The following is a 208,404-nucleotide window of genomic DNA, read 5'->3' on the forward strand; positions in this document are numbered from 1 at the left end:
AAAATACAAAATAGGGCTGGGATGTGGCTCAGTGAGTGAGTGCCCCTGAGTTCAATCCCCAGTATCCAAAAAAAAATTAAAGAAGGATTGGGGATGCAGCTCAGTGGTAGAACATACATACACCTAGCATGAACTGAGGCCCTGGATTCAATTCTTAGCACACAAAAATAAATAAATAAAATAAACACAGTTACCATATAATCCAGCAACTCCACTGATAAGATACAAATTGCAGATAAACAAATACATGTATACACATACTCATAACAACACCATCTAGAAACAGCTTAAATGTCCATCAACAGATAAATAAAACAAATTATGGCATATCCACACAATGGAATATTATCCAACCATTAAAAAGGAATAAAGTCATGATAAATGCATCTCCAAAACATGCCAAGTAAAAAATGCTAGACACAAAAAGCTCCATATTCTGATTTCAAATGTCCAGGATAGGTAAATGCTCAGGGACAGAACATATATTGGTGGTTGCCAGGGCCTGGGGAAAGAAGGGGAATAGGGAGCTGCAGCTTAATGGGAACAGGATATCCTTTTGGGGTGATGGAAATGTTTAGGAACTAAATAGCCGTGGTAGTCATGCAACACTGGGACTGTACTAAATATCACTGAATTGTTTATTTATTTTTTTAATATATTTTTTTGTACTGGGACACAATACCTTTATTTATTTATTTTTATGTGGTGCTGAGGATCAAACCCAGGGCCTCGCACATGCTAGGCGAGCGCTCTACCTTTGAGCCACAACCCCAGCCTGAATTGTTCATTTAAAAAGGGTTCATTTTATGTTCTGTGAAATTTTTTTTAACCAAAACAGTTAAAAAATAATAATAACGAATTCTCCTTCAACTTGTAGAAAGGAAACAGAATGAAAGTACCTATTCCCTGATAACAAAGGCATTCACTTTCTCAAAACTAACACAGATTTTTCAAATTGTCCCCTTTGGTGCCCTGGATGTTGCCACACTCCTAAATTCTGTCTTGGGCCTTCTTTTCATGGTAAGGAAGCCTGAGTGGGGGAAGAGGAGGGGATACCTGTGTCAGCTTCACAGGGATCTCTCTCTCGGGCCCTCCACATCCAACGGGAAGTGTTAGATCTGAGAACGATCCCCTTAAATCTACCCAAGTTCATGTAGCCCTGGGACATTCCTCTGGCACTACAGGGACATCCATGCCTACACACCAAATGGGCAACACTGCACAGTATACTGTTTGGGAACACCTGCAGAGCACATAGAGAGTGAAATTGTGGCCATCTGCAAAGGAAGTCTATGTAAGAAATTCAGAAGCAAAGACACCTGTGTGTGTTGGGGGGTTGTCTTTGCAAAGGGACTCCAAGGTCCTGGGAATTTAGTTCTTAAACTGGGGTCAGGTACCCCATTCACCTTTCCCTCTGCATGCTGATTTGATGCATTCTTCTTTGGGTACAGTCTATTCACACTATTTTTAGGAGGGAGGATGAGTGTGAGGGGAGAGTGCTGAGCTGGCAAGGGGGAGGTAAGATGTGACTCAGCAGAGAGGGGCTGAGATTGACGAAGAATTTTTTAAAAAATACAGCAAATACTTGTCTGGGTTTATAGACCTAAAGTCAGAACCAGTAATGGGGATATGGAGCAAGGTTGGGAGTGAGATGTAGGAATGACTGATTTTCAGCAAGCTCTGAATCTGAGAAGTAGTCAAGAAAGGGGAGGCTGGGGATGCAGCTCAGTGGTAGAGCATGTGCTTAGTATGCACAAGGTCCTGGGTTCGATCCCCAGCTCCACTAAAAAAATACATATGTTCATTACCTACATATTATTGTAAGGAGGATGTCACTTCTCAGCCACAAAGATAATTGGGTTTAACTGGGCAATTTAATAAAAATGAGTATTAGCGGGGGGGGGGGGGCTGAAGGAGGGCACTCCAGGCTCAGGGAGATGGCATAGCCATCTACCAAGAGATAAGATCGGAGTGTGGTAAATCCCGACTCTCAGAAGAGCACACAAGGTAGGAAAGACCCTTGGTGGGGAAAAGGGCTCAGGCAGCCGGAGAGCAGCTGAGTGATATATTATCAGCGGCATTCTTGCTCTATAGGGAAGGAGGAAGTAGGGAGAGGCTGACAGAAAAGGCACAGCTGAGGATTCCAGGCCCCTGAGTGGTGAGCAGGTACATGTGTCACCCCAAGGGTGCAATCTGTGGGCTACTTGGAGAATGGCATGCTGGCATCTTTTGGGGGGGATGGAGGGGCAGGGTGTACTGGGGGTTGGATCCAAGGTGCTTTTTAAACACTGAGCCATATCCCTAGTCCTTTTATTTTTCCCAAGGCAAGGTCACACTAAGTTGCTTAGGGCCTTGCTAAATTGTTGAGATTGACCTCAAACTTGCCATCCTCTTGCCTCAGCCTCCTGAGCTGCTAGAATTACAGGCATGAGCCACCATACCCAGCTAGGCATCTTAAATTTCAAACAGAATAAATGTGGTGCATGCCTATAATCCCCGCTACTTGAGAGACTGAAGCAGGAGGATGCAAGTTTTAGGCCAACCTGCATAATGTAGAGAACTTATCTCAAAATAAAGAGGGGGGAAGAGTCTGGCATGGTTGGGTATGCCTATAATCCCAGCAACTCAGGAGGCTGAGGCAAAAGGACCCCAAGTTTGAGGCCAGCCTCAGCAACTTAGTGAGGCCCTGTCTCAAAAATAAAAAGGGCTGGCAATATGGTTCGGTGGTTAAGTGCCCCTGGGTTCAATCCTGAGTACCAAAAAAAAAGGGGGGGGTGGATTGGGGGGGATAAAAGGCTTAAGGATGTAGCCCAGTGGTAGAGCAACCTTCTAGGTTCAATCTCCAGTAACCACACACTTACATACCTATAGCCCCTCACCCCAGAAAAAAATCAGAAAGTACCAGATGCTGATAATCATCAGAGTGAGATCCTAGGAAGAAAGTAGCTTCATTGGAATCGAGATAAAATTTGTTGGAAGGAGACCAAAAAGCTTTAAGAGGGAGGTCTTTACTATGTACCTTATATTCTTTTTGAATTCTGACTCATGAATGATTCTATAAAAAATATATATATATATATATATATATATATATATATATATATATATATATATATATATATATATATATATCACCAGGACTCCTGCCCTGCAGGCAGAGCCAAGTGTAAATTGGAAAAGAGAGAGGGGAAAATGTGAAGATTTGGCTGTAAGACAGGAAGGTTTTATTAAAAAGGATTTAAAAAGTCCAGGCTGATGGCCCTCCTCCTTTCCTACTGATTGCAAGAAATACAGTATTCCAGTCTGTGCTAAGCACAATTATAAAAGTATACCCACAGTTGAAAATATTTTAAATGCCTCAGAGAAATATCTGGCCTTTCCTACTGTTTTGGATTATAGAGGTCACTATCCTCCTCCTTTAGTAACCAAGAGTGTATCCTAAACCATAAACTAGCTAGCCTTGAAAAATTCTCCCAGATATGCACACAAAAATGCACACTCCTGGGTGCAGTGGCACAGGCCTGCAATCCCAGTGACTTGGGAGGGTGAGGCAGGAGGATTGCAAGTTCAAGGCCAGCCTCTACAATTTAGCAAGACTTTATCTCAAAAAATATAAGGGACTAGGGGTGTAGGTCAATGGTAGAGGACCCTGGTTTCAATCCCTAGTATTGATGGTAATAATAATAAAATAATAAAAAATAAATGCACACACCCCTTATTGAGAGTAAACTATTATGGGCCCATGGAGAGAGAAAAGATTTCAGAAAGTAACTGCTCCACTACATTGTAGAAAATACTGAAACCTCTGGAGCCTTGATGACTTGAAGCCTGGACTAGCTAGAAACAGCGGCACACATAAGTAATCCCAAATATTCGGGAGGCTTAGCAGTAGGATCACAAACTCTAGGCCAGCCTGAGCAACTTAGTTAGACTCTGTCTCAAAATAAAATAAAAGGGTGGGGCCTAGTGGCACACATCTGTGATACCAGCAACTCAGATGGCTGAGGCAGGAGGACTGCAAGTTCGAAAGAGACCCTCTTTCAAAATAAAAATAAAAAGAACTGGGGATGTAACTCAGTGGTAAAGCTCTCCTGGGTTCAATCCTCACTACCAAAAAATATTAAAATTCAGTTAAACGGTAGTGTGTGTGATGCCCTGAGTTCAATCCCCAACTGATTGATTTTTTTTTTCAATCTGAAAAAAAAAAAAAGTAAAAGACATATACTGGACTAAAACTTAGACCTTATGACTCTTAGCTGTTCCTTGCATCTATTTGGATTTTACTTCCAAAGCCCACTAAGAATACTGAATTTACTTGTTCTTGACACTAGGCCAAGACATTTGGTACTGCAAGCTAAGGACAGGAGAGCCCCTTGTCTTATACTGGCAGAAGTTGAAGAACAAGAGACAAGGATCTAGATGATTCTAGACCCCCTGGATGGAGTATATAATCCCAGCTACTCAGGCCTTACATCATTTCTCCATCAGACTGTATAGGAAAGGATAGGTCTATGCACTCTGGCTTGATACTATGTAAAGCTGTAACCAGAAGGACCAGGCACTTGAAGGATTCATTGGCTCTCAATTCCACCTACTACCAAGTACCACCAGTCCTAAACTACAAGCTGAGATTAGTCCCCTATGTGGGATGACCACATTCCCAGAAAGAAGTAGCAAGAAGAAGAAGGATATAAAACTTTGCAAATTCTTGTTCTTAATCTAACAACTTTTTTTTTTTTGATACCAGGGATTGAACCTAGGTGTGCTTAACCACTAAGTCACATCCCAGCCTTTTTTAATATTTTATTTAGAGGCAGGGTCTCACTGAGTGGCTTTGGGCCTCTTTAAGTTGCTGAGGCTAACTTTGAACTCATGATCCTCCTGCCTCAGCCTCCCAAGCCTAGAGGCATGCAATTATATTATTATTAAAGGTGTGCAAAACCAGGCCTAATACCTTTTTGTATTTCTACTCTGATTGGAAAATGATGATGATGATTTTTTTGTAATACTGGAGATTAAACCTAGGGGCTCCTACATGCTTGGTAAGTGCTCTGTCACTGACCTACATCCCCAGCCTTTTTTATTTTATTTTATTTGCCCAGGCTAATGTAGAACTTGCAATCCTCCTGTCTCAGGAGGATTAAATAGATGGATTACAGGTGTGCACCATCTCATTTGGTTCAGACTGACATTTTCAAAAGAACTTTAAAATTCTGTTTTCCTGGTGGGTGTTGTGGCACACACCTGTAATCCAAGCTACTTGGAAAGCTGAGGAAAGAGGATCAAAAGTTTGAGACCAGACTGGGCAACTTAGTGATGAAGTAGGTTAGAATATATAAGGATGGGTATTTTGAAAGGAGACAAACAGGGAAGGAAAGAGGGACTGTATTTGTAAACTAAAAACTCCATGAACACCTCACTTTCACTCCCCAGGCCTATCTTCCTCAAGGCCTGAATTCTTAAGATATCCAATAAGTCTCAGAATATTATAAATCCAAATTAGTGTCTATATTCCTTTTTAGTTTATAGAATGTATTTCTAGACTGATTAAAAGAAGCCGAGAGAGATGATGTTTAAAAACCCATGATACAGGGCTGGGGTTGTGGCTCAGTGGTAGAGCGCTTGCCTAGCATGTGTGAGGCACTGGATTTGATTCTCAGCATAGCTTATAAATAAATGAATAAAATAAAGGTCCATCAACATCTAAAAAAGATTTTAAAAAATGATACAGTTCAAGATCTATTAACTAGAAAACGTCAGCCTGAAAATTCTAAGAAGACCAAAGCCATCATGACTCACTGTATACTCTCCATGAGCAAAAAAAAAAAAAAAAAAAAAAAAAAACGGATCCAGATGCCATGGCACATGCCTAGAATCCCAATGACATGGGAGGCTAAATCAGAAGGATCACAAGTTCAAGACCTGCCTCTGCAATTTAGTGAGACCCTGTCTCAAAATAAAAATTGCAAAATGGTTGGGGGATGTAGCTCAGTGGTAAAGCTCCCCTGGGTTAAAATAAAAATTGAAAAATGGTTGGGGATGTAGCTCAGTGGTACAGCTCCCCTGGGTTCAATCTCCTGTACCAAATGGAGGAGGGGGGGGGGAGGGGGGAGGAGGAGGAGGAGGAGGAGGAGGAGGAGGAGGAGGAGGAGGAGGAGGAGGGAGGGGGAGAAGAAAGGAAGGAAGGAAGGAAGGAGGGAGAACCGTGTTCATTAGGCTGACACTGCCACTGCATGCTTCCCATGCTCACTATTTACAAAGTTTAAAAGAAGCAGCCCCCACCAGGGCACAGTAGCAGGTCTGTATTCCCAGTAACTCAAAAGGCTGAAGTAGGAGGATGACAAGTTCAAAGCCAGACTGAGCAATTTGATGAGGTACTGTCTTAAAAGAAAAAATAAAAAGATCTGGGATATAGCTCAGTGGTAAAGCACCTCTGGGTTCAATTCCCTAGTGGGGGGGGGGGTATAGAGAAGCAGGAAAATAAGAAGCCTAAAACCCCCAAAACACATCTTAATCTCAAGTGTCCACACTCTCTTCCTTTTGTTTTTGACTCCCTCTCCCTTTGACTGTGTAGCCTGCTCTATTGTGTGTTGTCCTAAATAAATCCCCTTGCTTTCTTAATAAGTCTTTGCTTATGCCTTTTTTAACTTGTCCTGAAGTTCCTTTCTGTGGCATATGTCAAGAACCTGCCAGGGCTCACTTGAGGTCCCCTTTTCCCCTTCCAGGGTAGCTCCTTGGACCCAATCCAGTGACAGACCAAGTCTCAAAAAAAAAAGGCAGGGGAGGTGACTTGGAATATAGTACAATGGTAGAGCATTTGGCTAAAGTGCCTGAGGCCCTGGGTTTAATCCCTAGTACCACAAAAAAAGAAAATGTTAGTCTGTTTCCCAAGTAGCAAAGCAGAAAAGAGCTACTGTTGATTCAGCACCTACTGTATGCCAGGCTTACTTAAACCTTACATTGGCCCTGTGAGCAATTAGGACCTTCAGTTCAAAAATAAAGATACTGTGAGAGCATAAAGTAACTTGCCCAGGGCCCTTGTATAGTATAGAGTGGAATATGGCTTTGAGCCAAGGTTCATAAGCATATGTTCTTCCTTTAATCCACTAACCTGACTACAAATAAGATTTCTGCAAAGGGGTTATTTTAGAATAAAGAGAACTGGGCAGGGGCATAAAAGGCAGAGAATTTTAAAGGGCAAAAAGCCAAGACATTATCTGAACACTGCCTGCACCTTCCAACCAAACAGCATCCCTTAAATTTGGGTGTGCAGTTTAAATCAAGAATAAACTTTCTTTGGATGGATGCTGGCTGAGCTGAAGAGGAATGACTTCAACAGCCAGTCATTTATTGCATGACTTTTATTTGCAAAACATAACTCACAACATAATTTTCATAATCAAGAAGTTTACCATCTCATGGGGAAACCAGATATTGAATACTTTATGTAAAAACATCAGAATTAAGATGTAAGGAAAATGTGCTACTCTCCTATGTGGGAGGCAACGTGAGTTACCTCCCTGGCTGGGGGAGAGGCGAGAGGCCCTTAGACACATCTTTGTGTCCAGAACGTTCCCCACCCTTCTCAGGTTGAGGGCTTGTCTGTGTAAAGGCGTGCCTGACCACAACCCCTGAAGACCCAATGGTCTCACCTGACTTTGGGACACTGCCCCCCTTAATCTTCATTGGAAGGGATTTTCCCCAGAATTTTTGTTACCCAATAACAGTCCACTCCCTGGCGTGTTCTCTCTCTTGCTAGCCTCTTCAGTAAACCTCGCTACTCTAATAGGTAGCTTGAGGCTGGGGGTACAGAAGCCGTCCTGGAGCTGGTTTAAAGGTAATTCAAACTCTCTTTGGATTTCTCCCTTCACCTATGAAGCCTGTGCTGGCCGCCGGCTAAACTCCTGGATGATGTAATAAATGCAATTGGTAAGAAATCTTCACATGGAGTTAGTTGAGAAAGTGAGTGTAGGTATTGTGGATATAAGAAAGAGGGGTGGTTGAGGACCAGCTTTCAAAGCACTGATAAGTGTTGACGGTGGGGGCTGGAGTTGTAGCTCAGTGGTAGACTGCTAGCTTAGCATGTGTAAGGCACTGCGTTCGATTCTGTACATCACATATAAATAAAATAAAGGTCCATTGACAACTAAAAAATATTTAAACAAAAACAGGTCCGGGGTTGTAGCTTAGTGGTAGAGCGTTTGCCTCGAACGCGTGAGGTCCTGGGCTCAGTCCTCAGCACCACATAAAAATAAATATAAAAATAAAGATATTGTGTCCATCTACAACTAAATAAAGGAACAAAAAAGTGCTGATGGTGAAGCTGTGCCAAAGAAAGAGAAGGCCAGCTGCAGAACTGAGGGGAGGTTTTGTTTAGGGCAGTGGAGCATCTGGAGGAGAGGCTAAGGATCGGAGGAACTCGTGCAGAGGAAAGATAGTAGACTCATACTAATATAAATAATAGCATAATTAGAAGAATTAGTCCTCTGTGGTTGCCTATATAGTAGAGGTGAACTGGGCAAGGTCGTCGATAGCACGGAGATAATTTCAGTTATGGAAATGGAAGGGAGGACGGGTGTGATCTGTGACCTGAAATGGGGAAAAGCTAAGAGTACTGGATTATCTGGCTTTGTGGGAAATGAAATCATCTTTTAGGCCAGGAAGGCTGAGATGATTACTAGCTTAGAAGACTTGGAAAAGTCTGGAAGTGTGATTGGGAGAACTATGCACATACTCATGATGCACAGGCGGGCAACAGCGACCCCAAAGCACTGATAGCCGTGGGCTGGCCTGAACCTCTGGGAGGAGTTGCCGCTGTACCAGGGGCCTCACTCCACACAGCTGGACCGGAGCGTACCACCCCTAGGGAGCAGGTGGCAGAGCCGCCCAGGAAGAGCCGGGACACAAGCGCGCGCTCTGGGGGGGCGCGGAGCAGGAGGGGCGCGCGGGGGCGCGGAGCGAGCGCGGGCCGCCGGGAGCGGGGGGCGGGCCCGAACAAGCGGGCCTCTGCGCGGCACTTGGCACGCACGCGCAGATGGGCCGCGGGCCCCAGAGGCAGAGAGGAGGGGGAGCAAGAAAAGAGGGGGGTGTGGAACGTATTTCCGCTCTGGCGGACAAATAATCCTGGCCAAAGGGGAGGCACGGCTGTCCAGCCCTTTAACCGCGTGGGGGTGCCAGTGGAGAAAGGGGGGTCGGGAAGGGGGGGGGATCCTGCTCCTTTAATTCCCTCCCCTCTTCCTCCTCCCCGAGTCCTCGCCGACGCCGCCGAGCGCGGGGCCTGGAACACACGGCACGAGCTGCCCCCGCCCCTCCCCCCTTACGCCCACGCGGAGCCGGCCCCGCGCGCGCGCCCCGTTCACCCCCCGCGCCTGCGCGCTGCCCAGGCCCTGCCCGTGTGTGTGGGGGGCGCTGCCGGCCCCGGGGGGGTGGGGGAAATAGGGGGGAAAAAAAACAGCGCGCGGAACTCGGCCAGGTGAGAGACGCGTGCACTCAGGGTCGTGGGCTGGTGGGGGGGGCGTGCCACGGAGCTCTGAGCGTGGGAGGGGGGCGTGCACGATGCGTGCAGGCGGCTGGGAAGGACGTGTAAAGGGGGATCAAGGGAAGGAGGCAACGGATAAAGGGGGCGGGGTGAGAAGAGCGTGCAACCCTGGTCACCCTAGAGTCCAGAGCCCCAGGATTCTGTCCCCCTTTCTTCGTCCTTCCCCTGTGGGCGCGTGGGCTAGCCCCTGGGTCGCGGGCCGCCGGTCTGGGGGGTGTGGACCGCTGCCCCGCCCCCAGGAACCACGCCTCCCTCCTCTCCCAGGGCCAGCGCCTCCCGGGGGTTCGGGGAAACTGAGGAAAAGGCTTGAAGACTGGGAGATTGGATGCTGGGGGTGCCAAGCAAGAATGGGAGCGAGAGGCCTGGACCCCTGGCTTCGGAGAGCCAGAGACCTTTGTCTCTGACCGGTTTCCTTCCCAACCAGGGTTGCCCACTCCCGCCACAATGGCCTCTGGTGTGGAAGTCCTGCGCTTCCAGCTGCCGGGCCACGAGGCTGCTACGCTACGGAATATGAACCAGCTCCGCGCAGAGGAGCGGTTCTGCGACGTGACCATTGTGGCCGACAGCCTCAAGTTCCGTGGCCACAAGGTCATCCTGGCTGCCTGCTCGCCATTCCTACGAGACCAGTTCTTACTGAATCCCAGCTCTGAGCTGCAGGTCTCGTTGATGCACAGTGCACGCATCGTAGCCGATCTGCTCCTTTCCTGCTACACTGGTGCCCTCGAGTTCGCAGTCAGGGACATCGTCAACTACCTAACCGCTGCCTCCTACCTACAAATGGAGCACGTGGTGGAGAAATGCCGGAACGCCCTCAGCCAGTTTATTGAGCCCAAAATAGGCCTTAAAGAGGATGGGGTCAGTGAGGCTAGCCTCGTGAGCAGTGTCAGTGCCACCAAGTCCCTCCTCCCTCCAGCCAGGACCCCAAAGCCAGCCCCTAAGCCCCCGCCCCCACCTCCTCTACCCCCTCCGCTCCTGCGGCCAGTGAAGCTGGAGTTCCCTCTTGATGAAGACCTGGAGCTGAAGGCCGAAGAGGAGGATGAGGACGAAGATGAGGACGTGTCAGACATCTGCATCGTCAAGGTGGAGTCTGCCCTCGAGGTGGCGCACCGGCTCAAACCCCCTGGAGGCCTGGGAGGGGGTCTGGGTATTGGGAGCTCTGTAAGCGGCCACCTTGGGGAGTTGGCCCAGAGTAGCGTGGCCCCCAGCACTGTAGCCCCACCACAAGGTGTGGTGAAGGCCTGCTACAGCCTGTCGGAGGACGCAGAAGGGGAGGGCCTGCTGTTGATCCCAGGAGGCCGGGCCAGTGTGGGGGCCACCTCGGGCCTAGTGGAAGCGGCAGCGGTGGCCATGGCTGCCCGGGGGGCGGGGGGCAGCCTTGGGGCAGGGGGCAGCCGGGGTCCCTTGCCAGGGGGTTTCTCAGGTGGAAACCCCTTGAAGAACATCAAGTGCACCAAGTGCCCAGAAGTGTTCCAGGGCGTGGAGAAGCTGGTCTTCCACATGCGTGCGCAGCACTTCATCTTCATGTGCCCGCGCTGCGGCAAGCAGTTCAACCACAGCAGCAACCTCAACCGCCACATGAACGTGCACCGTGGCGTCAAGTCGCACTCATGCGGCATCTGCGGCAAGTGCTTCACACAGAAGTCTACACTGCACGACCACCTCAATCTGCACTCGGGAGCGCGGCCCTATCGCTGCTCCTACTGCGATGTGCGCTTTGCCCACAAGCCTGCCATTAGGCGGCACCTCAAGGAACAGCACGGCAAGACCACTGCGGAGAACGTGCTGGAGGCCAGCGTGGCTGAGATCAACGTCCTCATCCGCTAACTAGTGGAGCCAGCGTGGAGGCCAGGAGGCTGGGGTCCCTGGGCTGGGTGGGAAGAGGGGTTTTACGCCCAGGAGAATTGGGGGGTGGGGAATCTGGGGCAGACACATCCCTAGGGAGGGAGGGAGGAGATTCCTTGGAAAGAAGACCCTGCCTGTCAGAAGAAAAGGATGGAGCTGGGGACAGGGTTCTTTGACAAGACCAAGGGACTATAGGGTCCCAAAGAAAGATTTCTTCTTGTAGAGGTGCATGGATATGTGGAGGGAGGGGAAGGGTCTTATACAATAAGGAAAAGCAAAGACTGGAAAATGTTTTTTCCTGGCTAAGGCTGCCCAGGAGAAGGTTCCAACATTTGTTGAGGTAGGGGTGGGTGGGTGGGAATTGGGAGGGTATTTGGCAGGAGGCAATTTACTTGCTCCTGTTTAGAATAGATCTTGGGAGAGGGAGTGGTAAGGGGAAACGGTTACTGAATCCAGAAAAGGAACAGGGGAATCAGTTCTTGCATGCTGGGGAAATGGGACTGTGGGTACAAGGCTCACCAAAATTGAAGAACAAAGTAAGGTGCCAGGTAAAAAACTAAGGTGAGCATCCTGGGTAGATATTGGGAAGTGGGGGTACAATAGCAAGAACAATGAATAGTGGAGGGGGTGGGGGGCAGGGCACATAGGAAAAGGACACAAGGAGGGCTGTTAGCGGGGAGGGAGAGGAGTAGAGACTTATACAGTATTTTTTAAGAAAAAACGTATTTTTTAGGATTTTTTCTGAAGTTTGGGGTTTTAGTTTTTCTGCTTTGTTTTCCACGAAATAAATTTTTTTTTCTTTATACTCTGGCAACTGCGTGTATATAACTGTCCACCCTAGACAGCCTCTCTCTTTAATGTTGTGTGCTCAGTAACCAAAAGTCACAAATTCACACAGGTCCCATGCCCAAAGGACCCCAGTTTTACACAGGACATAGAATGTGACAAATGAGCACCTCTGGCCAGAAAGATACACTCCTCCAGTTCTGCAACCTCAACTTATGGCCAGATACCTCATAGCACAAGTGACTGTCATCTGTAGTGATACACAAGTTGTTCCCCAACCTGCTGGATTTGGTATCAGTACCAAGAATGGGCTGCAGGTGGCTATACCCACTGAAATTGCAAATACACATCTGTGTTTTGGCATTTTTGTCTGGGGGAAATGGTTCATGTCTTGGGGAAAACTAAAAACCCACTAAACTTGCATAGGGTGTGGGGGAAACTACATTTCCCAGAAAGCTCTGGAAAGTTCTTAACCAGAGAACTACAGTTCCCAGAAGGCCTGGAATTGGCCTCAGATACCCCATACCTTAACAACCTGCCTGTGTCAAATACTGTTTGAAACCATACATTTATTTCCAAACTTTGACTAAGATGTAATACCTTCCGGGATGGCACTCTAAATCAGAGTTGTGTATCTTGGTGTGTGCCATTCATACATAAACTGTCAGTTAAGCTATGACCCACGGAGTGCCTCTATTCTTTAGGAAAAATGATTACTTACAGTAGTCACTCACTCAGGCCGCCGGGTTTACCTGGATCTCTAGCGCATATGGTGGCGGAACACTCCTGGCATAAGCAGAAGAGACATTTAGCCCCAGGTTTTCAAAAGGGAACGCCGCTCCAAGGGGCATGAAGCAGCCTGCTAGAGCCAGCCAATAGTATAGGTGTCCTCCGCATGTCCCTAACGCTCCCTTCTTGCTCGATAGACAGGCGAGGACCAAATGAGGCCGAGCCTTCTATCTGGTCGCCCAGAAACTAGAAAATACAGAAAAGCAATCAGAGTCAGGAGAAGCACAAGAGAATCAGAAAGCCAGCTTCCGAAAGCCAGGAGGGACAGACACTCTGCTTTTAAAACCAAGTGAGGATAGAGAAGCCACACCTGGATCCAGACTTGCCTCACCCTTAGTTCTCTGCAGAGCTGAGGCTGGGAAAGACAGGAATTCAGACCCGCAGTCCCCAGTTTAGGACAGCCACTGCCATCTCCGAGGCCGCTCTCAGGGGAAAATGGCTAGAATGCTCGTAGCGGCTCCTTTAAGCCTCCTCCTCGCCCCCCCTCCCTCGCCCACGTGACCCGGGGCGGCCGCGCGCCGGCTCGGCCCCCCGCGCAAGCGGCGATGGCGGCGGCGGCGGGAGCTGCAGCGGCGGCGGCCGCCGAGGTGCGGAAGGGGAGGGGGAGAGGCGGGTGCATGCCCGCGCGCGCGCCCGGGGGAAGCGCGCGCCCGTGCAATGCTCCGGGGGTGCAACGGGGCCGGGGGGCCCGGGCCGGACTTGCAGCAATCCAGGGGGCCAACACCGGGGGCGGATGAGGGGACCAGGGGGTGGGAGGTGGGGGGAGTGGGCACGGAGGCGCGCGTGCAGCCGCCGGCTGCCCCTGAGTGGGCGGCGGGCGCCGGGGCTCCGGGAGCACGCGCGAGGGGCACGAGGGGCCGTCCACCAGGCTGGGGGGCAGCGGGCGCTGGAGGGGTTGGTGCCCGGGGTCCCCGCGGCCTGGGGGACAAAGGGGGAGCGGCGCGTGCAGCCGGGAGGAGGGGGCGGGGCCGGGGCGCTGAGGCCCCGCCCCCTCCCCCTCCTCTCCTCTCGGCCCCAGAGATGCGGGGTCTACCGAGAGGGCGGGGGCTGATGCGGGCCCGGGGGAGGGGTCGTGCGGCCCCTCCGGGCAGCCGAGGCCGAGGAAGAGGGGGCCCCCATAGAGGAAGAGGTAGGCCCCGGAGCCTACTCTCTCTTCCCAGGGCCCAGGCGTCCTGGGCCCCCCAAATCCCTGCCGGGCTGACCAGCCCCCCCGTCCCTTGTCTCCCCTCCCAGGGGGAGGCCCCCGCTGAGATGGGGGCACTGCTGCTGGAGAAGGAGCCCAGAGGAGCCACCGAAAGAGGTGAGTGGGGTGGAAAAGGGCCCAGTTAGACCTTCACTTTACTGACAGAGGATCCCCAGAGTCCTCAGCCCTGAACTTTTTCTCTTCCCTACAGTTCATGGCTCTTTGGGGGACACCTCTCATAGTGAGGACACCCTGCCCAAGGCCAACACCGACTCCCTGGAACCTGCTGGCCCCTCATCTCCGGCCTCTGTCACTGTTACTGTTGGTGATGAGGGGGCTGACACCCCTGTAGGAGCTACACCACTCATTGGGGATGAACCCGAGAACCTGGAGGGAGATGGGGGCCGAATTCTGCTGGGTGAGAAGAAGGAGAGTCAGGGAGTGAGGGTGGGGTTCTATGACTCTGCTGCCTTCTTATCTTGCCTCTGCCTATCTCCCTGTCTCTTTTTCTAGGCCATGCCACAAAGTCATTCCCCTCATCCCCCAGCAAGGGAGGTGCTTGTCCCAGTCGTGCCAAAATGTCAATGACAGGGGCAGGGAAATCGCCCCCATCAGTCCAGAGCTTGGCTATGAGGCTACTGAGTATGCCAGGGGCCCAGGGAACTGCAGCAGCAGGGCCTGAACCCCCTCCAGCCACCACCAGCCCAGAGGGACAGCCCAAGGTACACCGAGCCAGGAAAACCATGTCCAAACCAGGAAATGGACAGGTAAGGATGAGGGGATGGAGTGGAAGTGGGAGGAAATGAGGTTATCCATGGTAAAGGTGTGTTTTGGTTTTTGTTGTTGTTGTTGTTAATGTAGTTTAGCTTCAGGCCCCTTCAGGTTTTCACAGATTTACCAAAGGGCTGCTATGTGTTAAATATTAGGCTGGGCTGGGCTTAGTCTGACTGATTCTCTCTTCCTGGAGTTTGTATTCTTGGGGGAAGGGTGGTAAGAATAGAAAAGAGGCATGTTGAAGGTTTACTTATAGTTTATATCCTAATTACTTTTTATGATAATGACTATGTAAAGGAACTTCCAACCTCTCTATTTTTCTACTTGAAAGCAAGTCCTGAAGGAGATTTTTCATCCCTTCTTGGAACTGCCTGTTCTATATCCTCCCACACACAAACACATACACATACATACATACATACATACATACACATGCTCTGTTTATTTATAAAGTCTGTACTGGGAATCTATCCTGAGAAGGAGATGAGGGCCACAGAAATGTCAGAAGAGGAAAGTGAAAAGGGTCCCCAAATCCTAGAAGGTTTACAACAAGGTGGGCTTTTTGGATTGGGGGTATTATTTTTTTTGGGGGGGTGGTCTTGTTTGTTTTTGTGTTACTCAGGATTAAACCCAGTGACATTCTAGCTCTGAGTTATATGCCTATCCATTTTTTAAATTTTGAGACAGAGGCTTGCTAAATTGCCCAGGCTGGTCTCAAACTTGTGATCCTCCTGCTTCCGCCTCTTGAGTAGTTGTGATTATAGGTGTGTGCCCCATGCCTGGCTATGACAAGGTTAAGGACTCCTGGAATTCCAAAAATAACATAAAAATTGCCTTATAATCCATTTTTAAGTGGACAGTTTAATGGTGTTAATATTCATAATGTGTAACCATCAATCTTCACAACCCTTTTTACCCTGTAAAACTTAAAACTACATGTCCATTAAACAATAACTCCCCATTCCCTCCTCCCCAGCCCTTGGCAACCACCATTCTAAGAGTGTCATTACTCTTAATTACCTTATACCCGGGCACTTATTCTTTTTGTGACTGGCTCATTTCATTTAGCATAATGTTTTCAAGATTCCTCCATGTTGTCATATGTGTCAGAATTTCCTTCCTTTTTAAGACTGAATAATATTCCATTGTTCATACATATTATCCCTTGATATCCCAAGGGGGATTTATTCCAAGCCCCCTTATTGATGCGAAAGTCCCTGAATGCTTAGGTCCTTTACATGAAACAATTTAGTATTTGCTTCTAAGGTACACATATAATCCTTTAAGTCAGCTCTGGGTTATTTTTAGTACAACTTAAGTGCTTCATAGTTATTACATTATAATGTAATGACAAAAAAAACTGCATGTTCGGTATAGGCAAAATTTTTTTCAAATATCTTTTGGCTTCAGTTTGTGGAACTTGTAGATACAGAAGGCTGACTTGGTGAACCACATTTTACTTTGTCCATTTATCACTCGGTGGACACCTGAGGCCAGGCCTGATGGTGCATGCCTATAATCCCATTGGCTTAGGAGGCTGAGGCAGGAGGAGTGCAAGTTCAAAGCCAGCTTCAGCAAAAGCGAGGCGCTAAGCAACACAGTGAGACCCTGTTTCTAAATAAAAAATACAAAAAAAGGTCTGGGGATGTAGCTAAGTGTTTGAGTGCCCTTGAGTTTAATCCCTGGCACCCCCCCCCCCAAAAAAAAATGGACACCTGTGTTGCTTTCACATCTTAGTTGTTATGGATACTGCTGCTGTGACTGTAGGTGGGCAGAGACCTTTTAACCTCCTGAGTTTGTGTTTTCACACACCTCCTCTTGGAAAACAGCAGTTCTTGTTTTTGCCACTTACTGGTTTCTGGAGCTTAATTTTGGAGGAGTGGTTCACCATGCCCCACTGAACTTGAGCTCCAAGCTAACTCAGGCAAAACTGCAGGTTCACTCCAATCCTAAGCCTGTTTCCTCTTGCCCCAGCCCCCAGTCCCCGAGAAACGGCCTCCTGAAGTACAACATTTTCGTATGAGTGATGACGTGCACTCTCTGGGGAAGGTGACTTCAGGTTAGTGCCCTTCCTGACACCCCCCCCACCTCCGTGATTTGATGTGGCCCATCCCTGGGGTGTACAGTACAGGTTTTACTCTTTTTCTCATTACAGATGTGGCCAAAAGAAGGAAGCTGAACTCTGGAAATGGCCTGGTGAGCTAGAAGGAGGGAGCAGGGTCTCTCCATCTGGGGGGCTGTTCCAAAGGATCCTAGAAATTGGGGCTATAGCCTGTCCTCAAGAGAAATAGGGGTGGAGGGTTGGAATGTAGCTCAGTGGTAGAGCACTTGCCTAGCATGCACAAGGCCCTGGGTTCAATCCCCAGCACTGCAAAGAAAAAAAGGAGGGAAAAGAGAAGTGGGGGATTGATGGAAGATGCCTGTAGCCTCAAGTTTTTTGATCTTTTTCTAGTCAGAGGAATTGGGTTCTGCCCGGGGTTCAGGAGAAGTGACCCTGGAGAAGGGGAACCCCAGGTCCCTGGAGGAGTGGGAGACAGTGGTAGGCGACGACTTCAGTCTCTACTATGACTCCTACTCTGTGGATGAGCGCGTAGACTCTGACAGCAAGGTGAGCCAGAGCAGCCTGCCCTCTGCAGCCAGGGAGTCCCCTGGTCCGGGGCTCGCTCTCCAGTCTTTTCCTGTTCCCCCTTTTCTTTCTTTTTATCTTCTCAACACCTGCTAATCCATGATCCCATGCTATCTCCCTCTGTTTCCAGTGTGTTCCTCCAACCCATTTTATCCCTTGCTCTCTCCACCAAGATGCCCCCCCATCCTGTACTTCAGCTTTAACATCCCATTTTGTGGTTTGTTGGTGGTTTACTTATTCTCTTGCTCTTTATTCAGTTTTATCTCACATGTTTATGTGTGGTTTTGCTTTTTATTTAACATTTTATCATGGAAACTTTCAAGTATATACAAAGTGGAGAATAGGGAACCCCCATCATCAGCTCCAGTGGCTATCAACACACAGCTGCTCATCTATACCTCTCCCAATACACACACTGGCTGGATTGTTTCAAAGTAAGTCTCAGGCATCATATTGTTTCATGTAGAAATGTTTCCACATGTATCTCTAAGTATAGAGTCTCTTTTTATTTTTTTAACATTACAAAATTACTATTTTCACACCCCAAAAAACTTAGCAGTAATATCTTAACACCATTAGACATCCTGTCAGTGTTTGCATTTATTTGGTTGTTTCAAAGTGGGCTTTTGGCAAGATCCAAATGTAGACCACATGTTGATTTGATTGACATTTGTCTTAGGTTTCTTTTGATACAGATTTCCTCATCTGTTATTTATTTACTATTATTTATGTTGGTACTGGGGATTGAACCCAGGGGCCCTTTACCATTCAGCTATATCCCCAGCCCTTTTTATTTTTTTTTTTCATTTTGAGACAGGGCCTCACTAAGTTGCTGAGGCTGGCCTCAATCTTGGAATCCTCCTGCCTCAGCCTCCTGAGTAGCTAGGATTATAGACATGTTCCACCACATCTGGCTGTGTTCCTCATTTTTTTACCATTTATTTGTTGAAACCAGATCAGTTGTCCAGCAGAATTCCTCACACTTGGAGTGGCCTATTATTTTGTGTTAACAGATTAAGCTGATAGTTCTAGAAGCATGATTGTACTTTTTTTTTTTTTGGTAAGAAGACTTTTGATAGTGCACCCAAGTTCTTCCTGTTTCCTCACATTAGTGACGTTATCATTGACCAGTGGCGGGTTCAGGTGATGTCAACCTGACTCCTTCATTATAGAGCACCTCATTAACTTTTTAAATTTTTTTATTTGTTTTAATTAGTTATACATTGATTAACTTTTCATCTAGTGTTTTCAGCAGCCATTAGCAATTGTACCAATTTTCAGTAACCATTAACAGTTGTACCAATTTACCAATTTCATAAAAGCAGTATCACATGGTATTTGTTTCCTGAAATTCCCTTTTTGTATTTCCTATTATGTTGCCAGAATTCACACTACATTTTTACTTGCAACTATGGCACCCTTTTCCCTTCTGTATAGTATTCCATGTTCCCATCTTTATCCAGCCCTTTCCCTTCTCTTCTGCCTACATTTGCCTTTTCCAAGGAGCCATCTTGAGTAATGGCAGTGATAGTGGTGTTTTTCTTTACCCTACCTTATCATCTTTAGTCCTGGGGTTCTACCTCTGCCCAGTTCTCCCCAGGGGAGGGCTAGGACCTGGAGGTCAATGTTTCCCCAGCCCCACTTTTCTCTCTCAGTCTGAAGTTGAAGCTCTGGCTGAACAACTGAGTGAAGAGGAGGAGGAAGAGGAGGAAGAAGAGGAAGAAGAGGAGGAGGAGGAGGAAGAAGAGGAGGAAGAAGAGGAAGATGAGGAATCAGGCAATCAGTCAGACAGGGTAAGAGTAGATGTGGAATGGAGGCCTGTGGGGCCAGAGGAGCAGGGTGTGAGGTTGGGGCCAGAGCCCCTAACCCTTCCTCCTTCACAGAGTGGCTCCAGTGGCCGGCGCAAGGCCAAAAAGAAATGGCGGAAGGACAGCCCGTGGGTGAAGCCATCTCGGAAACGGCGGAAACGGGAGCCAGCACGGGCCAAGGAGCCACGAGGTGAGGGGGCTCCTCTGCTTTGGATCCCCTCCTCCAGCCCCCCTCCCGTCCCCAGAGAGCACGCACGTACACACACGCTCACGCATGTATACGTGCATGTACCCACACGTCCAGGCACTGTGAGCTCGCACTCTCACTCTCTCTGTCTCTGTGTCAGGAGTGAATGGTGTGGGCTCCTCAGGCCCCAGTGAGTACATGGAGGTTCCTCTGGGGTCCCTGGAGCTGCCCAGCGAGGGGACTCTGTCCCCCAACCACGCTGGTAATTGCCAATTGCCCGGACAAGGAGCCACTAGGGGGCGCCCACAGGGCTGGAGGGACGGGGAGGAGGGGGGTCCCCTGCCAGCGCTGGGGTATCCATGGCAGACTTTGGGGTTCTGGAGCAAGGAGGGAGAGGTAGGGTGGGTAAGAGAGAACCCTCAAAGTGGGTGAGGGACAGGGCCTCCCTCAGCTTCCTTTTTCCTCTGTCCAAGGGGTGTCTAATGACACATCTTCACTGGAGACTGAGCGAGGCTTTGAGGAGCTGCCCCTCTGCAGCTGTCGCATGGAGGCACCTAAGATTGACCGAATCAGTGAGCGAGCAGGGCACAAGTGCATGGCCACCGAAAGTGTAGATGGAGAGGTGGGCCCATGGGCTGGTGGGAGAGGTCCTTGGAGAGCCAGCAACAAACCCCAGACTCACCTTTTGTTCTCACCCATCTTCACTACCCCAGTTGTCTGGCTGCAATGCTGCCATCCTCAAGCGGGAGACCATGAGGCCATCTAGTCGTGTGGCACTAATGGTGCTCTGTGAGACCCACCGTGCCCGCATGGTCAAACACCACTGCTGCCCAGGCTGCGGCTACTTCTGTACGGCGGTGAGTGACCGGTGGTGCAGACAGGCAGCCTGCCCCATGGGAGAGGGCTCTCGGAGCCTGACTGTGTCCTCTGCCTGCCCCCAGGGTACCTTCCTAGAATGCCACCCAGATTTCCGTGTGGCCCACCGCTTCCACAAGGCCTGTGTGTCCCAGCTCAATGGGATGGTCTTCTGTCCCCACTGTGGGGAAGACGCTTCTGAGGCCCAGGAGGTGACTATCCCCCGGGGTGATGGGGGAACCCCACCAGCTGGTACTGCAGCCCCTGCACCCCCACCCCTGGCCCAAGATGCCCCAGGAAGAGCTGATACTTCCCAGCCCAGGTACTGGCCTCCCTCTTCCCTCTGCCTGTTCCCTACCCCATCCCTCCTGCCCCTTAGACATTAAAACCTCCTCTCACAGTGCCCGGATGCGAGGGCATGGGGAGCCCCGACGCCCACCCTGTGATCCCCTGGCTGACACCATCGACAGCTCAGGGCCTTCCCTGACCCTGCCCAATGGGGGGTGTCTCTCGGCAGTGGGACTGCCACCAGGGCCAGGTCGTGAGGCCCTGGAGAAGGCTCTGGTCATCCAGGAATCAGAGAGGTGAGTGGGTGTTAACTCTGAGGACAGCCAGGGCTGGGACCAGAGGAGCAGGTACTGCAGCTGATGTTGAATTCTAAGCAACCCACCTTGTCCCCCTCCTCCTTCCGGCAGGCGGAAGAAGCTCCGATTCCACCCCCGGCAATTGTACCTGTCAGTGAAGCAGGGGGAGTTGCAGAAGGTGATCCTGATGCTATGTGAGTGTGCCACTTACTCACTGAACACTGCCTTTATATCAGGCCCTGGGCTCAGGGCCAGGAGGACAGCCACAAAGCTCAGTCCTTACCCTGAAGGACTTAGCATGGTTGGGGAAGGACCATAACCCAGGAAAGTGGGGACATGGGTGCTAAGTTCTCTTTTGCATGTTTATACGTGTTAACTCAAACCTTCCCAGTATCAAGGCACAGAAGCAAAGTACCTTACCCATTGTGCAGCAGTACCAAGGGGCAGGGCCAGCCTGAGGGAACTCTGGCTCTCTGCTGAGTGCCCTGATAGAGGCAAACACAGGATGCCCAGCAGGGGGCCTTAAGGAGCCTTCCTACAGGAGGTACCATCGCCCCCTAGCTTGCTTACCACTTGTCCCTCCCTCTTCTGGTATGGCGGGCTCTCCATGCAGTGGACAACCTGGACCCCAACTTCCAGAGTGACCAGCAGAGCAAGCGCACGCCCTTGCACGCAGCCGCCCAGAAGGGCTCCGTGGAGATCTGCCATGTGCTGCTGCAGGTCAGCAGAGCCCAGCCCTCTGCCTCATTGACCAGGTCTTGGACCCTTTCCCCTGCCCAGCCTTGCCTGGTGCCAGCCCTCCTGCCCCTCCTCGCAGGCTGGAGCTAACATTAATGCAGTGGACAAGCAGCAGCGGACACCGCTGATGGAGGCCGTGGTGAACAACCACCTGGAGGTGGCACGCTACATGGTGCAGCGTGGTGGCTGTGTCTACAGCAAGGTGCAGCAGCAGGGAGTGGCCTCTAGGAGCCAGGGTTGGGCTCAGAGTGCCAGCCAGAGGACTTATCTGCCCATGTCTCCCTCAGGAGGAGGATGGTTCCACCTGCCTCCACCATGCCGCCAAAATTGGGAACTTGGAGATGGTCAGCCTGCTGCTCAGCACAGGACAGGTGGACGTCAACGCCCAGGTCAGCAGCCTGGGCTGCACACCCTGCCCAGCCCCTCTGGGTTCATCTCTAAATGTTCAAGCTTTGTCCAGGAAAAGCCCTTTGAAGTAGGCTCCTACGTTCTCTGATGTGGCCCATAGCCTTTGAGAGCTCTTTGGCCTCTCAGCACATTTCCTGCCCAGACTCAATTTCTCTAAAAACTCTTTTGTTTTTTACGTGGGAAATAATTTGTAGTAATTACAATCTGTGTTCTTAGGGGTGTTTATTGCTGCTGAATTGTCACAACTTCTAAGACTTTGGAATGGGCAGATCTAGGAAATAGTGTGGATGGGGTTTTTTTTGAGGGGGGGGCTGTATCATGGATTGAATCCAGGACACACTTAACCACCAGGCCACATCCCCTTCCCTTTTTGTATTTTATTTAGGAATAGGGTCTCACTGAGTTGCTTAGAGGCTAAATTGAGGAAGCTTGCTTTGAATTCACAGTCTTCCTGCCTCAGCCTCCCAAACCACTGGGGATTACAGGCATGCACCTCCATGGCCAGCTTGAAATTACGTGTTTTTGTTTGTTTTCGAGGGGTACTGGGGATTGAACTCAAGGGTTCTCAACCATGGAGCCACATACCCAGCACTATTTTGTATTTTATTTAGAGACAAGGCCTGAGTTGCTTAGCACTTCGCCATTGCTAAGGCTGGCTTTGAACTCTAAATCCTGCCTCAGCGCCTGAGCTGCTGGGATTATAGGCATGCACCACCACACCCAGCTAATAGTGTGTTTTAGAGGAAGAAAAATCACTTAATTCTCTGCAGCCTTAGGCAACAGGCACTGTTAATTCCATTTTATAGACGAGGCCCACACATGATAAGAGACTTGTCCATGTTCTCCAAGCTTGTGGGTACAGCTGGGATTCACAGACTGGCCTCTTAGTTTGTGTTCTTGACCATATGTACTCTGGTGAGCAGGGCCAATGGCCCGCTTCTTACCCCGTCTCACCCACAGGATAGTGGCGGGTGGACGCCTATCATCTGGGCCGCAGAACACAAGCATATTGATGTGATCCGAATGCTGCTGACACGAGGAGCTGATGTCACTCTCACTGACAATGTGAGTAAGGATTTGGTCAGGGTTGGGAGAAGGCGAGAGCAGGTACAGCCTCAGGCCCCTGAGCAAATTGGAAGCTGCATTCAGGGATTCAGCCGCCCATACCACATCTTTTCTTTCACCCATAGGAGGAAAACATCTGCCTGCACTGGGCTTCCTTCACTGGTAGTGCTGCCATCGCTGAGGTTCTCCTGAATGCCCGTTGTGACCTCCATGCTGTCAACTACCATGGGGATACACCCCTGCACATTGCAGCTCGGGAGAGCTATCACGACTGCGTGCTGTGAGAACCTGCCCACCCCAGGCCCCTGACACTCCTGCCCCTCCTCCAACAGCTTGGGATGCCATGCACAGGCTCCCTTTCCCTCCCTAGGTTGTTTCTGTCACGTGGAGCCAACCCTGAGCTGAGGAACAAGGAGGGGGACACAGCATGGGACCTGACCCCTGAGCGCTCTGATGTGTGGTTTGCACTCCAGCTCAACCGCAAGCTCCGACTTGGAGTGGGAAACCGGGCTATTCGCACTGAGAAGATCATCTGTCGGTGAGCTTAAGTCCCTCTGCACCCTGAACAACCAGTGTGCCCTCTTCCAGGCCCCATTACACCCTTATAACATCCCCCAAATCTTCCCCATCCCCCATCGAGCCTTATATTCACTCTAGTTGGTCTCCCGTTAGGGTTGACAAATACAGCAAATAGAAAGAGAAAACACCTGGTTGGATTAGAATTTCAGATGGGAGCTGGGCAGCTCCTATAATCCAGGTAGCATACCTTTTTTTTTTTTTTTTTTTTTAGCATAAGAATGTCCCATGGGGCTGGGGATGTGGCTCAAGCGGTAGCACGCTCGCCTGGCATGCGTGCGGCCCGGGTTTGATCCTCAGCACCACATACAAACAAAGATGTTGTGTCCGCCAAAAACTAAAAAAAATAAATGTTAAAAATTCTCTCTCTCTCTCTCTCTCTCCTCTCTCACTCTCTCTTAAAAAAAAAAAAAAAAAAAAAAAAAGAATGTCCCATGCAGCTGGGCATGGTGGCGCACACTTGTAATCTCAGTGGCTCAGGAGGCTGAGGCAAGAGGATCACAAGTTCTAAAGTAGCCTCAGCTCAGCAGTTTAGCAAGGCCCTAAGCATCTCAGTAAGACCCTGTCTCTAAATAAAATATTAAAAGGGTCTGGGGATATGGTTCAGTGGTTACATGCCCCTGGGTTCAATCCCTGATACAAAAAAAAAGAATGTGCCATGAAATATTTGGGACTAAATTATACTAAAGTGTTATTCCTGTTAATCTGAAATTCTAGTTTAACTGAGTATCTTGGATTGTATCTGGCATCCTTACTCCCAGAACCTCCCCTTCCCCATGCATAAGGAACCTCTCTACCCGTCTTGCATCTATGGGAGCTCTTCACCCTTGGTCCTTATCCTGTCTCTCCCACTTCTGCAGGGATGTAGCACGGGGCTACGAGAATGTGCCCATTCCCTGTGTCAATGGTGTGGATGGGGAGCCCTGCCCCGAGGATTATAAGTACATCTCAGAGAACTGTGAGACATCCACGATGAACATTGACCGCAACATAACCCATCTACAGGTAAGTGAGAGCCCTGGGTCCGCCACAGAGCCACCAGAGCCACCGAGTACAGTTGAGCAAGTAGGGTGCTTTTCTAGGTTACATGAAGGTATCATAAATAGGAGTTCATGGTGGCCTTGGGGACACCCCTATCAGTAATATCTTAATTTCCTCTCAACCTGAGACCATCACCAACCATTGTCCTAAAACATGGGGTCCCAGAGAAAGAACAGTGCTGGGGTGCAGACAGCACTGGGAGCTGGGCCATTGCCGATCCGGGGTTAAGTTGACCCTCTGCCTCCCACCCCAGCACTGCACGTGTGTGGATGACTGCTCCAGTTCTAACTGCCTGTGCGGCCAGCTCAGCATCCGCTGCTGGTATGACAAGGTACATACCCCTCACCTGGACCCAGACGCTCTGCCATTGTTCCAGAGGAGCTGGCTGATAGCACCAATTCCCTGGGATCTTGTTCCTCACCTACCCTGTCTGGGAAGTGACAGAGAGGGCAGGGCAAGGCTGAGGATTCCAGGGACACTTCCAGGGCAGAGCTGGGCCTCTGCCTAGGTATATGCAAATCAAGGGTGATGCCTGTGTTTCCTGGTCTCTGACCTCAGCAATGCTGCGGCCTCCTCGACACCTCCCTGCCTCTGGGTTGAGATCAGCAGTGGGTTTTTCTACGTAGTGTTTGTTGGGGGTCTTGGGCAGCTAAGATGGGTCCCACACAAAAACCACTGTTCTCGCCTCGGGTCTACTCCCCAGGATGGGCGGTTGCTCCAGGAATTTAACAAGATCGAGCCCCCCCTGATCTTTGAGTGTAACCAAGCCTGCTCCTGCTGGAGAAACTGCAAGAACCGAGTGGTGCAGAGCGGCATCAAGTAATACCCCTGCAGCCCCCATCACCCGGTCTCACCTACCACTCACTGCCCCATCTCCTCTCCTGGGGCTTTTCCAGGTCCTTGCACCTAGTATCTCCCTCTCTCCCACCCCTAGGGTACGACTGCAGCTCTACCGAACAGCCAAGATGGGCTGGGGTGTTCGCGCCCTGCAGACCATCCCCCAGGGGACCTTTATCTGCGAGTGAGTCAGCTGGGGGTACCTTGGCACCTGTGGGCACAGTCACTTCTGACTCCAAGCCTCCCTCTGCCCTCCTCCCTGATGGATCACATCTCTTCTGCCCACTTCAGCCAGCCATCTTTGACCTCCACCCCACAGCTAAGGGAGCCTACCTCCACTCTGCCCACACTGCAGGGCCATCCATCCCTACTGTCCTGTTTTCCCTTCCCTCCACCTCAGTGTATTTCCAGACCTCACACATCTTCTCCCTGCCCTGCCTCTGTATGTCCTTGGGCAAGTTGCTTAATCTCTCTGAGCTTTAATTTTCTTGTCTGTAAAATGGAAGTGATAACAGCAGCCTGCCACCTACTTAAGGGCCTGTTTATCTCCATGACTTCTTTCTCTGCCTTCTACCGGCTGGCTCCCTATACCCTGGCCCTCAAACTTATTCCTTTGGCCTGGTAGGGGGAACCCTTGTTTGCCTATTCAAGGGACCATTGAGCTTCTCTCCATTATGTCTTCTCTCAAATTCTCAAACAAGTAGCCCTTCCTCCTGGACCATCCTCCCCCACCGTCTGCTCACTGCCTGTCCCTGCCAAAATCTGCTCTTGCCCTCACCTTCTGCTGCAGCCGAAGCCGCCTCACAGTCATTCTGCTGCATTCCTACCCCCAATATGTGTCCCAGTCCTTGTTCTGGCATTTGCCCATTCCTATTAGACTACCTGATCCCATGATGCTGCCCTCACCTCTGCCCAGCCCATCCAAAATTGCTATCTACCAGTTCCTCCTGCTGTCCAAATGTGGGCATTCTCACCCCCAAGCCACTCCCAAAGTTCCTCATTGCTTCTTCTCTTCCTGCAGCCCAGTCCCTCTTCTGTCACACAGCCCTGCATCGCCCACCACCTGCCCTGTGGTTCTAGGACACAAACCTCCCAGTGTCTAAACCCAGACAAACTTCCCCATCTGAGCCTGCTGTCCCTGGGTGCTAATGCCCTTAGCCACAGAGGCCCAGCTCTGTCTCCACACTCTCTAGGCTCTAGCCCTTTTCTCTCACCTCCCACCACTGTTTCTCCAGGTCTTCTGGGGCCCACAGGCTTCTGGGATTTCCCTCCTACCTGCCTATTGTTCCAGGTCTCCAGTGGGGACCCCAACTGGCAGAATTGTATCTTGGGTTGTGCCCTCACATGCCTATCTATATCCCCCTTCCTCTTCTTAACACCCACCCCAGAGCCGGGGACTGCCCACTACCCGTCCCAGGCGATGTGTGCTCCTCTGTGTACCCGCTGTGCCTTGGGTCACCCACCACAGCCCCAGCGGTGTTGATCTGTGAGGTCCAAAGATAGTAATGGGGCATCTGAGGAATGAAAGAAGAGGATTCTGTGGGGTTGTAAGGAGAGACCGCCCTGCTCACCTTTAGAACCACTGTTTCCTGTGCAACAGGTATGTTGGGGAACTGATCTCTGACGCTGAGGCTGATGTGAGAGAGGATGATTCTTACCTCTTCGATTTAGACAACAAGGTAGGCAGGCAGCTTCTAAAAGCCCTGCTCCTAGTGGCTAGGTTTCTGGAACCCCCTAGGAAAGGGAAACCTGGGGAGGAAGGACTGAATGGTCAATGCAGAGGGGATGACCAGGCAGGCAAGGTGGGGATGGATATGAAGAGTGATGTCTTTCCCCTCAGGATGGAGAGGTATACTGCATTGATGCCCGTTACTATGGCAACATCAGCCGCTTTATCAACCACCTATGTGACCCCAACATCATCCCTGTCCGGGTCTTCATGCTGCACCAAGACCTGCGATTCCCACGCATCGCCTTCTTCAGTTCCCGAGACATCCGGACCGGGGAAGAGCTAGGGTGAGGCATCTCTGGGCTCTGCCAGGAATGTTGGGGATCAGGCAGGGATTGAAGGGAGCTTCTTAGACTTTATCATACAAAGTGTCCCCTAGAGAGCTTGCTTGTGGTTTTTATTTGTTTGTTTGGTACCAGGGATTGAACCCTGAGCTTAACCTCTGAGCCACATCCCCAGCCCTTATTTTATTTTTTATTTTTGAGATGGGGTCTCACTAAGTTGCTTAGGGCCTTGCTGAATTGCTTTGAACTTTCAATCCTCCTGCTTCAGTCTCCTGAGCTGCTGGGATTATAGGTGTGCTCCACTGTGCCTGGCACTGGGGGGGGCTTGTTAAAACGGTCCTGAGCATCAGCAAGATTCTGATTCACTAGATTTGGGAGGGGCCCCAGGAGCCTACATTTCTAACCAGTTCCAAGGCAGTGCTGAAGCTGCAAGTCCATAGAACTTAAAAAGATTTAGAATGTATCTGGCAAAATGGGGCTGGGGACCTGAGTCCTTCATGGGAAGTGGCATCCTCAGAGTCTTTAGAGTAAGGCTCTGGGTGCCTGAGTCCAGATTATACAAGTATCTGTGCTCCTCTGACAGGTTTGATTACGGTGACCGCTTCTGGGACATCAAAAGCAAATATTTCACCTGCCAGTGTGGCTCTGAGAAGTGTAAGCACTCAGCCGAGGCCATCGCCCTGGAGCAGAGCCGCCTGGCCCGCCTGGATCCCCACCCTGAGCTGCTGCCCGAGCTTGGCTCCCTGCCCCCTGTCAACTCCTGAAAATGGACCACACCCTTGTCTCTCCCCTGCCCCAATGGCCATCAGCTCAGCAGCTGCTTCTGCCACCTGCTGCTCACAGCCCAAACCTGGGGCACTGCCACCTTTCCTGCCCACTACCCTTCACACATTCCTCAACCAGAGACTCCAGCCAGGCCCTGGAGGTCTGATGGCCCCTCTCCCAGAGCTGGTTCCTCCCTGGGAGCATGACTTCAGGGCTGGCCACCCCCATCTCCCATCCTCAGCTGAAGTTTGATGAATTGAAATCTGGCCTCTATGCCAACTGGGTTTTTTGTTGTTCTCAATAAACTTTGGGTTTGGTAATAAACTGGGTGATTGTTGTAAGGATCTGAAGCACTCAGCCAGAAGGATGGTGGGTTCAAGGGGCAGAGCAGGGTGAGAAGCAAGCTAGGCAGCGGGAGGGGAGGGGGGGACTGGAGGAACAACTGGTCTAGTCAAGGACTTAAATAAAGACAATTCTTAACATTTAATCCTTAGGAGGGTGTCGGCCCAGGTATACCCCAGTTATGGTACTGCAAAATTTCTTATTGGTGTGTGCCAGTTCCTTCCCACCCTGGTCTTTGACACTGAGCAAGCAGCCTCTGATCCTCTGGTTCCAGGCTCAAGCGTCCTGGCCCCACTGGTCACAGAATTGTGGATTCGGAAGGAGGAACTAGAGTGTGTCGGGGACCACAGCCGGGGGTGGAGCTGTGACGTGTGGGAAGGCGGGGCTGGTGGCAGGTGAGACGCCTGGTCTCCTGGGCTGCAATCACTCCGGGAGACTGAGCCATGGGAGGAAAGCAGGATGAGGACGAGGCCTATGGTGAGATTGAGGGGAGAAGCCGGGGCTATGTGGAGGGAAGGAAATTGGCAGGACACGGTTGCTGAGACTGGCTCCAGGGAGAGGAACTAAGGAAAGTCCTGGGTCCCTGAGGAAAGAGCCCTGGAAACAGGAGCAGGTGGAAGGAGGTAGAATCAGGGTCCTGGGGAGAGGATAGGGCTCAGAGCCTGGGGGCCATTGCTGGGGAGCATTTGTGGAGTGAAGCTGGAGGAGGTGACAGGATTTCAGGCTTGCACTCTGGGCTCTGAGGGTCGGGAAGGGGTGGGCAAACAAAGCCCAGATGAAAAGTGGCAGGGTTGGGGTCATGAGCAGGACAACAGGGCTCAGGATGCAGGAAGAACCTGGTGGGTGAAGCTGGAGCCTCTGTGAGGAAGAGTCCAGGAGTCAGTGTGGACTCTGGGTCTCTGAAGCCGAAAGGTGCCAAGGCCTGCCAGGCAGTCTCTGTGAGGAGTGGGAGCATGTGATGTTGAGTGGGCTGGGGTCTACTTGCAGGTCTCTGCAAGGAATGGCAAGAGAAGTGGGTTCTGCTAGGATCCCTATGAATAGTTGGGGATAAGGGTCTTAATGGAAATGGCCCTGTGACCTGCCTTGGCGTCTCTGTTAGAAGTAAGGAGTCTGTCTGGAGTACTTTGAGGAGTAGGACCAGGACTGGGATTCCTGTGAAGAGTAAGGGCCAAGGGGAGAAGGAGCCAGGAGCTGGCTTCCAGAATCTTCGAGGAAAAAGGGCTAGGAGTAGGGAGGGAGCTGGGGACCAGCCTCCAGGATTCCTGTGAGCAGCAAGGGCTGTAGCCTACCCACAGAGATCCCCTTAGGTCTGGAGGGGAGACAATCCTGAGTGAGAAGCCTGGAGGACCAGGTGTTCCCTAGAGAGGGGGGGGGGGAGGGGCCCAGGACACTCCCCAGAAAACTTCCTGGAGCAGCTTTGGATCAATCATTGACCTCATGCCCATAAGCCAAGGTGGGACAGAGTCCAGAGCACCTGGGCAGAGAGGATCCCACCCCTTCCCAGACTCTGGCCCAGCCTTCTGCCCTCCCTCCTGGTGCCCACAGTGAGACCCTGGCTGCCTGGCCCCACCTCCTCCCTGTGTGTACTCAGGGAGGACCAGGAACAGGACGTGGCCACAATCTCAACAGCCAGTCAGCTCAGGTGTCACCCTGACTAGCACCCAGAGCTCTGTGGTGGCTGCCTGAGAACTGAGGTCCCTTTGAAGTGGGGTCCCCTCTATAGGGGTCCTCTTTTTCCAATCCCCAGGCCCTTGCAGGGGTTGACACCCTAGGCTCAATTTTTTTTTTTTTTTTTTTTTTTTTTTTTTTTTTTTTGTCCATGGCTTCAGGTCAGAGAGTGAAGATAGGCATTGGTTCTGGGGCAGCTGTGATAAGGGGCTGGGACACCTCCCTGAGGGGCTCTGGACCTGGGAAGTCCAAAGCAGAATGTAGAGAGAGGAGAAGGATAAGAGTGGGGACTGAGAGCCCCTGAGACACAGTGTCCCACCTCCCACCAGCTAGAGGGAGCCTTGAGAGAAATGGGGCCAGGGGACCAAGGCTATTTCCCAGACAGGCAGCCTTGAGGTGTGAGCCTTGATCTGGAAACAGAAAGTCCCCCTCCCCACCCCTGCCTGTCATCTGGGTGGAGTTTAAGGTGAGCAGTTGAGCTGCTGACCAGGCGTGGATTCCTGGATTCTGCAGTTCCTGCTCCCTAGATTTCCCCTCCTGCCAGCCCTGCCCTGGACAGGATCCTGGGGCCAGGGGGGACTCCAGAGGAACAGACTAATGGAGAAACCCCTTCAGGGCCTCATTCTCCACACTTTTCTCCATGCCCCGCAGGGAAACCTGCCAAATATGACCCCTCCTTTCGAGGCCCCATCAAAAACAGGTGAGTTCTGGTCATTGCCCTGGGGGGCAGGGGAGTCTGGTTTTTATTTTGTATTTGCTAAAATATCAGTAAAAAAAAAAAAAAGAAAGAAAGAAAAAATGCTACCCCAGGGTATTTGTTGTGTCTGGTCAGCAGGGAGCTTCCTGGTACTGGTGATACAGGGGTGTATACATTTGGGGGAAATTCACCCAGCTGAGTACTTAGGACTTGTCCTTTTTATGTGCAGTACTGGGGACTGAACCCAGCTCATGTTCTACCCCTGAGCTATACCCACAGCCCCTGAGTTGTGCTTTTCTCTGTCATACTTTAGAAGAAAGATACCCACAAAGAGGTTTTCTTTTAAAATAAATAAATAAATAAGCTGGGCACAGTGGTGAATTCCTGTAATCCCAAGAAAGAGGCAGAAGGATTGCACATTCCGGGGCAGCCTCATCTATTCAGCCAGAGCTCATCTCATTATATAAAATAAAAAGAGCCAGGGATGGAGTTCAACCGCAGAGTGTCCCTGTGTTTCATCACCAGTACTTCAAACAATACATGAAACCTGCTAATACCCACTCTCCAGCATTTCCCAACTCACCAGCAGACCCTTGGGGACTGTCCCCTTCCCCTCACCAACTCCCTCCATTATACCTCCCCAAAGCCTCCCCAGTCAGACTCCATTTCTTTCCCAGGAGCTGCACGGATGTCATCTGCTGTGTCATCTTCTTGCTCTTTATTTTGGGTTATATCGTGGTGGGGATCGTGGGTGAGTTTCCATCTGTGCAGCGTTGGAATGGTGGGTAGGGTGATAACCCAGAGGTACCACCCCATAGCTGCTCCCTGCAAGCTCCTGCCCTCCCATGATCCATCTGTGTATGTCTGTCTTCAGCTTGGGTGTATGGAGACCCCCGGCAAGTGCTCTACCCCAGGAACTCCACAGGTGCCTACTGCGGGATGGGGCAGAACAAGTAAGTACAAAGATAGAAAGAGTAAAAGGAGGGAGGTAAGGTGGGAGTGGGCAGGAGATGGCAACAGCCTCCCATCCCCCAGCTCAGGCAAGAGAACCATCATGCTCTTCTACACTCTTCCCCTGTTGTTCCCACCCCACCCCCACCCTCTCTGAATCTGATCACACCAGAGCCCTCCCTTTGCTGGACATTTAGTTTGAGTCCCCCAGAACTGAGAGGACTTAGCCAGAACATGGTAAATTGCATGGTTTTAGAGTTCAGAGATGGCTGTTTAGATTTGGCTAAGTTTTGGTTGTATATCCTTCGACAACTTACTTAACTTCTCTGAGCTTGATTTCCTCATCTGAAACACAAGGATGATTATAGAAGTGATGCTGTCAGTCTCCACAGGCAGGAAATGTTTAATAAATAATCAACCCTCCAGCATTTACATAGTGTTGACTATGTTCCAGGCAGGCAGTATACTTTACACATGCTCTCTTTAATGCCTCATGATGTAGATACTATCATTTTATAGATGATGGATCTGAGTCAGAGAGATGTTTAGTGACTTGCTCAAAGTCATAAAGCTAGTAGGAAAGGATTAAGCTACAGAATTGATGCCCTCAGCCATTCCTTAGCTGTTGTGATGGGAGTTGTTCTGGGAAATCATCTAGTTTCTCCCTTACCTCCCCAGAGAAGCTAGGACCAGGTGCTGGATGTGACTCCTCTAGGCCACAGGGGGTCCACTGTACTCTAGGGGAGTGACCTCAGTAGATCCTCCCCTCCCCTAACACCAGATGAGGCCCTGAGCCCACTCTTCCTCTCTTCCTGCAGAGATAAACCCTATGTCCTGTACTTCAACATCTTCAGCTGCATAGTGGCCAACAACATCATCACAGTCGCCCAGAAGGGACTACAGTGCCCTACGCCCCAGGTCAGAGCCCAGGGCTGCCTCTGCCTCACATGTCCCCAGGGCCCCAGGTACTAGCCCCTTAGTACATTCTCTGCTCCCCAGGTATGTGTGTCCTCCTGCCCGGAGGCTGTATGGACAGTGGAAAAAGATCAGTTCTCGCTGACAGTTGGAGAGGTCTTCTATAAAGAAAAAAAGAACTTTTGTCTGCCAGGGGTGCCCGGGAATATGGTGAGTACTGCCCCCGACATCATCACTGTCACTCAGGAGGGCCCACAATAGGATGGAGTAGCAGGGGAAGTTGGGTAGAGGATCACTGATTGGCGTTCCTGGGAAGGGTGGACCGGCTGAGCCCTGTGGTAGTGGTGGTGGCAACAGTGGCAGTGGCGGTGAGGGGACCCAACTTCTCCATCCTGTTCTATGTCTGTGTGTGTGTTCTGTTCTCCCTTCCCCACCCCACAGACGGTACTCCAAAGCCTGCAACAGGAATTCTGCCCCAGTTTCCTCCTGCCCTCCACTCCAGGTGAGAAACACAGTTCCCTCCTCAGGCATCATCTCCTCCAATATTTATTTTTATTTCTCAAATGAGGAAACCAGAGAGTAAAGAGAGTAAAGCCACACAGCTTGTCAGTGGCACAAGTGGAATGAGCAACAGGTCTCCATTTCTCTCTCTGCCGTGTGACCCCACAGTCAGACCATCAGTGTTTTTCAGGCACCTACTATGTACCAGGCACTGGGGATAAATGTGGGGAAGGTAGAAATTGCTCTGGGCCTGAGCTACATTGTAGGTGGAGAGATCAGAGATGGTCATAGAGACTGTATGAGAACCCCATGAAAACCCCATGGAAGAATCTATACATACATGCTACCCCTTTGCATAGGGGAAAAGACTAGAAGGATATCCACCCAGCTGTTACAAATGAATGTGAGTGGGTGGTGGGGTTGCAATTGGCCCTTATCCTGTATGTTTTCCTTTGCAACCTCAAATACACACACACACACACACACACACACACGTGTGTGTGTGTGTGTGTGTGTGTGTGTGTGTGATAGGGGAGGGAGGGAGTACTGGGGCTTGAACCCAGTGGCACTCTACCACTAAGCTACCCCCAGCCCCTTTTTAAACTACATTTTGAGACAAAGTCTCACTAAGATGCCCAGGCTGGCCTTGAACTTGCAATCTTCCTGCCGCCTCAGCCTTCCCCTGTAGCTGGGATTACAGGCATGCCTCACCATGCCCAGCTCCTAATACATTTTTTTAATGTAAAACATTTTTTAAATTGTAGCATGAGTAAAGATAAACAGTTTTTAATGTAAGTACAATAAGAAGTGTGTCCAAAGATTGCTCCAAAGTCAGATCTGGATTTAAATTCTAGCACTTTCCCGCTGAGTGATCTGGGCTACTTAACCTCCCTGCACCTGGTTTCCTCTTCTTTGTAATGTAAATAACCTTCCTGGCAAGGTTGTGAGGGTGAATTAAATGGCTCTACATGTACATAACAAGTACCACAGGAGATGGGGATGGGTGAGAAAGCTTCCTGCAGAGGTGAGACTGAGCAAAAGCTGTTCCAGAGGAGTGGGGGGGGACTTCAAAGAAGGGAGGTGTAGAGTGAGGGGACAATGGAAGGCAGGGTCCAGAAGCTGGGCCAGGGAACCTGGATGGTTTCCAGGCAGAGCCTCTGAAGGTATCTGAGAAGCCAAAGGACATAGAGCCCGGAATGATGAGGTCGTGCTGTGCCCTGGTCTTCCTGGCCCACAGACAGGCAGAGGGTGTCAGGTCAAGCGAGTCGGGCAAAGGAGGCAGATTTAAAAGGGCCGCTGAATGAGGCTTTATTGAGATGTCACTCCCTGGTGGAACTCCATCAGACCCACAGAGGGGACAGGGGAAGGGTCTGAGGAGAAACCGCATGGAAGCTCTATAGGACTGGACCTTTATGAGGCTTACAGCAGGAAGGGAAGGGCTTGGGATAGGAAAAGGTATTTTTAGGGTCCCTTGCCCCTTTGGAGTTGGTCAGGGGAGTTGGCTGAACTCCAGGATTGGCCAGGGAGTCCTGCTGATTGACAGGCATTAGTCAGGAGATCTGGCTGATTGACAGGCATTTCCGCAGGCATCTGATTGATGTTCCTTTCCCGCGCGAGCTGCTTTGTTCTAAGTTGTCACCACCGACCTAACATTCCAGCCTTTTTGGTGATACAGGGCAGCGAATTTCATCTAGCTACTTCCTGCTTGTTTAGGGGTATCATGAGAGGGGAGTGGCTCGGGTGTAGGTTCCGTGGGAAGGCAACTGTAGGGGTGTAGGAGCATCTGGTTGTAGGTCACGCTGGCAATTTCACTCATTTGCTTTTGAACGAACCTGAGGAGGCAAGGAGCAATCATTAATAGAAGTCCTATTACTAATATAGGAGTGAGAATGGGAGTCAGTCACGCAATGAGGGTTGAGTTTAGCCAGCCTGGCCAAGGGTCATTTGATGGTTGCCATTTAAGCCTTTCACCCAAATGATGGAGGGTGTCAGCATTCTCTTCGACCAATCCAGTTTCATTGATATAATAGCAGCATTCTTCTTTTAGGAACACACAGGTTCCTCCTTTATCTACTGTCAAAAGATTTAGAGCTCGAAGGTTCTGCAATGAGACTTGGGCAAGAGATATTATTTGTCTTTGTAGGGAAGCGAGATAAGCGGCTGATGCCTCTACTGCTTCCCGAAGTTGTTGTTCAAGCTTCTGAGTAGTGGTTACTGCATAACCAAGTCCTCCTGCCCCGAGTCCAGAGGGAGCGAGGGAGGAGGCCAGGGAGAGTCCAACTACTACTGGTAGAAAGACGGCCTTTCTTGTCCTGGAAAGGGAGGTGGTGACAAGCCATGTTAATTCAACCTCACTGTACAGAGTTAATTGGGGGACCAAGGTGGAAGGAACACAAAAAGCAAATGGCATGTTGAGGCTTAGATTTTTTGTTAGGGTACCATTACACCTATTACTAATATAGGAGTGAGAATGGGAGTCAGCCACGCAATGAGGGTTGAGTTTAGCCAGCCTGGCCAAGGGTCGTTCGATGGTTGCAGTTTAAGCCTTTCACCCAAACGACGGAGGGTGTCAACATTCTCTTCGAACAATTCAGTTTCATTGATATAGTAGCAGCATTCTTCTTTTAGGAACAGACAGGTTCCTCCTTTGTCTGTCATCAGAAGATCTAGAGCTCCATGGTTCTGCAATGAGACTTGGGCAAGAGATGTTATTTGTCTTTGTAGGGAAGCGAGATAAGCGGCTAATGCCTCTACTGCTTCCCAAAGTTGTTGTTCAAGCTTCTGAGTAGCGGTTACTGCATAACCAAGTCTTCCTGCCCCAAGTCCAGAGGCAGCGAGGGAGGAGGCCAGGGAGAGTCCAACTACCACTGGCAGAAAGACGGCCCTTCTTGTCCTGGAAAGGGAGGTGGTGACAAGCTATGTTAATTCAGCCTCACTGTACAGAGTTAATTGGGGGACCAAGGTGGAAGGAACACAAAAAGCAAACGGCATGTTGAGGCTTAGATTTTTTGTTAGGGTACCATTGCACCAGAAAAAGAACTCAGGTGGAGCAAAGGTTAAGGAAGAAATTCGAACAATCTGGTCATAGGGTGCAGAACCTGAGGAAGTGTAGCAGCAAGAGAAGTTCCCTGATGAGTTACGAAAAAGAGGTACTTCCTCAAAGGCTGGAGAGAGGGGTCCTTGGGGTCTAATTGAGGTATTGAGTGGAAAATCAATGGGAATCGCAGTTAATGGAGTACGATCCAAACCTGCGCAGAGGAAACAGTCTGAAATGTTATTCACTTTGGACAAATTGAGAAGCTGAAGGCCTGACGTATTAGGGCCACCTATGAGAAAGGATCAGCTATAGGATGGGCAACTGCATCCAGCTGGTGTTGGAGTTCCTTCTCTTGCTCCTGGATGGTTATGTGAATTTGAGGGAGCACTTGTATGTAAGTTCTCTATATTCTGATAGAGGCTGAGGGGTGTTTGGCAAAACCCCACAAATAGAATTTACCATCAACACCAGAAGCCCATTTTGGGTTCCATGGGTCCCAAATAGTCAATTTGGTGTATGCTCGATTCTTATAGCAAGGCTTATCTAGAAAGCGTTTTTTTCATGAATTATAAGGGCACCCGCCATAGGTGTCAGGCCAGTGCTTACAGGATTCTTCAGTTTGGTCTGATATGAAGCATAGCATTGCTGAACATAAGTGGGATGAGGTGGCCTGGTTGAATCCAGTAACATTAAGGGTGACGACCCAATTACATCCAGTGAAAGGGCAATCGCCTTGGCCTATAAACTGAGAGCGGGTGGTGCCATCCTGTTGCCATGTCGCTTGGATGTAGAAGCGCCATCTGTGGGTTGGGATAGAAGCTTTAGAGAGATTAATGATTAGTAAAAGAAGGAGAGGGTTGGCAAGAAACTTCCAGTTTGGTGGGCCCCAGCATGGAAGTATGACTGTATGGGGTCATTGGGGGATGTGGAGCCTCCAAGTAATGTTGAGGCCTTTGGAGACTAATTGAACAACCTGAGAAGTGAAGGCCAGACCATTATCTGACTGGATGGAGGTAGGAAGTCCAAATCTGGAAATGATCTGCTCAATGAGGATGGAGGGGACGGTGTTAGCAGTTTCCCTTGAGGTAGGGAAACTGTAAGAGAGTGCTATCCCCAAACCACAAACAGTTAAATTCTGTGTCAAGGCCTAACCAAAGAGGTAGGGACTGTCCCTGAAGCCTTGGGGTAGGCCTGTCCATGTCAGTTGTTGAGACCTAAAGGATGTAGGGTCTTCCTGTGTGAAGGCAAAGAGGTAATAAGAGTCAGGATGCAGAGGCACTGTAAAGAAGGCAGCTTTAAGATCCAGGATAGTAAAGTGAGTGGTCAAAGGGGGGATATGAGAAAGAAAAGCGTGAGGGTTGGAAACCACCGGGTGGATGGGAATAATGGCCTCGTTAATTAGGTGGAGTTCCTAGACTAAGTGATAGGTGCCTGAGGGTTTGCGTATCAGAAATATGGGAGTGTTGCGGGGGAGTCTTAGGGACTCAAGGAAATTTAGTTTGGGGTTTCAGCTGGGTTCGGACTGGCTTGTGGTGGGAGGCTATGACCAGCGTAGAGATGTCCCAGATCTGGGGACAACTAGGTCAGGTCATTAGAGAGGGTAAGAATTAGAGGCAGAAGGAGATGGGTGGTAGTATTCTTGGGGTGTAGTTGGAGGGTGGCTCCTAGTAATTGGAAAACATCTCTGCCTAGGAGAGGAACTAGACAGGATGGAATAACCATAAAAGAGTGTGTGAAAGGGTGTCCCTCCAGGGCACAGGCCAGCTTAGCAGTTCGGTTTGGGGAGGAGGCTTTGTCATCAATCCCCATAACTGAGACCTGGGAATGAAACAGAGGCCTAGAGTGGGCAGGCAAGACAGAATAGGTAGCCCCCATGTCCACAAGGAAGCTTATGGACTTACCCGCTGCATGGAGCATTACCCTGGGCTCAGAGAGGGTAATGGTGGTCTTTGAATCTGGGCTTCTTCAGTCTTCTGCGAACCCCAATAGTTCAAGAGAAGGGACCACCTGACTGGTCATACCCCTGCGTAGAGGCGCCGAGGAAGGGCCAGCCATGGGCAGTCAATCTTCCAATGTCCTGTCTGCTTACAGGTGGGGAATGGCCTGGGAGGAGGCCATGGGTTTGGGCATTGGCGAGCCCAGTGACCTTTGCATCCACATTTGAGGCAAGCTCCTGGCAGAGAGGAATGCTGGTTTCCCCCGTGAAGCTTTTGCTAGAGACATAGGCCTCAGGGCCACTGCCAAGGCCTGGATTTGGGGTGTTACCTTTTTCTGCAATGGAGCCTGCTTTAAAGGCCATTTTCACCAGATCTCAGATAGGGGTCTGAGGGTTTTCTAATATCATGAGCCGACTGAGTAATGAAATGGATTGTTAACACTGTAGCCCTGGTGGGAGACTCAAGATCCAGCCTAGTGTATTTGGTTAGGGCCTCTGTAAGGCGGTTGAGAAATAAGGATGGATTTTCATCTGGATTCTGGGAAAGATCCTGAAGTAAGAATGGGATCTGTATTTGAATGATCCCTTTAGCAGCAGCCATTTCCTTGAGAAGACAAAGGAGCTTTGGGTTAGCTGGTGGGAGGGCCTGGTGGGACTGGGTATGGGAACTGACAGGAGAAGAGAGGCATGAGTAGGGGGAGGGGAAAGGGCCTGTCAGTAGAAGAGGTGAGCATAGCGGAGGAGGAGGCTCAGAGGGATCCGGAGAACCCACCCATTGCAGCCAGGTGGGACCCATCCTGCCTGCCCGTTGGAACCAGGCGGCAAAGGGAGGCGTGTGAGAGGAGCCAGCAAGGGAGGGAGAAAGGGCGCACGTGTCTGGTGGCCAGGCAGACTGGAAGCGTGCAGACAGGGCCGTGGCAGTGGTAGGGAGGGGGAGGGGACGTGGTACCACTGGGAGGGAGAGCAGACAGAAGGACTGGAGCAAAGAGCAGAGAGACGGTTGGGAGCAGAGAGCAGAAGGAAGGACGGGAGCGAATCTCAAAAAGCCTGAACGTGGTTTCCCATTTCCCTGTCCGGCGACAGAAATTGTCCAATTCAGTGAGGGTTTAAATTCAACAGTTCCTTCTGGGGGCCATTGTGACCAATTATATAACTGCAGTAAAATACCAGGCAGTTCTTGAATGAGCCCTAACTTGGCAGAATTTGAATATAGACACCCAAGGACTTTGGGGTCTAAGGAGAGGACTCTGTTTCCCATGACATTCTGGCACCCTCGGGGGTGAGTGGGAGCAGAAGAAGGCATCCCAAATTCTGTCTGCACTCACCTACAGAACAGATACGGGCCAGGGCAGAGGTTGAGTCGTTCCCTACAGCCTCCGCGGGCCCCAGTGTTTGGCCAACCTGGTTGGGTGGGTGGTTCTCAGGAGGACTGGGACTTCTCCACATTCCCCCAGAGCCCTGAACAGAATGGGCGGGGCCTATAGCATGCGTGACTTAAGGATAGACCCCGCGGACAGACAGAAAGAAAGGTTTGGAAGGTCAGGGGAAATGGGAACTTACCCCACTCCTGTCGGCCTGGATGAAGGGAGAGGGAAGAGCTGCTTAGAAATTTCCCGGTTCGTTTTAAGGGGGAAGGGATGTGTTTCAATCCCCTGAGGGAGAAGCCCAAAGATCCCTTCCCGGGTTTCGGCACCAAGATGTCAGATCGGGCGAGGCAGGCAGCGACCAAAGGAGGCAGATTTAAAAGGGCTGCTGAACGAGGCTTTATTGAGATATCACTCCTGGGTGGAACTCGATCAGACCCACGGAGGGGACAGGGGAAAGGTCTGAGGAGAAACTGCGTGGAAGCTCGACAGGACTGGACTTTTATGGGGCTTACAGCAGGAAGGGAAGGGCTTGGGACAGGAAAAGGTGTTTTTAGGGTCCCTTGCCCCTTTGGAGTTGGTCAGGGGAGTTGGCTGAACTCCTGGATTGGCCAGGGGGTCCTGCTGATTGACAGGCATTAGTCAGGAGATCTGGCTGATTGACAGGCATTTCCACAGGCATCTGATTGATGTTCCTTTCCCCCTCTGGCTGCTTTGTTCTAAGTCACCACTAAGTCGCCAAGTTGCCACCACCAACCTAACAGAGGGTGGATGGAAGTTGAGACTGGGGTATCACAGGGGTCCATCCAGAGGAGAGGAGATCTGAACCAGGGCAGCAGCAGAGAGGAATGGATGGTAGCCTTGACTCCACGGGGCAAGAGCCCCCTCTTGGCTTCGGAATCCAGAGCAGCACCCGCACCCCCCACCCCTAGTCCCAGGAGAGGAGAGTCCATCCCCTGAGGCATTATGGGCTAGTGGGGGGGAATAGTCTTTACACCCGGCAATCCCTGTTCTCTTCCAGCTCTGGGGCGCTGCTTTCCATTGCCCAACACTAACTTTACACTACCTGAATTCCCCTGGATCACCAACACCACCATTACTCAGGGAATCAGGTAGGCATCGCTCCCCCCCACCCGCATCTATCCCACACCACTTCCAGCCCGCAGCCCCATCTGATTTGGTCTCTCCCCAACAGTGGTCTTCTTGACAGCCTCAATGCCCGTGACATCACTGTTAAGATCTTTGAAGATTTTGCCCAATCCTGGTATTGGATTCTTGTGTGAGTCACCACACTCTCCTCCTCTCTTGTCCTTCCCTTCTCCCCTCCCTGATTCTCTACCTGCTAGTCCCATGTCAGAAACAGAAGGAAGAGAGAAGAGAAGGAGCCAGAGCTCAGAATAGACTCCATGCCCATCAGGATTTATAAGGGGGTCAAATCTGGGGACATTGGATGGCATAAGGAAAGGTATTTGGAAACCTCTGAAAGGAAAACAATTTCAGGAGCCAGAAGTGACCCTCACCTATGTTACTATGCCTACAGTGCCCTAGGTGTGGCTCTGATCCTGAGCCTGCTATTTATCCTGCTTCTGCGTCTGGTGGCTGGGCCCCTAGTGCTGGTGCTGATCATAGGGGTACTTGGAGTGCTGGCCTACGGCATCTACCACTGCTGGGAGGAGTACCGAGTGCTGCGGGACAAGGGCGCCTCTATCTCCCAGCTGGGCTTCACCACCAACCTCAGTGCCTACCAGAGTGTGCAGGAGACCTGGCTAGCTGCTGGTAAGTACCCTACCCGTTCTCCAGCTGCCAGCCACCAGAGCCTGGCCCTGGGCCATGCTGGCCCTGGCCTGACCCTGGCCCTATGCCCACTGTCTCCCCCATCCCCCGCAGTGATTGTGCTGGCTGTGCTTGAAGGCATCCTGCTGCTCCTGCTCATCTTCCTGCGCCAGCGGATTCGCATCGCCATTGCCCTCCTGAAGGAGGCCAGCAAGTCAGAGCCTGTCTAGGAGGGAGATGGGGCTGAGGGTTGGGGTGCAGGCCTGGGGGTGGGGATGCCAGGGAGGTGGCAGGGAGCTCCAGAGGAGAAGGGTATTAGGGCAGTGGGTAACACCACTGGATGACAGGATCTCAGAGCCTCAGTTTCCCACTTGTAAAATGGGTGTATCAGCAGTTGCTACTTAGGGGATTGTCATAAGGATTAAATGGATTGGTGAATGCCAAGTACCTAAAACTAGCAGGCCTCTAGAAGGGTGGGAGTGGCCATGGTGGATGGAACAGCAGGAGACCAGGCAGGGAGGAGAAGCGGCAGCTTCCTGCCAACCAGGAACCACCAAACTTGTCAAGGAGACCACACTTTGGTGTTTCTCTTTGCTTGCCCAAGTGGCTTCTGTGATTCTAGTCCCCTTTAAGGGTCCCTAGAAGCAAGATATATTGCCTTCAGTTCATTCAGTGAGCACCTGATTTGTACCCACCCACACCAAGCACTGGTGCTAGGAAAGATGAAATTTCTGCCCTACTGCTGCCACCCCAGGGACACAGGGCCGACTCGCTGTGGCAGCTGAGGGGCCCATGCTAGAGTCAGCCGATCTCAGAGGATGGGTGGGGCTAGGGGCAGGTTGGTGGACAGCTCTTGTCTCTCCACAGGGCTGTGGGTCAGATGATGTCAACCATGTTCTACCCACTGGTCACCTTTGTCCTCCTTGTCATTTGCATTGCCTACTGGGCCATGACTGCTCTGTATCCTTTGTCCACAGTAAAGCCTTGGGGTGCAGGCCTGAGGGGCAAAGAAGTACTTGCCCATATACTGTCAGAGAGCATTTGGCAAATGTACCCTTTTCTCTGTGCAGCAACAGCCCTGTGGCTAGACAGCACTGAGTAAGGGAGCACAGGCTGAATTCTAGCCCCCTTTGTACTGTATACAACCTGCACCAGCACCCAGGAACAGTCCCTGAGGAGTGGCCTATGGAGGCACCATGCGACCATGCTTTCCTTGACGCCCCTCTGGATACCTGGCCACGTCTGGGCAACCCCAGTACGTATACTGGGTGTCCAATGCCAGTGCACCCGGCTGTGAGAACGTACCAGTGAATACATCGTGTGACCCCATGGTGAGGAAAGGTGGACCATGGAGGGGGCTTCAAGAGGGCTGAGGGGACCTTAGGAACTAATTAGCCCAGATCCTCATTAGGCAGAGGTGACTAAGGCCAGAGAGGGCAGGGGGCTCTCTCAAGTTCACATAACCTACCACCACCCTCTATTCCTCTTGCTGACTCACCCATTATACATAATGGAAAAGTGAGGCTGTGATAGACATCATGGCCTAAAGGTGGAAGAGGGGAGGGCTGGGTAGCAGGATATTCCTCTGCCTCGAGGGTTATTAACTACTTCACCTCACTTCAGCTCTGTCCTTCACCCTGTCCTTCTGGGTAGCTGAGAAGGTTAAGTGACATTGGATACTTAAAGTACTTGGTACAATGCCTGGCACCTGATGAGATCTTATAAGCAATGGGGTTGTTTTGTTTTGCTATTTAAGTCTACTTCCCTTGAACACTGTCCTAGGCAGTTCACAGGTGAGATCTTGGAGGTGGGCCTGGAAGAGAAGCTACTTCCTTAAACTCTCCTGTGAGATTCTAGGGCATGGCACTATACTGCTGGGAATTTACTATCCTCAAAGCTTTCACGTCATAGCTGGGTGTGGTGGTGCACACCTGTAATCCCAGAGACTCCGAAAGCTGAGCCAGGAGAATCATAAATCCAGGCCAGCCTGGGCAAATTAGTGAGACCCTGTCTCAAAATAAAGGATTTTAAAAGGAGCAAGACACAGTAGTGCACACCTGTAATCCCAGCAACTCTGGAGGCTGAGGCAGGAGGATTGCAAGTTTAAGGTACTGGGCCCATTCTTTTTATTTTATTTACTTACTTACTTACTTACTTATTTTTTGGTGCTGAGGATTGAACTACCAACTGAGCTATATCCCCAGCCCTTGGGCCCACTCTATTTAAAAAAAAAAAAAAAAATTAATACAGGCAGGTTCGCACATGCATGTAATCCTAAGCAACCTAAGAGGCTGAGACAGGAGGACCACAAGGTCAAGGCCAGCCCCAACAATTTAGTAAGACCCTGTCTAAAAAAATATTTTTAAGAAGTCCTGGAGATGTAACTCTGTGGTAGAACATCAATGGGTTCAGTCCCTCATACCACAAAAACAAGCAAACAAACAAACAACAACAAAAAAAAAACTCAGCTATACTTGCAGAAGACGCACTGGGCACTGGGCACTGGGTATGTAAAGCCCAGAATGCCCTGGTTTCTCTTTGCAACTTGCTTACCATCTACGTGAAAACTGACGCAAACCTGGTAACCTACAAAGTGGAAAATTGTTTTCTGGTTCTTTGGGGGTGGGGGATATTTTTTGTTTGTTTGTTTTTTGATACTGGGGGTTGAATCCAGGGGCGCTTAACCACTGAGCCACATTACCCAGTCCTTTTTATTTTTTATTTTAAGACAAATTCTTGATAAATTGCTTAGGGTTTCTCTAAATTGTTGAGGCTGGCCTCAAACTTGCAATCCTCCTACTCAGCCTCCCAAGTTGCTATAGTTACAGGTATATGCCACTGTACCTAGAATTATTATTATTTTTTTCTTATTACAAAATTTCAAACACAAACCCAGTTTCAGAAATTATCAAGATTTTCTTGATCACATTTGCTGGACTGATTTAGTTTTTATATATGCATTTACTTTTCATTATGGACATTTTCAAATGCATGCAAAGTAGGTTCACAGTAGAGTGGTGAATCCCTTTACCCAGAGTCCACCACCCTCAGTTTTCTGCTCTTCTTACTTTACCTATCTCCCTGCCCTCATGACATTTTTTTTCCCCTAACTTTTGTTTTTTGGTTGTTTAGCAGTGCAAACCTAGGGCCTTCACATTCTGGGCAAGTGCTCTACCACTTAACTACACCCCAAACCTTTAGGGAGTTTATAAATGCAAATTCTGGACATCATGTAAATATGTCAGGATGAGTTTTAAAAGCATAACTTTAGTGTGGAGGCTCACCCCTGTAATCTCAGCAACTCAGGAGGCTAAGACAGGACTGTAAATTCAAGGCCAGCCTTAGCAACTTAGTGAGACCCTGTCTCAAAATAAAAAATAAGAAGGGCTGGGGATTCGGCTCAATGGTTAAGCGCTCCTGGGTTCAATCTTGAGTACCAAATAAACAAAAAATAACATAATGAAGGGCTGGGGATGTGGCTCAAGCGGTAGCGTGCTCGCCTGGCATGCATGCGTCCCGGGTTCGATCCTCAGCACCACATACAAAGATGTTGTGTCCGCCGAGAACTAAAAAATAAATATTAAAAAAATTCTCTCTCTCTCTCTCTCTCTCTCTCTCTCTTTAAAAAAAATAAATAAATAATAATGAAGACTGTAGCTCAGGGTTAGAGTGTTTGCCTAGCATGCACAAGGCCCTGAATTCTATCCCCAGCAATATAAAAAAATTTTTTGTTAAAAAAGCATAACCACATCTGGGTGTAGTGGTGCATACCTATAATCCCAGCAGCTGGGGAGGCTGAGGCAAGAGGATTGAGAGTTCAAAGCCACTCTCAGCAACTTAGTGAGGCTCTAAGCAACTCAGTGAGACCCTGTCTCTAAATAAAAATATGTATTTAAAAAATTTTTTGTAGTTGTAGATGGACAGAAATTTTATTTATTTTATTTTATCTTATTTTATTATTTATATGGTGCTGAGGATCGAACCCAGTGCCTCACGCATGCTAAGCAAGCGCTCTGCTTGAGCTATAGCTCCAGCCCTAAAAATATTTTTTTAATATTCTATTTTATTTTTTAGGTGTAGATGGACACAACACAATGCCTTTATTCTTATGTGGTGCTGAGGATCGAACCCGGGTTCCAACCGTGCTAGGCGAGTGCTCTACCGCTGAGCCACAATCCCAGCCCCTAAAAATATTTTTTTAAAGGGCTAGGGATGTTGCTTAGTGGTTAAGCATCCCTGGGTTCAATCCCCAGTACCAAAAAAAAAGCATAACCACACCAGTTGTGGTAATGCACACCTTTAATCCCACCAATTTAAGAGGCTGAGCAGAAGAATTGCAAGGCCAGCTTCAGCAATTTAGCGAGATCCTGTCTCAAAGTAAAAAAAAGCATAACCACTGTCAATATCACACCCAACAGAATTAAAACTAATTGCTTAATATCAAAATACCCAGTATATTCAATTCACACAGGTGTGGACTTCACACACACCACTGGCTTGGCCCAGGAGACCTGGATGTTCTTGGGCCAGTCCAGAGACAAGGAAGCTAATTAACACCCAAACAACAGACTGAATGCAGTCTGAACCTGGAGATAAGATTCCTAGAAGGAACTGTCTCCCCAGCTGAGGGAGGCTGCTGGGAACTGGTGGAGGTCAGGGCTATGCACTGAAGTCTCTAAAGCTGGACCTGAACCAACCTGTCCTCCTCGCCACCCCCAGGACCAGTCCATGAACTACTCCTGCCCAGGGCTGATGTGTGTCTTCCAGAGCTACGCATCCACAGGCCTAGCACAACGTTCTCTCTTCAACCTGCAAATCTATGGGGTCCTGGGGCTCTTCTGGACCCTTAATTGGGTATTGGCCCTGGGCCAGTGCGTCTTGGCTGGGGCCTTTGCCTCCTTCTACTGGGCCTTCCACAAGCCACGGGACATCCCCACCTTCCCCCTGAGCTCCGCCTTCATACGCACCCTCCGGTAAGCCAGAGGAAGGACCCTGGGAACTATAAGCAATAGAGACCCAGGAGTCCTGGGGCCACTAATTTCCTAATTCCTTCTGCAGTTACCACACTGGTTCGTTGGCATTTGGAGCCCTCATCTTAACCATTGTGCAGATAGCTCGGATCATCTTGGAGTACATTGACCACAAGCTGAGAGGTGAGCCTGCAGTCAAGAGCTGGGGAAGGCCGGGCTGAGCAGCTGGATCTTTGGGGAAAAGCATTGATCAGACAGGAGTTTCCCTTCCTCCCAGGAGCCCAGAACCCTATGGCCCGCTGTATCATGTGCTGCTTCAAGTGTTGCCTCTGGTGTCTGGAAAAGTTCATCAAGTTCCTGAACCGCAATGCATATATCATGGTGAGCTACCCAGGGGCAAGCAACTCCTTGGTCTGGCACCCCTTGGCCTAGGCCCCCAAGCCAAATCTAAGAAAGCCCACCACATGTGACTGACCTTCCTACCCCCTCAGATTGCCATCTACGGGAAGAATTTCTGTGTCTCAGCCAAAAATGCCTTCATGCTGCTCATGAGGAACATTGTCAGGTCAGGCTGTCCTGCACTGCCATGTGGCTCCCCCTCAGGTCTCCCACCCTAGTCTGGCTTCCTAAGCACACTGCGTTCAGAAGGACCCTGAACTTGGTTTAATGCTTTGTTATAGCCATTTTGAAATGGGAATAACTTTGATTTCAAACAAGTCCCTGCAAATTATGTAGTCAGCTGTTCTTCTAGGCCTCTCACCCACAACCTACCCTAATTGCTGGTACAGGGTGATTGTCCTGGATAAAGTCACAGACCTGCTGTTGTTCTTCGGAAAGCTGCTGGTGGTTGGAGGTGTTGGTAAGGACCAAGATTGGGATTTGCAGAGTGGGGGTTGGAGGCGTGCTGGGGAACTGGAAAGGTGACCTCAGAGGAGCAGCACTGATCTTGGGAACTCTCCCACAGGGGTCCTGTCTTTCTTTTTCTTCTCTGGCCGAATTCAGGGGCTGGGTAAAGACTTTGAAAGCCCCCACCTCAACTACTACTGGCTACCCATTATGGTGAGTGACTCTCCTCTGTGACTCAACCCCCAACTTCCCAAAAAAATCCCAGTAGCTCCAACCAGCCTTGTGTCTTCCAGACCTCCATCCTGGGGGCCTATGTCATTGCCAGTGGCTTCTTCAGCGTTTTCAGCATGTGTGTGGACACACTCTTCCTCTGTTTTCGTGAGTGATACCCCTAGCTACCTTCTCCCCAACCTAACAGTACCCTACTGCCAGGCTTTTTTGGAGATTTGGTGCTTCTAGAAACAGCAATTTGTGAGTTAAAGAAGCCAGAGGGAACCTCTTCTGAAATCCTAAGGCCAGGGGTTTGGGAAACAAAGGAGGGAGTGAATCCCCAGGCTGGTGGGCTCTCCCATGTGGCAGGCATGGTGGCACACACCCGTAATCCCAGCAACTCAGAAGGCTAAGGTAGGAGAACGGCAAATTTAAGGCCAGTCTCAGCAATTTAGAGAGCCCCTGACTCAAAATAAAAATTTTAAAAGGTGGGCATGTGACTCAGTGGTTAAGTGCCCCTAGAGGTTCAATCCCCAATACAAAAAAAAAATCCAGGTCAGTCTGGGAAACTTAGCAAGATCGTGCCTCAAAATAAAAAATAAAGGGTTGGGGTTGTGGCTCAGTGGTAGAGTGCTTGCCTCACATGAGGCACTGGGTTCAATTTCGATTCTCAGCACCACATATAAATAAATGAATAAAATAAAGGTCCATCAACAACTAAAAAATAATAATAAGTAAAAAGGGCTGGATGATGTAGCTCAATGGTAGAACACCCTGGGTTCATTCCCCAGTGTTGGAGGACAGGGGAGTCACAAGAGAGACTTCCCAGCAGGTGGCTGTAATGAGAGGGTATTTTCATCCTACAAAGTACATCCATTTTATTAATTTTTTGTATTATTTATTTGTTTTTTTGTTTATTCCGGGGATGATACATGCCTAAGCAATTCATGTGTGCATCTGCTGCAGATAGGATCCAGGGCCTTGTGCACACAAAGCACATGCTCTACCACTAAACTACACCCCTACCCATGCGCTAAGCAGGTGACATGCTGCTTAATCTTTATGACTCTATGAAATACATTCCTGAGATTACATAACCTGCCCTGTAGATCACAAAATCTGCCTGAAAAACATCAGCAGGCGGTGATACCCCCGGGACTGGAAATAAGCGGCTAGTTTCGCAGTCCCAGCAGTCCCAGATTATTTCCCCCTGGGCATGGCCCCACCAGGGTTCACTCTAACAACGCTATGTTATGGCTAGTGGAAGACCTGGAACGGAACGATGGCTCCCTGGACCGTCCCTACTACATGTCCAAGGGCCTCCTCAAGATTCTGGGCAAGAAGAACCAGGCGCCCCCTGGTGACAAGAAGAGGAAGAAATGAGAGACTAGGCCCTGACCCAGTACTGCACCACGCCTGCACAGACGCCCAGTCACATTATGCCTTACAGACCCCGATTTTGTAGCTAAATGATTTTATTAAAAGATTGATTATTTTTTTCTCAATAACTCTGTTATTTTTATTCCCTCCAAGACCACACGGTGCCTCTCGCATCCCACCCACCGCCGGTACCTTTAAATTAGGCCCCGTCCCTGTTACACCTCCCTAAACTTCAGCCAATCACAAGGTTGATACGGTGTGAGTCCGCCTTCCTCACGAGGGCCAAAAGAACTTCCCATCCGGGTCACGCGCTAACGCCCTTCATAGCGGACCAATCGGAAGGGCAAGTTCCAAGGCGCGCGGCTTGACAGAGGGGTCAGAGTGCCTGAGGACCAATTAGAATCATGGAAGCGCCGCGGGGCCGCTCGGTGTGGGGCGGGTTTGGAGGAGAGGTCTGAATGTTTAAAGAGCCGGGGTCAGCTGACAGACTCCGGCCGGGGCTGATTTGGGACTAGGGTCTCCGCTGCTGTGGAGAGATATGACAAGGGAACAACCGGACACAGAGATCCGGGGCAGACCCGGGAGACCGCGTATGCCGGGCTCCAGAGAAGGTTGTGGGTTTCGGCTGTTTGCCGGGTTCTTCCAGCTGCTGTTGTCCCTGACAGTATTGGAGGCTGGGGCTAAGAATGACTTCAGTCTGGTGAGTCGCCGCTTTCCGTAGCTCCGGCCTCGACACGCGCGGGTGATCCCTACCCCATGTCCACCGGGAGGCGGTTTGCTGAGCCGCTTCTTCGCGGCGGGACTTTTCCCCCTTTCCTAGACCTTGTTCTCTCAATCCGCTTCCAGCCTCTTGTCCTCTCTGGGTCTCTGTCTTCCTCATTCGAGCCTCTTCCCTTTTGGGGGTCTCCATCCCTACCTAAGGGTTCCTTCTCCACTTCCCTGTTCCGAGCCATCAGCTTCACTCCAAGCTCTCCTTCGGGTTACCCTTTCTTGTTCTGGTCCCCCACCCCTTTTCAGGATCCCCAGTACTCTCCCTCTAGTCGGAACTGAGTTGAAGCTGCCACCCACCTGTCCTAAAACCACAAGTTAAGCTTGTCTCTTTTGCCTCTTCCTCCTCCCTTGCAGGTACAACCAATAGTGACAATGGAACAGCTCTTATGGGTGAGTGGGAGGCAGATCGGCTCAGTGGACACCTTCCGCATTCCGCTCATCACAGCCACTCCTCAGGGGACTCTTCTCGCTTTTGCTGAGGCCAGAAAAAAGTCTGCATCTGATGAGGGGGCCAAGTTCATTGCTCTGCGAAGGTCCACGGACCAGGGTATAAAGATGTCTGAGTTCAAAGAGCTGGTGCTATGTTGGGTGGATTGGAAGGATCCTTATCATCCCAAGACCCCTGAGGATAGGGAAACTTGGAGGGATGAGGTCGGAGTTCCTCAGGGATGGGGGAAACCTAAGGAGGAAAAGTGCCCATGGCAGTAATCTGGGTGTTGGGATCATCAAGGAGTTGAACATTTGTCCAGTGTGAACATTTGTTGAGCACCGGCTGTATACCAGGCATTAGTGTAGGTTCTGTGAATATAGCCATGAACAAAACCAACCTAAAATCCCTATCTTCGTAGGACTTACATTCTATTGGCAAGAGATAGGCAATAAACATAATAATTAAATAAATTTGTTTCTTATGTGGGGAAAGGTGATCAAAGCAATGGAGAAAAAATGGGGCAAAGGCATGGTAATGAAGCCAGGCTTAGTGGTGCACCCCTGTAAACCAATCTACTCTGGATGCTGAGGCAGGAGTTTGCAATTTTGAGGCCAGCCTGGACAACTTAGCAACACTCAGTCTCAAAATAAAAAATAAAAAGGACTGGGGATGTGGCTCAGTGGTAGAGTACCCTTGGGTTAAATCCCAGCACACCCCCACCCCCCAACACACACACACACACACACACACACACACACGAGTGATAGAAAAGGTATGTCCAGAGCACTCACTCTGCATTTCTTCCTTTTTTTTTTTTTTTTAATAGGTAGCACATGGTCTTCCACAAAATTCATTATGGATGATGGGGAGACAGCTGATGGGCTGAACCTGGGGGCAGTGGTGAGCGATGTTGAGACAGGAGTAGTGTTTCTTTTCTACACTCTCTGTGCTCACAAGGTCCACTGTCAGGTGGCCTCTACCATGTTGATATGGAGCAAGGATGATGGCATTTCCTGGAGCCCACCCCGGAATCTCTCCCTGGATATTGGCACTGAAATGTTTGCCCCTGGACCAGGCTCTGGCATTCAGGTCTCCATCCTGGGATATGGGTGGAGGGGGCTACCTATTAGAGAGTCTAGCTGATGACCCCAAGTGGACTTTTTCCCAAAGGGAATACCCTGTCAAATCAGATTTTCTGTCTCAGATGGGATTCTTAGGTGACAAGATCATCCTGGGAAGAACACCCTGCCCAGGGAAGGCGGGACTTTACCTCTGGCTTCCCACTTGGAGAATAGGACTGCCCTAGTCTATGTAATACCTTTATGCAAAAGAGAAAAGGATTCCCTTCCTTATGGCAGACTTAAGCCTGTGTTAGTTCACAGCTTGGTGAATGAGCTCATTTTGGGTTTAAGCTTCCATAGCAGGGGCCCCAGTATGCACAACATATCCAGTAGTAGACCTGATGACCCAAGAAGAGCTTCTCAGTTCCGTTAGTCTATGCTTGTGGAATTCTGGAACTGTCAGTGAAGGACATACTGAAGGGACAAGCATGTCCTCACACGTGAGGTAGTGAACTCCTATCCCTGCCTCTGAGCCCCTGCAGAGTCCCCCTTTGTAGACACCCAGTTCTGCTTCCCACAGAAACAGCGTGAGCCTCGGAAGGGCCGGCTTATCGTGTGTGGCCATGGCACACTGGAGCGAGATGGTGTCTTCTGTCTGCTTAGTGATGACCACGGTGCTTCCTGGCGCTACGGGAGTGGGGTCAGCGGCATCCCCTATGGCCAGCCCAAGCGGGAAAATGATTTCAACCCTGATGAATGCCAGGTCAGGAGTCCATGGGAAGTTCCCCATCATTCAACCTGCCCTATCCTCCAGAGCACCATTCCCTCCACAGAGCCAAGACTGGCTGCCCAACTCTGCCACCTGACCTTACTCCCTTCAGGAACAAAGGCATTTGCCCTGCCCCCTCCCCTGGTCCTTCTGAGGCCCTGCTCTCTCCTCTTAGCCCTATGAGCTCCCAGATGGTTCAGTCATCATTAATGCCCGGAACCAGAACAACTACCACTGCCACTGCCGGATTGTCCTCCGCAGCTATGATGCCTGTGATACACTAAGGCCACGGGATGTGACCTTTGACCCTGAGCTGGTGGACCCTGTGGTAGCTGCAGGAGCAATAGCTACCAACTCCGGCATTATCTTCTTCTCCAATCCAGCCCATCCAGAGTTCCGTGAGTACCTGAGGGTGGGCTCAGCAGGGGGAGCACCTGCATTTAGATAAGGCCTGCAGAGCAGAGACCCTCCTCCCCCTGACTCTTTGCACTCTCCCCAGGAGTGAACCTGACCCTGCGCTGGAGCTTCAGCAATGGTACTTCATGGCAGAAAAAGACTGTCCAGCTATGGCCAGGGCCCAGTGGCTACTCATCCTTGGCGGCCCTGGAGAGCAGTGCTGATGGAGAGGAGCAGGCCCCCCAGCTCTATGTCCTGTATGAGAAAGGCCTGAATCACTACACAGAGAGTATCTCCATGGCCAAAGTCAGTGTCTATGGGACACTCTGAGCTGTGCTCTACCCCAGGGGTAGAAGGTCCTAACTCTGCCTGCAGAACCATGGATCTAAGAGAGTCTGCTGGGAGTACCTAAAAGACAGTTCCATCTTCCTTTGGATTCTAGCCTTTTTTACAAAATCAACTTCTTTTTGACAGGGAAATCACTCCGTTAGGACTAAAAGCCCAGCTTCCTCTCCCACACAGGAAGTTCTGCCCTTACCTGGGGGCACTTCTTTTACATATCGCTGGGTATGGTGTCCCCTTACCCTTTCTGCCCTTCCAGGATAGTGACTGGTTCTTTTTGTGGGCAGGGCTGGGTTGGCCCATAGATTTGAACAAATGTGAACTCAGGGAACTAGGAGAAGGCTGAGCTTTCTTTTAGGGGTTGGAATAAAGAGGATTGTGAAAGTCCCTAGAGGGCAAGATACTTGGTTTCGGGGTAAGGAACCAGGTGTACCCCACCCTTTGACTATTTATGAATGAAAATCTTTGTAACTTAACATTTTTAATGAAAGAAAATGAACATTTGTAGAGTGTCTGGTTTCTGTCAGTGCACATCCTCATGTACAATTGTGAGACTGGGAAAGTATTTTGAGGAGGGAGCTAGTGTGCTTATTGCTTGGAAAAACCTGAATTTGGCAAATCAAACCTTCCTTTCCCTCTGACATTCCCTCTCATCACAGAAAACAGGTCAATCTTAATAGGTGCAATGAGGAGTAGGAGAGAGAACTCCATAAGATATTTTGAAACCTGTTGTGTTTCATATTCCTAAGATGAGGTGGAATACTTTCCTCCATGAAATAGGGAGCAGGTCTATAAAATCAGATGGGAAGACTGTTCCAGGCCAGCATGATGAGAAGTAAGCACTTCCTTAACAAATTATTTGACAAAATCGCACCTTTATCCTGAGGCAGATGCTACAGAAAGAACAGAGCAGCCTTCTGGTAAATGGTAGAGCCACAGCTTTACTCCATGAGGAATGAAAATACAACACCTCAATGAGATGTTAAGAGCGTTCAGAGGGGGCTGGGAGTGTAGTCAGTGGAAGACCAAACCCAGGGTTTAATTCCCAGCACCATAAATAATAATAATAATTTAAAACAATATTAAGAGGCTGAGAACTTCGTTCAGTGGCAGAGTTGAATCTCTAGCTCTGCAAATAATAATATTAACTAATATTAAGATTTTTTTTTAATTCATAAACATTTTTAAAACAAAAGTGGGGGACAGGGGATGGAGTGGGAATAGTTCCCATGTCACAAAACTTTAAGACAAGTTCTTACTACGTTATCCAGTCATGTCTTAAACTCTTAGGATTAGGTGATCCTCCTGCGTCAGCCTCCTGAGTAGCTATGTTTATGGGCATATGCCACCATGCCTGGCCAACGTCTAGCTTTAACAGTTATCAAGATGTTGCCACATTTGCTTCTGTGTTTCTGCTTCTTATGTTCCTATTTTCTTTTCCTTTGCTGAATATTTTAAAACAAAGCCTAAACTTCATTTCATTCACCCCTACATTACTAGGTATTCATTTCATTCTTTGAAAATGAAAATTTTACTGCATAATCATAATGCCATTTCACACCCCAAAATTAACAATAACTCTGGTATTGTCTAATACCCAGAAAATATTTAAATCTCATCAAATGTCTCAAAATATGGGTTTTTTTTTTTTTTTTTTTTTTTTGGGGGGGGGGGGTGGTACTGGGGATTGAACTCAGGGACACTTGACCACTGAGGCACATCCCCAGCCCTATTTTGTATTTTATTTAGAGACAGGGTTTCACTGAGTTGCTTAGTGCCTCACTATTGCTGAGGCTGGCTTTGAACTCGTAATCCTCCTGCCTCAGCCTCCTGAGCCACTGGGATTACAGGTGTGAGACACTGTGCCCAGCTGGATATTATATTTTGATGTCAAGTCTTAAGTCTCTTTTAATCTACAGCAGTCCTCTTCCTCTCCTCTTTTTTCCTTATTAATTTCTTTTAAATGCCATTTAGACATACAGTTATTTCTCCTATAGAAAAATCCATTCTCTGGATTTGTGGGGGGTTTTGTTTGTTTTGTTTAGTTTTGTTATTTATTTATTTATTTATTTATTTATAGTTATAGATGACAGCATGCCTTTATTTTATTTGTTTATTTTTATGTGGTTCTGAGGATCAAACCCAGTACCTCACATGTGTGAGACAAAGTGTTCTGCCACTGAGCTACAGCCCCAGAACCCCCAGCCTTTTTTTTTTTTTTAATATTTTATTTAGAGACAGGGTCTCAATGAGTTGCTTATGGCCTCACTAAATTGCTGAGGCTAGCTTTGAACTCAAGTTCCTCCTGCCTTAGCCTCCCAAATTCTGGGATTACAGGCATGTGCCACTGCGCCTGGCTAATTTGTCTTTTTTTTTTTTTTTAAATGTCATTTAACTTCTTCCACTGTCCTGTGTATTTGCAATTATTCAACCTTCAAAGATTTGGTTGGATTCAGATTCTATTTTAGAGGAGCAAGATGACTTTCCGAGTACTGTGTGCTTCCTACTGTACCCCATGGGACATTCACTCTCTGTTTGTCCCTCTCTGAATAAACTGAGATGGAACAGTGGATTCAGATGTCCATTGCCTGATCCCCTCCCTTGTAAGTTTCCACCATCAACGTTCTAACTATCAGTTTCACCCACAGATGAGTGTTGCCTAATTCAGTTATTTCAAAAGGAGTTGCAAAATGGTGATTTTATAATTCTGTTGTTTCTTCCTCATTTATTAGCTGAATTTTCAGCAAAAAAAGGAGCTTTCTCTCATCAAATGCTTTGGTTCCTGTAACATAGTTTGTATAGGAAAGGCAGGATACATGCAAAAGTTTACCCTTAAATTACCATTCTCAAGGTAAAGTGATGTAATACATTGACTTGTTCGGTAAACCACGGTTACCCAACAGGACACACACACACACAGGCCTATCTATGGGCCTGTAAGAAGTAGGGAGAGAATCTGAGGGAATATGAATGGGAGATCAACATACCTAAGATGGAGTACCGCAGATGTCTAATACCACTAAAAGTGGTATTTTTTTAAAAAGTACTTTTAATTTGAAACAGGGTCTCACTAAGTTGCTGAGGCTCAAACTTGTGATTCTCCTGTCTCAGCTTCTGGAGTCACTGAGATTACAAGTGTGTGCCACTGAGACCAGCTGATATGTTTTTTAAAAATACATTTCTTGTGGGCATGGTGGCAAATGCTTATAATCTCAGCCACTTAGGAAGCTGAGGCAGGAGGATTGTGAGTTCAAAGCCAGCCTCAGCAAAAGTGAGGCGCTAAGCAATTCAGTGAGATCCTGTCTCTAAATCAAATACAAAACAGGGCTGGGGATGTGGCTCAGTGATCAAGTGCCCCGAGTTCAATCCCTGGTACAAAAACAACAAAAAAAATATTTCTTGTACCAACTACTTGTGAGGCTGAGGCAAGAGGATTGAGACTTACTTAAGGGACAGCCTGGGCAACATAACATGACCCATTACAAACAATAGAAACCCATTTCTCTTTTTTTTTTTTTTTTCTCCCCTTAAAACCTTTCTTTCTTTGTTTCTTTCTTTATCTGCCATATTATGGAGAAAAGTCGAGTTCTTTTTCTTCAAATCCTTTCCTTAAAATAATTCCAGTTATTTAATATGCACCCAAAGAGTGAGTTCGGAGGGATAGAATTGAATTATACATAATCTTGAAAAAAACACAATTTAAAGCTTCCCCTTTAATCTTTCTGAAAAGAAAGAAAAAATAGGATACTTTTTAAAAATTCTTACTGGATACTCCATGAGTCCCTAAGCCTGGATTTAGATATTGTCATATCAGAATACTTATATTATGGTTTTCAGGATATTTATACATTAACATACTAAACTTGGATTAGGCAGCATTGGCCACACATTGCCATCTACATGAGAGGTTCCCTAACTCCTGAGGCAGTCTACTCTTAGCAGGAATAAACTGGTTCATTCCTTGACAAATTAACAGTAGTTGAAGCATCCTCCCAGCCTCTGATAAGGAGAGGTATTCTTGCTTCTAGGGATCCCTGAAGCCTTTCAGTCTTTTTTTTTTTTTTTTTTTTTTCCTTCTGAGTGTTCCTCACATAGATAAACTCACTCTTTTTTTTTTTTTTTTAATATATATAAATTTTTAGTTGTAGATGGACACCATACCTTTATTTTCTTGTTTTTATTTTTTATTTTCTTTATGGTGCCAGGGATCGAATCCAGTGCCTCACGCATGCTAGGCAAGTACTCTACCACTGAGCCACAATCCTTGCCCAAGAGGCCCACTCTTATCACATACCCAAAAGGCAAGGAAAGACAAACAGAGTTTGGGTCCTTTAACCCTTTATGAAAATAATATCTGTGAAATCTTAAATAATCTATATTTGCTTGAGAATTTATTTATTTATTTGATACCAGGGATTAAACCCAGGATGCTTAACCACTGAACCACATCCCTAGCCCTTTTTATATTTTATTTTGAGACAGAGTCTTGTTAAATTCATAAGACTGGCTTTGAACTCACCATCCTCCTGCCTCAGCCTCCTGAATCAGTGGAATTACAGGTCTGTGCCACCATGTCTGGTTCTTTCTGGTTCTTTTCTTTCTTTCTTTCTTTTTAATAGTGAGAATACAATGGCCTTCCTTATGGAGAGTTTTTAGGAAGACTTGGGTTGTTTGTTTGTTTATTTGTTTGTTTGTTTTTAACAGGACAATGTTAAGGAAAATCCAGTGGAAGATTTATTTAAGGCTGATGTATTATCCCATGATCAGTAAAGACAAACTCTATAAATTGGACAACTATCTTTTGTTTTATTTTTAATACTGGGGAATTAACCCAGTGGCACTTTACCACCGAATTACATCTCCAGCGTTTTTTTTGTTTTGTTTTGTTTTTTAGACAAGGTCTTCCTAAATTGCTTAAGGCCTTTTTAAATTACTAAGGCTGAGAGCTGGGGTTGTAGCTTACTGGTAAAGCAACTCGACTGACAGGTGCAGGATGCTGGGTTTGATCCGGAGCACCATAAAAAATAAAATAAATAAATATTGAGTCCAACTACAATTAAAAAAAAATATTTAAAAAAAGAATTACTGCGGCTGGTCTCAAATTGACAATCTTCCTCTGAGTTGTTGGGGCTATGGGGTTACAGGTGTGCCCCACTGCTCCTGACCCATCACTATTTATTTATTTGTTTGTTTGTTTATGGTACTGGGGATTGAACCCAGAGGCACTTTACCCACTGAGCTACATCCACTCCCCTTTTTATTTTTTATACAGGGTCTTACCAAGTTACTCAGCGCCTCAATAAATTATTGAGGCTGGCCTTGAATTTAGGATTTTCCTGCCTTAGCCTCCTGCATTGCTGGGATTACAGGTGTCCACCACTGTGCCCAACTCCATCATTAAAAAAATAAAAATAAGACTCTCCCCCCTCCCCCTCTCCTCCTCTCCTCTCTCCTCTCTCCCCCTCTGCTCTCTCTCCCTCTTTCCCTCTCCCCTCTCTCCTCTCTCCTCTCTCTCTCTCTCTCTCTTCTCTCTCTCTTCCCCCTTCTCTTCTGCAACTGCCCGTTATGGTCCTGCTAATAAAAAAAGAAAAAAATTTAAAAAGACAAAAAAGAAAAAGAAAAATTCCCCTCTCTGCTCTCTATCCCTACCTCAGAGCCTCTTTTTATGCTCCTCACAAAAATACTCTGGGAAGTATATCCTGGGCTTTTACTCCAATTGTTTTTCTTAGGAAAATATGTCCATTACCCAGGGAATCCAGGTGCTGACAACCACAAAGCAAAACCCCTTCTTTCCTGAAAGGTAAAAAGGAGAAAGCTCTCACAGTTCTTAATCTTTTTAATCCTTGCTGTGCTTGAATAGACACATCTTGTCCTGTGTGCCACCCTGTGGAATTATATAACCAAATCAAGGATATTACAAACCCCAGCATGCCACCCAAAAGGTAATCTTTCTTAAACACACAAGTAAAGTCTTCTCATTTGCCAAATCATATATTGTTTCCTTTGATTTGCACGTGTTTCTTTCAAGAATGTTTCTACAGGAATTTTGTGGTAGAAAAAGTTAATCTTCTCAGGTTCCAATATATAAGAAGTGGGGTCAATTATTTGAAGGTTTACCTCATGTTTACCAAAAGGAGGAAACAAGCAGAATCTGGGATTTTACTAGATTTTAAGTGAAATGAGAATATATTTTTTTTAATTAATTCAAAAGGAAATTCTCACCCATAACCTGTTCTGGAAATCCACCTAAATTTAGTGACTCCAAAAACAATATGTTAGTCAGCCTTTAGTCACTACAATCAAAACATCTGATATACTTAAAGGATGAAGGTTATTTTGGCTGACAGTTTCAGAAGTTTCAGTTCATGGTCAGCTGGCTCCATTACTTTGGGTCTAAGGTGAGGCAGAACATCATGGTGGAAGGGTCTGGCAGGGGAAAGCTGCTCACTTCATGAGAGCCAGAATGCAGAGAGTCCCTCTTTTTTTTTTTTTTTTAGTGGGGGGTGGGTACTAAGAATTGAACTCAGGGGCACTCAACCACTGAGTCACATCCCCAGTTCTATTTTGTATTATTTATTTATTTATTTTTCAGTTTTCGGCGGACACAACATCTTTATTTTATTTTTATGTGGTGCTGAGGATGGAACCCAGCGCCCCACGAATGCCAGGCGAGCACGTTACTGCTTGAGCCACATCCCCAGCCCTCTATTTTGTGTTTTATTTAGAGACAGGGTCTCACTGAGTTGCTTAGTGCCTTGCTTTTGCTGAGGCTGGCTTTGAACTCAAGATCCTCCTGTCTCAGCCTGCGGAGCCACTGGGATTACAGGCGTGTGCAACTGCACTGGATGATAGTCTTTTTTTAGCATGATGTTCCAGAGAACCAAGAGATTAACAGATTTGTTAGATCAGGCTCAAATTGACTCATTAGAAATACAATGAGTATTTCTAATGTGATAGTTTTTATCAGGCACTCATGCATAAGAATCCTTTCTTTAGCTGGGTACACCAGTGCATGCCTGTAATTCCAGGGACTCAGAAGGCTGAGACAGAAGGATTCAAGTTCAAGGACAGTCCCAGCAATTTAATGAGACCCCTCAGCAACTTGGTGAGACTCTGTCTCAATATAAAATAATGACAAGGACTCAGGATGTAGCTCAGTAAGGAAGCACCCCAGATTCAATCCACCCATATAAAACAAAACAAAAACAAAAAATTCTTCCTTTATAAACTCTCAGCTTTTTTTTTTTTCTTAGTTGTAGTTGGACACACTACCTTTATTTTATTTATTTATTTTTATGTGGTGCAGCACCTTGCACGTGCTAGGTAAGTGCTTCTGCCGCTGAGCCCCAGCCCCAGCCCTCAGCTTTATTTTTTAACATATTGATACATGTACCTGTCTTGATTTTGACAGATCTCATATGTATAGTTTTTTATTTTCTTGTCTTTGTAAAAGTCTTTGTGAAGACAATTATTTTCTTGTTTCATTGTCCCTTGTTGCTGGCGTCTGTCCTAATTGTTGGTCTAATTTGGTCCCATGTAGGAGGGGAAGTTATTGATAATGGGGAATCGGCATCAAAAACTCTTTTAACCACATTTGAGCAACAAAGAGATTTAGAAGGAAGTTCTTAGGCCAGGTTTATCTGAAGTCCATTGCTAGTTCTTTTTTTTTTTTTTTTTAATCCTATCTGTCCTATAAGTAATGGCTAGTATATCAAAACATTGGATGAGATCATTTTGTTAGGTGTGGTACTTCTACAGAATTTTTACGAAGCAAGAGTTACAAAGTTTTTTTTTGTTTTTGTTTTTGTTTTTTTTAAAGAGAGAGAGAGAAAAAAAGAGACAGAGAATTTATTTATTTATTTTTTAGTTATCGGTGGACACAACATCTTTGTTTGTATGTGGTGCTGAGGATGGAACCCAGGCCGCATGCATACCAGGCGAGCTAGCTACTGCTTGAGCCACATCCCCAGCCCAAGTTACAAAGTTTTGAAAGGAAAACAAAACAAACCCAACAAGCACAAAACAAATTTAGTTTGTGATAATTTTGAATCAAGAAACAATTTTTTCAGTCATACCAATTTTTACCAGATAATCAATCAAAGGATAACCAATTCGTCTGAAAAATAAGTTTGATTTTTTTTCTTTCAGAAAGCTGTATTTAAAAGTACTTTCTATGGGGCTGGGGATGTGGCTCAAGCGGTAGCGCACTCGCCTGGCATGAGTGTGGCCCAGGTTCGATCCTCAGCACCACATACAAACAAAGATGTTGTGTCCGCCGATAACTAAAAAATAAATATTAAAATTCTCTCTCTCTCTCTCTCTCTTTAAAAAAATAAAAAGAGCTAATCTTATAGTGATGAAATAAAGATTTAAAAAAAAAATAAAAATACTTTCTAGAATCTTTTCCATTAATCTGGTTGCAAATACTTCAAAGAACAATCAAAACTGTGAATGACAAAACACTTAAAAGAGCAATGATTAGGATTTTGATGAGAATTTACAAATTGACAAGATAATTTTGTTATTTTCCTTTATACTATCTTTTTTTTTTTCTTTGTACTGGGAATTGGCCTCAGAGGTGCTATTACACTGAGCCACATTCCCAATCCTTTTCATTTTTTATTTTGAGACAGAGTCTCACTAAGCTGCTGAAGGCCTTGCTAAATTGCTGAGATTGATCTCAAACTTGTATTACTCCTGCCTCAGCCTCCTGAGTCCCTGGAATTACAGGTGTGCGCCACCACACCTGGCTATAGTTGGCTTTTATTTGCCATTCTATATTTGAGCGATATCTCATTCTATAAAATAGATCCAGTGTTCTGATAAGCTGAGCAGAGAACTTTGGTTTTATGGGCTATAAAATGAGGTAGGATAGAAGAAATGAGGATAGGTAAAAAGGCGAAAACAGGGAAGGAAAGAGCAACTGTTAACTTCTAATTTAAAAACTCCATGAACACTCTCACCTTCACTCCCCTAGGCCTCCCATGGAGAACACAATACCTTTATTTTATTTATTTTTTTTCTTCCATGCCTAAATTCTTAAAAGGTCCAATAAACTTAGAGTACTATAAGTCCAGTTAGTGCCTATATGCCTTGTTAGCTTACAGAATGTATTTTTAGACTGATTAAAAGAAGCCTAGATGGGGCTGGGGTTATAGCTCAGTGGCAGAGCACTTGCCTAGCATGTGAGGCACTTTGTTTGATCCTTATCACCACATAAAAATAAACAAATAAAATAAAGGTATTCTGTCAGTATATAACTACAAAACCAAAATAATAATTTTTTAAAAAATCAGCCTAGAGAGAGATTATTAGAGACCTTTGGTATGGGTCCAGTCCAAGCACTAATTAATAACTGCATAGCCTCACCCTAAAGATTCTAAAAACCAGACCACTGTGACTTGCTCTGTGCTCCACCCTGAGAAGAATCAAACTCAGTAAGCTGATGCCACCTCACGTACCTCTCATGCTCACCATTTACAAAGTTTCCTTTAAAAGCAGAAGCCTACCTGGGCATGGTGGCACATGCCTATAATCCCAGATTTGGAAGCCTAAGGCGAGAGAATTCCAAGTTCAAAGCCAGCCTCAGCAACTTAGTGAGGCCCTAAGTAATTTAGCATGACTTTCTCAAAAAAATAAATAAATAAATAAAAAGGACTGGGGATGTGGCCTAGTGGTTAAGAGCCCCAAGTTCAATCCCCAGTATCAATCAATAAATAAAAGCAGAAGCCTGAGATTCCCAAAGTGCATCTCTGTTGCTCACACACTTCTTCTCCCTTTGAGTGTATGTCCTGCTCTATTGCTTGCTTCCCAAATAAATCTTCTTATTTCCTAAATAAACCACTGCTTGTGTCTCTTTTGACTCATCCTGAAATTCCTTTCTGTGAACTTATCAGGGGCAAGTTGAGGTTCCCTTTTCTCTTTTAGGGACCTCCTTGGATCCCATCTAGTGACAAAAAGGGCTGAAGAAGCCAGGTGTGGGGCTGGGAATGTGGCTCAAGCGGTAGCGCACTTGCCTGGCGTGCATGCGGCCCGGGTTCGATCCTCAGATCCTCAGCACCACATACAAACAAAGATGTTGTGTCCGCCGAAAACTAAAAAATGAATATTAAAAAATTCTCTCTCTCTCTCTCTCTCTCTCTCTCTAAAAAAAAAAAAAAAAAAAAGAAGCCAGATGTGATGGTGCATGCCTATGATCCCAGGGGCCCAGGAGGATGAGACAGGAGGATGGCAAGTTCAAAGCCAACCTCAGCAAAAGTGAGGTGATAAGCTACTCAGTGAGATGCTGTCTCTAAATAATATACAAAATAGGGGGGCTGGGATTGTGGCTCAGTGACTGAGCACTTGCCTCATACATGTGAGGCCCTGGGTTCCATCCTCAGCACCACATAAAAATAAATAAATAAAAATAAAAAATAAAAATAAATGCCCTCATTAAAAAAAAAAATACAAAATAGGGCTGGGGATGTCTAGTGCTCCTAAGTTCAATCCCTGGTACCCATCGTCCCCGCAAAAAAAAAAAAAAAGGCTGAAAACAGGGAACAAAAAGTGGATTGGTAGGTTCCAAGCTACCTTCCCAGTGAAGGTTAAGGCAGAACAGCTACCTTATCATGATGACTAAAACTGGTCTATTTGGGATTTGGCTGTTAACTCTTTCTCCTGATTCCTTGGAAAATCAGAAAAATGACATACTTTCAGCTTAGTCACATGGACTTCAGCTTGAGTGACTATTTTGTTTGGTCTAATGGGCATAGTGTAGGAACTTACTCCAAGCAATGTGCTCCTATAAATGTTATTTAACAGTAGTTTGACTTTTACCAAGCTTGATTGTGAAATTTTTGAATCCCTGGAAATCATGAGATGGCCCAGCAATTAGAGGTGGAGGTGAAATGCATCAAAATGGGTACCTGGTACAGAGAACTGTCCAAGAAATCATGTGACTTTCCTGAGATGTCATGTCAGCCCTAGGACCAAGTCCATGGCCATGATTCTTAAAGGAGAGAACAGACGGTCGGTGTCTTAGTATGTCTGGGTTTCAGCAAGATGTTTGACAAAATCAAAAGGAACAAAGGGAAGGCTGAGGTGGTGGCTCAGTTGTAGAGCGCTTGCCTAGTATGTGTGAGGCACTGGGTTTGATTCTCAGCACCACATATAAATAATAAAGGTCCATTGACAATTTAAAAAGGTTTTTAAAAAGGTTGTTTAATATAAAAAAAGGAACAAGAGAAATTTCCTAGACCCATGGATATAAAAAAGAAGGCCAGAGTGGCTGGGGTTATGGCTCACTGGCAGAGCACTTCCCTAGCATGTGTAAAGTCCTGGGTTCGATCCTCAGCACCACATATAAATAAATAAAAAATAAAGGTACATCAACAACTTAAAAAAAAATGGGGAAATTCACTTACCATCATTAGAGGACATTCAAATAACTCCTTACATACACATTGTAAAAACTAGAAAAGTATGAATTACTTATTTTTTCTTTGCAATAGGAAAAAATAGATTAAACAAAGGTCAGCTAATGACTTATTTATTTTACAGAAGTCGGGTAATAAGTATAGGAAAAATAATTAAAGGGAAAAGTCATCATTTTGCAAACTCAACTAATGGGCATTGATGATCAAGAGATGCTAAAATAATTAGGTAAAAGAAAGTTGGAGCTGGGGGTATAGCTCAGTGGTAGAGCACTTGCCTAGCATGCATGAGGTCCTAGGTTCCACACAAAAGTGGAGAACTGGATATTCATTCACAGCACCATACACAGCACCATTCACACAGTGCCAAAGAATTACCCCAATTGGGGCTGGGGATGTGGCTCAAGTGGTAGCGCGCTCGCCTGGCATGCGTGCGGCCTGGGTTCGATCCTCAGCACCACATACAAACAATGATGTTGTGTCCGCCAAAAACTGAAAAATAAATATTAAAAAAAATTCTCTCTCTCTAAAAAAAAAAAAAAAAAGAATTACCCCAATTATTATAGTCTGAATATGGATTAAATATGTCCCTTCAAAGTTTCATGTGTTCAAAATAGGTAAATAGGAAACAGAATGCTCCCTGACCTGAGGTGATATCTACCTTGTTGCAAGACCCTTTGGATAGCTTCCCTTCACCAGTTTATTACCTGCTATCATGATGTAACTAGAAATTATCGGATGACATCTGTATCTTCTCTGTCTCTCTGTCTCTCTCTCTCTTAGAATTTTATGGTATAATGACAGCAATAACCAGCCTAGAACATAACGCGTTTCCACCTGAGATCCACCTGACTAAAGACAACAAAATTTAACCCATTGAATTCCATTTTAAAGTCTGCAAATATTTTAAAAATATTTTTAGTTGTAGTTGTACACAATACCTTTATCTTACTTATTTATATTTATGTGGTGCTGAAGATCAAACCCAGGCACTAGGAGAGCCCTCTACCGCTGAGCCACAACCCCAGCCCCTAAATTCTGCAAATATTTTAATGAAATTGACACACGTATTAAAAAAGTTGGAGGGCTGGGGTTATGGCTCAGCTGTAGCACACTTACCTGGCATGTGTGAGGCACTGGGTTCGATTCTCAGCACCACGTGTTAATAAATAAAATAAAGGTCTATCAACAACTAAAAATATATATAAAAAGTAAAAGGTTGGAAATAATAATCTTGAATTTATATATATATCAATTAATATAGCTATTATAATTATATCCTTGTTATTATGTAATTACATATTACACACTATATTTAAGTTTTTAAAATTTTTTTGGTTGTAGATGGACACAATACTTTTATTTATTTTTATGTGGTGCTGAGGATCGAACCCAGTGCCTCACATGCTAGGCAAGCGCTCTACCACTGAGCCACAATTGCAGCCCCTATATTTAAGTTTTTATAGGTATTCTACATCTGGGATGATAGGACAAAATGGTTTAATATTTTAAGAGTCAGCAGGTACTTTAACCCTTGGGATAATGTGTTTCCTTATTGAGAAACAACACAACAACCAAAGGACATTATAGGGGCAGTGGTAAAATGCTTTTTGAGGGCCTGGGTTCTTTTCCCAGTACTGTAAAAAGAAAGCATACCTGTAATCCCAGCAGGTTGGGAGGTTTCAGCATGAGCATTACAAGATCAAGGCTAGCCTCAGCAATTTAGCAGGGCCCTAAGCCAATTTAATGAGACTCTGTCTCAAAACATAAAAAGGGATGGGGATGTGACTTAGTGGTTAAGTGCATCTGGGTTCAATCTCTGGTACCAAAAAAAAAAAAAAAAAAAAAAAAGAAAAAGAAAAAAGGAGACAATTATGGGAAATCACAATGTTGTGGAAAAGTACAATAAACAAACTATGCCAGGTGTGGTGGTACACACCTGGAATCCCAGCAACTCGGGTGGAGGCAGGAGGATTGCAAGTTTGAGGCCAGCCTGGACAATTTATTGAGCTGCTGTCTCAAATAAATAAATAAACAAATAAACACTGGGGTTGTAACTCAGTGATAGAGTGCCCCCAGGTTCAATCGGCAGTACCACCGTAACAAAAATAACTTTATATAGGCCTAAGCTGCAGAAAGCAAGATGCCCTCATATTATTGGTCAAAGTTAAATTTAGGGGCTGGGCTTGTGGCTCACAGGTAGAGCACTTGACTGCCACGTGTGAGGCACTGGGTTTGATCCTCAGCACCACTTAAAAATACAATAAAGATATTGTGTCCACCTATATAACTAAAAAAAATAATTTTTTTAAAAAAAGCTAAATTTGGCACCTGTGGTTATTCATGCAGCATTAAAATAAACCAGCATTGTGGGAAGCCATGCCGAATGACCACCCACCCCAGGCTCTGACCAACCACTGCATTGGTTGTGGCTTGGGCAGAGACCTTCTGGAGGTCTTCTTTGTGGGCATAACCCTAGGGTTGAGTTACACTCATCTGTTCCCTTGTAGTCCTACCCCTTCTGCCCTTTTATGGATAGAACTTTCTAAGAACAGTGTCCCCCCAATTAAAACCCACTTCCGAACGTGCTCCCTCTCTCTCATCAGCCTCTCCTGACTTTCTCTTGCTTTCCCTTTGGGGAGCTGGAGAAGCTGTCCTGAAGTTTGTGTAAAGGTAAATTGTGTCTGTGTTCTATTTTGTGTCCCTGCAAATTCACACAAGTCATCTTAGTTTAGCTGCCCACGCTGGTCAGGGGCGGCACAGCATGGTGACACAACACCAAACAAGCCATGCCAGGGGTGGAGCATATTATTCCATCCTTTGTTTCAAAACATCTTTTTCATATCATCTCTGATTTCTCTGTCTCACAATTTGATTTCTTTTTCTATTTCACTAACACACTATTCAGTCAGCCTGTTGTTTGAGCAGTTTATTGTGTTTATGTATTATGTATTTATTTCTACTCTAAAATTTCTATTTGTTTACTCCTCTCTTGCCCCCAAGCTGGAGTTTGAAACCAGGAGCCTCCCTTATGCTAAAAACATGCTCTATCAAGGAGTTACACCCTTAGTCATTTTAATTTTTTTTCCAAATCTATCCACTTTCTTTACAATGAACAATGTTCTGTTCATGCAAGTGGATTGAGTTCTTTCCTTTATCTATTGGAAACAGCCTTTCTATTGTATGCTGTTCTGAGTTTCTGTTATAAAGTCACCTGTTATTGTACCTGCTGGCTGGTTCCCACGGTATTGGACTTCCCTGCCCATCCCCACCACCATCACCACCACCTCCACCAGTGGGGATTGAACGCAGAAGCACTTAACCACTGAGTCACATCATGAGATTTTTTTTTTTTAATTCTGAGACAGGGTCTCACTAAATTTTTCGAGTTTGGCCTCAAACTTGCAATACTTCTGCCTCAGCCTCTGGAGTAGCTGGGATTATGGGTGTGCACCCCCATACCAGGCTACCTATGAATTTTGTTGTTTATTAAGTATTGGGGATTGAATCCAGGAGTACTCTAACACCGCATTTCCAGCCTTTTTCATTTATTTTAAAACTTGAGATTGAGTCTTCCTAAACTGCAGAGATGAGCCTCAAACTAGATATCCTGCTGCCTTAGCCTCCTGAGTAGCTTGGATTACAGGAGAGGGCCACTGCACCTGGCTTTTTTTTTTTTTTTTTTTAAGTTGTGGATGGATACAATATCTTTATTTTTATGTAGTGCTGAGGATCAAATCAGGGCCTCACCCCTGGGAGGCAAGAGCTCTACCACTGAGCTACAACCCCATACTGTGGCTTTTGTTTCTTCTTATGGCTCATCTTCAGAGTAGTTGTCCTCCAAGAGAGCAACACCATGTGTGAGCTCCCTCTGGAGGTGTCCCTGTGGGTGGTTGGGTGGTTTAGCTTTGCTCTTGCTCTGCCCTTTGGGAATCAAAGTGCCAAATGAGGTTTTTAAGGTATTAAAAAGTAAACAATATACTCCCATTTAGCTGGGTACAGTGGCACATACCTGAAATCCTAGCTACTTTTGAGGCTGAGGTAGGAGGATCCTGAGTTCAAGGCCAGCCTGTTCAATTTAGAGTCCCAAAATAGAAAAAAGACTAAGACTGCAGCTCAGTGATAGGCACCCTTGGGTTCAACTCCCAGTACCATGTTAAAAAAATACAATGCAGGGGATATAGCTCAGAAGCAGAACATCTCTAGTTTAAATCCCTAGTATCAGCTGGGCAAGGTTACTAAATCCCAGAGACTCAGACTGAGGCAGAAAGACTGCAAGTTCAAGGCCAGCCTCAGAAACTTTGTAAGACTCTGTCTCAAAATAAAAAGGGGTGGGGATGTGGTTCTGGGTTCAATCCCCAGTGCAACAAAATACTAAATGTATAAAAATAAAAGGGCTGAGGAAAGCCAAGTGTATACCCTCATAATCCCAGCAACTCAAGGCTTAAGCAGGAGGATTTCAGGTTCAAAGCCAGCCTCAACAATCTATCAAGGGAAACAACAAAAAACTTAGCAAGGACCAACATAAAAAGGATAATGGCAAGGGATGTGGATCAGTGGTTAAAGGTTCCTGGGTTAAATCCACAGCATCCCCACCCCCACACTAATAAAAGACCAAGGATTAGAGATGGTAAGTGAGGTACCAACTGTTCAATTTGGAGAAACAATTTCTGATCATAGCAATATAGGGTTTGCTATGTGGTAGGCATTTTTTTAAAGATTTTAGGTAGTGCTGGGGATTGAACCTAGGGCAAGCACTCTACCAACTGAGCTATATCCCCAGCCCTAGGCACTTTTTTTTTTTTTTTAAACAATGTACATCTTTCAATTTGAAGGCATAAGTGTCCAAGGTGATTCTATAATCTTTTTGTGGTAGTGGGAATGGAACCCAGGGGCATTCTATCATTGAGTGAGCCCTTTTGGAGACAGGGTCTCATTTGCTTAGACTGACCTGTAACTTTTCTAGTCACTGGTTGTTAGGCATGTGCCAAACCCAGCTCAGTGTCTTATTCTTTTTTTTTAAAATCTTTTTTTTTTTTTTTGAGACAGAACTTTTAATATTTATTTTTTAGTTTTTGGCAGACACAACATCTTTGTTTGTATGTGGTGCTGAGGATCGAACCCAGGCCGCACGCATGCCAGGCGAGCGCGTGTCTTATTCTTATGCAGTACAAGCACCAGTCAGATGTTACAAAAACTTACATCCTAATATATACCAGAGAGACACTCATCAGCTTTTAAAAGCCTATAATCCCAGTGGCTCAGGAGGCTGAGACAGGAAGATCAAAAGTTCAAAGCCAGACTCAGCAAGTCAGTGAGAACTGGTCTCCAATACATAAAAAAGGGCTGGGTACATAGCTCAGTTGAGTATTTCCCTTGTATGCACAAGGCCCTGGGTTCAATCCCTAGCACCACACACACAGAAACAAAAAACAAAAAAGGGCTGGAGTTGTGGCTCAGTGGTAAAGCACTCCTGGGTTCAATATCTACCCCCCCAAAGTTAACAGAAATGTATATGGAAAAGTGGGATCTAAATTATACAGGAAAATACACAAAGAAAAAAAGCAAACTGAAGAAGACCTCAATTCAATTCCTTAACACACATACCAAAAAAAAAAAAAAAAAAAAGGCAGTAAACCACAGAATAGTTCTTATCTTTTTGTACCATCCAGAGACCAAATAATCCATTCATTACTTGCTTTAAAATATTTTATTGAAATTTTTCCAATAAAATCATGTGCTTGTAAATGAGAAAACATAAGCAAATACCCTACTTAATGGTAGGGTCCCAAAAATTTTAGCCAGTTATTTGTGCTTCATAGCTGCTCAGTTTAATACAGGAAAGATGTTATATTCATAGAAACCGTCCAACATCAGAGCATCCTTTGTGTCAACAAAATCCTGAAATTTCACAAAAGGAACACATTAGAACCATGCAGGCAACTGGCAATAAAACCATGAAGCTGGATGGGAAGTTGTCACATGGGATGGAGGGGAAGAATTAAGTAGATATGGTAGTTTTAAGGTCATTATTACCCTCAGGGTGACAGCCAATGTGAATGACTCACCATAGTAACCAGGGAGAAAGGGTTGCTCTCCACTTGTCATGACAGCCTGAGGATGCAACAGCAGGAACCTAAGCATCCCAACAGTGTCCCATGGGGTAGATTCCAAAACCTTAAGTTTTCAGTCTTCAGGTTAGCAAAGAATCTCTGGGTAGGGGAACTGCCCTTAGCTGGGCTTGCAGAACTCTCATGCTAGAAAGACAGGACAACCATAAAGAACAAGCAGGCGTTAACCAGGCGGTGCATTCCTATAATCCAGAAAACTGGAAAGCTAAGGCAGGAGGATTCAAGGTAGGAGGCTAGCTAGCCTCAGTAGTTTGGCAAAATCCTGTCTCAAAACAAAACAGAAAGGGGCTGGGGCTGTAGCTCAGTGGCAGACCTAACAGGTATGAGGCACTAGATTCAATCCTTAGCTCCATATAAAAATAAAATAAAGGCATGCTGTCCATCTACCAAAAAAAAAAAAAAAAAAAGCAGCCTTCTCCAGAGACCCAAGTATCCAGTTCCCTAAATGAGTCAGAACTTATTTTTGACATCAGGACCAGCATCAGAGACTCTAGTCTGTAAATTCATCATTCTCACTTAAGGAAGATCTGGATCAAGGGAAGCCATTCTGAGGGGATACAGTACAAAGACAACAGTCCTACTATATAAGGACTTAAGGAATGAGAAGTTGAGAAAGAGCACAAAAGAATACAGTTGAGAATAGCTCCACTTGGAGGACCCACATGAGCTCAAGTTTACAATAGAAATATTTTAGAATAGATGTGTTAACTGTACTTAAAAATACAGAGGGGGCCGTGCATGATGGCCCATGCCTGTAATCCCAGCTGCACCAGAGGCTGAGGCAGGATCGTGGGTTCAAAGCCAGCCTCAGCAATGGCGAAGCGGTAGGCAATTTAGTGAGATCTCATCTCTAAATCAAATATATGAGAGGGATGTGGCTCAGTAGTCAAGTGCCCCTCAGTTCAATCCCTGGTACCCCTCCTCCCCCAAAAAACCCAGAGGTGATCACAAAGGAACAAGAACCACAAGAGAAATGTAAAACAAAAGTGGTCCCTGGAAAGCCACCACATGAAATATGGGCACTGTTGTACATGCTCATTAGGAAACTAACAGACGCCAATGCCCCATGAAAGCTGGGAAACAAAAGGGTTCAGAGGCATTTGGGACTCTTGCAGTTAATACTAACCTTTATTTAAGGATTACACACCAATGGACGTCTTAAAACCCCTAAATAAGGAAGTGAAAAACAAAAAATTATAATTATTAAAAGGGTTCTTGGCCACCAACTTCCCCGAGCCCAGACATTGAGAATTCTGGCACGAGGGGTGTCAGCGCGCTGCGGTGATGGCATCAGCGACACGCTCAGAATCACCTGGAATCATCATTACCCCCGTCCTCCCCCAAGGTCGACCGCCAGCGACTCCAAATCTTGCAATTATTCGTACAACCAACCCACTTACCATCGCTGCGCTGAGGACCCGTCTGCGAGGATCAGGAGCCTGTGAAGAAATCAATGAGTTAGCAAAGACCAGAGGGAATCCAGTCGAGTTCCCCCTGCCCAGGGCTGGGTCAGTTTTAAGCATTGGCGTCACGCAGACATCAGAAACTCTAGTCTGTAATGGTATTCATCCCGCTCAGCCCAAGTCAACGGTCCCCTTTTCCCAGCAAGGCCCCCGCGTACCTGCAGGCGGGTTGCTACACCAAAGGTGTGCCCTGTGCCTTCCCGACACTGAACGGCAGGTTCCGCGGAAGACGCCACGCGGACCGAAAGGACTCATACTGCTACTAACCGGTCCACAGCACAAAGAGGTAGGCAAACGGAAGCCGGAGCTATTTATGCGTGCGTCGGGTCGGGGGCCTAACGGGCATAGCTGTCTTCTTACATGCCTGGCTCGAAGCGCGGCAGTTTACCCATCGTTCGTCCAAAACGGAATAAAACAAAGTGAAAGAAAGGCCTTGAATGTAGGATTCCCAATCTTCGGAACAAACACGCAGGGATGGGTTACAAATTTTTACAAACAATAACAAAATGAGCAGGTGATCTGGCTGGCCAGACGGGAGAAAGTCCCTGGCCAGCAGGAGCCCCGGGAGCTAGGCGGTCTTTTATTTTTTTTTTTTTTTAAATATATTTATTTTTTAGTTTTCGGCGGACACAACATCTTTGTTTGTATGTGGTGCTGAGGATTGAACCACGGCTGCACGCATGCCAGGCGAGCGCGCTACCACTTGAGCCACATCCCCAGCCCAGTCTTTTTAATTTTATAATCTTATCTTTTCTTCTTTTTTTTTTTTAAGCACGGTATCGTTATTGTTGCCTAGGCTGTTTATACTGAACTCATGTTCCTTCTCTGCCTCAGCCTCTGGCGTACAGGTGTACGCCACCATTTCCAGCGAAACCGTCTTCAAGACGCTGAGACGCTGCCAGGACGCTCTGGACCCGTTAATGACTCTGGGACTTCTCCCGTTATAACCCTCCCCAGCTTTGGGTCGTGTCCACTCCATTCCAGGGGACTCACTCGTTCCAGCCAGCGAAATCTGAATTTGTTCAGGCACATTAAACTGCTGCTGCTGCTGCTGCTGCTTCTTCTTCTTCTTCTTCTTCTTTTTTTTTTTTTTTTTTTTTTTTTTGCTTTTAATCAACTTTATTGATATAATGGTGATTTTTAAAAAGATAATAGTCATGCAATAAACTACACGTTTACAACTTTTTTTTTTACCATCTGTACAGTTGAGTAATTATAATATATTCACGTTATTGTGCACAGAATCTCCAGAACTTTTTATCTTCCCAAAAGTAAAACGTTGTGCCACTCCACAATTATTCCTCATTTCCCCCTGTTATATGTGTTCGGTCTCCCCCCCCCACCCACCCAACTTATGGTTGAACCCACAGACGCTTTACCACAGAGCCACATCCCCAGCCCTTATTTTTAAAAATTTATTATTATTATTATTTTGATACTGGGAATTGAACTCAGGGGCACTGGCCAGGGAATTTCCCCAGCCCTCTTTTGTATTTGATTTAGAGACAAAGTCTCACTGAGTCGCCTAGCACCTCGCCATTGCTGAGGATGGCTTTGAACTTGCAATCCTCCTGCCTCAGCCATCTGAGCTACTGGGATTACTCGTGTGTCTAGCTACATGTTCTTTTTATAAGCAACGTTAGAATGAGAGTACCCTTAAAGTTGGTGGAAGTGTTCAGTGCCCTCTGAATAGTGCCTTATGTTTGGAGATGGCCTGGGGGGAGGGAGGATTGAAAGCAAACCAAATTGGGGTGAGGTGGCAAGAGCAGGGACAGTTTTCTCCCCTCCTAGTGTTTTTCTCCCTCACAAATCTTAGGGAGCCACCAAGGCAGGAGAATCACAACCAGCCCAACCTAAAATAAAAAGGGCTGGGGTTGTAGCTCAGTGGTAGAGCATCCCTTAGTTTAATCCCCAGTACCCCAAACAAAACACCAAAAATAGAAATCTTCCTTAGGTATTTGCTCTTGGTCCTTAATCCACCAATTCATAAGTGTCATTGCAAATCCCACCTCCTAAAACCCCTCATTCCTCATTTATAAATGCACATAATGTTTGGTGTGGTGTTTTGGCACCTAAATTGCCTAGGCTGGCCTTGAACTTATTTCTACCTCAGCTTTCTGAGTAGTTGAGAAATTCTCTTTTTTGGCCCAATAAACTTGCTGGCGATTTCCCTATCTTGTACTTATTGCTGTTGCTGCCAGGGAATTGCCTCTTTCAAGCCTTCAGACTCCAATTTACAGCAGAAAGCCTCTTACCAACAAGTGCTGCTGTTAAGACACCTTGCTGTACTCCCTAGTGATGCCCCTATCCTCCTAAAATAAAAATCAGGAACAGCCTCTGGTTTTCAGTGGTTTTTCTCAGCTTTGGCTACACTTCATACCTGGCCCTTTCAATTTTTTTTTTTAATTTAATTTAATTTATTTATTTATTGGTTGTTCAAAACATTATAAAGCTCTTGACATATCATATTTCATACATTAGATTCAAGTTGCTGAGGTTGGTGCTGAATCTGTGATTCTCCTGTCTCAGTCTCCCACATTGCTGGGATTACAGCACCATTTTTTTTTCTTTCTCCCCAATTTGATTCTTTTTTTTTTTTTTTGGGTACTGGGGATTGAACTCAGGGGCACTCAACCACTGAACCACATTCCCAAGCCTATCTTGTATTTTATTTAGAGACAGGGTCTCTCACTGAATTGCTTAGCACCTAGCCATTGATTAGGCTGGCTTTGAACTCATGATCCTCCTACCTCAGCCTTCCCAACCACTGGGATTACAGGGCTGCAGCACTGTGTTGGGCTCATTCTATTTTTAAAAAATATTTTATTAGTTGTTGGTGGTCTTTTATTTATTTTTATGTGGTGCTGAGAATCGAACCCAGTGTCTCACAGGTGCTAGGCAAGCGCTCTACCACTGAGTCACAACCTCAGGCCCTCATTCTATTTTTATGATGCTAGGAATTGATTGCAGGGCATTGTACATGCCAGACAAGCCTCTACCATTAAGCTATATCCTAAGCCCCCAAATGATTTTCTTATACCACTAGAGTGGAGAACGATGGTTCTAACGGCTTGAAGATAAAGGATTTTTTCCCTCTAGTGCCTGTTAAAAAAAAGGGGGAGGGTGGGTAGAAAGCCCCAATTCCAGCTGCTACAATAGTGACACTGCATTTCCCATATGCTGAGTCAACGGTTATTATTATTATAGCCCACCTTTCTCACAAGCAAAACAAGCCTTTGAGAACTGGTCCGGGGCTGGGGATGTAACGTAGTTGGTAAAGTGCTTCCTTCATACTCACAAGGCCTTAGGTTCAATCCCCAGCACCATACACACACAAAAAAAAATTGATCCAGAAACCAAACTGTTTTCCTTTTCATTGACAAGCTTCCAAGAAAGCATTCTATATTGATATTTTTAGAACAGTTTATTTTCCCACAGGGTAAGGACTGTATGAAAGGTTTACCATGGAATGCCAGTCTGTTGCTGGATGCAGTGGTATACAACTGTAATTCAGTGACTTGAAAGGCTGAGACAGGAGGATCCCAAGTTCAAAACTAGCCTCCATAACTTAGGGAGGCCCAAAATAACTTAGTGACACCCTGTCTCCAGAAAAAAAAAAATACTGGTGATGTGGCTCAATGGTTAAGCACCCCCGAGTTCAATCCCCCCCACACCAAAAAAAAAAAAAAAAAGTAATGCAAATCTTGCTAATCTGTTCAATTCCAAGCTGCCAGTTTGAGGATGATGATTCTCAAGATTAAAGGAGGTTAAGGACACCTAACTGCTACAGCAGGAAGAATCCTAAGGGAAGAGAATGAGGATGAGGAAAGCCCACTATCAACTTGATTATTCCCAGCTCTACACTGTGCAGCATTTAAAAATATATATATCTTTACTTGTAGATGGACAAAATATCTTTAGTTTTACGTAAAGCTGACACTCAAACTAGGCAAGTGCTCTATTACTGAGCTACAAAGCCCCCTGTGCACCATTTTTCTTCATCTCTTTCGTCATAATTAAATCTATTTTACACTGCTATTGCTCAAGACTACTGATTGTGATGAGCTGAGGTTGTGGCTCAGTGGTAGAGTGCTTGCCTAGCATGTGTGAGGCACTGGGTTTGATCCCAGGCACCAGATTTAAAAAAACAAAGAAAAAAAAAAAAGACTACCGATTACTAAATCTGGGGGTTAAACCATCACCAAAAAGGAATATTATGCAAGGAGATCCAGGAAGTGTGTGTGTGGGGGGAATTTTAGTTCTAAAACCATCACCTATTACTCTCTGATCATGGCCTAGATTCAGCTGAAGTGACTAGCTCCACATACTAAACTGTGAAAAAATAACTTTAAAATACCTAACGTAGAACTTTGGGGCTGTGGCTGGGCGGTAGAGTGCTCATCTAGCATGTGAGAGGCCCTGGGTTCGATCCTCAGTACCACATAAAATAAATAAACAAAACAAGGGTATTGTGTTCAACTCCAGCTAAAAAATAAATATTTAAAAAAAAAAAAAAAAAAAACTAATGTAGACAGTGGTGGTAGGAAGACCAGAGGGTGAACACAAAGGATCTAGGTATGGTGTATATTATCTCTCTCCTCCATAATCCAAATTGATTAATTTGGATCTAGGGTGATCATGGCTGAAAATGTTGTTTGTCTATTTGCATTTCTGTGCAAAATGATGTTAGAACTTTGAAGTGAGGCCATTTATACAAAATAGTTCAGGAGGAAGCTACCAATGCTAACAATCTACAGAAATGGTGCTTGGTTATCCAGTTGGGATTTCAGAGCCAGAGTTGAACTTGCAACTCATTGTTGATACTTGTCCACAGCTGTCACCTACATCAAAGTCTGGATAGCAGGTAAGACAGCAATGAAATGTGAAGCTTTGGATTTAGAATAAGCACAGATGAGCCCCTTTGGACAGTGCCTTTCTCCATTTCCAGTTATTAACCCATACCAACCTTTCATCCCACAAAACCCTATTTACCCATAAAATAAATCCCACTTGCATGGAAATGAGTACCTGACAATTTTTTTTCTCCCCATATATAAATTCTAACAAAAGTGTCCAGAATCATGACTCCTATGTGTCCCTCTCCTTCAGTACTGCTGTCCTGGTCTTCACGTATCTATAGAATTCACACATATGAAGAATGCATTTTTTCCTCCACAAATACAAATAGACAAGCACAGTTCTAAATATTTTATTTTTCATCCTTTAGTTATTAAAAAAAAATTTCCCTGATCTTGTAGCGTTGCAAAGCAAAAACTAACACAGGGTGGCAGTGTTGATATGAAGACAAGAAAAAAGAGGAAAAACATCCTCACAGTGTTAACTTACATTAAACCTAAAGAACACATGGCTTACACCACAAAAATATAATGACATTCAGCTATAGTTACCTTCCAGATACAACAGTCACTTTAGAAAAAAGTCAGCAGCAGAAAACTGAAGTTGGATAATAACAGAGGGCAAACAGCAAAGCCCTGGAGTCCCAACAGTGGGTCTCAACGACAGGAAAAACATGGAGGGAGGGAAGAAAGAAAGACCTCTAATCCACCTCCTCGATGGTGGGGCCAGACCCAGAGCCCCCTTTGGGGGCCTGAGCTCCAAAGCCTCCAGCCCCGGAGCCACCCGCACCCTGGTACAGTCCACTGATGATGGGGTTACACACCTGCTCCAGCTCCTTCCTCTTGTGCTCAAACTCATCCTTCTCGGCCAGGGTGTTGGCGTCCAGCCAGGAAAGGACCTCCTGGCACTTGTCCAGCACCTTCTTCTTGTCGGCCTCGCTGATCTTGCCCTTGAGCCCCTCGTCCTCCACGGCGCTCTTCATGTTGAAGGCATAGGACTCCAGGGCGTTCTTGGCAGACACCCTCTCGCGCTGCACCTCGTCCTCGGCCTTGTACTTCTCTGCCTCCTGCACCATGCGCTCGATCTCCTCCTTGCTCAGGCGGCCCTTGTCATTGGTGATGGTGATCTTGTTGGCCTTGCCCGTGCTCTTGTCGGTGGCCGTGACGTTCAGGATGCCGTTGGCGTCGATGTCAAAGGTCACCTCGATCTGGGGCACGCCCCTGGGGGCAGGGGGGATGCCGCTCAGCTCGAAGCGCCCCAACAGGTTGTTGTCTCGCGTCATGGCCCGCTCGCCCTCGTACACCTGGATCAGCACCCCGGGCTGGTTGTCCGAGTACGTGGTGAAGATCTGCGTCTGCTTGGTGGGGATGGTGGAGTTGCGCTTGATCAGGGCGGTCATCACGCCCCCGGCCGTCTCCAGCCCCAGCGACAGGGGCGCCACGTCCAGCAGCAGCAGGTCCTGCACGTTCTCTGACTTGTCCCCCATCAGGATGGCGGCCTGCACCGCCGCCCCATAGGCCACCGCCTCATCAGGGTTGATGCTCTTGTTGAGGTCGGGACCGTTGAAGAAGTCTTGCAGCAGCTTCTGCACCTTGGGGATGCGGGTGGAGCCGCCCACCAACACCAGGTCGTGGATCTGCGCCTTGTCCAGCTTGGCGTCCCGCAGGGCCTTCTCCACTGGCTCCAGGGTGCCACGGAACAGGTCGGAGCACAGCTCCTCGAACCTCGCCCTGGTGATGGACGTGTAGAAGTCGATGCCCTCGAATAGGGAGTCGATCTCCAGGCTGGCCTGCGTGCTGGACGACAGGGTCCTCTTGGCCCTCTCGCAGGCGGTGCGCAGCCGCCTCACAGCTCGCTTGTTCTGGCTGATGTCCTTCTTGTGTTTCCTCTTGAACTCCTCCACGAAGTGGTTCACCAGCCGGTTGTCGAAGTCCTCCCCGCCCAGGTGCGTGTCGCCGGCAGTGGCCTTCACTTCGAAGATGCCGTCGTCGATCGTCAGGATGGACACGTCGAAGGTGCCTCCTCCCAGGTCAAAGATGAGCACGTTGCGCTCCCCCTTGCCGGTGCGGTCCAGGCCGTAGGCGATGGCGGCCGCCGTGGGCTCGTTGATGATCCTCAGCACGTTGAGCCCGGCGATCACGCCCGCGTCCTTGGTGGCCTGGCGCTGCGAGTCGTTGAAGTAGGCCGGCACGGTGATCACCGCGTTGGTCACCGGGTAGCCCAGGTACGCCTCGGCGATCTCCTTCATCTTGGTCAGCACCATGGAAGAGATCTCCTCCGGGTAGAACGCTTTGCTCTCGCCCTTGTAGCTCACCTGCACCTTGGGCTTGTCGCCGTCGTTGATCACCTGGAAGGGCCAGTGCTTCATGTCCGACTGCACCACCGGGTCGCCGAACTTGCGGCCGATCAGCCGCTTCGCGTCGAACACCGTGTTCTGCGGGTTCAGCGCCACCTGGTTCTTGGCCGCATCGCCGATGAGCCGCTCGGTGTCCGTGAAGGCCACGTAGCTGGGGGTAGTGCGGTTGCCCTGGTCGTTGGCGATGATCTCCACCTTGCCGTGCTGGAACACCCCCACGCAAGAGTAGGTGGTGCCCAGGTCGATGCCGATCGCCGTGGCTTTGGCCATGTCGGTGCTCCGCTCTCTGGGATCTAAGCTGAGCTTCTGGCTGCGGTGGGGGGACGCGACCCGCGAAGAAAAGCTCGGTCCTGGATGAAAGTCGAAAGCCGACCGCTCGGGTGTGCGCTCACGGAACGCTGAAAAGCCGCCTATGCCAGCTGCTGCTGCTGAGGCTCGCCGTTGCTCAGCCTGCCGCCCGCTGGGGCTTTATACGTCGCCATGGAGCCCCGCCTGCTCCCTCCTCGGCCAATCGCTGTGCCAGATGAGGCTGTCTGGACCGGAATGTTCCAGGGGTTTCTCCTGGCGTTCTGCCCCTGTCCTCCCAGGACCAATCAGAGGCGAGGGTGCCGTCCCTCCCCAGAACTCTCCAGACGCTTCTGGGGTTCACTGGAGGGGATCGGGAGCCCGGAGGGGAGGGCGAGTGCGGAGGGGGGCAGGAGGTTGTTGTCGCCTCCGTTTCCATGGCTTTGCTGGCGGCCAGCCCCTTAGAGTGAAATGACCGCAAGGGCCAGCTTTAGGCTTGGGTTGTAGGGCGGTGAGTGGCTGGTGGGAATCAAACGAGTTCTGGGTGTTTAAGGAAGGAATAAAGTCTCTCCACGGGACACCCAGTACACAGAAAGTCGCGGAGGTTTTAAGGAGGCGGGGTAATGGTGGACCAAAGAGACTGACTTGGCTGCGGGTGGGAATGAGGGATGGGCCAGAGGGCCTGCGCTGCCTGAGGAATGCTTGGCTCCCCACGCCAATCATAGGTTTAAAATGGGAGGGATTGAAGTAGGTCTCGGTGTTTCTGTTCGTCTGCCTCATCATTTTTTACCTATGCGAATGGAGTATCTTCTGATGGGGTGGGCGGCTTTGGATTCTGAAGAGAATAGTAATGGTGTAAAAACATGGTGGGTAGAATGAGACAGTTCTCCGAATCTGAGGAAGGAAGTCTAGGGAGACCTGAGTGAGGCTGTGGTGCAAGCAGAGCTGGATTGGCCGCGCCCAGGGACCGGGGACCCATTTTGCCTCAGATTTCAATCTGCTTTAGTAAGACAAAAAAAAATTTTTTTTTTTTTAGTGGAATGTGGACTGGCTTTAAAGACTCTTGGTCATCTCTTTCCCTCACGGAGTTCCAGCCACTCTCGCTCTCCTTTCTGCCTTGTCCTTAATTCCTGGTTCAGTCCCTGATGGTGGAGGTTAACCTCCACGTTCTGAGTTTGATATTCTGCCTGTACCTACAACTCCTAGGCTGTTCACCACTTTCAGAGTCAATGTCACAGGGTGGTGAACATTCACGGAAGGGGTTAGGGATGTTCTCTCTTCTTTAAAGGCATCATTTTCTTTGAAGGTAAAAGTGGTTGGAACCCACATTCTAATTTATCTAGTTAAGTTTTTTTATCCTAGATACCAACTTCCTGCACTTCCTGTTTTGAGTACAATTATATTTGATTTTTTTTTTGTGTGTGTGTGTGTGTGTGTGTGTGTGTGTTTACTGGGGATTGAACGCAGGGGCACTCTTACCACTGGTAAACTGCCCCAGCCCTTTTTTATTTTTTCAATTTTTATTTATTTATTTAGTGATGCTGGGGATTGAACCCAGAGTCTCCTGCATGCCAGGCAAGCACTCTATCAACTGAGCTATATCCCCAGTCCCTATTTTTAAATTTTTTGAGACAGGGTCTCCTTAGGTTGCTCAAGAGTCGCCTTAACTTTCAATCCTTCTTCTGCAGCCTCCCAGATCGCTGGGATTACAGGCATGCCCCACCACACTGGCTACATTTGTTAATTTATTTTTTTCTTCATCCATTTTAGGGAGGAAAGACCACTCGATAGTGCCTGAAATGAAAATGTGAGGGCCATTTAAACATTGAATTAATTAACCCATGGATGAAAACACTTAATTGCAATACTCATATGTCCTGAGCATAGGTGGGAGGATGCAGTTTTATTTGCTTGATATCAGGGACTGAACTCAGGGTGCTTAACCATTGAACTACATCTGCCTTTTTTTTTTTTTTTTAATTTTTGAGACAGGGTCTCACAGAGTTGTTAAGGTCCTGGCTAAATTGCTGAGGCCGCCTCAAATTTGCAATCCCCCAGTCTCAGCCTCCCAAATTGCTGGGATTACAGGCCACTACACCCAACTCAGAGGAGGCAATTTTTAATGAAGGATTTTGAACAGTGCTTCATATGGATAGGGACACAAACACACACACCTGTGCACTGTCTAAACATCTTCCTGGAATCAAGCATAGTTATTTTTTTCTTCAATTTGCTGATCTAAACTGATGTTGCAAAGAGATTGCTTCTGTGTGTGTGTGCGCGTGTGTAGGTAGACAAACTACTTTTACATTCAGATGCAGTTCTCTAATGAATCACCTCCTTAATCCAGTCAAACTGGTCAAACTTCAGGGATTTTCCATTACTCTCTCCAACTCTGGCAGGAGTTCCATTTTAACTGCCCAAAGTGTATCAACATGTCCAGAGATACTCAAGACTTGCTCCCACCTTCTGGAAGGAAGCCTCATTGCCATTGGTTGTTACCACTGGCAGTTTCTAGATTCACTTCTTCCCTCCAAATTTGCAATTCAGAGGCTGATAGAGTGCTTGCCTAGCACATGTGAGGTAGTGGTGTGGTGTTGGACTCCTGTAATCCCAGAGACTTGGGAGGCCAAAGCTAGAGATCACCAAGTTTGAAGGCCAGCCTCAGCAATTTAGTGAGACCCTATCTCAAAACACTAAATTAATTAATTAATTAATTAAAAGGATGAGGAATGTAGCTCAGGGATAAAGTATCCCTGAGTTCAATCTGCAGTACTTCAAAATAGAATACTTCTCTATTGGCTTGAAGAAAAGAACATCACTGTCTCCACTGTCTGGCAGGTGGACATGGTGATAAGTTCTCTAATCTGGCTTCTGCTGGGGTAGCAGAAACAGATTCATTGGAAATACTGTCTTTCATGAATCAGACAATAAGCTACACACTGTGGTCAGAGTCTACAGTATTATAGTTGACCTACCTTTTTAAATTTTTTTTTTTTTGGTCCTGGCGATTGAATCCTGGGGTGCTTTTACCATAGCTATACCCTCAGTCCTTTTTATATTTAATTTTAAAACAGAGTCTTTCTAAGTTGTAGTCAATCTATGTTTTGTGTCATGTTTCTCTGTGGACTGGTCTGGAAACCAACTATTTAGTTTTGGTGCTGGACATGGAACCATGGCCTTGTGCACACTAAGCACACATTCTACTAACTAAGCCATACCCTTAGCTATTCCTTGTCCATTTCCTGACAGGAAATGCTATGTAGGATGACTATAAGAACCTCAGAAGATTGGGGCCATATGGCACCAAAAAACAAAAATAACATACACACATGCACAAACAATAGATGTTTCATTAATTTTGGAATCAGGTTTTTATTGGTTTCCATGTTTGGAAGGAACAGGGCTCAGTATTCCAAAGTGGAAGGCTGTTAGGTACTTTTTTTTTTTTGGGGGGGGGGGTGCAGGGAGTAGTGGGGAATGAACTCAGGAGCACTGAGCCAAATTCCCAGCCCTATTTTGTATTTGATTTAGAGACAGGGTCTCACTGAGTTACTTAGCACCTTGCGTTTGCTGAGGCTGGCTTTGAACTCACAATCTTCCTGCCTCAGCCTCCTGAACTGCTGGGATTACTGGCATGCACCATTGCACCCATCTTGTTAGGTGCTTTTAAGGGGGGAGATTAAGAATCCTAGCTGGGGCTGGGGTTGTAGCTCAGTGATAGAGTGCTTGCCTAACACATATGAGGTAGTGGTTTTAATTCTCAGCACCATATATAAATAAATTAAGGTCCATGAACAACTGAAAAAAAAAAATGCTGGCTGCCATAGCATTAAATGAGGAGGGAGAGAGCCTTCTTCAGCCTGATGCTGCAAAATCTTTTTTTCTTTCTCTTTCCTTTTTCTTATAGTTTCTCAAACTGCACTGTTTTCTCCTCAATGCTATTGATTTTAAAAGATGGTATAATTCTACCTATATCCAGAAGAGACAACTGATAATGAAATCTAGAGTTAGGCACATTTGTTTTAAAATATTTTTTTAGTTGTAGATGAACATAATACCACAATGCCAGGCAAGCACTCTATCAACTGATTATATATATATATATATATATATATATATATATATATATCCAGCCTGAAACTCCCCTCCTGCCTGCCCTATGCCTTTATTTTATTTATTTATTTTTATGTGGTGCTGAGGATCAAACCTAGTACCTCATACATCCTAGGCAAGTGTCCTACCACTGAGCCACAACCCCAGTCCCAAGAGTTAGGCATTCTTAACAACCTAAGGCTTCAATAATATGGGAAGAGATTTTCAGCCTCATGGGGATGGGGAGGGGGGTATAAAACCTCTGGGAAGGGAAAGACTGGGCTTGTGTCTGGATTCTACTTTTGTTCAGGTTTCCTTTTCTTTTTTAAAAAAAACAAAATACTTGAAGTTGACTAAATCACATAAATTTCTCTATGCTCATCTCTAAAACAAAATATCTATTTCATAGGATGGTGATATTGAATAACAGGAACACATTTTAGTGACTGTTACATAGTAGATGCTCAGAAGTTTGCTCCCTTCTCCCTTATTTTTTCCTGGGGGCTCCATATCCTCAGGTCAGACTTCCTAGTCTTTTTTTTTTTTTAAGTTTCTACTTTTAGATGGACACAATACCTTTATTTTATTTATTTATTTTTATATGATGAGATGGAACCCAGGGCCTCACACATACTAGGCAAGTGCTCTACCACTGAGCTACAGCCCCTTCCTAATCATTTTTATTGAGGTGCTTACAAGGTTGGAGACTACTACCAGGACTATAGCATTATTTTCATGGCATTAGTGGGGACTGAACCTAGGGCTTCTTCATGCTAGGGAGGCACTCTGCCACTGAGCTACTTCCCCAGCCCTATGGCATTACTTTCTGCTTAATGTAAGTACAGATTCAAGATCTTTTTTTTTTTTTTTTTTTTTTTCTGGTACCGAGGATTGAACCCAGGGGTGCTCAACCACTGAGACATATCCCCAGCCCCTTTTTATATTTTGTTTGGAGACAGGGTCTCATGAGATGCTAAATGTTTCGCTAAATATCTGAAGCTGGCTTTGAACTCACAATCCTCCTGCCTTAGCCTCGGGAGCAGCTGGGATTACAGGCATGCTTCCTTGCACCCGCGCCCCTCCCTCAAGATCTTTAGTCACAAGCCATTCAGTTAAACCTTTTCATTTTCAAAAAATGGGCACAAAAGATCAAAGCAGGTCAATATCTTGATCTATTCACCCAGATGGTAATTGTACTCCTTCTTATACAGGAGTATAATCTGATCTTTTTGTTTTCCCAAAAGAGGAAACAAATGGACACAGAACCAAAAAATGAGTAGATGGCAGGCCTGTGTGAGCATTAGGGACACCGTGGGTATGTGACCAGCCTGAAACTCCCCTCCTGCCGGCCCTATGCCTTTTTGGGCCATTCCCCACACCATCAGCTTCCAGACCTTCCAGCTTCTTCCAGCCCCTCCTCCCTGTTTCTCTAGAACTGACTGCTTAGTCAGAAATAGTGAAAAGGAGGGGGGAGCCTTATTGCCATGCCAAGCCTGGCACATAGTTCTCGGAATCTTCTGGATATTAAATGTAGAGTTCTGACTAAGCTTGATGTTCTAGGGCGGGGTTGAGGGGTAGGGAGCAGTTTGTTTGTTGAGGAGTGTTCCTAAGAATAACAACAGGGCGGTCCCCGCTTTGAGATCAGAAAACTGGAGACAGGTCTGAGCATAGTCAGAGCTAGGGCAAAAGGCGCCCACGCCTGACGTCCCGAGAAAACAACGGGAGGAGCGGGCAGGGCGGTCGCCGGGGTCATGAGGGTCGCTGGGCCTCCTGGCCAGTGCCTGCAATTTTCGAGTCCCCGTCCCCGTCCCCACCCCAACCAGGGTTAAGGAGAGACCTTAAAGAGTTTTTCTCATACTACTAGAGAACTTTTTGTTTGTTTTGAGACGAAGTCTCGCTGAGTTGCCCAGGTTGGCTCGGAACTCCCAGGCTAGAGCCATCCTTAGTCCCTCTGCCACCCGAGTGGCTGCGACCACTAATTTATCAGGCGGAAATTTGGGAAACTTTCGTAACTTTTACTCAACCAGATGAATTAGGCGGCCAGAGGCGAGAAAACAATGTCCCCACCGTTAAAGCTTGTATAGGTGTGGGCGAGGACCGGCGACCAACCGTAGCGGCGAGGATGGGATCTGTGGGCTGCTTGTGCCGCCACCTCACCGCCTCCCCAGGGGATCGAAGACTCTCGGGAGTGTTTCCCGGTGTCCGGGCTCCTGGACTGCCTCACGCTGTTCCCCGGCTCCATCCCTCCCTAGCCCTCTCTGGCAGAACTTGATCTGGCCGTTAAGGGGCGGGCTTGCCTCTGCGTCCTGAATCCCCCGGCTGCCACCCCTTAACATCCATTTAAATACCAAGTGCAAGGAAAGGGAGAAGGTTTGGTGGGCTTGCTCTTTCAGACTGGTGGACTGATGTGGAGAGTTACTTTCTTATTCCTACGTAAGACTCGCTCGCTCCCTTAAAATCGGCAATACTGGTTTCTAGCCTTAAATAACTTTAAATAACTCCATCTCCTCTTTTATTAAAAACCCTGTACCTGCCCACTTTTTTCCACATTTGTAAAAAATGATTGTTTTCTTTGGTATCCTTTCTTCATCTTTGGAGGGTGTCAGAACCTTGGTTCTAAGACCAGGAATAACAGCAAATGTATGTTGCCAGTAAAGCATATCCTGGGTTCAAATGCCTGGGTGTTTTCTGAGGCCCATAGGAAAGCAGGACGTGATTATAATCAGGGAGGATACTTGATTTTAATAGCAATATTTTTATTTTATTTAATTTGTGGTGCTGGGGATCAAACCCAGGGCCTTGTGCATGCAGGGCAAGCACCCTGCCAACTGAGCTATATCCCCAGCCCAGGTACTGATTTTGAAAATTCTTTCCACACCTACAGTTATTTTTCCTGATAAACCTCTCCTACATCAAAGTACCTTTGATGCCCCAAATATCACTTCTTCCATCTATAGTACTTCATTCTCTTTATTAATTCTGCAATTCTTCCAGCCTGATTTCCTTGAGGTTATAAAGTGAACATTTCAAAGTATTTGTTGCTAGAGTATGCAGGCAGGCAATAACTTATTGTTTTAATTAAGCATCTGCCAATAACCTTGATTGATTTGGCCATTGGAAGCACTTATTTTCTCCATTAATGTTGTTTCTGAAGATTTCTCTTATCAAACTGGGATTAATAGGTAGGTCCTTCCCCCATCCGTCCCCCCATCCTGCTCACCCTTTCCTCAATATAGGGATAATGGTGTTTAGAGGACCCCTTGTCTAGAGATAATGATCATAAATGCTACTCCAGGTCTAGGGGGGAAAGACTGTCCTATAATAAATCCATATTTCCATGAATATTGATTTACATTTTGCTATACAGTTCAGCTATCATGAGGTTTAAATGTCTCTATTGGCTGGCTGGAAACCTAAGCATCTCTGAAAGATTCCTTCTCCATTTACAGTGCAAGGTCTTCCTGCATAAGCCATTTTCACAATACTGGATTTTCTTTAAAGCCACTATTTAGTAAAAGGTTTAATGGGCTTTGAGGTACACATCAGCTCACAAAATGCTTTTATGTAATACCAATAGTTTTACACTACTGGAGATTCCATACAGGGTGTGGCACATGCTAGTAGGCAAGCACCCTACCACTGAGTTACACCCTCAGCCCTTTTTTATATTGAGACAGACTCTTGCTAAATTGCCCAGACTGGCCTGAAACTTCAGATGCTTCTGCCTCAGCTTCCCCAGTATCTGCAATTATAGGTGTGTGCCATTTTTCCAGCTCAATTTAATTTTTGAATTATCTTTTGTTGATACATTCACTAATAGGCTGGGCACAGTGGCTCATGCCCATAATCCCAGCAAGGCAGGAGGATTGGAAATTTGAGGCTTACCTCAGTAACTTACCAAGGCCCTAAGCAATTTAGTGAAACCCTATTTCAAAATTTTAAAAATGGGCCAGGTGTGGCGGCACACATCTGTAAAACCAGCAACTCAGGAGGATTTTAAGTTTGAGACCAGCTGCAGCAATTTAGCAAGGCCCTAAGCAATTTAATGAGACCCTGTCTCAAAATAAAAAGTTTTTAAAAAAGGGCTGAAAAGTGGTTCAGTGGTTAAACACCCCTGGGTTCAATCTCTGGTACCAAAAAAAGGGGTGTAAAGGGCTGGCAATGTAGCTTGGTGGTAAAGAACCCCTGAGTCAGTACCAAAAAAAGAATAAAAAATTTACTAACACGTTGTGATATAGCTCAGTGGTAGAGTGCTTGCCTGGCATGTATAAGGTTTGATCACCAGTACCATAAATAATTCACTTATTTAAAATTAACCATTTTGATTTATTTTATTTTTGTACTGGGGATTGAACTCAGGGGCACTCAACCACTGAGCCACATCTCCAGCCCTATTTTGTGTATTTTTTAATTTTATTTAATTTTTTTAAGAGAGAGAGAGAATTTTTTTTAATATTTTAGTTTTTGGTGGACACAACATCTTTATTTTATTTTTAGCGCGCTACCACTTGAACCACATCCCCAGCCCCCCCCCCCAGATTTTGTATTTTATTAGAGACATGATCTTACTGAGTTGCTTAGCCCCTCATCTTTGCTGAGGCTGGCTTTGAACTCGCAATTCTCCTGTCTCAGCCTCTGGAACTGAGCCACTGAGCCAGGTTTACAGGCATGTGCCACCAAGCCTGGCTACTTTAAAAATTTTTTTGAGGGGCTGGTGTTGTGGCTCACGGGTAGAATGCTCACCTAGCATATTCAGGGCCCTGGGTTTGATCCTTAGCACCACATAAAAATAAATAAAGGTATTTACAACTAAAAAATAAGTATTTGAAAAAAATGTTGAGCAACCATTTTGAAGTGTGAAATTCAGTGATACTTAGTTCCTTCACAGTGTTCTGCATTCCAAAATACATATATTTTCATGTGGTGCTGGGGATGAAACCCAGGACCTTACCCATGCTAAGCGTATGTTCTATCACTGAGCTATGTACCAGGACTTAGTTCCAAAATATTTTCATCACTCCTAGAACTGATTATTTTTGAGGCAAGATCTCACTAAGTCATCCAGACTGGCCTCAAACTCCTGGGTTTAGTGATTCTTTTGCCTCAGCCTCCCAATAGCAGTGATAATATGTGTATCCTACCATGCCCAGCTCTACAGCCTCTTGTTTTGTTTGTGGTACTGGGGATTGAACCCAGGGCCCTGAACATGCTAGGTTATATACTAGCTCTTTTTATTTTTTGGTACTGGGGATTAAACTCAGGGGCACTCAACCACTGAGCCACATCCCCAGCCCTATTTTGTATTTTATTTAGAGATAGAGTCTCATTGAATTGCTTAGCATCTCACCTTTGCTGAGGCTGGTTTTGAACTTGCAATCCTCCTGCCTCAGCTTCTGGGGTTGCTGTGATTACAGGATGCACCACCAGGCCTGGCCAACCAGGTCATCCTGAAGTATTTTTAAAGAGCATCACTACCCAATCCTTGGGGATTATGGCAGGTGTTTTCCAAAAAGAAAACTCGAGGCTGTTAATTCTAAGATGTTAGCAGCAAGGACATGAAGCATTTCAAAAGAAAAAAAAAAGGGCAGGAGGGAGGGGTAGTTTGTATCTAGGACTTCAAGTCACCCCCCTCCACCACATTTATATAATATATATATTATATAATTTTTTATAGGTGGACACAATATCTTTATTTCATTTTTATGTGGTGCTAAGGATCAAACCCAGTGCCTCACATGTGCTAAGTGAGCACTCTACCACTAAGCCACAACCCAAGCCCCACCCCACATTTTTCTAAATTAATAAGTACTAACAGTTTATCATCATTCCTATTGTATAGTTGGCATAATTGTTTAGGAGTATACAGAGTAAAGATAAAAGTTTGAGTAACTGACTGTAAAACTAGGGTAGTGCCGAGCTTGGTGGTGCACTCCTATAATCCTAGCAGCTCAGAGGCAGAGACTGTGAATTCAAAGCCAGCCTCAGCAATTTAGCAAAGATCTAAGCAACTCAGTGAGACCCTGTCTCTAAATGAAATTCAAAAAAGGGTTGGGGATGTGGCACTACCCCTGAAGTTTAATCCCCAGTACAAAAAAAAAAAAAAAAAAAAAAAAACCTAAGGTAGAAATAGAAGCTCAAACTAGACATGCATAAACAAAATCTGGTGGTGGACTTGCAATGGTATGGCAAAAACTTCTGAATTAGAAACCAGGTTGAACATCTTTGCCGAACCCATGATTTTTTTTTCCTTTCCATTTAAGCAACTATAGTTGTTAGTAACTTATTAGTCTCCCCACAAGTCCACCTGTGAATGTCAGCAATACCTAAGGAAGTGTGGTAAAGTGAGAATAAAGTAACACACAAAAGGCCCCAGGTCCCAGTGTAGTGTCTGCACTACATTACAGCACTCAAATGTTGAGGTCTTTCTGCTACTGAGCACATGTTCTCAGGTGACATCTCCCTAATGTGCTATCTGGGGTAGTTAAATGACAACTATTTTGGCATCCATTCAAAAATAACTATAGACCAAAGCATCAAAAATCCCACTTTAAAAGATGACAGCCGCAACGTGTTTGAAGGACTGAAAGGAAAATGCTGTAAATTTAGAATTCTTTCCCAGCAAAAGTATCTTTCACAAATGAAGCTATTTCAAGGTGAAAGAATTTATAATGAGGGTGAAAGAATTCATAACGTATGTCCTTCAGATCAAAAGAAAATCATACTAAATGGAAAGGTATGTGGTTAGATACATAAGATTTTCTTATTATTTAAAAATCTCTTTAAAAGAGAATTTTTTTTTCTTTTCTATCTTCTTTTCTTTTCTTTCTTTTTTTTTTTTTGTAACTTGGGATTGAACCCAGGGGTGCTTAACCACTGAACCACATCCCCAGCTCTTTTTTATGTTTTGAGGCAGGTATTTGCTAAGTTGCTTAGGGCCTTGTTAAATTGCTGATGCTGGCTTTGAACTTGAGGTCCTCCTGCTTTAACCTCCCATGCTACTGAAATTACAGGTGTGTGCTACTGTATCCAGTAACTTAATATTTCTTGACTTCACCAAGAATAGTGTTGTAGAGTACTCCAACAACTCATTCATCCACTAAAGCAGCTATTAACTTATGAACTTTGAGACTAATAAAAAATCTTACAAAAAAAAAAAAAAAAAAAAAAAAGATGACAGCCAGGGATGAGGGTAGTTAAGGCACTTGAGCATTTAATTCAGGAGCCAGAGCTTGTACCCTCACCTACTGTGAATTCTTACGTTTGCAGTTCACATACCCCGATTTCTGTTGCCATAATTATAGAACTGTAAGAAACAACATATGCATATACCTTCTGACCTCAAAAAATAAAAAAGGAAGACAGACACTAGTAAAATTATGTGTTTATTTATTTTTAAGTAACCAATAAAAAATTGGTTTGAGTTCAGTATGAGTACATAAAAAAGAAAATGGACAAAGTGACAATATAAATTCATCTCTATATTTAAAAAGCAGAGAAACATCAAGTTCAACAAAATATAAAGTTTGCAAACAATAAAAGATACAAGAAAAAGTAAAGTCTTGATACTCAACCATCTACAATACAAACATGGCCTATGGAAGGAAGGGTCTTTAACCTTCCTCCTGAATGGAGGAGCCAGACAGAAATCCCTTGGGGACAAGAGGCCCAAAGAGAACAATTCCAAGGCCAGCCAAAACCTGGCAGTTCTACTGGCGATTTTAATTTTTCATCATTTGAAAAACAAAATGAGCCTTTGTCTTCTTGCAAACACAAACAATCATACATGGGATAAGAGTGTTGATTTATGTTGGAAAACAAGGAGAAGAGGAAAGACATCCTCACAGAGCTAACTTACATTAAACCTAAAGAACACATGGCTTACACCACAAAAATATAATGACATTCAGCTATAGTTACCTTCCAGATACAACAGTCACTTTAGAAAAAAGTCAGCAGCAGAAAACTGAAGTTGGATAATAACAGAGGGCAAACAGCAAAGCCCTGGAGTCCCAACAGTGGGTCTCAACGACAGGAAAAACATGGAGGGAGGGAAGAAAGAAAGACCTCTAATCCACCTCCTCGATGGTGGGGCCAGACCCAGAGCCCCCTTTGGGGGCCTGAGCTCCAAAGCCTCCAGCCCCGGAGCCACCCGCACCCTGGTACAGTCCACTGATGATGGGGTTACACACCTGCTCCAGCTCCTTCCTCTTGTGCTCAAACTCATCCTTCTCGGCCAGGGTGTTGGCGTCCAGCCAGGAAAGGACCTCCTGGCACTTGTCCAGCACCTTCTTCTTGTCGGCCTCGCTGATCTTGCCCTTGAGCCCCTCGTCCTCCACGGCGCTCTTCATGTTGAAGGCATAGGACTCCAGGGCGTTCTTGGCAGACACCCTCTCGCGCTGCACCTCGTCCTCGGCCTTGTACTTCTCTGCCTCCTGCACCATGCGCTCGATCTCCTCCTTGCTCAGGCGGCCCTTGTCATTGGTGATGGTGATCTTGTTGGCCTTGCCCGTGCTCTTGTCGGTGGCCGTGACGTTCAGGATGCCGTTGGCGTCGATGTCAAAGGTCACCTCGATCTGGGGCACGCCCCTGGGGGCAGGGGGGATGCCGCTCAGCTCGAAGCGCCCCAACAGGTTGTTGTCTCGCGTCATGGCCCGCTCGCCCTCGTACACCTGGATCAGCACCCCGGGCTGGTTGTCCGAGTACGTGGTGAAGATCTGCGTCTGCTTGGTGGGGATGGTGGAGTTGCGCTTGATCAGGGCGGTCATCACGCCCCCGGCCGTCTCCAGCCCCAGCGACAGGGGCGCCACGTCCAGCAGCAGCAGGTCCTGCACGTTCTCTGACTTGTCCCCCATCAGGATGGCGGCCTGCACCGCCGCCCCATAGGCCACCGCCTCATCAGGGTTGATGCTCTTGTTGAGGTCGCGACCGTTGAAGAAGTCTTGCAGCAGCTTCTGCACCTTGGGGATGCGGGTGGAGCCGCCCACCAGCACCAGGTCGTGGATCTGCGCCTTGTCCAGCTTGGCGTCCCGCAGGGCCTTCTCCACTGGCTCCAGGGTGCCACGGAACAGGTCGGAGCACAGCTCCTCGAACCTCGCCCTGGTGATGGACGTGTAGAAGTCGATGCCCTCGAATAGGGAGTCGATCTCCAGGCTGGCCTGCGTGCTGGACGACAGGGTCCTCTTGGCCCTCTCGCAGGCGGTGCGCAGCCGCCTCACAGCTCGCTTGTTCTGGCTGATGTCCTTCTTGTGTTTCCTCTTGAACTCCTCCACGAAGTGGTTCACCAGCCGGTTGTCGAAGTCCTCCCCGCCCAGGTGCGTGTCGCCGGCAGTGGCCTTCACTTCGAAGATGCCGTCGTCGATCGTCAGGATGGACACGTCGAAGGTGCCTCCTCCCAGGTCAAAGATGAGCACGTTGCGCTCCCCCTTGCCGGTGCGGTCCAGGCCGTAGGCGATGGCGGCCGCCGTGGGCTCGTTGATGATCCTCAGCACGTTGAGCCCGGCGATCACGCCCGCGTCCTTGGTGGCCTGGCGCTGCGAGTCGTTGAAGTAGGCCGGCACGGTGATCACCGCGTTGGTCACCGGGTAGCCCAGGTACGCCTCGGCGATCTCCTTCATCTTGGTCAGCACCATGGAAGAGATCTCCTCCGGGTAGAACGCTTTGCTCTCGCCCTTGTAGCTCACCTGCACCTTGGGCTTGTCGCCGTCGTTGATCACCTGGAAGGGCCAGTGCTTCATGTCCGACTGCACCACCGGGTCGCCGAACTTGCGGCCGATCAGCCGCTTCGCGTCGAACACCGTGTTCTGCGGGTTCAGCGCCACCTGGTTCTTGGCCGCATCGCCGATGAGCCGCTCGGTGTCCGTGAAGGCCACGTAGCTGGGGGTAGTGCGGTTGCCCTGGTCGTTGGCGATGATCTCCACCTTGCCGTGCTGGAACACCCCCACGCAAGAGTAGGTGGTGCCCAGGTCGATGCCGATCGCCGTGGCTTTGGCCATGTCGGTGCTCCGCTCTCTGGGATCTAAGCTGAGCTTCTGGCTGCGGTGGGGGGACGCGACCCGCGAAGAAAAGCTCGGTCCTCGGTCCTGGATGAAAGTCGAAAGCCGACCGCTCGGGTGTGCGCTCACGGAACGCTGAAAAGCCGCCTATGCCAGCTGCTGCTGCTGAGGCTCACCGTTGCTCAGCCTGCCGCCCGCTGGGGCTTTATACGTCGCCATGGAGCCCCGCCTGCTCCCTCCTCGGCCAATCGCTGTGCCAGATGAGGCTGTCCGGACCGGAATGTTCCAGGGGTTTCTCCTGGCGTTCTGCCCCTGTCCTCCCAGGACCAATCAGAGGCGAGGGTGCCGCCCCTCCCCAGAACTCTCCAGACCCTTCTGGGGTTCACTGGAGGGGAGGGCGAGTGCGCAGGGAGGAGGGAGGTTGTTGTCGCCTCTGTTTCCATGGCTTTGCTGGCGGCCAACCCCTTAGTGTGAAATGACCGCAAGGGCCAGCTTTAGGCTTGGGTTGTAGGGCTGTGAGTTGCTGGTGGGAATCAGACGAGTTCTGAGTGTTTAAGGAAGGAATAAAGCCTGTCAGCGGGACACAGAAATTCGCGGAGGTTTAAGGGGGGGGGGGGGGTTAATGGTGGACCGAAAGGACTGATTGGGCCATATCGCTTGTGCTGCTTGAGGAATGTTTGTCCTCCCGGGTCCGTGTTCCCATCTTGGCTTTAAAATGGAAAGGAAATGCTGTAATAGAGCTTTTACCTTTAAAAAAAAACATTTATTTTTTAGTTATAGGTGGACACAATATCTGTCTTATTTTATGTGGTGATGAGGTTCGAATCTGGTACCTTACGCATGGTAGGCAAGCCCTCTACCTCTGAGCCACAACCCCAGCCCCCGAGCTTTTACTTTTTACATAACTTTTTAACTACATAATGAAATATCCTCGAGTTGGGCGGGAAGGTTTAGGTTTTGAAAAGAAAAGCAATTGTGTAAACAAGCAGTGTTAGAATTAAGGTCCCCATCAGTTGGATCAGCTGTGCCTTCCTCTTGCCCGCAGCTGCCCTCCTTTGAGGGGGAAGATCAGCTTTAGCCTTGTCGTTGTAGAACTGTTGACTGATTGTATGGACTTCTTGGCTGTCGCAATCTGAAGAGTTTAGGCGGTGGAGATGAGTTGTTGGTGGGGACTTGTATGTTGACACAGCCAGGTTTGGAGGGCGTGTCTGATGACGTAGCCCTTTCCAGTAGCGTTACAATGGCGATGCTGCCTCTGACCTCACGGGCTAGTTTAGGAATCTGGGTAATTGCACCGAGCTGGCTCAAAGTTACAGGGCAGGGCGGGGTGGGGGGTGGGGGGACGCCGGCTGATCAAGTTGCATATTAAGGGAGCTCCCACTTGGAGGGACTCCACATCCGGACATTTCCAAACTGGAGCGTAGGCGGCGAGACAGCAGGTTATCCTGGAGGGCTCTGGTTGGAATGTGGTAGGGACGTGTAAGGCCAGTGGATCCTTGTTTGACAAAGTGTTGGAAAGTCTCTCAGTTGGTTTAAGTAAGACTGAGGCGTGGGGGCGTTGTCATACAAGGGAAAGAGGATCTCTTCAGGAACGCTAGAGTAACGGATCGGCGAGAGCTGGTAGAAAAAGGTTTGGATGTACTCTAGAGAGTGGGGCGGGGTGGAGGGTGGCAGAGATGGAAGTAAGACCCTAAGCCCTTTCTGGTTATGCTATTGGCTCCAGAAAACAGGGGTTATATTTCGAGAGAAGGATAAAGAAACTGCCTGGAGCTCCCTCGCTTCTCTGGAGAAATCTTATAAAGGCTTTATTGGGTTCCAAGCAGCCATCTTCAGGGTGTTCCAAATCACTCTCCATGAATTTCTAATAGAGCAAGGAAAGTAGTAAATTCCAAGAATGGTGGTTAATGTGCTGACTCCAGCACATTAATTAATAGGAGAACAGGAGACAGGTGTGATCCCAATAAAATGATCTCAGACACAGGAAAAAGACAATTGAATCAGATCCTGTGAAAAACTGAGAATATACACCCACTTCCCTCTCAGCTCTTTTGAGTAGCTTCTCAGCTACTTTTTTGCTACCATGTCCAATAAGCTCTTTTATCTTGAAAACAAGACATCAATATATTTGTATACCTACTTTCATAACAGTGTTATTCACAATAATTGAAAGGTGTAAGCAATGTAAGTATCCATGTATGTAACAACGCATGGGTAAATAAAAGATGGTACATGCACCTAATAGATATTATTCAGCCTTAGAAAAGAAGGAAATTTTGAAATGTAGCACATAACAGATTAGGATGACCTGCAAAATTAAACAAGCCAAACCACTAAAGGATAAATACTGTATAATTCCACTTAGGAAGTATTAAAAGTAGCCAAAATTCATACAGACAGAAGAATAGGGATTGTTAGAAGGGGGTGGGGTGGGGTCTGGTGTGGAAAGGAAGCTGTTTAATGAGTGTAGAGTTTCAGTTTTGCAAGATTATAGAGTTCTGAAGATTGGTTGGACACCACTGTGATTACACTTACTAGTGAACACATGCCTGTAATCCCAGTGGCTGGGCTCTGGAGGCTAAGCAGGACCAAAGCCAGCCTCAGCAAAGGTGAGGCACTAAGTAACTCAGTGAGAACCCTGTTTCTAAATAAAATACAAAATAGGGCTGAGGATGTGGCTCAGTGGTCATATGCCCTTGAATTCAATCCCTCAGTACCAAAAAAAAACCTTACTAGTGAATGCTACCCTTAAAAATTGTGAAGATGAGCCAGGCACAGTGGCAAACATCTGTAATCCCAGCAGATAGGGAGGCTGAGGAAGGAGGATCTCGAGTTCAAAGCCAGCCTCAGCAACTTAGCAATGCCCTAAGCAGCTCAGCAAAACCCTTTCTCTAAATAAAATATAAAAAAAGGCTGTGGTTAAGTGCCCCGGGTTCAATCCCTGGTACCAGGAAAAAAAAAAGATGTTATGTTTTATGTATATTTTACCCCCAAAATTAAAAAATACACCACTCTGCCTCAGAAACTTCCACCTCCACACTCTCTCACCACTATCACCACTGCCACCTGCTTCTGTGTCCTCTGCCACTTCTGCACAAACTGGGCCCTCATTTGGAGAAGAAATCATATACCCATGGTTGAGGGAAGCAGGGCAGACCCCTCTCCAGCCTTCAGCAACAGTGAGGGCCACCTTCAGGTATGGGGGTTACATGAACCAGCCTGGCCTCACTGCTTACTGGTGACCCAGTTGGGTTTCATGGCTGTCCTCATGTAGCAGCCCAAGAACTGGGATCTTCTTCTTCTTCTTTTTTTTTTGGTACTGGGGATTGAAATCAGGAATCAGGGGTACTCCACCACTGAGCTACATCCGCAGCCCTGGTTTGCATTTTATTTAGAGACAGGGTCTCACTGGGTTGAGGTTGCTGAGGCTGGCTCTGAACTTTCAATCTGATTTGAACTCCTGCCTCAGCCTCCTGAGCCACTGGGATTACAGGCATGTGCCACAATGCCCAGCCCTCCAAGAACCGGGGTCTTATCAACAGTTTCCCCAGAATTACCTGATAGGACTCTAAATTATCTTAACAAAAACCTGAGGCATAGGGCTGGGGTTGTGGCTCAGTGGTAGAGTGCTTGCCTAGCATGTGTGAGGCACTGAGTTTGATTCTCTGCACCAATATATTGTGTCCATCTACAACTAAAAATACTTAAAAAAAAAAACTGAAGCATAAAGTGTATAATTTAGTGTCAACACAACTGGATAGGCAGGACTGGAATCCTACAATGAACCAGTTTTGAAATTGCCTGAAGCAGAATGTGGTTCATTTAGGGATGTTAGAAGCAAGAATTGAGAAGACTGTTTCTCAGGTGATGGATCCAAAATTAAACTGTATCTTCAGGCCACAGATAGAAGGAACAATTCATGGGTTCCCCATGGTTCAGAAAAAGAAGCTGTGCCAGCATCCCATTCAGAACCTGAAAGCGAGGACCATGGCAGGATGATTCCTAAGAATATGCCTGACACCTTTTGAAAGCTACATTTAATTGATGATGATAAAATGGATTCCTGTTAACATAGGATATAGCTTCAAAATGAATATAGGCCAAGATCATCACTGATTTCAAGACTGCAACCTTGTCTGATGGACAGTGTTCAGATTGAATAGGGAGCAAATTTGGCAGTAGGAAGGTGGTTAACTGTGCATGTCCCTGTGTTGTTTTGCCAGTTGACTAGTTTTTTATTGTTGTTTTGGTACTGGGGATTAAACCTATAGACATTTAACCACTGAGTCATATCCCTAGTCCTTTTTATTTTATATTTTTGGGTACCAGGGATTGAACTCAGGTACACTCAGCCACTGAGCCACATCTCCAGCCCTATTTTATATTTTAGTTAGAGACAGGGTCTTACTGAATTACTTAGTGCCTTGCTTTTGCTTTGAACTTTTGATCTTCCTGCCTCAGCCTCCAGAGCTGAGCTGTGGGGATTACAGGCATGCACCACAACACCCGACTCCTTTTTATTTTTTTGAGACAGGGTCTCACGAAATTACTGAAGCTAGTCTTGAACTTGTAGTCCTCCTGTCTCAGCTGGACTAGAGATGTGTGCCACCATGCCCAGCAGTTTCTAATTGGTTTTTCTTTCTTTTTTAAAAATATTTTTTCTTAATTGTAGATGGACATAATACATTTATTTATTTATTTATTTATTTATTTATATGGTACCAGGGATTGAACCTAGTGCCTCACACATGCTAGGAGCAAGCACTCTACCACTGAGCCACAAACCTGGCCCTTTAGTTGGTTTTCTTTCCCCTGTAAGAAGTGACAAAACATGAAACCCTAGAAATGTGTGTTATGAAGAAAAACATTTTGCAGGCTGTGTCAGGGCTTCTACCTGTATTTCAAGGGCTCATGAGTCTTGGCTAGGTTTATTCTCATAGTTGTGTTTTTTTTAGAAAACTGAATGATCATTTGTTACTCTAAATAAATAAATAGAACTCTGCCAAAACAGTATCTCATTCTCTTCCACAGGCCTCGGAAACCCATGGCTGCTGCTAAGGGAACAGCCATAGGCATCGACTTGGGTACCACCTATTCTTGTGTAGGGGTGTTCCAGCATGGCAAGGTGGAGATCATTGCCAATGACCAGGGCAACCGCACCACCCCCAGCTATGTGGCCTTCACGGATACAGAACGGCTTATTGGGGATGCAGCCAAAAACCAGGTAGCCATGAATCCTCAGAACACTGTCTTTGATGCCAAACGTCTGATTGGCAGGAAATTTAATGATCCTGTTGTGCAGTCAGATATGAAACTTTGGCCTTTTCAAGTGATCAATGAAGGAGGCAAGCCCAAGGTGCTGGTGTCCTATAAAGGGGAGAAAAAAGCTTTCTACCCTGAAGAAATTTCTTCAATGGTATTGACTAAGATGAAGGAAACTGCAGAGGCTTTTTTAGGCCACCTGATCACCAATGCTGTGATCACTGTACCGGCCTATTTCAATGACTCTCAACGCCAGGCCACCAAGGATGCAGGTGTGATTGCAGGACTCAATGTGCTAAGAATCATCAATGAACCCACAGCTGCTGCCATTGCGTATGGCTTAGATAAGGCAGGTCAGGGAGAGCGACATGTACTCATCTTTGATTTGGGTGGAGGCACATTTGATGTGTCCATCCTGACCATAGATGATGGGATTTTTGAAGTAAAGGCTACAGCTGGGGACACCCACCTAGGTGGAGAGGACTTCGACAACAGGCTTGTGAACCACTTTGTAGAGGAGTTCAAAAGGAAACACAAGAAAGATATCAGCCAGAACAAGCGAGCGGTGAGGCGTTTGCGTACCGCCTGTGAGCGAGCCAAGAGGACCCTATCATCCAGCACCCAAGCCAATCTGGAAATTGATTCACTTTATGAAGGCATTGACTTCTACACATCTATCACCAGAGCCCGGTTTGAAGAGCTGTGTGCAGACCTGTTTAGGGGTACCCTGGAACCTGTGGAAAAAGCTCTTCGAGATGCCAAGATGGATAAGGCTAAAATCCATGACATTGTTTTAGTAGGGGGCTCCACTCGCATCCCTAAGGTGCAGAAACTGCTTCAGGACTATTTTAATGGACGTGATCTCAACAAGAGCATCAATCCTGATGAGGCAGTAGCCTATGGGGCTGCAGTACAGGCAGCCATTTTGATGGGTGACAAATCTGAAAAGGTACAGGATCTGCTTTTGTTGGACGTGGCCCCTCTGTCTCTAGGGTTAGAGACAGCTGGGGGTGTGATGACTGTGCTGATTAAGCGTAATTCCACCATCCCCACTAAGCAGACACAGATCTTCACCACATATTCAGATAACCAACCTGGGGTGCTGATCCAGGTATATGAGGGTGAACGGGCTATGACACGTGACAACAACCTACTGGGGCGCTTTGACCTGACTGGAATACCTCCTGCACCCAGGGGAGTTCCTCAGATTGAGGTGACCTTTGACATTGATGCCAATGGAATTCTTAATGTCACAGCCATGGACAAGAGCACGGGCAAGGCCAATAAGATCACCATCACCAATGACAAGGGCCGCCTGAGCAAGGAGGAGATCGAGCGCATGGTTTTGGATGCAGAGAAATATAAAGCTGAAGATGAGATGCAGAGGGAGAAAATTGCTGCCAAAAATGCTCTAGAATCCTATGCTTTTAACATGAAGAGTGCTGTGAGTGATGAAGGTTTGAAGGACAAGATTAGTGAATCTGATAAAAAGAAAATTTTGAGTAAATGCAATGAAGTCCTTTCCTGGTTGGAGGCAAATCAACTCGCTGAGAAAGATGAGTATGATCATAAGAGAAAGGAATTGGAGCAGGTGTGTAACCCCATCATCACAAAGCTCTACCAGGGAGGATGCACTGGGCCTACCTGTGGAACAGGATATACACCTGGAAGGCCTGCCACTGGCCCTACCATTGAAGAAGTAGATTAATCTTTTCTGGAACGGGAGGGCTCTAGGGTGCCTATAGGTGAATTTTATTCTCTTCATTTTCAAACACCAATTATGATTCTTGACTGGAACTGAACCTAAGTTAACATTACTTTGGGATTCTAATGGAGGCGTCTCATTCATCATCTTTTCATACTCCATCTTGTCTGTAACTCTGAAATGGACTATTAGGAAAACTTGGCCCCTCTTTGAACCATTTGATGGATTTGATTATCTGTTATTTATTTCCAGCCACCCCAGCTTTCTCTTTCCTGTGTGGATGATTGTCAGTAAATTTGTTCCTAAAGGAAATTACTTCTGGTATCTTTAGGCTATGAGTGTAACTTGAAAAGTAAAGAACAGGAGAGTTCATAGAGAATATATGTTCTCTGATTGTGAGCTCACTGTGAACGATTAAACTGGTAAGGGCAAAGTATTTGGATTTTCATGAGCTCATTGTTTCAAACAAAAAATATTTTTAAATCTTCAGGTACCTTTAGCCTAAATGGAGCAGTTGTTTACTATGGTTACTTCTCATAACCAGTTACATGCAGTTTTAGGATTCAGCTGGGGGTGAGGGTGCAAACCCTGTTTGATGTCCCCATTCATTATAGGTGGGGTCCAGGAGATCCAGTATTTGTGGCTGGGCTCAACTCACAGAATCCATTATGTCCTTTACATGCAGAAACGATTTCAACAAACTCCTGACAAATTTACATTTATGCAAGATGAGAAATGGAAAATTTATAGTCTTATTCCATGAAAAAATATTTTCAGCTATCATATTACATATTTAATTGCATTTGTGTCTGGAAGTGAAACATTACAGTGGGTTATTGCCACCTGGAGCCACAGTCTGTTTAATTCTAATCCTTTATAGAACAGCCCTTGGCAAAAGTATATAAATATGGAGAGTGAGGCTAGGGGTGTAAGCCAGTGTAGAGCACAAGCTTAGCACACCTATGGCCCTGGATTCAATCCCCAGCACCTAAAACAAACAAAAAGAACAAAAGAATTAAAAAAAAAAACAGTAATTAAGGCTAGGAGAAATCTATTTACTGGGAACTTTTGATAAAAAGACTCCCCTGATCTTGGGGGAATCATTTTAAATTTCACTTAGCACAAAGCGATGAATTTTTAAAAACATCCTAACAGTTCTCAATAGAAAGTGTGTTTAGGGTTTGCGCAAATAACGCTGTTTCCCGCAAAAGTGACAGGGAAAAAAAAACCTTGGAAGACAGCAGCCAAACATTCCTAACCCCCGGCGGCCGCTTTGCCTGCGCCTGCGCAGTAGGTGCTGACTCGCCCTGGGAGGAAGTAGGAAGACAGGAAGCCCCGCCTCTTTCCTGGCTTCCAGTCCGGCTGGGCTGTACCTTACCCTCTCCCCTCCGAGCCACGAGAGCCCCGCGCTCTCTTGGTCTACTCCAAGCTTTCGCAGCGCTTCCCTTGCGCCTGCGTGAATCCGCCCCGCCCCACGCGCGGACTCGCGCTCTGGTTCTGGCCCGGCCTCCGGCCCGCGGCACCCGGCGCTTTCCTTCTCGGTACCGCCGGCAGCGCGCGGCGCCAGCACCATGGTGGGTACCGTGACGTCACAAGGGAGCGCCGGCGGGGGGCGCGGGTGTTTAGGACAGTTGGGCGCGGGATGGGACTTCAGTATTTGTTCCTCTGGGCTGGAATTAGGCCCCGGAGCTTTTCCCTCCATCCTTAGTTCGTGCGCCTCAAGTTCTCGGAGGAGACTACTGGGAGCAAATGGGTTTTTTTCCTATGAGAGAAAAATCCCAACGAATCCCAGCGAAAGTTGGTGGGGACAACCTCAAGGAGCACTTTCCCGCCGGAGATAAAACTTCGGGACCGTGCCAGTGGTATACCTTTTGCAGTTTACCGAAAGGAGTGGGTAGGGACCTCAGAACAGGCTGAGCGGGCCCGAGAACCGAAGGATTCAGAGCAGTGTGTCTGGGGCTTTAGATACGGGACTCATTGAGGTGTGTAGAATTATTTGGGATCCAGCCACTCACCCCTTTCAACCGAGTATTTGAATTTTTGAAAACTGCCAAAGATGCAATGGGGCCACTAATACCAGTATTTGAAAATACTGGCAGGGGACACTCCTCCCTATCATGTCCCTTCCAATGTGATGGTTTTGCCCCTCTTGCCCAATAGCTCTTCTACTCCTTTTTCAAGTCCCTTGTGGGCAAGGATGTGGTCGTGGAACTCAAGAATGATCTGAGGTAGGTACCTGTTTCAACGAATCTGTGGAGGGTGGGTGTGCTTCGGGTGTGGAACATACATGAAAATATGAGGGCTGGGCAAGATGGGAGAGATGTCGAAGAAATGAATGACTTGTGTCTTAAGCTTAAAGACTAGCTGGGGAATGTAATCCCAGCTGCTCAGGAGGCTGAGGCAGGAGGATCGCTAGTTCAAAGCCAGCCTCACAAAACAGGAGGCGCTAGGCAACTCAGTGAAATCCTGTATCTAACCAAAATACAAAATACGGCTGGGGATGTGGCTCAGTGTTGAGTGCCCTTGAGTTCAATCCATGAGACCAAAAAAAAAAAAAAATAGCTGGGGAGTTGTATGATGTATTGGAAAATATAAAGAAATATCTAGTTCTTATTAAAGATGTGAAACAGGGTTGGGGCTGTAGCTCAGTGACAGAGCCCTTCCCTAGCATGTGTGAGGTACTGGGTTCAATCCTTAGCACCACATAAAAATAAACCAATTAAACAAAGACATTCTGTCCATCTGCAACTACCAAAACAAATAAATAAATAAAAAGTGTGAGACAGGTCAGAGAATGGAGGTCTCTGAGGTCTCTACATTTTTTCCCAAAAGCAACAGGCTTTTTTTTTTTTTCCTTATTATTAACTTAAATACTCTTTTGTTTCAACTTCCAGAAATCTGAGAATCAGTTACATAAATAATGTATAAATATGTCTTGACAACTTAATAAGACCCAGTCTCTAAAATAAAGGGCTGAGGATGTAGCTCAGTGGAAAGCTCTTGACTAGCACTTGTGGGATCCTGGGTTCAATACCCCAGTAACACAAAGAAAGGGGAACAAAGGGAGTTAGTTAAATTGTGGTATTTCCATATCATATACCTTAAGAATGAGATGAGAAGGCCAGACACAATTAAGGTTGAGGCAGGAGGATTGCAAGTTCAAAGCCAGCCTCAGCAATTTATCGAGGCCCTGTCTCAAAATATTAAAAGGGCTGGGGATGTGACTCAGAGGTTAAGTGTCCCTGGGTTTAATCCCTGGTAACCAAAAATAAATAAATAAATAAAAAGAAGAATGAAATTATAAGGAAAGCACTTGCATGTGGCATGATCACCCTTATGTTAAAGAAAATATAATTGATAATCAGAGATCAACACAGTTCCTTTTGTCTATATACTGCTTTTTCATCCCCTACCCTCTTATATTATTATCTCCTGATTATCTTTCAGGATATGGATTAAATACTGTGTCTTTGGAAAGATTTTTCCTGGTTATTCTAGTCACATTAGAACCCTCTAGCACAGAGTATTTTCTTAGTGGATGTGACTCAGATTTTGATTTCATAGAAGTATGTATTCTGTTTATAGCCTGTTCTTACAGGGCCAGGACCATGTTTAAGCTCACCCCTGTGTACCTAATGCCTAGCTTAGGCCAGGTATACAAGTGCTTAAAGAAAAATAGCTAAAATTTGAAGACCTCCTGTCCACTAAGGACTGCTCTGAATACTTGACGTTCATTAATTCATTTAATCTCACAACACCCCTGTGCATACACCATTGTTGCTGTTTTACTCATAAAGAAACAAGTTTAGATATGCTAAGAAACTTTGAAGTATACAAAACTAGTGAGTGACACAACCAATACCAAAATCCAATTATATCTATTTTTTCTCCCTTATTGTTGATTAAACCCAAGGCCTTCCTTGTGCATGCTAGGCAAATGCTCTACTACTGAGCTCCATCCCTGGCACTTTTTTTGATTGGAAAACTGGGGATTGAACCCAGGGTTTCATTACCATTGCACCCTCAGCCCTTTTCTTTTGTAGTATTTTTAAAATTTTGAGACAGGGTCTCTTTGAGTGGCTGAGACTGCCTTGAACTTGGGATCCTCTTCCCTCTGGCCTCTCAGGTCACTGGGATTATAGGTGAGTGCCATTGTGTTTGGCTGCAACACTTTATTTATTTATTTTTGGTGCTGGATATTGAACCCAGGGCCTTATGCATGTGAGGAGGTACTCTACCAACTGAGCTATATCCCCAGCCCTAAAACAAATTATTTTGAGAGCTGGGAATATAACTTGGTGGTAGAGCCCTTGCCTTGGTTCAATCCTCAACATCATGAAAAAAAAAAAAATTTTTTTTTTTCCAGTTTTGAGATGGGGTCTTGCTAAGTTACCATGGCTAGACTTGGATTTGTGATTCTCCTGCCTCAGCCTCTCAGGTAGCCTGGATGCAGGCAAGCACCACCATACCCGGCTAAAAATCTGCCATGTGTTACAGTCACTTTGCTTAAGTTTTTATTTTTTAATACCAGAAAAATTAGGAAGGACAATTAAAGAGCAGTTATTCTTAGAAAAATTATTGACAACCTGTAGCTTACCATATGTACTTTCAACTACTTCATCCTGTGTTTTCTCTTTTGTTTCAGGCTCATGAAACCTTAAATACACATGAGTGTTTCAGAATCACAATTCTAAGACACTTAAAATCTTGTGATGACATGTAGTACAGTTATGGTCAGGGTGGCCAGGTGGAAGGCTGACCTGGTTTGAATTGCAAAGTAATAAGACCTTGGTTTGTAGAAGTCAAACTAGAAATGGAATTAAAAAACTGTTCAAGTCAGCATAAAAATAGGGATTCATGGGACGTAAAGAAGTGAGACTAATAAGATTTGAAGTTGTAAGACTTAAATATCGATGAAGTCATTGATAGGTATAAAAGAAGTTGGGAAGTTGGGAGGTAGGTAATGTGTATGGCACTGCTTTTTTTTTTTTTTTTTTTTTTTTTTTGTGGTACTAGGGATTGAACTCAGGGCTTTGCAAATGTTAGGCTCAGTGCTCTCCCACTGAGCTACATCCCCTCCAGCCCAGTACTGATTTTTTTTTTTTAATATTTTTATAGTCAATGACCTTTATTTTATTTATTTATATGTGGTGCTGAGAATTGAACTCAGTGCCTCACACATGCTAGGCAAGCACTCTGCCATTGAGCTACAACCCCAGCCCCAATATTGATGTTTTGATAACATTCCTCATTAACCTTTCAGGGGGCTTGAGGATTGGAGAAGGGAAAGGTCATGGCTTGTGCCTGCATCATCAATAATAATACCTTTACTACATATGAGGCTCAGATTCCAACACAAAAAATATGGGCTGGGGATGTGGCTTGGTGAGTGCTTGCCTAACATGCTCAAGGCTGTGTGTTTTATTCCCAGCGCTGTGTTGGTTAAAGAAGAGGAAACACCTACAAAGTGTGTGTGTGGTGTGTTAAATAATTTTTTCCTAAGAATAACTGCTCTTTAATTGCCTTTCTAAAATGAAAAGAAAGGCTCTAGGGCAATATATGTTTAAAAACAGCTGATGGGCTGGGCAGAGTGGTACATACCTGTAATTCCAGCTTTCTCTGATAGGAGGGTAGCAAGTCATCCTGGGCAACTTAGTGAGAGCCTGTCTCTTTAAAAGGGCTGAGAATGTATAGTTCGATGGCAAAATGACTCTGGGCTCAGTCCCCAGTACTGGCAGGACATACAGGGGGACCCTAGCTGATGGTTCTGGGTATCAGACAGACTTGGACTAATGTCTGTTTGTTTGTACTAAACTTGGGCAAGTTACATATCTGAGTCCCTGGATGGTGATAGCTATCTAGGAAAGATAGCTGTAAAGATTATTAAATATAGTTCTATCCCATAATTACTGTTTAATGGTAGCTATTAAGAATGGGTTGGGGGGCTGGGGATATAGCTCAATTGGTAGAGTGCTTGCCTTGCATGTACAAGTCCATGGGTTCAATCCCAGCACCGCACACATACAAAGAATGGGTTGGTTTAGGGAAAGAAGATGTGAGGTCTAAAATAAATCATTCTGGCAGCTCTATCTTTACCATACCAGGGCTTAGGAATGCCCTTTTTGTTCTGCCTTTTCTGGCTTAAGGCCTTGACCTTAGTGATGTTGTCATGCTATCTCTGAAATTACCTCTATGTTGACTTCAGTATAAATTAATTTAGTTCTTTCCCTCTTTGTCCTTGACAGCATCTGTGGAACCCTCCATTCTGTGGATCAGGTGAGAAATAGCAAGGCTCAGAATTTGTTCTTGGGAAGTGAGAGGAAAAACTAAGGGTTGGGTACTTACAACTTGTCTCCTAGGGTTAATAATGATGTTCATCTTCCTTTCTTAGTATCTCAACATCAAACTAACTGACATCAGTGTTACAGACCCTGAGAAATATCCTCACATGGTGAGTTTGGGGTTGGAAAAGAGGAAACACCTCCAAAGCAAAGGTCCTTGGGTGTTTAGAGGAATTTTTAAGGGTGTTTTTACGTGTCTTTGTTTAGTTATCAGTGAAGAACTGCTTCATCCGGGGCTCAGTGGTCCGTTATGTGCAGTTGCCAGCAGACGAAGTGGATACACAGTTGCTACAGGATGCAGCAAGGAAGGAAGCCCTGCAGCAGAAGCAGTGATTGCCACTGTTCCTTTTCCTCTGCCTTTTCTATTGGTTACCCCATAACCTTATGTCTCCCCAATACTTGAGGTGTTTTGTTTTTTTTTTAAGTGATGGCTTTTTTTTTTCCTAAAGGGATTTAGACGATGAGAGGAATAATAGCAAAGAGCAGCTATCCTCTGTTGAGAAGGGAAAGATAAATAGGTTGGGGAACTGCAAAGCCTTTCCTGTCCCCAGCACTTGTCTTTCCATTCATTCCCTGGGGATAGTGGGAGAATTTCTTAACTCTCACCAGGGCAGCCTGTGATTCATTTTGGGGATGGAAAAAATCTGTCCCGCATCGGGAATAAAATTTATGATGCAAATTTGAATTCTGGTTCTGTGGTGTGTTTTGGGCAGGAAGCTGGGGGTGGAGGCGCGGCCGGTAGGAAAGATGTTGAATTTATCCAAGCCCTGGTACTCTCCATTCCCCCAGCCAAGAAACCAACACAACTTCTTCAGCCAGACTACACCATGTCTCCTGAACGTGCCCCTACCTACATGTTTTCCCTTTCTTTTTTTTTTTTTTTTAACTTTTTAATATTTATTGTTTTTAGTTTTCGGCGGACAAACATCTTTGTATGTGGTGCTGAGGATCGAACCCGGGCCGCATGCGGCCAGGCGAGCACGCTACCGCTTGAGCCACATCCCCAGCCCCTCCCTTTTGTTTTTCTCCAAACACAACTGGAGTGCTTGCTGCCCTTCATCTCTGTGTCCCTCCATTAATGTGACACGAAAATGCTTTTGATATTGCCGTATTAATACAGCTATTCAAGTGGTCTGATTTGTATTGTAAGCACAAATGACAGGCGGGAGGCCAGAAGCAGACCTCAGGGATCAGCAGCCTAGTCAATGGGTAGAACAATGTAGGTGGCTCCTTTCCCTCCTGGGGGTGGGGGGGAATGGTAGTGGGCTAAAGCAAATATCTGGATTTTATAGGCCTCATTTTAGGGTGGGACAGAAGAGTAGTTCCTCTGCAGTTCATTGTATGGGGGTCAGCTGATCCATTAGGGTGGTACTGAAGTGTGGCAGCGAATTTCCTGGGGCTAATTGTATTGGTTGGCTGACCAATTAGGGTAGGGCAGTCAGGTGCAAGTTCCTTTTGTGTTCCTACCCTATGGCTGAGGCCTGGGTTTTTAAATGTCAAAAGCTTCAATTTTCCTTCCCACAAGGCTGGTGGGGGAATACCTACAGATGGGGTGAATGTCCCGGGACTTATTTTCCGTATCCTTCAATAGTGGGGAGAGTGGAAATTACTAAATTCCAACTCCTCATTCAGCAACTGTACGGTAACTGCGCAAGCTTTAAGGGATCTTTGAGGCCACCTAGCGACCATCGGTGTTAAGCGGCAGGTTCCTCCGCTGGGCACCGCCCCACCGCCCCGCCCCTGCCTGAGGAAGGACCCCATGGGGTGCCCGTGGCGGTGCCTGGCCGGAGCACGGGAGACCACGGACTGCTCCCGGGGCGTCCTGTTGGCCGGCCCGCGCCATTTCTCGCGAGCGTGGCGAGCGCCTTGGCTCCCTAGGCAGGGTTGGGCGGGAAAGCGTGCGCTTCCCCAGGCAGGGCCAGGCCTCCCCTGCCAGGACCCGCCGGCCCGGAAACGCTTGCTGTCACAAAGGGGGGACCACGTGGGCGCCGACTGCCCCAGCGGCGGTCGCGGGAGCTAGGGTCTTCTGGAGAACCGCCTACCATCTGCCCGCCCGACGCCTCCTCCCGGGCCGCCGGCCTGTCCAGCAGCGGCTGGCGCCCGATTTCGAGGGGGATTCCCGACTCAGTCTGACCACCTCCCTCCAGTACGTACACGCGACCCGAACCTGCGTCCTACCGGACGCGGACCGGCTCCAGCGAAATTCCCACACTCCTGAGGCCCGGCGATCGTGCCCGCCCCATCTCCTCAATTCCAGGCGCTTTCCATTGTCACTCTTCTACTTAGAGCCAGGCCCGTAGGCTTTTGAAACCTCGTCAGACTCCTGCGACAGAGGAACTCCCTTATGGGGTTCCCTCTCTTCAAATATGGGACTTTCAGGATTCCTCAGTCTTCCATCTCTTCTCCTTAGGTTTCTCCAACTCGTCCGGACCCTCACATAACCATGTCCATCCTCTACGTCTCCCCTCACCCAGATGCCTTCCCCAGCCTTCGAGCCCTCATAGCCGCTCGCTATGGGGAGGCTGGGGAGGGTCCTGGATGGGGAGGAGCCCACCCTCGCATCTGTCTCCAGCCGCCTCCCACCAGCCGCACTCCTTTTCCCCCACCCCGCCTGCCCGCCTTGGAGCAAGGTCCGGGTGGACTCTGGGTTTGGGGAGCCACAGCTGTGGCCCAGCTGTTGTGGCCAGCAGGCCTGGGGGGACCTGGGGGTAGCCGGGCAGCTGTCCTTGTCCAACAATGGGTCAGTTATGCTGATACAGAGCTGATACCAGCTGCATGTGGGGCAACGCTGCCAGCGCTGGGACTCCGAAGTCCAGCTCAAGACCCCCAGGTGAGTGGGAGGAGAGATGAGGGAAGGGGAAAATTCTGGGGAAGGAAGGATTGGTGGTGTAGTAACCTTGGGCACTTTTTTTTTTTTTTTTTTAATTCTCTGAGCCTTGTCTGCATATGTCTATGAAAATGCAAGTTGATGTAATTTGTGTCTCACTGATGTAATGAGGTTAAAAGATGTGTGCGAAGTGCAGCCTTAGTGCCTGGCGTTTTAGTTTCCTAATAAAAGTTGGATGGAAAAGAAGTTTGATGAGTCTGAAACTGATGAGGATAAAAGTTACTTTGAATTGTAGGGAAAACCTGGGTGAGGGAAAGATGACAGTTGCTGGGAGGAGATAAAGGAGGAATGAAATGAGGAAAGGAAGTGAGGGAGAAGAGAGATAATCCCACCAGATTGCACCTAAATCCTTCCACTGTGTCTTAGTATACTTAAAACTCTGCCTCCTGCAGAGTATTGAGCACATGGTAGACACTCAGTGTTTCTCCAATGAATGAATGAATGTAATGTGGACCCTGGCTTGTTCCTTCCTATCCTGATCACCCTATCTAAAATAGAGTCTCTCTGTCCTGCAAAACCCTGTTATTTTCAGCCTGCTTATTTGCTGATAGGAATTAAGAAAAAAAAAAAAAAAAGGGTAACACATTATATATTTGCTAATTTATCCTTCTCTCAATAGAATATGTTTGTTGATCCCCTGGGACTTGGCAATTGCTAGGGATCAAACCCAGGGCCTAGTGCATGTCAAGCATGTGTTTTATCCACAGCCAGAAATATTTTTCTCATGACCACTTGAGTGAAAATGTACTGGTCTCAGGTGGTGATTTGCGGGAGTAGAGGGAGGCCAAATGGATCAGGTTGAGGTGGGCGATAAGGTGGGATTAAAGTGAGCTAAGTTCTATCTCACATCCTTTCCCCTTCCTGCAGGCTGCACTGGGGGCCCTGGGCAAGGCCCTGAGCCCCTTGGAGGAGTGGCTTCGGCTGCACACCTACCTGGCTGGGGATGCTCCCACTCTGGCCGACCTGGCAGCTGTGACTGCTTTGCTACTACCCTTCCGATATGTGAGTCATTGGGGCCTAGGGAGGAATAACATTATTTCTCTCAGACTTCATTATAGAGTGATGAAAGACAGTCATTTCTTTTTCCTCCCAGGTCCTGGACCCCTCTGCCCGCCGGATCTGGGGTAATGTGACTCGATGGTTTATCACATGTATTCGGCAGCCAGAATTCCGGGCTGTGCTAGGAGATGTAGTTCTGTATGCAGGGACCAGGTCTCTCTCTCAACAGCCAGGTGAGCAGAGGGAAGGGCTGTGAATATATGCTCCTCTGGGGCTTTCCATGGAACTTATTTGCTTTTTTCTGTTAGGAATAACTAAATCACTGGATTAGGGACCTGTTAGCAGGCAGGGGTGGGCGGGATATGGTGGAACGTCAGTGCAAGGGAGCATTTATGCAATTGAAGTAGTTCTTCTGAAACACAGTAGCACTGTTCACAGAGGATCCAGGTTCACTTCTGAATTTCTGTGCTTCTCTCCAGGACCTGAGAGAGACCCTGCACCCCCAAAGACAGCTGCTCAACTCAAGAAAGAGGCAAAGAAGCGGGAAAAGTTAGAGAAATTCCAGCAGAAGCAGAAGATCCAACAGCAGCAGCCACCCCCAGGGGAGGTGAGAGGCTAAGGGTGGAGCTAGAAGAAGGGTTTGTGCTATGGTGGGTGGCTGATGTCTGGGCCTCTATCTTTTCTCTCCCAAGCAGAAGAAACCAAAAGCAGAGAAAAAGGAGAAACGGGATCCTGGGGTCATTACTTATGACCTCCCAACCCCACCTGGGGAAAAGAAAGGTACCAGGAGAGGGAAGGGGAGGAGACCCCCACATACCCCCCAACTGAAAAGGATTCTTCCTGGTTTTTACTCCTTTTTCACTGTCCTGGCTCTTTGCACTTTGCTTGGTAAGGGTTTTCAGGGAATGCTGATGCCTGTTCTGTGATGTGTCCTGCTGCATATGTGCTGGCCCATTCCTCCCTGGCCATTCTTTGAGCCCCCGCATCCTTTCCCCAGATGTCAATGCCAATATGCCAGATTCCTACAGTCCTCAGTATGTGGAGGCTGCCTGGTATCCTTGGTGGGAGAAACAGGGCTTCTTCAAGCCAGAGTACGGGGTGAGTGGGCGCTGCTGCCCAGACCCCTGAGCGGGATGGGGAAGGGAAGGGCTAAAGGATTCATTGCCTGGGAGGGAGCCAGGTGAGGTGACTTAAAGCCTTAGCACATGCCCATCTTTTCCACTGTCAGCGTCCTAGCGTGTCAACACCAAATTCCCGAGGGGTCTTCATGATGTGCATCCCACCCCCCAATGTGACAGGCTCCCTGCATCTGGGCCATGCACTCACCAACGCCATCCAGGATTCCCTGACTCGATGGTGAGCTCCTGGCTATACCTCCAGATGGTTCCTTCTGCCCTCCCTGCCTTTCTTCACTTCTCAGACTTTTCCCTCTGGCATCTCATGTTGGCGCTAATCTGTCCCCCAGTGTCATTATACTTCTCTGTCCTTGTCACTTCCATCTGATCATTTAGCATCCTAGTCAAGTAATCCCATCTTGCACCTCATTTACAGGTTCCTTCCTATCCCTTTTTTTTTTGGACCAGGACATGTTAGGAATTTGCATGGGGAGGGGGAAGTTTATTTGTTTTGGTACAGGGAATTGAATCCAGGGGCTTTTTACCACTGAGCTACATCCTCAGTCCTTTTTATTTTATTTGTTTATTCCTTTTTTTGAACCCAGGAATGTTTAACCACTGAACCACAGCCCCAGCCTTTTTAATTTTTTATTTTGTGACAGGGTCTCACTAAAATGCTTAGTAAGTTGCTGAGGCTGGCTTTGAACTTATGATCCTCCAGCCTCAGCCTCTCAAGCCACTGGGATTACAGGTGTGCACCACTGCACACAACTTTATTTTCTTATTTTGAGACAGGGTCTTACTTAGTTATTGAGGACCTTACTAAATTGCTGAGTCAAAATTGCAATCCTTCTGCCTCAGCCTCCCAAATTAGTGGGATTATAGGCATGTGCCACTGTGCCCAATTCCTAGCCATTTCTTTTAAGACAAGGTCTCACCATGTTGCCTAGGCTGGCCTTGAACTTATGGTCCTCGTGCCTCAGCTTCCTATGCAGCTGGGAGTATAGGCATGTGCCACCATATTTGGCTACTTCTGTCTTTTAATAGAAAGGGTGCACATAAAACATGTCATTATAAAATGTTTTTCTTACACTTAACAATTTCTCTTAGAAATCTTTTTTTTTTTTTGGTACCAGGGATTGAACTCAGGGGTACTTAACCACTGAGCCACATCCCCAGCCCAGTTTTTTTGTATTTTATTAAAGACAGTGTCTCACTGAGTTGCTTAGTGCTTCATTGTTGCTGAGGCTGGCTTTGAACTTGTGATCCTCCCTGTCTCAGCCTCCCAAACTGCTGGGATTACAGGCGTGCTCCACCACATCCGGCTCTTGGAAATCTTTTCTTGTCCCATTCTTGTTTTTTTTTTTTTTTTTTGGTACTAAGGATTGAACCCAAGGGTACTTAACCATTGAGCCATATCCCCAGTCCTTTTTTATATTTTATTTAGAGAGAGGGTCTTGCTGAGTTGCCAAGTGCCTCGCTAAATTGCTGAGGCTGGCTTTGAACTCCTGTCTCAGCCCAAATTGCTGGGATTACAGGTGTGCATCACCGCACCTGGCTAGTCCCATTCTATTTAATTTCTCTATAGTATTCCATAGTTTGGGTGTACTATAGTGGAATCACTTTTTTATTGATGATTATTCCTAGTTTTCATCTGATGAAAACCTTGCTCAATATGCTTGGCATGTGCTCTACCACTGAGTTAGATGCCCATTCCTGTTTTATTATATTGAATTATTTGATATGTGTAGAACTTGAATATTGGAAAGTAGGCAGGGCTGGGGTTGTGGCTCAGCGGCAGAGTGCTCGCCTAGCACATGTGAGGCCCTGGGTTTGATCCTCAGCACCACATAAAAATAAATAAAATAGAAGTATTGTGTCCAACCAAAAAAATAAATATTTTACAAAAAAAAAAAAAAGAAGAAGAAGAAGAAAGTAGGCACACTTTTTTCAAATAATTGGCTTATTGGCCTAAATAAGTTTATTAAATAATTTATTCTTATCCTGCGGATGTGAAATGCTACCTTTCACAAATGCTGAGTTTGCTTGGATCTGTTTCCTAACACTGTTTTTTACCCCAAATCTATCATTTTGTTTCTATGTGGTAACTTACTTTCATAATCATAACTTTCTCATGTCTTGCTGTCTAGTTGGGCAAGAGCCTCCTCTTGGGTTCTTTTTCCAGATTGCCTTCACTATTCTTTCCAGTCTTGAGAATTAGGGTGTTTCCAGCTCTACCTTGCTTCTTTCCCAAGCATCCCCCAACTCCCTGCCTGGAAGCCTTTTCTTCATTTGGTGCCAGCCCAGCTCATCCTTTGACCCTCATGCCCTCCCCACAGGCACCGCATGCGCGGGGAGACCACCCTGTGGAACCCAGGCTGTGACCACGCAGGCATTGCCACCCAGGTGGTGGTGGAGAAGAAACTGTGGCGGGAGCGGGGACTGAGCCGACACCAGCTGGGCCGAGAGGCCTTTCTGCAGGAGGTCTGGAAGTGGAAGGAAGAGTGAGTATGCAGCATCCCCATGGGAATCACAGCCCTGCTTCCCTCTCCCCTCCCTGCCCAGAAAAGACCTCTGTTACCTGGGATCCTTGGCTGCAGGTTCAAATCCTTTCACTGAAACAGAGGGTCATTTGGCTCCAGGACCCAGATCAGTTTCAGAAGGATGAGTGATCCCATGCTGCTCCATCTGCCACCCATGTCTCCCTCCAGTCCATGCCTGAGTGTTGATCCCTGCCCATCTGTTTACTTCTAGGAAAGGTGACCGGATTTACCATCAGTTGAAGAAACTTGGCAGCTCCTTGGACTGGGATCGAGCCTGTTTCACCATGGACCCTGTGCGCAGGAGGGGTCTCAGGACTGGGGTGGGAGTGGGCAGCTCCCCAGGGTAGGGCACTCATAGAAGAGAGCACACATTGCATCCTTCTCCCAGGAAGTGAGCCCAGTCCTAGGATACCACTGAGGCCTCAGCTACAAACGCCACTTTCTAGCCCCCCTCACAGCCTTTCTTATTCTCTGTTCTTATCCTGGAACTCCATGGATAAATTTGGCCTCCTTATTTGGCCTCCTTCTCCCATGGATCCTGAACTCCTGATGTGCTTTGTACCAGCACCTGATCCCCATCCAAGTGGCTCCCTTGCCATTTCCAACATCACCAGGCTTGTTGCCTGCTGTTGTGTTCAATAGTCCTGTTTCTCTCTCAAGAACTACTTTTCTCTTCAAGGGGTCCTGGCTGATGGGACTCTGGACAAGCCAGATCCTGCTGCCTTGGATGTGTGCCTAACCTTCGGACTCATGATCCAACTTTTTTTTTTTTTTTAGAGAGGGAGAGAGAATTTTTTAATATTTATTTTTTAGTTCTCGTCAGACACAACATCTTTGTTTGTATGTGGTGCTGAGGATTGAACCCGGGCCGCACACATGCCAGGCGAGCGCGCTACCGCTTGAGCCACATCCCCAGCCCCATGATCCAACTTTCTGACTTACCCTTGCTTCACCCCAGAAATTGTCAGCAGCTGTGACAGAGGCTTTTGTCCGACTTCATGAGGAAGGTGTCATCTACCGCAGTACCCGCCTCGTCAACTGGTCCTGTACCCTCAACTCTGCCATCTCTGACATTGAGGTACACCCACATCCCTTCAGCCTGTCTCCCATGAGCAGTACAGCCCCAGCCCCATCCCCTAGGCCAAATCTCTAACTACCCTTCTTGCAGGTGGATAAGAAGGAGCTGACAGGTCGCACCCTGCTCTCTGTTCCTGGTTATAAGGAAAAAGTGGAGTTTGGGGTCCTCATCTCCTTTGCCTACAAGGTCCAAGGCTCAGGTGAGAGCCAAGGACACTAGGATTCTGGGCCAGTTGAGTAGGGGGGCAAGAAGGGGCCAGGGTTGAGACCATAAAGCCTCTGTCACCACAGACAGCGATGAAGAGGTGGTGGTGGCAACAACTCGGATTGAGACTATGCTGGGAGATGTGGCTGTAGCTGTGCACCCCAAAGATCCCAGATACCAGGTGGGATGAAAGCACTGCCTGTAATCGGGGGAGAAGAATTCTGGGGTAAAAGGGATTCCCATGCTTATGGGTGTGGGGGGTAGGGATTAATGCTTATGACTGACAACCAGGGAAATTAAGTTAAAACCTCATCTTCTGGCTCCTTTTCCAACCCTGAAGATGGAGCCATCATTGAACATTTTGGGGGAGTTTGGATCAGTTAAGGACCTGGGTAGGAGAGACTCAGGTCTAGCCCTTGTACATTTTGACATTTTCCTCTGTCCCAAGCACCTTAAGGGAAAGAGCGTGATCCATCCATTTCTGTCTCGGAGCCTTCCTATTGTCTTTGATGATTTTGTGGACATGGAATTTGGCACAGGTAAGCAAAGGGCTGGTCCTGTGGGAAGAGGAAAAGACTGGAGCCCCACAAGGCTCTCTCAACCACCTTCATCTTTCTTGGAAAAAAAAGAAAACAATCTAATCAAAGAGGCAGGACTTGGGTTCTCTCAGTAGACCATATTAGGGAGCAGGGGCTAGGGTGATCTGAGAGCCACATCCCTCAACACAAGGGATGAATGTGGGAAGAAACTCCACAGAGTCCCTTGGGACCCTGGCCCTTCTCTTATACTTCAGGTGCGGTGAAAATCACCCCTGCACATGACCAGAATGACTATGAGGTTGGGCAGCGTCATGGGCTGGAGGCCATCAGTATCATGGATTCCCATGGGGCTTTTGTCAATGTACCCCCACCTTTCCTGGTGAGGCTGCCTGGGGTGTGGTGTCCCTGGTTGAGGGAAGTTGGGGAATGCCTAGGCATCACCATGATGAGGCCTTTTTCCTACTCAGGGCCTGCCCAGATTTGAGGCCAGGAAGGCAGTTCTGGCAGCACTGAAAGAGCAAGGACTGTTTCGTGGCATTGAGGACAACCCCATGGTGGTGCCACTTTGCAAGTGAGGGTGGGGACCAGGTATGGTGGGAAGTGGGGAGCTCCTTCAGGTGCTCACTGCTTGGCCTCCTCACCTCACTTGCACTCCCAGCCGTTCCAAGGATGTAGTGGAGCCTCTGCTAAGGCCACAGTGGTATGTGCGCTGCGGGGAGATGGCCCAGGCTGCCAGTGCTGCTGTGACCCGGGGAGACCTCCGCATTCTGCCTGAGACCCATCAACGAACGTGGCATTCCTGGATGGACAATATCCGGTGTGTAGGGCCCCTCAGTATGAGGTAGCTGGCTGAGGAACATGGGAAGGGACACTTGCAGGCCTCCCTGACACTTTCCCCACTACTGGCCATTTGCAGGGACTGGTGCATTTCCCGGCAATTGTGGTGGGGCCATCGCATCCCAGCCTACTTCATCACTGTCAATGACCCAGCGGTACCTCCTGGGGAGGTAAGGATGGGCCAGAGCTAGGTGCCTGGGGAACTGGGTTTGTTGGGCCCTGGGTTGGGGAGTGGTTGGGGCAAGGCAGAAACACCCCATGGGAACTCATTCCGCCTTTGGCAGGACCCCGATGGGCGGTACTGGGTGAGTGGACGCAGTGAGGAGGAGGCCCGAGAAAAAGCAGCCAAGGAGTTTGGAGTGTCATCTGATAAGATTAGCCTCCAGCAAGGCAAGAAGGGGCCTTAGGGGTGAGTTGGCAGAGCTGGAGCTCTGACCCTTAGGTCCATTTCCTCTGACCTCTGACGTTTGGCTTCCCTCAGATGAGGATGTATTGGACACCTGGTTCTCTTCCGGCCTCTTCCCCTTCTCCATCTTGGGCTGGCCCAACCAGGTGTGTTCCTGGGGCTAGACTAGGGTGGGTTGTGGTCTTGAAAGAGAGGGTACTTGACTCTCGTTCACACCTTGGTCTGCCCGCAGTCAGAAGATTTGAGTGTGTTCTACCCAGGGACTCTGCTGGAGACCGGTCACGACATCCTCTTCTTCTGGGTGGCTCGAATGGTCATGCTTGGCCTGAAACTTACCGGCAGGCTGCCTTTCAGAGAGGTGTGAAGATGGCCAAGACCCTCCCACTTTCCTCCCTCCTCTCCTGCCCCTTTATGCTGCAGCTCAGGCTCAGCCCAGACAGCTGTGGATGGGCCTGGTCCCAATGGGTGGGGTCGAAATCCAGCCTGGGCTCCACTTAGTGATTTCTATGCTTTGGCTTAGGGCTTTCTCTTTCCAGAGGAGAATGAGCTTCTACTGATTTATTTGCTGAATGAGCTGATGGGGATAACTCAGTGGGATCTAAGGTGGGGCAGACCCTGGTAGGGGGCATTGATGCTATGAGAGGGACTGAACCTCACTGTTCTTCTTGCCTCCTGCCTGTCAGGTCTACCTCCATGCCATTGTGCGTGATGCTCATGGACGAAAGATGAGCAAGTCTCTAGGCAATGTCATTGACCCCCTGGATGTCATCCACGGAGTCTCCCTGCAGGTAGGACTGGGTCTTGGACCATTGGGAATAATTAGCTCTGGGGCCGTGGCCACAGCTATCTAACTATTTCTCCTCCATTGTCAGGGCCTCCATGACCAATTACTGAACAGCAACCTGGACCCTAGTGAGGTGGAGAAGGCCAAGGAAGGGCAGGTACAGAAGGCAGGGCCCTGGGGTGGAGCCTGAGTAGAATGTGGGCAGGGCTGACAGGAGGCTCCTCCATCTGCCGCCTCCTACAGAAGGCAGACTTTCCCATGGGGATTCCTGAGTGTGGCACTGATGCTCTCCGGTTTGGACTCTGCGCTTACACATCCCAGGGTATGGCCTTCATGCCTCCTTCCCAGAGGCCCACTCTCTCCTCTGCCCTGGGCTTCTGGAGAGCCTGGGCCAAGAAGGAGAATGGTGAGGACTCTCATTTTATCCCTCACCTAGGTCGTGACATCAACCTTGATGTGAACCGAATATTGGGTTACCGCCACTTCTGCAACAAGCTCTGGAATGCCACCAAGTTTGCTCTCCGAGGCCTTGGGAAGGGTTTTGTGCCCTCACCTACCTCCAAGGTGAGGGCCTGATGGGCAGTGAATACGCACCCACATAGACTATGCCCCTTTCCCTCAGCTATCAAGCATAGTTGTGCGAGGATTGCAGCTGTAGGATCAGGAACCCAAGCCCCAGTCCCTGAGGGTCCTCTATGTAGCTAGGGAACAGAGACAGACAGATAGTAACAGGTATTAGGGTCATCCCTGAGGTGGCTGGAAACCTGTTTGTTTTTCCCAGACACTGGGCACATGCTCAGTTACTTCTGGAATGGAGACTTACCATGATTCCTACCATTGTGGGGTTCAGGCTCCTCCCTCCATATGGTGGCTTGCTGGCTGATATACCCCTTTCCCCCAAGCCTGGAGGCCACGAGAGCCTGGTAGACCGCTGGATCCGCAGTCGGCTGGCTGAGGCTGTGAGGCTCAGCAATGAAGGTTTCCAGGCCTATGATTTCCCAGCTGTCACCACCGCCCAGTATAGCTTCTGGCTCTATGAGCTCTGTGATGTCTACCTGGTAAGAAGAAACTGAGGTGGGGTAGGGCATGGGGGTTGCTGAGCTCTGGGCCCAGCTCTGTCACTGGTTGGTTGTGAGATCTAAGCCAACCCATTCCTTTGCCAGTCCTTACAGTCACGTGAGGGCTTGAGGCTCGATCTCCAATCTGAGCTTTGTACCTCCCTATCCCCTAGGAGTGCCTAAAACCTGTCCTGAATGGAGTGGACCAGGTGGCAGCTGAATGTGCCCGCCAGACCCTTTACACCTGCCTAGATGTTGGCCTGCGGCTGCTCTCACCCTTCATGCCCTTTGTGACAGAGGAACTCTACCAGAGGCTGCCCCGGCGGACCCCACAAGCTCCAGCTAGTCTTTGTGTTACCCCCTACCCAGAGCCTGCAGAGGTATGGGGTATGGTCTGGAGGGGACTCGGGCTCACTCCCAGGCCTCCCTCACCTCCTCCTCCATCCCACAGTGCTCCTGGAAAGACCCTGAGGCAGAAGCTGCCCTTGAGCTGGCGCTAAGCATCATCCGAGTTGTGCGCTCCCTGCGTGCAGACTACAACCTAACCCGGATCCGGCCCGACTGTGAGCCTCAGGCCCTTATGTCTACCTTGCCCCACTGTCCCCAGCCCACTCTAGGAAACCAGTGTCCAGCTGTGGCTGTCTAGTCTCCTGTCTCCTCGTGGCCAGATCTCACCTTCCTTTCTCCCTTGTAGGTTTCCTGGAAGTGGCTGATGAGGCCACAGGCACTCTTGCATCGGCAGTGTCAGGCTACGTGCAGACACTAGCCAGTGCGGGTGTGGTGGCTGTCCTGGCGTTGGGGGCTCCTGCACCACAAGGCTGCGCAGTGGCCCTGGCCTCTGACCGATGCTCAATCCACCTGCAGCTGCAGGGCCTGGTGGACCCAGCCCGGGAGCTGGGCAAGCTGCAGGCTAAGCGAAGTGAGGCCCAACGGCAGGCCCAGCGTCTGCGGGAGCGACGTTCTGCCTCGGGCTACTCTGTCAAGGTGCCCCTCGAAGTCCAGGAGGCAGACGAAGCCAAGGTTTGTGGTGTGGGTGGGCATTTCCCACACCGTCAGCTCCATCTATCCCCAGGCCCCTTGAGCAGTGACCATGCAGCCCCCTCCCTATATACATAAGAAACCGCTGTGGGTAAAGGACCCAATGCAAGGTTACATGGCAGGTTGGAGAGAGAGGCAGACTTAGAATCAGGCATCCTGTTTCCCAGTTAGACCCTGGTAATCCTATCCAGCTCCCAGAATGTAGAAACCCACATTCCACATGGGGTTGGATTTGGCACCCACGTGCAGTAAGGAGCCCCAGGTCTAGCACCTACTTCTACTTCTGTAGCTCACTGGGCTGACCTCAGAAAGTCAGGATCATCTCCTGGTGTGAAGCCCCTCTGCAGACCCTCTGCAGCTAAGATCCCTCCAGGGAACGGCAGTGGGTAAACTACATAGACCAGAGAAAAACAGTCCTGAACCTAAGAGCTAAGGGTGTTGGCTGACAGGTTTATCTCACTCAACTCATTCAGCACTCTCTGAATAGGCAGCATTACCATTTGGGTTACCGCCACCGAGGTAACATGATTTCCTGTCAGCCTGTGCTTTCCTGCCTGGGTGAGGGTGCTGAACAGGGTGTGTGGGCTCTGAATCCCTTCAACCTTGGTTACTAAGGACTATAAGAAAAGGGAAGATCTACGTGGCAGGGTCCTGGTGGAAGAGAGTGGGGAGGTGCTGGTGGGAAGACTGGAATTGGGGAGAAGGTGACAGCCAAGCACATAGTCCTGGAACTGCTCCCTGCTAGTGATTCTCACCCATCTTTCCAGCTTGAACCCCTTTGCTATCCTGGTGTTCAGGTCTTCTCCTTGGGCCTGGGTCCTCACCTCTTCCCCTCATTCCATCTCTAGCTCCAACAGACAGAGGCAGAGCTCAGGAAGATGGATGAGGCCATCACCCTATTCCAGAAGATGCTGTGACACCCAACTTCAATCCTCACAGCCCACCATGGGATGGCAGCAATAAAATATTTTGCCACAAACTCATCTCTTATCTGTGAATGTGGTGGGGGTGGGAGTGGGTGCAGAGGGCTGGGTTCCTAAGGCCTCAAAAACTGCTGGTGTAGCTGCAGGCTGGGATCCAGGCAGGTCCTGGTGGGCAGACGGGTGCGTCTGGGTCTGTCCTTGGCACCTCGCCAGGCCTGAGTCATGCTGCTTGCTCCCTTCCTCCTTCCCAGCTCTTCTCACCTCCGCACTGCAGCTGGAGAAAGCCAGCACTGGTGCCGCCCTGCTGCCGGCCTCTGCTTGTGGCCCTGGGCAGGTCATGAGTAGAGGGCCAGGGGCTGTCTGTCCTGCCCCCTGGCTCCTGGGGCCTCCTTCCCCCTCCACAGAGGCCTGGTTAATTATAACTCTGACCTAAGTGCCCTGTGACGCCACACCCAAGCTAGTCCTGCTCAGGAGACCCAGCAACCAGGTAGGGGAGAGGCCTGAGAGGAGATTCTGATTTCTTATGCATGGGGGTGTTCCTGGGGCAGGGCTGGGAACTTGGCTGGGACTGTGAGAGAACCTGGGGAAGGAGCTTTGGACCCCATTCCTTTCAGATCTATGGGTTTGATAAGGCCCTCAGGCTATCTGGGTGACAGTGGGGAAGCCAGCCTGGAGCAAATGAGGCATTTAGCCAAAATGAAAGGAGGTGACTAAAGCAGATGCCCGTGGAGACAAATAAACAAAACAGAACAATCAGATTTGCTGTTTCCTCCTCCCTTGAGAGCCTTCTGTCCCCTAGGTCCATGTTTCAGCCATGCTCTCTGCAGAGGTGCCCCTGTCCCACTTGGGCCCCTCAGTGCTGCTTCTGCTACAACTGCTGCTGCCCCCCACTTCGGCCTTTTTTCCTAACATCTGGAGCCTCCTGGCTGCCCCTGGCTCCATCACCCACCAGGACCTGACTGAGGAGGCTGCACTCAATGTCACCCTGCAGCTCTTCCTGGAGCAGCCGCCACCCAACCAGCCCCCACTTCGTCTAGAGGACTACTTGGTAAGCATCCCCAGGGCCCCTCACATTCCTGCTAGATTCCCCAGTTCTCTGGGACTTCTGCTCCCTGAGGACCTTGGTCACAAGAGAAGGGACACTGTTCATTCCCCACTCCACCTGTTCACCTCCCCATTCCACCTCCTTGCAGCAACAATACCTAGTAGTCCTGGTCCTGAAGTTGGGAATCCCCCCTCAGGGAGGTCCAAGGCTACCCACTTTCTCCTCAGGCCCAGTGCTCTCTAATCCACCTATACCAGCCTTGAGCGACAGTGCTGACAATGTGGGCAATAATCCAATCCTAGGGGCTTCCCTGGAGCCCCTGTCCCCTACCACTTTCACCAGGGCCGAACCCTTCTTGCTGACGACCTCTTTGCCGCTTACTTTGGACCTGGGTTTCCTTCCCGGCGGTTCCGAGCAGCCTTAGGCGAGGTGTCCCGTGCCAATGCAGCCCAGGACTTCCTGCCAACTTCCAGGAATGACCCTGACCTGCACTTTGATGCTGAGCATCTGAGTCAGGGACGCACCCGCTTGATGAGGGCTTTGCAGGAGACATTGGTGGCAGCCAGAGCCCTTGACCACACACTGGCCCGCCAACGCCTTGGGGCTGCGCTTCATGCCTTGCAGGTGAGACAGAGTGGGGGGAATGGCCAGAGGGGTCTTTAGTTTTCCTTTCCTGGTGGACCCTGACCTTAAACATGCCTTGTCTTTCCTTACTCTAGAGGGGTGGGGCACTGTTTGCCAGCACCTGAGGCTCTTTCCTACTTTCCAAACCAGTAGTGTTTCCTGGGGGGCCACTATGGCTGGAGAAAAGGGAGGGAGAGGATAGTAACAAGTGGGAGAGGTAAGGGAGGGCAGCTTATCTGTGTGCAGGACCCAGTGGGCCACTGAGAAGCCTTTGGCTTAGACCCCCAAGATGGGAAGATGGGTGGCCCTCCTCCTCCAAAGCTCTGTTCTGGAGAGAAGAACAGTGGAGGGTGTCTCACAGAAATAGTGGGGTGGGAAGAGACTTTCTGGATGGGAATTTGAAGGAGTGGCATGTTAGAGCTGGATTTCATGAGAAGATCAGACCAGTGCTTTGTTCCCTATCTTTTTTCCCCCGGGGACCAGGATTTCTACAGTCACAGCAACTGGGTAGAACTGGGGGAGCAGCAGCCACACCCTCACCTCCTCTGGCCACGGCAAGAGCTCTGGAGCCTGGCACAAGGTATGGCCATGACTTTGTGGTAAAGTGGGAGCTCACAGAGCCACCACCTCTCAGTCCACCCTGTGTCATGTCCTGAGGTCATATAGGATAATATGTCATTTCATCTCTGCAAGGATTCTGAGGTCCCCTAGTTCAACTAAAGACCAGGTCAGTTAAGTGGCTTCGCCAGGGTCACATGGGAGAACAGCCAGGACCAGATCTGTAGACCTTAGACTGATCTTTCATGTGGCTTGCTCCTCCACCCCCAGTGACTCCCATGACCTCTCATAATCCCCCTCAGCCTCTCAGCTAAACTAGGACCCAGAAGCTTCCTCCTGTTCATTATAAGTTTCCTTCCTCACTATAGCTCACATAAGACAGAATCCTCATACAGTTGATTCTAACACTTCCTGAGTTTTCTAGCATAGCCCCAGTTTCAAACATCCAGTCCTGCTACCAGCCTTGAACTCCAGAATATCTAACCAGGGTCCCTTTTACCTTATTCCAACCCAGAGCAAGGACTGAAGTTGGGTGGGCAAGGATAAAGTCCTGGGGTAACTGAGGCTTGGTTCTAGCCCCTGTCTTCTTTTCCCAGTGGGCAATCCTACCTGTGCTGATTGTGAGGAGCTGAGCTGCCCCGGGAATTTGCTGGGCTTCACACTCCTCACCTCTGGCTACTTTGGAACTCATCCCCCGAAACCTCCAGGTACCAGAAAAGAAAGATTCCCAGAAGTAAAGGGAGAAAGTCATTTCCTTTGAACACTCACACAGGATTTTAGTCCTGTAGGCCTTTGCCCCATCTGCTGTGGCATTACTTCTTAGGAAAGGTTATTGGGAATGGGATGGGTGGGTGAAGGCCCACTAAAGAGGCCATGATCTTTGAGTGGGGAGCAGCTTCTTGCTCCACTTATAGGATTTTTCTTTTGCCTATGGGCAGTGTTGGGAGACTGGCTGGAGGAATCTGGGGATCTGTCATGTGATTAACCCCTCCATGTTTATTCTAGGTTTGCTTCTACAGTGCTTATGCTTTGGTAAGGGCTTAGAGGGTCACATCAAGTCTGACGTACCCCATTTTCTTAGGAGGCAGTGGGACTTTTTTAAACCTCCACCCTCCAGATCTCTTTCCCCAACCCAGGAAAATGTAGCCATGGAGGCCATTTTGACCAGAGCAGCTCCCAGCCACCCCGGGGTGGCATCAACAAGGATAGCACGTCCCCAGGATTCTCCCCCCACCACATGCTGCATCTCCAGGCTGCAAAACTGGCCCTTCTAGCCTCCATCCAGGCCTTTAGCCTCCTGAGAAGCCGCCTGGGAGACAGCTGTTTCTCCAGGTTAGTGGCCTCCTAGAGGTGGGTCCCCTGATGGGTTGGTGCTCCTGGGAGAACTGAAAAACTAGAGGCTGTGGACAAATATGCAGATCCTTCACTGTATTTTTGGCCTGCTCCCCAGGCTGCTGGACATCACCCCAGCCTCTAGCCTGAGCTTTGTCCTGGATACCACTGGCAGCATGGGTGAGGAGATCAATGCTGCCAAAATCCAAACTCGCCACATCATGGAGCAGCGGCAGGGCAGTCCCATGGAGCCTGTCCACTACATTCTGGTGCCTTTCCATGACCCAGGTAACTGGGGTCTGGCCAGGGTAGTGGAGAGAAGGAAAGTCCAGGGCAAGGGATAAAGACCTCTGATGAGGAAGTGGTCTTCATAGTAACTCTTCCTGAATGAACCTCTATGGGATACTTATGCCACTTCTGTTTCCAAAATTGCAACATTCTACATAAGTCTAATGTACAATCCATGCTTAGGCCTTCTTTACCTTTCTTGCTAATAAGTCATTTTCAACTGTCTATTTCCTACAGACAAAGATTGGGATGAAGATGAGGGGTTGGTGGGTCTGTTCCTTTGGGAAGTATCTGAGATATCTAGTTATATTCTGTTTTGTTTTGTTTTTTTTTTTTTTTTCCCCTACTGAACTAGAAGTCTGCCCATCAGGCCTGGGTCTACCAGTCTTACTGTGTTCTTGGGCTGGCCATTTAACCTCCCTTGGCCTCAATTTAATCATCCATAAAGTAGATTTCAACCATACTTTATCCTATCTAACTCCCAGGGTTAATGACCAAATAAAGTGTCTCCTAGGGGGTCTAGGTTTTTAGCTCCATAGTAGAGCACTTGTCCAGCCTGCATGAAACCCTAGGTTCAATACCATCACTTAAAAAAAAGTATTATAGATACATAACATATACATTTATGCCTCCTAAACTGAGAATTCCCTAAAGGGAAAGTTTGTCTTTTTTCCTTATAAGTCTTATAGTGACTGGCATTTAATAGGGACTTATTACATGTTTGATGAAGGTAGAATAAATGAATAAGATTTTAGCACTACATCCAGGCACTATTCTAAGATTTACAAAATCAATTCATACAGTCCACTTAATAAGTTTGTGAGGTAAATACTATTATTTTCTCTGGCTTTTCTGATGAGGAAACTGAGGACCTAGGTTTTTTTTTTTTTTTTTTTTATGCAGGCACATGTATCCATTAAAGGTCCACTCAAGATCACAGGAAGTGCCACCATTTTAAGGGAGTGGAGACCCACTTTCCCTGCCAGACCCTGCCCTTCTCTTCTGATGAGTATAAGAAGTCATATAGGACTGGGGTGTGACTCAGTAGTAGAGTGCTCACCTTGCATGTGTGAAGCCCTGGGTTTGATCCCCAGCACCACATAAAAATAACTAAATTAAATAAAGGTATCATGTCCATCTACAACTAAAAAAAAAAATTTTTAAGTCATATAAATAAAAAAGAATAATCTTTTTTTTTTTTTTTTTGGTACCAGTGATTAAACCCAGGGTTACTTAACCACTAAGTCACATCCCTAGCCCTTTTTTACATTTTATTTAGAATTAGAAGCAAGGTCTCACTGAGTTGCTTAGGGCATCGCGAAGTTGCTGAGGCTGGCTTTGAACTTGCAATCCTCCTGCCTCCACCTCTCTAGCCATTGGGATTACAGGTGTACGCCACTGCACCCTGCTTTCCTTTCTTTCTTTCTTACTGGGGATTGGACCCAGGGCCTCATGCATGCTAAGCAAGGAATATTGTTATTTCAATATTTGTCTACCCCAGGAGCACAGCAGGCCTCTACTGGAATGTGGGCCAGGGTAGGAATAAGGGGAGCTCTTTTCCTACTCACCTCAAAGTCCTTTCTTCCTACCCAGGGTTTGGCCCTGTCTTTACAACCAGTGATCCTCACAGCTTCTGGCAGCGACTAAATGAGATCCACGCCTTGGGGGGTGGAGATGAGCCTGAGATGTGCCTATCTGCCCTGGAGGTCTGACCCTTCCCTTTCTCTTCCCCTTCCCACTTGTCCTGCCTTTTCCAGACCCTGCCACCAGAGGGAGATAGAGCTAGAATCCTCCCCAGTCTCTTCCACTGGACCCCTTCAGAACCTAGCTATGCTAGCCTCACTCCAAGGTTCCAGGGTCATATTCCTTTCTACTCTGTCCACTCCCTGCTGCTGCAATTCTTAACACTAGCCCTTTTCCTCCCTGGCAGCTAGCCCTGCTGCACACACCTCCACTTTCAGACATCTTTGTCTTCACTGATGCCTCCCCCAAGGATGCCTTTCTCACCAACCGGGTGGAATCCCTGAGTCAGGAGCGTCGGTGCAGGGTGAGCACAGCTGGTGGGAGACCCAGTGATAGCCACCCAAGAATAGAGAGACCCTATGACAATAACCTCATAACAACAGTGACACAACACTATGGTGGTCAAACTAGCCACACCTTTAGCAATAGTCCTATCCTTAATACTGCTGAATTCATATTTGAACCAGCACAGTAAAGTATTTAAAGAACTGGAAAACTAGTTGCTAAAATTCCACCATGAAACGTGGTGGTTACAAAGGGGCAGCCAACTATTGAGGGTCAGAGGGTTGCATCATTAGGAGACTGGAAGCAGCTGGAGTATAGACAGAAAGATTTTATCACTAATCATCAATCTGGAGAAATTCTGAGCAGAAAGGATCCTTATTTATAATACCAGATGGCACTTGGACACCCCAAGCATTGGACTGTCTTCTGGCCACAGGTGACATTCCTGGTGACTGAAGACCCATCAAGGGTTCAGGGTCGAGCTCGGCGTGAGGTCCTATCCCCTGTGCGTTTTGAGCCATATGAAGCAGTGGCCCTGGCCTCAGGAGGAGAGGTGATCTTCACCAAAGACCAGCACATTCGGGACGTGGCAGCCATTGTTGGGGAGAGCATGGCTGCTCTGGTAAGTAGATGCCAGAGGGCCTGGTGCCCTCTATTCTGGGCTGAGAAGTGTGGTGCTGCTTCTCACTTAAACTTTGTTGCCATTCATTCAGAAGTGTGGACAAGGAAGTTTCTTTCCTTCTGAGATCCATGGCTGTCTTTTTTCCACATTGCCTTTTCAGATTAGTAAACCTCCCTTCCATATGGCTTCCAGTGCCTCAGGGCTGTCACAGAAAGTCCTTCCATCTTTTTTTTTTTTTTTTTGGTGGTGCTAGAGATTGAACCCAGGGCCTTGTGCATGTGCACTCTACCAACTGAGCTATATTCCCAGCCCAGTCCTTCTTCCATATTTTAAGGGTAAACAAGTAGTGACTGCCTCATTCTGAACTCTCACCTCCAGCTTTGTTGTTGAACATAATAATTGCCCCTCATTAGTATTCCTTCTCCTTGTGTGACTTGGTGTCTTTCTGTCTCTGCCTTTCTCTTTTGTTCCTACTCATTCCATGCCTTACTTTCTCCCCTACATTTTGGTCCTGTCCATTCCCCCAAGGTGACTCTTCCTCTGGAACCGCCTGTCATAGTGCCTGGCAAGCCACTTGTGTTCATTGTTGATGGGCTGCTCCAGAAGGTCACAGTCCGGATGCATGGGGAGATCAGCAGCTTCTGGATCAAGAACCCTGCTGGTACCTCTGTGTGTGGTTCAAGGCAGAGAGAACAATGTAGATGGAGAATGGAGAACTAGGGGGGATGTGCTAAATACAGGGCTTGTTTCATATGACAATCTATTATCCCCATCCCAGGAATATTCCAGAGCCAGGAAGAAGGTATGGGTCCTTTGGGTCATACTCACCGCTTTGGGCAGTTCTGGATGGTGACCATGACTGACCCCCCACAGGCAGGGACTTGGGAGATCCAGGTCACAGCTGAGGGCACCCCCCGGGTAAGAGTGCAAGGTAAGGAGGGAGATGTTCTTGGGAAGGGAAGGGAAGTTCTCTCAGGGCTCAGAGAACAATCTGAGGCACATTCCTCTCAGGAACCTCTCTGACTGCCTTCACCCTCCCCCAGCCCAGACCTCCCTGGACTTCCTCTTTCACTTTGGTATTCCCATGGAGGATGGACCCCACCCTGGCCTTTACCCTCTGACTCAGCCCGTTGCAGGTACATCTATTCCCTGTCTACCCCCAACTCAAGTACATTATGTGTGTAAATGTATGTGTATGTATGTGTAAGCATGTATACTTATATAAATATACATACATGTGTACACAGACATACACAGACATACATGGACACATTATATACACATTTTTATTGAGTAAAGAGCCATAACTAAGTGTACAGCTTTGTGGATTCTGTATAATACACCATGTGACCTCCCCTTCTTTCCCTTCCTGTCTCAGGTCTCCAGACCCAGCTGCTGGTAGAAGTGACAGGGCTGGGTTCGAGAGGCAACCCTGGGGATTCTCCCCCACATTTCTCTCATGTCATCCTCAGAAGGGTTCCAGAGGGCACCAAGCTGGGTCAGGTGCCCTTGGAGCCCTTGGGACCCCCAGAGCGAGGTCTCCTCACAGCTTCACTGCCACCTACATTGCTGTCCACCCCCGGACCCTTCTCCCTGGAGCTGATTGGCCAGGATGGAGGTGGGCAGGGCCTGCACCGGATTGCCCCCCAGCCTTGCACTGTGGCCCCTGTGCTTCTGGAGGTGAGACCTCAGGGGAAGGTCCCGGCTTAGGTTGGTGAGAACTTACGGGCTTCTCCCCTGACTGGCCTCTCTCTGTAGCTCAGTGGTCCCCCAGGTTTCTTGGCCCCAGGCAGCAAGGCCCTGCTCACCCTCCGCATCACCAGCTTCTCAGTCCCTCAGGATCTTGATATTAGGATATCTGTCAACCCCAGCTTTGCATTCACCTCCAACCTCTCAAGGTGAGTCCTCTGAACCCTCCTGCTGGGTTCTGGCCCCACCTGTTGGTTCTAGGGGTGTGGCCCCACGCTCTTCATTCCAAACCCTGCCCCTGAGCCCTTCCCATTAGCCCTGAGAGTTCCCCATCCTCTTTCCTGCTCTTGGCTCACACCTAGACTCTCAGCCATTGGGAGCTTTCCTTGGGGCTTTAAGCCCCATGTTCCTAACCACTCTCAAGGGCTCATCTGGGGCTGAATGAATCCACCTGGGGGTGCCTGTGGCTGGAAGTCCCAGACTCAGCAGCCCTGGACTCCATGGTGATGGTGACTGTGACTGCCTTGGGTCGAGAAGTCAGCCTAATGCCTGCGACCCATGCCTTCCTCCGGCTCCTGGTACTGGCTCAGACCCCGCAGGTGAGGTGCTTTCACCTTCCATCTGAGGAGAAGCAGGGCAAGAAGAGGGCAGTATAGTTTTAATTTGGACAAAGCTCTAGCACACCTGACCTTCCCTTCCTCTCCTCTCAGGACCAGCTCTCTGCCTCATCTGGGCCTGTTGTCACCACCACCACTCCTGTTTTTCGTTCCTCCACTCTGGTGACTCAGGGAAGGGCTAGGGGAGGGAAGGCAGGCAGACCCTGGTGGGGTACTGTGGGAGGTGTACTACTCCTGCTAACCCTGGCCTCCTGGTGACAAAACAGCACCTAGAGGAATGAGTCTCTAGCTTTTCAACCTGCCCCACTGGTGAAACCATGAGATAGGCCTCAGGACTTTATTTCTCCCAGCTGGATGGGTGTTTTCTTTCTCTGGCCCTTGTCCCTTCTCTTTCTTTTGCACTGTTGGGGACTGAACTCATGGCCTCAGGCATGCTAGGCAAATGCTCTACCACTGAGCCCCAGCCCTTTCTATTTTTTATTTTGACAGGGTCTTGCTAAGTTGCCCAGGCTGGCCTCAAACTTGTGATCCTACTACATCAGCCTCCTAAGTAGCTAGGATTACAAGCATGGGCCACTGCATCAGGTTCCTTTTCTTAAACATCATGTTTTCAGTGGTTAGAGCACTTGCTTAGCATGGTCAAGGCCCTGGGTTCCATACCTAGCACTCCAAAAACAAAAAACACCAAGATTGGGATAGAAGGCAGTGGATTTCCTGGCAATGCACTTTCTATAACCCTTGTGGGAATGAAACCAAAGATAGATATATATATATATATATATATATATATATATATATATATATATATATATATATACATATACATACATACATATATTTTTTTTTGAGAAAGTTGATCTCTATTTCTCTGTAGCATCTAGAGCATTAACTAGTCATGGTCTCCCAGGCTCAGGTAGATAGATATGTGGGGAGGAGACTAGTTTTGGAAGGAAGTAAGTGCCAGGAAGCATTATTTATAGAGTTGTTTTTATTTTAAACTCTGGAGCAGCTTCTATTTTATTTTTTCTATTCAAAACTGAAGGATGGTTTCAATGAACATGTCTTTTCCCCTAAGGGATTTCAAAGAAAGATCATTTTTGCATATCATATATAGAGAGTGAGGGCATGAGACATCAAGAAAATGAAATGGAAATTTTTAGGAGTAGAGGATAAAATTATACCAAGGTATATGAACTTTGTTGACCCAAGAACTGCAATCGAGTTAAGACAGAATGAGGAGAGGAGGCTGTCGAGTTAAGACAGAATAAGGAGAGAAGGTTCTGACTCAACCTGCTCCTTCACTAGATTGAGAAGGGTTTACACAAGGGTAGGGCCTCTCTGCCCCTGGAGACAGCTCAGCTGAGCCATCTCCTCTTGAGACTGGATGTTTCCTTTCTGCTGCTTTGATAACTCCTGGAGAAGAAGAGAAAAATAGACTGAGCATCTGAATGTTCCCTACCCCATGGGGCCAGAGCTTCTGGGGAAAGACCCCCCAATACCTGTTGCTGCCACAAGTTCTGCTTCCACGGCTCTTCCTTCCAGTTCTGGGTGGTGCAGGAACTGGCCTTGTTCAGTGGATGTGGGGAGAACTGGTGGTGGGATTCACTGTGAATTCCGTTAAACGAGATACTGACCCCAACAGTATCCCTCTCTCTCCCATTTCCAAAAGTCTAAACTAAAAACAATAAACTCACCTTTCCTTGAATCAGATTCTGCAAACAGATGTTCACTTTTTGAATTTGGGCTAACTGGGGGCCGCCAGGCTCTGAGTGTAAATCTGTTAGAAAATTCTGAAGGAGGAGTTGGAGGCTGACAACATGCTGTCACTCGTATGTCATCACAGGCCACTCCTTTCCTCATATGGATCCCCTCATCTCGGTATCCTTCCAAGCAGTTGGAAAAATCCAGTACTCTCCATCTCTTTGACAATGCAATCCCCATCCCCCTCAAATAATATAATCCCCCTTTCCCCTGTTCTTTATGGATCTTCCCTATCCATCCCTACCCTATTGGAATAACTGAGGCCACTCCCCCACTCCATGGAGTGATCCAAATCATGTCCCTTTGAATGGAATGCAGACCAACCTCCTCCAGCACTAACAATGAACAGGACCTAACACTTGGTGGCATCCTGTCATTCCAATGTTGCCTCCAATTCATGATCCCTACGCATTAACTCTCCCCTTTCCAGAGTGGTCTCAGACCATGTCCACATACTTCCTGCTCCTTCCTCCCCGTCTCTACCGCACAGGGCAGTCCCTACCTCACCAAGGGCTCCCAGATGCAGCTGCTGTTGCTGTGCCTCCCTCAGATGGTCTTCAAACCAGGCCCGGCCATGTTCCAGCAGCTCCAGGCCCTGCCACAGGGCATCCTGCTCTCTCTCCAGAGCCTGCATCCTCTGCAGCTGGGTCACACAAGAAGCAGAGGCTAACTTGCCCTACAGCAGGGCTGTGGCCATGGCCCATTGCATAACCCCTGGCTGGGTTCACTGGTTACTGAATGTAAGCCCAGACCGTCCACTGAGGACCTAGAGGTCAAGGGGAAAAGACCTTACTTCTGTGGGTCCCTGGAGTTGAGTAGAAATATAAAGGACAGATCTGAGGAAAGGGATCTCTTGTTGGGCTAGTACTTACCCAAAGAAAAAAGCTCTGGGCCCCGGGGTCTTCTCGGCTTGTTCCCAGTGGCAGCAGCAGAACTGTGTAGGGAGCCTGTGCCAGGGGCTGCCCACCAGAACCCTGGCTCCCCATGGCTCTGAGGTGAGGAAGGTGCAGCCACTCCCTCTGCTGTGGCCTGAGCTGGTCCCTCCCCTCAACCCCTCCCTCACACCCATTCTGCCTCTCTGGCCCCTTTCTGTGGTGTCTAAGGCTGAGGTGTTCATAGATAAGGGGGAAAACCATCTCTCTTGGACCCCTCTTTCATTTCTTTATTCTATTTTCACAGGGCCTTTCTTAAGTAGCTTTTTCTCAAGAAGTCTCCTGGGGAAGAATCTGAGGGTCTTCCCATAGCAGTGTCAATGTACTTTTAGTGAGGTAGGGCAGGTTCCTCTGTGGAATTCTGCTTGGTGCTTCATCTCTGTCCTATTCTCCTGTTCTGTTTTGGATTGCCTAAGGAAACAATAACATTATCCAAAATAAACTTTATTCCTAACATGAAACAAAATTTCTATGGAAATTGAGAACTCTGGGTCTAAAGAAGATAAGAAAACCAAAAAGGCATTGCAGCCCCTGGGTCTCAGGTAGTTGGGGAGGGCAGAGGAAGAACTCAGAGGATGGTGGTGGCAGCAGGCAACACTTCCTGACTCATGAAAATGTCCAAGTCCAGGCTGGGATCTTCCAAATCCAGTTTCAGAAACTTGTCCACTAATGTCTGGCAACTGAAGTGGGGGAGAGAATGGTGAGATTTATGGAAGAACAGTTAACTGAGTCCTTGAACAGAGGGAAAAGGCTGTGGCACAAGAAACCCATGACCTTGAAGATTTAGGAGTTTGAGGAAGAAGGAATGAGTCCTTGAAGGGCACAGTACTGAAAGAAGGCTTCCGAGGCTCTGTGAAGGGGAGAGGAGCTGCAGGAGAAGGCATGAAGAGACCAGGCCGAACACTCACTTTTGCATTTGGTTCTCCTTTAACAACTCCTTCACAGGCTTGATAGGTTTTCCACTGCGGATCAAGTCTGAGACCTAGGGACAGGAAGGAAGGTGGAAGGGGTGGGGAAGAGGAAATTAGGATCAGAAATCCTGTGGGCCCAGGAACCCAGGTGTCCAAGAGGAATAGGAACCCAGGTGTCCAAGAGGAAGGGACCCCTGAGGCAGAGGTAGTTGGATGCCTGGATCTCTTCACCTCTTTGCCACGAGCAATGAGTTTTTCAGGAAGCCCTGCCTGGGCAGCCGTGTGGGAGGCATAGCTGGCATTGGCAACTCCTCCGCAAACCTGATAGAAGAAGACAAGGTCGTTCCCATCCTCACAGGTCTCCATGGTCTTAAAGAGAATAGAAGGGGGAAGCACATATCATTAATCCTGGCTTCCTACCCTGAAACCCTTGGCCAGTCCCTGTGGGAACTAATAAGAAGGGGAGTACTGGAGCCCCCACTCTAATGGAAGAGCCAGTCTCACTTCTGGGAAACACTCAAGGGAGCCCATAGGAACTATATTGATTTCCTCACCAAATACTGCACCAGGGGCCCTTGTGGCAACAGCTGTAGTTGAACAAGACTCAGAAAGTTGGTGGCCACAAAGATGTGGGGGCACATGGGTCCAAGCACCAGCCAGTGTCGGAGCACAGCAGCCAAAAGTGCAAGCCCATCCACCTGCAGAGGGAGGTGAGAGGATGTGAAACCCACCTTCCCCTCTGCTTGTGCCCTGGCCTTTCCCTCTCCCATCCTTTCTTTCTTTTCTGCCCACACATCCCTATTCTTTCCCCTCCATTTCCCCTCCTTAGTTCCTCATCAGTTTCTCCCCTCACCGTGTTGGTTCCCTTTCCGAATTCATCAATAAGGACCAGAGATCGCTCAGTGGCATTATTCACTGCTTTCGCCACCTGCTGGACAGGAGGTGGACAAGGAAAGTTTCATTAGCATTTGAAGCCTATTACTTACTAACCCTAGTCAGCCTGTGAAAGAGTTGTTTATATGTATCCACCCTACTGCACTACAAGTTCTGTCATGGTGAAATGCATGTTTAGTTCATCCTTTCATTGTCAAATGACTCACACAAAGCAAAGGTTCAATAAATGTTCATAGTGTTGTTTCTGACCTGGGTGCTCCCTGCCCCAAGTATTAAGGACATGCAACAGAAGGAATGCTTTCCTCAGATCAAATTCCTTCCCCATTATCCCTTTCCCTGATCCCACCTCCCTTTACTCCCTTTGACCTGGTTGAGGTCGATCATGAAGGTGGAGAGGCCAAGGGAGATGGATTCACAGCTATGAATTCGGGTGAAGATGGCATCTACTGCCCCAATTTCAGCCTCCTCTGCTGGTACAAAGCTGCCCACCAGGGCCATGAACGTGATCAAACCTACCTGAATAGGGGAGGAGACAGGATGTGGAGCCTCGTAGTGTGGGCTGAATAAAAAGCAAGGCTCAACTGAAGGCATGAATGATAGATCAAAGAAAGATGGACAAATGTAATAGAAGAAAAAATGTATAGAACACACTGTCCAGAATCAGCAAAGAGGTATGGGGAGTGGGTAGAGGCATACTTAGGAATGGCATGTACCTAGGTAGAGGGGAGTGAAGGAAGGTTAGGCCATGGAAATATCCATTAGAATATAGCTGTTCCTTAGCTAGAAAATGAGAACATGGAAGTAGAAGAGCAGAGAACCTCAGTTAGTTGGCAGGTGGGGGTGAAAAAGATATAGAAGATGCCCAAGGCCCAGGTTGTAGGGCTCCTTCTCACCTGTTTAAGGTATATGCTCTTTCCTGAGGAATTGGGTCCAGTGACGACTTTGACCCTGCCTTTGTCCCCACCACATTCTACAGAATTGGGCACAAAGGTTCGGGCACATAGTTCCATCAGAGGATGTCTGTAGTGGGTGGAGAGGTACCTTACATGGTCCATGGATCCAGACAAATGAACCCTCCAGAAGATGAGGCCTTTGCACACCTTTTATCTATGCCTCCAACCCCCTCTCCTCTCACCTGCCATTATGGATTCGTACCCCATGGAGCTGGGGGGAATAATGGGGCCTTGAGTAGCCATAGTCCCGGGCAGCACTGGCAAGAGCCAGCAGGGCGTCCAGGCGGGAGGCAAGGTCCAATACTCGGGTCAAGACAGCTGCCCTCGCCAGCACCTGGCACTGCAGCTGGTACATCAATAGGGTCTCCTGGTCTGGGAGTGGGTGAGGAAGGGAGCCAGGGGTCACTTCTAGGAGAAAGTGAAGGAGAGAGGCCCACAGGGGGTCCCGAAAGCAGGTATATAAATTCAGTCTGAGACTCCCAGAGACATTCAGAGAGGAATATGTAGAGTCAGAGTGAAAGAGAGGCTAAGAGCAGAAAGAAAAGGGCCTATTGGAAGCATTACGAAACTCCAGCTTCTTGGTTTCCTCACCCCGGATCTCACAGTGCAGGTCCCCAAGCAATGCATCCAGCTCCTTGGTTCGAGCACTGCGATAGTGCAGCTTCTCCTCTGAGAGAAACTGGGTACAAGGGTTAGAGCTGTGAGCTGTGCATCTCTTGGTCCTCCTCTCCTCTCCCACTTTTCTAGCTGTACCTACAGTGTTCTGACTTCTCTCTCCTTCATGTCATAACTGGTAGAGCTCAAAGTAAAACTACAAAGAAGAAGCCGGCACAATGGAGCACATATTGCTACAATCCTAGCAATTTTGGAGGCTGAGGCAGGAGTATTACAAATTTGAAGCCAGCCTGGGGAACTTACTGAGACCCTGTCTCAAACCAGAAAATAAAAAGGGGTAGGGATATAGCTCAATGGTATAGTATCCCTGGGTCCAACCCCCAAACCCCAGTACCAAAAAGAAAGGAAGGCAGGCAAAAACAAAAAACAAAAACACCACTACAGAGGAGAAATCTCATATTGGGCTGTGCTGATGGGGCAAAGCCCTCACCTAGCTGCTGCATTTTACACCTCCTACAGAAGTTAAGGGTCTTACCATGAAATCCAGTCCCTCAATTTCAAAGTCACCAGCCTCTACCATAGAAGGAAGGCGGGGAATAGAAAGAAGGAAGCCAATCTGGGGAAAATAAAGGACACAGAGCAGGAAGTGACCTACTGGACACCTTCTCTGCCTAGAGGAAGCCCCAAAACCCATGAAGGTATACCCCATGCCTCCCTTAGGAGGCTAAAGTCACCAAAAGGCTCATGATCTTCAGACTCCTCCCTCCAAGATTTCTTACCTACCAATATGTCTTTCATAAACCTAATATTTCCTCTAAAAGACCCCTAGAGGCTACAGCCACCCTCCTTCCCTCACCAGAGGGATGTAGATGACACTGCATGATGGAATACGGGAGTCCAGATTCTCCAGCTCCTTCCGAGCAACTTCAGTGAGGAAACTGGGAAGACCCATCAGCCTTCGTTTTTCTAGGAGGGTGGAAGGCATGTAGATATTAAAAGTAAGGTCCCTGGGGCTGGGGTTGTGGCTCAGCGGTAGAGCGCTTGCCTAGCACGCAGGAGGCCCTGGGTTCGATCCTCAGCACCACATAAATATAAGTAAATAAAATAAAGGTATTGTGTCCAACTACAACTAAAAAATAAATATTAAAAAAAAAAAGTAAGGTCTCTGATCTGGCTGCTAGTTGTAGTGACCGTCTGTTGAGAATGATACCCCACTGATGGGCAGGCTTTATTTGGGGGTTAACAGGCCCATTCCCACACCCAACACTCACTCTCATCAATTTCAGGGTCTACATTGGGAAGAACTGTGAAACGATTTTCAGCAAGACTGCCCTCAAAGTCCACCTGTGAAAACAGATAAGGAGCTGTTTCTTATCACCTAGCACCATCTCTGTCCTGCTCTCCTTGGGCCCAATTCCTCCTATAATCCTATCTTAACCCTAACTCTCCAGACACTTTTCCTGATGTTCTGCCGCCTCCTCTGACCGTCCAATTTTTTTTTATTTTTTGTGGTGGTGATGATGGTATTGGAGATTGAGCCCAGAGCCTTGCACACTAAGCTACTTCTCTAGCCACCATTTTTTAAAATTTTATTTTGAGAGAAGGTCTCCCAGGCTGGCCTTGAATTTGTGATCCTTCTGCCTCAGCCTCCCTAAATAGTGGGATTACAGGCCTGTGTCACCACTCCAGGCTCACTATCCATCAGTCACCCAACACAATTCTTCAGTCACCCAACTGACCTCAACATCTCCCAGGCTTCCCCATCTGCCATACTACATTCCCTAGACCCCACTCCTTTTCCATTCTCCAGCCCCATTCCTCTTCCCTCTCTCAATATGCCCTCTTTCCTTCCACTCACCACTTTGCCAATGAGGCTGGCAATGTGATGCAGGTCGTCAGAGAATTCTTGGGCAATGTCCCGAAAAAGCTGAATGGACTGGGGCAGGGAGCGGCAAGCATCCCTTAGTCCCAAGGCACTGTACACGGTCTGAGAAGAAATGCAGCAAGGAAGGTGACCCCCACCCAGGTTGGGCTAAGGGAAGGGGACAGTGACAGACTGAAAAGAACGGAGAACAATAAGAAGCTGAGTGTGGTGTGCACACCTGTAATGCCAAAGGAACAGGAGACTGAGGCAGAAAGATTGCAGGTTGGACACCAGCCTCAGCAACTTAGCAAGGCTGTAAGCAACCTAGTTAGACCCTGTCTCAAAATAAAAAATAAAAAGAGCTGGGGATATGGCTCAGTGATTAAGCACCCTTGGGTTCAATTGTTGGTACCAAAAACAAAGAAACCAAAGACGAAAAGGAAAAAATACAAAGTGAAGATCTTAAAGACAAAAACAAATGGAGAGGAGATGGCAACTATAAAACTGTGCCAGGCACTGTACTAAACACTGAGGCCACACAGACAAAAGATAAATGACCCCTGACCCAAATGAGTTCACATTCTAGGTAGCCAGGTACAAATGGTGCATGCCTGTAACCACAGCTATTTGAGAGGCTGAGGCAGAAGGACTGCAAGTTTGAGGCTAGCCTGGGCAATTTAGGGAGATCCTGTTTCAAAATTTAAAAATACAGGCTGCCAGGGCTGGAGTTGTGGCTCAGTGGTAGAGTGCTCACCTAGCATGTGGGAGGCACTGGATTTGATCCTCAGCACCACATAAAAATAAGTAGTTATAAAAAAAATTCATCTTAAAAAAATATAGGCTGGTATGTAGCCCAGGAGTAGAGCACTTGCTAAGCATGAGCAGCCCTAGCTTCAATTACCAGTACCACAACAATTCTTTTTAGTAACGACACTGAAATACGTATGAATAAAATTAAATAGTGGCTGGAATTCAGAATAATCTAAAAAGGGAAAAGTAGGAAGAGAGATAGATGAAACAACATTGGCAGGAGTGAATGTGTGTTGAAATTGCATAAGATTAATAATATTATTCTCTCTAAATATTTTTTAAATATTTATTTTTTTAGTTATAGTTAGACACAATATCTTTATTTTATTTTTATGTGGTGCTGAGGATTGAACCCAGGGCCTTGAATGTGCTAGGTTAGCGCTCTACCACTGAGCCACAACCTCAGCCCTCTAAATATTTTTTACATTTTCCACAATACATAATTTTTAAAAAGTGATGGGCCAGGCATGGTAGCACATGCCTGTAATCCCAGTGGCTCAGGAGGCTGAGGCAAGAGGATCTTGAGTTCAAAGCCAGCCTCAGCAAAAATGAGATGCTAAGCAACTCAGTGAGACCCTGTCTCTAAATAAAATATAAAATAGGGCTGCGGATGTGACTCAGGGGCCAAGTGCCCCTGAGTTCAATCCCTGATGCCAAAAAAAAGTGATGGAATAAAGTTGGACAAGGTGATTAGAGTTAATTAAAAGAGTCTGGAACATAGGCCAAGAGGCTTAACTTGGACTTCTGGGGTTCAAGAAGGGAAGCCTTGCCAGGCACAATGACACACACCTGTAATCCAATGGCTCAAGAGGCTGAAGCAGGAGGATCTTGATTATAAAGCCAGCCTCAGCAAAGCAAGATGCTAAGCAACTCATGAGAACTTGTCTCTAAATACGAAAAAGGGCTGGGGTTGTGACTCAGGGGTCAAGTGCCCTTAGTTCAATCCCTGGTACCCACCCTGCCTTACCAAAAAAGGGAAACCTTACCTTGTACAGAACCTGCCAGTCACTGACCTTGGTGTGGGACAACTTCATGTGTTTCAGAATCAGCTACAGTCAGACAAAGGGAAAATCACCATTTTCTCTCTCCCACCTGAATGCCCCTCAAGAAGCTAATGTCCTTCCCCACTTCCCAGCCCTGAACCCTGGGCTCACAGGCACATTCTTGATGTGACTCATAAGCCGATGCAACATCTGAGCCATGTCCAGATTCTGGGGCAGCAAAAAAAACTGAATGACATCCAAACGGGAATTGAGTTCTCCCAGGTCCTGAGTTGGGCGTGTGAACCAGAGCCTGGAAAGGAGGGTTTGGGAGGGAAGACTAGAAATTACATCTGTTTCATTACGGTCTTGATCACAATTTGTCAAAATATGTTTGGAAATCCCTGGGGATTGTGTCAATGTGTACGGGTGACATGCTATGGAAACGTACTGGCAAGTGCAATGTCCTATCTATGCGGGTGTGTTTATGTATATCAACTGACAACTGCAAGATGTATGAGTGTGTCTGTACATCATGGTTTGATGGATAAGACCATGTGTCATTCCATGTGGATATGTGATGGAGCTTGTCAATATTTTAGAGGGAGAGCAGTGTGCTGAGGCATTTGTGTGCCAACACTGTAGTTCTCTCTGTGACTAAGGAGAGGGTGAGTCAGTACGAGTTTGCATGTCTGTATTTAGCTGTGAAAGTATCTTTGGGTAATAGCACAGACATTTGTCTTTTCTTGTTTTTCCTGTGAAAATATGTAACTGTCCCATGTGGAATGATAAGCCTGCAATTCATAATAATGGACATCTCTACAAAGAAGAGAGGATTGATGGGGAGAGGAACATTTAAGAGGCTTTAAGAATAAGTTTTATTCTTATTTTCTCTCTTTTATTTCCAGTGCTGGGGACTGAATCCAGGGTCTTGCACCCATTAGGCAAATGCTCTACCACTAAGCTACAGAGGCAATCCAAGAGTGTCTTAAATTGGCTGGTGGAAATACAGAGGTTTATATTATTATTTGCATTTTTGCTTATTAGAAGTATATCCTAATAAGTAAAAATAGTACATAGAAATAAATGTTTCCTCTGTTTACTGAATTCTGGGAATCCCTATCTCCCTATGGCTATGAAGAGAAAGGACTAGAGCCCATGGATTCATTTCTACATTAGAGCAAACCATTAAGAATTTTATCTAAAAGCCACCATGCAGAGACATTGGAGCCTGCTGATACGTATTTCACATTACAGTCTATAACTGATTACCCTGGGTCAGAACAGCTCAAATTAGAATGAAACAGAAAACCCAATTGGATTCAAGGGTGGATTTTAGGCACTTCCACTCTGATCTACAGTGGACTTCAACCACAGCAGTTGAATACCCACTCCATCCTCTGTGGAGAGGACATGAGCCTCACTGAGCAGACTCTCTTATATAACATGTAGATATCTCTAACTCGTCTTCTACTGTGCCACGGAGACCTTAGCCAAGCCAATTCCCTAATTTTACACCTGAGGAATAGAGGCCCTTAATGGGTAAGTAAGTTGTCCAAGGTCATTCTGATAATGAGAAGTACATCTGAGTCTCAAACTCAGGTCTCCAGACTGACAGAACAGTGCTCTTTAGAGCACAATGTGACATTCAGTTACCTTCTCAGCACCCTGTTCAGGTTTAATTCATCACTCAGGCTGATTCCATAACCTGTGTATCCCCTCTGGGAAATCTGCACTCCTTCCCCATCTTTAATCCTGTTCTCTTCTCCACTGGGAATTTCTTCCATCCCTGGTTGAGATTAGAGATCTACACTTGAAGCACTGGAGATGGGTAATTAAACTACTCCACCAATTACTTGGCGATGACCTCAGGGATTATTCTAAATTAAACTTCAGAAGGTATACATTGCAGCAGGGAGAGGCAATGTATACACCTGTAGGCTAGGAAAGGTTTCTACTCTTGAGTTTTTAGAGATGATTTGACAGGTATGTTTGATTTGTGTGTCATTTTCATTCACTCAGTGCTACTACCAACAAGGCCATGTGTTAGGCACTGAGGTAACAGGAATGACCACTAGATAAAAGTTCACAGCTATGGAGGCAAGCAGGCTCACTAACTGCTAATTCTAACTTTATATGTCAGTGCAACTGAAAAACAAGCACCGTGTAATCACATGGAAGGTACATGTTTATTTATTTACAGGTACTTATGAAAGCTTTACCAACAAGGTTTGCCTCTTTAAGAGGATATAAGATTTTGACAAAGGGAGAATAGATGAAAGATTTTCCCAAATGAAAAGCATAAACACAAGCATGATGTGTTTCCATAATAGCAAGTATCCCTAAATAACTAAAATGCACAGTGGATCCAGTAGGAAAGGACTTAGAAGTTTGGGAAGGTAAGTGCAAATTAAAATTGGGTTGAATGGAAGACAGCCTGAACATCATACTGCAGCATCACACTGCTAATTTCTCTTTTTTGTTGTTGTTGTTGTAATTGGATAAAATACCTTTATTTTATTTATTTATTTTTATATGGTGCTGAGGATCAAACTCAGCATCTTGCAATGTGCTAGGCAAGCGCTCTACCACTGAGCCACAACCCCAGCCTCATACTGCTAATCTTAAAAAAAAAAAAAAAAAAATTGCTGTAGTTACAGATGAAAAGCATACTTTCATTTTATGTGGTGCTGAGGATTGAACCCAGTGCCTCACACGTGTTAGCAAGTGCTCTGCTACTGAGCTACAGCCCCAGCCCATACTGCTAATCTGTAATGCCAGGCAAGAGGGCAAATACCTGTCATCCCAGCGGCTTGTGAGGCTGAGGCAGGAGGACTGTGAGTTCAAAGCCAGCCTCAGCAAAAGTAAGACACTAAGCAACTCAGTGGGGACCCTTCCTCTAAATAAAATACAAAATAGGGCTGGGGATGTGGCTCATTGGTCGAGTGCAAAAAAAGCTCATCTTCATCCTGAAGGTAATATTATGGACAGCTTCCTGTTATTTTGTTTCTACTTCAAAGTTTAAAAGAAAGTAGAATGACACAATCAGACCTCTGTGTTGGTATGTCAAGTATTTTAGAATGAAGAATTGGAAAAAGAAGAGATAAGAGGCAGAGAGACCAATCTGGAGGTAAATGCAAAGTTCCAGGTAAGAAATTATTATAGCTACAATTGGAGCAGTGGAAAGACCAAGAAAGGATGGCTAAGAGAGACATTTCAGGATAGAATCAATAGACATTAGTGAATAATTGAATATGGGGGTGAGGGAGAGAAGCATCTATCCGAGGTCCATAGTTTGAGAAGCTGTACTGCCAGCAATGCCATTAACCAGAAAAGGCTGCAAGAACAGCAGTTTTTGTGGACACTAGTTTTGGATGTCCTGAGTTTGAGGTGCTTGAGGAAACTATGGATGGCATTAGTATATAATTAGCATTACACATGTGGAGTTCACAATTAGGGACATAAATTTAGGAATCATCACAGAATAACTCAAGTTTTGATTTTTTTTCTTTTTTTGTGGTGCCAGGAACGAAACCCAAGGCCTCACACATGCTAGACAAGTGCTCTCTCATTGACTCATTCTCAGCCCTTGAAGTATGTTTGTTTTTTTACGGGGGAGTGGTACCAGGGATTGAATTCAGGGGTACTCAGCCACTGAGTCACTTCCCCAGCCCTATTTTGTATTTTATTTAGAGACCAAGTCTCACTGAGTTGCTTAGCACCTTGCTGTTGCTGAGGCTGGCTTTGAACTCTCGATCCTCTTGTCTCAGCCTCCTGAACTACTGGTATTACAGGCGTGTGCCACCGTGCCCAGCTTGAAATGTTTTTTTTATTTTTTTTTTAATTTTTTAGTTATAGACAGTTACAATACCTTTATTTTATTTATTTGTTTTAAAATTTTTATTTAAAATTTTTTTTATGTGGTGCTGAGGCTCAAACCCAGTGCCTCACACATGCAAGGCAGACACTCTACCAACTGAGCTACAACCACAGCCCTTGAAATATGTTTTTTATAATTAAAGATATTACCAGTGTTACATGAGTGTTTTGTGACTTTTGTAATGTTTCTGCTGCTTGTATACGTGCATGTCTGTATATCATCAACGGGTGTATCTTTTCTGAAAACAAAAAATGAGGGTAATACTAGCTACTACATGGGATTATTGTAAGAATTAATTACATGCATTTAGCCAGAGTTCAGAACAGGGTAGTTGTTTTATTATTACTGGTAGATGGAGTGGTATGTGTGAGTCTGTAGACTGCTATTAATAGGACTCAGTATGTAGTATGTACATGAGACCCATGCGTTAGTGTATAGCATGTGTCTGTCAGATCCACTCACCTGAGTAGTTTCTCTCCCCACTTACAGCGGCATCTGTTGAGGATTCCTGTGGGGAGTATGGGCAGGGAGTGAGCTTGTTACAAGGTAGGCTGGCCTGGGGACCCAGACATAGGATTCATTCCATGGAGACTGGGGAAGGGAAGGACACTTATGGCAAAGCTCAGCCAGAAAAATACAGGAAGCAGGCATAACGTAACATTCACAAAGAGCCCAACACACATATGTAACAATTAGACACAACTCATTGAGAGATGCAGATACTTGGGGCCACATTTGTAATATACCTTACATCCAAAAGGCTGTAAAGACTATTAATCAAACACAGGCACTTATGGAAGTTACACAACTCAATAGTTTGAGAAGCTGTCCTGCAAGCATAGGCCCCGTACATAGGCCCTCCCAAAATTCTTAGCAGGTATCCAGCTATATAAACATTCACACAGACCAGGGGAATGAACATAGTACTGGTAAAATCACAACTATATGCAAATACTATACAGTTAGAGTACAGAGAGATGCTTAACCTCAGAGCAGGTACAAAGATGATAATAAAGCTGAACTAGCTTAGAAGAGACAGCTGGCAATGGGAGTAAAGTGGGAAAGAGGGGATAGGACACACTTTAGTCAACAGCTTTTATCACAGGTTTTTGTAGTGTGGGGTTAGGGATGGGACACACCTACCAAAAAGGCTAAGCCCCTCCTTCAGTCCACTGGCCACTTTGTATACTGAGGGGTGAGCCTCACTCTTAAAAATCTGTAGAACACTATCAGAGAGAAATGAAAGATTTGGGGGTTACATGATTTTTGAAGACAGAGAAAACAGAATGGGGACTAGAAACATCCTTCTAAAATCAAGTCTTGATGTAAGGTTTATCTCTCACTCTTCTATGCTTTAGTTTCTCCATTCAGAAAAGAAAAGTGGCAGGCCAGGGGTATAATTCAGTGGTACAGCACTTGCCTAGCACATGCCAGGCCCTGGGTTTGATCTTTAGCACCCCCAACAAAAAAAAAAAAGACACAAAAACAAAGTGATACCTTTGTGCTTTTCTTCCTTTTTTCCCTTCACCCCCGCCCCTTTCCTTTCCTTCAGGGAAAGATATCTTAATAGCCCCAGGATTAGGGAAATTAGAACCTCATTAGGATTATTAGAGCATTAACCTTAATCCTTCTATCCCCTAGAGATGGCAGCCTGCCTCCACCTCCTCACCTGTAAGTGTCTTGATCTATGCTCACAAGATGGGTCCTGAGGACAGAAAGCAAACAGAAGGGAAGGCGACTGGGGTATAAAAGGTCTGAGTTCATTACAACCTACACCCATTTGGCTCTCCTCTCTGAATAGTGTCCTGATCCTCTCAGAGCTCCATAGCCCCTCGGGTTCTCCTGTTCAAATGCACTTCACTAACTGGGTCACTGTCCCCTACCCCTGGCTTACTTTTTAAGCCTCCAAATCCCACTTTACTTTGATTGAGGTTAAGCCAAATCACCTACAACACAAATTTCTTAAAGCCCAGGATGGGGATGCTGACATTATAGTCTTCCAGTTCAACTCCAATTCTTCTTCGACCCAGGAATTTGAGCAGTCCTCCAAGTGCCCGGACCTGGGAGGGAATCAGCAGTGGAGTTGGGGGACATAATAACGTCCTGGAAGCTGGTCAACACTAGGGAAAACTATTATTTTCCACAGATAGGCCAGTATAATACAGAACCCAACCCCAGGACCCAACATACCGTGAGAAGGCAGTCAAAGGGAATAATGGAGGAGAGGAAAAGGATTTTTTCAGTGGCAGTCATGGACTCCGGGACAAAGGAGTAGTTTCCAGAAAGGAGACGTTGTTTGCTTATCTCCAGACCTATTTTGGGGCAGTAGGGGAGGGAAAGATTTCATAGCTAAATTTTTCACCCCACTTTTTTTTTTTTTTGATAGGAGGGATTAAACCAAGGGGCACTTTACCACTGAGCCATATGCCCAGCCCTTTTTACTTTTTATTTTGAGACAGGGTCTTACTAAGTTGCTTAGAGCCTCTCTAAATTGCTGAGGCTGGCCTTGAACTTATGATCCTCATGCCTCAGCATCCCAAATTGCTGGGATTACAGGCATGTGTTATTATGCCCAGCTTTTTTCACCCCATTTTAAGAATAAGACAATAGAAGCAATAAAGATGATGTGACTTGCCCAAGCTCACATAGGTAATTAATGGAAAGCTGAAGCAAGAACCAAAATTTTAGCCGGGCATGGTAGTGCACACCTGTAATCTCAGCAACTAGGGAGGCTGAGGCAGGAAGATCTCAAGTTCAAAGCCAGCCTCAGCAATTTAGTGAGGCCCTAAGCAACTCAGTGAGACCATGTCTCCAAATAAAATACCAAAAAAGGGCTGGGGATGTGGCTCAGTGATTAAGCACCCTGGAAATCAATCCCTGGTACCAAAAAAAAAAAAAAGAGCCAGGTGTGGTGGTGCACACCCGTAATCCTAGCAACTAGGAAAACTGAGGCAGAAGAATTGAGAGTTCAAAGCTAGCCTCAGCAACTCAGTGAGGCCATAAGTAACTCAATGAGACCCTGTCTCTAAATAAAATACAAAAAAAGGGCTGGGGATGTGGCTCAGTGGTTAAGCACTACTGAATTCATTCCCTAAAAAGAAAAAGAAAAAAAATATTTTCAGATTCTTAGTCTAATACTCCTTTTATTACATATATAAAGCAAATATGTTTGAGAGCACAACCTGAGAAAGATTAATGACTTAGGAGAGAAAGCTATCTATCTGGAATTGGAGATTTGGTTTAAAAGATAATGCTGAGTACTGGGACTGCGGCTCATTGGTAGCACACTTGCCCGGCATGTATGAGACACTGGGTTCGATTCTCAGCACCATATAAAAATAAATAAAGGTCTATCAACAACTAAAAAAAAAAAAAAGATGATTATATTGATAGAGGAATTAATGTTACTGCCTTAACATCAAATTAGAATAGAACAGAACATTCTCTGTCTATTTTGTAAACCTGGGAATGTTACGGAAATGTCTTATGAATCATCAGAGCCACTGAGTGCCTTTTAACTTTTTTTTTTTAAGCAATAAATCACTCTTGTAAGCAGTACATCTGAGGGGAGGTCTCTGATGATAGGGTGGAATTAGGAGAAAGGAAAGCAGAAGGAAAGGTGACTGGGATATAAAATGTCTGAGTTCATTCCAACCTCCACCCACTTGGCTCACCAATCTCAATACTGTCTCAATCATCCCCTTAGAGCTCCATAGCCCTGACACTGGGATGGGTTATTGGCAAAGCAAAAGAAGGAGATACCAAAATCCACACTTGGCAAAAGTATGATTTCAGGTCTCTTTGGCTCTCTGTGCTCCTGGGAGGCTGTGGGGGAGGCAAAGACAAAGCCATCATTCTGTACATTTTAGTTCTTTTACCTCTGTCCCACTCTCTCTAGCCCAATTCTAGCTTCCTGCAACATTACATATCTTAATCCTTTACTATTATCCCATTTCCCAACCCACTCCTTACCAAGCTTCCCTAGAAAACGAGTCATATTCTCATCCTGTTTGGCACTGGTAACAACAGACCGGGGATTGATTTCATCCACAACTTAGAAAGAGAACAAAGAATAAATGAGATTAAGGATCTTTATCCTTTGACTAAAAGGGAAACTGTAGCTCTCTTCTTGCCCCTTGTTCCCTCTCAAGAATTTATTTATTTTTTCCCTCTAAAAGGAGGAGGTGCTCCACATATCAGGAATAGAGGTAAAAGGAATGAGATTTAGAAAGATAGTGACCATCAGGATGGTGGGAGGCAAGAGAGATGCCCTGGAAATTGTCAATAGACTATAAATCCCTAGAAGACAAAAAAAAAAAAATAATTGATTTGACCAGGACTATCTGCAGTTCTTGATACATTATAAACAATTAATAAATATTTTAAAAATAATGGAAATGGATTCCTAAAACCAACAGAAGGGGCCTCTGGTTGTCAACTAGGAAACTGATTTTCAGGTAAGTACATATGAGTGAAACATATTTCCAATCCCAGAGAGAAGAGGGATTCATTGATCTGCCCCCACCTCTTTGAAGAAGCTTGAGGCTCTCATGGTCTGGGGCATCTGGCATGAAGTGAACAATGGAGTCGCTAGTGTCATAGTAGGCAATGCCCAGGTATCCTGAATTCCATAACACACACAGATGGATCTGTCCCACAAGGAAGAAAGAAAATCAATATGTGAACCACTGTAAGTTGTAGGGTTTTGCCATCAGGGATTGAACAGAGGCAATCCACTACTGAGCTACATCTCAGCCCCCTTTAATTCGAGACAGGGTCTTGAAAAATTACCCAGGCTGGCCTCAAAATGAATTTGCAATCCTCCTGCTTTAGCCTCCCCAATCGCTGGGATTACAGGCAAACTGCATCCATCAAGCCTGTTAATAATTTTATCAAATCTCTTGGGATAGACAGCATCCCATTGGAACCAGAGGCTCATGAAGGGGACTTGCTCAGTCCTCCCAACCCCTTTTATTCTATTTATTTATTTATTTTTATCAACTCCCGGTTGGCTCTCTAGAACACCTCGGCTGGTCCTTCCTCCTCCTCATCTTCCTCTTCGTTGGCTTCCGCGGGGCCCGGTGCTGGGACCAAGTTGGGGAACCTGGCCGAGGCCGCCCCAGGTCCCAGTCCCTGAGGCGTCCTGCCTGGGGTTGCTTGGAAGGTCATGGGCTTGGAACTCTGCGGATATAGGAAAGTGAGGGCGGTTCAGAAGCGCCATTCTAGCTATGGTGGTGCGTGGAAAGACAAACCCACTGGGGACATAGGGGCGTAAAAAGTTGGGTTGCAAGATATGGGGGCATTCTGAGGGCGACTGATCATCTATTTCACTAAAGAACAGACTAGGAAACTCCACGCGCCCCACCCTCATTTCTGTCACAAGGAGATTGTACTTTGGAAGGAGAAGGGTTGAGGGCCCTGTGGGGCGAATTGTACACGTCTAACTTCTGCTTCTGCCAACCACGCCCAATGATCACAGCCTATTGCTCTTAAGTCTCCAACCCACCACCTGCACCAACTCGCGACATTTTCCCGCGTTTTCCGTCACCTCAGTCGCTACACGCGAGAAACAGCCCCAACCACCACCACCAACAGCAAGCCTGCAGGAAGGGCTCGTCGGCGCGTGGGTGGGATGCGCGCGCACTCGCACCACCCCCGTAGCGGCTTATTGGTCGGAGGATCCTGGACCGCCCAGAGATCCAACCAGGCGTGAAGGTGGAGTAGGCCGCAGGCGCAGAAGAATCTGGGTGTTCATTGGACTATTCGCATTTGAGGCGGTGCTAGAACGTTCAAACTTCCCGCCCTCTATCGTTGCTTAGCAGCGGGCCTCTGACCCGAACAGTTTCTGGGTTTTGATTGACGCGGGGTGGAGTCCCAGAGCCTGGATGGGGTCTGGGGAGTTGGGCAGGGGTTTCGGAAGGAGGCTGACTTTAAAGGGCCAGAGGCACTTTTTTTTTTTTTTTTTTTCCCTTGGAGAGTGGAGAAAAGTAACATTAAACCTTTGCCAACAGCAACTAAGTTAATATTTGTACCCTCTGAGTTAATATTTATAAAGAATTTGGAACAGTGCCTGGCAAATAAAGTAAGAGCTATATAAGTGTTTTAAATAAACAAGTGGAAATAAGAAGTGGGACTCCTATCTCAACCCTATTTTTGCCTGTTTCCTGGGTCCAGAGTATGACCATCCCCACAAGGGCACTACAGGGCTAATTTATTATCCCCACCCACATTGAATTATTCAAATTATACCAAATTCTGAAAGCAGTAGAACAAATAAGAACACTTACACACTTATTGGGTTATTGCCATACTCCTACATACACACATACATACTCCTAAGGACAGAGGGTGGCATTAATTCATTCAGCATTTATCTTTGTTAATTATTATTATTATTATCAGTAGTAGTACTATGGATTGAACCCAGGGGTGCTATACCACTGAGCTATATCCATAGCCCCCACTTTTTTAAAATAATTTTTTTGGTTGTAGATGGACACAATACCTTTATTTTATTTGTTTATTTTTATGTGGTGCTGAGGATCGAACCCAGGTCCTTACATGTGCTAGGCAAGTACTCTACCACTGAGCCACAACCCCAGCCCATAGTCCTTTTTTAAAAATCTTTATTTTGAGACAGTGTCCTCACTGAGTTGCTTAGGGCCTCATTAAATTGCTGAGGCTGGCCTCGAACTTGTGATCCTCATGCCTCAGCTTCCTAATCTGCTGGGATTACAGGCATGTGCCACCACATCCAGCTCAGCATCTATTTATTTAGTGCCTACTCTGTGACAGGTGATGGACTCTAAGTAGTAAACATAATGAAGTCCTTACTCTATGAAGTTTATTTTTTAGGGTGTTTGGTGGGAAGGGAGAGGGAGGAGGTTGTGAGGCAGAAACAAAGAAACAAACAAATATGTACTTTTTAAAACTCCATCTTTCTTTCCAGTGTGGAGACACATGCCTGTAATTGTAGCAAGTCAGGAGGCTGAGGTAGGAGAATGGCAAGTTTAGGCCAGCCTCTGAAATTTAGCAAGACCCTGTCTTTAAAAAAGTAAAAAATAAAGGCTGGGAGTGTAGCTCAGTGGTAGAGAGCCCCTGGGATCAAATCCCCAGTATAGCAAAAGAAAAAAAAAAAATCAGTTTTGTTTCTCTCTCTCTCTCTCTTTTTTTTTTTTTTTTTTTGGTGTGTGTGTGTGTGTGCGCGCGCGCACAAAGACTTGAACCCAGGGCTTTGTCCACACTAAGCAAGCTCTCTATCACTAAATTACATCTCCCAATCTCTCAGCTTTGTTCTCAGTACCCTGGAATGGGAAGATCCCACCCAAGAGGCAAGAAAAGATGATGGGGGTGAGATGACTTAAGTGTGCTGACCAGTGATTGGAAGACCCTCTCCAGAGAAGAGAAGGTAGGGAAACACAGCTAAGGGCTGAGTTAATGGTTACCTTGGCAAATTGTTGAACAATGGAGCTATGGAAACCTGGAGAAGGCTGGTGACAACTCTGGGGAGTGGCAGAGAGGGACACACCTTCCAGGGTGTGAAGAGATTAGAGACTGGTTTACCAAGCCACAGAGGGGAAGGGAGCAAAAGAGAAGCCTAGAGAAGGGAAGGAGAGACCGTGAAAGAGGAGAAAAGCAGGGGCAAGATAAGATGAGTTGAGATGGAATGGGAGGAAAACTTCTCTGATGCAGGACTTAAGGGAGCAGCCCCAACTTCAAATCCCTGAGGCACTGTTGGTGGTTACAGGAGAAAAAGCAGGGGCAAGATAAGATGAGTTGAGATGGAATGGGAGGAAAACTTCTCTGATGCAGGACTTAAGGGAGCAGCCCCAACTTCAAATCCCTGAGGCACTGTTGGTGGTTACAGGAGAGGGCAGCGTTACCTATCACCTGGGGAGTTAAGCAAGATACCTTATAGGTAGCCAAAGTCAATACTGATGATCAAGGCAGCCGTAGCTATAAAGCTGTAGGAGAAAGAAGAAGCAAGGGAGGGGCTGTCAGACCTGTTTGAGCCTATAGCTGGCCCCATTTACTTAAGCTTCTCCCAGAAAGATCTTTGTGGGACACTCATCAGTGAAAGCAGGAGAGGACCCTAGGAAATAAGGCTTTTTCTTTGATAACCTTCCAGATCCCATCAATAGGAAGGGGTCCTGTGTGCGGATTTTGAGGGTCACCAAGAAGGGGATATTCTCTCTCTCTCTCTCTCATACACACACACACACACACACACACCATTTATGGAATCATTCTGCATCCTCATAGGATGTTGTAATTCAAGTGAGCAAACATCTAATATGCTGCATCTTTCTGGGGTGGAGAGAGATGAGCCTTCCCTCAGGGAGAAGAAACCCACAGAAGAAGAAGCACAAGAGGAAACCACTAACTGCTGGTTTCCAGTGGCATATCATATCACTCCACCCCACTCCTTCCCCAATCTCTACCTTTAAGGTCCAAAACCCTGTTTTGCTTCCATGTCTTTGCAGTCTACCATGTTTTCAGGTTTTCTTTTGTTGGGCAGAGAAGGTGTGAGAAGGAAAGAGAAGAGACAGTTAGGAGAGAAATTCAGGGTATTGAGAGTGGAATATATGCTGTTTGGGGGACATATTTTGAGACTTTTTCGGAAGGTCATAAAGAGTTTGAAAGTACAACCCAAATCAAGGTTACCAAGGAGGGAGAGAGTAACTCTTTTTCTGTCCGCCCTACTTATTCATTTAGATGTCTCTAGGACTCCACTCACACTATTTTGGGTTTTGTTTGTTTTTGCAGTGCTAGGAACTGAACCCAAGGTGCTACGCATGCTAAACAAGTACTCTGCCATTGAACTACATATACCCAGCCCCACTTCACATTATTCTGTCTGACTTGTTTTTTCCCTATGAAAGGACCAGCTACCATTCCACCGACCGGGGGAAAGTGCAGCCAGCCTAGTGCCAGGATAAGCCCACTCCAACACCCCATCTTCAAGACAACCTACCAGTGAGAAGAGGGCAAGGGGCACAGGAAGGGGCCCAGTATGGGAGGCAGAAGTGGAAATGTTAAAACTGACCAGGCTATCAGTAGAGCACCTCCCCTTGCCATTCAAGCCCCAAAGTTCAGCTTCCTGTTTCCCCAGCACCAGGCCTCTGGGTCTCCCTTCCCATCCACTGTACTACCTTTCACCACTCCCTACTCCCAACCCCAGCTTTCACTTCCAAGTTCTCCTCCCAGACCACAGTCCTAAAAACCCAGAATTTAGACTGGAGTCTGGAAAAAATATAGAATCTTTCCTTTCTAAGTTCCATTTTTATGAGCGTGCCTGAGCCGTTAGTGTCAAGTTTCTTGTGTGAGGGTGGATAACCCTTCTGATTAATGAATCAGAGAAACTGAGGCAGAAAACTCAGGAGAGGACAGAGACAAAAGGCTTCTCACAACTTACTCCTCTTAACACCCCCAATGCCTGATCTTCTGGGAAACCCGAGGATCTCCTCTTCGGACCCAGTCCCTAGATCGCCCAGTCCCTAGGTCGCCCAGTCCCGCCCCCTCCTGTCCCCTCCCCAGGTTCAGGGCGGGGCAGGCCGGTGAGTCAGCGGCTCCCTGATCCAGCTGCGGAGGGGACAGAACTGGAAGAGTTAGGTGTGGGGTTCACCTGTTTGGTGGAGCAAGTGGGTCTGATCGGGCTCGTGTTGGCTGAACGGTCAGCCCTAGGTCTGGAGAAGAAAATCCCCGACTGTGAGACCCGCCTTCCCAGGCCCGGGCCCCTCCCAGTTCCCCCAGCGACGGCCGCTTCCTGGTCCCCGACGCAACCATGGCTGAAGAACAACCCCAGGTCGAATTGTTCGTGAAGGTAAGAACACCTTCTCTTTCCTTGGCCATCCTCCGAATTCCCGGAAGCCAATCCTGCCTTTTCCCCAGCTGCAGTCGAAATTCCCCAATTCCTCCTCTCTCAGACCCCAAACCCCAAGTCCACGTGTAATCTGGGTGGAGGGCGGGAGGTGGCGGGAGGGAAAGACAACTTGTAAGCCGGTAATGAAACTTCTAGACCCGATCCTGAAAAGTTTGTAGCAGAACAAGTTTCCAGAAGCCTAAAGGAGAAGAAAGTGGAGAAAAAGGAGTTTCCAGGCGTGAGATTGGGATGGGTGGGGGTGCGAACTGATGGAAGGGCAGGAGAGAAAGCGGTCTGCTGGAGCCCAGAGGGGCTTGGGGAGAACAGAGGGGAGCATCTACTGGGACAATGGCTGCTGGAAAGATGGGGGGGAGAGGGTAGGGAGGGATTCTGGAAGAGGGTGTGTCTAGGGAGGCTTGGGAGTGGAGGAGGTAAATCGGCCAGAATTGGTGGGGTGGAAAGAAGGGAGAGGATAGCAGGAGGGCTGGAGGGATGATGAGGTAATACAAATATCCTCTGAATGGAAAGAGCTGAAGAGAGGAAGTGAGGAGGTGACAGTTTGGCAGTAGCTACCCAAAGACAGTCGAAGTAGAGATCAGAGGAGAGCTGAGTTGGTTTGGATATGGGACGTGTAGATGCAGAAGGAAAAGCCTCGCCCCCCACCCCAACTCTCTCCCTTCTGTGTGGGTGTGGATGAAGAGACTTGGTTCCATGGTATTTGGGTGTAAAATCTCAGGCAGCAGCGTTTCTTGTGTCTGTCTGGACCCCTCCCCTCCAGCATTGCCTTCTGTCCCCTGTCTTAGGACCTTGACTCTGCCCTTCCCTTCCTTTCTCTCCTTGGTGGTCTGTGTCACCCTGTTTGTTCATTCTTCCCCACCCTCCGCTTTCCTGCCTCCTTTTTCTTTGCTTTTCCCTTTTGTTCATCTGTCTTTGTGTTTTCCTGTTTCTCTCTCTCTCCTTATTCGCTGGTTTCTTAGTCATTCCCTCTCCCTGGGCCCCAGGGAAGTCAACTCCAGCCTGGGTCCGCCCCTTAGGTGTGGTCCCTACCTTACTTTCATGCTGGCCTCTGGGGCTATTTTTACTCCTGGGTGAAGCTATGCTGGTATGGATTTTGGCCCTATGTCCAATACAAGAATTATTGGTAGCCAGAGGACTTGTACTGGAGAGATCTAGAAGTGGGAATGAGGGCGTTAGTGGGCTGGAGAGGTTCCCTAGCAGCTCAGGCCTTAGCTTCGCTGTCCCTGCCCCCACTTCCTTAGCAGGAAGGAAGCTGCTGAGGCCTGAGACACCAAGAGATGAATCAGTCTCAGCCCAGGGGGAGGTGTCCCTTGGGGGATGAGGTCACTACTTGCCAATTAGAGAGTAGCCCCCCTCTACAGGGCCCTCCATATCTCTAGAATAAGGCTCAGGACCCCTTGAGTTCCCACTCAGTTGTCAGAAACAGGTTGAATGGAGATGTAGTAAATCAATTCTGGCTTCCAAACCCCACTCCATCCTTAGAGTCCTTAGACTCAATTCAGGAATCTAGGGCCCTAGCCTCTAATTCTAGCCTCACCAAAGTCCCATACCCTTCCCTCTCTATGATTTAGACCCTCCACGTTCTCTAAGACCCATTCCCTCTGCCTCTTCCTGCTTGTGCTTAATCTCTGGAAACTAGAAGCCTGCCTTTGCCAAAATTTTCCCATTGATCTGCCCTAAATTTGATCTAGGCCAGCTCTGATAGCTTATAATAGGGGAATAGAGCATAACTAGGAAGATAATAGCTGGTCTGGGAGTAGGAGGTGAAGAAAATGGCCTGGGAGGTGTGGGGTACACCAGACCTAATCTTAGGATGGGGATTGCTTTTCAGGCTGGCAGTGATGGGGCCAAGATTGGAAACTGCCCCTTCTCCCAGAGACTGTTCATGGTGCTCTGGCTCAAGGGAGTCACTTTCAACGTCACCACTGTTGACACCAAGAGGTGGGCCTACTTCTGTTTTTCTAAATACCCCTTGAATACATGCATGTATATGTGTACACACATACTCAGGCCTACCTGAGTCCTTCCATCTTAAACCTTTTCCCTCTCCACCTGGAGCCTTTTTCTCTTCCCACATTCCTCTATCTCCTTTCTGGCTCTCCCTGACCCCTTTTTCCTACCCTGATACCTGGCCTCTTCTCCAGGAGGACTGAGACAGTGCAGAAACTGTGCCCAGGAGGGCAGCTCCCATTCCTGCTGTATGGTACTGAAGTACACACAGATACCAACAAGATTGAGGAATTTCTGGAGGCTGTGCTGTGCCCTCCCAGGTATAGGAGTACTTGGAAAGGGGAGAGGGGGAACTGGAAGACTCTGGAGAACTGAGAGTTTGAAAAAATAGAATACAGAGATGGTGATGGGGCTGGGGCAGGGGAGATAGATAACAAAGCCTCCTTCTATGAAGGTATCTTACCTTGTTTCTCTCATTGGCTTTCAGGTATCCAAAGCTGGCAGCTCTGAATCCTGAGTCCAACACAGCTGGGCTGGATATATTTGCCAAATTTTCTGCCTATATCAAAAATTCAAACCCAGCACTCAATGATAGTGAGTTTTGTGGATCAGAGGCCAGAAGACTGGGTCCTGGGGGAAGGGAAAACACCCAAGGGTTGAGAGGCATTAAGGGCATTTGGAAGTTCAGGTTATCAGGAAGATGGAGTAGGTGTTGGAAAAATCTCTTCAGCCTTCCATTTTTGCTTTACCTCTTTGTCTCCCTGCATTCTCAGACTACCTGAGCACAAATCCAGCTAGTTGTATGACTGAACAGTTCACTTAGCCTCTTTGTAAATCCATTTCCAGATCTATAAAATGAGGATAATAATACCTATTTCCTGGGTTGCTGTGAGAATTAAATGAGTTTTGTTTCTGAAGGGCTTAGACTTGGGGGCTGGGGATATAACTCAGTGGTAGATCATTAACATGCTCAAGGCTGTCAGTTGAATCCCCAGCACCTCTCACCAAAAGGGGGGGGGGAAGTGCTTGTTCTCTGTGTTACTATATATTAATATTTGGTATTATTATTTTGTACTGGCCTTGCATTATGTCCCCCCCTCCCCCAGGGTCTTCTTGGATAGGCTTTCTCAGTCTTCTGGTATTCTAATCAGTTCCCTCTCTTGCACAGATCTGGAGAAGGGACTCTTGAAAGCCTTAAAGATTTTAGACAATTACTTGACATCCCCCCTCCCAGAAGAAGTGGATGAGACCAGTGCTGAAGATGAAGGCATCTCTCAGAGGAAATTTCTGGATGGCAATGAGCTCACCCTGGCTGACTGCAACCTATTGCCAAAGCTCCACATAGTACAGGTGAATGGTCACTATGGGAGGAGAGGATGGTAGCTGGGGTGGCTCTCTAAGGGGCTTCCACATGACAGTCACTTCCCATGACAACAATTTGAAGGTGATTTATTTCATAGCATGTTTTTCATAGATTGCTACCAAGGTGGACAAAGTTGCTACCACCCCAGTGACAAAGTCTAGTCCCCAGCAGTCATTGCTGACTTGACAATTACATTCCATGAGACAAGCCATGGGTGCACATGCCTTAGCCAAGACTAACACATTCTGGTATTACTTTCAAAAAGTCTTCCTATCTCTGTATTACTGCCAGATCCCCAGATAGACAAAGCAGGCTTTTCCTAAGGCAAAGCTGTAACTCTTTGTAGCTTCAGACTCCACTTCCTCTTAAGGAAGTTGAAAACTTCTGCTTCCCATGTCTTTATTATAGCCTCAAAGCTGTGGTATAGTTTATAAAACATGGGCCCAAAGTCAGTCTGCCATACAACTGAGTAATGAAAATCTGTGTACTAGTCATTGAAAGACAAAAGATGTTTGGCAACTGGTCCATGCCTTTTAAGAGATGAAACCTAACAGAACATAATATTAACATTAAAGTTATGAATAATACATGTCTAAAAGTCAAATGAAAAATAGAGACAAAAATCACTGGAACCAGGTGCAATAGCACATGTCTGTCAACCCCCCAACTTAGGAGGGAGGGATCACAGGTTTGAGGACAGCCTCAACAATTTAGCAAGACAGTCTCAAAAAAATAAAAAGGTCTGAAGATGTAGCTCTGTGGTAGAGTGTCTCTGGGTTCAATCCCCAGTACTGACAAAAAAAAAAAAAAAAAAAAAACAACCCACTGTGGAAATTCAAGTTAATTCCTCTCCCCCACCCCTTTAATACCAGGGATTTAACCCAGGGGCGATCAATCACTGAGCTACATCCCCAGCCCTTTTTAAATTAACTTATTTTTTTTTTTTTGGTACCAGCGATTGAATCCAGGGATGCTTAACCACTGAACCATATCCCCAACCCTTTTTAAAATAATTTAGAGACAGGGTTTCATTAAGTTGCTGAGGCTGGCTTTGAACTTATGATCTTCCTGCCTCAGCCATGTGTGTGCCACAGTGCCTGGCAATTCCTCTTTTTACTTATCTTCCCTGGGGTTTACATTTTGGTTTCTCTCCTCTTCCCATCTCCAGGTGGTATGTAAGAAGTACAGGGGATTCACCATCCCTGAGGCCTTTCGAGGAGTTCATCGATACTTGAGCAATGCCTATGCTCGGGAAGAATTCGCCTCCACCTGTCCAGATGATGAAGAGATCGAGTTGGCCTATGAACAAGTGGCCAAGGCCCTCAAATAGGCCATTTCTGGGGCTCCCTCACCCCCGTACATGTTCTTTACAGAGGCCCAGGGCGGTTTCCACGTTGCTTCCCATGGACACACTCCAAAATGGCCAGTGGACAGAGAATCCTGGGGCACTTGTGCAGGACTGGGGGGAGGGGGGCGAGTTTGGGGGGTGGAAGGGAATAAGGGTAAGATTTTTATTGTGGGATGGAGTGGGTAGGACAACTTATTTCAGTAATAAAATACGTAGTGAAAATGTAGTGTTGTTTTTACACAAAACGGAGTTGGAGTGTAGTTGACACCAAATTAGGGGTGGGTCAGTGATCTTGAGCTCAGCGCAGAAGCCAGGAATTAAGGAAAGGGATATTTGTTCCAGGGCTTCCGTCTGTTTTTTTAGTGCCAGTCCAATACAGTGCTGTCTTCTGGTCCATGCCGCATTTGCTTCCTGGCCGATAGGGCTAGCCAGATCTGGGTGGGCCTGGTCCGCGCTCGGGGGGCGGTGCCGAGTTCAGGGAAGGGGGGCTCAATCCTGGTGGAATGGGCGCGGCATCGCAGAGCGGAATAGGCGTGGCCTTGTAAGGCTCCGCCCCGTCCCGCTTAGACAATGCCCGGGAGCCGCCAGACCCAAGCGCCCCCGCCCCGTCGTAGGACGTGAACTCGCCAACCCAGGGACCCCTCAAAAGCTAGAGCTCCCAGTCTCTTGTCTTGAAGACTAGGATTCCTTTGTATCCCTACCCTACCCTCTGGGGGTGGGGCCCCAGCCGAGATCACAGCGCAGCAGGAGTGACCACTGGAGGTGAGTCTGGGGAGATGGGTGACCCCTAGACCGTAGCTGGTATTTGGGGATACCGGGCCTGTGCCAGTACTGAAAGGAGTGTGCGGGAGGCTGGCTTTTGGGTTGGAGCTGGGCCGGGTGGACTTCGGTGGAAGATGGACAGGGGTACCGGGTCTTGGGGCCAGGAGTGGCGCCCGCGCCCCGGAACCACGCCCCCGTTTCCCCGCCTCCCGGATTTCGTTGTAGACCTCTCCCAGTCCTCCGGGACTAGGTCTGGTTTATACTGGGTCGCGCCAGGGACAGCGTGACTGGCCTGGGTGGAGAGAGGATGCTTAACTCCTTGGACTCTTAATTCTTCTCTCTCTTCCTTTTTTTCCCCTTGGGGCTTAAGGACTTCTTGTCTTGGGTCCTGATTCACTCCCCAGCTTTCTCCTCCTGCCCCATTACCCCTGTGTGTGGGTCCCTGGCCAGACTTCGGGTCCCTCCAGCTGCGAGCTGCTGAGGGTTAAGGGGGCGGGGCCGCCGCATTTTTGGGGAGTGAGCGCATCCTAGCGGCTGCCAAGAGGGGCGCCCAGCAGGGACCTTTTGAAGCCCCCGAACAGGGGCAACAGGTGTTTTGGAGATTAGGGATTTAAGACTTGTTCCATGGGCTCCTCTTAAAGAAGCAGACTCATGGGGTTGCAGTGTGGAGTAGGGTCCACCGAAGAGAAAGGTCTGGAGGGGGTGGGGAGGAGTGGGAGGGGCACCGAGATGGCAGGAGGAAGACCCTCTTAATCACCGTTAATCAGGCTCTCTTATTCACCCCCACGACCTTCTCTTCATGCCTCTTTCTATGCTTCCCCCTGTTTCTTCTTCCAGACAGGTGAAGTAAAAAGAAAACAGAAATCAGCTTGGCCGGAAAGGGCGTCTGTGTGGATGGGATGGGGACGCCGGGGGAGGGGCTGGGTCGCTGCTCCCATGCCCTGATCCGGGGTGTCCCCGAGAGCCTGGCGTCGGGGGAGAGTGCAGGGGCTGGCCTTCCAGCTCTGGACCTAGCCAAAGCTCAAAGGGAGCATGGGGTGCTGGGGGGTAAACTGAGGCAGCGACTGGGGCTACAGCTGTTAGAACTGCCTCCGGAGGAATCGCTGCCGCTAGGACCGCTGATTGGTGATACAGCCGTGATTCAAGGCGATACGGCCCTAATCACGCGGCCCTGGAGCCCGGCTCGTAGACCTGAGGTGAGCGCCAGGGTGGGTGTGTAAGGGGAAGGGCGAGAGGAGTTGGATGTCCGAGTTTGGGAAAAGAATTGGGAGTTGGGGTGTCTGAGCCGGCACTCTTCTCTTGCACTAAGGTTGATGGAGTCCGCAAAGCCCTTCAGGACTTGGGTCTCCGAATTGTGGAGATGGGGGATGAGAACGCAACTCTGGATGGCACTGACGTTCTCTTCACGGGTGAGGCTGGGGTCTTGTCACAGGGAAGCAGTTTGGGAGACCTAGGATGTCTCGGGCCTTGTTTTCAACTCACTCAGGTCATCAAACCTTTGTGGCCTTCCCGGGGGTTCAGGCCGGGAGTTTTTTGTAGGTCTCTCCAAGTGGACCAATCACCGAGGAGCTGAGATCGTGGCGGACACATTCCGGGTGAGGAGCGGTACCAGCCTTGGGAGGGAGTGGGGCGCAGGCAGGAGCCCCGGTAGCCTGAGGACTCCGTGAGGAGGAGGAAGAAGCCTGGGAGCAGCCTATGTTTGAGGGTATCCCCTCTCACCCCTCCCACGACCCTGAATACCCTCGCCTTTGCTCTCCACAGGACTTCGCCGTCTCTACTGTGCCGGTCTCTGGCCCTTCTCACCTGCGTGGCCTCTGTGGCATGGGGGGACCCCGCACTGTGGTAGCAGGCAGCAGTGACGCTGCCCAAAAAGCTGTCAGGGTGAGGAGGGGCGGGGTGGGGTGTGGCCAACGACCATGGGCGTGGCTCCAAACTCAGGAGGCGGGAGCTCCAACCCTAGCCTTCACCAAGCTGTCCATCTAAGTATGAAAGATCACCCAAGTAAACAGGTGGGATACATAACAATAGCTGGCAGGGAGCAGGGAGACTGGGAACAGGGATGATTAACTTGCTCTTCCAGAGTTTTAGGAAACTCCTTAAAGGTGATATTTAAACGGATTTGTAGGATGGATGGGACAGACAGGTGGGAGCTGGAGAAGGGCAAAAGAGGGTTACAGGTGAAAAGGACTGCATCTGAGTAAAGAGTACAAGATAGAAATTAGCAGAACACTGTCTGACATATTAGAACACTGTGTGACATATAGTAAGGACTATGTACTTGCTGTCACTATTATTCCACAAATAGAACTGTCCCAAGTCTTTAATAGGGCCCTTAGTTTGTGGTAGGATAGGCAAATTCAATTGTGGAAAAGCTCTGATACTTAAACACTTCCTCTTTCCTTTCTCTCAGGCAATGGCAGTGCTGACAGATCACCCATATGCCTCTCTGACTCTCCCAGATGACCCAGCTGCTGACTGTCTCTTTCTGCGTCCTGGGTTGCCTGGTGCACTCCCTTTCCTCCTGCATCGTGGAGGTGGGGACTTGCCTAACAGCCAGGAGGTGAGAGGGGTATGAGCTCCACCACCACTACCCACTACCAACAACAACCAATAAAAGAATTTTTCCCAGTGGGAGGAAGGAGGGGTACCTTACCTAGAAACCTGGGTGGAGCCACTATAAGGTGGCTGGACAAGGGTGACTCTAGACTCGAGGTTTTACTCCCTTCTCTGTACTGTCCCTGCAGGCACTGCAGAAGCTCTCTGATGTCACCCTTGTACCTGTATCCTGCTCAGAACTGGAAAAGGCTGGTGCTGGGCTCAGCTCCCTTTGCCTGGTGCTCAGCACACGCCCCCACAGTTGAGGGCCTGGCTTGGGATTCTGGGTGGCCAGCAAAATAGGAATTAGAAGGGGAAGGAGAGCTGGGCATGGTGGCACACACCTGTAATGTCAGAGACTCGGAAGGCTGAGGCAGGAGGATCACAAGTTTGAAGCCAGCCTCAGCAATTTAGCAAAGCCCTGTCTCAAAATAAAATAAAAATGGCTGGGGATTTAGCTCAGAGGTAGAGCATCCCTGGGTTCAATCCTCAGTACTGCCCCACCCCCAAAAAACCCAATAATAATAAATAATAATAATAGAAGGGGAAGGAGGATTAGATAGATGATAAGTAGGTAGTAGCAGGAAAGGGCCCCAAGATGGGGTGGGATGGGACATAGTGTAGGGAAAAGTATAGGAGCCACTGGGTGAGTCCTCTCTCAGAACCAATAAAATAGAATTGGCCTTTTAGATTGTGCTGTGGCTGGTCTTCCTGGGGCAAAGGGATGGGGCGGGGCTGAAACCTGAGCTGGTGTCAGTGCTGGAAAAGAGAACTCTTTCATTCAAAAAACCCTTGTTAAGCAGTTACTCATTGCCCAACCCTGTCCTAGGTGCTTGGGCAGAAGATGGGTAAAACAGAATTTGTATTGTGCACAGTCTGTCCAGGGCAGAAAAGGGAGTGTGTGGGTGGATCACTCTCTGACTATATCTAAATGTCAGATGATTCAGACACTGGTAGATTAACAGTCCACCTTTACTTGATAGAGAAGAAGAAATGACATTTTCAGAGACAATCATTTTCATTCACTCATTTACTGAAGCTTAGCAGTGATATCAAAAGGGTCAGTCTCCAGATGTCAGGGAACTTACAGTACATGAACATTTCTTACAAATTGAAATATAGATAGTAATGTAATAATTCACAGGAAGCTGTTTCTTTCTATGAGAAAAATAAGGGACTCTGTAAGGTATCAAAGTGTGTGCTGCAAAGGGCAAGGAGGTTCAGGAACAACTTCTCAGAAAAGGCAACACAAACTGAGTCCTGAGGATAAATAAGAATTAGCCAGGCAGGTAGTGGAGAGGAGAAAAAAAGGGTAATCCAGAAAGAAGGAATTACTCTGGACAGAGGCATTTTGGATGGCTGGGGAGATTTTTTTCTAAGGCTGGCATGTTGCGTGCACATGGAATGACAGATAAGCCAGAGAGTGCTATATCACCTTGTATCAAAAGCCAAGGTCCAGGGCTGAGGCTGTAGCTCAGTGGCAGAGTGATTGCCTAGCACTTTGAGGCTCTGGGTTCAATCTTTAGCATTACATTAAAAAATAAACAAATAAAATAAAGGCATGCTGTCCATCTACAACTACAAAAAATATTTTTTAAAAAAGCCAAGGTCCATGACCCAGAGCTGAAGCTTAAGGACAAAAATACCACAGTTTAAAAATAAGGGATGTCAGGAGCAAGTTAGTACTTGAAGAGGATCTCTGGCTTCAGAGGAGGGCAAAGCAGAAGTATGAGTTATGGATAACCCAGGAAGGAAATGAGGAGATTACATTCTGGTGACAGCACTAGACATGGAAAAAAGATTTGACAGTGACCTTAAGATAGACAAGACTTCATGGCTCATTGTGTGGAAATGAGAAATGAGGTCATATGACTCCAGGTTTCTGGCTTGGTCAACTGGGTTGATCAAGAGAGAATGTAAACAATAAATTGTGCTTGATACACTGTGCAAAATGCCTGGGGTCAGCCAGGCAGGATGTCCTAGATCTGGGATGCAGAGAGTTCTAAGTGTCTTTCTAGAGGTGCAGGCTGAGAATTACCTGCAGATAGGAGATTTCCAGAAGAGGGGTAAGGGGAAGAAAGGGACAAACCTAGAATGGTAGAGAATACCATGGGGATAGAAAGCAAAGAAAAAGAATCTAGAGGAAGATAAGAGCAGCAAAGTAAAATAACTTAAAGAAGGGGGTGATCAAAGGCCATGCCAAATGAGTGCTAAAAAACGTAGCCTAGGACATCAGAACATCACTGGCAAACTTGTGGAGAGTAGATAAGCAATTTCAGCAGATAAGTAGTGGAGATAGAAGAAAAAAGAAAGTGAAAAAAAGCAGATGTATGCTCCTGGTTCAAAGGCTTGATTCTGAAGGGAAGAGATAGGACAATTATTGGGAAGTTAACTAAGATATCGAGACAGGGTTTGATTCAGGTTTAGAGAGGACATCAGGGGCGAAGGAGACATGGAAGCTATAGGAAAGATGAGAATAACTGAAGGAGCAAGATCAGCAGCAGATATAGCCCAGAACCCAGGCCTTCAGACTCCTAGACATGCTCATTTCCATCCCATGATGCTTTCCTCTAGGTGAGAGATCAAGAGGGTGGGAATTATGGAGGGGTGGAAGCCCCCAACTACAGAGTTTGGAGTGAGGGCTTCCCTTCAAACTACAACTGCATAGACAGTGGACGCATCAGCAGGGACTACTGTGGACAGCCGACGGGGTCTCCTGAGGGCTCTATGGTCCAGATCAGCGTAGAGCAGGCTCTGAAGGAGGCAAGGGAGGAAGGCAGGATGGTCTCAGCAGTCTGACTCCCTTGAGATTCAGACCTACCTCTTGGTCCACTTTCCTGGGGGATTCCGTCCAGCACCTTTCCCATTCCCAAGTCCTTACCGGCTCCTGGTCCAGGTCCCCTGGAATCTTGGGCTCCTCCTCCTCCATGGGTCTCTGGGGCTCGGCTTTCATCAAAGGAGCTATATGGGGGGGACAGAGCTGAAGGATGGAGAGAAGGTGACCAACTTGTCTGCTCCCAACAGGGGCCCAACTCAGGAATTGAGGGGAGGGGACTGTACCAGTAGGAGAGGAAAAATGGGGAGGAGTTAGTCTTACCAAATGTGGGGAGTGGTGGAAGCGGAGGCGGGGGCGAGCGCCTGTAAAGGAGTATAAGAGTCTTTAATAGTCACCAATCTTGTTGCGCTGGTTCTCCTTGGCCGCAGGCGGCGCCAACCACAACCTTGCAACTTGCTCACTCTGACCAGCAAAACAACTTAGGCCCCTCCCACACAAAAAGTGCTGCCCACACACCGATCCTGTGGCGCATCTAGCTTCACTCCTCTAGTCATGCCCAGCTTGGTACACCAGCCTCCGGCCTCGCTCCCAAGTGTTGACCTCTTGCGTTCTCCAAACCATGCCTGGATCTCCAGATCTAGCTCTTTTCTTTGCGAAAATTCACGTTTCGCCCCTGCCGCCTCTGGTCAAGCCCTATTAAACCAGGCCCCGCCCCTGGTGCTCACCTGCGCAACCACCAGACCACGCCCAACGCTCCCAGTCCTAGCACCAGACCAGCGCCCAGCAACGGGACCAGGACTTGGGGATACAGCGACCCTAGGGAAACAGCGTGGCGGGGAGGGATGCAGACGTCAGGGGTACGACTACAGAGAGCTAGCTCTGTCGCTCAGCAAAGCTTCCATCCCTCTCCCCGGAGTGTGTCCGAGTTAACTCCACCGTACGTGTTGATCTCCACTTACCGTGCGTAGGCCCCTGGGCTCTGCAATCGGCCCTATCGCCCAGCACGTGAAGCACCGTACGACTCTCATCCTCGTGGCGTCCCCTGCAGAAAAATGTGCCCGAGTCCCCCGCACTCAAGAGCAGCTCCAGCCGCCGGATACCAGGGTCCAGAGAGCGTAGGCGGCCAGCGAAGGGCAGGAGTGGAGGCACAGTGGGGATCCCACTGGACGATGCCCACAGGATCGGGCGACGTCCCTTGGACAGACCTTTGCAAGCTGGGAAACTAGGCGCCCAAGCCCAGCGGATGGGGTGTGAGACCCCCACGCAGGAAAGATTCACCCGGTCTCCAGGGCGTCCATCCAGAGATGCTAGGGGAGGCGGGGGACGGTGGTTAGGACAAGTCCATGGGGCAGGTCGATGACACTGTCCCCACCCCATCTCTTTTTTTCACTCTGCCCTTCCACCATTTTGGATCTTCTCACACACTCGCGACTCCTCAGGTGTTCGCTTCCCCTGCCTCAGTCTTTCCTCACCATCACAACTTTCCCCGGAATTGCTTACCCCCCGGGTCCCCGTGGGCCCTCGAAAGCAGCAGAGGCAGTAGCTGCAGAACCAGGGCCATGGCTGGGGTGAGGTGGGGAGAGGCAGCAAGTGAATCAGCGGGAAGACCGGAGGGAAGTCTGGGGACAGGGACTGAGGTATCTCGGGACTGGGGGCTCTGATAAGAGCAGGGGCGGGGCCACCAATTCTTCCATCTCTTTAGGAATCCTCACAGGCAAACTCACAGCCCTAAAACAGTGCCCACTTAAAATTTGTAATAGGCTGTTTACACAGCACTCCTGCCTACTTAACTCCTCCAGCAGAGTGATAGCTGGGACAAATTCTGGAGCTCCACTGTCCTGAGTTCATATGTTGACTTTGCCATCTATGAACTGTTGGATGTGGGCAAGTAGCTTAACTGCTGCCTCTTTGCTCATCTGTAAATGAAGATGAACACACCTATTTCATACAGCATTGTGAGAACTAAAGTAATACCTGTAAAACAACTAAAGCAATGATGGACATAGGAACACTAAGTGCTCACCATTATTTTTACTACTTCTGTTCTTATTTTAGCTTCTATCTCACCTTTCTGTGCCCACGCTGTCCTTCCCCGCCTGCAGTACACCACCCAAGTCCACAAGTTTTGACTGGGGAGGCCTTTAGGAGCAGATGCAAATGTCCCACACCTGTTACTCCAGCAGCCTTCACTGGACTGGAGCCATCAAGATCACATCAAGCCCATGTGGAGGGGTGAGGTCCCTCAAACCTTTAGGGGGCCTGAAGCAGCAACTCTTTAGAAGGTAGGCAGCCTCAGTTCCCCTATCCCCAGGACATCACAGAAACCCTCCATGATGTCACAAACCCTTCATCCTGTGGTTGGGCTGGGGTGGGAAAGACCAAATGAGGGTTGAGTAAAGATTAATTCAATCCCTTCCATCTTTAATTTCTGCCTGCATCCTGGCCAGTGCCCCCCAGGGATCCAAATTCGGCAATCCAGCTTGGGCCACATTCCATTGTTTCCTAGGAACTAGCAGAAGCTGCCACTATGGTCATTGTAAATCATAGAGGCTTTTTGGTGACTCTCCTTCAGAGGACTAGACAGGGCTTTCAGCCGGGCATCCTGAAACCAAGAACCAAAATGGAGTTGGCCACCAGTGGCACTTCCCCTTCCCCTTCCCTCTCACCCATCCCCATTCCCCAGCCAGGTCTGCTCAGCCTCTCCCCATCCTTAGTCTTTTTCTCTGGTCAGCACAGTGTAAATAGGAAGGGAGGTGCCAGCAGAGGCAGAGAAGGGAGGGGCCTTGGGATTATAAATTCCAAAAAGGCCGTTCAACTCCCAGAGCAGGATCCCTGAAAATCTCTTGACAACGGCTGTGACTACTACCATTCTTGGGACCCTCACCATGAAAGGCCTTCTTCTGCTCACCCTGTCTGCTCTGCTCTGCTGGGTCTCAGGTAAGTACCTGTGGCCCCCAAGAACCTGGTTCACCTGTCAGGACCTCAACCTCCCTGCCCTGACTGTACCACCCATTAGTCATGATCCCAAAAACCCTCAGCCCCAACTGGCTCAGCTCTCCTATGTTTCCAGGACCAGATCTCTCTGTTACAGGCTCCTTGCACAATTTCTCAAGGACCCAGGTCTCCATCATCATATTCCTCCTCATCCCCAAGAAAGTGCCACTTTTCTCACCTGCGAGGGCTCCAGGTCTCTTTCTCACTCCAAGGTGCCCACTTCTTGGAAACTCTGATATCTAGTTCCCTGGCTTGCCCCATTTCAATCCACAATTCTCCTGGATCCATCTTACTGCCTTCTCTCACCTCCTGCAGACAGCGGGATGTGTCTTCAGATTTAAGCCTCCAGATCCAGGCTTCTTTCAGACCTCACCCTCTCCATCTACTCCACCCTGGATTTAGGTACTCAGCTGTGGCTCTTCCTAGTGTATCCTTGTTCCTCCCTGAGCTACATATTCTCACCCCTACCAGGGACACAGGCTTTCTGGATGGTTTCAGTAACTTCTTAAAGCCTTCTGGGGAACCAGGGAGTTTCCCCAAAGCTCCTAGGGAGGGGATGCCAGGGCCACTCACCCCTAGAGTGAGGTGGGTTTTATTTCCAGGCTCTCCACTCTTGGACTGACCTCTCCTTTGCCAAATCTTGCATGCCCATGCCTTGAATTAGCTGAAGCAGGAACACTGGGGGTGCCATCTTCTGTACCCACCCTCTCCTTTCTGGTAATCTGCTAAGAAGGATTCTGATGAAATGTCTCTCAGGTATTATTCCTTCTGCCAGAGAGCTGTAGTAAAGAGGACTCCATTCAGGACTGGTTCCTCCACCCACACTCTTGGCTGCCCCACAAGGTGAAGAGTAAATTGCTAAAGTTGGCCACAGGTGGCTTTCTTGAAGCCTCAAGTTCCAAGCCATTTTTTAAGGCATCATAATCCCATCATTTTTATTCTTCTTATTTCTTCCTATTTCAAGTCTCTATCCTCTCCCTCCTTTCCCCATTCCTTCCCCACAGTTTCCTCTCATTCCAGCTGTCCCCAGACGCATGTTTTTGTTGGTAGTTGTGCTCCTCTTGACTCATCCCAAATGGGGTGTGGTGGAGGAAGATATTTAGGGTGTGAGCCTTTCACAAAGAACAACTCCACCCTCACCTGTCACCCACTTGCCACTTTCACCGCATCACTCACCTGCTCTGTCCCATGGACCAAACAGATCAGTGCACCTATTTCATAGGCTCTTCTACACCCCCATTCCCAGTTCAGCTTACCCCCAGGTAGCTTAGACACCCCATGCCTCAGCCTGACCTGTTTCTCCCCAGCTGATATCCGCTGTCACTCCTGCTACAAAGTCCCTGTGCTGGGCTGCGTGGACCGGCAGTCCTGCCGTCTGGAGCCAGGACACCAGTGCCTAACAACAAATGTGTACCTCGGTAATATCTGCCTCTATAGTGGAAGAGGGACAAGTGGGACACTCTGTCTGGGACTGAGACCCAACCAGGGCTAAGACTAAGATGGAACAGAGAATTATAGCAATGATGACATTTGGCCAAAATGATTATATACCAGGCACTGGGCTTTTTTGTGTGTGCATGTGTGGTAATGGGTACTTTACCACTGAGCTACATCCAGTGCTTACCACCTCCCTGACTTTCTTTTTCTTTTTTCTTTCTTTCTTTTTTTTTTTTTTTTTAAGATAGGTTTTGCTAAGTTGCTGAGGCTGGTCTCAAACTCCCAGTGACTTGGGATTATTGGAATGTGCCACCGTGCCCAGCTTGACCTATGTCTTTATGTGCTCTGTTTCAATGAATGTTCATGACAATCCTATGATGTTGGTGTTAGTGTCAAATTGACTAAATACCCTCAAGAGAGATAAAACAGGCCCAAAGACCTCATGGCCAATCAGGATTGGGGTTCAGAATAAGGAGGTAGAGGAGTAAAATAGGCTGAGAAGAGATAAAGGGCAGGGCTGGGCAAATTTGCGAAGGAAGGAAGCCTGGGTGGGTGTACATGGTGGGGAGTGGGCATAGGTGTGCCAGGTGCCGATCCTAGCTGATCTCCCTGCCCACTCCACTCCTGCCTCTAGGAAAGATGTGGGTTTTCTCCAACCTGCGCTGTGGCACACCAGAAGAGCCCTGTCGGGAGGCCTTCAACCAAACCAACCACAAGCTGGGCCTGAACTATAACACCACCTGCTGCAGCAAAGACAACTGCAATAGCCCAGCCCCCCGGCCCACACCCACCCTGACCCTGGTTTTCCTCACTTCCTTGGCTGGCCTTGGCCTCTGGCTGCTGCACTGAGGCTCACTCTGTGGCTGTCCTTCCTCCCCACCTGCCTTAGCCAGAGCCTCTCTCCTTATGGCTCCACATCTCCTGTTTCCCAGAATGATCTTTCTCTGGCTCCCCTTCCTCTGAAGAGCGTTTCTCCAGTCCCTTCTCATTTCTTTAATGAGACAGTGCCCAGAGTGGTCTCCCTATCTATTTTTCCTAAACTGTACTCTCTGTTCTGTTTTTCCTGAGTCTTTCCCTTTAGACCACTCCAGATCCTCCACTGGCTCATGAAGGACTTCTACTTTGTCTTCTACACTCTGAGGTGCCCTCCTTGAGAGGAGGGATTGGGATCTGGGCCGGAAATGGGGCTTCTGTCCCGTCTCCAATGAAAGCCCCAGGAAGGACCTGATGACCTCACTCTATGGGACTGATTCACCAAACCCTCTACTCATCTTTTCCATTTTGAGTAATAAATGTCTGTGTCTAATAAATTGTGCATTCATTTTCAGAAGACTTTAAGTGTCAAACCCCCTCCCTGGATGTAACACTCTCAGCACCTTCACCCCCCCCCCCCCCCCCCCCCCCCCCCCCCCCCGCCTTCCCCTTACCCAAGAGTCTTTCAGGGAGTTTCCCTGGGAGGCTGGGCTCATGTAAATGAAGGAACAGGTTTTTCAGGTCTCCATCCTGTCCTTCAGTGTCTGGAGGTGGCACATAGGTCCCAGTGTTTGGAGAAACAACCCTTATCCTAAATTTAGCCACACCCTAGTGATATTCTGCTGAGGAGGAGATACAGCCTGGCTTTAGGTCTCCCCAGAGAGGTAGGAGAGGGATATGTGGATGGGGCCTCAGATTAGGATCTGAGGCCTTACCTGGCCTAGTTACTAACCAGGGTATCCAAGCAACTCTCCTATCGCTGGACTTATATTTCCTTTTCAATTCAAAATAGTCCTATCCATGCTTACCTAATGTGTGAAGCCCTGGGTTAAATCCCAGTACTGCAAAAAAAAAAAAAAAAAAAAAAAAAAAGTCCTTTTGGGAACTAAGTTACAAATGGAGGAAAGGGGAACAAACCCAGACAGCCAAGCTCATGGAATCCTGGTCACTTCCACTCAGTCCAGAGCTTACTCTCCTTAATAATCTGCATTACTAAGGTAGATCTTCCCTAGCAGCAAGATCCAGTAGTCACTAAGAGAGATTCTGCATCATCCTTGGGGATTTTGTTGGTTAAGGGGTGCAATGTGGGATCGTGGTTGGGGTCCAGGACCAGAGAAAGGAGCAACCACTGTAACTAGGTCCATTGATGGGCCAGAAACCCTCAAACTAGAAGATAGATGTCCCCATATTGCTGCTTCAAGTTTCCCATCAACAAAAGGTAGATGGAATTTTCCAGTCAGCTCTAGATTTTAATGGCTCACAAAGAAGTGCTTACTTTCTCACCTTAGATGTTCAGAGCTCCCTTGTTTCCTTGCTCCCTTGCCTACCCTCATTCCCACTACCCGCTCCATAGTCCTGGCAAAAGCCAGACCAGGGTGGTGGCTGCTGCAACCAAGATGCATGCTGGGGCCACGGTGCTTGCCACAGCACTGTTGCATAGGTCTCCAAAGCAGCAGTTCCTGTGAGTTGTGTAAGTCACGTCTCCCACCAATTCTGTTTCCACTTGGTTGCAATGATGGGTGGCCACACAGGCAGGATGGTGATGACTCAGGGTCACTGAAGCTGAGAGAAAGAATGAAACCGGGGTGTTGGACTCTTGGCTTCAGGATTTGCCTTCTGGGGCAGAGCAGATGTGATTTCAAGGAGCCCAAGGGAATTCTCTGCCCTCTTAAAAAACACCTCCCTGAAACCAAGTGATCAAAGTTAACACATTAACATTGTTAACTGCTGCTGTGGTGTGCTGATAAGGGAACAACATCACTTCTATGGTATTCCTGCCTGAAACACATGACCTCAATCTTATCATGTGAAAGAAAATAGAAGTTAAACCAGTTGTGGTAGCACTTGCCTGTCATCCCAGCAATTTGAGAGGCTGAGGCAGGAGGATCACAAGATCAAGGCTAGCCTGGGGAATTTAGCAAGACCCTTCTCAAAATAAAAAAATAAAAAGTGCTTAGGATAGCTCAGTAGTAGAGCATCCTGAGTTCAATCATCAGTACTACAAAAAAAAAAAAAAAAAAAGAGGAAAAAACAAGTAAATAGACAAATCCAAATTGAGAGCAATCTACAAAACAACCTATCATAAAATTACATAAAAACAAAGTGATCTATCAGGGCTTTTCAAAAATATCAAAGTCATGAAAGACAAAGAAAGACTGAGCATTTGCACAGGCTGGAGAATGTAAAAAGACGTGAGAATGAAATGCAATGTGGGACCCTGATTTGTGTCCAGGACCAGATAAAGGACATGAGTGGAACAACTGGCTAAATCAAAAAGCCTAAATTAGCTAGTCATATTATACCAATGTGATTTTCTGATTTTGATAATTGTGCTACAGTTATGTGATATGTTAGCATTAAGGAAAGTTGAGTGAAGGATATACACGAACTTCCTGTACTACTTTTGCAAACATTCTGTCAATCCAAAATTATTTCAAATTAAAATATTAAAACATACACAATATACCTCTTAGCCAGTGCTTGAAAGTTGGCCCCTGACTTAAGGGACGAATTTCTGAGTAAATGGGCCTATGATTCTTTCTGGAGAATAAAGAGGAGGGAGGTAAAAGCCCAAGAACTGTGGGATGCTCAGGTGCTCAGTGCCAGGAACCAGAAGGGTACAGACTGCTCTTCTCCAACAGTGGCACCATCTGCCCAGAGCCAGACCGAGCCTGGAAGGTTCTGGAAGCCAGAGGAATAAAGTGGGGCCTAAAGGCAGGGAAGGGCTGAGGGTAGAGGGAGAAACTGAGGACTCACGGTTCTCAGACAGTTTGCTCTGTCCCAGGCCTGGTTGGGGTTTGCGCTCCAAGAAGCCACAACGTTCACCCTCACCACAGATGGTCACGGTCCCTTTGCAGGAGTTGCTGGGGCCTCCACCACAGTTGTAGCACCGCATGCGGTTTCCTGGCAGGAGAGGCAGGAGAAAAGAGGCACTGGACCTGGGGCTCTCTGGGGAGTTGCTGGCAGAGGGTAAGACAGGCCATATGAGAGGTGAATTGGCCTCTTCCTTACCCAAGGCAGCCCCCAGCAGTGTGCAGATCAGGATTCCAACAAATTGGGGCTTCATCATGTCTACCTGTGTCAGTAGGGCCTCTCCCTCCCTCCCACCCCCCTCCCTGGCCCTGCTCTGCCAGCCTTATATCCCCCTTGTTTTAGGCTTTATAGGGCTATAAAAAGGGAGGAAAGAGTCTTCCCCAGCAGGCGCCAGGGCCCCAGTGGAGACAGGGAGGGGCCTGTGGATGCTCTCAGCATCCTCTGGAGCCTCAAACTCCTCCATCTTCAGCAGTAGTTCAAAAATTATTGCTCAAGAACTCCTGGGGGTCTCTAAGACTCTGTCAAAGGGTCTTCAAGGGTCTTCCTTTTCCAATTCCATTGGATTATCTTTGAGGTTGGATTTTCAACCAAACAACGTATCCCTACAGACTGAATATCAAAGAAGTAGATATGAAAACCCTGCCATCTTAAGCTTGACATGAAATAGATTCACAAAAATGTAAAGCACTTCCACTCTTCTTACTGTGAAATTGAGAACTTGTATTTATTTTTCATAAAACTATTTCATTAACATGTAATAGGTTTATTGTTCTTATTTGTGAAACAAATCAATACCTATTTAAAATGTCTTATTTTAATTTCGAATACAATACATATTGATATAAAAAACATGAAAACAAACTCTTTGGGACATTTGGATATATATATATTTTTAAGAGTGTAAAGAGTTGGGTGCAGTGGTGCATGACGATAATTCCAGCAACTCAGGAGGCTGAGGCAGGAGGATTGCAAGTTTAAAGCAATTTAGGGAAGCTTAAGCAACTTAGCAAGACCCTGACTGAAAAAAAAGTTAAAAAAAAAAAAAGTAAAAATAAGAAGTAAAAGGGCTGGGGAGGTAAAGCACCCCTGAGGTTAATCCCCAGTACCAGAAAAGAGGGAGGGAGGAAGGGAGGGAGGGAGGAAGGGAGGGAGGGAGATAGACAGAGAGACAGAGAGAGAGCTCCTGAGATCAAAGTTTTTAAATACTGCTGCTCAGTGTCTCCCCTGCCCTCACCCTTCCAAGTCTTCCTTATTCCTCCTTAGTCTTTTTTGTGGTCCTGAGGATCAAACCCAGGGCCTCACCCATGCTAGGAAAAGCACTCTGCCACTGAACTACACCCACAGTCCTGTCTCCAATCTCTTAAACCCCAGTCAGCCAGACTCTGCCACACTCCCCCGTCCCTACATTCTATCCATGCCTTTGTTCCTAGTCTCATTCTTCCCCAGTGGAAGCACATCCACCCAGCCCCACCCATGATTAATTTTTTTCCTCCAAGGTAGTAAAGCTGGGAGGGATAATTATGGGGTGGGAATGTTGAGGCTTGGGGGGGATCAAAGGTATATGAAGCAGGGTGGGGCTGGCCCCTCCACAGCTGGGCAGTGTGGGTGGGTCCCCTCCACAGCTGGGCTGTGTAGGTGGGTGAATGAGTGTTGTTGATTCCACCTTCAAACATCACACACACTCTAATGATCTAGGCCAGGACTGTTTAGGAGTGTAACCTTGAGAAGCACACATGCACTGAGGGGACAGAGAAAACAAAGAATAAGAGAACAGAGAACAGCTTGAGATGGGGAGCAAGGGAGGGGAGCAGAAGGGAAGGCGACAGACATAACTCAGGAGCAGCAGACAGAGCTGAGTTATAAACACTGAGAGAACAGAGAAGACCCTCAAGGCACAGGAGGGGAGGTGGGTGAGAGACAGGGGCTTCGGAGCAGAGGGCTGGGGACCCTGTTGAGTCATGCTGGTGAAATCTATCCTATTCCACCCCCAGGTTCTCTCCCTAGGTGTGTTTGTTTACTGGTCCCTCCCTGTCATGCTCAGATGTTCCATCTCGGGGTGCAGATCACATTCTCCCAGATTCCTGAGCCCAGGTTCTGCCATGGGCACCTCCAGCATCTTCCTTTGCGTCTTGTTCCTCTGTGGGGCATTGGGTAAGGGTGGACTGGGGAATCCTCAGGGGGCAGGGGGCAGGGGGCTGGGGCAGGGGCTGGCAGATTCTGAGGATTGGAAGGGAGAGGGAGCTGGGAGAAGCCAACAAGAGAACAGGAAAGACTTTGGGGAGACCAGCCACTGGGATGGCCTCAGGCCAGTTGACAATGTGAAAGAGCAGAAGTTGCCTTTCAGAGGCACTGTCTCTTCCTTGCTGGTCTTTGACTTGCCTCTGTGTCTCTTGTTCCTTATCTCACCTCTTGCTTTTGTGCTGGACCCCTCAGTCAATGTCAATTCCCATTTTCTTTTCTGCCTCTGATGCCATCTACTTAAGTTTTTTCACTTTCCCCCTCCACCTCTTCACCAATCTCTCTCTCTCTCTCTCTCTGTATGTGTGTGTGTCACCAATCTCTCTCTCTCTCTCTCTCTCTCTCTCTCTCTCTCTCTCTCTCTCTTTCTCTCTCTCTGTATGTGTGTGTGTGTTTCTCTATGCTTGTCTCTGATTCTTTTGGCTTCTGTTCATGTCTGCACCTCCCTTTAATTCCCTTTGCCTCTCTGCATGTTTCTTTTCATTCGTTCTCTCTCTTCCCTTTCTTATTTTTCTACTTCTGTCTGCCTCCATTTTATGGTTCCTCTGTCCCACTTTGTGTGCCATCTCTCTCTGTATGTCCCTCTGCCAGCTCCTTTGGGGTTCTGCTTTTTACCTTCTTGCCCTGATCTCTGCTGACCCAACAGGTCTCACCACTTCCCCTGCCCAGGGACGGCTTCACTGTTACACCTGCAGCTTCGCCAAGCCTTGCTACCCTGTACCCACAGAGTGTCAGGATGATGAAGCTTGTGGCATCACTGTTGGCACCTCAGGTAGGAGTATGGTCCATTGGCCCTTGTCCAGGTGGCTCCCTACCTGTCTCCTTCCTGCCTTTCCTGCTGCCCTCCGCCTCAGCATTCCTCCTTCATCCCACAGACCAGAATGAGATCATCGAGCGGAAAGGCTGCCTCCCAAGGACCCAGTGCCCTCTGCCAGGTCATGCCACCTACTGGTCACGTGCCTACATTCTGCGGCACCACTGCTGTGAGCAGGACCTGTGCAACTCGGCTGTCACAGCACAGTGGCTCCCCAGTCTCTTCCTCACCACCCTGCTCCTCCTGGTGGCCAATTTTGCCTGGGGAGGCCAACTCCTCCACTAGCCTTGTGTGGACTCTCAGCCCCCAACCCAAGACTCCTTCACCATCAACATGGTACTGGAAATACCTGCATGGACACTTTTGAGACATGCCCAAGAACCTGATTTTGTACACAATCCTTAGACTCCTAGACCCAACACCTCCACAGACCCCTCCCAAGACCTGTTTCCCATGGGCACTGCTCTAGCCCTTGTAGGCACCCACCCAAAGCCCAGCCTCATAAGAAACATCTGCTCTGTGTCTTTTCCAAACGCCTGGTGCTGATGTCTTCTCTCAGCCCCAGGTGCCTAGCAAGATGCCATTTTGATAGAGCTGTGGTCCCAGGCAAGGGAATTGAAAGGGCACAAGGTATGGTGATGAGGAAGGTCTTTCTGGGAAAGATGTAACATAGTAGGTGGGGAACTATAGAGTACATTTAATAAAGGAGTTATCTGGGAACCTAGCAATGGTTCAGTGTGTGCAGGGTGTGTGTGTGTGAATGCACGGGTGTGCTCTCTAAGAATGAACTATAGCTGCCTGGCAGGTTGGGCTGGAGTGCTGGAACCTAAACAATATTCTCCTCATTTTCCATCTGTCATCTCATTCTCCTTCCTGCCAGTATCTTAGCTTAAGCCGCTGTAGCATGAATGTTTTAGGCAAGATATCAAAGGAAGTTTTTCTCCAGGGAAGCCCAGACTTGAGCCAAGACCCAAAAGGGGAACTGATAGGGTTACTTTATGAGGATGTGGCCTGGAGTCCAGCTCATCTCTGCCTGAGACTGGGGACTGGCCAACTTGGGAGTGTGAATGCCGTTCCCCACTGACCAGCCCAAACTTGTCTGTAGTTCATAGGTGGCCAAGCATAACCAGCCTCACTAGGGAATCCCACCTGCTAACCCTTGTGGACACTCTTCTCTGCTTAGGGAGAAGCAGAGAAGGTTTGGGGGTGGGAGAGGAAACACTGGGGTTGGATTGGGGATAAGGCTCTGGTTCCTGAGGAAGTAGAGAATAGAAAACTATACTTAATCTGACAGTCTGCTTTACAAATCCCACAGCCCACCTGCCCACAAGACCAGGTGATCTTGGTGACATCATGGGTAGCGGCTGGGCCTTATTGCCCTCTGTATCCTTACCACCTTATATGGTATCTAGCATGTGGTGAGACTAAGCAAGTCTTAGAGAATAAAGACTTGGCTCACACACTCTCCAGGGTGTGAGCCATGGGCACAGGGAGGTAGTGTTCCTAGGAGTCTGAAGTGATAACTGTTTAGCTCTGAATGCCACAGTGGAGCCCCACAGGGAAGTGTGTGTGCCATGGATAAGGAGGGAGTCTGGCTGGAGGTGGAGCGTAGGCACCCCCATTCTGACTTGGTTCCTTTCCTTCCATTTGAGGAAGTCTGTGAGCTGATTAAATATGTTTGTTCCCTAGTTTCTTTGTGAGAATGAGACTTAGCGGGTGGGGAGGTCTGGCTTAATTTGGAGGCATGTTGAGTCTTCTTTCCATTTTCTGTCCCTTAGTTCTCCCACTTTGCACTTCTATTTTTTCTCTCTCTCTCTCTGTTTCTTTTTATTTTAACTTTAGTCTCTTTCCTTCTCTGTTCCTCAGTTTCCCCCATTCTTCTTTAGATTCCCCTGTGACTCTAGATTCCTTTATCTCCTCCCTGCCTACCTCACCCCTTCTCACCCTCAACAGGTACTCCAGCCTCCCCTCAATTCTATAGTATTGCATGCTCAGGGCCATCCCTCCTCTGGCCAATTCAAGACACAAAACCACACCTTTTTGTAGGTGACATCATGAAATAATGCTACACCTTTTCTTCAGCTCCCCCATCCCCATTTCCCAGGTAGCCTGAGGGCTGCAGGAGGCCAGATAGACAGTAAGTCACATTCTCTGCCCACCTCCCAGCCCTACATCCCCGCTGAGGTTTTCAGGGAATTTTTCAAGTGCCAGATGACCAGGGAGAGAGAGAAGGTCACAGTTCCCAGCAGCAGATGTCACCAAGATCACCTGGTCTTGTGGGCAGGTGGGCTGTGGGATTTGTAAAGCAGACTGTCAGATTAAGTATAGTTTTCTATTCTCTACTTCCTCAGGAACCAGAGCCTTATCCCCAATCCAACCCCAGTGTTTCCTCTCCCACCCCCAAACCTTTTGCAATTTAGGCCTCTGTCCCCTGTTTGTTCCTTACCTGAGACGGGCCAAATGGATGTTTTCATAGATCTGGATTTCAGGTTTAAAGTGAGGAATGGAGGCATCTGGGGAGAAGTAGTCAGAATGTGTATAGAAGTCTCTAGATAATTCAGTTGTGTTCTTTTCTACTCCCTCCCCTAGAGAGGACAAGGTTCAGAAGCAAGATATGAACCTTTGCCTCACATATGCCCTCTTCTCCCTTCTGGAAGAGGGGGGACTCACCTCTGCCCTGAACCTCCCGGACTCTCCGCCTCCAGAGCATGATGCTGAGAGCTAGGATGGTGAATGCCTGGCCCACTGTGAGTGACAGCATCAGGATCCAAGTCACATCCCAGGCCATGGAAGGTACAGTGAGGTTAGGAGAAGCATCCATGGAGGCTGTAGTCAGAGCAAGACAAGAGGGATAAGGAAGGAGGCAGTGAGGGGAACTGTCCCTGTACCCCAAAGACAAACTCCTCCCAATCTGGTAGGATCTTCCTACAGAAGACTTCATGAGCTTCCCTGACCCAATATCCACCATCCCACTTTGCTCTTTTCCAGACCTCTCCCCCTGACTCCATGGGTAGTAGAAAACCTCAATAGAGAATGACAGTGTTGCCCTGTTCATATGTGGACAGCTAGCTCTAGAACAGACCACCAGCCAAAACTGCCCTCATAGTAATTCAACTTTTCAAGAAAAAATAAAGTGTCTTCCATTTATTTGTTCTTCCATTCATTCTTTATTCTCTAAGACTTGCTTAGTCTCACCACATGCTAGATACCATATAAGGTGGTAAGGATACAGAGGGCAATAAGGCCCAGCCGCTACCCATTGACTGGCCTTTGATTCCCCAAAGAGTAGCCATTTGCTCCACATCCTGACTTAAATTAGTTATTCTACATCCAATAGTATTCATTCTCTCTTTAATGACCTTTTTTCTACTTTTTTTGTAGAACAAATATATATTTTTTCCTTTTGTCTTCCCTATCAATGGGCCATTGAAACACTAGTGCATATATCCTTTCTTCAAAAGCAACTGCCCCAACAATAATCCTTATTTTCTTCAACTCTGCTATAGGATATTCCACAAAATCATAAATTACACTATTTATAAACAATGGTATATTCCACTGAAATATATACAACTTTGCTGCTAGTCTATTCCTCCAGAAAGTTGGCTTAACCAATCCCTTTCTCTGTTATGGACTCAGTCAATGATAAAAATTGCCTCCTCCTACCAGCAATGAATGATCTGCTCCAACAGAAGTCACCTCAACCTGTCCCTAGTTGTCTCCTATCCCACCTACTTTCTTATCAGCAGGTGAGGGATGTTCCCCCACTCTGGCACATCTCCTCCCTCGGTTTACCTGCCAGGCTAAAGCTGACTCCTTTATTCTGAGACACGAGGCAGCGGATGATTCTTGGTCTATGGCCCTTGGGCTCAGGAAACCCTTCCCCAGGACACACCAAGAGCAGGGCAGCCCCATCACCCCAGAAGGAATGAACACGTCCTCTCACAGGACCCTTCCCCTCCAGCCAAGTCACAGAGTCCAGACGTCTGACAGGGACCACAGAGCACAATAGGACAGAGCAGGAGGATCCATCTGTAGCCTTTGCAGAGAACTGGGATCCTGTGGAGGAAAGAAGACCTTTCAGTTCTTTGGGCTTCCCCAGTCCCTACAGCTCGCAGTCTCTGGGTTCTTTTCTACTCCCTCCCCATTCAACCTTAGGTTCCTTTATGACTGGTACCTTACCTTTGAGAACAGAGACATCATACACTCTCCAGTTCTGATACCTGTGGTGCTCACCCAGCACGGTGCACCAGTACCGCCCAGCATCTCCATCCTTGGACCCCTCCAACCACAAGGAATAGTTTCCAAGGAGTTTGAGCCTGGATTCTTTTCCAGGTTTCCTAAGGTTTGGGATTGACCTGGTCACTTGGACCTGGGCCACCAGGATGGTGGAGGAGCCTGCTCCAGGGCTGTGGAACCATGATAGGAGTTCATCTCCACGTAGGGTGGGTGGTGAGGGACACGGCAGCTCCATCGCTTCCCCCAAGGCTACATAGATGACCTGGATGTTGTCTGTGAGGAGACAATTGTATGAGGCCAGAGACCTCCATTGCATCAAGGCCCCTCTTGTCCTTCAACCCCTGGCTCCCTCCCTCTATAGGGTCTCCCAGCAGTGACTCAACTGATGAACACATTTCTTAAGTGACAACTACAAAGAAAGAGAGGTGGAAGGAAGAGTGTACAGACTTTCCTTCCCCCCTCCCCAAGCTGGTGGAAGGGTCTGGAGATGAGAGAAAAGCCTGGAATAGTTGGCAAATGCCCATCTCTTTAGACATTTACTCATCTGCTTTTATTTTCTAAAGGAAACTGTACATAACCTGGACCCTCATTTCTTCTGGGTCTTCACCAGTGGTAGAGGCAGGGAGAGGTCAAATGGGTAAATCTGTATTCTTGAGTTGGATGCATTCTCCAGACCTCTAAGGAGAAAGATCAGCAATCCCTCCCTAATCTTGCAAATAGCTGAAATATCTCCCACCTCCTGCCCCTTACCTGTAGCAGCCTGGGGGAGCCCACAGAGGAACAGAAGAAGGAGAAATAAGACTGCCATGGGGAGAGACTGCCAAGTTCTTTCGCTCTAAGACCTGGGGTTACTAGGGAGGAAACAGAAACTAGATAAAGGCCCATACTCCCTGAGCTGGAGTGACATGGGCCTCTGGAAGGGATGAGAATGCTGGGGAGATAAAACCCAGTTGCATGTCTACTGGGGAAAATGACCCCACCTTTCTGTTTTGGGGGTGGAGGAGAAACTGACTCAAGCCACTTTTACGTAGATGGGGTTCCAGGTCTCTATCTCCAGTCAGTTTGGAGGTATATTCTGTGATCTTTCTTCCACTCCTGAGAAATATTAGCCATGAGCCAAGGTCCTGAGTTCTTCATGGAACCCAATACAGAGCTGGACATACAGTTAATGCTCCATAAATGATTGGAGTGAGTTTTGCTGTGGTTTCCTGGTATACCACAGACCTCTCTAGAACTCTCTCTCTCTCTCTCTCTCTCTTTAATTGTGGATGAACATTTTAATTATTTTTATTTATTTATTTTTTCTGTGGTGCTAAGAATTGAACCCAGTACCTCACACATGCTAGGCAAGCACTCTTCTACTGGGCCACAACCCCAGCACCTCTAGAATTCTTGAGAAGTATTCTAAGCTATTAATCAAAGAGAAGAATAGCAGGGATCTGGATTATTCATTAATTCATCCCTCTGCTCCAGGCAAGACTGAAGGAAGCTCTTTATACAGTTCTAAAAGTTTTTAATGTGTTATTTATTTTAATTAATTAATTAATTTTGGTGCTAGGAATCAGATCTAGGGCTTCATGCATGCTAGGCAAGTACTCTACCATGAGCACAATCCCAGCCCCTAAATTAATTAATTTCCTTATTTTTGTTGTACTGGGGATTGAACAGGGCTTTGTGCATACTAAGCAAGCGCTTTGCCACTATCTGCTTGTGTTTTTGAGGTGCTGGGGAATCAAACTGAGAGCTTTGCCATGCTAGGCAAGTGCTTTACTGCTGAGCCACAGTCTAGCCCCTTAAATTTTCCCCTTCTCCTCCTCCTTCGCCCTCCTTCTCCTCCTCTTCTTCTGTTTTTTTTTTTTTTTCCCCTGTACTGGAGATTGAACCCAATATCACTTTACCATTGAGCTATATCCAGCCCTTTTTTTTATTTTGAGACAGGGTCTTCCTAAATTGCCCAGGCTGGCCTTGAATTTGCTATCCTCCTGCTTCAGCCTCTCAAGGAACTGGGATTATAGGCATGCATCACTGCACCTGACCTTAAATTATTATGTTTTTTTTCTTGTTGGTGCATTATAGTTATACATATAGTTGGATTCATTTTGATGAAATGAAGTCATACATGCATGGATTTTAATTTATTCCATTACTGTTCCCAGTGTCCCCCTTCCCTTCCCTTTTCCCTCTCCCTATTCTCCTTACTCTATTGATCTTTCTTTCATTCATTTATGTAATTATCTAAAAAAAATTTCAGTTGTAAATGGACATAATACCTTTATTTATTTACTTTTTTATGTGGTGCTGAGGATCAAGCCCAGTGTCTCACGCATGCTAGGCAAGTGCTCTACCACTGACTACAACCCCAGCCCCTATTTAATCGATTGGTGCTTTAGAGATATACATAAATGTGGAATTCACTATGGTATATTTATACATGCACAAGCATAATTTTGTCAAATTTATTCTGCATTTAAATTATTTTTGCTGATTATTTTTGATGAAATTCTTCATACCAAACTATATATGAGGTACAACTATATAAAAGCTAAAACTGTGAGATATATATATATATTTTGGGGGGGGTGGGTACAGGGGATTAAACCCAGAGGGATTTTACCATTGAGTCACATCCCCATCCTTTTATTAATTTTTTTTTTTAAATTTTGAGACAGAGTCTTACTAAGTTGCTTAGGGCCTTACTAAGTTGCTGAGGCTGGCCTCAAACTTGCGATCCTCCTGCCTGAGCCTCCCAAGTTGCTGGGATTACAGGTATGGGGCACTGCTGCTGGCAAACTGTGGTATATTTACAGGATGGAACACTGGATAGTAAAGAGAACAAACACAGCCCTGCTATGAAGTTGAATCTCACAAGTGTCATCAGAGTAAAAGAAGTCAGACACAAAGAATATGTATTGTGTGATTTTTATTTATATACAGTAAAAAAAATGGAAAACAAATGTGTGGGTGAGAAATTCAGAGAGTGGAATATCTTGGGGTGGGGGGGGGCAGGTAGCAATTGGCAGGAATCCAGAGGTTCTTCTGGGTGCCATAATGATTTGTTCTTGATTTGGGTGCTGAATACATAGATTATTCACATCCATCCCTTTTTTTGTATATGTGTTTACTTCAATAAAAAACTAGAGTATATATATTATGTAGGTGTATGATACAATGAAAATAAAACAAATCTGTATATATGTTAAGAAAGAGAACATTACCATTTCAGTCAAAGTTACCTTATACTGTATACTATTTTAAATTTGGTCTTTGTCTTTCACTTGTTTTATTATTAAATTTTATGTGGTTTTGACTTTCATACAATGCTATCATGTTCTATTTTTCTTATGTGGTTTTCTTTCTTTCCCTGAACATGATGGTTTGTTGTGCAATTCCTCCATGCTTGAGAGTGATAATTCATTCATTAAAAAAAAAAAAAAACAAGTATTACACATACTTTAACAATGTTGTTTTCCTATGATCCTCCTATGGCTCTTCATTTACTTAAGCCTTTGTTTACCTAGTTCAATAACTTTGTTTTTAAATATTTTTTTTAGTTGTAAATGGACCTTTATTTTATTTATTTATATGTGGTGCTGAGATTTTAACCCAGTGCCTCATACATGCTAGGCAAGTGCTTCACCACTGAGCTACAATCCAGACTTCAATAACTTTTTAATATTTTTTTTCTCATAAAAATCTAGCATTTCTTTTATTACCTATACTGCTAGACACCTTATCTTTTTTATAGCTCTTGTCAAGTGCTCCTAATCTTGTGTTTAGTTAGTTACTGGCACTAGGGACTGAACCCAGGAGCACTTTACCACTGAACTACATCCCCAGCTCCTTTTATTTACTTACTTATTTTGATACGGGGTCTCGCCAAATTACTAAGGCCTCCCTAAATTCCTGAGGTTAGTCTTGAACTTGCGATCCTGCCTCGGTGTCCTAACTTGTTGGGATTACAGATGTGTGCCACAAGGCCGGCAAGTACTCCTAATCTTCTCCAGGGTTTCTGCTATCACTCTAGAGTCTGTTCATATTAGAAAATAGAAAGAATGATTTAACAATTCCGGACAATTTTCTAACTTTCCCCGTTGCAAACGCTTCCTATTAATTTCTGACCATTGCTGTACCCGTAGGTCCAACAGCGCGAAACCCTTCCCAGTAAGCGCTGAGAAAGTCCCGACTCGGCACGAGGCGGAGCCGGTACGTGTTGACGTCAAGGGCACGCAACACCTCAGAGGCAGGGGAGGGCGGGGCCAGTAGGGGGACCTGCTGCTGGAAGAGCAGCGGCCCGAGCCGGGGCCATGGCGAAGCTACTGAGCTGCGTCCTCGGCCCCCGGCTCTACAAAATCTACCGGGAGAGGGACTCAGAAAGGGCCCCATCCAGCGTCCCTGAGACTCCAACTTCAGTCACTAATCCCCCTACCAGCTCCTGGGTGAGTCGAGTTCCTCCCTGGTCAAGAACATGGTACAGCCCAAACCTTTTACGGCCTTTGCTCCCCAGAAGTGCCCACTGTTGGAAATAAGGGGAGTCTGCTTGTCAAGCCGGTTGTCCGAAAAGTCTGCGCTGTTTGTGTTTCCAGGGTTCAAGTCACGCCTATGGACTACCCGCCTTCTCTCTTCATCGTTGTTTGAGCACTGCTTTCTCATTCCACTACCAGTCTTTGCTTTTTCCTCCCCGCATCCCCCCCCCACCCCATCTGTCATGGTTCATGCCGGCCCCACTTGGGTCTCAAGTCCTGCAAGAGACCCTGTGCGATTGGGGATCCGGTGGATTTTGCCGTCATACTCCCAATTTCTTCTTCGGTTTCCTTTGGTGCCTCTCCGGGCTTTGTTTATTTTTCCCTTTAACCTGGCATTGAGTTTCAAAATGACTTCTGCGCATCATGTATCTGCCTATCATGTATCTGCCGTTCTTCCCCCAACACACACACCCTCCAAACCTAGCCTGGAGACCCCAGGGTCATTGCATTTACGAAATCTGCGGGTAGTGATAGGCTATTCCCCTATTCTCTTCCTTTTATTGTTAGTCTCAAGTTATGTTTACTAACCTCTACAAACTGCCCACTCCTAGCCACATTCTTTCTTTTCTTTTTAAATATTTTATTTTTTAGTTGTAGTTGGACATAATACCATTATTTTATTTATTTTTATGTGGTACAGAGGATCGAACCCAGGGTCTCGCACCTGCTGGGCGAGTGCTCTACCACTGAGCCACATCCCCAGCCCCACATTCTTTCTTAATCAACCTACTCTTATTTCTGTTGCTCTTCTTTCCCTCTTAGAATTGTCATGGTGTCTTTCCTTTCTTCTCACTAACCCTGCTCCCTGTAGGGACATGCTCAACCCATTTGCAACTGGGTTGTGAAAAAGAAGCAAAAGTTGCCCAATACTGCTTTCACTTTTGCTTATAAGTCCAGCACCCTGAGCTTGTTCTCATGGTCAAGGATGGGAAATCATGTTCAGGGTGGGGGTGGGGAAGAAAGTCTTTTGTAGAGGCTAGGAGTGTCTCAAGAGAAATAGCCAAGCAGGCTAGAACCAAAGGATGCATATTAGGGCTTTTGAAAGGGAAGAGGTAAGACTTTTTAATGGTCAGGGTCCTTAATGGGGCCATCTATTTTGGCAGGATACATACTATCAGCCCCGTGCCCTGGAGAAACATGCGGACAGCATCCTGGCACTGGTATGTCTACCCCAGTATCTGCTATTCACTGCATCTTTTCAGACCCAGCTGCCCTCTTGAACTTACTCTTCCCCAGGCCTGGGAGAAAGCAGTGCCCCTGGGGGTTGAGGGTGCTCTGAGCTTTGCTGCAGACCTTTCCAACACACACACACAGACACACTCTCAAGCGTGTACAGTTGGCACTCCCCTTTGTATGAAGCAAAACTTTCTCTGGGGAAGCCTAAACCCTGAGGAAAACATGTTTACTCTTGGGACCATCTGCAGGTGCTAAGTCCTGCAGTCCCCTGTGACCTGTCCTCCCTGGCAACTAACCTCTTTGGCTGCAGAGACAGCTGTTCTCTTTGGCAGGGTTCCTATGGTGACGTTTGTGCATCTCTGGTCCCTGGGGACCAGGCCAGGGACTGTCCTGAGCAGGGCAAATTGAAAAGACTTGATTAACTGGAGTATTTAGAGACTGGTCTTTAAATGTGATGAGATTTTGTCTGGGAATGATTAGAGGAATAAAATAGAATCTGCACCTAGTTTTCCCAGCCTGCATTATGCTATGATGCCCTACCTTTCAACAAATATTAAGCACTTTCTGTGTGCATGATGTCATCCACAGAATAGATACTTGATATGATATTCCTCAGGTTATCTACCTTGCTCAGAGTCCAGGCCTGGAAATGGTAGACCTGTATGCATGTGTGCATGTGAGTATATTGATTGCTTGTCCCTATCTCTCTGCTGCAGGCTTCAGTCTTCTGGTCCATCTCTTATTACTCCTCTCCCTTCGCCTTCTTCTACTTGTACAGGAAAGGTCAGTGTGGTTTCAAAGGTGGTGGGGTAGGAAATGGGCAGGTTGTTGGCAGGTGAACCACCCCCCTAAAGAGGAAAGAGAACCTGTGAGGATGGCTTGGCTTCCCTCTTCCATCAGGCATATATTCTTCCTCTCAGGGTGTGGCTATTCCAAAGAGAGGTGTTGGGGGAGATTGGGGGCTAGTGGGGAAGAAGAGCTGAGGAGCACTGTGGAGAGCTTCTCATATCATCCCTCTCCCCTCCCAGGTTACTTGAGTTTGTCCAAAGTGGTACCGTTTTCTCACTATGCTGGGACATTGCTGCTGCTACTGGCAGGCGTGGCCTGCCTCCGAGGTAGGTGGAGAGGAAGCCTAGTTTGGATTTATCCATCACTGGGTAAATACTAAGTTATTTTTGCGAATACAGTTTGGTGCTGGGTCCTGAGGGGGAATAACCATGGATGGTCTAAAGCACAATCTTTTCCCTAAGGAGCTAGAGAAATTCCTGCACAAGTATAAATAAGAATATAGCATGCATCATTTATAATAATCCTATTGGAAACACCTCCAATGGTCATGACATATAGGATGGATAAATAATACTTTATGGTATAACCATAGAACACTACACAGCAATGCAAATGAACAAACTATATCTACACTTACTGCAGATGAATCTTACAAACATATGAAGTGGAAGAAGTGCACCACGATTTGATGTATGTAGTATGTTTTCACTTATATAAAATTTAAAAGGAATACTTATGTATGTGATAAGTCACTCAAAAGAACAAGGGCATGCTTATTTTGAAAGTAAGGTGAATGATTCCCTGGGGTGGAGGAATACAGGATGGGAAGACTCCTGACTGGAAGTGGCTCTCTTTATCTTGAACTGGGTGATAGTCACATCAATGTTTACTTTGTAGGGTCTTTTTTTTTTTTTTTTTGCGGGGGGATATCCAGGAGTGTTAGACCACTGAGCTACATCCCTAGCCCTTTTTATCTTTTATTTTAAGATAGCATCTTTTTAAGTTACCCAGCTGGCCTCAGTCTCTTGAGTAGCTGGGATTATAGGTGTGTGCCACCACACCTCACTTGCTTTGCATTTTTTAATCTGAATGTGTGTTTTATGTATATATGTTACATCTTATTAGTAAAAAACAAAACAAAACGGCAAAACAAATCATTGAGACTTGGTGGGTACATATTAATGACCAACAGGTGAGGGAGATGCTTCAGAGTGGAGATGTGGGGTTGGGGCTGGATGGTTACAGTTGGGGTCACTCAGGAGAGGGCCCCCTGCCTGAGGCATTCTTACCCCTGATTTCTGTTTGGCTGGGCTCCCTCCTCTGAGTGACTTTTCCTGACCACTTGTCTCAAAAGTAGCTTATACTACTCAAGTTTCATCTTATTTTTTTATTTATTTTTAATTTAGAAAAAAACCAAAAATCTAGAGAACAAAATATTTTAAATATTACAATGCTTGTGTTTTTTGCTATTTGCCTTGGTTACCTTTTTTGGGGAGGCGGGTACCAGGGATTAAGCTCAGGGGCACTCAACCACTGAGACACATCCCCAGCCCTTTTTGTATTTGATTTAGAGACAGGGTCTCACTGAGTTGCTTAGTGCCTCACTGCTGCTGAGGTTGGCTTTGAACTCTTGAAGTTCCTGCCCCAGCCTCCCAAACCACTGGGATTACAGGCGTGCACCACCACACCCAGTTTATTACCTTTTTTTTTTTAATCTTTATTTTATTTATTCATTTTTATGTGTTGCTGAGGATCGAACCCATCGCCTCACATGTGCTAGGCAAGTGCTCTACCACTGAGCCAGAATCTCAACCCTGGTCTGTTACTTTTGTTAATAAAATATCAAAGCATTACAGTGGACTTGTATTTGCCATTGGAATCCTCCCAGCCCCACTTCCTCTTTGCCCAGAAATAATCATAGTTCATCTGGTGGACTATGATCTGGTCCATATTTTTGTACTTTTATGAATAATATACCTTCTTTTATCAAATCTAAGCTAACATTCATTGAAAAATGTATATTAATTTTAGAGTTTTCAAATGTTAAAACAATTCTTCTTAGAATCTATGAAATATGGTAAGAATCTGTAAACAATACAGTGTGATTTTGTGCATTTTACATTTTTGGCATAGGTGGCATTGCTCCATACAAATCATTCTGTATCTTGCTTCTTTTCTCATTGTCATATTGTTCAGGGGCATTACCCTTGAAAAAGTTCTAGTTCATTCTGGTTTTATTGTTGTTGTAGCACTTAGACCATTCTGACAATTTTTTTAAAAGTTTATTGACTTTTCCCGGTTCCACCTCACCCCATCAGAATGCCAGCTCTGTGAAGCAGGGAGCTATGCATCTCATTTCCTGCCTGTCTCCCCTGGGTGGAACAGTCCCTGGCATACAACACCTGCCAGGTCAGTGAGCAGTAAGGAGAAAAGTTGGGATTTGATATTTCTCAGCAGTAAGGGAGAGTGGATGTGATCCTGAAGGGGGAGAGGAGTCAGCACTGAGAATTGCTGCCCTTCCCAATGGGAAGGAGAAAAGAGGCAGGAGAGAGGCAGTGTGGGAATCCTAAGGAAGCTAGGGCAAGCCCAGGAAGCAATGGAAGAAGGAATCTGGAGGGACAGGAAGAATGCTGAGTGGAGCAATTGAAGAGAATAAGGACAGAGGAAGGGTACATAGATTCAGTGATTAGATAATTATGGGCAAGGGCAAGAGAGTGTGAAGCCAGATGGCAAGGGTTAGAACATACAGAAAGCAAGCACTGGAGAAGTCTGGAAGGGAAAAGTCAGGAATCCTGATGTTAGCAAAAGGGAAGAGTAAGGTTGGGTGACAGTGTTTTAAGACCAAGGAGAATGAACATTCTGAAAGATGGAAGCTAGCTAGTCTATAAAGAAACAAAATGAATCTCCAGCACTGAAAGAAAAAAATAGACAAACTGAAGAAGCTAAGGAATTGAAGAATTCTTTAGCCTTTTGCTGGATGTGGAAGAAGGAGGAAGGTCTGTTTCCCGACATTGTAGGCTCTCAGTTCCTTTTTCTCTTACCTTTCCTTCCAGGGCCTTCTTACCCATCTCTCCCTAAGACCAAGACATCTTCCTTCCTTGTTTTCCCAATAAACTACTTCCTGTCCTCTCTCTGCCAGGCATTGGCCGCTGGACCAACCCCCAATACCGGCAGTTTATCACCATCTTAGAAGCAACACATCGGAACCAGTCTGCAGAAAATAAGGTGAGAAGTTCTAGGAAAGGTGTCAGACAACATACCCTGCTAGCAGCTTCCTCAGCTGCCCCCAGAGCTCCAGGCACCAGCTTCTGCCAGGAGGAGGTGGTGTGCTTTGCCACCCACCACACTGGGTCTTTGCCTGCATATATTGCTGTGTCCTTTCCCTACTCCATAAATGAACTGTCCTCGCTATCACTTCTTATGAATATTCTGTTAGAACAACCCTCTTCCTCTCCACTTTCAATCCACAAGAATTGTCTAAAGGTAGAAACATTCATAATATTTCTTTCTTCTTCTTCTTCTTCTTTTTTTTTTTTTTTGCAGTACTGGGGATTAAATTCAGCATCTCAGAGATGTTAGGCAAGCGCTTGTACTACTGAGCTACATCCCCAGCCCTCCATAATGTTTCTTGGGAGAGTTTTCTATCACAGCAACTCAGTTCTATAAATATTTGTTTTTGTTGTATGCATTGAACACCATGCTAGCTTTGTTTGGGGATGGGACAAGATGGACAGGCATAGCCACTCCTGTGCCCGAGAGCACAGCGTGGCTCCAGGAGGCAGAAAAGCCAGGGCACAGTGTCCTTGAAGTTGTGCCAGGTTTGCCAGTGCTGGAGTGTGATTATCTTTGAGAAGGGGCTATGGGGCCCCATGAAGCTCCTTCCTGTTTCTGGGATCAGATAGCTATGATTACCATCATTGCCTTGATGATTACTCCATACCACCATTTATGGAGCTGTGTAATAATGCTCTGTACCTTGCCACTGTTCTGAGACATTTTGCATAATGCATATGTCCTTTCTAATTCTCATAACAGCTGTGTGAGGTAGCATAATTACCCTCATTTGTATATCTGAAGAAACATAGGCAAAGAGAGAGGTTAAGTGACTTGTGCAGAGTCACAGAGCAAGGAAGTGGCTGAGTCTAGATTTGAGAGCAGATCTGAACAAAGCCTGGCTGAAATTGGCTTTTCTTCATTTTGTTTTGTTTTGTCATTTATATTTTTGTACAATTTTTATATTGCTCTCTCTTAGTCAAGTTATTTTTGAAAATATCAAAAATTTCTCTGACAGGAGGAAAAAAAAACCTCCTCAAAATAGAGAGCCGGAGCTCTGGGGGTGGGGGAGGAACACAGTACAGCATGAAGATGCAGCTCCCATTGCCCGCAGAAAGCATGTGGGCTAACACAGCAGGGTGACCAGAGGCACAGATGGTCTGTGTAGCAGAACTGGCCCCTGGCTTCAGGAGTCGAAGAGAGGGAGCTGGCTGTGTGAATGGAATAGTCAGAGCTTTTTTTCCAGAATAGAGCCCACTGTGGTGACTTCCCTCCTGACACTCAGCCATGAGACCATCAGTTTGATCTGCTGGGGGATTTATGAGCCACCAAGATGGCACCATTTAAGGCATCCAGGTAGAGAAGGGAATGTGACCAGCCAATGGGCCCCCACTCTCTATATCTGAAGCACCTGCTAGGGGTGGGTCAGTCTTAGATTCTTTAAAAAGAAAAGTTAGTTTCCTTGTCTGGAAGAGGGAAGATGGGTCAGCACTGATGCTCAAATAAGACACCTGTATTTCCCAATTGTTCTAGTCATAGTAGAGTTTCCATCTGAGAACTTGGAGGGTGCTGACCTCCACTTGGTCTCCTGTGACGTGTGGAGGCCAGGCCTGTGGATGACAAGGATGTTGAGGGTGGATGGGGACCACCCACCCTCAGTTCTGAATCCCCCTTTTCCTCTCCAACTCTTTCATACCCTGCTCACCACAGAGGCAGCTTGCCAACTACAACTTTGACTTCAGGAGCTGGCCAATTGACTTCCACTGGGAAGAACCCAGTAGTCGGTGAGACCCCCAGTCCTCTTACTCTATCCCTTCCTTGGAACTGTCTCAGATAATCCCTGTACTGCTTGTCCCTGCCCTCCATCCCCTCTCAGGTCCCAGTGCCTGTCTTCTAGTGCCACCTTCTCATTCCTAGACCCCCACCTTTCTCTGGACCTCAGATATCCAGCTTTCTTTTCTTGACCCTATCTTCCCTTACTTCTTTCTGTTTCTCAGGAAGGAGTCTCGAGGGGGCCCTTCCCGCCGGGGTGTGGCCCTACTTCGCCCAGAGCCCCTACACAGGGGAACAGCAGACACCCTCCTCAATCGTGTTAAGAAACTGCCTTGTCAGATCACCAGGTGGGACATGATGCGGGAGGGAGGCCAGCAGGGTGGAGAGGACATGGGGTAAGGATCCTAGGACTGGTACTCCATCATAAAATGGCTGTCATTTATTGATTGGGCCTAGGGCCAAGTGCTTGTGTGTATCATTTGTAGTGAAGAAGTTTTTATCCACATTATGTGTGAAGAAAATACTCAGAGAGGACCAAAATCTCACAGGTGAAGAACTGGGATATTAACACAGCTCTGTCTGACACTAAAGCTCTTTCAGTGTGACTGAGAAGGAACAGTGGGGTTGGGGGTGGAAAGGAAACACATCATCTGTAGCTGGAGCAGGCTCTAGTGCACTTCTGTGTAACCATCCTGGCTGCTTCGTTCCTTGGTTCTTCCACCCTGGCCCTTGGCCCCACTGTGCCTCAGTTTCTGCATCTGTGAGTAGCCTGCCTTATAGAGTTGTTGGGGAGAATAAGTAGGATAACATTTCTGAAAGATTCATACCTTGCCTGGGTGCCTGTGCCAAGTAAGTCTTAGTTTATTGATGACAGAATAACAACAGCAACCACTCATATCTTACAGCAAAGCAGATGCTGGGCATTTTCTTTAGTGGGGAGATGGGGCATTTTCTAGAATACTAAGGAAGGGGTTGGACTAAGGGGTTGATTGTTGACAGTGTGCTGATCAGTAGATGGGCAAGCCAGATTTGAGGACTTGTTTTTGAGGTACTTGAGAGGCCTCACGCCTGCCAGGAAAGCGCTTTACCACTGACCCTTATCCCCAACCCCTCAGATTTGAGGTTTTGAAGGGGATGCTAGAGAGTTTGTGAGACATTCTGGGGCTGTCCAACTTCAAGGTTAACTGGAAATTGTCAATCATCTTTTTCAGGAATAGCACCTACCATATCTTATCTGTCTAGATTAGAAAGTTTGTTCAATAATTATTTATTAAGCGCCTACTCTACAGTGCTTTAGGTACCTCCTATGTGGCAAGTACTGGGCATATTGCATTATACAAAATAGCCAGGTCCCTGCCCTGATGGAGTTTGTGGTCTAGTTTGATGTCTTTCAAACTATGGATTTTGACCCACTAGTCAATCTTTTTTTTTTTTTTTTTTAAAGAGAGAGAGAATTTTTTTAATATTTATTTTTTAGTTTTCAGTGGACACAACATCTTTATTTTTATGTGGTGCTGAGGATCGAACCCAGCGCCCCGCGCATGCCAGTCGAGCGCATTACCACTTGAGCCACATCCCCAGCCCTTAGATGTGTTTTTAACAGTGATATTTTCAATTTACAATGATTTTGTTGGGCTGTAACCACCTTATAAGTTGAGCATCTGTGTATATATGTATACAGTGGGCCACAGTAGAAAATGTATATATTTACAATTCTTGCAGTTAAAAAAAAGTTTCAAAAACACCAACCTAGCACATATATTATTTCATTAAGTCCTGAAAGAGGATTGTGAAGCTGTGAAGGTCAGTGGTGAAGCAGGCTCACCATTCTGACAATGCTAGAGCTGAGTCAATATCCAGGCCCCACTGGGGACTTGGGGTTCATTAATCCATGTTTCCTACAGCTACCTGGTGGCACACACTTTGGGGCGCCGGATGCTATATCCAGGCTCTGTATACCTGCTCCAGAAGGCCCTCATGCCTGTGCTGCTCCAGGGCCAGGCCCGGTTGGTGGAAGAGGTGAGGCCCCCTGTCTTGCCCCCTGCTGGCCCTTCTCTTCCCCAGAGATGTAGCCTCTTGCTCCTCACAACCTGGCCATTACATCTTCCTAGTGTAATGGCCGCCGGGCAAAGCTGCTGGCCTGTGATGGCAATGAGATTGACACCATGTTTGTGGATCGGCGGGGGACAGCTGAGCCCCAGGGACAGAAGCTGGTGAGAGACCACAGGGACCAAAGGTGGTGTGCGGGGAGGGCAGTAGAGGCTCAGGGGACCCCAGTCATACAGACTTTCCCTATGGCATCAGAGTGGGGAATAATCCAAGCTGTACCCTAAAGCCCTCTATAGAAAAACCCTAAGACAGGGAAATACAAGTTCAAAAAATAATTATCATAGTTGTCACCACCAAGAACATTTATTCCATGTAAGACATATATTGTAATCTTCTTAACAATCCTGTGAGATAGGTACTATTCACGTTAGCCCATTTTTATAGATGATGAAACTGAGGCACAGAATAACTTTCCTAGCTCATACAGTTAGTAAGTGGTAGCATTGTATGTGGATTCAGGCAGCCTGGCTCCAAAGTCTCCTGCTTCCATGAAGGAGCTCTGGAAAGAGCACTGACCCAGGAATCTAGGAGTTAGGTTCTAGGGCTAACTCTGCCTGCTATGGGAGTTCATGCAGGACCCACCATCTCCGGGCTTCAACTTGGGACACCATGGAACTAGAGTTTATCTAATTAAAAGATTAAAGCCCAATGAAGGAGAAGGAGAAGGAAAGCAGTAGGCATGCCACAAAACAGGGACAGGTACAAAACAGACCAAAAGCTATGAAGGAAAGAAAATTCAGGCTCTGGGAGTGTAGCTCAGTGATAGAGCATTTGTGAGGCTTTGGGTTCAGTTTCCAGTGTGCTTGTGTGATCCATAATCCCATCCTCTCCTAAGAGCAACCTACCTGGTGGCCTCCCAAGGGAAAATGGACATTGTACTGGGTGGTGGAGCGATCCAACTTGAGTCATCTTCCTCTGAGGGTCCAGTTTGCCAAGCATTTGTAGTCACTTTGCCTCTCATCTTATGGACTTTGTGGAATGATAAGTTTTTATTCACCTCAAAAAAGAATAAGAACTTCCCTTTCCTCTTCCCTACACAGCTCTTCTCAGGCTGCCCTCCCTGTTCATGTGGGAATTTCCAGTGGATCTCTGAGCCCTGCCTTTCTGTCTCTTTCCTAGGTGATCTGCTGTGAGGGGAATGCCGGGTTCTATGAGGTGGGCTGTGTCTCCACGCCCCTGGAAGGTAGGCCATGGCTCAGCCCTCTTATTTCTGCTCTTTGGACTGGAATATACCTACCGCTCACACTGCTCTGATCTTCCCAGAACTAACCTTTACTTTCTCAGAGTGAGGTCTCAGTCTCTCACTTTGGGGGAAAAGTCCACTCCCCATTTGTTTTGAGAATCATATATTGTTCCCCTTTTCCGTATCCGCTACCTTTATTATGCTCTTCATTCTGTTCCACCACACAGTCATATATCTTTCCCTTCTGCTGCCTCAGAGTCTTTGGCATCATCTCCTTATCCTGGGAAGGCATGGAGCAATTTGCCTCTGAGTTTGGAGGGTACTTCTGCTGTCTTTCCCTCAAGGACAGAGAGGGGCATGGACCATGAGGTTTCAGTCCCTTCTCCCCTTGTGTTACAGCTGGATATTCAGTCCTGGGCTGGAATCATCCTGGCTTTGCTGGAAGCACGGTGAGACCCTCTTTGCAATCCCTTTCTTTTCCAGAATTAATTCTGGTGAGCTACTGGAGGGGAAGAAATGGGATGCAATTTCTGTGGGGCCTTCCATTCACTGAGGCTAGATGCTGAGGGCTGGGAGGCTGTAAATGTGAAGGCAGCATGGGAGCTGCCCCCCCCCACACACACACAGTTGGGGGCTGGCTGAAAGGCAGTGGATCTCAAACATTGTCCTCTCCCACCACCTTTTTCTTCCACATCTTCTCTGTTGCAGGGTGGCTGTAGGAAGGGTCCATATTAGGAGGATGCAGGTGGCAGGTGAGCTGGCCTTTGGTGTGACCCCCTCCTGCCTTTGCCCTTCCTCCTACAGGGGGTGCCTTTTCCTCAGAATGAAGCCAACGCCATGGATGTGGTGGTCCAGTTTGCCATCCACCGCCTGGGTTTCCAGCCCCAGGACATTATCATCTACGCCTGGTCCATTGGTGGCTTCACTGGTACCAGTTTTCTTTCCACACGCCACTGTAGACACATTCATGCCCCCCACCTAGGAGAGGTGGGGAAATACACCAATGGCTCTGGATGGGGGTAGAGGCTCAAGGAAGAAGAGGGAGGAGTTAAAAATCTCTAGGTGGGCCCAGGAGTAGATATCTAGTTGTATAAACTTCACCTTTCCTTCCTTCCTTGAAGTAGCCGAGGGTCCTTGGTGGGCAGTTCAGGGAAAGAGTATGTTCTGCCTACTGTCTTTCCATGCACTTGGATATCTTCTTCTCCAGATTGTGCCCTGGCCAAGTGAAGTGGGGTTTAAGGAAAGACCAGGGGATAACATCCTGGCTAGGGTGGGGTTGGCCCATGGGATGAGGGTGTGTATGGTAGGCAAGAGCATCTCTCAGTCCTTGCCTTCTTTCTTGTTCTGCTACTAGCCACATGGGCAGCTATGTCCTACCCAGATGTAAGTGCTGTGATCCTGGATGCCTCCTTTGATGACCTGGTACCCTTGGCTTTGAAGGTCATGCCAGACAGCTGGAGTGAGTGCAGCTCCCAGGACTGTCATTCCAGGGAAGGGGTGGGCTGGAATTAGGAGCTATTCTAACTGGAGATAGTTTTCATTTGTGTGCGTGGGAAGAATTAGGAAGGCTCAGCCCTCTTATTTCTGCTCAGTTTTTTCCTGTGAACAGTGGGGATCTCTTGTTGGGCAAGGTCTTTGTCACTGCTATTCCTTCACCTTTATCCCACTCTAGGGGGCCTGGTGACCAGGACTGTGAGGCAGCATCTCAATCTAAACAATGCAGAACAATTGTGCAGGTGAGGGCAGGCAAGTGTCCAGCATCTCACTCACCCCCATTACCCACCAACCCATACCACAGCACTGTTGGGCATTAATACACTGAAAATAGCCCTACATGGAAAGCTGGCAAATAGCCACTGCCCCATGAGTTACCCTGTCACACCCAGTCACACCTCAAATCCCCTGAGACCCTGAACTTCCTCATGATCTGGCAGTCAATGGATTAGGGCCTGGCAGAGCAGGGCTCCCCCCACTCAAGATCAAACTAAGCAATGCCTGCCTGCCTTTCTTTCTCTCTTTCTTCTTTCTTTAATTATGGGAATGGAACCCAGGGCACTCTACCACTGAGCTACATCTCATCCTTTTTATATTTTATTTTTTTAGTTTTTGTAGTTGTAGATGGACAGAATGCCTTTATTTGTTTATTTTTATGTGATACTAAGGATCAAACCCAGTGCCTCACACATGCTAGGCAAGTGCTCTGCCACTGAGCTACAGCCTCACCCCCTTTGTTTTTATTTTTGAGACAGGGTCTCACTAACTTGCCGAGGGCCTCACTAAATTGCTAAGGCTGGCCTCAAACTTGTGATCCTCTTGCCTCAGCCTCTGCAGACACTTGGATTATAGGCATGTACCACCATGTCCTGACTGCCATGCCCATTTTAAATATTCTGACCTCACTCCTGGGTGAAGGCTAGCTTAGGATGGGGGTAGACAAGTTGTTACTTTTCTCCATCTGAGCTTTCCTTCCCTGCTGCTCTGTCCTGAAGGTACCAGGGCCCCGTGCTACTGATCCGGAGAACCAAGGATGAGATCATCACCACGACGTGAGTGCTTCAGAGCCTCTGCCCTCCCCAGACCTCAGAGATGGCTAGAAGTTGCCCCTGCCACCTCTGCCTACCAGAAACACAGCTTTTCAGATCCTTCCTTCCCAACCTCCAGCCCCTCCAGAGTAATTCTTCTCATCCTCAGGGTTCCTGAAGACATCATGTCCAACCGAGGCAATGACCTCCTTCTGAAGTTCCTGCAGTTTCGGTGAGAGCTGGTAGATGGGGATAGACACTAGCATGGGGAGGGAGGGAAGTTTTGGGGTGAAGAGTGAAGTGAAATCAGTCCTAACCTCCTGTCTTGGTGCTTCTCTGTAGGTATCCTCGTGTGATGGCAGAGGAAGGCCTTCGTGTGGTGAGGCAGTGGTTGGAGGCCTCCTCACAGCTGGAAGAAGGTAAGAGGTACCTGATAAGGCTTGTGGCAGGGGCCTAATAAGGCCAGGTTGCTTATAGGTTTTCATTTCTCTCCCTGAACAGCCTCTATTTATAGCCGATGGGAGGTGGAAGAGGACTGGTGTCTGTCTGTCCTCCGTTCCTACCAGGCAGAACATGGGCCTGACTTCCCCTGGAGTGTGGGTAAGGAGGGCAAGTGAGGAGAGTCCAAGAAGGGGCTGAATACCTAAGCACCTGGCCAGGTTTAAGTGCCTCTTCTCTGCAGGGGAGGACATGAGTGCAGATGGACGGCGGCAGCTGGCTCTGTTTTTGGTGAGCTCAGTGAGAAGCAGTGGAAGGGGACTGAATGGAAGGGGTCACATATAGAGTTTGGGGACAGGGGATCCCTTGTAAGCAATAGAAGTGGCAGCTTTCATAGAGTGGTGAATTTGGAGGGTGGAGGATGGGAAGTGAGGAGGGTGTCCAATGGCTTCTGCTGCCTATGGTGCTCTGTACCCACTTGCCCCACCCCCTTTCCTCAGGCTCGGAAGCATCTGCACAATTTTGAGGCCACACACTGCACCCCACTTCCTGCCCAGAACTTCCAGATGCCCTGGCACCTCTAGGGACCACATTGGAACACATGGAAGAACAGGATGGGGGAGACATGAGGGAGGACCCTCTTATTCGTGATTCTCTATGTTCATGTTGCTGTTTGTAGTTTGTGGAAAGTGGGGGACCATCCCCCTCCTTACCACAGTTCCTCTTGCACGTTTCCCCTCATTCACGTGACAGCACCTAACCTTCCCCTATACATATCCTGCATTAAATGAATGGATTATTCCTAATAATTAATATAAAAAGGTATTTTTTCTACTATCTGGCTAATTGTGTGACTTCACAGATGTTCAGCTAGGGGATGGTACTGGGGAGAGCAGAGGCCCCAAAGGGCCAGGCTTTGTGAAAACCATAACTCCAGACAATCAGCTTAACTTTCCCCATCTCTGTGTACCCCTTGGCCTTCAACCACAATCTGAGCTGTCCTCATGCAGCAGGTCCCAAAGCCTAACCTTTCCCTGGAGTGCCTAGGGTTATCACAGCTGTACAGCTTCCCTAGCTTCTCCTTCCTCCTTCCTCGGTCTCTCCTGCATACCACAGCCCTAGGAGCCTGTGGTTGCCCCCTCTAACTTATAACCTGTTTACAAAGTGTTTTCTAGTATTTGATTTCACCTATTCAACTTCTCTGCTGATTTCCAGGTCCAGTTTGTATGGTGTCACTCTCAGCCCCTACAGCCATCCTTGCTCAGCTCTTCTCATCCCAACAGGGAGTGAGAAGCAGTCTGTTCTCTCTTGGAGTCTTATGCAGCAGAACCTGTCCACTTTCCTCACCATGTCATCAAAACTGTCCTCCCAGTTTTGCAGTTCAACACAGAGCTTGCCAGGGACCTTAATGCCAGGAGCCAAGGACACCTGTCTTCCCAGAGCCATGCTTTATCTTTTGGATAGCTCTGTTAGAAAATTCTTAGGTTAGTCAGATCCAGTAGTGCATACCTGTAATCCCAATGGCTCAGGAGGTTAAGGCAGATGATGGATCTGAAGTTTAAGGCTATCATGAGCAACTTAGGGATACCATGTCTCAAAAAGGGGTGAGTATATAGCTTAGTGGTAGAATGACCCTGGGTTCAATCCTCAATACTGCAAATAATAATAATAATAATAATAATAATAACGGAAAAGAAGGAAAGAAAAATAAAAGTTGTTAGATTTAACCTGAGGAAATCAATTCCCCAAAATTTCTAATCCTTGGACCTTATGTAACAGAATATATTCCTCTTCCATCCAACAGTTTGTGGCTTGGCTACCTTCTACCCTCAGAAACTTCTGTTTTTCAGATGATATACCCAAAGTTTACTATACTACCTAGTAACCATCGTTAGGTATAAGATGCTTAACATGAGTGAAAATGTTCTGATGTTCTAGTTATAGTCTCTGGCTGATTTCTGTGTCTTCTCCAACTCCAATGCATGACCCTCCTCTAATCTGGGGGTCAGAGGCTGTGTCTGTCCCAGCAGCTCAGCAACTCCTTAAGAGGGTATTCCCAGTCTCCACAGGAAAGGGAGATCTGAGATGTATCAGGTGATATGGGCCTGAAATTTGGGGTTAGAGGGGAGGTGACTATAATTCCAGAATGCTGTGCCTTTTGCAAGTTTGATCCTGACACCCTTCTCCTCTGTCTCATCCCAGGGGGTAATGGGATGGGAAGCGTGGAACAGGAAGCTGTGGGACCAGCTGCATGGTTCTGAATCTCACTCTCCCAGATGCATCAGGACAGTTAATCTCTTGGAAACAAAGACTTTGTTCAGCCAAGGAAACCTTCTTAAGTGCAAATAGGGGGTACCCATTTCTGTCTCCCATACCCTGGAGACAAGAACTCCCATTTCCTAGCCCTGTATAGGCATTAGGGACATTGTAGACCTTCCCTAAAGCCACTTTTGCCCCACCTTTCTACACATACTATAGAGAACAGTGGATGACAAGAGGGGACCCTTGGATTCCCCAAATGGGTAAGGGTAGGGGAGGACCAACATGTTGATTTTCCTAAAAGTACCCCACTCAGGAGCCTCAGTCTATGTCAGATTATTCCACACCTGATAAGGTCAGAGTAGCTAAATAGAACCACCCTTCATCTTGGGATGGGACCAGCTCCTGGTCCACTCCTCACTCTATATAGCAAGATTCCAGAAGAGGTCAGCTGAGATGCCCACCACACAGCTGCTGGGGCTCTCTGGATCCTCCTCTACTGGGCACCAAGCAAGGCCTGAATACCCAGGCACCTGAGGAGCTGGGAAAATGGCATGAGAGTGGAGGCTAGATGGCAAGTTAGAGTCTGGCAGGAAACCTGGGAAGAAGTGGGCAGGTCCCTGGACAGGGCCATGCTTTATCCTACCTTATCTCATTGACCCAAGCTTTGCCTTCAGCTGCTCCAAGTGTGAGGTCCTGACTTGGCTCTGGACTGGGCTGTGTGTTTGAGAGTTTGCTCCACAAGCCCGGGAGGGGCATGTGTCTCTCCACAAAGCTGTCACAAGTAAGTGAGGGTCTTTCTGGTGAAGGATCCCTAGGGGGTGGGGCTCAGACTTTGCGGGTATCGATGTCCCCATCCATCCATCCATCCAATCAGGAAGCCAATCTAAAGACTCAGTCTAAAGTTCTGCAATCCCTCAACAGAACTTGCCTCATTCCAGGCTGAGGCAGGAGGATCACAAAGTTTAGGCCAGCCCGGGTAACTCAGCGAGATCCTGTCTCAAAATAATAAAAAATAAATTTAAAAAAAGCTGGAGATGTAGCTTAGTGGTAAAGCATTCTGGAATCAATTCCCAGTAAAATAAGTAAGTAAGTAAATAAATATTTAAAGGACTGGCGATGTAGTTCAGTGGCAAAGTGCCCCTAGGCTTGAATCTCAGTAACACTAATAAATAAGGAGAAAGGGAGGAAAAACAAAACACCTTTCTCGCAGAGCCTACCCCTTTACGGCCCCGCCCTTCGTTTGCCAAGCCTGATTCCTCCAACTGTGGCTTTCAGTCCTCAGGCCCCACCTCCTCGCTTTCGTCACTCGGCTGCCTACCCTTAGGCGTCCTTAGTCCGGAGGGAGGAACAATCTGCTTGGATGCCTTCGTTCCTTGCTATCACCATAGCGACTGCTACAACGCCCTACCTCTTTACCCTAGGAAAGCTTCGGAGGAACCCATCACCACGAAAACGAACTCTCGCGGCGCTTAGCGTGTGCGGCCCCGCCCTGCCGCGTGAACGAGGCAAGGAATAAAAAGAAGCAGGGGCTGGACTAAGGATTCTGAGACCTTGTCTGTCTGTCGGAGACGGCTCCCACCAAGCACCCGCCCTCCGCTCCCGGGTCTTCCTATAGGTTCTGCTCAAAGCTTGCGGGGCTGTAACCTTACTGCGGGGCAAGTCTTCTTGTACCCCACTTAAGCCTCACTTAGCTCCTAGTTTGGCCTTTCAGGTGCGGTTATATTCGATAAAGGGGTTCTGAGGGCTCCTTAAAATTTCCCTTTGACTCCTCTTTGCCCTTTTCGCTTCCAGAGGAGCCCTCGCTCGTTGATTTTTTTCCTTATTATTCCATGAACTCCCTCATTTAACAGGTGACAGGCGCTTCTCTCCCAGTTCTTCGTTCTGTAATACAGCGTTGAAATTTCATTCATTCCAAGACTGGTAGGGTGGGGCGCGCAGTAGCGTGCGTTTTTCTCTAGTGTTTCTTCCATCCCGTTATTTCTAGGACCCGTCCTTGCTTTTCCTGTCGGTTTCTTACCATCTTCCCCATCAACACTACAAGATCGCATGATTCTTGAGTAGTCAGGGCATTAGCAGAGAATCCGACTTCAGGACCCCGCCCCAAACCTCCAAAGGGGAAACCGGAGCAGGTGATGTCGTCCTGGACGCCGAGGACCTCCCAGTGTCCTTACTTTTAAGCCCAGTGTCCTTAAAAGTAAAATCCCTGAGTCTATCTGCGACTGATCTAAGGAGGTGGGGACTGAGCTGGTGAAGTGGGGGAGCCCCGCAGGTCTAGCGCCGAGGAAATGGGCTGGGCTCCTGGGGCCGCGGACTCCGGAATCCACCCGGAGGAACGGTGGTACTACAGCACCACCTTCCGGGTAAACCGCTTCATGCACAGGGTGTCCGCTGGCTCACCCTTGGGTCCCCACGCGCAGCTCGCGCTGGCTTGACGCCAAGCGAACTGTGCTTGGGCAGGGGCCGCCCCCGCATCCTCCTGAGAATTCTAAGGTGCAGTCAGGCGCGGAGAGAGAACGCACGGCGCGGGAACATGTAGGAACCGGAGATTAGACTCACTGACCTGCAGCCGAGCTTGGGCGGGGGTGGAGTAAAAGGGGTCGTGGGGGATAAGGTGCCCCGGAACCTCAAGGGGGCACCAGTCTGAGAATAGGGGTGGGGAGAGTGTCACTGTTTCTCTGTGATCCAGATATTCCCGCTTTTGGAAAAACATGGTACTTGGAAAATGATACTACCAGTCATCTCCTCGTGCGAATCTATTCCCCATTCCTTCACTTACTCATTCATACACCAAATCTGTACAATCTTTTTTCTAAATGCTCAGGTTCTTTCATTCTCTTCAGCGAGACCAGGCCGCCATCTTGTGACTGAACTCGGGAATAGCTCCCTATTTCCCTGCATTCTCCCATTCTCCCATGTGTAACAATGGAAATCTTTTTTTTTTTTTTTTTTTTTTTTTTTGCACCAGGGATTGAGCTCAGGGGCACTCAACCACTGAATGATATCCCCAATCCTATTTTGTATTTGATTTAGCAACAGGGTCTCACTGAGTTGCTTGGTACCTCGCTGTTGCCCAGGCTGGCTTTGAACTCTCTCGATCCTCCTGCCTCAGCCTCCCAAGCCTCTGGGATTACAGGCAAACAATGGCAGTCTTTTATGAGAAATCTGATCGCGTTTCTCTTCTGCTGAAATCCCTCTGGATAGTGATTTCTACTATCCATGTGCTCCCAGCAGCACTCTGCCTCTTCCCACCATTGCCTGTTGATTTGTCTCCTCCACTAGACTGTGCCCTGTGAGGGCAGGGGCTTTGGACACTGCTTATCTTCAACATCTGATGCAGTAAATCAATAAACATCTGATGAATTAATATAAAAGTTTCCCTCTCATTCCTCTGTTTCTGGGTCCCTGCCCCAAGCAGGATGTTAAGATCTGGAGTGGCTGTGGGTGAGGACACTCTGATCTGACTGTTCTGGCACTGATTTCCATCCTAAATGTGTTGCCTCTCTCTTTCCTCTTGGCCAACCTCTTTTCCACCAATATAAGCCCAGAACAGAGGCCAGAGGGCAGTGGTGCATTTCATGGCAGGCTTTTCAGGGAGCTTGAGTCTGGGGCCTCTGAGCCTCCACAGCATCCCCCAATCCCTGTACAGCATCTTCTTAATAGTGATGGTCATGATGAGCTTGGTGTTTGGTAAGTGGCTCCAAGGGTTCAGAAGGGTCTCCTGGCCTGCTGGATGGAGAAATAAATAAACTGATTGTCTGAGCACATCTGCCCAGGATGCTTAGGTAAACCCAGGCAGCAGAAAAGATGCAATGGACAGGTGTGGTAGGGAAATACCTGGGTTTGCCTAAGGACTGATATTGACCCTGAGGGTCTTTTCTAGGAACTGCCCCATGGCTGTCTCACTCAGTGACAGTGATCTGAATGGAGATACTGAAGGGATTCTATCCAAATCTGAGGACAACCGAATAGGGAAGGTTGAGAAAGTACTTTCCCAACCATGGAAGCAGAATCCACAAAGTAGAACTAGGCTAAATTCTGTTTGATGATCTTACTGGGCTGAAAGCACCATCTACAGAGAAACAGGATTCAAAGTGTTTGTTTAGTATTTGCCTCTGCCTCACCCAAGTGCTCTGCTGAGTCTGAGGTTTCATTAATGTTTGGTCTGAGCTGAGGACTAAAGGAAGAGGGGGATGTATATACATGTAGTTGGGGAAGGAGGGAGAGAATGGGTATTTGAGTGGACAAAGTTTAACATGGGCCTCTCCTGTGATAGGACTGCAAAAACAAGGCATGTGGCATGGGCTGCTTGACGTCCCCTGTCTGCATGAAGCATGGTCTTTCTGGCCTGTGATGCACTCTTGTTTTTACTTCTCAGCATTATGGATTTTAAAAAGTTCATGTCAAGTATGTTGGGGAACATCTGTAATCCCAGCTACTCAGGATCCTGAGGCAGGAGAATTGCAAGTTCAAGGCCAGCCTAGGTAACTTAGTAAGACACTGTCTCAAAACAAAAAAGCTTTCCTGGAAAGTGTGAGGCCTTGGGTTCAATCCCTAATATCACAAATAAAATGAAGCATGTTTGGAAAAGAGTCTGGGGGACAGAGGATTTAGAGAGAAAGTTACAGAGGAAGAACTGCCCTAACAGGGCTGTACAAAGCTGGTATGGGCTGTCTCAGCCTCACCTGTGAATTTGAGAGAGACTGAGCGCTGGGCAAATATTAGCTCTTCAAATACATGTTGAATGAATGAATAAGTGATTTAATGAATTCTCACCTTTAGAGGCAAAAGAAGAGAGAACAAAGATTTTTTTTTTAATAAGGACTAAAGCTTCTGCTATACTAAACCAAATGGATTTAAAGAATCAGGGATTTTATGGTTTTCTGAGGTGGGGAGAGGACAGTGGGATTGGCCAACCCGGAATCAGGTATGAGGGATTTGGGGTCATTGCTTTTCTGTGTTCTAGGTAAGCTCGTTCCTGACAATCCGGGACCCCCTCAACCACCTCATCTCCCCAAATACCTGCGTTGCTATAGATGTCTCTTTGAAACCAAGGAGTTGGGATGCCTTCTGGGATCAGACATCTGCCTCACTCCAGTTGGCAGCAGCTGCTTCACTCTGCATATAAAGAACAGTAAGCTGCCTTTTCCCACCATGGGCCCAGCCCTCTTAAGCAGCCTCTCCCAGCCTCCTAAACAGTACCCCAAGTCCTGTTCCTATAGCCGTAGGACACTGTTCCATCTCTTTCCTTCAGAATCACTCCCTATCTCCACTTCCACCAGCTTCCCTCCTCAACCCACAGCTGATTGGCTCCTACCCTCTTTGTCACTCAGGTTTGAAGGGGACCCTGGAGATCTCCAGAGGTATAGGCCTTTCCTCAAGTTGCCTGCTCTCCAGCTATCGGCATAGTTCCTATATGTGTCACTCTTCTGAAACTTCTACTGGTCCTCATAGTGACCTTCACTGTCTTGCCTTATCCCCCCGAGACTCAGTGATTCATGTTTGGTCCTTAGCTGTCTTCCCACTGCATAGCTCTTCCTAGAGGATATTATCTGCTTCCTTGGCTTCAACCAGCAGCCACAGAGTACTTCCTCCTGGATCTGAATGTTACTTTGAACCACTTTCCTTGTGTCCTGTTATCTACTGGACATCTCTACCTCATTTTCAACTTGCCGAAAATTGACCACATTCCTTCTTTCCTCAAGTCTGTTCTTCCACCTAGTCCCCTGCCTGCTTTTCTTCCCTCCCTCTCTCCCTCCCTCTCCCTCTCTCTTTTCCTTTCCTCCCCTCCCCTCCCTCCCTCCCTCCCTCCTTCTTTCCTTCCTTCCTTATTATTATTTAGTACCAGGGTTTGAACCTAAGAGTGCTTAACCACTGAACCACATCCCCAGCCCTTTTTGTTTATTATTTTAAGACAGGGTCTTGCTAAATTGCTGAGGCTGGCTTTGAACTTGTGATCCTCCTGCCTCAGCCTCAAAGCCACTGGGATACAGGTGTTTGCCACCACATCTGGCTATTTATTTATCTTTTGAGACATGGTCTCTCTATATTGCCCAGACTGGTTTCCAACTCCCAAAGCCTCCTAAGTGCTGGGATTACAGATGCACACCACTTTCTCCTACCTTTACTAAGTTAACAAAGACAGCACACACACTCTGTGCCAAGTACTGTTTATTTTAGAACCTTATGAGGCAGTATATTATCCCCACTTTACAGATAGGGATATAAAGATGTAGAAAGAAAAAAAATCTGCCTGAATCTCAGAGGCTGGGTCAGAAGTAGTGGCTCCACGGATGGTGTTCTTAACACCCAATGCATGAAATTGCCTTCATTTACATCCTTCCACTACATTTTAAAATTTTTTTTAAAAAATTTTTTCAGCCATGCTGGAGATTGAACCCAGGGCCTTAAGAATGCTAGACATTTGCTATATGGCCAAGCTGTATTCCCTAGTCCTCTCATTACTTTATCCTGTCTGCAATCTTCTGTGCACATTTCACCCTAAATATGCTGCTTTTTTTTTTTTGGTACTAAGGATTGAATCCAGGGGTGCTCAACCACTGAACCATATCCCAAGCCCTTTTTTATATTTTGTTTAGAGACAGGGTCTCACTGAGTTGCTAAGTGCCTCTATAAGTTGCTGAGGCTGGCTTTGAACTTGAAATCCTCCTGCCTCAGCCTCCCGAGCCAATGGGATTACAGGCATGCACCACTGCCTGGCCCCCATATTCTTTTATTCACTCTTTTATTTCTCCCAGACAGTAGCAGACCATGATAAACACATAAACACTGTTCTGCATTTGCTTTTTAAATTTGACAGTTATGAGGACTTAATGTTTCCATATCAGGTTATAAACAGCTTTGTTGTTCTGTTGAGGTATTCCACTGTACTTCATGGCAGTGGGCATATCAAAGCTGATTTATTCATCCTACTATTGATAGGCATCTAGGCTGTTTCTAATATTTTTCTCTCTCAAGCAGGATAGCAGTTGAATATCCTTGTGCATGACTTTTTGGGACAGGGACACAAAGCTTTTTTTCCCCTTTAATACATACATTATATCAAAGACATCATCACCCTATTTTATCACTTTTACCCTCTAATGGGTGCTTGTTCTCCCCATTTTGCTCTACAGACCTCAACTTAGTCTGGCTCCTCTAGAGTTACATTTTTAAATGGTTCTTTTCTTTAAACCTTCCTTGGGAAACTTCAGAGTTGCGTGGCTTGTGACTCACTGGACATTCCCCACTCCTACCCAATTCTAGGAGTCTTTTCTTTTGACCCAGGGAAGTCTATTTGGGGGAAGAGGATGTGAGGATGGGACTCTGCATGGGAACCTCCTTGTCACTGGAGTTTGTGGTCCTTCCATAGGCAGTGGTTCTGACATCTTGGTGAATGACTGCCGCAGCCAGGAACAGATGAGTGATTGTTCATATACTCATTCTTCTCCTGTGTCTGGCTTCTGGATATACTCTCAATGCTGCTTCCTGGACTTCTGCAACGACCCTAAAAATAAAGTACTCTAACATTCATTAGAAGCACTACCAAGAACCTTGGAGAAAACTGCCAGTTTCCTGCCACCCTTCTGATTTCTACCTGGGTTCAGCCAGGGAAACTTACAATTTCTTATACTACCCCTCCCTGCCTTCCTCAAGTCACTACCCCAGACTGGACTTTTCTCCTCTTGGTTAATTCTCCCCTACTCCCACTCTGCCTCCCAGGTTCCCTCTCTTGCCCCAAGTCCCCAGGTGTTCCTTAGAAATAAATGGTTGGGCAAAGTGTTTGGTTTGTCTATATCATCTGGTCGAGGTAGAACTCCTGAATGTCCCATTATGGGGACAGGAAAGAGGCATCCAACTTTGCTCCTGCCCCACTTCAGTATCTCTGATTCAGCTCTAGGCATAAAAGGGCAAAAAGGAATGGAAGCCCTCCTATGAAGGCTAGATTAGTGGGCATCCTGAGAAGTTCTGTTCAACTAGAGAAGTGTGGGGCTTGAGGGGAGGTTCAGAGGACTATGATGGCAAAAAGGGTGGCTGCAAAAGGCCAGGTCTACGGAGGAGGGGGTGGATGAGAAGGGCACATTAGGCCCAGTGGACCCCTGGTCTCCGATTTCCAGGCTCAGTGTCCCTCTTCAAGGATCAGCAAATTTCCCAAGGGTCTTGGGTTCCTCAGCTGAGGCTGTCTTCCAATTTGGCCTGCTAGAGCTGCATAAACCTGGGCTTATCTCTGTCTTGTACTGAAGTTAGAGGTTCTGGGGGACAGGAAGCTCAGCTAGGAGTGGGGGCACAGAGGGTTTGTTTTTGTACCTCCAACTGCCTCATGATCTAAAACTTAATGTTGGTGTCTTTGCCCCAGTACAGACCATCAACAGGTAGATTTGCTGATCTGCAATATGCTGAATAGGAAAGAGTATGTAGTGCCATTTCCATCAAGCAGAGAGACAAAACTTACCCAAGCTGCTTTAAGGCCACCTCTGAGGGTTAGTAGTGCTTGGGAAGGGACATAAAGGCAGTATTGGGTCTGGTAAAGGTCTTAAAGCTGACTTGACAGATGGTTATACAGATGCATAGGTGACAAAAACCCATCTTATGTTATGCACAAGCTTCTGTATGCTTTGTCAGAAAGGTTTAAAAAAGTAAGATCAAGCCAGGTGTGGTGGTGCATGCCTGTAATCCCAGTAGTTTTGGAAG

General features: G+C 47.4%; 20 protein-coding genes, 1 long non-coding RNA gene and 5 other non-coding genes across 41 annotated transcripts; 17 read left to right on the top strand and 9 right to left on the bottom strand.

Moving 5' to 3' along the window:
• Positions 1–1,714: 1,714 nt before the first annotated feature.
• Positions 1,715–1,786, top strand: Trnat-agu (transfer RNA threonine (anticodon AGU)). Its single transcript has one exon. It is a non-coding gene; the product is annotated as a tRNA-Thr (tRNA).
• Positions 1,787–9,389: 7,603 nt separating this feature from the next.
• Positions 9,390–12,183, top strand: Zbtb12 (zinc finger and BTB domain containing 12). Its single transcript, XM_027921867.2, has 2 exons — positions 9,390–9,472; positions 9,963–12,183. Exon 2 carries the CDS (start codon positions 9,983–9,985, stop codon positions 11,360–11,362), a length of 1,380 nt encoding a protein of 459 aa, XP_027777668.1. The 5' UTR covers positions 9,390–9,472; positions 9,963–9,982; the 3' UTR covers positions 11,363–12,183.
• Positions 12,184–13,464: 1,281 nt separating this feature from the next.
• Ehmt2 (euchromatic histone lysine methyltransferase 2) lies at positions 13,465–28,739 on the top strand. 4 transcript variants are annotated; one of them, XM_027921880.3, is made up of 28 exons: positions 13,465–13,542; positions 14,189–14,255; positions 14,350–14,556; positions 14,652–14,905; positions 16,887–16,971; positions 17,068–17,108; positions 17,365–17,520; positions 19,194–19,331; positions 19,422–19,536; positions 19,694–19,795; positions 20,007–20,155; positions 20,247–20,390; positions 20,475–20,710; positions 20,790–20,972; positions 21,084–21,166; positions 21,586–21,692; positions 21,790–21,912; positions 21,998–22,099; positions 23,079–23,183; positions 23,309–23,463; positions 23,554–23,721; positions 24,620–24,764; positions 25,054–25,131; positions 25,504–25,619; positions 25,735–25,821; positions 27,238–27,316; positions 27,478–27,653; positions 28,234–28,739. In XM_027921880.3, exons 1-28 carry the CDS (start codon positions 13,501–13,503, stop codon positions 28,412–28,414), a joined length of 3,624 nt encoding a protein of 1,207 aa, XP_027777681.1. In that variant the 5' UTR covers positions 13,465–13,500; the 3' UTR covers positions 28,415–28,739. The 4 variants fall into 4 exon arrangements, with proteins under 4 accessions (XP_027777681.1, XP_027777682.1, XP_027777679.1 ...); XM_027921881.3 differs by lacking the exon at positions 19,694–19,795; XM_027921878.2 differs by lacking the exon at positions 13,465–13,542 and having other exon boundaries at positions 13,961–14,255.
• On the top strand, positions 17,215–17,286 carry Trnaa-agc (transfer RNA alanine (anticodon AGC)). Its single transcript has one exon. It is a non-coding gene; the product is annotated as a tRNA-Ala (tRNA).
• A 461-nt stretch (positions 28,740–29,200) lies between the features above and the next one.
• Slc44a4 (solute carrier family 44 member 4) lies at positions 29,201–49,071 on the top strand. 2 transcript variants are annotated; one of them, XM_027921882.2, is made up of 21 exons: positions 29,201–29,234; positions 31,077–31,125; positions 31,800–31,873; positions 31,997–32,075; positions 32,892–32,991; positions 33,073–33,198; positions 33,430–33,490; positions 40,848–40,938; positions 41,022–41,105; positions 41,367–41,602; positions 41,714–41,813; positions 42,467–42,559; positions 42,828–42,930; positions 46,319–46,572; positions 46,658–46,752; positions 46,847–46,950; positions 47,061–47,134; positions 47,358–47,428; positions 47,534–47,628; positions 47,709–47,793; positions 48,887–49,071. In XM_027921882.2, exons 1-21 carry the CDS (start codon positions 29,201–29,203, stop codon positions 49,006–49,008), a joined length of 2,130 nt encoding a protein of 709 aa, XP_027777683.1. In that variant the 3' UTR covers positions 49,009–49,071. The 2 variants fall into 2 exon arrangements, with proteins under 2 accessions (XP_027777683.1, XP_027777685.1); XM_027921884.2 differs by lacking the exon at positions 33,073–33,198.
• Positions 49,072–49,449: 378 nt separating this feature from the next.
• On the top strand, positions 49,450–53,278 carry Neu1 (neuraminidase 1). Its single transcript, XM_027921918.3, has 6 exons — positions 49,450–49,705; positions 50,131–50,323; positions 51,033–51,295; positions 51,848–52,030; positions 52,212–52,434; positions 52,536–53,278. The coding sequence occupies exons 1-6, from the start codon at positions 49,544–49,546 to the stop codon at positions 52,760–52,762; spliced, it is 1,251 nt and encodes a 416-aa protein (XP_027777719.1). The 5' UTR covers positions 49,450–49,543; the 3' UTR covers positions 52,763–53,278.
• A 16,605-nt stretch (positions 53,279–69,883) lies between these two features.
• LOC114080351 (uncharacterized) lies at positions 69,884–72,790 on the bottom strand. 3 transcript variants are annotated; one of them, XR_003580597.2, is made up of 6 exons: positions 72,776–72,790; positions 71,941–72,146; positions 71,720–71,758; positions 71,446–71,486; positions 70,257–70,445; positions 69,884–70,089 (listed from the first exon to the last, which is right to left on the bottom strand). It is a non-coding gene; the product is annotated as an uncharacterized lncRNA (long non-coding RNA). The 3 variants fall into 3 exon arrangements; XR_003580596.2 differs by having other exon boundaries at positions 71,941–72,235; XR_003580595.3 differs by lacking the exon at positions 72,776–72,790 and having other exon boundaries at positions 71,941–72,332.
• Positions 70,767–70,833, bottom strand: LOC114080377 (small nucleolar RNA SNORD52). The gene has a single exon (XR_003580608.1). It is a non-coding gene; the product is annotated as a small nucleolar RNA SNORD52 (small nucleolar RNA).
• Positions 71,586–71,648, bottom strand: LOC114080379 (small nucleolar RNA SNORD48). The gene has a single exon (XR_003580609.1). It is a non-coding gene; the product is annotated as a small nucleolar RNA SNORD48 (small nucleolar RNA).
• Positions 72,791–76,975: 4,185 nt separating the features above from the next.
• LOC114084044 (heat shock 70 kDa protein 1) lies at positions 76,976–79,449 on the bottom strand. Its single transcript, XM_027925242.2, has one exon. The coding sequence runs from the start codon at positions 79,263–79,265 to the stop codon at positions 77,340–77,342; it is 1,926 nt and encodes a 641-aa protein (XP_027781043.2). The 5' UTR covers positions 79,266–79,449; the 3' UTR covers positions 76,976–77,339.
• Positions 79,450–90,744: 11,295 nt separating this feature from the next.
• On the bottom strand, positions 90,745–93,534 carry LOC114084050 (heat shock 70 kDa protein 1). The gene has a single exon (XM_027925248.2). The coding sequence runs from the start codon at positions 93,365–93,367 to the stop codon at positions 91,442–91,444; it is 1,926 nt and encodes a 641-aa protein (XP_027781049.2). The 5' UTR covers positions 93,368–93,534; the 3' UTR covers positions 90,745–91,441.
• Positions 93,535–94,724: 1,190 nt separating this feature from the next.
• Positions 94,725–100,767, top strand: LOC114080340 (heat shock 70 kDa protein 1-like). The gene is made up of 2 exons (XM_027921911.2): positions 94,725–94,806; positions 98,396–100,767. Exon 2 carries the CDS (start codon positions 98,409–98,411, stop codon positions 100,332–100,334), a length of 1,926 nt encoding a protein of 641 aa, XP_027777712.2. The 5' UTR covers positions 94,725–94,806; positions 98,396–98,408; the 3' UTR covers positions 100,335–100,767.
• Positions 100,768–101,672: 905 nt separating this feature from the next.
• On the top strand, positions 101,673–107,357 carry Lsm2 (LSM2 homolog, U6 small nuclear RNA and mRNA degradation associated). Its single transcript, XM_027921921.2, has 5 exons — positions 101,673–101,905; positions 102,492–102,559; positions 106,577–106,607; positions 106,723–106,782; positions 106,880–107,357. Exons 1-5 carry the CDS (start codon positions 101,903–101,905, stop codon positions 107,003–107,005), a joined length of 288 nt encoding a protein of 95 aa, XP_027777722.1. The 5' UTR covers positions 101,673–101,902; the 3' UTR covers positions 107,006–107,357.
• A 1,120-nt stretch (positions 107,358–108,477) lies between these two features.
• Positions 108,478–121,139, top strand: Vars1 (valyl-tRNA synthetase 1). Of its 2 annotated transcripts, none has more exons than XM_027921897.2 (30): positions 108,478–108,818; positions 109,083–109,502; positions 110,427–110,561; positions 110,653–110,791; positions 111,038–111,165; positions 111,251–111,338; positions 111,556–111,656; positions 111,787–111,914; positions 114,013–114,177; positions 114,428–114,509; positions 115,175–115,294; positions 115,385–115,493; positions 115,585–115,679; positions 115,947–116,037; positions 116,292–116,416; positions 116,505–116,608; positions 116,696–116,854; positions 116,954–117,044; positions 117,159–117,264; positions 117,356–117,426; positions 117,513–117,638; positions 117,964–118,068; positions 118,153–118,221; positions 118,308–118,386; positions 118,501–118,628; positions 118,967–119,122; positions 119,296–119,502; positions 119,574–119,685; positions 119,817–120,142; positions 121,009–121,139. In XM_027921897.2, exons 2-30 carry the CDS (start codon positions 109,116–109,118, stop codon positions 121,075–121,077), a joined length of 3,801 nt encoding a protein of 1,266 aa, XP_027777698.2. In that variant the 5' UTR covers positions 108,478–108,818; positions 109,083–109,115; the 3' UTR covers positions 121,078–121,139. The 2 variants fall into 2 exon arrangements, with proteins under 2 accessions (XP_027777698.2, XP_027777701.2); XM_027921900.2 differs by having other exon boundaries at positions 111,254–111,338.
• A 284-nt stretch (positions 121,140–121,423) lies between these two features.
• On the top strand, positions 121,424–130,642 carry Vwa7 (von Willebrand factor A domain containing 7). The gene is made up of 17 exons (XM_027921855.2): positions 121,424–121,570; positions 121,883–122,131; positions 122,471–122,752; positions 123,236–123,332; positions 123,907–124,017; positions 124,447–124,642; positions 124,761–124,930; positions 126,524–126,636; positions 126,861–126,977; positions 127,395–127,580; positions 128,109–128,241; positions 128,359–128,511; positions 128,624–128,716; positions 128,959–129,260; positions 129,339–129,478; positions 129,694–129,868; positions 129,980–130,642. The coding sequence occupies exons 2-17, from the start codon at positions 121,898–121,900 to the stop codon at positions 130,142–130,144; spliced, it is 2,667 nt and encodes an 888-aa protein (XP_027777656.2). The 5' UTR covers positions 121,424–121,570; positions 121,883–121,897; the 3' UTR covers positions 130,145–130,642.
• Positions 130,643–130,722: 80 nt separating this feature from the next.
• Sapcd1 (suppressor APC domain containing 1) lies at positions 130,723–132,783 on the bottom strand. Its single transcript, XM_027921920.3, has 5 exons — positions 132,520–132,783; positions 132,150–132,290; positions 131,581–131,676; positions 131,386–131,475; positions 130,723–131,299 (listed from the first exon to the last, which is right to left on the bottom strand). Exons 1-5 carry the CDS (start codon positions 132,781–132,783, stop codon positions 131,204–131,206), a joined length of 687 nt encoding a protein of 228 aa, XP_027777721.1. The 3' UTR covers positions 130,723–131,203.
• Positions 132,784–132,997: 214 nt separating this feature from the next.
• Positions 132,998–149,159, bottom strand: Msh5 (mutS homolog 5). Of its 4 annotated transcripts, none has more exons than XM_071613518.1 (25): positions 149,035–149,151; positions 148,512–148,667; positions 148,012–148,135; positions 147,459–147,539; positions 147,249–147,311; positions 145,677–145,798; positions 145,437–145,546; positions 145,156–145,191; positions 144,630–144,712; positions 143,949–143,994; positions 139,781–139,919; positions 139,613–139,675; positions 137,811–137,939; positions 137,224–137,296; positions 136,809–136,918; positions 136,488–136,568; positions 135,929–136,016; positions 135,520–135,709; positions 135,278–135,404; positions 134,751–134,900; positions 134,344–134,418; positions 134,045–134,188; positions 133,722–133,859; positions 133,488–133,561; positions 133,054–133,259 (listed from the first exon to the last, which is right to left on the bottom strand). In XM_071613518.1, the coding sequence occupies exons 2-25, from the start codon at positions 148,653–148,655 to the stop codon at positions 133,148–133,150; spliced, it is 2,502 nt and encodes an 833-aa protein (XP_071469619.1). In that variant the 5' UTR covers positions 148,656–148,667; positions 149,035–149,151; the 3' UTR covers positions 133,054–133,147. The 4 variants fall into 4 exon arrangements, with proteins under 4 accessions (XP_071469617.1, XP_071469616.1, XP_071469619.1 ...); XM_071613517.1 differs by having other exon boundaries at positions 134,344–134,421; XM_071613516.1 differs by having other exon boundaries at positions 132,998–133,259; positions 133,488–133,859; positions 134,344–134,421; positions 148,996–149,159.
• Trnaa-agc (transfer RNA alanine (anticodon AGC)) lies at positions 136,967–137,039 on the top strand. Its single transcript has one exon. It is a non-coding gene; the product is annotated as a tRNA-Ala (tRNA).
• Positions 149,160–153,048: 3,889 nt separating the features above from the next.
• Clic1 (chloride intracellular channel 1) lies at positions 153,049–158,272 on the top strand. Its single transcript, XM_027921896.2, has 6 exons — positions 153,049–153,309; positions 155,198–155,307; positions 155,511–155,636; positions 155,804–155,910; positions 156,485–156,666; positions 157,848–158,272. Exons 1-6 carry the CDS (start codon positions 153,271–153,273, stop codon positions 158,007–158,009), a joined length of 726 nt encoding a protein of 241 aa, XP_027777697.1. The 5' UTR covers positions 153,049–153,270; the 3' UTR covers positions 158,010–158,272.
• An 89-nt stretch (positions 158,273–158,361) lies between these two features.
• Ddah2 (DDAH family member 2, ADMA-independent) lies at positions 158,362–162,073 on the top strand. The gene is made up of 7 exons (XM_027921895.3): positions 158,362–158,789; positions 159,627–159,985; positions 160,099–160,198; positions 160,311–160,384; positions 160,551–160,670; positions 161,200–161,349; positions 161,534–162,073. Exons 2-7 carry the CDS (start codon positions 159,689–159,691, stop codon positions 161,648–161,650), a joined length of 858 nt encoding a protein of 285 aa, XP_027777696.1. The 5' UTR covers positions 158,362–158,789; positions 159,627–159,688; the 3' UTR covers positions 161,651–162,073.
• A 326-nt stretch (positions 162,074–162,399) lies between these two features.
• Positions 162,400–165,767, bottom strand: Mpig6b (megakaryocyte and platelet inhibitory receptor G6b). 3 transcript variants are annotated; one of them, XM_027921904.2, is made up of 6 exons: positions 165,661–165,767; positions 165,120–165,467; positions 164,886–164,976; positions 164,482–164,522; positions 164,266–164,345; positions 162,400–164,138 (listed from the first exon to the last, which is right to left on the bottom strand). In XM_027921904.2, the coding sequence occupies exons 1-6, from the start codon at positions 165,719–165,721 to the stop codon at positions 164,034–164,036; spliced, it is 726 nt and encodes a 241-aa protein (XP_027777705.1). In that variant the 5' UTR covers positions 165,722–165,767; the 3' UTR covers positions 162,400–164,033. The 3 variants fall into 3 exon arrangements, with proteins under 3 accessions (XP_027777705.1, XP_027777707.1, XP_027777706.1); XM_027921905.2 differs by having other exon boundaries at positions 164,033–164,138; positions 164,266–164,364; XM_027921906.2 differs by lacking the exon at positions 164,886–164,976 and having other exon boundaries at positions 164,266–164,364.
• Positions 165,768–166,193: 426 nt separating this feature from the next.
• On the top strand, positions 166,194–169,882 carry Ly6g6c (lymphocyte antigen 6 family member G6C). Its single transcript, XM_027921927.2, has 4 exons — positions 166,194–166,442; positions 166,983–167,097; positions 168,462–168,572; positions 169,226–169,882. Exons 2-4 carry the CDS (start codon positions 167,046–167,048, stop codon positions 169,438–169,440), a joined length of 378 nt encoding a protein of 125 aa, XP_027777728.1. The 5' UTR covers positions 166,194–166,442; positions 166,983–167,045; the 3' UTR covers positions 169,441–169,882.
• A 910-nt stretch (positions 169,883–170,792) lies between these two features.
• Ly6g6f (lymphocyte antigen 6 family member G6F) lies at positions 170,793–180,582 on the bottom strand. Of its 3 annotated transcripts, XR_003580600.1 has the most exons (7): positions 180,419–180,581; positions 179,612–179,941; positions 179,225–179,488; positions 178,100–178,255; positions 177,876–177,942; positions 172,321–172,467; positions 171,037–171,126 (listed from the first exon to the last, which is right to left on the bottom strand). XR_003580600.1 is itself a non-coding variant. In XM_027921929.3 (6 exons), exons 1-6 carry the CDS (start codon positions 180,474–180,476, stop codon positions 170,903–170,905), a joined length of 1,179 nt encoding a protein of 392 aa, XP_027777730.1. In that variant the 5' UTR covers positions 180,477–180,582; the 3' UTR covers positions 170,793–170,902. The 3 variants fall into 3 exon arrangements, 2 of the variants coding, with proteins under 2 accessions (XP_027777730.1, XP_027777729.1); XM_027921929.3 differs by lacking the exon at positions 177,876–177,942 and having other exon boundaries at positions 170,793–171,126; positions 180,419–180,582; XM_027921928.2 differs by lacking the exons at positions 171,037–171,126; positions 172,321–172,467 and adding an exon at positions 177,467–177,718 and having other exon boundaries at positions 180,419–180,579.
• On the top strand, positions 174,477–175,714 carry LOC114080322 (lymphocyte antigen 6G6e-like). The gene is made up of 3 exons (XM_071613619.1): positions 174,477–174,528; positions 175,262–175,387; positions 175,491–175,714. The coding sequence occupies exons 1-3, from the start codon at positions 174,477–174,479 to the stop codon at positions 175,712–175,714; spliced, it is 402 nt and encodes a 133-aa protein (XP_071469720.1).
• A 3,339-nt stretch (positions 180,583–183,921) lies between the features above and the next one.
• Abhd16a (abhydrolase domain containing 16A, phospholipase) lies at positions 183,922–198,291 on the top strand. 2 transcript variants are annotated; one of them, XM_027921893.2, is made up of 20 exons: positions 183,922–184,104; positions 185,295–185,351; positions 186,084–186,150; positions 186,396–186,482; positions 189,296–189,381; positions 191,140–191,213; positions 191,427–191,549; positions 193,107–193,221; positions 193,314–193,415; positions 194,431–194,494; positions 194,894–194,943; positions 195,299–195,422; positions 195,849–195,953; positions 196,167–196,230; positions 196,984–197,040; positions 197,186–197,248; positions 197,359–197,435; positions 197,518–197,616; positions 197,699–197,745; positions 197,955–198,291. In XM_027921893.2, exons 1-20 carry the CDS (start codon positions 183,973–183,975, stop codon positions 198,036–198,038), a joined length of 1,677 nt encoding a protein of 558 aa, XP_027777694.1. In that variant the 5' UTR covers positions 183,922–183,972; the 3' UTR covers positions 198,039–198,291. The 2 variants fall into 2 exon arrangements, with proteins under 2 accessions (XP_027777694.1, XP_027777695.1); XM_027921894.1 differs by lacking the exon at positions 186,084–186,150 and adding an exon at positions 185,984–186,043 and having other exon boundaries at positions 184,092–184,104.
• Positions 198,292–203,288: 4,997 nt separating this feature from the next.
• Ly6g5c (lymphocyte antigen 6 family member G5C) lies at positions 203,289–207,430 on the top strand. The gene is made up of 3 exons (XM_027921862.2): positions 203,289–203,403; positions 204,680–204,847; positions 207,086–207,430. Exons 1-3 carry the CDS (start codon positions 203,292–203,294, stop codon positions 207,238–207,240), a joined length of 435 nt encoding a protein of 144 aa, XP_027777663.1. The 5' UTR covers positions 203,289–203,291; the 3' UTR covers positions 207,241–207,430.
• The last annotated feature ends 974 nt before the right edge of the window (positions 207,431–208,404 follow it).

This window comes from Marmota flaviventris, chromosome 6 (genome assembly GCF_047511675.1).
Source record: "Marmota flaviventris isolate mMarFla1 chromosome 6, mMarFla1.hap1, whole genome shotgun sequence".
Lineage (NCBI taxonomy): Eukaryota > Metazoa > Chordata > Mammalia > Rodentia > Sciuridae > Marmota > Marmota flaviventris.

Bases quoted from the DNA above. Each gene is read 5' to 3' on its own strand.
- Zbtb12 (XM_027921867.2), top strand. From the start codon at position 9,983: ATGGCCTCTGGTGTGGAAGTCCTGCGCTTCCAGCTGCCGGGCCACGAG.
- Ehmt2 (XM_027921878.2), top strand. From the start codon at position 13,976: ATGCGGGGTCTACCGAGAGGGCGGGGGCTGATGCGGGCCCGGGGGAGG. The intron at 17,109-17,364 runs GTGAGCTAGAAG...ATCTTTTTCTAG, and splicing joins TGAACTCTGGAAATGGCCTG to TCAGAGGAATTGGGTTCTGC. The intron at 19,537-19,693 runs GTGAGGGGGCTC...TCTCTGTGTCAG, and splicing joins ACGGGCCAAGGAGCCACGAG to GAGTGAATGGTGTGGGCTCC.
- Slc44a4 (XM_027921882.2), top strand. From the start codon at position 29,201: ATGGGAGGAAAGCAGGATGAGGACGAGGCCTATG. The intron at 31,126-31,799 runs GTGAGTTCTGGT...TTTCTTTCCCAG, and splicing joins CGAGGCCCCATCAAAAACAG to GAGCTGCACGGATGTCATCT. The intron at 32,076-32,891 runs GTAAGTACAAAG...CTCTTCCTGCAG, and splicing joins TGCGGGATGGGGCAGAACAA to AGATAAACCCTATGTCCTGT.
- Neu1 (XM_027921918.3), top strand. From the start codon at position 49,544: ATGACAAGGGAACAACCGGACACAGAGATCCGGGGCAGACCCGGGAGA. The intron at 49,706-50,130 runs GTGAGTCGCCGC...CCTCCCTTGCAG, and splicing joins CTAAGAATGACTTCAGTCTG to GTACAACCAATAGTGACAAT. The intron at 51,296-51,847 runs GTCTCCATCCTG...TGCTTCCCACAG, and splicing joins GACCAGGCTCTGGCATTCAG to AAACAGCGTGAGCCTCGGAA.
- LOC114084044 (XM_027925242.2), bottom strand. From the start codon at position 79,265: ATGGCCAAAGCCACGGCGATCGGCATCGACCTGGGCACCACCTACTCT.
- LOC114084050 (XM_027925248.2), bottom strand. From the start codon at position 93,367: ATGGCCAAAGCCACGGCGATCGGCATCGACCTGGGCACCACCTACTCT.
- LOC114080340 (XM_027921911.2), top strand. From the start codon at position 98,409: ATGGCTGCTGCTAAGGGAACAGCCATAGGCATCGACTTGGGTACCACC.
- Lsm2 (XM_027921921.2), top strand. The intron at 102,560-106,576 runs GTAGGTACCTGT...TGTCCTTGACAG, and splicing joins GAACTCAAGAATGATCTGAG to CATCTGTGGAACCCTCCATT. The intron at 106,783-106,879 runs GTGAGTTTGGGG...GTCTTTGTTTAG, and splicing joins CTGAGAAATATCCTCACATG to TTATCAGTGAAGAACTGCTT.
- Vars1 (XM_027921897.2), top strand. From the start codon at position 109,116: ATGTCCATCCTCTACGTCTCCCCTCACCCAGATGCCTTCCCCAGCCTT. The intron at 111,915-114,012 runs GTGAGCTCCTGG...CCCTCCCCACAG, and splicing joins CAGGATTCCCTGACTCGATG to GCACCGCATGCGCGGGGAGA. The intron at 118,387-118,500 runs GTATGGCCTTCA...TCCCTCACCTAG, and splicing joins CTGCGCTTACACATCCCAGG to GTCGTGACATCAACCTTGAT.
- Vwa7 (XM_027921855.2), top strand. From the start codon at position 121,898: ATGCTCTCTGCAGAGGTGCCCCTGTCCCACTTGGGCCCCTCAGTGCTG. The intron at 126,637-126,860 runs GTCTGACCCTTC...CCTCCCTGGCAG, and splicing joins TGTGCCTATCTGCCCTGGAG to CTAGCCCTGCTGCACACACC. The intron at 129,479-129,693 runs GTGAGTCCTCTG...ACCACTCTCAAG, and splicing joins TTCACCTCCAACCTCTCAAG to GGCTCATCTGGGGCTGAATG.
- Sapcd1 (XM_027921920.3), bottom strand. From the start codon at position 132,783: ATGGTTTTCCCCCTTATCTATGAACACCTCAGCCTTAGACACCACAGA. The intron at 132,291-132,519 runs GTAAGTACTAGC...TGTGTGACCCAG, and splicing joins CCCAGAGCTTTTTTCTTTGG to CTGCAGAGGATGCAGGCTCT. The intron at 131,677-132,149 runs GTAGGGACTGCC...CTCCTCCTTCAG, and splicing joins ATCTGGGAGCCCTTGGTGAG to AATTTTCTAACAGATTTACA.
- Msh5 (XM_071613516.1), bottom strand. From the start codon at position 148,655: ATGACCTTCCAAGCAACCCCAGGCAGGACGCCTCAGGGACTGGGACCT. The intron at 145,799-147,248 runs GTATCTCCTTCT...GCCCCAAAATAG, and splicing joins TTTGCCAAGTGTGGATTTTG to GTCTGGAGATAAGCAAACAA. The intron at 144,713-145,155 runs GTGAGGAGGTGG...TCTCTCTGATAG, and splicing joins ATAGATCAAGACACTTACAG to TGTTCTACAGATTTTTAAGA.
- Clic1 (XM_027921896.2), top strand. From the start codon at position 153,271: ATGGCTGAAGAACAACCCCAGGTCGAATTGTTCGTGAAG. The intron at 155,308-155,510 runs GTGGGCCTACTT...CCTCTTCTCCAG, and splicing joins ACCACTGTTGACACCAAGAG to GAGGACTGAGACAGTGCAGA. The intron at 155,911-156,484 runs GTGAGTTTTGTG...TCTCTTGCACAG, and splicing joins AAACCCAGCACTCAATGATA to ATCTGGAGAAGGGACTCTTG.
- Ddah2 (XM_027921895.3), top strand. From the start codon at position 159,689: ATGGGGACGCCGGGGGAGGGGCTGGGTCGCTGCTCCCATGCCCTGATC. The intron at 160,385-160,550 runs GTGAGGAGCGGT...TGCTCTCCACAG, and splicing joins TCGTGGCGGACACATTCCGG to GACTTCGCCGTCTCTACTGT. The intron at 161,350-161,533 runs GTGAGAGGGGTA...CTGTCCCTGCAG, and splicing joins ACTTGCCTAACAGCCAGGAG to GCACTGCAGAAGCTCTCTGA.
- Mpig6b (XM_027921904.2), bottom strand. From the start codon at position 165,721: ATGGCCCTGGTTCTGCAGCTACTGCCTCTGCTGCTTTCGAGGGCCCAC. The intron at 165,468-165,660 runs GTAAGCAATTCC...CGCCTCCCCTAG, and splicing joins GGCCCACGGGGACCCGGGGG to CATCTCTGGATGGACGCCCT. The intron at 164,523-164,885 runs GTGAGCACCAGG...ACTCCTTTACAG, and splicing joins GTGGTCTGGTGGTTGCGCAG to GCGCTCGCCCCCGCCTCCGC.
- Ly6g6c (XM_027921927.2), top strand. From the start codon at position 167,046: ATGAAAGGCCTTCTTCTGCTCACCCTGTCTGCTCTGCTCTGCTGGGTC. The intron at 167,098-168,461 runs GTAAGTACCTGT...GTTTCTCCCCAG, and splicing joins TCTGCTCTGCTGGGTCTCAG to CTGATATCCGCTGTCACTCC. The intron at 168,573-169,225 runs GTAATATCTGCC...TCCTGCCTCTAG, and splicing joins AACAACAAATGTGTACCTCG to GAAAGATGTGGGTTTTCTCC.
- LOC114080322 (XM_071613619.1), top strand. From the start codon at position 174,477: ATGGGCACCTCCAGCATCTTCCTTTGCGTCTTGTTCCTCTGTGGGGCA. The intron at 174,529-175,261 runs GTAAGGGTGGAC...CTGACCCAACAG, and splicing joins GTTCCTCTGTGGGGCATTGG to GTCTCACCACTTCCCCTGCC. The intron at 175,388-175,490 runs GTAGGAGTATGG...TTCATCCCACAG, and splicing joins CATCACTGTTGGCACCTCAG to ACCAGAATGAGATCATCGAG.
- Ly6g6f (XM_027921929.3), bottom strand. From the start codon at position 180,476: ATGGCAGTCTTATTTCTCCTTCTTCTGTTCCTCTGTGGGCTCCCCCAG. The intron at 179,489-179,611 runs GTAAGGTACCAG...TTTCCTCCACAG, and splicing joins TGATGTCTCTGTTCTCAAAG to GATCCCAGTTCTCTGCAAAG. The intron at 172,468-178,099 runs GTGAGTCCCCCC...CTCTCCTGCCAG, and splicing joins CCGGGAGGTTCAGGGCAGAG to GAAACCGCATGCGGTGCTAC.
- Abhd16a (XM_027921893.2), top strand. From the start codon at position 183,973: ATGGCGAAGCTACTGAGCTGCGTCCTCGGCCCCCGGCTCTACAAAATC. The intron at 185,352-186,083 runs GTATGTCTACCC...TCTCTGCTGCAG, and splicing joins CGGACAGCATCCTGGCACTG to GCTTCAGTCTTCTGGTCCAT. The intron at 191,214-191,426 runs GTGAGACCCCCA...TCTGTTTCTCAG, and splicing joins TGGGAAGAACCCAGTAGTCG to GAAGGAGTCTCGAGGGGGCC.
- Ly6g5c (XM_027921862.2), top strand. From the start codon at position 203,292: ATGGCAGGCTTTTCAGGGAGCTTGAGTCTGGGGCCTCTGAGCCTCCAC. The intron at 203,404-204,679 runs GTAAGTGGCTCC...TCTGTGTTCTAG, and splicing joins CATGATGAGCTTGGTGTTTG to GTAAGCTCGTTCCTGACAAT. The intron at 204,848-207,085 runs GTAAGCTGCCTT...GTCCTTCCATAG, and splicing joins CACTCTGCATATAAAGAACA to GCAGTGGTTCTGACATCTTG.